General features: G+C 41.3%; 2 protein-coding genes and 1 pseudogene across 4 annotated transcripts in view; 1 reads left to right on the top strand and 2 right to left on the bottom strand.

The window, feature by feature from the left end:
* The window catches only part of ADAM10 (ADAM metallopeptidase domain 10), a 120,284-nt gene extending 14,747 nt beyond the window's left edge, over window positions 1–105,537 (top strand). For both annotated transcript variants that reach the window (XM_081130265.1, XM_081130266.1), the window contains 15 exons: window positions 20,556–20,706; window positions 34,504–34,622; window positions 37,325–37,483; window positions 50,440–50,540; window positions 60,946–61,095; window positions 63,707–63,799; window positions 66,535–66,718; window positions 73,115–73,278; window positions 78,515–78,698; window positions 87,696–87,846; window positions 88,644–88,827; window positions 89,517–89,625; window positions 90,105–90,325; window positions 101,569–101,695; window positions 103,289–105,537. In XM_081130265.1, coding sequence (XP_080986391.1) covers window positions 20,556–20,706; window positions 34,504–34,622; window positions 37,325–37,483; window positions 50,440–50,540; window positions 60,946–61,095; window positions 63,707–63,799; window positions 66,535–66,718; window positions 73,115–73,278; window positions 78,515–78,698; window positions 87,696–87,846; window positions 88,644–88,827; window positions 89,517–89,625; window positions 90,105–90,325; window positions 101,569–101,695; window positions 103,289–103,383 — 2,192 coding nt within the window. In that variant the 3' untranslated portion in view covers window positions 103,384–105,537. The remainder of the gene's footprint in view (window positions 1–20,555; window positions 20,707–34,503; window positions 34,623–37,324; window positions 37,484–50,439; window positions 50,541–60,945; window positions 61,096–63,706; window positions 63,800–66,534; window positions 66,719–73,114; window positions 73,279–78,514; window positions 78,699–87,695; window positions 87,847–88,643; window positions 88,828–89,516; window positions 89,626–90,104; window positions 90,326–101,568; window positions 101,696–103,288) is intronic.
* On the bottom strand, window positions 83,992–86,563 carry LOC308564526 (PWWP domain-containing protein 2A pseudogene; annotated as a pseudogene). The gene is made up of 2 exons: window positions 86,552–86,563; window positions 83,992–85,655 (listed from the first exon to the last, which is right to left on the bottom strand). The product of its transcript is annotated as a PWWP domain-containing protein 2A pseudogene (transcript).
* Window positions 105,538–128,591: 23,054 nt separating the features above from the next.
* LIPC (lipase C, hepatic type) lies at window positions 128,592–251,816 on the bottom strand. Its single transcript, XM_081144792.1, has 9 exons — window positions 251,685–251,816; window positions 155,877–156,064; window positions 153,209–153,391; window positions 152,547–152,664; window positions 149,879–150,112; window positions 147,094–147,339; window positions 136,393–136,510; window positions 134,381–134,599; window positions 128,592–129,031 (listed from the first exon to the last, which is right to left on the bottom strand). The coding sequence occupies exons 1-9, from the start codon at window positions 251,767–251,769 to the stop codon at window positions 128,920–128,922; spliced, it is 1,503 nt and encodes a 500-aa protein (XP_081000918.1). The 5' UTR covers window positions 251,770–251,816; the 3' UTR covers window positions 128,592–128,919.
* Between the last annotated feature and the right edge of the window lie 36,542 nt (window positions 251,817–288,358).

Here is a 288,358-nt window from a genome sequence, read left to right as displayed (position 1 = left end):
AAGTGCCATTATGTATGTGTTGAGTGAATAGATTACTGAACTAAGTAATTTTACTTTCTGTAAATTACACAAGAATTAGTTCTAAGTATGTCTGGAAATACTTAGCTTCTAAATCTTTTTACTTTAAAGTTGACTTTTTTTGTGTGTGTCCCTCACTGGAAGATACGCTTTTTATTGATTTTAGAGAGAGGAAGGGAGAGAGAAACATTGATGTGAGAGAGAAACATTGATTGGTTGTATGTACCCCGCAACCTGAGTATGTGCCCTGAATCAAACTTGCCACTTTTCAGTGTATGGGATGGCCCTCCAACCAACTGTGTCACACCAATCAGGGCACTTTAGTTTACTTTGAAATGGAATGAAACTACCATTTTTGTTTTGCTCATTGAGTATTTTTTTATATCCTGTTAATTTAAAAATTAGGTAGGTTGAGTGAGTTACAGTTTTCTCTATAAAAACGAAGTTACTCTTTTCAACTATGTGTTCTTATTTTTTTTAAATGTTATTTTTAAAGCACTTAGCCATTGTCATTCATTGTAAAAATTGGACTAAAAGGGGGGGAAATGTAGAGTATCTCCATGGTTTTCTGATTATGCCCAATAAAATTGTAAACTTTACAGTGTTGTTAAGATGAAACCCATTTGCATTTTGGAGTAAATTTAGAATCACAGAATGTTAGAGCTGGAAGGAACTTTTGTAGTCTTTGGTGTGTCACTTAACCTCTCTGTGCCTCATCTTGAAATTAATTATATTTGCCCTATATGGTTGTTAGGAGGGTTAAATGAGATAATAGATTCATTAATTTAGCCATAGTTTGCCAAATTCTTACCTATTATGTACTGTCCACTATTCTAAGCTCTTTATATGAATTAATTCATTTAATCCATATAACAACATTATTGGGTACAGGTATTATTATTTCTCCTTTCTTACAGATTGGAAAACTGAGGCACAGAGAGATAAGTAAATTGTCCAAGATGATTCAACTAGTAAGTGGCAAAAGTGGAATTCTAACCCATGATGTTTAGTTCCACTTATAAATAAATGAAATGCTTGCTAAATTGTTGGAACATAAGCTAAGATGTTGACCATGTACTTCTGTGGTTGTTGAAAAACTTAGTTGCAACAGAAACATGAGAGTTATAACTGTTTGGAAAGTCATACAAAATGGTTATGAAAGCTGCATGAGCAATTGTAAAGACAAATATCTGAAATGCACTCATAGCATTAATAGATTTTTAAAACATACCTAGTGAATAAATCTATAATAATTTTATTTTTAACCCACTTGCATTTTGCAAATGCTTACTTGGCCTGTTAGAAATTCTGAAACTTCTTGGGTGCGTATCATCGGGTCACATATTTTCTGATGATTAATTTATGGCTCTCTTATCAACAAGGTATAGGCTGCTTTTTTTTAACAAATACAAATGAAAATGGAAATTTCCATGAAACATTGAGTGGATTCATCAATTCTTACAGCAAACATTTATTGAGCACGCATTTTCTGTCTGACTCTGTTCTAGGTACTGAGGGTATGTCATTGAACAAAACAAAGTCTTTGTTCTCATGAAACTTATATTTTAGTGGTGGAGGGATATATGTCAATGAAAAGTAATATGAAGAAACTTACAGCAGGATATTGAATGGAAATGACTGTGACAATATGCTTGTAGATAGGGCGATCAGAGTAAGCTTCTGAAGAAATAGACTGGATATTTGAGTAAGTGTGGCAGCCAAACTGCTTTGGGAATGATGTTCTAGGTAGAGAGACAATAAAGGGAATAACGTGGGTGTAGCACACAGTAAGTGGAGAGTGGTAGAAGATAAGGTGAGACTGATATAGAATGGAGTGGGGGAATACAGTCTCTGATAAGGATCATGTTCAGCCTTGTAAGCCATGGTTAGGACTTTGGGCAGTTGGGAAACCTTTGAAAGGTTTTGAGCAGAGTAGTGACATGAAATGACTTTACTTGAACATTACTCTGGCCGCTGTGTGAAAAACAGACTATAAAAGGCAAGAGTGGAAGCAAAGAGGGCAGTTATTTGTCATGGTTTTTGACTGTCCAGAGCCTTTTGAACCTTGCTGTGTTTGACCCATTTTCAGCCTTATGAATTGCATCTCCCTAATTTTGATTCCCAGCTTTTTATTTGCAACTAGGACACCAGCATGTAAACCAGTGTTTTGAACTAGGCTCTCTAATCAGAAGCATCAATGGAGATGTGGATTCTGAACTGAGCAGACATGTTTGCTTGCTAAAATTTTGCCAATGTGCACCTTTCAGACAACTATGAAATATTTTTTTCCTGTATTTCTGATACAAAGGAGATATTGGAGGGGCAGAGCAGTGTTGGTGTTTTTCACATGAAGTTTTTGGGGTACTGGTATATACTGCTGGCTTCTGGGACACCTGGCTAATCTTGATGAAGATAAAAGTGACAATAGTTCTAGTATTGTCAAGTAATAGAATATTACTTCAAGTAAGAGAATATTGTATGAGAAGTATGAGAATTGAGTACGATCATAGTAGAGAATGCTTTAGTATTTATGGAAAAAATCTGTAGATTCTGGGTCAAATTTCCTTTGTAGGTTTTGCATGTTGATTTTGCAGGAAACAAAATCTTGTATTCTTATTTCTGTTAGGTACTACTTTGTTATATTTTTATAAGAGAACATTTATTTGGTAAATCACAGAGGTAGGAGAAGTAATTTCTAGAAGAAATGGGCTTAGGAAACAAGTTATAAAGGCAAAGAAAGGGCCCTTGGAGCTTGGGAGTGAGGAATCTAATGCTAATGAGCCTGAGGATGGGGGAGGGGAGGGGAAAGGAAGGGAAAGAGAGAAAGGTGTGGGTGGGCTCCTGGGAGGGAGAGCATACTGGATCCTCCGTCCTAAGGGTTTAAAGGAGGAGATTTTAGGGGCAGTCCCAGGGGAAGATCTTAATAGAATGTTCAGCAGATTTCCAGGTGTGTCCTTTTAGGGTTGTGGTTTCCACCGATTGATTGGTCAGCGTCAGGGCGGGGGTCATTATCCAGTGCAGCTGGTCCTGAGGTCAGCTGTGACTGGTTTTGTTGCTTTTCTGGGTCAGGAGCTGGAATGCAACTGAGGCCTAGATATTATCTCTAGGGAGGAAAGGTCAGGGGGTCTAAACTACATCACCAGTGATATGCTAGGGGAGGAAAGGCCACCCTGGGGGTGAGGTCCTACCCTACAATTGTCCTTTGCCTGCGCATCCTGGGCTTTCCATCCTGGTGACCTTCTGTACCTGGCCCATCGTCCCTGCTCTGCTGAGGTCTAACTGCCTATCACATCCCCCCCTCAAGGATCTTGGCTCTGAATTCTTCTAGAGAAAAGGGACATAGGGTCTCTTTTGTAACTATTTCCTGCTGAAAGGGAGGTACTGATTTGATATTACAGAAACAATGATATTGTTAGTACTAGGGCATATATATTTTTGGATTGATGGAACCTGGAAGAGTCTAGCAAGTAACAGCATCATGAATAGAGTAGTTGATTAGGAATTGGAGTAGACAAGTAGCTTACAACTAGGGAATCAGGAAGATCTGTAACAAGAGGAGATCAGATCCAAAGGTGAGTAGACCAGAGGCCAAGCTTTGTTCAGATGGAGTTGAGGAGATGGGTGAATAGTGAATTGCATAATGAGACTTGGTGATAGAGCTGCATTCTATCCTTATTGAGCTTTTGACAGGTTGCTAGAGTATAAGAACAAATCTCAGTTGAGTAGGTCCAGACTCTGCATGTGAGAACAGGCAATTTTGTGGTGTCTGACTGAGCTAAGTAGTGAAAGGCTTGGAGATTGGTGGGTTCCTGTAGAGTAAACTGCCAATTTCAATCACTAGCTGTGGAAATCAAGGGTATACATACATATATTTTTGGTCTATAAAAAGTACATTCTTTGGTATTTCATTGCATGTTTCTCCACATCTTAGGTAGATACCAGTTTAGGTTTTGAAAGGTCCCTGCCATGTGCTGTGTTTTGATAATTTTTTCCTTTTCAGTTTTTTTGTAGTCACATCAGAAATGTGAATGATGACTTATCTTGCTTATGATGAGGGTAACAGAATTGTAGAAAAAATCACGAAGTCATCAAAACTAAAATGATCTCCTTGGCACTGCCTCCTATTTGCTCTGTGATCTTGGGTTTTTTATATATCTCTCAAACCTCAGTTTTCTTTAAAATGAGCTCATAGTTCTTAAGTTATAGGTTTGTTGGGTGGATTAAATGAAAAAAAATGTTGAATACTGGGTCACAGAATGTGCTCAATAAAGTTATTATTACATCCAATCTATAAGCATCATTTAATACTTAAGAAGTTTATCGAGTCTGGATATTTTTTATATGTAATAAACTATCAATGTACATTTTGAAAAAGAATACATTTTTTAAAAAAAGTAGGTATATGTAGTTTGGATTTTTAATTTTTTCATTTAAAGATGTGAAGCGTTTTTAAAAAACAAAAAGAAATGTCTTTTAGCCAGGTTTTCATGTGAATTTTAAAATACTAGATTTCTAAAGTAGGAATGGGAGGAAACAACATTAACATAATATTATGTTATTCATAATATTCATAACATAATATTATGAATATATTATATGATGAAAAACTAAAGATAGTCTTATTAAAGTCAGGAACAGAGTAAAAATACCCTCACTTATAGTTATTCAGCATAGTTTGGTGGTCCTAGTTAATAAAGTAAGTTACAAAAAGATAGAATTGCCCTAGCCGGTTTGGCTCAATGGTTAGAGCATCGGCCTGTGGACTGAAGAGTTCCAGTTTGATTCTGGCCAAGAGCACATACCTTGATTGCAGGCTTGATATCTGGCCCTGGCTGGGGCACATTTGGGAGGCATCCAGTTGATGTGTCTCTCTCACATCAATGTTTCTCTCTCTCATTCTCTCTTCCCCCATCTCTCTCCCTTCCACTCTCTCTGAAAAGCAATATCCTTGGGTGAGGATTAAAAAACAAAAAAGATAGAATTATAAATGGATGAATAAACAATCTAAGAAAAGCAGAATAAAAAAAGTGCCAGCCCTCCCCCCCCAACAAAAAAAGAAGAATATTCTTAGAAATTTGCATGCAAAATCAAGGAGCTTATGAATCCCCTACAGTGACACATGGATCTTAGGTTAGAGCTGTTGCAGAGGAAAAAAAGATGGGTTATAATCAGTGAACACTAATGAAACTAAATGCTTAAGTGAATTCCTACAGATTTGATATCTATTTTGCAATACTCTGCCTATTCAACTCTGCTGCTGTAGTATGAAAGCAATGCTAGAAACTATGTAAATGAATGAGCTGTGTTGCAAAAACAGTTCTCCAGCTGAAATTGGCCTATGGGTTATAGTTTGCCTATCTCCGTTATATATTATTTGGGAACTTTTTAAAATCAGTACATTATCTGTGACATTAGTTAAGGTACTTTCTGCTTAAATAGCACAAGTGGTAACTACCCCTGTTAATATACTATTAAAAATCTTAGAATAAAGCAAGCATGTAGAAAAATAAGGAAATAGCTTTTGATAGAAGTCAAGGAATTTCTATATACAGAAAAGTTGCAGAGCTTCTCAAACTTGAATGTGCATGCATATCACTCTGGGAATCAGGTAGGTCTGGGTAGAGCCTGAGTCACTTTGGGGGATCAGTAGATCAGTAGATCCTGCATTGCTAAAATATCCAAGGATATGCCCATATAGTTCATCCCTCAAACAGAGTTTGAATAGCAAGGTTCTTTGTGTCAGGAAAATAGAAAGTGCTGTATATGGAAAAAGATTTAATTGAGTAAGGACTGAAACATCAACAAACAAATGTCTACTCTCAGTGGTAATACTGAATGAATGATTTTATTTGAACACATGGTGAGTAGTAGGCTCCCAGATTATTTTTAGCTTTTTAGTTTAAATGTAGAGTTGGACCTTCAGTACTGCTAAGAAGTTCTTGAAATGGTGTGGTTGTCACTTTCTCAACTGATATTTTTCCTTATTGGTTGGCCTTTCCAAATATATTTCTTTTTGTACCTGTAATCACTGGTTGTCATTTATTTGTTGCTTGGTTTCTCCAGATATTTTCCTTTTTGTCCCTGTGATTACTGGTTGTCATTTATTTTTATTTTCTTTATCTCTTACTACATATGTCCTATTAACAAAACTACAGTTATTTATGAATAATGAGTCATTAGAGGATGCTTAATTCTTGGAGCCAAGTAGACTGTTGATTTCATTTATTTTACTGAAAGAGGACAAGTTAGAATGTATAGAATTGTCTTTAGTTTTGATTCTGGACTTTTTTTAATTTTGAAAAATTTTATAAATTAGGGAAAGTAAAAAAAAGGCCAAATTCCCATATACCTACCAGATTGATTTTAAGTAGCTTTATTGAGGTCTAATTTTGATAAATTAAAAGTCAACAATTTTCAGAAATGTATAGTCATATAACCATCATAATCATAATATAGAACATTTACATCAACCCATAAAGTTCCCTCATACTCTTTGCAGTCAATTCAAAACATGTTCTGATTTCCCTCTTTTGTGTGTGTTTTTATTTTTTATTGATTTTTGAGAAAGGAAAGGGGAGAGAGAGTGAGAGAGAGAGAGAAAGAGAGAAACATTGATATGAGAGAGAAACATGGATCACTTGCCTCCTGCATGCACCCCCAACCAGGGACTGAACTCACAGCCTGGGTATGTGCCCTGACCAGAAATTGAACCTGCCACCTTTTGGTGTACAGGGCAGTGTTCCAACCAACGGAGCCATACCAACCAAGGACTCCGATTTCCCTTTTGATTTCTCCTTTAGTCCATGGGTTGTTTAGAAGTGTGTTAAGTTCTTAATCTTTGAGGACGTTTTCAAATACCTCTGATTTAATGGCACTATAGTCAGAAAACATACTCTGTGATATCTGTCTTTTAAAATTTATGGAGAGAGGAGGGGATCCAATATGGTGGTGGAATTGGTGGAAGTTACACTCACTCCTCCCAGGATCATGTCAGAATTACAACTAAATTTATAGAACGATGAACATGACTAACAACTATCTGAAGACTAGCTGAACTCAAGTCTTACAACTAAGGATATACAGAAGAAACCACATTGAGACTGGTAGGAAGGGTAGAGATGGGGAAGGGCTGGCCCTGTACCTGCATATGGGGTTGAGAATCTGGAGGGTTATTTCAGCTGCAGAAGTGCCCCCTGAGGAGAATAGGGTTAACCCCACCCATGGATGGGCCAACAGCCATCAATCTCAACTACAATAGCTCACATAACCCATACAAGGGATACTCCTGGTGATAGGGTGACTGCATCACTGAACCCAACAGGATACCTACCATATAAGCCCATTCTACCAAGGGTGGGAGACAGTAGATCTACTTGATACACAGAAAAAAATACAAAGAGGCAACCTAAAGAAACATACCCCAAATGAAAGGACAGGGGAAATTTCCAGAAGACAACTAAATGCAGTGGAAGTAAGCAGTTTTACTAGATACAGAGTTCAAAACAGCGGTTACAAGGATGCACTAGGACCCTAAGGGAAGGATGGGTAAACTCAGAACTCTTAACAAAGAGTAAGCATAAGAAAGGACATAGAAACCATAAAAAAATTAGTCAGAAATGAAGAATACAGTATCTGAAATGAAGACTATGCTAGAAGAAACCATCAGCAGGTTAGATGAAGCATTGGATCGGATCAGTGGTTTGGAAGACAAGGTAGCAGAACATACCCAATCAGAGTAGCAGAAAGAAAAAGTGAAAAAAATGAGGATAATATATAAGAGACTTCTGGGATAACATCAAGCATGACAATATTCAGATCATAGGATTACTAGAAGGAGAAGAAAGGGAGCAAGAGATTGAAAACCTATTTGAAGAAGAAAAATGACTGAAACCTTGCCTAATTTGGTGAAGGAAAAAAGCACAAGACCAGGAAGCTTAGGGTCTCAAATTAGACGAACTCAAAGAGGTTCACACCAAGACATCATAATTAAAATGGCAGAGGTTGAAGACAAAGATAATCTTAAAAGCAGCAAGAGAAAGGCAGTTACCTACAAGGAGCTCCCATATGACTATGAGCTGATTTCTCAATAGAAACATTTTCGACAAGAACCGATTGGTGTGAAATATTCGAAGGGATGAAGAGCAAGGACCTATCATGAAGACTACTATATCCAGCAAAACTATCATTTAAAATTGAAGGAGAAATAAAGAACTTCCCAGACAAGAAAAAACTAGAGTTCATCACCACCAAACCAGTATTTAAAACTTTAAAAAAAAATTATTTATTGATTTGAGAGAGAAAGAGAAAGAAACATTGATTTGTTTTTCCACTTGTGCATTCATTGGATGATGCTTATATGTGTTCTGACTGGGGATCGAACCTGCAGCCTTGGCATATTGGGGCAATGCTCTAACCAGCTGAGCTACCCGGCCAGGACACCACTAAACCAGTATTACAGGAAATGTTAAGGGGACTAATTTAAAAAGGAGAAAGAAAACGGGGAACATAAGTATGCAAAAAGGGGAAGCATAACTATAATAAAATGGCAATGAATATGTACCTATTAATAAGCACTTTGATTGCAAATGAATTAAATGCTCAAATCAAAGGACATAGAGTAGCTGGATGAATAAGGAAACAAAACCTGAAGATTAAAGATGGCGTCGGACTGAGTGGAAGCTACACTGACTCTCCTGGGACTAAACTGGAATTACAACTAAAATAAAGAAAACCATTCTGAAAAACAATGGAAGAAAACAAGACCTGTATATATGCTGTCTATAGGAGACCCTCTTCAGATTGAAAGGCACACAGACCAAAAGATATTTCATGCAAATGGAAATGGAATAAAAGCTGTGGTAGCAATACTTATATCAGACAAAATAGACTATACAACAAAGGTTATATATAGTAAAAGACAAAGAAGGGCATTACACAATGAAAAAGAGGTCACTCTAACAAGAGGATATAACCCTTGAAAACACTTATGTAACCAATGTAGGAGCTTGTAAATATATAAAGGAAATATTTATGCACATAAAGGGAGAGATTGGCAGTAATACAGTCATAGTAGGGGACTTTAACACCTCGATACATCAATGGATAGATCTTCCAGATGGAAAATCAACAAGGAAACAGCGGCTAAATGACATTAGAACCAGATGAATTTAATTCATACTTTCAGAGCATTTCACCCCAAAGCACCAGGACATACCTTCTTTTCAAGTGCATGTGGAACATTTTCTAGGATAGACTACATGGTAGGCCACAAAACAAGTCTCAAATTGAAGATTGAAAGCATGTCAAGCATCTTCTCTGACCACAGTGGTATGAAACTAGAAACCAATTATAAGAAAAAAAAATGAAAGGCCCACAAAGACATGGAGGCTAAATAACATGTTACTAAACGATGAACGAATGGGTTAACAGTGTGGTCAAGGAAGAAATCAAAAGATATCTTGAGACAAATGATGTGAAAATACAACACCCCAAATCACATTACCTGATACTAAACTATGCTACAAGTCTGTAGTAGTCAAAACAGCATGGTACAGGCATAAAAACAGACATATAGATCAGTGAACAGAATAGAAAGCACAGAAATAAACCCATGTCCATATGGTCAATTAATATTTGACAAAGGAGGTAAGAACATGCAATGGGATAAAGGCAGTCTGTTCAACAAATGGTGGTTTGGAAACTGGACAGATACATGCAAAAAAAAAAAAATCTTACACCATATACAAGAATAAGCTTAAAGTGAATTAAAGACTTAAATGTAGGACTCAGAACCATAGAACTCCTACAAGAAGACATAGGCCATAAAATCTCTGACATTTCTCTTAGGAATATATCTTTTACTGATGTATCTCCTCGGGCATGAGAAACAAACAAACAAATAAATAATGGGACTACATCTAACTAAAAAGTTTTTTACAGCAAAGGAAACCATCAAAACAAAAAGACAACCTACTAAATGGGAGAATATGTTTGCCAGTGATTCATTTGATGGTTGGTTAATATCCAAAACTTATAAAGAACTCATACAATTCAATACCATAAAACTCCACCCCGCAAAACAAAAACAAAACACAATCTAATTAATAATGGGGCATAGGACTGGAATAGACACTTTTCCAAGAGGACATAGAGATGGCTGATAGACATAAAAAAAGGTGCTCAGTGTCACTAATCAGAGAAATACAAATTGAAACCACAATGAGATACCACCTCACACCTGTCAGAATGGCTACCATCCATAAATCAACAAACAAGTCTTGGCAAGGATGTGGAGAAAAGGTGAACCTTCCTGTACTGTTGGTAGGAATACAGATTGGTGCAGCCAGTATTGCAAATAGTATGGAGTCTCACAAAGTTAAAACTGGAACTGCATTATGATCCAGTGATTCTACTTCTGGGTGTATATCTAAAGAAACCCAAAACACGAATTCAAAATAATATATACACCCTCTCTATGTTCATGCAGCACAATATTTACAGTAGCCAAAATGTGGAAACAACCCACGTGCCCATCAATAGACAAGTTGATAAAAAAGTGGTGGTACATATGTACAGTGGAATATTACCATAAAAAACAAATAAAAGTTTACCATATTCAACTGCATGGGTGGACCTAGAGGATATTATGCTAAGTGAAATAAGTCAGAGAAAGACAAATATTATATGAATTCACTTATATGTGGAGTCTAGAAAACAAAGTAAGTTAACTAAAAAAATTGATACAGAGAACAGACTATTGGTGTGGTGGACTCTGTGAAAAAGGTGAAGAGATTAAGAAGTACAAATTGGTAGTTACAAAATAGTCACAGGGTAGTAAAATACAGCATAGGTAATATAGTAAGTAATATAAAAACTATGTATGGTGTGAGGTGGGTACTTGAAATACTGATGGCAGGGGACCACTTTGTAGAGATTATATGATCATCTTAAGTACTATGCTGGACACCTGAAACTAGTAGAAAATAATGTTGAATATAAACTGTAATTGAAAAATAAAATTTAGGGAAAAAAATAAATCTGGGGACACATGCTTTATGGCCTAGAATTAAGCTCTCTTATCTTGGTGAATAGTCCATATATCTGTGAAAAGAATATGTATTCTGTTCTTGGGTAGAAGGTTTTGTGACTGTTAATTGGGTCAAGTTGTTTGATAGTATTCAAGTGTTCTGTACCCTTATTTTTTTGCCTATATTTTCAGTGAGGATTGTTATAATTTCTCACTATAATTATAGATTTGTTTCTTAGTTCTGTCAACTTTTTCTTCATGTACCTCAAAACTCTGTTAGGTGGAACACATTGAGGATTGTTAACGTCCCTTTGATGAATTATGAAATGTCCTTTATCACTCATAATTTTTTTTGTTTGTCTGATAATACTATAGCCATTCAGCATTCACTGGATTAGTGTTTGGATGGTATAACTTTCCCCATCATTTTTACTTTGACTCATCTTTATTTTTGTGTTTAAAGTGCCTTTTAGATAGCAATGTTTTACATTTTCCTTTTTTTTTAAAAAAAAAAATAAGATGACTTTCTGATGTTTAAGTGTTGTGTTTAGATGATTTACTTTAATGTAATTATTGATATGGTTGAGTTTAAAACTACCATCTTACTGTTTATTTTTGTTCCATTTGTTCATAGTTCTTTTTTATACCCTCATTTTCTGCATTTATTAGGATGAATTTACTTTATAAAATGATTCCATTTTATCTGTGCTATTGGCTTATACGATATACCTGTTTGTTTATATATATATGTGTATATATATGTGTGTGTGTGTGTGTGTGTATATGTATGATTTTATTTAAATAATTTTTTATTTTTCAATTACAGTTGACATACAATATTATATTTGTTATATTTTTAGGGTTTGTTCCTTGGCTGTACAATATATACCTATAACTTAATATACCACTTCGTTTATAGTATAAGTACACTTTCATTTCTCTTCTCCATTTTGCTTTTATTGTCATACATTTTAATTTTATATATATCATAAATGGCACGATACATTTTTAAAAACATAGTCACTTTAAAAAATATATATTTTAATTGACTTCAGAGAGAGGAAGGGAGAGGGAGAGAGAGAAACATCAATGATGAGAGAGAGTCATTGATTGGCTGCTTCCTGCACGCCCCCTGCTGGTGATCGTGCTTGCAACCCGGGTATGTGCCCTGACCAGGAATTGATTTGATGCTCAACTGCTGAGCCACGCCAGTCGGACAAAATGTAGTCACTTTTAAAGAGATTGAAAAATGAGAGAAGTTGTCTTTGTTATTTTCTCATACATTCACCGTTTCTGGTACTAGTCTTTATGTAAACACAGATTTTCATCTGGTTTCATTCATTGTGTGTGAAAAGCTTCCGTGAACATTTCTTGTAATACAGGTCTACTAGCAATGAATTGTTAGCTTTGACGTTTGAAAAAGGGCTCATTTCACCTCTTTTTCTCTTTCACCCTCATTTGTGAAATATATTTTTACTGGGTATAGAATCCTAGATTGAGAATTTTTTTCTTGTACTTTAAACTTTAAACATGTTGCTGCACTATCTGTCATTTATACTTTTGTCCCTCTGTATGTAATGTGTCTTTTTCTCTAGCTCCTTTTGTCCTAACTCGCCCACAACTGATTTTCAGGTTTCTTTGTTCCTCATTTTCATTAGTTTATGATTTGCCTCTGTGTGGTTTTCTTTTTTATTTATTCTGGTTAGGATTTGTTGAGTTTCTTGGATTTATAGATTTATAGTTATATCTTCCACTAACCCCCAACATGTTTATTTTTTTTTTATGCTCCTTAACACTTGGAACATATTTATGATAGCTGTTTTAACCTCTTTGTATGCTAATTCCATTGTCTTTATAATTTCTGTTTGTAATGTCTGATTTTTTCTTAGTTATGGTTGAAAATATATTTATATTTTCCTGATTTTTTTTTTTATATGCATGGTAGTTTTTCATTGAATGCATGTTGTCTGATTTTACTTCCTTTGGTATGTGTTTGATTTTGTCTCTCCTTTAAACACTGTCAGACTATTTTGGTGTACAGTTAAGCTACTGGGAATCAATTAAATTCTTTGGATGATAGCTTCTAAGCTTTGTTAGGTTAGCTTCCAAACACTCTTTATTTAATCTGTGACTAATTATACCCCATGAATAAATTGCTTTTTTTTTAGGGCTATACCCAAAGCTTTATATATTACAGCTCTTCTCTGGATACTAGAATTCCTTAATATCATCTAAGACTGATTCCAGTTTGTCCAGGATTGTTTCCAAATGTTTTTTGTTTCCTCCTCAATTGGTTTCTCTTTTTGTTTTGCTTTTATTGTTTTTTCATTGTTTTTGCTTTAGTATGTTTGGAGAATATTTATGTTCATGGTTGTGTGGCTCTTTTTTGTCCTGTTCTTTTTGCTGTGATATAGTGTGGGTAACTGCTTTTTCCCTTGTCTCTAATACCAGTTTATTTTTTTCCCTTCAAGTCATATTTTGAGGGACTGATTATTTTGATTTTACCCACTTTTCTGCAGTCATGGGGCTGTGATCATATATAACCTTTTTGAGAGTACCAGAAATCTGTTCTGTTTTGAGAATTTGAAAAAAGTGAATTGTATTACTTCTGGGGGTTAGGGGAAGCATGAGGAGTCCAGTGTGCTAAGCTTTTCCCTTTTTTTATTAGTCTGTATATTTTCTTGGCTCTTTGTTTGAGATATTGTACCATCAGGTTATGCCCAGTGTTGTATTAATACACTGGCTCTCCTGAAAACAAAAAATTTTCCTGATTTGTAACCTTTTCTGATTTCAGTGGTGTAAATACTACCCCCATTGCAGTTTTCAAACTATCAGCATAATGCCCTTGAACAGAGTTGTGAATAGAATTGGCATTTGTGAGCCTGTGCCAGCTCCATAAACACTGGTTATATCCTTTTCTTATTTGGTTTTAATTCTTGAGGATTTTTTTAAGTGGTAGAGTAGACTGCTTTTTATAGTTTTTTGTTTGTTTGTTTTCATGGTTCCCCCTTCATTTTATTAAGTATTGAGTGAGAGAAGTTATGTAATACAGTTTTAATATATTATCTTACCCTAAATGATTTTTTTTTTTACGTCATTGAGATTATATCATAAATACTGATATTTAGGCATAGTTAACACAGAAACATAGACCTTAGAAGATGATAATGAAGTAGACTTGATAACTCTATGTTCCTAGTTAGCATTTTAAACTTCTCTAGTTAAACCCCGTGAATCATGTTCTATCTCAGTTATAAAGATTCAGAAAATCATTACTCGGGTCCTTTGCCATTTCTAGTAAACATGTTTTGTATAATTTCTTTGTGTGTGGGACAGGGAAAATAGGACTTTATTTAATAACTCTCACTTTTGTGTTCCACTCATGCTAGTAATTGAGCTATTATCACATGTGCTTCAGCGGCACAGCAGTAATTATTGTTTTAAGTTACCAGAAGTGGCAAAATACTTCATCTGAACTGTGACTTAAAAAGTTGACTGTTTTGGTTCTGAAAAAAGAGTGAAGCAGTAACTCTACAAACCCAAGTTCATGCTGTAACTATTCAGTTCACTTAAAAGAAATACAATTTAGCCTTAGTCGGTTTGGCTCAGTGGTTAGAGTGTTTGCCCACAGACTGAAGGGTCTCAGGTTTGATTCTAGTCAAGGGCATGTACCTTGGTTGCAGGCTTGATCCCTGGCCCCAGTCTAGGGTGTAAGCGGGAGGCAACCAATCAATGTGTCTCTCTTACCTCGATGTTTCTCTCTCTCCTTCTGTCTCTCCCTTGTACTGTTTCTGAAAAGCAGTGGGAAAAATATCCTTGGGTGAGGATAAAAAAAGAAGAAATGCAATTTAGTAACTCAGTGGAATCCTATATTTGGTGTTCAGTGTGAAAGAAATTACCCCCAAAGTTCTCATACTACAACTTCCCCATTCTGGATTTCTTCTTGATATTTTCTCTTGTGTGGGGTATTTTTTCAAACCCAAGTATGAACTTTTTATTTTAAAGAATATAGAAAATGCATTAGTATAATATTTGATTCCATTACTTAACGTTGATTTTTAAAAGTTCCATACGGTCAGAGTTTATTATCTCTTTACCCTGGCTTCATTGTATTTTCTTTGCTAGTTGTAAAGATGGTTTTGGATTGTGGTTTTGGACTCCATTCCTGTCACCTTTCTTGAGAGCAGCAGTACATTCAAGAGTACGGTGAAGTGACTCAATAATAGTTTAAATTGGATGGTTTTTTTCATGCCAGCCTTAATGCTAAGCAGCTTACATGTATTTAAGGTAGCCATTGTTACTGCTATTTTACAGATTAAAAACCCCTGAGATTTTAAAAAGGTTAAATAATTACCCATTCATATGGTCATGGCTAGGAAGTGTCAGAATTCAAATGCAGTCTATCTTTAATCCTGAATTTATTGCCTCAGTTTGTGTTTATAGCCCTGAAAGGCAAGTGTGGGAGAAGGAGGAAAAGGATCAGGAGGAGAGGGAAGAGTTGGTGGTGATGATTATGCCAACCATACCAAGATGTATGGTATGGTCACTTTGCTAATTGCCACATATAGCTTAAATCATTTAGTTTCTGTAACAGCCTTAAGAGAGAGGTATTCTGCTTATCTTCATTTTAAGAATAGGAAACTGAAGCTGAATTCACCATTTGATCAGGGAAACAAGCTAATAAATGAAGGGACTGGGATTTAAACCTAGATAATTATTTTAGTTTAGTGAAAGATACTTATCATAAAATTTGCTGTCTTAACCATTTTTGTTTTTAATCTTCACTTGAGGATATGCTTATTGATTTTTTTTTTTTTTTTTTTTTTGAGAGAGGAAGGGAGGGAGGGAGAGAGAAATAGATTGAGAGGGAGAAAGGGAGAGAAACATTGATATGAGAGAGAAGCATCGATTGGTTGTCTCCAAACCCGAAACCTAGGTAAGTACCCTGACCTGGAATGAACCTGCAACCTTTTTGGTGCATGGGATAATGCTCCAACCAACTGAGTCACCTGGCCAGGGCTGTCTTAACCATTTCTAAGAGTACAGTTTAGTAATGTTAAGGATATTTACCTTGTTGTGCAATCAGTGTCCAGAACTTAAACCCAGATGGTTTGACCTAATAGTTGTGTCCTTAACCGTATAGTGACTGGCGACTGACTGCATAGAGAAAATTAGTGATGGAACACTTAGGCTTTATATAATACATGAGGCAAACCATTATAGTTTTGTTTTTTGTTTTTTAAATTAGGTGTTTTATTTGTTTTATAAAAGAGGACAGTTTTCTTTAGGAAGAAATATTACTTGATTTGTTCAGGAAGCACTAATTTTGACTTCTGCTCATGATGGAGGTGAAGAAAACAGGACCAGCTCTATCCCCGTGCCTGAAAAAAATAAGAAAACTAGGGAATAAACTGAGAAACAATGGTTTTTAAGACAGTGGTCACCAGGAGATGAAGGGCAGTGATCTCTGAGAGAGAAGAAACAGATGAGGCAAGCCCTGTGATTGCTCCAGCTTCCTTGGGAGAATTTCCATTTGCAGTATAGTAGAGGCCAACAAACTCTTTGAGTTGAGGTGATGGAACAGAGGATAGTAAAGGGAAACCAAAATAGTTAGAATTCGCAGACAGAATATCAGAATGAAGAGTGCTGCATGGAGAGAATCTCTGAGATCTGCTGAGGATTTGCCTGGAGTATCCAGCAGATTATTGATCAGTGTGTACATATGAGGAAATGACCCTGAAGCCAGGGAAGGAAACAGTGCCTCATGCCACATAGAAGAAGAAATAGTACCTGTTCTCATTGGCCACACTAGAAAGATTAATACTTTGTGAAGCAATGGGGTTGAGTACTCAGCTCTTGTTTCAGTAGTGGGGAATAATTTGCCTTAAACTGAGCACTCATAACTGCCAGCCCCAAAAGGATCAAACTGTTTCCAAGCAACTCTACTTCGTTTTATAACAAAGCCTGAGAATATAAGAATACAAAAAATGTCCAGAACCCAACAAGGTGAAATTCACAATGTCTGGCACCCATTTACTGAAAGATTATGAGGCATGCAGGAATGAAGCAGGAAAACAATCCCTAATGAGAAGAATAAGCAGTCAGTTAGAACCAATTCATGAACTGACATAGAATTAGCAGACACGAACATTAAAAGAGTTATAACTGTATTCCTTATGTTTAAAAAGTTATGTAGAGACATAGAAGATAGGAAACAGATATAAATCTAACTTCTAGAGATAAAAAATATTTTCAGTGGAAAGTACAATGGATGATATTAACAACAGATTAGACATTGCAGAATATTAATGAAGTAGAAGGTAAAGTAAGAAAAACCATTCAAAACGAAACAGAGCCTGGCTGGCGTGGCTCAGCAGTTGAACAAAACCTATGAGATCACAGTTCAATTCCCTGTCAGGGCACATACCCAGGTTGCAGGCTCGATCCCCAGTAGGGGGTGTGCTGGAGGCAGCCGGTCAATGACTCTCTCATCACTGATGTTTCTATTTCTCCCTCTCCCTTCCTCTCTGAAATTAATAAAAACATATTTAAGAAAAAAAAGGACAAAGACTTTCAGATATAACAAAAGCTTGAAGAGTTTTCACCAGCAGAAGAAATGTTAGAGGAAGTCATCCAGTTATAGAGTAAATGATACTGGATGGAAATATGATCTACAAAAAGGAATGAAGAGACTTGGAAATGACAGAGAAGATTTTTTTTCTTGAGATATATGTGTATCATATATCATATATATTATATATATGAAACCTTTAAAAGATAATTATCACTTTAAACCAAAACAATAACAGTGTATTGTGGGGTTTGTAAGATATATGTAAATAAAACATATGATGGTAATAGTGTAAAAACCAGAAGGAGATAAATGGAACTGTATTAATGTCAAGTTCTTGTACCTGAAATGTTATAATATCACTTGAAGGTAGTCTGGGATAAGTAAAGGTATATACTGTAAACCCTAAATCAACCACTAAAATAACCAAAGAAAGAGTTTTTCTAATAAGCCAATAAAGTGATGAAATAAAATCATAAAAAAGAAATAGTCCAAAAGAAGGAAAGGGAGCAAAGAACAGAAGAGACAAATAGAAATATATAGCAAGATGATAGACTTAAACCTAACCACATTTGTAGTCACTTTAAATGTAAATGGTCAAAGCACCCTAATTAAAAGGCAGAGATTATGGAATTCGATGAAAAAGCAATATCCAATTATTTGCTGCCTGTAACAAACTCACTTTAGATATAAAGACACAAATAGGTTACAAGTAAAAGGATGGAAAAAGATACGTACTATATTAGTTAAAGAAAAGATGGAATGACTATATTATCATCAGACAAAGTAGATTATCACAAAGTAGAATATCACAAAGAATAAAGATCATTTGATTATAAGGGAGTGAATCCAAAAGTCATAATAATCATTAATATTTATGCATGTAATAACAGCTTTGAAAGTCAGTGAAGCAAAGAACTGCAAGAGAAATAAAGTCACAATCATAGGCAAAGATTTCAGTGCCTCTCAATAATAGAATAGGTATATAGAAAATCAGTAAGTGTAAAGAAGACTTTAACAGCACCATCAATCAACCTGATCTGGTTGACATTTCTGGAACACTAATTAAGAGCAGAGATTGACATTCCTAGAACATTCATCCATTAACAGTGGAATACACATTCGTTTCGAGTGCACATGACACATTTGCAAAGATAGACCATATTAAGTATGTTGAACAGAATGAAATAGTAACAACAGAATCTGTGGGATGCTGCTAAAACAGTATTAAGAGGACAATTATAGCACTAAAAACCAGGATTAGAAACAGCACTTCATGAAACTAAAAAGCAATTAAATTCAAAGTAAGTAGAAAAAAAGGAATAATAAAGATTAAAGTGAAAATCAACAAAATAGAAAACAAAAATAGTGAAGGAAAATCAAAGTAAATAAAAGTTTGTCTTGCCCTAGCCTGTTTTGCTCAGTGGTTAGTGCAACTGCCCCGACTAAAGGGTTGCTGGTTTGATTCTAGTCATAGGTACGTGCCTCGGTTGCAGCCTCGATCTCCTGCCTCGGTCGGATCATGTGTGGGAGGCAACCAATCTATGTGTCCCTCTCACATTGATGTTTCTCTCTCCGTCTCTCCCCCTCCCTTCCACTCTTTCTAAAAAAAATCAATGGAAAAAATATTCTTGGGTGAGGATTAACAACAACAGCAGCAGCAACAACAAAAAGTTGGTCCTTTGAGAAGATTAATAAAATCTCTACTCTCCTAATTTGGAACGAACGAAAGAAGATACAGATTATCAATACCAGAAATGAGAAGTTCAGAAGATATAAAAACATTGTAAGGGGAAATTACGAACCACCTTATCTCCATAACTTCAACAACTTGAATGAAATGGACAAATTCTTACCAAAGCTCACTCAAGAAATAGATAACCTGGATAACTCTTTATGTATATTGAAACAGATATTGTAGTTAGTATTATATGTTACATATATTATATATAGTACATCTATATTGAAGTAGAAATTGTAGGTAAAAGCATTCAAAACTTTAGGCCAAGATGACTTCACTGGTGAATTCTACATAACATTTAAAGAGGATATAATACCAATTGTACATATATTTGTCCAGAAAACTGAAGAAGAGAGAATACTTTCCAACTTTTTTTTTTTTAATCCTCACCTGAGGATATGTTTATTGATTTTAGAGAGAGGAAGGGAAGAGAAAGAAGAGAAACATAGATCTGTTGCATCTTGTACCCACTCTGACCAAGGGTTGAACCTGCAACCTTTCTGGTGTATGGGACAATGCTCTGACCAACTGAGCCTCCTGGCTGGGGCCCCAACTCATTTCTTACTCTAATATCAAAACTTGACAATGACAGTAAGTACAAGAAAACTACAGACCAATGTCTCTCATGACCATAGATAAAAATTCTAAACAAAATTATAGCCAGTTGAATCCAACAATACTGTGCAAGATAATACACCATGACCAAGTAGTATTTATTGCAGTAATACAAGATTGGTTTAACATTAGAAAATCAGTCAATTTGCCATGTTAATAAACTAATAAGAAAACAATATAACATCTTAATTGATGCTGAAAGAACAGGTGGCAGAAGTCAACATTTGTTCCTGATAGTATTTATCAGCAAAGTATGAAGAAAACATCCTCAACCTGATAAAAGACATCTGAAGCAAACCTATGACTAATGTCCAGACTTGTGTATGATTGAAATTTCCATTGCAATAAGTTTTTAAAAATGTACATACATCTAAGACAAACCTTTGGCTAACATCTAAATTTTGTATATAGTTGAAATTCCCATTACAGTAAGTTTTAAAACAATATATGTGAAAATAAAGTATTAAGATTAGTGAGAAAATTGTCTCATACATATTTGTAGATATTTGAATGATCATGGAATCATGTTAGAACTAAAATGAGCCTTCAAGATGATGCTAATTCAAAGTGTTTATTTTTCATAGGTCAGTATGGAAATCCTTTAACTAAATACATTAGACATTATGAAGGATTATCTTATGATGTGGATTCATTACACCAGAAACACCAGCGTGCCAAAAGAGCAATTTCACACGAGGACCAGTTTTTACGTCTAGATTTCCATGCCCATGGAAGGTGAGTAAATTTATTGTGTTTGAGGTTCCCCTAAATTCAATCTAAGTTAAAAGAAGAAATTTATATCCTTAATGTACCTTTTGTAATGGAAATGTCCCTATTAGAAATTCAGCCTACACTGGAATTTGATATATACATTAAAAAAATGTTTTCTTATAAAATGGATTGCCCTTTTTATATTGTTAAGGAAATAGTCATTTAAATATTTTTAAATTTATGAGTTAGATCTTCTATTGTGTTATTAGAGGATATGTCTTTAAAGAAGATTTTATGTTCATAGTTTTCCACTACTTTTTATGTGTTTTATGTACCAATAGTGAAGGTAGCTGGTTGTATGCCATTGAATAAGTCATTTAATATCTCATGAACTCAGTTTCATCAGCTCTAAAATGACAACTTGTAGTAGATAGGTTGCCTACTGTACTGCTCAATTCTCAGACAGAATTGTTAAAGGATAAAGAACAGGGAGCCAAGGGGGAGAGGTAAAATCATGGTTATTTAGTGCTTGTTGTGTTTCAGGTGCATAGATACTTTATATGCATTTTCTTATTTAATCCTCTCAACTAAGTAAACTAAGGCTCAAAGAAGTTAAATTCTTTAAAATTACATAGCACAGATTTTGCCCAGACCCAACTGACTCAAATGCCTATTTTTTTTCTTTCTGTCTGTTAGGGGTACTTAGATACAAAATCTTTGAGTATTCTTTGTCAGACTCTCTTACTTGCCTGCTGTAAGTAGTAAATCTATTCCTTTTGTATTTTTTTTACTGGTGTACTTTTGATTTATTAGTCACCTCCTAACAGGTTTCCCCATTTCCACTCCATTTATCATTAAAACTATCCTTATGTACTGCTATAAGATGACTCTTCCTTAAATGCTTCCTTTTTCATGCCAGCTTATTGCTCTAAAGTCTTCAATTAACAATTATTAGCCAGATTTCTTAACTTGGCTTTCAAGATTCTCTGTAAATTAATTCTAGTCTATTATTCTAAACTTACTCCAGTTCCCAACATTGTCTGTTTCACCCAGAACAATCTTCTGATTGCTGATTAAACCATGTACAGTTTGTTTCAGGTCATTTATCTTAAATAATTTTCATCATCTTTTAATGTACAATTCAAGTTGTACTTCCCTGAAGCCTTACCTACACCTTCCTTTGAACTTTAAATTACTTATCTGTATTATTGGCATTGTATTCATTCTCTCTTCCTGTTCATGCGTGTATTTCTTGTTTATTTTTCTGTAACTGGTTTTTATTCCTCACAGGCAGAGAACCTGGCTACTATTTAATATGTCCATTATTTGCACTTACAGTACAGATGCTTAAGAAATATTTTAATGGGTGAAAATCAGATAATAAATACTATGAAACAAAGTATTTTGTACATGAAATAAATGAATTGCTTAAATTAACTTATTTTCCATATTACAAAGTAATGATCATTGTAGAAAAAAGTACTTAAGTTATAAAATCTCCTACTTTGATTTGAAGGAGCGAAAAAGATTTAATTCAGGGTCTGTTTGTTTTCGAGATAAAAATTTTAGTGGCAGCATTTCATGTAAATTTTTATGACCCTTAACTTCAGATATTTTTTAGTTACCCATTCTTTATTAGTACTATGAAATAATATGCAATCATTAAGCCCCCCCTAAGGTTTTTTTAAAATAAGTTTTTATTGATTTCAGGGAGAGGGGGAGAGAAGTAGAAACATCAATGATGAGAGAGTCATTGATTGGCTGCCTCCTGCACACCTCCCACTGGGTACCAAGCCCACGACCCGAGCATGTGCCCTGACTGGGAATCGAACTATGATCTCCTGGTTTATGGGTCGACACTCAACCACTGAGCCATGCCTGCTGGGCAAGCCCCCCCTAAGTTTTAAGCCACCGTCTCAAAATAAATTTCATACTATATTCTAAATAAGGTATGACTGCCAAAAGGAAAAGTTGAAATTCTAGCTGCTTTTGGTTTGGATACCACATTCCTATTACATCATTAGATTTTTATTAGATCTATCACATAATTCATATTGAATATGTGGTGAAACCAATTTCCTACCTCCTTTTGTATTTTTGCGTGTGTGTGTGTGTGTGTGTGTGTGAGAGAGAGAGAGCAAGTGTGTGAGTATATGCTGTTATTTAGTCATCCAAAAATACTGACAATTAAAAGTTACCTAGTTTAGGTTGTTGGTGATAGAAAAAGGAATCAAACATAGATCTGTGCATAAGTCATTGTATAGGAGGAAAATGTGATATGGTGCTTTACAGATAAAATGCTATAGATATTCAAAGATGAGGGAGAGGGAGAACTTGCTTTTGGCTGAGGCAAAGGAACTGGAACCAGGAAATCTTGAGCTCTGTAATAAGTGGTCATCTTAGTTACTTTGATCAGAAGTTTGTTTAATTAACACTACTACATTTTCTACGAATAGATCCAAATTCAGGTATTTACAGAGTATATATGCATGTAACAAAGTTGTCATAAAACTGATAAATACTGTAATTGACATACTCATTGCTGCATGAGCCTAGAGGAAGAAGTGCTCTTGGGGCATATCACTCAGGCGTCCCATTTATCAGAACTTATCCAAGTGAAGCAATTTCTGAAATTGAGGAAATTGATTGTTAATTTCTCAGCAAAGCTAAGATGTGTTTTTATCCTAGTATTTGTTATCAGGAATATGGCCCAGATAACCTGTAAAAGGCAAAGATTCCTTTGATGAATCTTATTTATTTATTTTTAAACATATCTTTATTGATTTCAGAGAGAGGAAAGGAGAGGGAGAGAGATAGAAACATCAATGATGAAAGAGTCATTGACCGGCTGCCTAGCCCGCAACCTGGGCATGTGCCCTGACCGGGAATCAAACCCCAGTCTCCTGGATCCTAGGTTGATGCTCAACCGCTGAGCCACGCCCGGCCGGGCTCCTCTGATGAATCTTGACAGGAGTTGGGTTAGTCTGGAAGTGTCTTGGGCTTATTATCATCATTGTTTTTGTTGTGCCTTGGGCTTTATTATTATTGTTGTGTCTTGGGCTTTATTATTGTTCTTGTTCTGTTTTGTTTTGTTAATCCTTGCTGAGGATATTTTTTCCATTGAATTTTAGAGAGAGTGGAAGGGAGGGGGTTGGAGAAAGAGAGGGAGAAACATCAAGGTGAGAGAGACACATCTATTGGTTGCCTCCTGCACACGCCCCAGTTGGGGCCAGGGATCGAGTCTGCAACCAAGATACGTGCCCTTGACTGGAATCGAACTGGCGACACTTCAGTCTGCGCTACAATGCTCTAACCACTGAGCAAATCAGCTAGTGCTATTTTTATTTTTCAATCCTCACCCAAGAGCATGTTCCTATTGATTTTAGAGAGAGAAAGGAAAGGAGAGAGAGAGAGAGAGAGAGAAACATTGATGTGAGAGAGAAACATTGATTGGTTGCCTCCTGCACTTGTGCTGACCTGGGATTGAACCCGAAACCTGCAACCTGGGCATGCGCCCTGACCTGGAATCAAACCTGTGACCCTTTGGTGTATGGGATATTGCTCCAACCAACTGAGTCACACCAGCCAGGGCTATTTTCATATAATGAATGGGGCAGCAGAAATCTAGGACCCTTTTAACTCTGTAGGCAGACCAGCACACTTTGAGAAGCAGAGGTAAGAGTCCAGGTAGCACAAATGGATGCCAGCTCATAAAGAAGAGCAAAAGAATACGTTTGAGTTGTGTAAAAATGCTCTGTTAAGGATGTGGAAAAACAAAACTTTGAAAAATACTGACTTGGTACTTAAATATGTCCCAAAAAAATTTGAGCAAAATTTCCTAAAGGGAAATGCTATTTATTTAGTAGCTGGTTTATGTCTAGTACAGTGTCCATTAGCATATATTACTAGGTGAAGTATATTTCACACTGCTCTTTGTCTCAACTATGATTTTTTTTTTTTTTTAATTCTTGCTTGATTCCTTTGCACACAAATGAAAAGCATATAAATATGTTTTTAAAAATCTGAAAGGACATTGGCTACTTGAATTACTTACTGAATCATAAGAAAAAACAAGAACTGAGTTATGTTCATGTTAATTTTGTATTTAAGAAGCTAAATTAAGAACAGATGATTGTTCTGACTTTAGCTTCTTAGATATAATTTTCACACAAAATATCATTTTTATTTTAAGGGTTTTTAATCATTAACTGGGTTTTCTGTGGAAGATATTGAATGAGTTTTAAGAAAAACTTAAACTGAGTTTCCTCCCTATTTTGAAAAGGGAATAGAAGAGTGTAAAAGTGTTTTTCTGACCATTTTTAATTCTTTGGGTACATTGTTTGCTCTAAAAGTTGGTCTAAAATAGGCTGCGTCTGAGAGAATATTTAATGTCAGAATTTCTAAGTTGGTGACTTAGTAAATGTCAGAAATTAGATATATGTCTAGTAGAAAAGCCCATCCATCATTTCCTTAATTGTAAGTTATATTTCATACTAAAATGTGGCATATGCAGTTGGGTCTTTTGTGAGATAAGCACTCTAGCTCGGGTGTAATTAGGATTCATTAGCCTGCCTTGTTTTTTTCTGTTGCCAAGTGATTAAGTTCCGTGTAAGTTGCTGCACTGTTTCTTAAAAGTGTAGCAAGCATGTTATATGACTAAACATTATTTAAATCTTTATCCTATTTCATTATATCTGAAAATTCTTTATATAACTGTGTTAAATAGAGATGTTTAGTTTATCAGTTTTGTAATATTTTTGTTTGGATTGTCCTATTAAGGATCAGTGAAACCTTCTTGTTAGTAGTGTGATATTTTTAAACTGATAAATATGTTTAAAAATTCTTTGGTAATCACGTCTACAGTTCTTTTTTTTTTTTAATCCTCATTGGAGGATATGTTTATTGATTTTAGAGAGAGAAGAAAGGAGTGAGAGATAGGGAGAGAGAAACATCGATGTGAATGAGAAACATTGATCGGTTGCCTCTTGTACGTGCCCCTACTGGGGATCGAACCTGCAACCTAGGTATGTGCCCTGACTGGAAATCAAACACTCAATCTTTTTCTGTACAGGACCACATTCCAACCAACTTAGCCACCTGCTCATGGCTACAGTTCCTTTTTGAAATCACTTCTGAATGATTTCACACTTGATTGCATCATAACCTCTTCTATAACTTATTAGAGCCTTTTTCTGCTGCTTTGGGTTGCCAGATAGTTTTGATACTCGTAGAGAGGGATAAAATTAAGTTGTTAATTGTGCTTGTCTGTGAAATCTTTAATTATAATTACTTTGTACTAGTTAGGTTCCAAAACAGTCTCTACTGGGAGAATGATACTGGATCAACAAGTCAAATATAAACACAAAGTCTAGCATGTAAAAAATTGTAGATATGATGGTTTGCCACACATAGTTGTGTCATGTAGCAGTAGTTGTTGTGTTTTTTGTTTTTTTTAAGGAAACCACAAATTGAGTTAAATGGAATTTTGATCTTTGGATGGAATGAGCAAACATATTGTGCATTTCCTTTTCTTTAGTTGAGCTGTGAGAGATGTTTCTATAGTTTTAACATGCCATAATTTGCTAAGTCCAATTTCATGTTATAAACTATTTCATCCCTTTTATTGTTTTATATATTTATTAAGCACCTAATCTATACCAGGCACTTTAGTAGTCGCTAAGAATAGAATAGCTGAACAAGATAGGTCCTTGTTGTTGATGGAACCTATGGACTCATGAGAAAGACGGGTATTGGATTAGGAATGAGAACTGTAGTAACTGTTAAGAAAGGAATGTTCAGAAGATTGCTTTGAGAGCACAGGGGGCATGCCATCTTGTCTGGAGGCCAGGAAAGGCCACACTTAGGAGATGGCATTTAAACTGATTCTGGAAGAATGACTGAAGGAGTTGGTTAGGCAAAGAAGGGGAGGAAATGTGTTCTGCAGGATAAACAGCATGTGCAAAGATACTGAGATGAGAAGTGGCATGCTCATGGGATTGCCCGGTGCTTAAAATGTGAGGGAGAAAGGTTTCAAATGAGGTTGTACATGTAAGCAGGAGCCAGATCTTTGAGAGTTTATGTAAGTCATGGTGGCAAGTTTTACTTAGCCATGGAAGGTTTTTAATGATAAGTAATTTTATGAGCTTTAAAAAGTTCAGAATGGCTGCAAATGAAGACTAAATGCATTGAGATTAATTAGGAGGCTCTGGTCCTCATGGGAGGTGGTATCCTGGATTAAGGTGGCACTAGAGGTGATGAAGGAGAGTGAATAGAGTTGAAAAATATTTTGAAGGTAGAATTTATTGGACCTGTTTGACATGTAGTGAGGTATAAAGAGAAAGGAGTCAAATATGACAGTTTATTGGTTTGAGCGACTGAGAGGCTACTGGAACCATTTATTAAGATAGGGAATACTGGTGCTGCTGTAAATTTGAGGAGAAAGTATAAATTCAGTTTTGGACATGTTATGTGAACTCACGAGGAGGGCCTTGGAGAGAGCCCTGCTAAATGCCACTGTTTTCAAGGTTAGGTATAGGAGAGGATGCCAAGACTTAAGAGTGGTAAGAAAGGTAGAAGAAAGGTTGGGAGCATGGTATACTAGAAGCCAAGGGGCAAGTGTTTCAAGGAGGGGGAGGGGTCAGTTGCTGCTGCTTGCTCTTGTCATGCTGAACATTAGTGATATGATTAGTCCATGTGATTTATCCTTTTTAAATTTCTTTAGTTTGTCTTGCTGGATCTAATTACACAGAGTAGTCCCGGTTTGTACACATGATAGTCATGTATAAGGGTAAAGAAATAACATTTTTTGGTTTGAATTTCTAATGATTCATGATAACAGCCCATATATTTTGGTTATGAGAGCATATTGGGCTAATATCTTTGAGGAACCATCTCTCCCAATTCTGTGGTGATTAAGTGCAAGGAGCCAGTTATCTTTTGAGTATAGCTTGGCTAATTTTTCCCTAAATGTATGAAGTTCAAGTACTTTTTATTTGTTTATGGTAAAGCTGTTCTGGCCATATACATGAGTTCTAAAATTTTTTTTTTAACTGACCTTTTTTATTTTTTAATTTATTTTAAAAAATTTTATTTTTCAGTTATAGTTTACATTCAATACTATTTTGTTTTTGTTCCAAAATCTTTTTACTTTTCAGTTTGACAGATAGTTTACTCTCACCTGTCAAACTGAGTGAGCCTTTCATAGAGTTTATCTTAAGACTTTAGAGGTCACTTTATCCAACTTAATATTGAATGATGTTTTTGAGACTTGATTGCTCAGCTTCACTTGTGTGTGTTTAGGTCCCCAAATAGGGGATTTTATTTAGCTCTGCTTTCTGTGAAGATTTAAGAATCTGCTTTACTAAAATCATTGCTATTTTATGCTGCTTTTTTCTTTTCTTGTTTTAATAAACTGTAAAGTTACAGGATTATAGTGGGTGTCTCTTACCTAAGTTCTTGTCACTTCATCATCAACAGTAACTATAGTTTATCACTGTTAAATCTAGAGTAGAAGTTCCCATATCATTATGGATTTTTTTTTCCTGGAAGTTGAGATTATCACAAGATAAATAAAAAAGCTATCAGACACTTTGCTATAGCAGAGCAACAGTACCTGTGCCTCTTCAGAAACTATTTTAAGTGATAGGGAGACTGAGGATGAGAAGGGAATATAGTATCCACTTAACCCACAGGAAAGGAGACTAGAGCTACTGGATTAGCCACAGTTGGATGGTCGGAGCCTGGGGGTAGAACTTGGAGGAGGAGGGATCCTCAGGCCTCCCTGGATGTGGAAAAGTAACAGTGGCAGGAAAATGTGGATGGGAGTGGAATAATTGGGGAGTATAGGGAAGAGGTGATAGGTTTTATCTTTAAAAAGGAGAGATTAGAATGATGAGAATTTATAGCAGAAGGGCAAGTTCCCTTACCATTCCTCACTCCCCCGCAAAGGGGACTAGGGAATACTGTAGTTTGAAGTGGTATAATCAGATGTTTTAGAGAGAGTTTGTTACATAAAGAATTACCTGCTATCTGCTCAGGCACATCTTCATTAATTCAACAAGGCTTTGGAGTCCCTTCTGTGTGCCAGATTCTACTCTCCTATCTTACCTTCTCTCTCCTCCTCCTCCCCTACACACTGTAGCTCCAGTGATTTTTCTCCAACACACAATGCATGCCTTTGCACTTGTTGTTCCTCTCTGCCTTAAACCCTTCCCCACCTCCACTCCACGACCACATGGCTCTTCCTCCTTCACTGTATTCAGGTCTCTGTTCAGATGCCATCTAGTCAGAGAAATCTTTATTAAGAGGAAGGTGAAGGAAAAGAACATCTAGAGATGCCAGGGAGACACTATTAAGTTCAGTTTTTTTTCTAGGAATCACTAACTCAGACCTGCCATAGTCCTGTTCCATTTAGATGTGATGGACCTCTGTTCATAAAGACAGTCTTGGTCTCTGGGACACACTCACATATTTTGAAACACAGTGTTTGCTCTCAGGTTTCTTCCCTTTGTTAACAAGGTACTTCATTAGTTGAGGCTTTCTTCTTAATATGACTTCACTTTGAGGTATGTACCCTTAATCCATTGTTCTGTTTTCTTCTAAGAATCAGAGCCATACTATCTAGCCAAAATAGCAATCATACAGGGAGAGGCAAATTTTTACTCTCTATTCTTACTGTTCTAACATATAGAAAGGTGCCTTTTTATATAAAGATGTAGAAGATACATGACCTTTCAGAAACTTATAGAATTATATCCTAACATAATTAATTTTGTTCTGCACCAAAGGTGGTTCTGGTACCTTGATTATTTGTTTGCTTTAGATGTAGCGTGCTTTTCTAAAGCTTAAGAAAGGAAAGCACTGTTTTCACCACATGGTACAACTGCATCTTTACATCACTGAGGCTGGACAATTGGAATCTGGTGTATTTTTTCAGATTGCTGTCATTTAACTGATTTTGCCCTCCTATAATTTCACTCCGTTCTTTATAACTTTACTACAATACCACTGAGGAAAGCCGAAAAAGAATTATAATCGAACTACTGTAATCAAGATAAGAGTCAAAATACTATTGATCCATAGAATCAATATAATGGTTAAATCCATGGGTAGAAAAATCATTTCCAGTGCAAATAGTGTTCTTTATACAGAGCATCTTATTGCCTCAAAGGAAATCTAAAGTTTAATGTCAGCGTGTACTATATTATAATAATAAAAAGAATGAAACCTGCTGAAAGAAACATCATAAAATGGAACAGAGTTTAGTCTTAGTTTTAAAAATGGCTTAAGCATTAATCAAAGAGAATTTCTTATGGTGGTGTTGCAAAGTATAATTGTCAGTGAAAGTCAAATGAGGTTAAGTTTTCATTTCTATCTCTTAATTGCATTCATTTAGATTGTAATAGGTGACTTGGTGGTGGAGACTGTTAATATAACATTAAGACTACTACAACACTCAGCATATAGTAGCTTGACTTCTTTATTACATGCTTGAGAAGCATTTGTGGTATGGTAGAAAGAATAGTGTACAGCATCCCAATGCTGGGGTTCTAGTCCTAACTCCAGTCTTGTGACCTTGAATCATACCCTTTCATAAAATTATGCATCATGACTTTTTTGCAGTGTTACTGTGAGGATAAAATGCAGTAATATATGTAAGAATTCTAAAAATCATAAACCTATATAACTTTAAGTAGAATGCTATATAATTTTATCATTCTTATCATAATACCACTATCTCAACCAAATCTCTTTGAACTTTTACCAGTAAGAAAGGTATTTCTGGCTGCATAATTTCATTTTATACTCCAGATTTTTGGAATACAGTGATATAAAAAATGTATTTGTTTATTTCGGTTGTGGTAAAAATTTGTAGCTTACTATCTTAACCCTTTTTAAGTGTACACTTCAGTAGCATAAGTACATTCAGTGTTGTGCCATTATCTCCACTACCCATTTCTAGAACTTGTTCATCATTTCAAACAGAAACTGTATACCAATTAAACAGTAGCTCCCCATTCTGCCCTTCCACCAGTCCTTGCTAACCTTTGTTCTACTTTCCATTTTTTGAATTTGCCTAGTCTAAGTACCTCATATAAGTGGAATTATACAGTATTTGTCCTTTTATGTTAGACTTTTTTTAGTGTAATGTTTTTAATGTTCATTCATGTTATAGCATGAATCAGAATTTTGTTCCTTTTTAAGGCTGAATAATCCATTGTGTGTGTTTACCACATCAAAATACAGTTTTTTATTCATCTGTTGATGGACATTTGGATTGTTTCCATGTTTTGACTATTGTGATTAGTATTGCTATAAATACTGGTGTACAAGTATCTCTTTGAGTCCCTGATTTCAGTTTCTTTGGGTATATACCTAGAATAAGAACTGCTGGATCATATGGTAATTCTGTGTTTAACTTTTTGAAGAACCACCGAACTGTTTTCGCAAAATACAATGGTTTTTATAAGTCAGTATTCACTGCAGTTTTTCTCACCTTTGGGCCAGAAGTTTAAACAATTAAAGAATCATGTTATGGTTTCAGATTGTTTTTTATTTAGGGCTTGTTGAGAAACAGGGAAGGCAGAATGTGGTTAGCTAATTTTTATTATTATTTTATAACATGTTATCCAGTAGGAATATTGAAAAGAAATTATAATTTATATCAATATTAAAATAGTACAAATATATGAACTACCAAACTGATGGCGGTGGAATCAAAATTAGGGAATTGGAATTTAGTGGCTTAGTTAATAGGATTCATAGATTATTCATTTGTGTGTTGTTTTAAACTATTTCATTGTGATTGTGACAGACTTTAATTCAATCTGGCTTTTTTCTACCATTTACCTGCCTTCCAGGCACACCCGTTTCATTCCCTCATCTGTTGATATATGTTTTAGATGCAGATTAGTTTTGATATAATTAATAAAAGCATTCATTTAGAGGGTTTGATTGAAAAAATTTTTTGTTTTATTATCTTTATTGCTATGTGACTCTCTGCATGGATCATTGAGAACTGATTTTATATATGGTTTTAATACAATTTAAGTCAATACTAAGAATAATGTTCTGTGTATATATAAAACAATTTTTTATTATGAAATCAGTATCAAGGTTGGAAGGAGGAGCCTATCTCAAGTTTCTTAAATTCTCTCTGTTATAACTTCGCTCTAAGGTTGCTATCTGCTTAGACACTTTAAGTGATGTAAAACTGTTTTGGGGGAGGGAAGGGAGTGTGGCATAGATTGTTCTTATATTGAACTTAAATGTCTTTCTGAAACTTGTGTCCCCTTCCCTACTCTTTTTTGCCATATGGAATACTAATGCTGTTGCTTATAATAATTTTAGGATATAACAGTTTTGAGGAATAATCAATCCTGAAAGATAAATATATTAAGCCCTTGGACAATTATTATTTAGTCTGCTTAATAAAGATGCTCTTTTAGAGATAGTATTTATTTAGTAAATTATAAGTACATATAATGATAAATTAATGATTTTTCAAAATACTGTGATCCTTTAAAAACACACATATATGATCAAGAATTTCCTATAGTTGGCAGAAGTAGTTTTATGAAAAGACAGAATGTACCACAAGAATTCAGGCAGGATTCCTGTTTGTTCAGGAAAGACTATTTTTAAATTTGTGGAGTTTCCGTTTAGATGATGTGTTTGACTTTGTTGATTACTTCCTGCAATAGATTGGAACCTGAAGGCTCTGACGATGCTTTTCCTAGCCTGGAGTCCTGTCACAGCACCTAGGAACCCTAGGGGTTTTTTGGTGAGAGTTTTAGTCAAGTAGAATATGAATACAGCCTCAAAATAAAAGGGTGCCAAATTGACATGAAGTTAGGGAATATATAAAATAGACAGTGTTAAAAAAGGAACACACTTTCTGAACCTAATGAGTATACTCTGTTGACCCCTATTCACTTGAAAAATTAGTTTTTTTTGCATTGTTTTGTTTAAAATCAACTTTATTGAAGTATAATTTACATAAAATAAAATATAGTCATTTCAAGTGTATAGTTTGACTAATGTATACACTTTTGTAATCACTATTCAAATCAACATGTAGAATATTTCCGTTGTAGCAATAAGTTCCTTCATACCTCTTTGCTCCTAGTCTCTCTCCCCGAGGCAACCACTGCCTGCTTTCTGTCACTATAGATAGGTTTTACCTATTCTAAGCTTATATATGTATGGAATTATACTGTTTTTCTTCTTTTGTATCTTTACAAAAGTATAGTAGTATGATCTTTTTATTGCTGGTATGAAAATTTATTGTATGAATAAGCCGTGATCTCTTTATCTCTATACTAGTTGATATTTAGGTTATTTTCAGTTTTGGGCTATTGTGAATAAAGCTGCTATGGACATTTGTGTCCAAGTGTTTGTTTGGGCATATGTTTTATGTTTTCATTTATTTTGGAGTGGAATTCTGAGTCAGGATTTCTCTATATTTAACTTTACAAAAAACTGCCAGTTTTCCAAAGTAATTGCACCATTTTGTACTTCCACCCGCAATGCGTGAGAGTTCCAGTATTCCACATCCTGTTAACATTTGGTAGTTGGCTAATTAAAAACTGGGTCAGGTTCATTGATAGAAATTGTGTTATGCAGACTTTTATAGAAATTATAAAAGACACTTGATATACTTTAAAAAAAAATTATGTCTTTATTGATTTCAGAAAGAGGAAGTGAGAGGGAGAGAGATAGAAACATCAGTGATTAGAGTCATTGATTGGCTGCCTCCTGCACGCCCCCTATTGGAGATTGAGCTCACAACCTGGGCATGTGCCCTGACTGAGAATTGAACCTCGATCTCCTGGATCGGAGGTTGATACTCAACTGCTGAGCCACACCAGCCGGGCAATACTTGATGTATTTTAAAAATTTAGTAATGATAGCTCATTTGGTACAGTTTTTTATATATCTCCTATGTGCCAGATGCTGTGTTAATGAGTTTACTATAATTATAATTAGAAAATTATAATTTCTAATCCTTAAAACAGTTCTGTAAGATAGAATGTATTATCTTCGTTTCATAGACAGGAGTCCTGACCAGTAAATTTTAAGCTTAAAGTTTGATTCCAAGTAATTCTAAACCCTAGATTCTTTATTTAATTTCACTTCAACATTTTTGTCATTCCCTCTCTTTTGTAGAGATAGAATGAGTATGATTTCAGCTAATATCGTGGTCTTTTAGGGTTCCCAAATTGATCTGAGAAAGGTCCAAAGATAATTAGAAGAGTTAGAAGCCCTTGGAAAAATTAAGGATTGACGTGTGTGTGTGTGTATATGTGCATGCGTGCGTGCGTGTGTGTGTGTGTGTGTGTGTAAATGAAAGGGCATGTATCTCTTAGATGTTAAATATCTAATGGAGGTGCCATTTTCCTGTGTATTATCTTCTTTGAGCTGTGAAAAGTAGGGGAAAATGTCAAAGCTGCAGAATTACTTGAGAGGGAAGACAGGTAGTGGTAATAGTGGTTTCTGTACTTGGGTACAGAAACTTGTTTCTTATTTCTAAGCAAAGTAGTTGCTGTTAGAATGATCTTGTTTTACCATGTAGGAATCAGCCCATTGGCATTTATTTTAAAATATATCCTAGACAATTACTGCTTAATTGTATGTAATTTAGAGTTGTGTCACAGCTACTAGGTTGAATTTTAGAACAGAATTTTTGTAAGAAAATTTTGGTAAGTATATTTCCCAAATAGACAAATTGTGTGAAACAGCCCACATTTTGCAGACTTTTTAATAACTTTAAAATTTCGATCTTTTAAATTTCATTTTTCCTTTTCCCATCCCATTTTGCAGACATTTCAACCTGCGAATGAAGAGGGACACTTCCCTTTTTAGTGATGAATTTAAAGTAGAAATATCAAATAAAGTACTTGATTATGATCCCTCTCATATTTACACTGGACATATTTATGGTAAGTTGAATCTTAAAAGAACCCTTTTCTTTAAATTTTTTTCTACACAAGGAAATATAGTTGTTGAAGCATAGGCAAATATTTCAGAAAAGATGGGATAAATTCTGAGGATATTTAAATATATCATGAAGATTATAGTTGTCTTTGAAGAATGAAATAATCCTTGGATCTATCTTTACATGTTTGTATAATGTTGAATTATGCAGTGTTTGGCTTCTGAAAGGTATGAATTTTTGACTCTCTCAGTACCTCCAAACTTAGGTTAAAAAAATATTTTAATGACTTCTCTAATTTTCTTTTTTTTAAAAAAAAAAAATACCTTTATTGATTTCAGAGAGAGGAAAGGGGAGGGAGAGAGAGATAGAAACATCAATGATGAGAGAGTCATTGATCGAGCCCGCAACCCGGGCATATGCCCTGACCGGGAATTGAACCCCGATCTCCTGGATCCTAGGTTGACGCTCAACCGCTGAACCACGTCCGGCCGGGCGACTTCTATAATTTTCTGATCATCCAAACAAGAAAATAGCAGTAGCTTTGCTGTGTTTTAGAAGAGGAAAAATCTAAAAGGAAACTGTAAAGATCATCTTAATAGCCAAAAATACTGTGACAGTCATTGATAGGAGAATCGTCCTAGGCCCTTCCTTCTTCAGAATCTATTTACTTTTGTTTATAATTCTAACTAATTTCTCTTACTATACCAGATTATAAAGATATTGGATACACATATTTAACCCAATAGAAAGTTGCATTTGACAGCTTAGTAGTTTGAGAAGAATAATTATAGAAGTCATAAAAAGGTTCAAAAGTCAGTCGTCTTTGTGTTAAAACTCTGTGCATTAATAAATACTCAAGGTGATCCTTGGTTTTTAAGACAAAGTTAACTGAAAGTTAAATTTTATTTATACATATTAGAGAGATTTCCACTCAAAATTATAACACGAAAAATTAAGTGTTTAAAGAAATGTTTTTTATTTTCTCATTATGCCAGATACATGAGGCATTTCTATGCTTAAAGTTTCTCACTTGTAGATTAAACCTAGTTAATAAAAGTTTTTTAAAAACTTTATCTTTATTGTTGAAAGGACTACAGATATCCTCTTTTTCCCCCTAATGACCCCTTCTTTCCGGAGCCCCATGCCTCCTGGCCTTCACTACCCTATTGTCTGTGTCCATGGGTTATCCATTTATGCATGTAAGTGCTTTGGTTAATCTCTCCCCACCCCTGCCTTCCCTTTGAGGTTCGTCAGTCTGTTCCGTGCTTCTATATCTTTGGATCTATTTTGTTGATCAGTTTATTTTGTTCTTAGATTCCACATATGAATGAGTGAGATCATGTGATACTTGTCTTTCTGACTGGCTTATTTCACTTAGCATAATATTCTCTAGGTTTCTCCATGCTGTCTCAAAGGAATAACAGGTTTATTTTGGTATTCTTATTCCATGTGACCAAAGGAAAGTGTTTTTACATCAGTCTAGGTTTTTAATGTTAGACTACAGTTTTCTGTTATTTTTTTATTATTTATCTTTCTGGACAAGTAACTTGTAGTTTCTGCCCTTTTTTTGCTAAGCAGTGGTCAGGAAAAGTATAAGACTGAATTTGTAGCTAAAAACCTTGTCATTTTTTTTTTTTTTTTAATACATCCTTATTGATTTCAGAGAGAGGAAAGGAGAGGGAGAGAGAGAGAGATAGAAACATCAATGATGAGAGAGCCATTGATCGGCTGCAACCCGCAACCCAGGCAATGTGCCCTGACCGGGAATCGAATGATTGCCTGGATCCTAGGTTGACGCTCAACCACTGAGCCACTCCTGGCCGGGCAAAAACCTTGTCATTTAAAATACGAATGTCTTGGGATTTTAGCTTCAGTTCATGATTACTTCAGAGTCAACTAATTAATTTTAATCTATAACTTAGAAATTGTGGATGGCCTGATTTTTGTTTTAATGATAAAATTTTAAGTAAATTTAACTTTTAAATCCCCCTCCTTCTACCTTCCATTTCTTCAAATCATTTTATGTTTAGTGCTCAACTTTCCTTTGTGACTATGTTAAGAACCCCAAATACCTTTTTTTCTGTTATGTTCTTTCTTATTAGAGAAGTATAATTGATGACACAGTATTATAAATCTTTGTCCAGTATCATAAAAGACATTGTTAGTATACATTTGTTCAGATTGCTTTTGAAATATTTGACACTACCTTATTTAAAAAATATATTTATAAAACCTAAAGGTGGTAAGAAAGCCACAAGGCTCATGCAGAATATATCAGGTTGGAAATGAACTTTTTTCATATAGTAATTAGAGCAAAATTTCAAAAGAGACTTTAATATCTTTATTTTGAAAGTGTTTATTTCATCAGTGGGTCTGTTACCTCTTTCTGAGTTAATTGAACAGTTATTTATTGATAAACTACTGCATGCATGCCAGACACTGTGCCATGTGGTGGGAATATGAATGTCAATAAAACAGATGTTCTGTTTCATTGTTGTTACTAATAATTGTGTATGTTTTAACTAAGTACTAGTTGTTGTTCACATCTTAAATTCAGGTTGATATATTTTATGTTAAAATTAATTTTCCCAGTAAATTTTTATTTAGGTTTTTAAAAATATATGTAAGAATAGCTCTTTAAAGAAAAATGAATTTAACATTCACATGCAAATTAAAATTGCAAGAATTTGTTGCTTTCATTAACAGGTGAAGAAGGAAGTTTTAGCCATGGGTCTGTTATTGATGGAAGATTTGAAGGTTTCATCCAGACTCATAGTGGCACATTTTATGTTGAGCCAGCAGAGAGATATATTAAAGACCGAACTCTGCCATTTCACTCTGTCATTTATCATGAAGATGATATTAGTAAGTATATTTAACTTTTATCAAGTAGCCTTTTGCAAAAAGGCATATAAATAGTTAAAACTATGTGGAGACAAATGGAGCTTGAGCTGTTTTCTTTCCTGTTCTATTAATCAGGTAAGAAAATAGTTTCACAACCAAAGTCTCAATTTAATGAATAATAGATATATAGTACAGTGAGGCAATTTCCTTACCAATGCATTCCAGTCCTACTTTGTTGATATGATACAACCAATTCTATTTGAACTGTAAGTTAACCACCTATTATTGAACTGGAAATCCTATATTCTGATATTAGCCAGTCATTTAATGCTATAATGCTTTTGTATGTATGGCCTTACAGAAGCATCATTATCTTATGTAAATTTCAGTGTGGATATTTGTATAGTGATTAAGAAATATTTTAGGTATTTTTGTAGTTTCTAAGTCCTTTGAGTATTTCTTTTGGGAATCTTGAAATAATGACTTCAGTTTGGTAAGGCTTTAGATTTATCATTATGGATTTTGTCTTTTACCATGGTCTTTATATGATGGTGATTTGTTGGGAGAGTTCTTTTTCTGTGTTTTAAGAGTAGAAAATGTATTTAGATTTCACCTTTTAATTTCTACCAATGTCCATAAATCTATAACCATCTAACCATGAGAATGCTTTAATGAAATACTACAGAAATTCATTCTTCTAATTATATGCCTTTTGAGTACTCATATTTTAGTTTTGACTGTAATTAGACTAGTCTCTCAATTTTTGCCTATTTTTTTTTTTTAACTTGGCAGCTTTCTCCTGGTTTCATTTTCCTTCCTGTAGCCAGAAATTTATTGTCAATATTCTCATCCCTAGGAATGTACTGGAAAGCCTTATCATTTTGACTTTTTGCTCTATCATCTATGATTGTCTAAATGCTTGTTTTTTTCTGATACTCTATTACTGTAGAAAATAGCATAATTATTCTAGATGGGATACATTTAGGATTTTAGCTGCTGCTAAATCATAGATTTATTAATGCTACTTGCCCACATTTTTTTTTAATCCTTACCCAAGGATTTTTTAAAAATTTTTATTGATTTGAAAGAGAGAGAGAGAGAAAGAAAGAAACATCCCCCTAACTGGGGATTGAACCTGCAACCTGAGTATGTGCCCTACTCTGACCAGGAATTGAACCTGTTACCTTTTGGTGCATGGGATGACGTTCTAACCAACTGAACCATATTGGGTAGGGCCAACTTGCCCACATTTTTACTCATCCTTTTTTGATTCCTTTTCCATCTTTCTCTCCTGGTATTTCAAACTCTCCTCAGTGTCTAAGCTATAGTCCTCCTTCACAAGTAGGACTGTGAATTTTTTTGCCTCCTTTCTTTCTGCTAACAGAATTATTATCTCTTTTATTTGTATGTTACTTTGTAATTTTTTTAGTAATTTAATCTTTTTGCAGATTTATCTTCCCTGTCCAGTCTATGTAAGTTCTCCAACTGCAGTTTCTGTTTCTTTTGCTTCTTTAACATTCCAAATATTACTTATGTTTGGAGCAGATTCTTCACAGATACATAATGAAATCTTGAAACATTTTCTCTCTAGCGTTTTCTCAAAATTAAATAGGCCTTTTGGGAAAGGAAGGAGAGGAAAAGATTAGTTTGAAAGATTTCAAACACATTTTTATCTTCCCATCATATCATAATTAAATTTCATTCTTTGCTTTACACTTCTCATAAGTGCCCTCCACTGTTTTTGCTGTCTTTTATGATTTCTTTTACTACATCTTCTCTCTCCTCTTCTCTCCTTGTATGTATAGTAGTTTCAGCATATTTTGCTCTTTTCCCCCACTTTTATTTCTTTCTCATCATATAATTGCATTTCCCCACTTTTCATCTTACAGTCTTTCAAATATTTTCCTTTATGCCAACCTTTCTTTTTTCCCAAAGATAATGAGTTAGCTTGGAGGATCAGTGACATTGAATGCAACTTTGTTTTCTATTCCTTTTGGCATTTAACTTTACCATTGATTTCAGCTCTTAATTTTTATTTGTCCAAGTATATATTCAAGGTCAGGAGGCCGTTTCACATTCTTTTTATTGTTATATACCAATTGTGGTATTAGAGCTTAAAAATAGTATTGATTAGAGTGGTTTCATTTCTAACTTTTTCTGGTAAATGGAAATGTAACAATTTGAGGATGAGGGTATGGGAAGGAATTGCATTAAACAGTTTTTAATTCTTACAAATTAAGACGATTACTTTTGAGAAACAATTTGAAAATTGGTGAAGTATCCATGGTTTAAGAAAATCATCCATGTGTTAACCTTTTCATTTCTAAATAGTTGCTATATTCTAGATTCTAGACCAAGGGCTGACGAACCTTTTCTGTAAAGGGCCAGACAGTAAATATTTTTGGCTTTCTGGGCCATATTAGCTCAATTGCAACTACTCGGTTTTGCCATTGTAGTATGAAAACAGCTGTAGAAAATATGTGAATGAGTGAATGTGGCAGTGTTCCAATAAAACTTTAGTTATATATACTTAAATTCAAATTTCATATAATTTTACATGACACAAAACATTATTTCTTTAATTTTTTCAACCATTTAAAAATATAAAAGCTATCCTTAACTTGCACTCCAAACAAAAGAACTCACTTGTCCAGCAGACTGTAGTTTGCCTACCCCTCTTCTTAGAGGATAGATAGATAAAAGCTACTTTTAATTGGTCCTTTAACCTTTCTGTGTAGAATATCTAAGTTCTAATAGTAATAGTAGTAATAAGCGTAGCTGTTACTATTTAATGTGTACCTGGCAGTGTATAAAATTCTTTACCTGAAATTTTTCATTTAATCTTCACAATAACCTTTTGAGGTATAGGCACACATATTGTCCCTACTTTATAGATGAGGAAACTAATTAGAAAACTTGTCACTTAATTGTGGATCTCGTGTTTTTAACCATGTGCTCTTATGCTTCACTTATGGAAGAACGCTATAAATTCACATCGCCATCACTCCACAGATTTATAGGGCTTTTCTGAAATTTGTGAGCCTCTCTAAAATCATACATGTGTATCTGTTGTTTTAAGCCAAATTCTCCCAATATGTTTAGCAGTGGGTGTTTTACTTTACAACAAATTCAGAGATAGAGGATGTCTCTTTAATGTATATTATTGTTTTCATGTAATTTGCTTAAGTGCCAATAATTTATTTTCTCAATTAAAGTAATGTATTATTGTTCAAATCATTGTATATACATGCGTGAGTGTATTTGGTGTCTCCCTGTATGTGTTATTTTCAACCAAAGCAAAGCACAGCAACCATTGGTAGAAGTTCTGATGAGAATTAGGCTGCATTCCTTTTAATACTGTTTTTGCAACTGGAGGCATAAATGTATGAAAGCACCATGGAAAAGGATATTGCTGTTCTGGAGAGTTGTAAGAAATGCTTTCTGAGGCTCGGTACCAGAGCACAGAGACAGTTTTCAGTGAAAATATTTAATAACTTCTCTAGGCGCTTTGATACCTAGTAAGATGTGATGGTGGTAACTACATGTAGTTATTAGCTTAAAATTCCCACTTATTCAGTTCTGTACTTAGGTAGTAAATGGCACTCTCTGCTAGGACATAGAAGTGTGAACAGTTATGACAAGGTAAGAAGAATACAACTTAATCCTCTGCCCCTTGGCAGTTTATTTTAAAGAAACTGGAAAAAACATTGCCCCATGAACTATACTGTTAATCTTATTAATTTAGGGCATTAATGTAATTAATTTTAGGATTAATTAAATTGTACCCTCTTGTGTACTACCTCTCTCAGAGGGCAGTGGTCTAAAGATTTTTTCCATGCTGTACTTATATAGAAATATTTCATCTCTGAATTAAAAAATATTTTAAGTAAATATATGAAGCTAAATAAGAGTGTTTGGGTTTATTCTTTTTGTTTCAAATTTATTTTCCTGTGTGTGGTATAGAAAAGCCCAGAGAGCTTGAATTAGCAGGGCACTTCTACTTTCAGCATGTGTGTTAGCTGTGACTATACTTATTGCTTCTTTCCCTTGTGCTTCAATTGTCAAGACCCATTATTTCTTAATTTGAAAAGTTAAGATTGTTAAACTTGAACCATTTCAAGGTGAAGGCTTCATTCATGTAGAAGCCACCTTATTTGTGGAAACTTGAGGATATTGTATCTAAAAACTTTACAGAATCAATTAGTTTCATATTGTATTTTTGAAGCTGTTGACTTAAATGAGTTTTGTCACAGTCACTAAGACTTCCAGTTCTTTTTGTGGCCCTATTAGTGGGAAGGAGGGACAAAGGAAAGAAGGAAGAGTTGAGAATTGGAAAGTATTAATAATGGTTAGCATTGTTCAAATCTCAAGCTACCTCTTGGTGCACGGGACAACACTCAACCAACTCATCCACACCAACCAGGGTACACTATGTACTCTTTAAAAATTCTAGCTTCGCTGGGCCGGGCGTGGCTCAGAGGTTGAGCATGGACCTAGGATCCAGGCGATCAAGGTTTGATTCCCAGTCAGGGCACATGCCCGGGTTGTGGGCTAGATCCCCAGTCGGGGGCATGCAGGAGGCAGCCGATCAATGACTCTCTCATCATTGATGTTTCTATCTCTCTCTCTCCCTTCCTCTCCTTTCCTCTCTCTGAAATCAATAAAGATATATTTAAAAAATAAATAAATAAAAATTCTGGCTTCTTAGCACAATTGTTTCGATATTCATTTATGTCATTGTGTGTGTTAATAGTTTATTCCTTTTTATTGATGAGTAATATTCCATTGTATGGATACTATAATCTGTTTTTGTATTCTCCTGTTCATGGACATTTGGATTGTTTCCAGTTTTGGATTATTACAAACAAAATTACTATAAAGTGTTTTTGTTTTTTTAATGTCTTTAATGATTTCAGAGAGAGGAAGGGAGAGGGGGAGAGAGAGAGATAGAAACATCAGTGATGAGAGAGTTATTGATCTGCACCCTCCTGCACACCCCCTGCAGGGGATTGAGCCCGAAACCCAAGCATGTGCCCTGACCGGGAATCGAACCTCAATCTCCTGGTTCATAGGTTGATGCTCAACTGCTGAGCTACGCTGGCCGGGCTATAAAGTTTTTGATATTAACTCATCAACTATTGATTGATTAAAGAAGATAGAGTTTGAAAAGAGGCAAGGGGGTGAAAAAAATACTAAGGACTTTTAATGTCTTGATCTAATACCTAAGCTCTAGAGAAGGGACATTTTGGAAATTTAAGACAAGTCTTGTGGAAGCAAGAGAGCAGAAGGAATGTTTCTTACACTAGTTGTCTGTTGATTCTGTCCCCTAAACCCATACTCATGTTTTAAAATACAATTCAGGTATAACCTCCTAGAACCCTTTTGGCCCTTCAGTTCTGAGTGTTATCTTTTGACTGCTGTTTATGTATTGGTATGTCCTCCCAATGTTTTGAATCCAGCAGTTTACAGGTTATTGGTCATATGATTGACCTTTGGGAAGAGGCATGAAAGGAAAACAGCTGTTGACTGGATGAGTAAATTAAATTCAACCAATATTTAATACACTGTGGATGATTATAGGGAGACTGAATACTTAGCTGGGTGAATGCTCTTTGAGGGTGATGCTCTGTGTCATTTATTCTTGTATCGGTAATGTTTGATAAATAATAATTTTTCCTTTCATTGTTTGTTTTGTAAGTAAATTAAGGCAATTAAAAATACCATTGACATATAATTAGGAAATTTATGTGCATACAGGCCCCCATTTTATACTCAATCTATAAAGTAGTTAGGGATTTAGAGCACACTTTCCTGTAGAAACAATTTAAAATGGGAGACAGGCCCTAGTTATTGCAGGTAGAATAAAGGTTAAAAAAACATTATTGGAGCCAGCAGTGTACAGGTCTTTGGTTAATGGATGAACTTTGAAAGGAGTCATGGAAACCTGCTGCTGACTGAAAAATTCAACAAATGTTTATTGACTTGTGAATATACAACAAGGATTAAGACTTAATAAAAAAAAACACCTTCAGGAGAATTCTCAGTTAGTAATTGTCAAACTGTGATAAGTGCTCTAACCTAAATGTCATCAAAGGCACTGAGAGTGGTCCTCCCTCAGTGTGTACTGAGGGAGCCCTAGAGATATTTAGGAAGGCTTTCCAGGGGAGTTGGTATTTGACTTGAACTTTGAAGACAGGGGGCTGGATTTTTGACTGCTAGAGATAAGAATCTGCAGTGATAGGAGAAAGATTGCTATTACTCTGGCTGCAGTAGTATTTCATGTTATAGCTCAGAACCTGAGAAAATAAAATAAACTGGCATTGTCTTTGGCCTGGAATCACCCATTTTCTCTGTATAGGTGTATATAGATAGTTTCAAATCCAATAAGTGGAATTAATGGTCACTTTGAATCAGTGTGTTACAAATTTTCATTACAAGTTTCACTTTTACAGGTTTAATGATTGATTAATTTATTAATTAACATTATTTGAGTGCCTAATCTGTAGAAGATATTTTTAGATATTATGGATAAAGTGATAAACAGGGCAAAGGTTTCCTGTTCTCATGCAATTTAGGGTCTAGTGATTCTATTTATAATTGACTGGAATAATGGAGCAACATTTCTTCTACTAACCTGATGCCCATGATCTGCTTTCCTACAACATTAACCCTTATTAAAAACCAGGGGTAGGGAGGGACATGCCTGGTACTCCAGGCCTTTGTTCCTGGCAGATCAATGTTATGAGTGCATGTGGAAAAGGGGACCATCTTCAGTTTCTTCTCCTTCCCTGAGACAGTCATACTATGCTCCTCCTCTTCTTTCACCCTCCCCAAACAGAGACTGGGGAAGAGAGATGAGGAAGGGGTACTAGGGAGAAAGGGACACCTATCCCTTGGAATTAGAAGGGGGAAGAATATTTAGAGTCCCCCTACCCATTCTTCCATCCCTGTTAAAAAAATTCAACAGTAAAATTTAAAGCTCATAAAAGCTTTACTCAACAGTTCATGAATTGGGCAGCATGTCATCTAGCAGACAGAAAGGAGCTCCGAGGAGCTGTTTCAAAATGAGAGTCTTGTAGGCAGAAAGGAGTGGGTGGGGAACAAGGAAGTTATACTAGCAAAAGTGATTGCTTATGGCAAGTCACTTTCCTTTAGCGAATGCCAGTGGTCTGTCAAGCAGTTTACCTTACTAGTGCTGACCAGGTGGTTCCTGATTGATTGTTTAAGATTCTATTTCAGGGAGAAGCCTTCAACTTCCATTAAGTGAAGTCTTGGTTTGGTGACATGGGGCTAGCATAAGTGACTCAATTTGGGCCTTGTCTTGTTTTTAACACCTTCAAACTCATAATTTCTCCTAAAAAAAAAAAAAGCAGCAGCCTACTTTCTTCTACTGTCCTTCAGTGAATCCATGTTGATTTTTGGCAACTTGGGGAATAAATGACTTGTTCATGGGCAAGGACCCCACCCACTTACCCTCCAGATATTAACAAAGCAACTTTTTGTGTATTATCTGTGGACTCACTCTGTTTTTAATTCGATTAATAAAGTTTGGATTATTTGATTGGATTTGATGATTCATAGCATGCTATTGGAATGATTGTTCCAAGTTTTGACTGTTAGAGAGTCATCTCATAAGCAAGGCCTTAGACTTTGCCGTCAAATTATTAACCTTCCAGCCACATGGAGGGATGTCTTTCTGGGAGTAGTGGGGATGCAAGGTCTACTTTAGTATGGAGTGAGATATGGGGGTTTTATGCATGGTTCTGTTGGGTAGAAAATCTGAACTTCCCTGTTCCTGGAGTTGATGACTGAGAGTTAACTAGAGCTATTTCCTACTTAAGGTGGTATCACAATATATGTATTATTTATATTTGCACCTCCTACAACAAAACAAAAGCAAGAGGTTGGCATGCAAAGGAACTGGAAGAAAGGCAATAGATTTAAAGCTGATCTTTATTTTAAATGGGCCTACTATTTTACACCAATGACTCATTCTTTGTGAAAGAATATGCTGTTTGGCCTTTTCAGGGGAACTACAGTGCATCCTATGATTTAGCAGCTCAATGAGGGCTTATTCATTAGTTGAACAAAGGCTTTTTCTAGAAATGGGGATTATATTGTCAGTAATTTTAGAGGGAAAATGTCATTGTTCATTTTCATAGTTAATGTGGTGACCAGGGAAAATAGGATCTTTTAGAGAAGTTTTTATAGTATATAGGAAAAATTTTATACATTATCCCCCCCTTTTTTTTCTATTGGGAGAGTTTTGTGCTGACAGAATTTGATGCATATATAAATACTACTTTGTTGTTTTGGAAATATTTTTATCCTAAATATCAAGCCTGCAAAAGGAATATAGGTCTTTAATTTACGATATGTAAAGTACGATTTACAAAGAAATAAGACACTCTGATTTTTCTTTTTAAATATTCTAATTCTCTTTTTTTTAAAAAAAGTATATATTTATTTCAGAGAGAGGAAAAGAGAGAGAAACACCAACGATGAGTCATTGATTAGCTGCCTCCTGCATGCCCCCTGCTGAGGATCGAGTCCAAAACCCGGGCATGTGCCCTGACCAGGAATCGGACCTTGATCTCCTGGGTCCTAGGTCGATGCTCAACCACTGAGCCATTCCCAGCTGGGCAATACTCTAATTCTTTATTTTTCTAAGCAGGCAGTATACATAATCTGGGTATTGTAGAGCCCGCGAGCTTCTATCTTTAGTTAAAAGATGGAGTTAATGTTTAACTATGTTGATGTTTAACTTAACTATATGACTGATTTTTTGGCAAAAGTTGTATCTTAGGATGAGTGAAAACTAGTTATAAATGAGAACATTTAGAAAATGTTAACAAATACCAACACTGCTAAAGAGCTTCTGATATGCTAGAGAAAGATTATTTTGCTATTGTCTATGATAAAAAATTTGCCAAATGGTAATGGAGAGCAGATATAAAATAAGTTCTTTTCTTGACAAAAGTTTTCACCATGTATTAAGGTAATGCAGTACTGCAGAGCCCCCAAATTCAGTGACAAAATACACTAAAAGCTCATTTCTCACTATGTAAAAGTTTAATGTATTCCTTATCAGGCAGCTTTTTTTCAATAAGTGAGTAGGAATCCAGGCTACTTTATTTTGTGATATACTGTACTATAATGCTGTTCCCAGTTGTCTCCTTCCAGCCATTCAGAAGGGAAAAGAGAATATAGGACCCTGGCTGGTATATCTCTTCTCTACTGCTCACATTTCTTCAACTAGAACTAGGTTCTGTGACACCTAGCTTGGACGGGGAGGCTGGGAAATTTAGTTTAGATTTGTACTCAGGATGGTGAGGAACCTGTTTGGTCAGCGACTGCCAAACTGCGCCAAGAGTGAAATTGTTTTTTCAAATAAAATCTCTGAACTCTTACAAACCTTTTTTTTTTCCTTTCTTTTTTCTGGTTACATAGTTGATATACTATTTGGGGTTTTGGGGAAGGCTATATATTTTGTAAACAGATTATCCCCCACCCCATACACCTTTTTTTTTTTTTTTTTTTTAAATAATTGGTAGTGGTGGGGCATGTGGGATGGGGAGACCAGGTATGGTAGACATTTAGAGGAAGTCATCTGAAAACAGGCTGTAATGATTTAATCACAGGGCTTTTCTTTTGAAAGGCTAAGTTACGTAGTTTTTTTTATTGGGGAGTGGGGCCATTGATACCCATGCTCCTGTGTCTGTGCTCATGTTTGTGTGTGAGAGACAGCAGTTTGGGTATGGAGATTATTGAAACTTTATGATAAATTAGAACTGTAATTTAAAATAGCTTTTTTTTTTTTTTTTAATGTGTTAGAGGTCTAATTCAGCTCTAAGAATTTCATCATCTATTGTTAAATACATGTTTATTTCATTGAACTTAAATTAGCCTAAGATAAATGGTAAAATAGATTATTAACTATTATCTTAATAAACAATTTAAATTAAGGCACCACGAACTGATCCATAAAGGAAAATAAGAATGTAACAAATTAATTGAATCATAAGTTAGTTCCTTATCACATTATAACAGAAATTGAAATAAGCTTTTGAAAATGTATTACTTAGTATTATCCATTTTCTGTGGCCAAATACTTTGTATATCAGTACTCTTCGAGCATTTTTTACTTATCTGCTTAGTTGCTGCCAGAGTCAGCAGAGGGATTCTTCCTCATTCACCTTGTTATCTTGTAAGAAATAGATAAATTATTTTCTTATCCATGATTAAAGGGAAAACTAGCCAAAGAATCAGGCCATATTTTTAATTTCTGGATACTGGACTATCCTAATGTTGGGTAAACTAGCACAAAATAATGGATGTATAAATAATATAAAACTATGAACTTGACTTTATATGATAAAACAAGTAGGAAAATTCCAAGAGATCTAAAGTCTGTTAACTGAATAAAGAACTTAAGTGTGTAGGTACACTTGTCTATGAGTATGCCTTTATATTGTGTTCTTGACATGGAAGAACTTTTTTTAAAAAAAATATGTTTTTATTGATTTCAGAGAGAGGAAGGGAGAGGGAGAGACGGAAACATCAGTGATGAGAGAGTGTTACTGATCGGCTGCCTCCTGCATGCCCCCCACTGGGGACTGAGCCCACAACCTGGGCATGTGCCCTGACCAGGAATTGAATGATGATCTCCTGGTTCATAGGTCGACACTCAACCACTGAGCCAGGCTGGCTGGGTGACATGGAGGAACTTGTTTAGCTGGTGGTCCAGGCAAGCTAGGTTTCACTAAGAATCTGGGGAAGACTCATTGGGATATTTTCAGGTTAAAATTGTAGTAGCAGAAGAAGACATTGTGGTGATAATACCCCAGATCTACTAAATGGTGAGAATTGAAAACCTTGGCTTATTATACTGTAAAACTTTTCAGCATTTGTGGTAGATTCTTATTAAATATATGTTGAATGGTATTGTATTTTCACTTTGCTAAAGTGAGCTTTTGAAATGATAGAGTAATATATTAGCTTTTTTCTTGCTCATCATTTCATTTGTGTTATCTTTCCATTTCAAAATCATTTAAACTTCTTCCACTGATATTGCAGTTTTTTAGTTCTAATTTAATTTTGAAAATTTCAAACTTAACAAAAGTTGAAAGAATTATACAAGGAACACATATATCCTTCTCCCTGGTTTACCATTTTTTAACATTTTACACCTCCCCCAACACACTTTTTTGGGGAACCATTTGGAAGTAGGCTGCAGACATCATGAACCATCACTTCTAAATACCGCAGCACACATCTCCTACGAATATGTACGTTTTTCTAAATAACTATAATAGTGTTTCACCTCTAAAAATAAACATTAATAATATCATTTACTATACAGTCTATAATAAAATTTCTCCAGTTCTAAAAAGTCCTTTTTGCATTTTTTTTTAATCATGACTCTCAGTGTCTTAACTTCCAGGCTCTTCCACTGCCCCCCCCCCCCATTCCCTCATCTCAACCTTTTCTGAATTTTTTTAAAAATGGCATTGCCTTTTTTTCACATGTCTAGGTCATTGACTTATAGAATGTTCCACATTCTTGGTGTGTCTGATTGTTTATTCATGATTAGATTCAGTTAACATATTTTGGCAAGAATATTTCACAGGTGAAGCTGAATGTTTCTTAACTGCATCACAATAAGAGGCACATAATATCAGGTTGGCTTACTATTGGTAGTGCTTAATTTGATCACTTGGTAAATGAAGTGGTAATCACTATATTACTTGGATATGAAGGTACCTTTTTCCTTTATAATTATTAAGTAATCTGTGGGGTGATCCTTTCACAGACTCTGTATATCCTGTCACTTCACATCTTTCACTCAGTGTTTTTAGCACCCATTCATGATCTTTGGCTTTATTAACTAATATATATGGGGTTGTAAAATGGTAACTTTCATGTCTCTCATTTCTTTCACATTTATTGATTAGAATTTTACAGCTGTTGCAGTCTTGACCCATGATAAAAACTAATTTAAAGTTTAAAACAGAGCTGTTATATCAGTGTAATTAGGTTGTTCATAGCACCTACCTTCTACTTTCCAGTTTAGATTTGTACTGTAGTATTTAATTTGTATTTTCAATGAAATAGGTTATTAGTGTTTGCTTTAGGTTCTAGATTTTTCTTAAGAAAGTACCTGCAGTATTGCTAATTATAATTCTGTGGATTACATCTATAAGCTACTTAAGGATTTTTTAGTGCTTCCCTTCTCACCCATATTGATATTTTATTTGGACAGTTCTCTTAATTTTGGTAACTAGTTGAATTCTAAAATATGTTCATGAACTAAGGAGAACCTTAACAACGGAGAAGTAGGTGAACTTTCTGAGAGAGTGGAGTAAACTTTTAAATGAAATAGAACTAGTTTATTTAAGTATAAGTTAATCATTGTTGATAAAGGGAGAAAAATGGTGATAAAATAGTTACTGGTTTATAAAGCATTGGATTGAATTATATCTTGAATAAATTTCAACTGTCTGCTTTTACTATGCCATGGAGCATGTTTCTGATGCCTGTTGGTTTATTCATGGAAGGCATTCAGGCCAAAGATAACATTATATTAGCCTAATTGTAGTTCATATTGAGGTGTTTTTGTACTTTGCAGCATAGAAATTTAATGTGTTTGAAGGGAAAGTTATAAACTACAGAATAAAATAAATTGCAATATTAAGATACTCTGTATGTCCAAAGTAGGAAAGGTTGGGAAAACCGAAACTCAGAATTAACAGTGATTATTGTTCTGTTTTAGAATTCACAAATCATCTATATGATAAAGATATAGAGACCAGTGATGTTTTGTTGAGGGAGAACTTAGGAACCTACCAGGTTTGAAAATTAGAATGCCTTGCATAATTCCTTTCCTATATTATTTATGACAGTTAAATTTTCATTTATAAGATAATTTGTAATATCTGAACATGTGACAATAATGATATTTCTTCTTTGTGTTTTAGACTATCCCCATAAATATGGTCCACAGGGGGGCTGTGCAGATCATTCAGTATTTGAAAGGATGAGAAAATACCAGATGACTGGCGTAGAGGTAGTAACACAGGTAAGGATTTTAATACTAGCTTGCATTTAAGAAATGAAAATGAACTTGAGCATGTGTTCCTGCGTTAAAAAGATATGTTCTAGAATTTCTGAAAGATTTATAACACTGTGAAGAAATACAGATATTTTTTAATGCTTAAAGAGGCCAGTTAACTTGCGTATAATAAGGACCTACAAATAATGTAAAATAATGTATAAATCTGTGCAACTCAATAAACATTACACTACATGTCCAAAACATACCCAGTCTTGTTTTATTATAAAATTAAAAAATATTCAGTTTGAACTTATGTTTTCTATAAATGTAAGTATTTGTATAAAAATTAGACTGGCCAACTTCCTCTTGTTTGCCATGGATTTCCCAGTTTAACACTGAAAGTCATGTGTCTTTAAGCAAACTGAGATCATTAGTTACCCTGATGATAATCTCAGTGCTGTTGATATTTTAATTGTAAGATTTTTTGCCATTTGACTATTGTTCTTTTTTTTTAAAAATATATCTTTATTGATTTCAAAGAGAGGAAAGGAGAGGGAGAGAGAGAGACAGAAACATCAATGACAAGAGAGTCATTGATCGAGCCTGCAACCCGGGCATGTGCCCTGACCAAGAATTGAACCCCGATCGCCTGGATCCTAGGTCGACGCTCAACCGCTGAGCCATGCCCGGCTGGGCTGACTATTGTTCTTTTATTATTATTTTTACCTTCTTTTTCCTGTCATAGGTGGTAGGTTTATAGTTATTCAAAACACAAGTTTAGCCCTGGCTGGTGTGGTTCATTGGTAGGAGTGCTGTCCCATACACAAAAAGGTCACAGGCTTGATTCCCGGTCAGGGCACATACCCAGATTGGGGTTTAATCCTGCCCGAGGGTGTGCAGGAGGTAACCAATCGATGTTTCTCTCTCACCTCAATGTTTTTCTCTCTCCTTCCCTCCCTCCCTTCCTTTCTCTTAAAAAAAACAAACAAAAAAACACCACCAAAAAGAACCCATCAAAACACAAGTCTGAAATGAAAAAAAAAAATATTTTTATGGTAAAACATTTATCATGTAGTTTAGACATGCTTTCTAAAGTTTCTTAAGCTACTTGAGTTTCAAATGCAGATTTGTGTGTTTCTTGATCTGCAACATGCACACACAATTCTATTTCAGGTGGGTTTTTCAAGTATAAGTGAGATTTTATTCCTGCATTCATTGAACAACTATGTATTTGATTTTCTGTCATATCGTCAGAGTCTGCTGGTTCTAGGAATATTAAGACAAAGGCTTATCCTAAAGAAGTTTTTAGTTTAATTGGAGACACAGAGAAACAGTTGAGGGTAAGGGATAGAAGAGGATTAAGCATAGGAGGAATTGTTAACCAACCTGAGAAGTAATTGAGAACAATAATCATAAACTAAAAGAAAAGCAAGAGTTAGGTTGGCCATGAATAGATGGAAAGACAGGAGGATCAATATACTGGCACACCTTGTTTTATTGCACTTTACAGATGTTGTTTTTTACCAAGTGAAGGCAAGACCCTCCACCAACAAAAAGATTATGACTCGCTTTATTGCTACACTCACTTTATTGATGGTGGTCTGGACCCGAACCTGTAATAACTCTGAGGTATGCCTGTATTCAAAGGCCAGAAAAGATAGTAAGACTATGAAGTAATTTTTAACTCTAGGGGAGAGGACAAGACTACATATTGCTAGGTATTATAGAGTTTAACAGCGGCTAGATATAACATTAATATACAAAAAAATACGTCACATATTTTTATATCCAGCAGCAGCCTATCAGAAATGTGACAAAAGAGAAGACATTATTAATAATAGTATCAAAAATATCATGTATTGCCCAGCTGGCATGGCTTAGTGGTTGAACGTCGACCTATGAACATTGATTCCCAGTTGGGGCACATGCCCAGGTTGTAGACTCGATCCCTAGTCGGGGACATGCAAGAGGCAGCCAATCAATGACTCTCTCATCATTGATGTTTCTGTTTCTCTCTCTCCCTTCCTCTCTCTGAAATCAGTAAAAATATTTTTAAAAAAAGAAAATCATGTATTGAAGAATAAATGTAACAAAGAATTCTAAGACCTATTTAAGGAAAATTATAAAACTATGCAAGATACGTTAAAGAAGACTTATTTTAAATAAATGGAGAGACATACCTTGTTAATGGAATATAATATATCATAAAAATACCAATTTTTTCCATATTGATTTTCAATATAACTTTGATATAAATTACAAAAGGGTTCACAGCACTTAGATGGGTCTAAAATGTTATATAGAAAAGTAAAGACTAAGAAGAAGTAGGGCCCATCTAAAGGCGAGGTGATGAGCAGGAGAGAGGGATTTGCCCCAGAAGATATTAAAACTTATTACAGTCATTGAGAGTGTGATATTAATGTAGGGATGAAAACAAATTAACCAGAGGAGTAAAATTGAGTCCTCAGCAAGAGACTCATACATATATGAAACTTGGTTATGTGGTAGAGTTGGAATCTCAAATTGGTGAGGAAAAGTAAAGATTGAATAAACAGAGCGAGAAAAAAGTTTAGTCGTTGGGAAAAAAATGAAGTTGGATCTCTATCTCTTACTATACTTAAAACAAAACAAAACTTCAGATGGATTAAAGTGTTAAATGTCTAAAATGAAAACTTTGAAACTCTTAGGAGAAATATTAAGTAGAGATTTCCCATTCTATCTGTGAGGTACTGGTATCCAACTAGCTTTCTTGCAGAAAACAACTAGAGAACTAAATAAAATATGAAGCAGTTGTTTTCAGACATTGGAAACAGGCACTACAGGATGTGATTTTTGAGAGGGAGAAATAAATATCTTTGATTTCCCTGATGTACGACTGGAGGTAAAATTTCAGGTATAGCACAAGGAAAGGGGGATCTCAAGGAGAGCAGAAAGTACACAGCAGTCTTACTGAGTTGAAGAGACAGGTCAAAGTTCAGAAAGGCAGAATATGAGAGGAGATTAGCTACCCTGAGAAAAGGACCCAGATATCTGCACAAGTATTTTCTTGAATTTTAGATTAATACTAAGCTATACATGCACAGGGTAAAATTCTATGAGGAAACTACCAGAGAAAGAAAAATTACTGTGGAAATAATGTACTATTAGAAATTATATTTTGTAGAGATCCCAAGCCATATTAGGAGTAGATTAACTTCATCTGAGTTAAAGGCTGTTCGAGACCTGCCCTAACTAAGCTGAGAAACCAATCAAAAACATCAAGGTGAGTTTCAGGTAAATTAGCCACCTGTCAGAACATAGTTCAATAATACTTGTTAAAAGAGTACACAGAATGCAGATAATAATGTAACATTCACAATATCCAGCATTCACAAAATAGTACTAGATGACAAGAAGTTGAAAAATGTGATCCATAATCAGGAGAAAAACGACCCAGATAGAAACAGAAACAGACATTATAAACATTAACACAGAAGGATTTAAAACAGCTGTTATAAATATGCTCAAAGAATAACAGAAAAACAAAATAGAAGAGAGAATAGAAATTATAATAAAGAACTAAATGTAACTTATAGAACTGAAAAGTACATTTTCTGAATTGAAATTTAATGGCTGGCTTAAGAGCAAATTAATTACTGCAGGAAACAACATGGGTAATGCACATAAAGGACAGTAAAACGATAGAAACTATCCAGATCTCAGCACAAAGGGAAAATAATTGGAGTCTGGAGGAACGGGATGCAGAAAAAATATTTGAAATATTAATGTCTCCAAAATCTTTAAAGATAAACAAGATTCATAAACCTTTAAGAAAAATTTTTAATTTATGGTCCAAGTAGTCAATGAAACCCAGGTAGGATAAATACAAAGAAAATGTCCCAGGGCATATTATAATCAAATTATTGGAAACCACTGAAAATGAAAAAACCATAAATGCAGCTAGAGAAAAGAAGATACATTTATATATAGGGGAACAATTGTGAGAATAACTCCTGACTTCTCATTACACAGTGCAAACTGAAGGTTACATAATGACATCTTTAAAGTGTTGGAAAGAAAACTACCAAACGAGTATTCTATATTCTGTGAAAATAATTTTCAAAAATGAGGGCAAATTAAAGATCTTGTTTACACAAACAAAAGCTGAGAGAACTTGTAGGAAATTTACACTACAATAATTGTTAATGAAAGTTCTTCAGGTAGAAAAAGGATAAGAGATGGAAATACAGATCTATACAAAGATGTGAAGAGCATAGTAAATATGTAGGTAAATATAAAGGATATTCTTTTAAAAAAAATTACGATTTCAGAGAGAGGAAGGGAGAGGGAGAGAGAGAGAAACACCAATGATGAAAGAGGCATTGATTGGCTACCTCCTGCACACCCCCTTCTGGGGGTTGATGCTCAACCTCTGAGCCACGCTGGCTGGGAAAGGACATTTATTCTCATTTTAAAATTTTATTTAGAAGGGGTAGTAAAAGACATTTCACGTAAATGGAAAGGGGAAAAAAAACTGGGGTAGCAATATTTATATCTGACAAAATAGATTTTAAAACAAAGGCTATATAGCAAGAGAAAAAGGAGGACACTATGTAATGATAAAGGAGACAATCTTGACAAGAGAATATAACCCTTGTAAACATTTATGCACTCAACATAGGAGCACCTAAATATGTAAAGCAAATCTTGATGGACACAAAAGGAGAGATTGATAGTAGTAAAGTCATAGTAGGGGATTTTTAACACCCCATTGACATTAATAGATAGATTTTCCAGACAGAAAATCAACAAGGAAACAATGGCCTTAAATGATACACTAGATCAGATGGATTCAATTGATATTTTTAGAGCATTTTATCCCACCCCAGCAGAATATCCACTTTTCATGTGCTCATGGAACATTTTCTAGGATAGACCTCATGTTAGGACACAAAACAAGTCTCAGTAAATTTAAGAAGATTGAAATCATATCAAGCATCTTATCTGACCATAGTGGTATAAAACTAGAAATCAATCACAAGGAAAAAACTGAAAAACATGCAAAGACATGGAGGCTAAATAACATGTTACTAAACAATGAATGAGTTAACAATGAGATCAAGGAAGAAATCAAAAGTTACCTGAAAACAAATGAAAATGAACACACAACAACCCCAAATCTGTGGGGCACAGTGAAAGCAGTCCTAAGAGGGAAATTTGTAGCATTACAAGAAACAAGTAAAATAGCAAATAAACAATCTAACTGTACACTTAAAGGAAGTTGAAAAAGAACAACAAAGCCCAAAGTGAGTAGAAGGAAGGAAATAATAAACATCAGAGCAGAAATAAACAAAATAGAGTCTAAAAAAACAATACAAAAGATCAATGAAACCAAGAACTGGTTCTTTGAAAAGATAAACAAGATTCACAAACCTTTAAGAAAAAAAAGAGAACAAAAGAGAGATGACCCAAATAAATAAAATTAGAAATGAAAGAGGAGAAGTAACAATTGACACAGAAGAAATACAAAGGATTATAAAAAAAATATTATGAACAACTATATGCCAACAAATTGGACAATCTGGAAGAAATGGATAAATACCTAGAAACATACAACATTCCAAAACTGAATCAGGAAGAATCAGAGAATCTGAATAGATTACAAGAAGTGAAACTGAAGCAGTAATCAAAACACTCCAAGCAAAAACAAGTCTTGTACTGGATGGCTTCACAGGTAAATTTTACCAAACACTTAAAGAAGAACTAACAGCAATACTTCTCAAACTATTACAAAACATTAAAGAGGAAGGAAGACTCCCAAGCTTATTTTAAGAGGCTAGCATCATCCTAATTCCAAAACCAGATAAAGAGAATTATAGGCCAATATCCCTGATGAACATACATGCTAAAGTCCTCAACTAAATATTAGCAACTTGGACCCAGCAGTACATTAAAAAGGTCATACACCATGATCAAGTGGGATTTATTCTGTGGATGCAAGGTTGATACAATATCTGCAAATCAATAAACGAGATATACCACATAAACAAAATGAAGACTAAGAACCACAGAATCATATCCATAGATGCAGAAAAGCATTTAATAAAATCCAGCACCCATTTATGATAAAAACTCTCAGCAAGGTGGGAATAGAGGAAACATACTTCAACGTAATAAAGGCTATATATGACAAACCCACAGCTGACATCATACCCAATAGGCAAAAACTACAAGTGTATCCCTTAAGATCTGGAACAAGACAGGGATGTCCAGTTTCACCACTCTTATTCTACATAGTACTGGAAATCCTAGTCACAGCCATCAGACAGGAAGAAGAAATAAAAGGCATCCAAATTGGAAAGGAAGGAGTAAAACTGTCTATATTTGCAGATAACATGGGACTATATATAGAGAACCCTAAAGCTTCCACCAAAAAACTACTAGAACTGATAAACTCAGTAAAGTGGTAGGATACAAAATAAATATCCAAAAGTCAGTTGCATTTTTGTATACCAATAATGAACTATCAAAAATGGAAACTAAGAAAGCAGTATCATTTACAATTGCATAAAAAAAGACTCAGGAATAAATTTAACCAAGGATGTAAAAGACTTATAAAATTATAAGGCATTGAAGAAAGAAGTTGAAGAAGATGCAAATAAGTGGAAACATATACCGTGTTCATGGATAGTAAGAATTAATATCATTAAAATGTCCATATAACCTAAAACAACCTATAGATTCAGCACAATTCCAATGGAGTATTTCACAGAACTAGAACAAATATTCAAGAAATTTATATGGAACTACAAAAGACCTTGAATAGCTACTGTAATCTTGAGGGGAAAAACAACAAAGTTGGAGGAATTACGCTATAGATACCAAACTATACTACAAGGCCATAGTAATCAAAACAGCATGATACTAGCATAAAAACAGACATATATATCAATGAAATGGAATGAAGAGCCCAGAAATCAACCCATGCTTTTATAGTCAATATTTGACAAAGGAGGCAAGAACATACAATGGAGTAAAGGTAGTTTAATCAATAAATGATGTTGGAAAAATTGGACAGACACGTGTAAAAAGAGTGAAAGTAGACCACCTTCTTACACCACACATGAGAATAAGCTCAAAATGGATTAAAGACTTAAATGTAAGTTGTAAAACTATAAAAATCTTAGAAAACATAGGCAGTAAAATCTTGGACATTTCTTGTAGCAATATTTTTTCTGATATATTTCCTCAGGCAAGGGAAACAATAGAAAAAGTAAAATGGGACTATATCAATCTAAAGGTTTTTGCACAGCAAAGGAAACCAACAGAATGAAAAGACAACCCATTGAATGGGAGAACGTTTGCCGTTGATACATCTGATAAGGCGTTAATTTTCAAAATGTATAAAGAACTTATAAAACTCAGCACCAAAACCAAAATCCAGTTAAAAAATAGGCAAAGGACCTGAATAGACACTTCTTCAGAGAGTACATACAGATGGCCAGTAGACATATGAAAAGATAGTCAATGTTACTAATCATCTGAAAAATGCAAATTAAAACCACAGTGAGGTATCACTTCACACCTGTCAGAATGGCTATCATCAATAAATCTACAAATAAGTGTTGGTTAGTATGTGGAAAAAAGGGAACCCTCATACACTGTTGGTGGGAATGCATATTGGTGCAACTACTGTGGTAAGCAGTATACATTGTATAATTCTGTTAAACAGTGTTACCTCAAAAAATTTTTAAAAAATTGGCTTTTTAAAAGTTTTTTGGCATATTTAAGGTCACTAGCTTATGTCCCAGCAATTCCATTTCTGGGAATTTATTTGATGAAACCCAAAACATTAATTCAAAAGAATATGTGCACTCCTATGTTCATTGCAGCGTTACTTATAATAGCCAAGATTTGGAAACAGCCCAAGTGTCCATCAGTAGATGAGTGGATTAAATAAACTGTGGTACATTTGCACAATAAATACTACTTGTCCCTAAAAAAAGGAAATCTTACCCTTTGGGACAGCATGGATGGACCTGGAGAGCATTATGCTAAGTGAAATAAGCCAGTCAAAGAAAGACAAGTACCATGATTTCATTCATATATGGAATCTATTGAACAAGCAAAATAGAGACAGACTCATAGCAGGCTGACAGCTGTTAGGGGGAGCAGGTTGGGTGGCTAGCTTGGTGGGTAGGGGTGGAGGGATTGAGCAAAAAAAAAAAGGAAAAATAAAGAAAAAACTCATGGACATGGACAACAGTGTGGTGGTTGCCAAGAGGAGGTGGGGTGGGGGGAGTTGGAGGAGTATATAGGGGGGATAAATGGTGATGGAAGGAGACTTCACTGGAGGTGGTGAACAAACATAGTACAATGTACAGATAATGTGTTGTAGAATTGTGCTCCTGAAACTTGTATAGTTTTGTTAATTAGTGTCACCCCAATAAATTAAATAAAAGGGAAAACATTAAAAATTTATTGAAATAATGAAAAATTTCAGCAAAAAACTAAAAATGAACAAAAAACCCAATGGAAATTCTAAAATTGAAAAATATAACAGAAATTAAGAATTTGATGGTTTTAGATCTAGATGGCATGCCATTAGAAAACAGAATGAACCAGTAAGAAAGAAAAGGATAGAAAATACAGAAAAGAGCATAAGAGACATAGGCGATGCATTAAAAAGGTCTAACATGATATCTTAGAAAGAGAAAAAAATGAAAGTGAAATTGGGATAACAATGGCAGAGAATTTTCTAAATACACAGGATATCAAACAACAAATTCAATAAGCCCCGTAATTAGAGCAGGACAAATAAAGTCCTGTTAACTTCAAAGAAGCAACAATAAAAATGACAGCTCATTTCTCATTGGGAACAGTTGAAATCAGAAGACAGTGGAATGTTTTGAAACAGAGTAAGTGCCAACCTAGAATGATGGTACTCAGTGAAAATAGGTAACAGTAAAGTGAAGACAATACCTAAGAGAATAGTCAAACATGGAGTTGTCAAGGGAGAATAAAAGTGTTAATTTGGAATTATGGTTTAAAATTTAATTCTAATTTTTATAGTGACATTTTTTTAAATTTATTTTTTTCATATATCTTTCTTGATTTCAGAGAGAGGAAGGGAGAGGGAGAGAGAGAGAGAGAGAAACATCAATGATGAGAGAGTCATTGATCGGCTGCCTCCTGCACACCCCCAGCTGGGGATCAAGCCCGCAACCCAGGCAATTTACCCTGATGGGGAATAGAACCGCGATCTCCTGGATCCTAGGCTGATGCTCAACCGCAGCCACACCCGGCCAGGCTAATTCTATTTCTTTATTACTGTGTCATCAAAATTCATTTAAAATGGTGGTTTTACATATCAACAAATGTTTAAGTACTTGGAATCAATTGTAGTGGTAATTCTTTAAAAACATACTTACTGAGCATTCAGTTTGCCTGCCATGTCTGTGTTAGGTGAGAGCAATATAGTGATAAGCAAACACAGAGATAGTGTCTTTTTTCTAAAACTTACAAAGTAATAGGTGTTGGGCTGGAGACAGAAATTAATCAAATAACTACACAATAAGCTATAAGGTTACTCTATGTAAGTACATGGGTACATGGTTCTATGAGGTGGTATAATGGATGAATTGACCTCTAAGATGTTAATTAGATCAGGAGAGGTAGTATCAGCATGTCTCTGGTAGGAGACAGACTGTGTGTTGGAGGATTGGAAAAAAGTCCTGTGTAGCTGTACACAGAGAGCAGAGTAGGGTAATGCAGTAGTGGGTGGGGTCTCTGTGAAGTAATATAGAATGGGAAGAAACTGGACAGGTAAGTAGAGTCTGCAGTACTGATTTGGTGGCACATACAAGATTTAGGGCTTTATCCTTAGAGCAATAGGAAGTCATTGAAATACATTATACAGGTGGGTAATATTTTCAAGTTTGTAATTTGAAAAGATTGCAGTATAGAGAATAAAGACCAGTAGTGGATATGGATAGATTATATTGCTCTTATTGCAGTACTCTAGGTAATAAGTGATGGTAGCTTGGGCTAATGTGATGGGGCCAGAGATAATAGGCAGGTTCCTTAGGTATTTAGGAAACAGATTTGACAGGGCTAGGTGATACATTGGGTTTATAGAGGTGAGGTGGAAGTAGGTATCAAAGTATTATAAACTGTAAGACTTGCTTTATATTCAGCAAATTACATATTAAAAGGTATGTTTTGAAAGTGTTTAAAAGTGAAAGAATTGCTTGAGTAAGTAATAAGTCATCTATGCAGTAGATGTTATGAGGCTGAAAGTGATATTTAAGAAGAATTTTTAATGGCATGGGAAAATTCCTATGGTGTTACATAATAAACAGAATATGAAATTGTTTATAATGTGTACTGTATAAAATTGTATTAATGAAGCATGATAATGATTAGAAATGACTTTCTTTTTGACATATAGACACTTAAAGAAGAACATGCTGTTAATGGTCCGGAACTCTTGAGGAAAAAACGTACAACTTTAGCTGAAAAAAATACTTGTCAGCTTTATATTCAAACTGATCATCTGTTCTTTAAATATTATGGAACACGAGAAGCTGTGATTGCCCAGGTATTTATAATTTTCCTCTACTATTTTAGGAGTTCTTGTATCATAGCTATATTTTCCTCTAAAAATTAAAGTTAACACATACTTCATTTCGGAAAAATAAAGAGTATGTATTTTCAATTGTGATATGATAACCACACTGATAACTGAAAGACCAGTTAGGGTATTTCAGTGTCATTCAGAAAAAAGGAGTAAGAAAATGATTTCAGGAAGGAGATGACGCTGGAGCGTAGCTTTGAAAGAGGACCAAGTTCTATGGTCTGAACAGAGGGCTGTGCGGGAATAGAACCGCGATCTCCTGGATCCTAGGCCGACGCTCAGCAGGAAGTGTTTAAGTTCTGTTCTGTGTACCCATTGTACTTAGCACTTTCTAAGTGACATTATTATTTGCATTTGTGTCTTCTCAATCCTTATTAAAGTGTAAAGTCTTTAGATAGACCCTTCAATATGTTCTTCATATTGAAGGTATACAGTGAGAGTTTGATGGATACATTTTGACTTGAAGGATTTGAAACTGAGAGGAGGAACATGCCACTAGTATAACTGGTGAACTCATTTTGGTGGTGGTGATAAACTAGGATATTGAAAATGTGGAACTGGAACTTGGGAGAGGTTTGGGCTTTCTGCATGGAATTTATGGGTATAAAAGACATAGTTAAAATAAGGACAGAGAATGAAATCAAAAAGGAAGAAACTGGGAGATAATATCTGTATATAGTGAATAGGATGAGGGAGAGAAGCTATTGGCTAAAACATAATAGTTAGAGAGGTAAGATTAAATAATTAACCAAGGAAGAAACAAAGTTTCAAAACAAAATACATAGTAATATCATTTTACAGAGATATCAAAGACAATGATTATTTGTGTTAGATGGCAGGAATTCTCAATGTATACATATATCAAATCATCCTGATGTACACTTTAAATATCTTCCAATTTAATTTATTAATTGTACCCCAATAATGCTGGAAAAAAGTAGAATGACTACAAAAGGTAGTTGATTTCTAGTTACTAGAAGATTATTGATGAACTTTAGGCAAGCTCTCAATAAAATTGTGAGGGTGAAAACATTGCAAACAGTAAGGAATGGGTTTGCAGTGAGATTCTGAGAAATGTGAAAAACAAAAAAATATGGTGGCCTACAATAATATGGAATATTTGGGAGTAAAAGGGGGATAGGGGTTACAAGAGAAGTTTGTTGGAAGAGGAAAATGATCCAGTAGAGAAGCAGTGTAAGATATAAGAGAAAGGAAAATTGATGTGAAAAATGTCCTTGAAGATCCAGGAAGGACTTGGGTCAGGAATAAAGAAAAGTTACCCTTTAAGAAAGGTATAAGCAGATAAAGATGGGAAGTCAAGATGAACTCTCAGTAAAGTATGAAGTATAATCATCTGTGGAGAAATGTTTGAACCACCACTGTTGAGAATGGAGTAGAGGATTGCTAGGCCAAACTGAGGTTAGACAGCATGAAATTTTAATGTAATCTGTCAGCACTGTTATGACTTAATCAGTGTTTGGCTACCTGGGTTACTTTTGAAATTAATGCTTCTACTTGACTATCTTATGTTTATATAATTTCTTTGAAAATAGTATACATACAGGATTTCCCCCAAAATGTATATACACTTTGAATAATTATAAAGGCAGTGTTTATTAAAATACATTTCATTTTCAAAATGTAATAGAATCTACAGACATTATGTGTATACATTTTTTGGGATACCCTATATGTGTATATACTATAATATATACATATATATACATATATACATATACATATACATATACATACATATATATATATATATATATATATATAAAATGTTTTCACATAAATGGTAGCAAGTGCTTTTTGTAAGTGAAGATGGGAAGGTTGTATACAGAGTGGTTTAGAAGCCAGAGAGTTTAATCTGTAGTCAGGTAGGTAAACAGGATTATTTTGTATTCTGTTACCATGTTAAACTCTTTCTAGAATTTAGCAAAATCTGAACATTTTATTTACATTTTTATTACTCCTCCTGACCCTGGTAAATAAACTCTGTAAATTTATAGGGACCTTTTCTATTTTGTTCACTATTATATCCCCAGCACCTAAAACAGTACCTAGTATATAATAAGTATCAACAAAACAAAAACATAAAAATAAATTTGAAAAAAAGGGTGAACCCCCCCCCCCCCAAAACATACAGAATGTGACTAGTGCAGCAATAGAAAGATCAAAGTCAGAGAATGACTGACTGTCCTGATACTATCAGGGAAGTTCTCAGAGATGTTTGAGCTGAGCTGAGTCTGAAGAAGAATACCCTAGGCATAAGGAAAAGCAATGTGAAAAGGCATAAAGGTATCAGAATGGATTGAGAAAGCAAAGTTTTATATGGTTGAGAAGAGTGCATGTTTGGTTTGGATCAGAGAGGAGTCTGGAAAAGCACAGAATCTTCCCTTTTAGCGCCAGCTCACTAATCTGTTTCATTCTTTCATCTTGAATATGATGTAGACATTTTAAAATTTGAATGTGATGGAACATGAATAATTCCTGATTTGGGAGATGGAAATTCAGTCTTTCTCACATTTTAACATTGTGTCTAATATGTTTTCTTTTTCTGAATCTGTAGATATCCAGTCATGTTAAAGCGATTGATACAATTTATCAGACCACAGACTTTTCGGGAATCCGTAACATCAGTTTCATGGTGAAACGCATAAGGGTAAGGAGTTTTAATAGTTAAGAACGTTAAAAAAGAGAAACAATAAGGACCATGTATACACAGTTAAATTGTATTTACTGATGCAGTTTATCTTTACTCTTGGCTCTTATACACATATGTGGGCACACAGAGGGGATACCTAGTTTATGATTTAAGAATAAAATCTATAGGACTTTAATCTGGGCTGCAAAATAGGTATGGCAGTACTATTTTCTATCTATCTGATTAGCATTCCAGCTAGAAAGCCCTAATCTTTCAATAATTGCAGATACAGTACTTGACATTTTCCCCCCTGGTATTACTCCCCAGTTTTTTAAGATTTGCCTTGTGTGGTGTATTTCAGTGTGTTCCAGCAGAGGGAAAGATAGATACGTAGATAGTGGTTACATAAAATTGGAAGTTGGAAAAATACTTAATACTGTATACCGTCTTTTTGAAAATCTACAGAGCATACTAACATATCTCAGGTTTTGAGAAGGCCTTCAGGAAAGAAACCCGTATTTTTCTAAACAAATTTGACCATTAAACTTTTTTTGTATTAACATCAACTGAGACTCCAAAGAGTTGCAGACACATATTGAGATATGCTGATCCAGAGCCACTGATTATTAATTGTAATCTTATAAATTGCAAATAAGTAATTACTCTATTACTAACAAAGTTGGGCTAATTGTTTCAGAAATTTTCTACATATGAATTCTTTCAATGTGTATAGCTTTTAAGAATCTATTGTGTTTGTTTTGTTAATCCTCACCGGAGGATATTTTTTCCATTGCTTTTTAGAGAGAGTAGAAGGGAGGAGGGGGGCATTGATTGGTTGCCTCCCGCACATGCCCCAACCAGGGCCAGGGATGAACCTGCAACCCAGGTATGTGCCCTTTACCGGGACTCAAACCTGGGATCCCTGGGTGCTCTAACCACTGAGCAACACAGGCCAGGGCAAGAATCTTGATTTGTAAACTAGATAAACAACCTGAGGTTAAAAAAAATCATCTTATAAAAGTATTTGCCATAGGGTTTCTTTATATTTGTGCTCTTATTTTTCTTAAAATATGATTGACTAGAGTATAATTTTAGTACATACATGTAATATATTTAATAACATAGCTGAAGATGGTTCTTTTAGAAGTAGTATGATTAAATATTAAATTGGGTTATTTTAAGGTGAAATGTGGTTTATAGAAATACAATATAAGAACTATTTATAATTTCTTTCATGTATTTTGAGACTAATATAAACTTTAAATGAGCAAGTAAAAGTAATAACTCGTGTAAGTATTACTGTTTAGTAGGCAGAGCAATAAAATTCAAAAGAGTGAAAAGTAGAGACCACCTGAACAAATTTTAATGAAGCACTTTTTTTGAGTAAAATAATTTGCATTTTGAAGAAATGCATGTACTATATAAGTAGGTAATGTGGTAGTTGTTTGTTTTTTGGTCTTTAACTGGGATGAAAACTAGTTTAAGTCTTAACTGTTGAAGATTATTTGTGACTCATCAAATAATTATAAATTTATATTAGCAAATATTTAAATATTAATCATCTCATTTTTAATATAGGTAACTAAAATTTAGATATAATTTTTATTTGTAGCCAATATTACAGAAGTATCAGGGAATTTCATTCCTATATTTAGTGGAGAAAAAGCCATCTACAGCATGTCTCTAAGCATGGGTTATTTATAATATGTAGTGTGCTTGTTTTTGAATTTTTTTTTGGTGTAAAATAAAAATCTTTTGTGTAGATGACCATAACTGATTTTTGTTTGTTTGTTGATGGATAAATGAGATGTTCTGAAGTCTATCCTTAGGCGCTTGCCGTTCTGCTTCTAAGCCCCTTGGTTTTACTGAAGGGTGTGGATCCTAAAAAGACCAGTAGTTCTTATTTTATGTATTTTACTATTGACATTTTCAGTAGACTGAGGTTTGCCTTATAAAAAATACTTGCTTTCATACATACCCCTTTTTACTCTCTAGCAACAATATTGTATGTAATTCTATGACTTTAGGAAAGCCAGATTGTTTTAGGACTTCAAAGGACGGATAGGGCCTCTGAAATGAAGCAGGGGCTGATAAATGAAAGCTTTTGCTTAGCAGGAGTTTGTTATCAGAACCTCATTATTCTTCAGATTATGAAGGAGGAACTTGTACCAGGAGTACAGTAGCTTAAGTGTCAAAAGGAACATTCTAGAGGAATTCAGCCTGAAATAGTAAGGGAAACGAATTGGCAGTAAAAAAAAATAAATTTTTTTTTTCTTGCCATATCCAGGGGAAAAAATTGAACTTGCAAGGAGAACCAAGAAAATGAGTTCAATATTTGTTTTATGTTTTAGTAATTAGCTGAAATACAGAGTTTTATGTTTTTATACTTGTCAGGATATATAGGATATTAACACTAAAAGAGACTTGCTCAGAAGATTAAATTTGAGAAATTGAACTTACTTTATTAGAAGTTTTGAAAGCAGAACTTGTTTTTCTATTTCTTGTTCAGTGTTCAGGAATCTGGTGAATACTTGCTCAGAAATGTAACATATTCTACCTTGCCTTTTTTCTTTCTTTCTTTTTGGCTTCTGTAATCAGCTCAGGGATTTGGGGGCAGTGGGTACAACCGTAGACGCCTTAATTGAGGCCTGATTTCCCTGGGGTCCCAAACATATTGTTCAGGCAGATTCAGAAGGAGCTGAACAGAGAGTTACACAAAGGCTCTACTAACATTAATTGTTTTTGGATTTCAGATCAATACAACTGCTGATGAGAAGGACCCCACAAATCCCTTCCGTTTTCCAAATATTGGTGTGGAGAAGTTCCTGGAATTGAATTCTGAGCAGAATCATGATGACTACTGTTTGGCCTATGTCTTCACAGACCGAGATTTTGATGATGGTGTTCTTGGTCTGGCTTGGGTTGGAGCACCTTCAGGTAGTTTATCTAACTATGTCTTGATGTAATACTTGAAACAAAAATTAGTTTTCAGGGCAGACTGAATTTTACAAAGTATAGAAAAAAGTGATGCCTGTACAAGATTCATTAGCATGATTTAAATGGAAAAATAAATGAAGCAGTTATTTATTTTTTAGAGAGAGTGGAAGGGAGAGGTAAGGGGGGAGAGGAAGAGAGGAAAGAGAGAAACAGCGACGTGACAGAGACACATAGATTGGTTGCCTCCCACATGCATCCCAACTGACCAGAGGTGGGGATCAGACCTGTACCCCAGGTACATGCCCTTGACTAGGAATCAAACCCCTGACCCCTCTGGTGCGCAGGTGATGCTCTAACCACTGAGCAATGCCAGCCAGGGCAAAGCAGCTTTTTATTTTGAAATGAGTACCAATAGGGAGATATCCTGACATTTGATACATTCAGTAGCTGAAATAAATAATTTTATGGGAAAAAGTGGTAGTCATTTCTGAAACCAAAAGCAAAATATTATTTTTCCACAAAAGTTAATTTTGGAAATTATTTAAAAAAAATGTTTAAGAGAATGTTTTAGAGACAAGAGGGGAAAACTATGTTCTTGCTTCTGTTTTATAGTGAAATAGAAAAGAGTAACCCTGGTCAGGAGCAGCAGGTAGAAAGAAAAGGAATCCTGCCTTTATTATTATTTTTTCTAGTCATTATTATTTTTAAAAAAAATCTTCACCCAAGGATATGTTTATTGATTTTAGAGAGAGGAAGGGTGAGAGAGAGAGGACAAAGAAACATCCATCAGTTTCCTCTTGTACATACCCTGATCAGGGATCGAACCTGCAACCTAGGTGCCCTAACTGGGAATCAAACCTGAAACCTTTTTGGTGCATGGGACGGCGCTCCAACCAACTGAGCAACCTGGCCAGGTCTTTTCTAGTCATTATTTTAACAAAAGTGAAGATGTAGGCAGGAGGCCCCAGTACCCACAACTCCACTGGCCTCACTCTGGGGCCTCTGCCTTAGTCATGAAAGCTAGTCATTGAGAAAGCTAGGATAGGATAATCCCCTGCCCATCACGGGGGGGGGGTGAGGGTCTATGAGTTATAGTTTAATAAGTTCAGTAGCCTAGTTAAGAGAAATATGAGTTTACAGCTGCGTAGTATTCCATTGTGTAAGTACATCATAGCTTTTTTATCCACTCATCTGCCAATGACCATTTGGGCAGTTTCCAGATCTTGGCTATTGTAAATAACACTTATGAACATAGGGATGCATATATTCTTTCTGATTGGTGATTCAGGATTTTTAGGATGTATTTTCAGAAGTGAGATCACTGGGTCAAAAGACAATTCCATTTTTCATTTTTTGAGGTAACTCCATACTGTTTTCCATAGTGGCTGCACCAGTCTGCATTCCTACCAACAGTTCACTAGGTTTCCCTTTTCTCCACACCCTTGCCAGCACTTGTTTGTTGATTTGTTGAGGGTAGCCATTCAGGCAGATGTGAGGTGATATCTCATTGTGGTTTTAATTTGCGTCTCTTTGATGATTAGTGACATTGAGCATCTTTTCATATGTGTATTGGCCATCTGTATGTCCTCTTTGGAGAATATGAGAAAACTTGAGTTCAGAGATTAACCAACTCAGTATCACACAAAACCTAAAATCTGGACCTTTTGACTCCAGGTTTAGTGCATTTGGTAGTTATTTTACTAGATGTTGCATACTGTAACATTCTAGCTTTCTCTTTTAAGACATTTCTAATAAGTTGAAATGTTTCCTGCATCTTAGTAGAGGTTTTATATTGTTGGAATCCATTTCCTTCTTAAGAGAGAGCAGTTATAAAATAGTACTACTCTATAATATTTAATATCATTTTGGATAACTGTTATGGCATAATGGGAAGAGCACTGGATTGGGAGCTATAAGACTGGATACTTGTCTTTTCTGTTTCTGTAAATTCAGGTAAATTATTTTACTTCAACTTGTTTATTTTTCACCTTAATATGTTCTGTCTTTGCCCTTCCTTTGAGACTTCATGTTTATGTCTATAGATCTTAGTAATGCTTGCACTTGTTTTTTGTTGTTTTAAATAGCATTTCATAGCTGATCTGTTCAGCTTACGATCTGTTACTTTTTCTTACTTTTGTTTTCATTTTTATTTGGCCTAATTTTAATTCTTTCATTTTATTTAATTCTGTAGATATTTCACTGTTCAAATATATGGTAGTGGGAAGGATTTTGTTGTGATATTGTTATGTTATTTTTCACAGAACAATTACATTATTAGCTATTTCCCTTTCACTAAGTTAAGCCAGGGAAAATAATGAAGGGTGAAACATTCTAATATTAGGTTTCTTATCTTCCAGTCTGTTTTACACTACTTTTTATTTGTTTAATTTCATACTGTAGTTGGGTGCTGTCTTGGGTTTTGTTGATGAGGAAAATGTTATCTTCTGCCTCAACTACGTAATAAGTAGAAACAACTAACTAACTGGGCTGACTTGGAGGCTCCAATTTAAAATTATACTGGGCCTTGAAGAGAGCCCATTAAAAGGGAGTCTGGTCTCCAAAACAAAGTCAGTCTTGAATATGAACCTGGAAAGATTACTTTGAGCATTATGTAAGTACTATGTTAAGCAGGTAGCCTTTTATTTAGAGACTGAAACATTGGTTCCTTAACAAAGTAAACTCTTCATATTAAATAATTTCTTTGTTCTACTTCACTTGCTGTACTCTTCTAATACTCCTTTTGAGGGGCCATTTTTGGGGGTTATTATGGTACATTCTGCTCATATATTATCCATCTTAATGTTACCAGTTAACATAATGAATGTAGTCTCACTTTGTACAGGCCACTGAACAATGCTAGCTCTGGAATTCCTCTCCATAGTTAATCCTGAACCACTCAATATTCCTCTGACCATTTGTGAAGAAAATTTTTTGAGACATTTCATTTGGTAGAAATAGTCTCTTCTGTTTTTCTTAGTTTAGAAACTTTAATTTTACATATTAGGATTTGAAGGCATACAGAGCTCAACATGGGTTCTCAAGATAATCAACAGTCTGTTGAGTTCTTAACCTGTTTAAAAGTCTAATTAAAAGGCTAAAAGAATTACATCATTAGAATGTTACAACAGAACACTTAATATTGGCATTTTGTTCAGGTCTGGATTGTCCCTTGCAGGATGTTTAACACCTGGTCCCTACTCATTGCATGTGAGTACTGTCCCCCAGACATGAAAGACAAAGAAATGCCTTCAGATATTTCTTAATAATCTATCTGGGATTGGTACTACTGTCTGGTTCAGAATTACAACTCAGATCAATATTGTATGGTCAGCATACTACTAACTTTTAGGTACTTAGGCCTGCTCACATCAAAACTGTATTTTTTGGCCCTGGCAATATTATTCAGTGGTTAGAGTGTTGGGCTGTACACTGAAGGGTCTCGGGTTCCATTCCCAGTCAAGGGCATGTACCTGGGTTGCAGGTTTGATCCCCAGCCTGTGTTGGGGCATGTGCGGAGGCGATTAATTGATGTGTCTCCTTCACATTGATGTTTCTCTCTCTCCCCCGGCCCCTGTCCACACACTCTCAAAATCAATGGAAAAAATATCCTGGGGTGAGGATTAACACACAAAGAACAACAACTATATTTTTGGACTCAAGGTGTTATATTACTTTTGTAGTTTTTCTAAATTTTGAGGGCAGGGGGTCTATTTTAAAGTTTAGGGCTGTTATTCTATGACTTTAGCTCTCAGACTATCCTGTAGATAGAAAAATGTGATTATACTTCCTTTTTGGTATTTGAGTCATCCATCCATCAGTAATTGCTTTTGACTTGAATTTAAAACATTTTACCCTTTTTATTGTTATTAACAATTGTGTTTTTAGTGATGACATATGCAGTAAATTTTAAATTTATAATATAAAGCAATTGCTGACCTTCAGTTGTGGTTTAGTTAGAGGTATATATGATATATGATCAATAATTTAATTTCTGGCATATCACGACTAGTTACAGTATTAAAAAAAATTAAGCCATAGCTTTTAAAATTTGATATAGCATTTTCTTTCTTTCTGTATAAGTGGGTTATTCCAACGTATGCTATTTGCCTGTAACAAATATTAACCTTTCCTATAAGTAATAGACCAAAAGCAGTTGTTTAAGACATTAAGTAAGATCTGAATTATAAAGACTATATTTCAGAAAATACACTCAAGTTTATGTATGAACTTCTCTTATACTAGATAGATCTTAAAAATACAGAAAAGTATATTATCAGAGTTTTTAATATATGCTCTCTACTTTTTTTTTAACTGATAAATTTGCAGTGTGGAGTCTTCTATGCTTAATTCAAGTTTGACAGTACTACATTGGACCAATTTGCATATGACAAATCTTCGCTAAGGCAGGATATTAATTTATTATTTGTTCAAAACTATAACATGTATACTATTATTATTATATACAGAGTGCTTATTCCTGTCTTTTTTTAGTTTTTAGAAATAGTGATATAGTCCTTAGGACTCACCTCCAAAAGTAGAGGTGCCTTAAGAAAATACATTAAATATTCATAAATCATTAGCTGTTTCCTTTTTATTCAGTTTTCTGTGTAGAAAAGGTAGTAAGTTTTGAATAGCATAAAGGTTCTCAATTCATTGCTGGTTAAAATCTGTGTTTGGCTCAGTCTTTCAGTTTACTTTTCTATAAAATACATTATCATTTCTACTTCCTAAATTGTATCATAACGGTAATTCAAATTTATGTTTTGTTGCCATATACTTTCTGATTTTAAAAGGAGCAAGACAGCAATTGTACCATGCCATTCTTGCAGATCTATTTTTAGTTGATTTTTATTATATGCTTTATCAGGGATTATAAATATTAGGTTTTTAAAAATGATTTAATGACTTGGTGATAACTTTGCGTACATGTAGAAAGCTAATTTAAAATAGTTTGATCAGTTATCAGAATATGCTAATTCATTTGATTGTATTTTAACAAAATCAAATAAAGAAACCTTTTAAATGTGAATATAAATTAAAGAACTTCTCACTAAAAGTCGTCAATAGAGTTATTAAGAGAACTGTGGTTTTCTCAGTACAATGTAAATAGAGACATACATTCACCAGCCAGCTTCTTTATGTTGTTCTTTTTCTAATTTCTTATGTTAACTGCCTTTAGATGTGAAAGCAGTTTCATTTTGGTATTAAGCTCTGAAGTTAAGGAACTATTAATGAGCTATAAAGTGATTTAATATGTATATGTAAAAATATGGGTTTCCTTTTAAAATTTGGAAATATTCTCAAGACACATTGGAAAATCATAATTCAGTTTTTTGAATTTATTTTGACAAAAATTTCAAACATGCCAAAAAGTTGCAAGAGTAGTACAGTGAATATCTGATAGGTAGTATTTTGCCATATTTGCTCTCCCTTTCTTCCTTCACACTCTCTCCTTCCTTCCCTCCTCCCTTTGTTTTTTAACCCATTTGACATAATTCTTTTTTTCAGCTTTATTGAGGTATAATTGACAAATACAATTGTAAGATATTTGAAGTGTACATTGTAATGATTTGCTATTCATATACATTGTGAAACTTTATTCATCTTATAACTGAAAGTTTGTACCTTTTACCAATCTTTCCCTGTTACTCCCACCCAGCTGCACCCCTATCCCCTGGCAACCCTTAATTCTTTCCTTTCCCTCTTTTTTTAAAATAGATCTTTATTGATTTTAGAGAGAGGAAGGGAGAGGCAGAGAGAGAAACATCAATGATGAGAGAATCATTGGTTGGCTGCCTCCTGCACGCCCCCTCTGGGTATCGAGTCCACAACCCAGGCCTGTGCTCTGACTGGGAATCGAACTGCTATTTCCTTGCTCGTAGGTCAATGCTCAACTGCTAAGCTACGTTGGCTGGGCTAAATCTTTTCTATTTAAAAAATATATTGTATGTTGCCTCTCAGGATAGCAAGTCACATACATACATCTGTGCGTCACTACTATTATTTGTAGAGGTCACTTTCTCAGAATCTATTTGAGAATATTTTATTCAACTTTCATTTACTTAAAGTTTTCCTTTTAAAAGATGAAAGGCATAAGCTTTGACTCAGTGTAAATACTCATATATTCAAATTTAACAGAAACTTAAATATTTGTTTTACTAAATTAATGGGAGCAAAATTTGGGGACATCTTGATTATGAAGAAGAATATTTTATAAGGGCTTTGAACTCAATCCTGAGAGTTTCTTCATTAGAACTTTTACTTGAAATGACTTCCTAATTTTGGACCAGTTGTATTTTGGACTCAAAATATAAAATGTCTTAATGTAGCACATTTTAGAAAGTAATTTTTTTGGTAAAATAGGTACTAATTTAGCCATCTTTTGCTCTGAATTAGGAAGCTCTGGAGGAATATGTGAAAAAAGTAAGCTCTATTCAGATGGTAAGAAGAAGTCCTTAAACACTGGAATTATTACTGTTCAGAACTATGGGTCTCATGTACCCCCCAAAGTATCTCACATTACTTTTGCTCATGAAGTTGGACATAACTTTGGATCTCCAGTAAGTATTGCCTAATGACTAGATTTTAATTAAAATAATAAAAGTTATTAACCTATCTTTTATGTCAGTGATTTTTGTTTGTTTGTTTACAATGAAAACAAGTATGTATGAATGTTTAGTTTTTATATGTCAGAACACAGTTATGTACTTGCCATACTGAAAGGGAGGAAAATAGAATATTTGTGATTAAAATAAGAAAAATCAACCTACCAATGCCAGAATTCTATGAAGGCAAGGGATTTTGTCTGTTTCATTCACTTCTATGTCTCCTGGCCCTAGAACAGTGTCTGGTACATGATTTATTAAAATATTCATTGAAGGAGAATCACTTTTTATTATTTAAAGTACATTTTGAATGTTAGCAAATTGTGAAGTAGTTGTTTTCCTTGGTTTCTTTTAAAGCATTATTGGGACTTACTAGATTTATCTTTTTCTGTTGTGGAATGAGGTTGATATTTTAAAATCTTTTAGTATGAAAATTTTTTAACATACATAAAAGTAGAGAAAAATAGTAAAACAAAACTATCATATGTTCATCATCCAGGACAGGGATTAGCAAACTTTTTCTGTATAGGGCCAGCTAGTAAATATTCTAGGCTTTAGGATAACATTTCTGCTGTATATTTTTCTTTGTTGTTTTTACAATCCTTTATTCATGGAAGAAATATTTTTAGCTTAGGATATATAAAACAGGTTGTGGCTTGCATTCAGATTCAGTGGTTATCAGAATTTTGCTACATTTCCTTTTTTTATTTCTTCCTTTTTATTTGTAAGATATTTGAAGCAAATTCGTTCATTCTTACATATTTTACTATACATTTCTAAAAAAAAAATAGACATTTTCTTCCATAGCCACAGTGTGATTATGATACCTGACAAAATTAACAATTCTTTGGTATCATTTAATACTCAGTCCATTATATTGATTTTCAAATAACCTAAAGATTAATGTACACAAAAATGCAAAATATTGAAAGATGTTCATTGTGATTTTGATAGGGCTTTTTAAAATAACAAGTTGGGAAAATTTCATTTGAAAACTATATGTAAATTTATTTTACTTGTACCTTATCACTTGTAAAAATGAAAATTTTATGAGTCTAGAAAAATATACAATGTAGTTTAAAATCCTGAAATCTGCTTCTGTAATTTTCCTTAGCTTGTAAAATATAAGTGTCATCTCACTAAGTTGCAAGTCTTTCCTCTTCTAAGTTCCAATCAGAAATCAACAGATTATTAATACTCTTTGAGAAAATAGTTAAAATGTATTTACTGTCTCTCTCTTGACTGCTTACCAAGGGAATTGTAGCACCCTTCTAACTACTCTTCTATCCTTTAGTCTAGGTCCTATCAAAGCTGAATGTTCATATAAACTACTGAGGATCTTAAAATACAGATTTCTGTTCAGTGAATCTTTGGTGGGGCACGAATTTCCACATTTCTAAGAAACTCGCTTTGCTGCTGATGTGGACCACACTTGGAGTAGGAAATCTAGTCTATTCTCTTTTCACTTCATTTTTAATCCATCCCCTACCCAGTTGCTGGAGAGGTGTTTTTAGTATATGAATGTTACGTTACTTATTATTTAATGGATAAATTGGTTGACATATTTTGTCTGTCTTGCCATATTTTCCTGTCATACTGATGCAGGCATTCCAGGGGTCCTGGAATCTGAAGATCTGTGACCCACTGTGGGATTCTTGGCTTCCATCGGGAAAGAGCTGAGACAAGTCAGCATAGAGTTTAAAGTAAAAGAGAGTTTATTAGTGAAACAGTGAGACAGAGAGTCGCTACTCCACGGATATAGCAGCCCCTCCCTCATGGGATTTACTCCTTTTACTGAGGCTCATTTAATTGAGGGGTAGGGCATTCAATAAGGGAAAAGAATGTTCAAGGTTTTTCCAGGAAAGGGGTGAAGACTTCTTGGAACAGCACTGATGGCCATTTTGTGTCCTTATATTGGCTTTCTTTTCTATGTGTGTGTGGGGGAGTAGTTTAATATGCTAATATATTACAATGAGCAAATAATGAGGCTAGGGGTTACTGCAAGGTGAAATTAATCGCAGTGTTGGATGAGCTGGCCTTCTGTTGGTTCTAAGCCATAAATCGATTGGGGGTTGGTCTTACTATCTTCGTGATAATCCTTATCAGTTACATCCCTTTTGCCATATACCCTATCTCAATTCCAAGCTAGGTTTAATGGTTCTATCATGCTTAAACACACCCCATTCCTTTGTACATGTTGTTCATGCTACCATTCATATACATAGTAGATAGTAAATATTTATTAAGTAATTTAATAGTAAGATCAGCCAGAACCATAAACTCCTGAGCCTGTCTTCCTTGAGATCTTTATCTGAAAATCTGTCTTTATCTCTCCTGCTATAAATCTGTATACTATGTCAATGTTACTTTCTCTCTGAGTGGTTCACACTATTCTTTATATTTATTTATCTTTTCCCAAATATTACTGCACACCTATTGTTAACCATTTTATAAGCTTTGTTGTGGGAAGTTGTAATCATAAATGAGACAAATTCTGTCTCTCAATGTGAAAATTCTAATATGTGCCCACTCTTACCAGATTAATCTTTGTCTAGATATGGTTCTGATCATTCTGATCATGCCACTTCTGTTTACAGCTTACTTCTAGTACCTGCTGATATAATTTCCTTATCTTAGCATTTAGGGTTTTCCATAATTTGGGTCCAAGTATATTTTCAGTGTTATCTCCTGTCTCTTGTCAAATTAGGTAATTTACAGTTCTTTAAAACTTTCCTTCTGCCATGAAGCCAATTCCTTCCCTTCTCTGCCTGTTGGAATCTTAATCCATGCTGTTATATAATGTAAATTAATATGGCCCTTTTGTCAGGCAGTTTGGCAGTGTGTATCAAGACCCTTAAAGTGTTTGACCTTTTTACTGAGTAAATCTACCTCTGGGAATCCAACTAAAAGAAATGCAGACTCTGTCAAAGATTTGTGTACATTTCAACAATAAAAATAAAAAGATATGCATGGCCATTTTATTTATAATAGCAAACAATTTTAAACAGCCTAAATGCCCCACATTAGGTAAGTATCATGGAATGCTCTGCCATCATTTAAAAATAAAGTTTTTGAATGCTTGCCCTGTACTGTTAAACTGAAAGAAACCATTTCTATAACTGTACATAAAATATAACCCAAATTTTGTATTAAAATACGATATTACTAGTCAGGTAGGAAATGGACCAAAATGTTAAAAGTAGTCATTGTGGTTGGTGGATTATGATTGAATTTTTTTTTAATCTGTTTTTTATTTTCTAAAATTTTTAAAGGAATATATGTTGTTTCTCTAGTCAGGAAAAAGCTTTTCTTTTTTCTCATCAAACTAAGATTATAGTTTTCTTTGTGAAACATTCCCTTTATTTGAACTCTCACAGCACTTTTTGGGGGTACAGTCAAGATGGGCTTTATATTCTGTTTTATGTTTTGCTTATTTGTGTGCCTGTTTATTCCCTGTTCTGAAGATAACAGAGAGCTGGTATACTTATTTATAATTCGTTCTTCCTTTTATGGTTATTAATAGTAATCCATTACAATCTCCTAGGGGCTAATAAAATAGTAATTGATTAGCGATATCTGTAATGGAAATAGGGCAGGGAGTCAGACTAGGCAAGGGTATCAAAATTTGCTAGCCATTGCCCTAGCCGGTATGGCCCAGTGGTTAGAGCGTCAGCCTGTGGGCTAAAGGGTCCCAGGTTTGATTCCAGCCAACGGTGCTTATGGGAGGCAATCAGTCGATGTGTCTCTCTCACATTGATGTTTCTCTGTCCCTCTCTCCCTTCTACTCTCTGAAAAGCAATGGGGAAAAAATATCCTCTTGTGAGGATTAAAATGAAAAAATTTGCTAGCCCTTTAAAATAAAATGTAATTCCTTTGAGGGCTAGGGACAGTGCTTAACTCATCTTTATATTTTCATATTTCAGGTTTTTTTTGTATTACGTCGAATTGGAATTTTTTCTTTCTCTTTCTGAAATTCTAATGCTGAGAATAATTCTAGTGCCATACATGATCAGAAACCAAATTGAATTCTAGAATGAAAACATAAAGCAAGATAATATTGGTGAATAGTAAAGAGTTGTTAAATACTGAACCTAGGTACAGGAGAAAGGCAAGAGGAAACAGGAAGAATAAAGGTGAAAGTAGTTGCTTTAATAGTTGCTTCAGATTAGGGAGTAGAAAATGCAAGTGACTTAGATAGATTCTAGGAAGAAACAGAATGCCTGTGGTCAGTCCTTTTCTCTCTGGAGAGTAGGGTTGTGGGGCATTCAAAACAATTTAATTAAAGAAAACTATTACTCAGGACCCATTGTTTTTCACCCTTACTGACAAGTTCTGAATTGTTGTTAGTGGAACATTGTGAGGTTCCTTTGTTTTGTTTTTAAATGTATATCCCCCAAGGGCTGGGGAGACCGGCTGTGATCTGGTAGTGCTCTCTTTCCTGATTTTAGTGCTGGTCATGTAAGTATATTTACTTTGAGAAAATTCACGGAGCTGTGGTTTGGTACTTTTCTGTATGTATCTGATACTTCAGTAATAGTTTAGTTACCAACACCATAAATTATCTCTGTGCATAGACATGTATGTCGCCTGTTTTATTCCACAAAGCAGTGTTTTGGTTTTACCTCTTGGCCTTTCTTAATTTTCATTTAAAAATAGATCATTGTGTTTCTATCCCTACTCGGCATTTACTTTCTTTCTTATGTAATATTAAGTCCTCAACTCCCTTAGATGCCTGTCCTGTATGTACTTAGCCTCATGCCATTCTCTCTTGTTTCCTGTCTTTCCCTACCTCTGTCTTTTCTGAACTGGCCAGAACATGTAATTTAACATGTATTTTAATGAATATTTAGTATATTTTAAATAGTTTATATTCCTGTTACTAGTTTTAAAAAGTAGGTGAACTTATTTTTAATAGACTTTTATGATAATTTGTCCTGCATTCTACTCCCTATGAAACAAAGCTCTAAGTTGTGGTTAGAACTTCACTGATTTTTTCCTTCCCTTCTAAGACAGCAGCCTTAAAAGAGCAGATTGTTTTCCATCTCACAGTCTAAAACAATTGTAAGATCTTTTCTAAAGGAGAATCTAAAAGCTTCCATTGTTCTTCTGATGAGAATATTACTTTTAATCAGATGACCTGAAAACCTTATTTTACTTCCCTGTTTATGTAACTCTATATTCTGTTTGACAGCATGATTCTGGAACAGAGTGCACTCCAGGAGAATCTAAGAATTTGGGACAAAAAGAAAATGGCAATTATATCATGTATGCAAGAGCAACATCTGGGGACAAACTTAACAACAATAAATTCTCACTCTGTAGCATCAGAAATATAAGCCAAGTTCTTGAGAAGAAGAGAAACAACTGTTTTGTTGGTATGTATTTTTTCCAAACATTTTATGAATATTTTCATACTTGAAAGAATTATATAATGAACACCTGTGTACCCACCACCTATATTTTATGATTATTAACGCTTTGCTGTATTTGCTTTATCACATTTATTAATCTGCCTATCCCTCAGTCCATATTTTTTGTTGCAGTTTAAAGTGGATTGTATCAGTATACTTTAACCCTAAACAGTTCAGCACACATATTGTTAGAGTTCAATACTGTTCGTGATTTTTTTATTTCTTTCATAAGTGAAATGCACAAATCCTAAGTCCACAATCTGATGAGCTTTGACAAATGCATTTACCTGTATAACCGATCAAGACACAGAACATTTCTATCACTCCAGAAAGTTCTCTCATTTCCCTCCCCAGTCAGTCTCTGCTCCCAACATATGCACACAGAAGTAACCACTATTCTGATTTATTTTGCTTGTTTTACTTCATATAAATGAAATCATACAGTTTGTACCCTTTTGCTTTCACTCAGCATAATATTTTGAGATTTATCATTAGTATTTTGTTTCATTTTATCGCTGAGTAGTATTGCATATCTACTCTCCTATTGATTAACACCTTGGCTTTTCAGGTTTGGGCTAATATGAATTAAGCTGCTATGAAATTCTTTTTATTTTTCTTACTGTAGTAAAATATATAACATAAATTTTTTATGTTATAAAAAATTTAAACTATGTATTAGTATTTAAACTAATTTTAAGTGTACAATTCAGTGGCGTTAAGTACATTCACAGGGTTGTACAACCATCACCACTATCCATTTCCAGACTTTTTCATAGCTCCAAATAGAAATCCTGTAACTGTTAAACAATAACTCCCATTCCCCTCTCTCCTCAGCCCATGGTAACCTCTCATCTACTTTCTGCCTCTATGAATTTGCCTATTGTAGGTACCTCCTATAAGTGGGATCAGACAGTATTTGTACTGGTGTGGTTCTGACTTATTTCACTGAGCATGATATTTTCAGTATTCATCCAATTTGTAGCATATATCAGATTGGCATACTTTTTTATGGCTGTATAATATTTCATTGTTCGGATATGATATGTTTATCCATCCATTCATCTGTTATGCCTCTCTTGTGGCATTTAATATTCTAAATAATCTACCTTGTATTATGTTTTTGGGGGGGTTCTTGTCCTGTTTCACAGAATTATAAGTTACTTGGGGGAAAATTGAAGCTGCTCACCTTGCACATAAGGAACACTCAAAGATGGATTTAAACATATGACAGCAAAGGAGAAAGAATTGAGGAAGATTTCCATATAAACATGGCCTTTTGTTTTTTTAGCTGGATTTTTTTTTTTTTTTATATATATTGATTTCAGAGAAAGGGAAGGAGAGGGAGAGAGAGAGATAGAAACAGCAGTGATGAGAGAGTCATTGATCAGCTTCCTTCTGCACACCCCCGACTGGAGATCGAGTCCGCAACCGGGGCATGTGCCCTGACCGGGAATCGAACCCCGGGGTTCTAGGTTGGCGCTCAACCACTGAGCCACGCCCGGCCGAGTTGGATTTTTTAAAATCTTCACCCAAGGATACTTTTTCCATTGCTTTTTCAGAGAGAGTGGAAGAGACAGAGAGAGAAACATTGATGTGAGAGAGACACATCGATTGGTTACCTACTGCAGGTGCCCCAAACAGGGCAACTGAGGTCCGTGCCCTTGGCCAAAGTTGAACTGGGACTCTTCAGTCCACCACTCTAACCACTGAACCAAATCCGCTAGGGCTTTTTAGCTGGATTTTAAAAAAAATTTGAGGTATAATTGACATAACATTGAGGCCTTCTGTTTTTAACTGTAGTTTTATTGTTTATATTCACATGCATGTTATAAGAAATAACAGATTCCACGTGCCCTTCATCCAATGGTTACATCTTGTACAACTATGTAATAGAATATCACAGCCAGGATATTGACATTGATGCAATCGACAGATCTTATTCAGATTTCCCCAGTTTTTCTTGTTCTCATTTCTGTGTGTGTGTTTGGTTCCATACAGTTTTATAACATGCATAGGTAGGTATATGTATCCGTCACCACAGTCAAGATACAGAACAGCTCTGTCACCACAAGGAACCCTCAGTGTTCCTTTTATAACCACACTTACCTTCCTCCTGCTGTCCCCTCACTTTCCCCAGTAAACTATTTCCCATTTCTAAAATTTTGTCACTTCAGAAATGTTATATAATTGGAATCATACAACATACGTAGCCTTGTAGGATTGGTTTTTTTCACGCAGCATATAATTCTCTGGAGATTCATCCAAGTTGTTGCCTGTATCAATAGTTTGTTCCTTTTTATTGCTGAGTAGTATTGTGTGGTATGTTTGTAGCATAGTTTGTTTAACCATCTCTTTGTTAAAGGACATCTGGGCTATTTTCAGTTTTTGGCGATTATGAATAAAGCAGCTAGAAACATTCATATACAGGTATATTATGATAACAAGTTTTTATTTCTCTGGGATAAGTGCCCTCAAATCCAATTGGTGGGCCATATAGTAGTTACTTGTTTTTATTTATGTGAAACTGCCAAACTTTATTCTAGAGTGGTTGTACTATTTTATTCTTTTTTAAAAAAATTATCATTTATTGATTTTTGAGAGAGAGAGGAAGGAGGAGGGGAGAGAGAGAGAGAGATCACTTTGTTATTCCACTTATTTATGTATTCATTGGTTGATTCTTGTATGTCTTCTATGTGCCTTTCCTGACTGGGGATCGAACCCACAATCTTGGGGTATCAGGACGATGCTCAAACCAACTGAGCTAGTGAGCTACCTGCCTAGGAAAATGGTTGTACTCTTTACATTCCCACCAGCAGTGTATAAGTGATCTAATTCCTCTTCATCCTTGCCAGCTTTTGGTATTTTATTTTATCCATTCTAATAGGTATATAGTGATATCTCATTGTGGTTTTAATTTGTATTTTCCTGAAAACTAATGAATGATGTTGAACATCTTTTCATGTGCATATTTGGTGAGATGTCCATATTTCTTGGCCATTTCTAATTGTATTTTTTTCTGTTGAGTTTTGAGAGTTCTTTATACGGTCTAGATAGTAGTTATTTGTCAGATACTGATCTGCAAGTATTTTCTCCCAGTCTGTAGCTTGTCTTTTAATTTTTATTTATTTTTTATCTTTTATTTATTATTATTTTTTAAAATATCAAGACTTTATTGGATAAATGTTACACAACATTCTTTTAACATTTATGTCTCAGCATACTTCAGATGATAAGCAATTTTTGTCATTCAAGTCTACAAGATGAAATAGGCTTCTGAAGATATGAAATACAGACAAAGGTAGCATGAAGCAAAGCTTAAACATTAAGCAACTAAAGCAATGAAAGTGAAACAGCAACATGGTATGTCTAGATTTTAAATACCACCAAGTTTCATTTTTTAAAAAATGAAAATCTGGTTTATAACAGAACACCTTTAAGAATTTGTCATGAGGAAAAAATAGATACTTAAAACCTGATTTCAATTCTTTTGCCGTTATATTACTCCTTGGTCATTTCCATCACTCTTGCATAAGTAATGCTAAAGCTTAATTAAAATTCTTGATTATATAGCCCATGTGGCTTGGGAGTTGTCTGATTCTTGAAGGGAACCTGAAAGGTACTGCTGGTGTTAATACAGCTGAAGGACAGGATGGACAGAGTTGGGTGCCACTGAGACAGGTAATCTTTAGACTCCCTGCTGGCACCGTTCCTGAGCTGACTTTTTCAGATTTCATCACATGTAATGACTTCATGATAAATACTTTTCCAAAAAGATAATTTTAGAATGCAGGCAAACCTTTTACTTTCAGTGTAATTAGGATTTGCATTAAACTCACAGAAACAAGATTGCCTACCTTTTCTTCTTGAGTTATAAAACAAATCCTTAGTCAGGTATATGAAATGTTCTAAAACTTGCACCCAGAACCTTTTGTTAATCCTGAGTACGGAGTTAAGTAATCCCAAACCTACACAGTAAGATTATGAAATAAAGTGAACACTTAAGCCAAATGCTCAGTTATCTGTTATGCAGCTTCAAAAGAACTGTTTTTTTGGCATTTTCCTCCCCTTTTTTGTATTACATAATCAATAAGGATTATCTTTCTAGTTTAAAAAATAAGTCAGTATTGCCACTAAAAAACTTCAGTTTTTTTATTAAAAGTACGGCACTGTCAAATATAAAATGCCTTAAAAATGTAGTACTAACAGGTCAATCTGGTTTTCTCATTGTCTTCTCCACTTATTAAAAAAGAAAAATCAAGCTTTCTTTTTATAATACGTATTTTGCAAAGATAAAAACATTATGAGCATTAACAGTTCATGCTCTATTCATGAAAAGCTTGACACCACCTTTATGGGCCTGTTCCTGCTGCTTGTTCCCCAGGGGCAAGTCCCACCTGTAAGAATTTCTTGCACTTAGACGGAAGCAGGGGCTCTCTGTGGAGAGAGGGCCACATCAGAATTCAGATTTGTCACCTTTTCGGATCTAGATACAATCAGTACAGATAGGAAGAGTAAAAAGCCTTTCCAGTTCAGTAGATTTAAGGACTAGCTCTCAGAGTATACATTTTCACTCCGAGATCAATACTAGCCTCTCTATGCTGACTCAGAATTTAAAAGTTAAGAATGTAGTTATGAAAATGTGCACAAAATGTTAAATACTGGTGGCAAATAAATATATCTTAATATGTCCTAAGAAGCAAACATATATTCAAGGTAATACATCCCCTGCTTTATCAAAGAAAGTAAAGGTCCAAATTTCAGGGTGGGGGTACCTTGCCATCCTTTTAGCACAATGTTAAATCTTTCCTGTCGTTTCCACTGGCACCCTGAAGGGAACATTGGTCTCAGCATATGTGACCACTGCAGTTTCATAGGCGAGTCATTTTAGAAATACCTTTGCTCATACTGAACTGAGTAACATAAATCTTGGAGAAAGCACAAAGTTTTAGTACGAAAGATAATGCAACATTTCTGCCATCATCCCATGCCTTTCAGGCCTGTCCAAACTGTACTGATAAGAGCTTCACAATCAAAGGAAGTTACTGTCAGTGATTCTTCGTGTGCGTATTTCACATCACTTTTCTCGTCTCATGCATTATTTATTGCAGTAGTTTTTATTTTAGAAAATATTCCCCTAATACCTTTTCTTCGGTTTAATATAGCACAATTTGCAGGTGCCCCTTTAGAGACTGTTGATTGTAACTGCTGCCTGAACATTTACTTCTTAGTGCAGCTTTAAAAATCTGAGTCTCCAATTTCATTCAGTCCTGGTGCTCTGGTGTTCTCTGTCATGGTGGCACAGGTCCACGAAACCAGCAGCCTGCGAATGTCTTCCCAGTCTGAATCCACAGTGGTCTGTCAGCCACTGTAAGGGAGCAGCAGGATTCGTCACTGTCTGATGTAATAGCTGCCATTTGTTGAGACCTGCTGAGCGGGTAGAGGTGCAGCGAGACTGGGGCTTGGGTGCCAACTTGCCACTCCACATTTTCTCAAGTTCTGTCTTCAGAGAAGAGTCATTTTCTTCATTCCTGTACCTTTGGGGTTTTAAACGAACCCGGGGTGGAAGGGAACCTGAGCTAGGATTCTGATACCGACGTGTGAAATGGACTTTTGAATATGCATTTTTGGACGCAGAGGTTTCACTTTGCTTCTTTTGTGCCTTTTCTTTGGCAATTTTCAACACTTCCCGAGCTTTTGCATGATCCATGTTCTTACTCTGGAGCACTTTTTTAGTACTTAACTGAGCTTTTGATGTATTTGCCTGAGCAGAAACTTTGGCTACTCTACCTCTGCTGTGAGCAATATTTGAAACCTTAACCACAGCATTTCTTCTCTGGCTTTCATTTTGGGTTTTCCCATCCACTTTATGGTCAGTTTTGAGTTTTTTGTTCACAGTAGTTACGCTTTTATTTTTCCATTTTCTATCTTCATATTTGGAAGAGTCACTTGCACTACTACCTTTTCTAATTTACTTTTTTTTTTTAGCAACGACACTGTTTTTACATTTGTCACACAGAACTTTAATAGCATTCATTACTGAAGTAGGTTCTTCCCTGTACATTTTTCGTTTTAATTTTCCGAGGAGGTGGCTGAGGTATGGTTGGTTATGTGTGTCCCTGATAAACAAAGCGGGAGGGTCAGGTGCTCCTTCATGGGGGAGTGGTGGCGGCGTGGAAGTCCACAGGCTCTCAGCCACGCTCCGCTCGGGCGGCGGGACAGAAGGGTCGTCGGGAGCAGCACCGTTCACCTCGCACTTGACTTCTGGCCCTTCTTGGAATGTATTCCTTTGCAGCTGCATGGCTTCAGGTTTATCCTTGTATTCCCTTTTGGGAAATACTGTCACAGGGATCCCACGGGGCCCAAACCTTTTGGACAGATCCGTAAGGACCCCGGAGCAGAGCTTCTCCCCAAGGCGGAACGACACGGGAGCGCGTACTCGGTGATGGGGCCCCGCGTGACCCGCGCCTCCGAGCGGGGATGAGTTGCGGCACCGCCGAGGCCCGCCCGCCGGGGTTGCGGGCTGAGGCAGGGGGCTCCTGGGGCTCCTGAGGAGCCGCAGGCTGCTCGGGCGGTGCAGGGGAAGGTGGAAGGTCAGGCCCTCCTGAGGCGCGGCTGCGCCGGCTGCACTGCCCGGGCGGCAGCTTCTCCTCAGCCTCCGCCTCCGGCCTCGCCGCCTCCCGGCTGCGGGCGAGCTCCCGCGGCGGCCTGAGGAGAGGACTGCTGCCCGGCGGCCTCGCCGCCCCGCACGGATGCTGCAGTGGCCGTGACCGGGAGGGTGTCAAGACCGGCCTCGCCGCGGGGGATGCGCTGCAGCTCCAGCTCCAGCTCCCGCTCGGCCTCCCGGCGCCCCTCCCTAGGGGCGGTGCCGTCGCTGCGCCGTTTCCTTCCTGGCGTCTCCCTCCTCCAACTCCTGTAGCTTGTCTTTTAATATTTTTTCGCAGTCTTTCCCAGAGCAAAAATTAAATTTTGATAGAGTCCAAATTATCAATATTTACTTTTGTTGACTGGCTTTTTCTTTTAAAGACATCTTTTTCTTTTAAAGGGGTAGATTAAAATTACATTGATGTTACCATTTTTTTTTGTTATCAATATAGTTTTTCTAAAGCTTCTTAATGTGGAAGTGCTGCATAAATTCTTTATTTGTCAGCTGGGTTTTCACAATAAACTTTCTGGTTGAAGCTGAGTTTTAAAAATAAGCATATTGCTTTATAGATACTACAGGAAGGAAATTTGTTTCTTATAATGAAATATGTATCTATTATAATTTTTGCATTTAAACAGCACCTTTTCTGTGTTTAAGCTGTTAGCAAGTAGCTGATTGAAATAATATCTCTGTGAGATATAAATTAATGTGTAGTAAATAGTGCGTCAAAGGTTTTCTGACTTTATCATTTTCCCTTTCTCCTTAATTACATGTCACATGGATTATAAAGTGATTATTACTAGACTTTAGAGAAATCATTGTTATTTACTTAGTATGTATGTGCATGTGCATGCATCTAATTTTATAAAACAAGAGATGGTAATAAAAGGAAAGAGGGATAGAGCTTTAATTATTGCTAAGATTCCCTTTAATATTTGATGTGGTTAAAGATAAGAATGAACTTTCTGTTTTCTACATTGATTTAGTGTAGAAAGTAAAGAGCACTAGATTTTAGATCTTGGAGACCTGGATTTTAGTCTTTTGCCCATACGGGGGTATATGGTTTTCTGCAAGTCACTAACTCTGGAAGTTAGTTTTCTTTTCTGTAAAATGATGTCATTTGATTCTTATCATTTCCCTGCAGATGCTGAAGTTCTGTGATTTATAATCTTACAAAGAGTAGCATTCTTGTTCTAATTTTAAACCTCACTGACAAAATCTAATAACTAAAGAGAGCCTTAAATTTTCTCTAAAATTATTCACTATGCCTAGGCCAGGTAGTCTAACCTTAGTGAACCAAGATATTTGACCCAATACAGGTAGGCTCTGTGGGAATACAAAAGATGTAAATAATACATGGTTCTTCCCTTATGCAGCTTGGTCTAGCTGAAGAGCATAACTAAATTTAAAAATAATTACTTATGGACTAAGATACAGTCAACCAAATGGAATGTGGGAAATTCCACAGGACAAAATGAGCAATTTCTATAACAAATAAAGCATGTAAAAATAAAAAGAGCGAATCTGTTATATGTTAAAAGAACTTAAGACACATCAACCAATAGCAACCATGGGGAGAGGGTTTGGGGGAACCTTTTGTAGAACTTGGTTTAGGTAAACCAATTTTAAAGAGTCAGTTGAGTAAAACTGAACATGGATTGGCAATTAGATGCTATTAAGCATATGGTTAATTTTGTCAGATGTGATAATGGTATTATGGTTAGATTTTAAAAAGAAGACACTTACCTCTTAGATTCATCCGAGTGTTTACAAGAACAAATGAATATGTTAGATGGAGTTGTTTATAATGTATTATTGATAGTTAAAGCTGAGTGATTAGTACATAGGAGTTCATTGTACTTATTCTATTATTACTACTATGTAGGTTTGAAATTTTCTAACAAAAAAGGTTTAATTTGTTTCTGGTTGATAAATCGCTAACTTAATTTGTATTTGTGTAGTATAAATAGCGCTGTCATTGTTCAGTAAAGCTCAGTGTGGTATGGCCTAAATTAGAATGTTACCACTTCTAGAAGGGACTTTAGAGGAGACCATCAGGTCAAATCCCCTCACTATACATATGAGGAAACTGAGGCCCCCCAAAAGGGAAGCAAATTGCCCAGGCCACATTGCTAGTTAGTGACTGAGCCAGTGTTAGAATTAGGTCTCCTAATTTCCAAACTTCTAGATTGTTCTACCTTTCTTACACATCAAGGCTTTCCTTTCTCCTTTAATATGAGCCTCCAAAGAGTTTGTGAATTTTAAATCAAATTAATGTGTGTGTACAATGCTTAGTTTGTCTTGTTTATTTTCTCCAGAATCTGGCCAACCTATTTGCGGAAATGGAATGGTGGAGCAAGGTGAAGAATGTGATTGTGGCTATAGTGACCAGTGTAAAGATGATTGCTGCTATGATGCAAACCAGCCCGAGGGGAAAAAATGCAAGCTAAAACCTGGAAAACAGTGCAGGTGCCTTGCTAATTCAGTCATGTTTATGTTCCTATAAAGCCATCTGAATGCAGTTATGACAAATTTAAAACAGATTAAGAGATGCATATGGTTTCGAAACTTTGTTGTTGTTTTGTTTTACTTGTTTTTTTCACAATATATATTTTTTCTACTCCATAGCATTGGTTAGTGCACTGTTGTTGGCAGATTGAACTACTAGTAATTGTAATTTGTGTGGTGGGTGTTAAAAAAGACATGCCAAGGATGCTCAATAAAATACATTTTATTTAATTCTTTAAAAATAGGACTATTGTCCATATTTTCAGAATCTTAATTTTAAATATTTAAGTAATATAGATTCCATACACTTTTATGACTTAGTATCATATAATTACTTCACTTGTGATATTACTTTGATAGTAATTGACATAAGCAATAGAATATTGTTTGTGCAATACTGGTCTGTTTAGCCTAGTTTGATTCTAGCATATAAATGGGAGGAAATTGATAAATTGACTAATGTATGATGTAACTATGAAAAACACTGATAACTTGCCTAATACTAAATCCATTTTATATTATAACCTTTCACTAACAACAAATAGGATAAGAATACCGTGCTTATAAAAATAAGACAGTCACTTTTCTACACTTACTAGAATGTTGAAATTTAGTAGCCTATTAATCCAATACTTGAAGTTGTATATCAGTAACATACCACTTAAAACATGAGATTTATCATTTAAAAATTAGGACTGTATCTATATACATAAGAATTATCCTAGTGATTTTCTTAAATCATTTAATGTTTCTTCTAGTCCAAGCCAAGGTCCGTGTTGTACAGCACAGTGTACATTTAAGTCAAAAACTGAAAAGTGTCGGGATGATTCAGACTGTGCTAAAGAAGGAATATGTAATGGAATTACCGCTCTCTGCCCAGCATCTGACCCTAAACCAAACTTTACAGACTGTAATAGGCATACACAAGTATGCATTAATGGGGTAAGCATTTGATTTATATATTTTTAATTTAGTTTTATAAAATCTGCTTTTTCAGAATAGTTGTTGACACTTAAAGCTGTATAGTTAAAGTAATTAATCTCTGTCCCTGTTTCAATAATATTCCTATCTATTTCCTCCCAAAGCCATAATGCATTATATAGCTGGTGGCATTCTGTTAGTTACTGACTTGCCTTTCATCTTCCCACTGTGTGTGTTTGATATTCTCTAGAGAAAAATAGTTAAACAACTAGTCATGCGACTTTGTACTGCTTTTGAGTTTTACAAATTAATATCTTTAAGTAGCCTAAATAAAAGAACGTGAAGCCTTTAAAGCTTTCCTGATTAAATGATCACTTTCTTCTACATGAGGAAAAGTTCATTTTTCTCTTCTTATGAAGGAGCCTTAATAACATAAAATTGATGCTCATCTACTCTTTGTTTTTGCTTTGTAAAGATTTTTTAAAAGTTGCTATTTCTTTAAGAGATGTACTATCTTATTTGCACTTACTCTTTTTCAAATGTGTTTACATTATCCATTTCTGATATTAATCTTTGCTTTCTTCCCCAGTTTGTATTTCTACTTAATTATTTTAGCATTGGAGGCTTATATCTGTCTGTCTGTTACTCTGAACAGTAAATAGGCTTGACTGTATAGGGATTAAATAATTGATCTTCTCTTTTTCTTTCAGCAATGTGCAGGTTCTATCTGTGAGAAATATGGCTTGGAGGAGTGTACCTGTGCCGGTTCTGATAGCAAAGATGATAAGGAATTATGCCATGTCTGCTGTATGAAGAAGAGTAAGACTTTTTAAAATATAAGAAGAGTATAAAATTTGTTTCGAACACCTTATTTCCTCTTATATTTTAAGTGTTAAACTTTGATATGCACTTTGCACAGATAATTTCCAGCTAAAATGATCCTCTTGAGAAAAATTTTAAATGTAGCTTAGCATTGTGTTTCTAGTATTAGGTCTCTACAGTGTTTTCAAAATGATAAACTAGACAAAAAACTTGTCAGTTTTATAGAAATAATTAATATAAACACTGTTAAAAGATTTTAAAGCCATTGTAGACACTAAGTCAAGAGTTGCTGGTTGTTTACTTATATTGTTACATTTAAGGTGAATTACCAGTGGTGTTGTCTAGCCTAACTAATGAAAGTGTATGCAACATGTCATGATAGTGATGTTAGGCAGTTTCTTCCTTTATTCCCTTTCTCCCCAACTAGCCCATTAGGAAATCTGATCTTCAACTTATATTTGGCACTTCTTTTCCAGTGGACCTATCAACTTGTGCCAGTACAGGGTCTGTGCAGTGGAGCAAGCATTTCATGGGTCGAACCATCACCCTGCAACCTGGATCTCCTTGCAATGATTTTAGAGGCTACTGTGATGTTTTCATGCGGTGCAGATTAGTAGATGCTGATGGTCCTTTAGCTAGGCTTAAAAAGGCAATTTTCAGTCCAGAGCTGTATGAAAACATTGCTGAGTGGATTGTGGTAAGTATAGTTTTTACTTATAAAGAAACCTTACCTTAAAATACTTTGATCATAATTTTACTTGGCCAGAGGTCACCAATGTTACAAGAAAATCACTTTTCTGTTTATACTGGAATTACTTTATCTCAAGAATGATTTTTAAAGTTCAAATATCCCTGGGTATTATTTTCTTCTAAAGTGGTCAGAATCTCCGCATGTTTATCGTTTATAGATTGGTTGGAAGGTGATGGGAGTCGTTCTGTTTTAACTCCGCACCCTAGTTCGTTTCCCGGATGGGTTACTTCCTCCTTTGGTCCATATGATTAGGACATTTTCATGGGAGTTTTTCCTCGAGTTGTTTTGGAAAGCCCTGCTTGGTTTTTATACTTCTCCCTTGTCTCAATATGACAGATAGCCAGCTGCGGGTTCTACTTTGCTGAACAGGAGAGATGAAAGAGAAATTGGTGATTTTCTGAAGGTTTTTTCTGATGTTTCAGTATAATTTCTGGGTCTTCATCTTGTCCGTGATAGGAATGTTGAACAGGGTAAGATCAGATACAGAGCCTTTTGCAGATTTGTTAATGATTATGGATGTTCATTCCAACATAAATCCACTGAACTGTATTATTTTTAAGCCCACATTTCTCCAAGTTGTACAGATGTTAAATTACCTGAAATTTTCTAAGAAGATTGCTGAGAATGACTATCTTAAGTCACTTAAATTTTCGTGTTTCTAAGTGATTACATTAAAATATAAGTAGAAAGCATGCAGGTGATGTATTTTAGAATGTGCTATACCTGAACTGAATGAGTTTGCTTTGGAAATTGACTTAGAACTCAGCTCTTCCCCTAACCCCCTCCCCCAATTTTTTTCATCTTTTATTGTGTGTGTTCAGGACTGAGGATGCCTCAAAAGCACACCAAAAAGTTGTTTGTGTGGATTGTCACTCTTTTTGGTACTCTTAGAATAATAATCTTCTACAGTAATAATTTTGGAATTATCTCTAGCATTAAATGGTGTTTATTACACATAGGAAGAACAATACTTTGCATGTTAGAATATGTGGTTTTTAGATATGTAATGACTATGTGGTGGGAGGATCATTGAAGTTGGAATTAGGAGACCTAGGTCTTAAACCAAATAATTGGGCAATTGATTTAACTTAGGTATCTTTAAAACTTGATTTATTACTCCTTTTTGTACTCCTGTGCATGGTGCATAGTAGGTGTTCAGAAAATATCTGTTAAAACAAGGGTGCCTTGTGACACTGGTGAAGTGGAATAAGTACAAGCTTGGGAATTACAGAAGGATTCAGATCATCCTCTGGCCTTTGTCAGTTCTATAACTTCAATTAACTTATCTTTCTTGGCCCTATACTTCACTATTTTCAACTCAGATACAGTTCTTTTTTCAGATTACCTCTATTAAGAATAAGTTGTGGGGGGAAAAAAAAAGAATAAGTTGAGATCTGGTATACTTGTCTACTATAGAGGACAATATGTTCTGAAAAGAAATCTGATAATGGTGATCTCAGAATTATGTTCCACTGACTATATGCTGTGCCAGGTATTTTAGGTTTTCTAGATAGGTTATCATGTCATCTAAAAATAGTATTTTTTCACTTTTCTTCATTTTCTTTAATCTTGACTCAATTTTATTTAGAATTTTAGAAGCTCATTTGTTCCTATTAAAATATTTGATAGAAATGATCTTTTTATTTAAAGTATTTTTAAAACCTGTTTTCATATTTTAGATTTGAGGATTTAGTGAAATGCTGCTTACAATGAATTAGCAATATGAATCTTTTCTTGTACTCTGAAACTCATTAATCAGGCACTTTTAGGTTTCTGTAAGTTTGCTTGAATGTAGAAATGCTTTTATTTTATATCATTGTTGATATTCACATGCCACTCTTTGGATAGCATGGTCCGTAATGCCTGAAGGGTACCACTAGGCTGTTGCTGCATTTGTGGGCATTAACCACGTCAAACAGTAAGATAACAAACATCCAGTTCCCTATAAGTTATTTGTCTCATTTGTGTTACCTGCAGAGTTCACTAGTATATAGAGTTTATTTTGCTACATTAATAGCTCATGCTTTGGTCTTTCATCATGTCAGGAAAATGTCCTTTTAGTTAGTCATATAGGTCATTAGGACGCTCTGGTGTAAGAAGCTATGAAAGGAATGAGGGATTAGTTTCACTTTCTTTTCTTTTCAGTGGTTCCTGGTAGCTTTTTGCCTCCTTTCTGTTGTATACTGTTGCATCTTTTCTCCTTGTGTAGGGTAGCATAGGAAGAACCTAAGCAGTTTAATGCTTCAGGGTATGTTACTGACTGCTACTGGTACCATGGAAATGATGTGATAAAGATTTTTACTTTCTTTTTTGGAATAAAGTTGTTTCTGACATTGTTTTGAATGTATTTCTCAAAAATATGTTTACTGTATTTGTTAAGTGCCTACTGTGTATCTATCTGGCCAGTAGATAATGCTAAAATTGGGTTTATCAAGGACTTACCAAGTTCTTGAAAGGTTTGAGAACATATACCAGTAAATCTATTGAAACCCTGTATCATTATCTCCTTTTCTTTGAATGGGGGTTTGAGGGCATTGATCATTCTTTTTCAGTTTCTTTCAGAGTTATTGATGTGTTCAGATTTTCTATATCTTTTGTATTAGGTTTGACATTGTAGAAACCATCTTTGACCTTGATTTTTTTTTCTTTCAAATTTATCATTGTATTTTCCCCTCCCTTTTAAAATAATTGCCTGTTATTTTGTGGTTTTTTGAATTTTTAATTTGTTTTACAGGAGTTTCACTTTTAAAATTTTTGTTTTGACAATAACCAACTGTATTTCTCATTTTTCAGTTAATTTTTGCTCTCATATTTTGCTGTACTTATATGAACTTAAGTATTAAGTATCTGGTATTCTTTATGAAAGATTTAGAGCAGTGTTTCTCAGGTGTTTCATACAATAATAGATCCATGGGTTTATGGTCAAATAAATCTGGAAAACATTGCCTACTACAGTCCCCTCTCACAAATTTGTGAGAATATTGTGAGAAATTCTGCAATAAAAAAAACTTTTAAACCTTATTTTCAAACTTACCTGACCCCAGAAATCTTTGTTCATGTAAGGCTTATTAAACCTTAAATATCCTTAGACTAAGTCACTTGGGGGAACATTAAGAGCAGCTGTTCTCATCCTTGTTATATGTGTGAATCACCTTAGGGCTTAGACCCATTAATTCAGAATCTCTTGGGGTGGGGCTTAAGTATTTCTGAGGAGGAGCAGGATTGAGAACTAACCCCTTCAGCTAGAACAGGGATTGGCAAACTATGGCTCATGAGCCAGATTCAACCCATTGCCTGTTTTTTTGTATGGCTCACAAGCTAAGAATGGTTTCACATTTTAAAATAGTTATAAAAAATCAAAAGATATTATCAGAATAATATGCTTTTGAAAAATATATGAAATTCAGATTTCATTGTCTATAAATAATGATGTATTGGAACATGGTCACAGCCATTTGGTTACATATTGTCTATGACTGCTTTTGCACTTTGAGTAGTTGCAAAAGAGACTGTATGGCCCCACAAAGCCTAAAATATTTATCTGACCTTTTATAGGAAATGTTTGCCAGCCCCTGACCTAGAGCAGTGGATCCAAAGTATAGTCTCCTAACCATCAGCAGCATCACCTGGGAATTTGATAGACATGCAAATTAACAGGCGCACCCTAGATCCACTGAGCCAGTAGGTGATGGTGCATGCTGAAGTTTGGAAACCATTTTTTTTCAGTCTTTGCTATGTAATAACTCCTTTTAAAAAGACTTGTAACAGAAAATTTCTACTTTGTCATTCTAATATGCTGAAAGTGGAAGATAGCTATGGTCCTTCATTGCCTAGTGGAACAGGCCACATAGCTGTCACTTATGAAACTTGAACAACAGAGTTGCAATATTGTCACAGGATTTAGCATATGGTAAGGATTCAGTATACATTTGCTAGGTGAATGAAGCAGATTTTTTTTTTTTTTTAAATATATCTATTGATTTCAGAGAGAGAGGAAAGGAGAGAGAGAGAGAGAGAGAAATAGAAACATCAGTGATGAGAGAGTCGTTGATTGGCCGCCTCCTGCATACCCCCAACTGGGGATCGAGCCTGCAACCCGGGCATGTGACCTGACCAGGAATCGAACCCTGATCGCCTGGATCCTAGGTTGATGCTCAACCGCTGAGCCACGCCCGGTCGGGTGCAGATTTCTTAAATGTCATTATTTATATAGCAGAGAATAAAAATTGTTCATATTCACTTTGAGACTATAATGTTTTTAGGTTTCTCTCAGTGGTATTTTATCATGCCAGCCCAGGCAGAGTTTAAGTAATAACTAAAAGATTAGGACCCAGCTGCTTTCTTCTTGGCAGATTGGTGTTGAGGGGTGGCACATGGGGTGTTGAAGAATAGAACGTTTAATCCAACTTCAGACTAGAGTATCCTCCGAAGGGTAGAAAAGAAGCTCTCTGCCCCTGCAGGATGGCATAATCAGTATCACCACAAGGAATTGTGGGCCCCACATGGTTTTGTAACCCATAGAAAGTCTCGAGTGTGTTTGCTGAGAGGGAGAGTTACACATTGGAACATCCACTGAAAGGATTATATAGTTGACTTTTTCTGGGGATCTTTAGAAACAGTAAAGATTATTTTATGTCTGAAGAGACTTGAGTGCATGTGTTGCCCCTTTTGCCTCACAGTTTTTTGGGGTGGTACCTGTTTAATCATTTTCTTATCCTATAGGTCCTTTTTGTTTATATAGATTATTAAATAAAAACTATTATAATTGGTACATAACAAATTAGACTGGTAAATAAACTTTTGAATGTCTTCTCTTTGTCTCTTAAGTTTCACTTAACACTCTTGTATCTATGAAAGATAATAGCTTGGTGTATAATTACACATTAAACGCTTGTGGAATAAATGATAGCTTTCTTTTCTTTCCGACTCTGATAAGTGGGCAAATTGTGATCTTTTCTTTTGAGATAGAACACATATTTTACATTTATTAACCTGGTTGGTATTCTTTCCCCTAATTTTATAGTACTATATGCAAAAGAGGATATGATTTAGTATTTAATACACTCTCTGATAATTCGTTTTTAAAGGGAGTATTAAAAAATTCCTTCTACCAAAGGTGGCTATACTTACTAACACTCTCAAATACACCATTGTTTTTAGTTTTTCTTGCTCTCTTTTATTCACGATGTTCCAGTTCTCAGACACTAAACTCTGAAAAGCTATTGTTGTCATTAAAACACCTAAATCTTTGGGCTTTTGAGATACATAGTTACCTAAAAAATTTGGAGAAAGACCAAAAACACTGCTAGAAGGAACTGCAAGTTCTCAAGGACCTGGGTGCCACATTCTAGTAAATATCTGTTGACCTGAACTTAGACTAGGTCCTTTTGACTTTTGTTTTCTACCAAGTTAAAACCATTATTAAAGCCAGGCCTTGTCTCTCCAGTCTCTTTGTGTTACTGCCATATTTCTTGCCATCTTTTTAATTTTTATTTATTAATTTCTAAAAAATGTATCTTTATTGATTTCAGAGAGCGGAAAGGAGAGGGAGACAGAGATAGAAACATCAATGATGAGAGAGTCATTGATCAAGCCCACAACCCAGGCATGTGCCCTGACTGGGAATCGAACCCCGATCGCCTGGATCCTAGGTCAATGCTCAACCACTGAGCCATGCCCGACTGGGCTCTTGCCATCTTTTTAAAAAAACCGCATATATGTACTGAAAAACTAGCATCAGAGTTATCAAAACCACAATTTTTGTGAACATTCTAGAAATAATAACTGAGCTGTTAGAAGTGTTTCAAAAAAGTCAGTATTTGGACTAATGACTCATCTGCAGTAACTAATTCAACACATACTTTTTTGTGGGTTAGGTACTGAGTTTATAGTACATAAATTCAAGGAGCTCACAGTCCAGTTTGGGGTAGAGAAGACAAGCATGCACATTGAAAAATATTTCAAGTTCTGCATGGTGTTTTCACAGAAAACAGGAGAAACTATTTGGGGAAGGTCTCTTTAAGGAGGTGATGCCAAAGCTAACTTCTTAAGGACTAGTAGAAGTAGAAGGTACAGATTGATGTTTTATGAAGAAGGAGCCCCTGAAAAAGTCACAGAATTATGAATTTTTTTAAATAAAAAATTTCTTTTTTCTTTTTGAAAAGTGTGATTATCTTTTTTTTTTTTTTAATTCGCAAAGTAATATATTGAAAAGACTGCCTTCTTTTTACCCTGCAGCCCACTTTTCTCAAGATGAGTTTTTTTGTGTATTCTTCAGAAACTATATCGTTAGAATATATATTTGAAAAAACAAATGGAATTATATATATACTTTGCTGCACCTTATGTGCTCAAGTTTTGTTTTCTTTCTCTTACTTAATAGTCTATCTTGGAGATCTTTGGTAGGAAGATTTTGAAGAAGGGTTTTACATAGAAGGGTGACATAGTCAATTCTGCTTTTCAGGTAGTTGTAATACTGATTACCAGGTGGAAGATGGTTTTGAGCAGGGAAGACTTGGAAGGATGGAAATGTGTTAGAGAATATAATGAACATTAGGAATAGGAGTGCATCTTCCATAAAGATGTAGTATGAAGTAGTAGAAAGCCCGAAGTAGTAGGAAGACCCTTGACACTTTATGCCTATGGATTTTGGATCACATTAGAGGTGATACTGCCTCCCCAGAGGCTATTTGGAAATGTCCAGTAGTTGTCACATTAACTGAGGGGTTCTACTAGTATTTGATGGATGAGTGCCAGAGATGCTAAACTGCTTGCATTGCTCAGAACGGTCCCATACCACAATGCCAGTATATCTGCACTGAGTACGAAGCACTGATCTGCATCCTAATCACTGGTGTGCTTCTTTAAAATGTAGTTGGTTGGTCCCTCCACTAACCAGAACAGCTGAATTGGAACTTGTAGGGTTGTGACCCCAGAATCTCTTATTTTAATAAGCATATGAGATAATTCTTAGATCTACTCAGAGATGGGAGCCATTTCTTTACCATGTGAGTGGTTATTATTTGAGCAGCTCTTCCCAGTCATACAACTCCTCTTTCTACAGCCAATCAGATAGTCTTGGCTTTCCCCAAAACTCTCAGGCAAGTAGTAGGGTAGAAAGATGGAACTAAGGAGCTAGTGTTCAGTGTTATCCATTCAGCTAATGTACTGTATGTGAGTATAGATCAGAGGTTGATAGACTATGGTCCATGGGTCAAATCTGGTCTGCTCCCTGTTTCTGTAAATATAGTCATTCCTCAGTATCCATGGGGGCTTGGTTCCAGGACCCCCCACAGATACCAGAATTTGCAGATGCTCATGTTTCTTATTTAAAATGGCCTAGAACAGTGCATACAGTTGACCTTCTGTATCCGTGGATTGAAAATAGTACTGTTCTCGATCTGTGGTTGATTGAATCCATAGATGGGGAACCCGAGAAGAAGGAGGGATGACTGTAACGTCTTAAAGGAATGTAGCCCTACTCATTTGTTCACCTGTTAGCTATAGCTGCTTTTGTACCACAGTGGCAGAAATGAGTAGTTGTGACAGAGACTGTATGGCTTACAAAGCCTAAAATATTTATCATTTGGCCCTTTGTAGAAAAAGTTTGTTGACCTCTGGTAGAGACCAGTAGCTGTCAGTTTTGGTTGCATAATGGAATCATCTGGGCAGTTTTAACAAAATTACTGATGTTAGGATCTTACCCCTACCCCATTTAGGTCTGGGATTTGGACTGGGTGTCTGAGTTTTAAAAACTTTCCAGGGGATTATAATGTGCAGCCAAGGTTGAGGCACTGGTATAGAGAAGGAAGAACTCACATACAGCAGTACAGACTGGTGATTTTGGTTCTTTATGTATTTTACTAGGTCAGAGTGTCAGAAATCCAGACAGTGGAGAGTGAAGGAAGCCCTGCTTCATTAAATGCCATAGTGGGTTTATTATTTGAGGATGAATAAAACAAAACGAAAACAACAGAAGACTCTAGGAAATTTACATAACAGGGAAAGGGAATATTATTGTAGTATTTAGTGAGAACAGTTCTCTGAACATTGTTTTCTATAGAAACCCAAAGAAAATTTTAGAAAACTACCTGGCAATTTCAGTAGGACACAAGAAATGGCTCAGAAAAGTAGATTGTAAACTATGGTTTCCAAGCAAGATTCAGCTTTGTAAACAAGTCTTGAATGGTGTATATATTGTTTTAGAAAATTTGAATGAGTTGCCAGCATTTAAAAATAGATTTCACATAAAAATTCAGATTTGTAGCTTCTCTTAAAAAAACCCAAATCTTTCAGCAGTAAGGCTGAATTATATTAGGCCTTACTCTCTTTTCTTGAACAATTCATTTCTAAAGCCATTAGGTGAGGCCAAGCAAGGTAGGCCGTTCATGCCAGTTGGGGGAGCTATACTGGCACAGAGCAGGGTGTTGGAGCCTGACCAGATGAGGCAGGATGGAAGGGGAGGAAGACTAGTATGGGTCTAGTTAGAGCCCGAGCAGGATGAGAAAGGTGCCCTGTTGATGGTCAGCTGGCTTGGGATATCAGTACAAATGCTGTGGGAGGGTGTCTGCATAGGAGGGGTAGTTCTAAAAGGAACTAGGGCTTCATGGAGAAATGGCTGGTTCCAGGGCTGGGGCAGGGAAAGAACAAGATGAACCTAGAACTTTTACTTTGTGTCAGAAAATAAAGTGCTCAAAGAATCGTGGGACATGCCCAAAAGACACAATAATGATAGTAATGGATTATAATCCATTGAGTAAAATAGGAAACCATGAGGGAATAAATAAATGAATAAATTAAAAGTTTGATGAAGAACAGGATATTTACATAGTCCCAAATTATGTTCCTACAAAATAACTCATTGACTATAAAAGAGAAGAGTATCTTTATGATAAAGTTTGGCAGATAACACCCTAATCAAGTGACCAAATTAACTTGACCAATAATGATATTAAAATCATGTGTCACCTGATAGGATTCAGTGAGAAGAACACAGCATTACTTTTGTGATATCCTTCCCAAAGATATATGACCTGAATCTAACCATAAGGAAACATCTGAGAAATCCAAATTGAAGGACATTTTGATACAAAATAACTGGTCTATACTCTTCCAAAGTGTCATGGTTATATAAACCAAGGAAAGACTGGAATGTTTCCAGATTATAGGAGACTAAAGAAATATGGCAGCTAAATGCAGTGTATAATTCTGAATTGGATGATATTGGGACAAATGGCAAAACTTGAGTGGGGTCTGAGGATTAAATGGTTGGTAGTAGTCAGTGCTAATTTCCTGATTGATGATTGTGATACGGTTATGTAGGAAAACACCCTAATGTAGAAGCTATATGCTAAAATGTTCAGGTGTAACAGGGCGTCAGGCTAGCAATGTACTCTCAGATGGTTCCAGTTTTTTAAAAGTTCTTTGTGTTATACTTGTAACTTTTCAATAAGTTTGAGATTCCTTCAAAATTAAAGCAAAAATATGTGTAGCCTTGCTGGGTGTGGCTCAGAGGTTGAGCATCAACCTAGGATCCAAGAGATTGAGGTTTGATTCCTGGTCAGGGCACATACCTGGGTTTTGGGCTTGATCCCCAGTTGGGGGCGTGCAGGAGGCAGCTGATCAATGACTCTCATCATTGATGTTTCTCTCTCTCCCTCTCCCTTCCTCTCTCTGAAATCAATAAAGATATATATATATATATATATATATATATTTTTTAAAAATGTATATATAGGAAAGGCTTTATGCACATATGGAAAAGTCGCCTGGGGTATTTTGCCACAACATGCATTTTTTTTGGTTTTGTTTCTATTACATTAATTACATTGTTACTGCTGGATAAAGAAAATAGTATGGCTCTAGCTGGTTTGGTTCACAATGGGTATAGCACTGGCCTAGGGACTGAAGGATCCTGGGTTTGATTCTGGTTAAGGGCACATACCTCAGTTACAGGATCCCTGGCAAGGGCGAGTGCAGGAGGCAACCAATTGATGTGTCTCTCTCACATTGATGTTTCTCTCTCTCTCTCTCTCTCTCTCTCTCTCTCTCTCTCTCTCTCTTTCTCTCTCTTCTCTATCTGAAAAGCAGTGGAAAAAATATCCTTGGGTGACGATTGAAAAAACAACAGTATAGAATAGAAGTAGTGGGCTGTTTGTTATAAGACCCTAGGTCATAAAAAAATCTTAAGTGAAATTTTATACGTAATAATTAGCTATAACTATATATGTATTATAACAGTCTGTGTTAAGCCAATGTGAAAGTTCATAGTTTTAAAGTTGTGACTATTTTGTACATGCTATGTCAAAAATAGAATATTTTGAATTGCAAAATAGACATAATTTATTAAGAATGGGATCAGTATTTTTTCTATAAATTATACCAAATTTTGAAGGTTTTTTTGTTTAGTTAATTGATTTAATATGATTTAAGTTAGAAGTAAAATTTTTAGTCTCTTTTTAGACTGGGTAAAGTTTGCCTGCTTCTAGAATATGTATATCCTACATTTTTCATGTTAAAAAGACCATTATACATAACAGATACTGTGATATATATATATATATATATATATAACATAATGAAAATTAAGATATATAAAAACAATTTTACAACAGTAGACTGAGTCTCAGGTTGCAAATGAAGTAGAGTAACAGGAAAAGGGGGCCTCAGAAAAGATAGAATTTTAGTCCTAACTTTGATGACTAGAAAAAAATAGAGTATAAAACTCTGTCCTATAGTAGAATTTAAAGTAATATACCTAAATTCAATGGAGAGTATAAAAGCAAACAAATGTAGTCTATATGAATAATAGGCCAAAAAGGGGAAATATTTAAACCAGAAAATATTTAATAACATGGAAAAATATAATATAAACTGTATGCAAGATGACCCCAGTTTTGTGTTTATCCATGTATGTGACATAGTTATATAGAAAAGAGACTAACAGGAAAATAAGGTTGAGTAGTTTCCTGTACGAAGTGAAGCTATGGGTGATTTTTGTTTTCTCTTTTATACTTTTTTTATACTTAAAAAATTAATATGGTTTAACTTTTATGATATCTATACAACTCTTAACCAACAAATGTTTTTAAAAATTAAAATGTAATGTATTCTGTTCTGTATTTTATATAATATAAAATATTCTAAAATATTTTGTAGTTTTTTCAATAGAAATAACTGTTTATTTCTAGGATAATTGGTGGGCAGTATTGCTTATGGGAATTGCCCTGATCATGTTAATGGCTGGATTTATTAAGATATGCAGTGTTCATACTCCGAGTAGTAATCCAAAGTTACCTCCTCCTAAACCTCTTCCAGGTAAGACAATTTGAATAAGGTATATCTTTTTATAACATAGAACCTTTGAGCAAGTAGAATTGAATTACAAATGAGTCTCTAGTAACTGATTTTGTAGTACTCTCTCCTTGACAATGGGATTACTGGATAAATTATTTAGTTGATTTCTAAGTGTTTTTTTAAATCAATCCAATCTAGCTAATTATTACCAATTTAATGTTAATCTAGCCTGAGTGTCTAAAAAACATTTAGACCTGGAAAGCTTTGTTTTTGCTTGGTACTTATTTTCATTCTCTTTTCAGATTCTAAAATCTTCCATTTTTGTTTTAAATGATTTGTTCTTCTAATAGCTGTGCTTCTGTTACTGTTTTAATGTTCATGCTCATCGAATGTTTTCTGGCACATAAACTCGTTTTCTCTAGGGATGATGCTTATGGGGAAGCACAGTCTGTGGGAGAGTCTTGGGGGTGGAGGCTTTTAGTCACTAATGACCACTCCTCATCTCTGACAGTGACTCCTCGGGTTTGGCCTTCGCCCTTCACTTCTCAGGATTTAGGCGAGCTCCGGGGCTTTACCTGGAGCAAGCGCTCTGGGTTCCTTAGTCCCCTTATTTCTCCCTCACCTTCCCCAAGGTATTTGTGGCTTCTGTGCTGCCCTTGGGACTCCTGGGCCAGCACCCTGTTCACTGGTTTGGGGTGAACATTGTTCCAAGGCACTGGCAGAGGAGAGCCAGCGCTAAAAGACAGCAGCTACCTTTTCTCCAACAGTCGCCTCCCGCAGACTTCACATGAAGCCTCTTGTCTTACACCAAATTCACCACCCTACAGAAAGCACGTTAAAACTAGGGGTTTCTTAAAGTTTTCTCCCATTGTCCCTCAGTTCTTTTCCTGCACTGACCCATCTTGGGGCAAGAGAGCTCAGTATTCATGCTGGGATAATATATTGGTTGGACCTCATTGCCTCACTACAGTTTTTAGATGTGTTACCAGTTATGGTCTCATTCATTAAAATCAATTCTTGTACTTGATTTCACTTTAAGCAAATTCCACCTTTAAAACTTAAAAAACAACAGCACCCTAGCTGCTATTTATTGAACCCTCACAAAAAGTGTTAGATCATTTTTACATGAATTAGCATGTCATTCTCACAAATAGACTGCATGAGTTCCTTATTATCCCTGTTTTACAGACAAGGCACTTGAGTTGCAAAGACGTTAAGTTATTTGCTCAAAGACACTCAGTAATTTCTTTGTCATAGATCTTGTCCTCAGAATCCATATTAGTAAGTTGTAGCTGTTGAGCACTGGAGAGTGGCTAGTCTTGTTGAGATGTGTTTGAACGCTTAGTGTACAAAAAAGAATGAAATATTTCATCAATTTATTGTCACATCTTGAAATAATATTTTGCCTATATTGGGTTAAGTGAAATAAAAATTACTCAATTTATTTATTTTTTATTCTTATTACAGCTACTGAAAATTTAAAATTACATATATGGCTTATATTATATTTCAGTTGGGTAGTACCAGTCTAGATCCTTTCTTACTGATATGGCAGCTTTGTTTTTAAAGAGTGTAAAGCTCACAGTAAATCTATCTTTTGTTTGTAACTCACAGGCACTTTAAAGAGGAGGAGACCTCCACAGCCCATTCAACAACCCCAGCGTCAGAGGCCCCGGGAGAGTTATCAAATGGGACACATGAGACGTTAACTGCAGCTTTTGCCTTGGTTCTTCCTAGTGCCTACAATGGGAAAACTTCACTCCAAAGAGACACCTATTAAATCATCCCCAAACTAAACCCTCACAAATAACAGTTGAAGAAAAAATGGCAAGAGATCATGTCCTCAGACCAGGTGGAATTACTTAAATTTTAAAGCCTGAAAATTCCAATTTGGGGGTGGGGGGTGGAAAAGGAACCCAATTTTCTTATGGACAGATATTTTTAACCTAATGGCACAAAATGTTAGAATATTATTATGTGCCCTGTGTTCCCTGTTCTTCGTTGCTGCATTTTCTTCACTTGCAGGCAAACTTGGCTCTCTATAAACTTTTATCACAAATTGAAATATATATATATATTTTTTTCAACTGCCAGTCAAGGCTAGGAGGCTCGACCACCTCAACATTGGAGACATCACTTGCCAATGTACATACCTTGTTATATGCAGACATGTATTTCTTACGTACACTGTACTTCTGTGTGCAATTGTAAACAGAAATTGCAATATGGATGTTTCTTTGTATTATAAAATTTTTCCGCTCTTAATGAAAAATTACTGTTTAATTGACATACTCAGGATAACAGAGAATGGTGGTATTCAGTGGTCCAGGATTCTATAACGCTTTACACAGGCAGTTTTGAAATGAGAATCAATTTCCCTTTCCCTTATGATGGAGTTGGTTCTGATATTCATTTTGTCTTTATCAAATGGCTGCTAAGAGCACATGAGTGACTACGCTGAAGAACACAGTTAAGTGTTGTGCAAACTGGACATATGCAGCATACTACTTCAGAGTTAGTTCTTTATGTAAGTGTCTGATTTCTGCTTATTTTAAACTTTCTAATTCAATTCCATTTTTGAATTGATAGGTGACATTTTATTCATGCTTCAGTAGAAATTATGTCAATGAAATGATTCTTTTTATTTGTAACCTCTTGCATTTCCATATATCTAAAGTATGCTAATTATGTTTTTGGTTTTTGTCTGACACGGAAAAGAAAAGCTGTGTCTTTTATCAAAATATATGAACAATTTTTTCAGCATATCATCACTGATCATTGGTAACCACTAAAGAAGAGTGATTTGCTCAACTAGTAGTTAAAATTGTAGATAGGCCGCCTGACATTTTTTCCCCTAAAATATTTTAACAACAATGGAGGTGAAACAGCACAATGTCCCATTCCAGATTTATTTTTTAAATAGATGTAAATAATTGGCTTTTTAAAGAAAGAAAGCAAAAGCATTTAATGTATTAACAGGCTTGTTGCTATGCAGGAATGGAAGGGGGCATTACAAGAATATTTTAAGCTTGTGACATATTTATTGCTTCTGTTTTCCAACTACATCACTTAAATTAGACATAAATAGCTATGATTTTCCTGGCTTCATGTAGGAGGCAAATTTAGGGAAAGTTGAAAAAATTTGTGTTTTGGCTTCTTTTTTTCCTTTTTTTCTTAAGAGTATAAGGTTTACACAATCATTCTCATAATGTGACGCAAGCCAGCAAGGCCAAAAATGCTAGAGAAAATAATGGGATCTCTTCCTTGTAAACTTGTACAGTACGTGGTGACTTTTTTCAAAATACAGCTTTTTGTACATGATTTAGAGACAAATTTTGTACATGAAACCCCAGATAGACTATAAATAATTCTAAACAAACAAGTAGGTAGCTATGTATGTAATTGCTTTTAAATCATTTAAATGCCTTTGTTTTTGGACTGTGCAAAGGTTGGAAGTGGATTTGCATTTCTAAAATGGTGACTTATTCTGCAAGAGTTCTTAGTAACTTCTTGAGTGTGGTAGACTTTGGAACATGTACATTTTTTGCTTGTAATGTTATCCTGTGGTAAGGTTTTGGCAGGTCTACACTGCCCTGTTTTCTTTTGAGTCTAAGTTAAATGTTTTCTGAAAAGAGATATGTGCACTGAACTCTCCATGGCAGATCAAGATGTGGTAAAACAAAAGGATCAAGACAAATGAGATCTAATACTACTGTCAGTTTAATGTCCACTGTGTTTTATACAGTATCTTTTTGTTCACTTTGGAAATTTTTACTAAAAATTGCAAAAAATAAAGTATTGTGCAAAGATGTAAGGTTTTTTGAAACTTGAAATGCATTAATAAATAGACTTGATGAAATCAACTTGAAGGTTCCATTCTTTTGAACTCTTGAGAACTACCACAAGAAACTTCCCACTAGGCAAATTTTTCTTACTAAATGAAAGAGATTGTTAAGTAGAAAGAGGATTGTCTCTTTCCATACAAGTACAGATAACTTTAATTCCTGGTTAGGAGTCCATGTAAAAAAATTAGGATTAGATACCTCTACACATTGAACATTTAAAAAATACTTAACCTCAACTGCTTTATTTCCAATTTAGCATTACATTATTTTCAATCACTATTCAATGTGTTTAAAAGTGTTCGTCTTGGTGGAAGAGCTGACATTTTGGAAACTGCACTTATTGACAGTAAGTCCTCACTTGGTCCATAGGTTCTGCTACTTAAAGCGAAACGATGTACATATAACGAAACCAGGTTTACCATAGGCTAATGGACACAAACAAGAGTTAAATTCCTACAACATCTCATCAGAGTTATAGTAAAATGCTGAATGAAACAATGTTATTCAAGGACCTACTATATAAGTATTTTGCAAAATTTGGAATGCAAAGCACCTCATTTATTTAAAAAGTCTAGTTTAATAAGTGTCCTTTAAACTCTTGAGCCTCATTTTTCTGCTTTTTCAAATTCATAGCAAATAAAGAGAGACTGGACATTTCAACCTTGTCTAGAAAAAGAAGGATAAGCCCAGAATGGTGCCCTGCATAAAATAATCTGCCCCCAATTCTTTTTCTTTTCTTTTTAAGTTGAGGCCAGCTGTATGTAAGTAGTCGTTAAATGAATAAACATGTCATACTTTTTAATTATTTAGAAACATTAAAATGTATGTTTAATTTTGTTCAACTGTCAATATTGATTAATTCAGATGATTGCAAATTTATTGTTTTTACTTAAAATTGAATGTTTAGATTTTGTTTAGAATCTTTTCCCTCCGTTTTCTATATTCAAGCAACAACGTACAAAATCAGCAGTAAAATCCGTTAATAGAGTTTCTGGACTTAGTAATCCTCCTAGTATCAGGCAGTACCATACAGTTTGGTGAAGGACTTCTTTAAGGGAAAGACTATCTGACCAGTTTCTTTCCTAGGTGTCTTCAGCACGTCCTGCTTAGGTACTCTTTTTTTGTCATGTTCACAGATTAGTGAAAACTGAAGATTTCTCCAAGTTGAGCAAATGACTCCTCTTAAGTCCTTACATCTGTTCCTGTGGTCTGTACATTTTAAGACCTAATGATTATTATTTTTCTAAAGATGGAATTAGTGTCCTTAGCAGCTGTGCAATTGTGGGTGCTTGTGCTCGAGAAGGCTTTTAATTTCTTGTTAATTATTTCTTTTTAAAACAATTGTATTTATTGGGGTAACATTGGTTTGCAAAACCATACAGGTTTCAAGTGTACAACTCAATAAAACATCATCTGCTCACTGCATCGTGAGCTCATCGCCCCAAGCAAAGTCTCATTCTCTCCCCATTTCCCTGGTTTTTCTGCCCCTGCACCCATTCCCCACCCTCCTCTCCCTCTCGCTGTCACCACACTGTTGTCTGTGTCTATGTGTTATGTATATATGTTTTTTTGGTTAATCCCTTTAATTGAAAGTCTAAGAGAGTCATTGTAGTAAATGTGTTATAAAACTGGACAGGCCATCTTTAAGTGGTATAAGAGGAAGTGTTCATTATGCAGATTTACAGGGTCAAGGTCTCCCAAAATGAGAGAGCAAGTTGGGAATAGTTTTAAGCAGCTACCAGAGACAGTTCATCTGTAGAGAAGTCACTAAAATTGTAGTTTTCTGAAAAGCATGTTTGACTTCTAAGGAGCTAAATGATGATCAGTTTACCCCACAGAACTCAGCTTCATTTTCAGCATTTCTGGTTTTATGTTCTTGATTAAAAACAACTTCCCTTTGAATCTCTTTTTCCATTTGTTACCAGTTTTGCCGTTATTGTTTCTGTACCCAACCCTTGGTATTATTAGAATGCAAGAGAGCCCTTGTGTTCTGTACTGCTATATTGCGTGTCTCAGGTACATACATGCATGCACTATTTCCAGTAGAAATGTATATTATAATTGATAAGCTCTTCAGAGTATTCTATAAAACGCAATGAGATGATAGGTACAAATGGAGGGTTGAGCAAAATGTTTATTAGCCTGTGTTCTTTCCTAAAATCTCCGCTAAAATCACAGTGATTGGGGAAAGAAAAGAGCATAATCCAACACGGACAAGGAATATTGGAGGAAAGATAAGAACAAATACTGGAACTGGAAAGCAGGTAGAAGGGTAGTACTGACATGGCAGCCAGACAGGGATGCCTAATTCTGAACCAGCAGTGGCAGCCTGGGAACAGCCATTGCACTGTTAAGATTTTGGAATATAGCCTTCAAGACATTTTCCTACGCATGTGGCTAAAGGCATAATATGCACACTTTTGTAACCCACCTTTCTAACTAAACAATACATTGCTATTGTATCTACATCATTTTAATGACTAAATATACTTCGTTCTGTGGATGTGTTGTACATTTTAAAAACCAATTTGCTGTTGTTTGGACATTTAGGTTTTCAGATTGGTAGTTATGTTAAACAATCCTACAAGGGAAATCCTAAACCTAATAATTCCTAAAAGTGGAATAGTTGGGTTAAAGGTTTTTTAAAAGGTCATTGATAAAAAAAATTTGACATTGTCTTCCAGGTGGATGTGCCAAGTTATACTCCTTCGATTACTATGTATTTCCACCATTAGCCTATTATCAAATAGATAAGGTTTTTTTGTAATCTGAGAGCTTCATGCTTAAAAACTTGGGTATGCAACCACACGAATTTATTACAAGCTAAAGTAGAAGACTCCTGCTTAGTTGACTTGATTACCTTTGGACATCCTTGGATAAAAGGTTAATGGCAGATCTAGGGAGAGAAATGCCCAGGAAGAGCCTAGAAAACACTGTCATACGGAGAGCAAGGAAGCTATTAGAGGTCTGTCAAAAAGATTCAGGAGCCTTGAAGAAGTTCTCACTGGCCAAAGCTGAGATAATTTTAGCATCAGTAAGGATAATATCTGCAAGAGATTAAAGCTCAAATTTTACTCCATGACTTAGTGGTAGCCTACAAAATCGTAGTTACCTTTGGAGTATGCTCTTAAATATTTTAGCTAAGTTAAAGAATGATAGATGATCACCATTTTACCCTCTAATGATTGATGGATCTAGAGTCTAGACAGTGGTCACCAGTGACTTCTAATAACCTCACAAAGAGATAGCAGTCAAACATTTTGTGCCTCCTAATGGAAATACACATGCCACTTATGAAGCAGTCCTGCCAGAGGTCAAATCTGATCTTGACCAAGCCTCTGGGTCTAACCACCTCTTTACCAGAAATACAGGAAACAAAGAAATACGTTAAATGATACAACAGGGATTCAGTCGGAAAAATCCAGACTGGAAAACTATAGGACATGTCACCCTGTTTCTTCAACAATGGAATTGCAAAGTTAAAGATACATTAAAAGAGACTTAAGAGGTAAATCTACCAATACAATTTATGGACCTATTTGGATTCTGATTTGAAGAAACAATAAAAAAAGACCATGGGGAAATAGGAAAACGAACTGGATGATTGATGATTTTAAGAGTTTTTATGGTTATTTTTAGGTGTGATGATGGTATTGTGTTTACATTTTTTATTTTTTAAGTTTTATTTTTTAAATATATTTTTATTGACTTCAGAGAGAGGAAGGGAGAGAGAGGGAGAGAGAGAGAAACATCAATGATGAGTCATTGATTGGCTGCCTCCTGCATGCCTCCTGCTGGGGATCGAACCTGAAACCCGTGTATGTGCCCTGACCAGGATCATAGACTGATGCTCAACTGCTGAGCCACACCCAGCTGAGCGTGTTTACATTTTTTAAAGTAGCCCTTTTAGAGATGCAAATTAAAAGGCTTAAAATGATATGGTATTTAGGGTTTGCTTAGAAATAATTACGGAGTTGAATAGTATGTGGGTATATAGTTGAAACGAGATTGACATGAGTTGATAATTGTTAAAAGCTGGATGATGGATACTTGAGGATTCATCATACTATTTTCTCTCCCTGTGTTTATATTAGAAAATTTCTGTAAAGTTTTTTTAAAATGTGAATCAAATTCATATAGAAATTTATTCATTACTGTTTTTATTTTAGCAATAATTCATGATAATGGCCTGTATTCATAATGATTTTTTAGTGGAATTAAACTTGAACCAGCCAAGCTAACATAATTGATTATATTCTGCTCCAGTTATAATGAATGATTAATTGATTTTAACTGCTAGGGTGAATGCTTGAAGCTGTCATTCAGCAGCCTTAGAAAGCAGGCCATTAGATCCCTCCTTGCTCACTGGTTTTGCTAGGTATTTAAAGAAAATGTTTAGTTTCTGTTAAAACATGCCAGGGAATGTAATCAGATTACCCATAATTAACTTGTGTGCCCCATATTAGAATAAATGTTAAATAGCTCAGTACAGTAAACTGGATTCTACTCATGTTCAAATGATAATGATCCCCAGAGGTGGAAATGTATCCTTAAAAAGATATCTTGTTTGGTGTGAGTGTAAAGAAATTAGAATAGTTTGATACAGTGTAGGCTGCCTTATATAAAAAGTGCTTCCATTGCATCAGTTTTAGAAAACATTTTGGAAAAGTGAAGGCTATTTGGTAATACTGAACAAATTAAGCCATTATTTTTCCATTCTGTGTGTGTGTGTGTGTGTGTGTGTGTGTGTGTGTGTGTACACACACACGTTTTTCTCCTGACTTTTGGGCATGGGACTTAGCCTTTATACTTCTAAACACAAAAGGCCAGTTTTTATAAATTAAGGTGTCAATATGTTGTGACTAATTTATCATTATTTAGTTTGTGATTGTAATTTTCACTTTTTATAGGCCCCCACGAGTGGCACCTCTGATGAAGTGAGTTGTCCTGTTAACCCTACCCCCATGCTTGGATTTCTTCGGCTCCTATGGTGTATGTGCTGATGCGCCTGCACTAGTTACCTCAGTTATTCATTGGACAGATAATTTCTTAAGCACTTGGTTGTGCCAGCACTTCTGCTAGGTGATAGGAATACCGTAGGGAACTGAGCAGTGTCCCTGCCCTTGTGAAGCTTACAGTCTGGTAGGGGAGACACATATTAGTCAAAGAATCGTGAAGACGTGCAGTTCCAACCATGATACGTGCTGTGATGGGGGGGCCTTTGGTGATCATGCAGATGGTGCAGGGATGGGGCTGAAGGAGGAGGTGGGACCTGGTCAGGCAGGCCCAGGAATGCTTCCCCCTGGAAGTGATGCTTGAGTCCAAATCCGAAGGATAAAAAGAGGTTAAGTAGGATTTTGAATAATGTTTAATGGTTACATTTGCTCCTGATTTTATTATATGTAAACCTAACCATTCAGATTCCTTTGTATTTTTTTAAAAATGATTTTTCAGTTTTGCTTAGCATTGTGTTCATTTATTGAGGAGCCCGCTTCTACTTTGGCAGATGTTACAGCCATCTGAGAATCAGGCCATGGAACCTCCCACCACGCTGAGCGAAGGGGCCCTCTGATCTGCTCCCTGGCGTCCTGCACATCTTTCCGTAGTAACACGGACCGCATTGCGATGTAATCCTGCCTGGCCTAAGCCAGGCTCTTGAGAGAGTCATCTGTTCTCAGTGCCTTCTTCAATTTTCATTCACTTACCCATTTAGCTGCATTCCGTCCTCGGTCCCCGGGGAATGCAGTTCATGCCCTCAGGGTGCTCAGAGTTTGGTGGAAAGAAAGAACCCGACAGTTACAATGCAGAGGGATTTGTGCTGCAAAAGATACAAATACAGGGTACCTGGAAGCTCAGAGGAGATGCCTATGTGAGCCAAGACTTCCCAGAGGAGATAGGCTTGAGCTGAGGTGTAGAGTTTCTGTAAAAGTTTGCTCTAGCAAACTTGCTCTAACAAAAGTCTTGCTGCAGCCCAAACTTGCTGTCACAAGCTTTTAGAAGCGATGCAATTGCAGGGCGCTTCCTGCCCGGCTTCCACCCGCCCAGTGGGTGTGCTTTGCCCGCAGCCTGGACGCCCTCCCCTCCTGCTCTACAGGACTGTGCTTGATTATGTTTCCTTGAACTTGGTTATAGTACGTGTTCAATAAACATTTGTGTTTTAATAAAGGGTGTGTGCTTTGTAAATAGGCAATGAAGCTAAGTTCACAAGATAAGCTCAAAAGTTAGTCTGATTATAACACGTTACCAACCCCCACACTTCTAACTTTTACCATCTCTGATTCTAAACCCCCTGCCAGAACAACCTCGTTCCCTCACCCCCCGGGAGAAGTTTTCCTTGAAAATCTAATGTGAACTTGTATTTATAGAATATAAAATGTGCCCACCACGTTTTGCAGAAATGGCAAAAGCAGAGCTTAGCTTTGGAGTGTGTAAGCGACAAATTATAACTCTTGGGAGAAGTGGATTCAGAAGGCTCGAATTAGAATTTAAATATGGAGGCCTTCGTTCCGTGTGTGTGTGGACAAACATTTCCTTCAGCTAAATTATCTATGGTATTTAACTATTTCATAGTAGAAAATGGAACTTAAACATTTTGTAGATGGTATTTTCCTGCAGGAAACGTCCTGATGTACATTATAAAGTTTTTCCACAAAACTCTAGTCCAATAGGTTTTTAAACAAACAATTCAGAAAAAAATAAAGTTGGGAGTAGGTATGGATCCTAACGTCAAATAGAAATGCTGAGTTAAAAATCAAACAGGTTTTTGCTTTTATTTTCTTTATTAATTTTTTTTAAAAATGAGGTACTTCTTAGTATAGTAACACTGATTGTGATCTGTAAGAGGGTCTTACGGTGCTCTCAAACTAGGTAACTCTTCTGTTATTTCTTCCGATAGAGAGTCTGGGGTCTGCAGAAACATTTTGGGAATTGCTGCTTAGACGGTGGGTACTTCTGCAGGGTCCCAGCCAGGAACAGGTTCTCCTCACCTATGGAATTCTCACTGGCCTGGGAGTGTCATGTCTCTTACGACATTTGGTCCCGACAGACCGGGGGTGGCAGAGACTCGGAGGACAGGCCATGAAGCTCCTCCCTCACTCTCACAAGCAGCACTGATTCTGTGCTCAACACAGCTGCTTGGGACAGTGGTCACTTTGTTGATCCTGTACCCCATACTTAAAAATCTTGAGGACACACTTCTAATACAGAAATGTTTATAAATTATGCAAATGAATTACTGCACTATTACTATATATATTTTTAAATATGCAAAAATTTTAAGGGATAATGTAAAAAGTAATGGAAGTTACCTTTCCCCCACACTCCAGTGGTCCTTTTGCACACACCTGGGTGTGCACACAACCCTTTTGTAACTCTGGCTGTAAGAGACAGAATTTACATACCCAAATTAACTGTCACCTCCCCTGCACTCCTGGGCTAAGTGTGCTTTCCAGTGAACACTATAGCTGTTGAAGAATGCAGGCCACCTCTACGTATTTATTTCTAAAGGAATTCTAGGGTACAGTAAGTGGGAAAGCAAGTAGTAATAAATACGTACGATCTGACTTCTTGTGTGTGAAATTATTTTAAGTTTGTAAAAATAGTTATAGGAAATGTCTAGATTGAGACATTGACAACTTATTTCTGAGCATTGGAATTAAGAGTCTTGGGGGAGGAAGAGTATTTTTATTTTTTACTTTTTATCTTTCCATACTGCTTGAATTTTTTATGAACTCAGGTTCTTTTTATAATAACTTTTAAAATCACTAAATTCATTGTGATGTCAAACGTGTTACACTGCATTGTCAATGTTGATTACTGACGTGCTGATGGGAACTTTGGCTTCATTATACTCTTTCTACTTTTATGTATATTTGAATATTTCCATAATAAAAAATTAAAAATAAAATAAGTGCATTGCTAGAAGAGTCTATGGAAACACACCATGTAGTTAACAGTGATTATCTTGGGGGTGGGAGGAGAGTCGGGGAGTAGGACTTTGGGTTCCTTTCCTCTGATATGTTCTATGAGCATGTATTACTTTTATAAAGGGATGGGAGAACACACACACACACTGCAGAACCCCCATGGCAAGGAGTTTCACATGTAGACGGGGGTATGAAATACTTGTCTGACTTCCCAGGTTCTTGTTAATTTCTAAGGGAATATATAAAATGAATGTGTGAGCCAGGAGTCTTTCATGTGTAGGGCTCAGCTGTTCCATTGTAAGATTTGAGGATTTTTTGTAAGAGGATTCTTGAGCTTGTTATATAACAAAACAAAAGTGAACTCCAAGCCAAAGCCAGATGCCTCCGCGCAGCCCCAGCAGCTTCAGGGGAGCACAGCTAGTGGTCCACCACCAAGGACTTGCACTTAGTTACCAGGCTCCAAAATAGGAAAGACAGTGTCTTAAAGTAGAGACGTAATTATAGTTCTCACATGGGGCCCAAGACAATACGTAAAGGACATTTTCTGCTGTCCATTGTCATATTGGGCTGCATCCATAGACATGCAGAATCTATGCTGAGGGAAACGATGGTCCGTTACCTGTGGGACCTTGTGAAAGTTAGCTAAGCTCTAGGCACTTCATCTGTGAAACAAAGATAATCGTATCCGCCACCTCCGGGGACTGTGATAAAGATTAAACGAGAATGTTCGTAAGGAACCTTGCATGTGGCGAGCACTCAGATGCCAGCATTCTTGTTCTCACACGGAAGACTGCTTGCTGAACTGAGAACATTTGGCTGGGAGCAGGTGTTCCCTGGTCTGGAAGTGTCTTCTCAAACAGCCACGTCGTTAGGGGTGATTGGTGTCTGGTTATCCCATTTCCCTTGGCGAGTTTAGGAATGGGCGTGCAACCTTATCTGGCCAATAACATGTGAAGGGGGGCCTACTTTCCTTTTCCTGGATGTTGTCATGTCTCAGCGTGCTGCCTAGAATCACAGCAGCCGGCTTGCTCTCGGCCCGACGATGAAGCCAACATCGAGGATGGCACAGAAGAGGAAAAGCCTGTCATCTTAGAGCCCACCCTACCTCGGGACTTCTTGTTTGTGAGATTAAAAACAATTTTTTAAAAATTTAAACCAGTTTGAGTTAGCTTCCAAAAGCGTCACAATGAACAGACCCTGCTCCAGAGAAGATGTGAGGTAGGTGGTGGCATTTATTCAGTCATATCTACTGAGCTCTTTGAAATGCAAAAATAAACAAGAAGTCAATAAGTTCTGAGGCATGAGGAACAGGGGCTTCTGCAGAGATAGCAGCTTGAATACATCCTGCCTCTTTTCTACTTGCAATTTAACCCATCTGTCTTTCCTGTGAAAAGCAGTTGCTGGGACCTGCAGGAGGCAGACAAGGCCTGGTGTGTGGGTGAGGCTTTGGGAATCCTGATAGAGTTGGGGCAGGAGCCTTCCTGCCCGAGGACCCTAACATGAAGCCCTAAGGAAGGGCTTCGATGAAAGTCTTTGTGAGTGTACCTGGTCTCCCTGGTTCCTGAGCAGATGACCACATGGGTTGAGCTGTCACCGCACTTGAGTTGGGTCGGCGAGGGAAGGGCTTCCTCCTAGAGCCTCTCCAGAGGGCTGGCAACTCGCCTGCTGCTCAGCGTGGGCCAGGGGAGGCTGTGACTGTTCCTTCTACTGCTCTGCGGATGCTGCCACTTAAATACGTCAGTGGCTGAAACAGAGCCCCAGCGACAAACAAAAGAAAAGGTTCCTAATGTGGCCCAGCAGCCGGGGAGAATTACAAGCAGAACCCTCAGTAAGGAAATAACTGTTGGCATAGATAACTTGAAACAAAAAAAGCCCCCCAAAACAAAAGCATGCCTGCACGCGCACACACACAAACAAGAAAAAAATAACTTGAGATTTAAATACAGCACATACACACAAACTTTTTTCTGAGATCAAAAAAAGAGGATTTTGATGTAAGAAGGAGAAAGTAGTCACTGTTGGTGTGAATTCGTGTCCTGGAAGATGAGAGAATGATGGACCTCAAAGCACAGAGCAAAAATAGAGACATAAACCAGAAGGTGGGTAGAAACTGAGAAGGGGCTGAGGGATGTAACGGAAGGGGCAACTAACTGATAATATAAGAGAAGTTTCTGAGCTGAAGAGAGACTTGCAGTTCACAATGTTCCAGGAAGAATTGATTAAAAAAACCTCCTAGGTATACTGTATCTCTGAGCTATAAGAATAGAGGAAAATCTTACAAGTTTCCACAGAGCAGAACCAATTACTCCGAAAGCAGAAAGAATCTTCCTAACACTGGGCTGCTTATCTACACCACCAGCCGCTACAATATGAAAAACTGCTGACCACTGAGAGCAAGGGGCTGCATGGAAACTGATCTAGGTAGAAGTCCTGCATCTTCCATTCATTCAGTCTTGCAAAATAGCCCAGTGAGCAAATATACTCCAAGTCTCCAGGAGAGTAAGGAAGGACCAGGAGAATATGAAATTTTAGGAGAATGGGATTATCACCCAAATCAGGGTGGATTGCCTGCACTTGGATACTCAAGGTCCAGAGAATCCTGTCCATCTGCCTGTTGAGTGTGTCTGGGTCCTCCACTCTGTAAAAGTCTGTTCTTTTCCTGAGTTGATCATCATGTTCCTTGACAACTCTCATAAAATCTGGAACTAAAAATAATAAGCAAATCTCAGGAAATCTGGGCATTGGGGGTGGATTGAAAAGAGGGAAGTGTTCCAAAGGTCTCATCTGGGGAGTGACTGTGGAATTAGTGGGGAAGTGAAAGTATTCTAAAGTTTGGAGTGGAAGCAGTGGAAGAATAGAGTATTTCGGTATATGTCTGACTTTCATATAATGGTAAAGAAAATTTTATCTGGTTATGAGCATCAGGGAATGGAAATAGCTGAAAATAGAATGGGAATCTACAAGAGAAGTCATCTTAACAAGATGGACAGGAGAAAATAATGGCAAGTTGATCAACCTGCAAAAAGAAATACAAGTAGCCCTTGCTGGGTGACTCAGTTGGATGGAACGTTGTCCCATGCACCAAAAGGTTGCCGGTTCAATTCTTGGTCAGGACACATACCTAGGTTGCAGGCTGGATCCCCAGTTGGGGCACATATGGGAGGCAACTGATCAATGTTTCTCTCTCTCTCCCTTCCTCTCTCTCTAAAAAAATAAATAAATAAAAATAAAAAACATATCCTCAGGTGAGGATTAAAAACATAAATACAAGTAAAAGGAGGAAATAAGTAAAATAAGCCATTAAATAAAATAAGATAGGAGTTCAATCACTACACTAAATGTAAATGGACTGGATTTTCCCATTATAAGTCAGAGCCACTTAGATTGAGCTAAAAATATAAACCACTATACACAATCTAGAGAGAAAATGTCCTTAAAAACTTCATAGAAAGTATAAAGAAAAGTTGATAATAAAGAGATTTACAAAGATACCAATTAAGTATAAAGAAAAGAATAGCAAAATTAATAGCAGACAAAGAGGAATTGAAGTTAAAGGCACTAGAAGAACAACACTATGAAACAATATAAAACACATATGCAGAATTAATGTTGGTAAACCTATGTGTACCAAACAATGTAAATTCAAAGGCAATTTGATGAAAATATTGTAGATTTCAAAACATTTTTTCAGAATCAGATCTAATATACAAAAAAAATGACAAAAAATAAATGAATAATATAATCAACATAATTTAATAGATATATAGATCATTGTAAGTCCTTCAAATAAAAAACATAGAAAATTTTCATATACCCAAAAGAACATTATAAAAGTTGATTGTGTGCTTGATCACAAAGAAAGCTTTACTAAATTTAGAAATAAGAGATTTTTGTAGCCACATTCAATAAAATTAGAAATAAGTAATTTAAAATTGTCCACAATAGTCTATTTATAAATTAAGGAATACTTTGTGGATAGCCTTTGGGACAAAATGGAATTTAGAGCTAAAACTGCAAACTGTCTAGAAAGCAGTGAAAAGGAGAATACAGTGCTTTATATCAAATCCTGTACTTAGAGGAATATTTATAAACTTACATACCATTATCATTAAAGAAGTATAAAAATAAAAGGACTTGTTGTGTTTCTATGAAAGAAATTCTATGGAAAACAAAATAAAACAGAAGAAAGTATGAATAAAGAATTAATATAAACAGAGTTCGTACTATAAGAGGCAAGTGAGGTTTTAAAGTACAAAATTCAAGAAGACAAAGTTGTTCAAGTGCCAACCCTGGCACCCCAGGCACCTCCCTTTCAGCATAAGTGAGGGGCTGGCACTGTACAGTCCTGCCTCCTTGGACGTCATGACCGAGGTGCCTTGCTTGCCTCATTAGTCCTGGCCCAGACTATAAAAGTAAAAGCTTCCTTTTTAGGGAGAATAAAAACATTGTTCTCTAGTGTTTCTTTCTTCCTCCTCTTTAAAATTATTTAAACTCGTAATAATCCAGATGTAATTTATACTTGCTATTGTGACCTTTTAATTTTACTACTTTTATTCCAGCCTAGAAGAGAGAGTAGAGCTAGAAGAGTTCTTAAATAAGTAACTTATCGTAGTCCATTAAATGTTTCTTTTTAGAAAATTTTTTTGTAAGTGCATTAGACTACTTACCTTATTTTATATCCCTAAGTTAGTGGGCCTATTTTATGGGCCTACTCATGTCATTGTATGTACTTATTTAAAAATACAAATAGTAATAGGTTCACTGTATATCTTACTCCATTTAGAACTTCCCGTATAAGGTAGGAAACAAACACTTGTGCTGTTCACAGATCATCAACCACGCAATAAATGAACCCTCCAACCTCCCAGGGATGGAAAGAACTTACAATTACTCCAATATACTTTCTAAAAGGGTAGCATTTAAATGTACTCTTAAAGAGAGTGTCTCTAAGAATGGGAGAAACATTACCATTCTCCAACATAGTTTCTCTTGGCAGTTAACTAAACTATTTAACTTTATAGTCTATTGGTTTTCCTTTTTTTCTTTTGTGCATTATATCTAACTTAATGTTTGACAGAGCACTACATAGTATTCCTGTGGCTTAATCTTATTTTCCACGAAAAATGTGTGTATTTGCTTCAGTTACCTCAGGAAGAATTATTAGAATTTCAGAGTTTACTTTGTGATTTTCCCTGTGATTTAATGTTATGCCTTCATTTATTCATTGCTGAGATCATATGTAACTTTATACCTCTCTTGCTTGAGATATTTCACAAAAATAATTTAAATAAATGTTATATTCATCAAACAAGTAAAAGCTGAAAACCTAAGAATATGATATGCAAAAGCACAAGGACCAGATGGTCTCACAGCTGAGTTTTTCTCTATTTAAAAAAAATAGAAAGACCATCACAATATTATCTAAACTATCCAAGGCCGTTGATGAAAGCTGCAGAATATCAAAGCACGAAAATGATAGCGCAAAAAAAAAAAAAAAAGGCGTGGATCAGTTTCACTTATGAAAATAAAGGCAAATTCCAAATAAAGTTTTAGCAAGTAAAGTCCAGCAATGTTATGAAAAAGTACATTGTAACCAAGGAGTATTTATTTCAAGAATGCAAGTGTGAGTCAGGATCAGAAAATCTATCAACGTAATCGACTTAGTTTATTTTACGAATAAATGAAAGAGGAAAAAACATATATTATTAAGGCATTTCCTAAAATGTCAGCAGCCATTTCTTTTTTAAAAAATATATCTTTATTGATTTCAGAGAGAGGAAAAGAGAGGGGGAGAGAGAGAGAGAAACATCAGTGATGAGAGTCATTGATCCGCTGCCTCCTGCACGGCCCCACCTGGGGATCGAGCCCGCAACCCGGGCCTGTGCCCTGACCGGGAATCGAACCTGGATCGCCTGGATCCTAGGTCGATGCTCAACCGCTGAGCCACACCCAGCTGGACAAGCAGCCATTTCTAATAAAAATAGAAGAAAAGAATAGAATAAAACCACTTACATCCAATAAAGTGTACACGCAAAAACTAAAGAAAAAGTATTATAAAGGCAAAACATTAAAACTTTTAATATCAAGAATAAAACAGTGGTGTCCACCAACAACATGCTTAGCTAATAGTGTCTTAGATCTTCTGGCAAACCCAGTAAGGAGAAAAAAATAAAATAATCAGTGTAGATTGTTTTTTTTTTGGTGATAAAGTGATTGTGCACCATGAGATTCTAGTAGAAACCAAACCAAACCAAACCAAGTAGAGTTAATAAGGTAAGTTGATAAGTGGACAAATATAGAATAAATAAACAAAACCCCAAAGCTGTTCTATATACTAGTAATAAGCCCCATTAAATAGAGGGGATCAATGGGGGAAGGGGGGACACTTATAATTCTTTCAACAATAAAGATAATTTTAAAAAAGGAAATGGAACCAATGATTCCATTCTCAATAATGACAAAAAATTAAAATACTTAGGAAGAAATACAAATTAAAAAGAAAAACTATAAAATCTTATTGAAGGATATGAAATAAAATCTGAACAAATGAAAAAGATACAATGTTCCTGGATGAGAAGACCTCATATAATACAATGGTCAATTCTTTTTGTACTAATTTCTATATTTCATGTGATTCCCAATTCAAATATTAACAGAGACTTTAGGGGAACTGGATTAAATTACCTTAAAGTACACAGGAAAGAGTAGGTATCTGAGAATATACAATGCATAAAGCCTCTGTAAGCAAATAAAAACTTTGAAATTAAGTTTGATTAGAATAGAAATAAACATGGAGATCAGTGTAACAAAATAGAGAATTAAGAAATAGTTCCAAGTGTATACTTTAAATTTATGATAAAAATGGGATCTTAATTCAGCAAGGGAAATTTAATTTACTTAATAAATAATGTTAGTTTCACTTTTATCTACATAGAAGAAAAAAAGTTGGCATTCTAACTCATGCCATATACAAAAATATATTTCAGATTGAGTACAGCCTTTAAGGGGGAAGAACAAAAACAAATCTCAGAAGAACTGCAATTCAATTATGAGAGATCCTATAACTAAGTCAGGAAATCCATATGTTATAAAAAGAAATGCTAGACCTTGTTGCCATTGTATAGCAAAGAAATACTATAATTAAAATCAATAGAGGAGCCCTGGCCTGTGTGATTTGGTTGGATGTTGTCCCATGTACTGAAGAGTTGCCAGTTCGATTCCCAGTCAGGGCCCATGTCCGGGTTTCAGGCTCCATCCCCACTAGGGGGGTATAGGAGTCAACTCATTGATGTTTCACTCTCACATTGATGTTTCTCTCTCTCTCTTCCTCTCCTCTCTTTTCCTCTCTCTCTAAAAATCAGTAAAAAATCTTTTAAAAAAATCAAATCAAATCAATAGAGGAATAGATTTGGAAAAATATTTGCAAAGAAGCTGAAAGATAAAGGCTTCATATATTTCATAAAATACATAGTTCTTACAACTGACAAGAAAAAGACAAGCATTCTAACAGAAAATGGGATTTGGACAATTAATTCACAGTAAAGTAAGTCCAATAAACATACGGAAAGATCCTCAATTCTCAAAGTAGCTAGGGAAATGTAGAGTAACAATGAAGTCATCACTTACACTCAACAGGCTGACAGAAATGAAAATGAGCAATAAATATTTCTTCCTTGAAGGAGATGAGGAGAGAACAGGTACTCCACTGCTGGGGGAACTGCAAACAGTTGCAGTGTTTTAGGAAAGCAATATGGCCACATTTATTAAATTAAAAAAAATAAATATTTGACCTAGAAATTCCACTGCTAGAAATATTTCCTATTATTGGACATATATAAGATATATGTATAAAGATGTTACACTCAGCATTTTCCAGAGGGGCAAAAAGCTGGAAGCAAAGTGAAGGAACATCATGATGAGACTAAATTAATAATTAAGACACCTCTTCAATGTAGAATATTATGCAGTCATCGAAAATAATGAGCTAAAGCAGTTGACCTAGAAAGATTTCAGGAGGTACTTTTTTGTTTGTTTGTTTGTTTGTTTGTTTTACTTTTTAAATTTATCTTTATTGTTGATAAAGAATTACAGGTATCCCATTTTCCCCCCCAATTGATCCCCTCCACTTCCCTCCCACCCCCTTCCCAAGCCTTCACCCTGTTATTAACTGTGTCCATGGGTTATGTATATAACTTCTTTGGTTAATCTCTTCCCACCCTCCACCCCACTTCCCTCTTTCCTCTGAAATATGATCGTCTGTTGCATGCATCAATGTCTCTGGATCTATTTAGTTCATCAGATTCTTTTGTTCATTAGCTTCTTCTTAAAGAAGACCCTTCAACTTTTCCTGTAGTGCTGGTCTGGTGGTGATGAACTCCTTTAGCCTTTTCTTATCTGTGAAGCTCTTTATTTGACCTTCAATTCTAAATAATAGCTTTGCTGGGTAGAGCAATCTGGGTTGTAGTTCCATGTTTTTCATCACTTTGAATATTTCTTGCCACTCCCTTCTGGCCTGCAAGGTTTCAGTTGAGAAATCAGCTGACAGTCGTATGGGGGCTCCCTTGTATGTAATTAACAGCTTTTGTCTTGCTGCTTTTAAGATTCTCTCTTTGTCTTTAACCTTTGGCATTTTAATGATGATGTGTCTTGCTGTGGGCCTCTTTGGGTTCCTCTTGTTTGGGACCCTCTGTGCTTCCTGGACTTGTAAGTCGATTTCTTTCCCCAGGTAGGGGAAGTTTTCTGTTATTATTTTTTCAAATAGGTTTTCAATTCCTTGGTCTCTTTCTTCCCCTTGTGGCACCCCAATAATATGAATGTTGGGCCTCTTGAAGTTGTCCCAGAGGCTCCTTATACTATTTTCATATTTCTGGATTTTTTTTTCTTTTTGCTTTTCTGGTTGGGTGTTTTTTGTTTCCTCATGTTCCAAATTGCTGATTTGATTCTCAGTGTCCTCTACTTTTCTGTTGATTCCCTGTAAATTATTCTTCATTTCAGTTCCTGTAGCCTTCATTTCAAATTGGTACTTTATTATGTTATCGATTTTCTCAGTTATTTCCCTAACAGTCTGCTTAAATGTCCTTATAAACAAAATTCTGAACTCTCTATCTGTTAGCTTGCTTGGGTCTATTTCATTTAGTTCCTCTTCTAGAGATTTCTTCTGTTCTTTCCTTTGTGACATGTTTCTTTGCCTCCACATTTTGGCTGCTTCCAGATGTTTCTATGTATTAGGTAGAGCTGCTATTTTTCCTAGAATTTGTAGAGTGGCTTTGTGTAGTAGGTGTCCTGTAGGGTCCAGTGGCTCAGCCTTCCCAGTCACCTGAGCTGGGCCTTCTAGGTGCTCCCCTGTGGGCTGTGTGCACTGTCCTGTTGTAGTTGAGCCTTGGTTGCTGTTGGTGTCACTGGGAGGAACTGACCCCCAGGTCAATCAGATGTGAGGACCAGCTGCAACTACAGCCAAAGAGCTGCTGTGCTGGAGACACCCTTATGGATCAGAATTTACTTCAGTGGAGCTTTGGTGTTCACCAAGTGCGCCCCTTGAGTGTCACTCGTGGATGTGGTAGGGTTGTAATCCAGCATGGTCGAGTCTGAACACCAGGTGCACTGTCTCTGGGGCCTCCCGGGAGGTGCAAAGTCAGCCTGTGCCAGTGCCTTGCCCAGGGCCACCCAGCATGAGCTACTCAGCAAACCTTAGTTGGCTGCTACTTGTGCTGGGCTTGGAGGTGTCCAGGAGAGGCCAAGCTATGAGCCAGTGCCGGCTGCCGCTAGTGCCAGGCCTGGGGCCACTTATCAAGCTGTATGGGGCCTGCTGCTGCTTATTCGAGAGATTTTAGGAAAGTCCTAAGCATGGGGCTCAAGATGCCACTTGCTCAGAAAAGCCCCTGGAAATGGCCTGGATGAGCTGCAGGTGGGGAGGGGCGGGGCCTCCGGGAATCACGGGGCGGGGCCAAAGGTGCGAGTCAGGTGCTGGCGATTCAAACATGGCGCCTACCTGCCGGCTGTGTGCGGGGAGAACTCGCCAAAGGAGCCATGTCCTCTGCAGCCCGTCTGCCTGGGAGGAAGCCGCCCTCCAGCTCTCGCCCGGATCTCAGGCAGGTTAGTTCCCCCCCGAGTGTCCCAGGTCCTTTCAGGCTGCTGCCCGGCGCTGGGCTCAGAGGGAGCGTCCGAGTGAGTCCGTGCCGGGCCCTTTAGAGGAGCTGCTGGGGCTCCCGCAGCCTCCGCGACCCTCAGGGACAGTCCCCGCTGGCTTCACAGCCCGGAGTTGTGGGGACGTCTCTTCCCGGCCCTGGAGCCCTGGGCTGGGGGCCTGCTGTGGGGCTGGGACCCCTCCCTCCTCCGGGAAACCCCCACCGCCGAGATTCCCTCCTGGGTTTCAACCTCGGCACCGGGTGTGGCCCCGCGGCTGCGTCTCCGGGATTCAGCCCCGATCCGCCTGAGTCTCCCCCCCGCTCCTGGTCTCGATGTTCCTTCAGGTCCCTGGTTGTAGGGCTTCTGTTCGGCCAGATCTCAGGAGGCTCTGAGTGATGGTTGTTCTGTATTTTAGTTGTAATTTTGCTGTGGTTGTGGGAGGCGGCGGGTGCAGCTGTTACCTACGCGCCATCTTGTTTCTTAGGAGGTACTTTTGAGTAAGGAAATCAATTTGCTGAAAAGAATGTGTAATAGAGTTACATTTGTGTAAAACAGTGACAGCTACCCTGTGTACCCTGTGTAGCTATAATAATTTTACCAGAAGAATGAAAAGATGTTAAGAGTATGTATAGCAGGGGGAGCTGATATAAGCTTGTGTCGGGTGGGATAATCCTTGTTAAGTGAACCCTGATGCAGTAACAGCTAAGCTGGGACTGGAAGCACGTAAAGAAGCTGGGAGCCCAGCTGGTGTGGCTCAGCGGTTGAGCATCGACCTATGATCCAGGAGATCTCAGGTGGATTCGGTCAGGGTTCAATTCTGTGTTGTGGGCTTGATCCCCAGTAGGGAACGTGCAGGATCAGTGACTCTCTCATCATTGATATTTCTGTCTCTCTCTCTCCCTCTCCCTTCCTCTCTCTGAAATCAATAAAGATATATTTAAAAAAAAAAGAAAAAGAAGCTGGAAGAAGAGGAGGGAGTGTAAGCAACAGAAAGAGCGAAGGCCCAGGGGAGAGCTTTGCATGTTTGAAGAAATTAAAAGATGGCGCATGTGTCAGGACTCATGGTTCTGAAATGTAGCCAAATGTAGTCTGTTAGAATCAGCTGGAAATTTGTTAAGTCTCAATCCCCAGGCCTTGCCTCAGACCAAGTAAATCAAACTCTCTAGGGATGGGGCTGACCTGGGCGGATTTAAAAGCTTCCAAGGCGGTTACAATGTGCAGGCTGGTTGGGACCCGTGGACAATGAATGCTGAGTGAACTAGGGAGCAGCAGTGGCAGACTTTACTGGAGGCCTGGGGCTGGGGTAACTGTTTTGGAATTTTTCCAAAGAGTACTGGGAATTCCTTTGAAGGGCTTAAAGCAGGAAAATGATATGATCTGATTTTTTTTCTTCAAGATCACTCTGGCTGCTGTGATGAGAATGGGTTGAAAGAGAAGAGCAGACACAGCAGGAGGAGTTGGAAAATCGTTGCAAAGATCCAGGTCAGAGACAGTGGTGGGGTGGGATGGTGGCAGCAGAGGTAGAGAGACGTAGACGCATTTAAGAAATACAGGTGGAATTCACAGGATTTGGTGACTGTTCCATTGTGAGGGGCCAGAGGAGAGGAAACATTATGGATGACCCCCAGTGTCTGGCATCAGCAACTGAGGGGTGGCAAGGACACTCACTGGGCTACAGAACAGGAAGCATGGGGAGGAACAGGTGTGGGGGAGCAGGGAGGACACAGGGGTTCAGTTTTGAACACTCTGAGCTTGCGAGGTGGCAAAGGGGAGAATGCTCACGTGGGGATGGTTGGCCTGCGTGGGCAGGATTAAGGCTGTAGCAGTGGGTGAGACTGGCAAAGAGAGAGACCGAGTGGGCAGAGGAGAGCCGACCTTGAAAGGCTGAGGAGAGGGCAGGGGGCGCAGAGCAGCCAGAGGGGGCGGAAACCAGCAGGGCGCGGATAACGGGGGGCCGGGTGAGACGCACAGAGCATCTCAGGTCACAGAGAGGTGCTGAGGCGAGAAAGATCCCGGGGGCTGGTCTGAGCTGGGAAATGACTGCTGAAAATAGCTGGGCCTGGATAGGTAAGTAAGATCCAGTTAGGCAGCAGGGAAAAAACCTGGAGGAGAGAGGAAGAGGAAGGGGTGTAAGAAAAGGCAGCGACGGGAAGGGAAGGCATGAGGTGTTCGGGGGCCAGTCATCACGTGCAGATCGCCGGGATCCAGAAGTAGGGAGTGTAAGGTTAGGTTAGGGGGTGGATGGCACAGTGGGGATTGACTTCTTTAGTCTCTCTCTTGCTTGTCTCTTAAAAAGTTTTCTTTTTAATTTATTTTTAAATTATAGTTGACATACAATATTATATTAGTTTCAGCTGTACAACACAGTGAGTAGACATGTAGATAACTTAAAAAGTGATCACCCCGATAGTCTAGTACCCACCTGGCACCATGCACAGTTATTACAATGTTACTGACTATCTTCCCTATTCTCTATTTTACATCCCTGAGACTATAACTGCCGTTTTGTACTTAATCCATTCACCTTTTTTCACCCAGCCCCACACCCGTGCCCATCTGGCAACCCCCTGCTTGTTTCTTTATTTCGCATCGCCGGACTTCCCTCTACCCCCGACTTTGCTCTGTGAGCGAGCAGGCGTCGCCCTGGGCAGCTGGGCTCCTTGCCTTGCCACCCTGGATGTGCCTAAGTGCAATCAAAGCTTCTGCAATATTTGCGGCAGCATCATCAAGGTGAACGCTGAGGGCAGCCAGCTTTGCTGTGGAGGAGAGAGCGTTCATCTCAGTGCTGAATGGAGGGCCTGTTTCCTCCTCTCCGGCTTCAGGCACCTCAAAGAGCCCAGCTGCGGTGTAATTGGCGCTCCGTTTCTTTCCCGATGCTGTCTTACAAGTAAAAGCACAAAGAGGCTCTTGCCTGAAAGGCTGGATGCCAGTGTTCTCTTCCCTGAGTGGGCTCATAAGTGCAGATTCATTGGCGAGAGGTGCGTGTAATCAGCGTAGGAGCCAGCGTTTTGCATGCGCAAGGCAAAGATGTGGCTGCATCATTCAGTTTCTCTATTTGACTCCCCTGCTAAGATGCACTTCAGAAAATGGGATGTCGAGGAGCACATTTTCCCAAGTGAAAATGATCCACGCCAACAGGAGTTTCAAGTGTTCCAGTTAACCATTTGTCATGCTCCTTGCTTATTGAGTTCTCTGCCCAAAATGTTATGAAATGCTGTGTCACTTCAAGCTTTCCTACAAAGCACGGGTAATTTCTAATTCTATTTTGTATGAAATTATATTAATATCGAAATGCATCACACTATAGTAGAAAAATGCTGGCTTGAATTCTGCCCTTTATTTTCTTGTATTGTGAAATGTGACATTTATGCCAAAAATGAGTGCATAAAATATATATGTAGTTTAAAAAGTGGTTATAAAAATGAACACCTGTGCAATCACCACCTAGAGTGAGAAGTACAACCTTGCTGGCACCTGGAACTCCAGTGTGCACTTCCTCCTTCCTATAGTCACCACAGCGTCACTGTTGTGCTAGTGATTTTATTGCTTTTACTTAGAATTTTACCATCTATTTATTTATCCCTAATTATATAGTTCAGTTTTGTTTGTATCATACCATATATATGTTTTGTGTCTTTGTGCAAATGCACAATCCCATGAGGGCTTCTTTAAATTTTGTACCCTGAATGCCTCCTTGCCTCACTCTAGAGTCAGTCGTGTTCTTGTGTGTATAGCTTTGGCTCATCTTTTTCACTGCTGTTTAATATTCCATCAGTAAGCATATACCACAGTTCATTTATGCATTGTATGAATGGATATTTGGCTGTTTCTGGTTGTGATGATTTCATGGATAATACCAAACCCTATATACTATGTTTTTTCCTATATGTACAAAGCTTTTCACTTAAAGGAAGCACTTTATTACTTCTCTTTGGTGTATCCAAATTTTCAGCATCACTACTCTTGCGCTTTGGGGCCATCATTAAGTAAAATAAGGGTTACTTGAGCACAGGTACTGTGATACCTGGCCAGTTGATCTGATGTCTGAGTCAGCTCCTAAGTGACTAATGGGTGGAGAGTGTGTACAGCATGGAGATGCTGGGAAAAGTGACAATTCACATTCCAAATGGGATGGAGTGGGAAAACTTGAGATTTAATCATGCTACTCAGAACAGCTCAAGATTTAAAACTTGTGAATTGTTTATTTCTGGAATTTTTCCATTTAATATTTTTGGACCATAGTTGACCAAGGATAACTGAAACTGGAAAAGTGAAACTGAGGATAAGGGGATGGGACACTACTGTATTTCAAATGCCTTCTGGATAGTTGATAAAACATGCCAATCCAATGCAAACACGATTTTATTGTAAATTTAGTATTTTAAACATAATGGGAAATATTGTTCATTTTAATATCTATCTTTTCTAGATACACACACACACTTTACCTAAAAGTATGGTTGGATACTTTTGCAGACAGGAGTAGCATTCCAGGACACAATGCAACATAGACCCAGCTGTTTTTCCTCCCTCTTACCCCATATCTTCTAGTTTTGAGGGACTTTACAAAGGAAATAAAAGTGAATTATGCAAGATAATCTTAAACTGATTTAGAGGCAGACATCTCTTCAGGATTCCTGTTTTCACCAGCCCTGGTTTACCCCGCTCTGGGGAAGAGCATGTGACTTAAGAGCTGAGCCTATGCAAATGTCAGGTCAGGTAAATGTGCATCACGTGCTTCTTCAACCTGAATTACTTGAAACATGTATCCAAGTGATTCCATGTCTCGTATTTCCTCCACACGCTCTGTGAAGGAATTTGCTGATCAGACATCATTATTTCATTTATTGGAGAGTTTGAGATTTGATACCTAACTCTGAGATATTCCAAGTTTTCCATTACCCTTTGTTGCAAGCATCAGTAAAAGGGGAAAATTGGGACAACTAGTGATCAACTTCACTTTATTGAAGCACTAGTTATGTGATAAAGAAGCACCTTTCCAGCATGGTTCAAAAACTGATCAGAATAAACTAGCAAAGAATTAAGGGAAATTTGACTTAATTGGAAAAGACATTTTCAATTAGAACAACAGATCTAAAATGGCTCTTACATTGGTACTAATTTGCATCTATTACCACTTAATCAGATAAAACTGGGAAATATTTGGTTACACTAATATTTGAATAAAGTTACAAAATATAGTTATTAAAAGCTTAGTTTATAATAGTGAAATGTGCTCCTCCTTTAAACTTTATGCAAGATTCTTTTATTTAACTGGTTTCCAAATAAGGTAACCATTCCAGATAAGAATTAAGATAATTTCTTCTTTATACTGGGTCTTCATTAAAACTCATCTGTCCCTCCGCTTCATTTTTTTATAGCTTCCGTCACACCTCACGAAGGTTTTCTCCTGGGTTGGGTGAAGCTGTAGGTCCTCCGTGTTTTCTGAGCAGAATGACATCCTGAACAGGAAACATAAAGCAAATGCAGCATTGAGTTTTAGATGGAGCTTACTGAAGTGTTTCATCCTTCATCAAATACTCAATTGATAGAACACATGCTATGTTTGAAAAAAAATTAGATTGTTATGTTTGCAAATATTTCCATAACTTCAGAGAAAAGCAAAACCCAAGTCAGTGAGAGCAATCTGTGTCAGGCTTCCTGGAGCTCTGCTCTAGATTGATTTCAGTTCTGTAAAAACTGGAAGTCCCAGGGGCAGTCCTCCTCTGTTTCCCTTAAAAGCGCTCATCAGAGATTTGAGGGTAACTAGTGTTCCTCTCACTATATTGCCCTGGCTCCAGGGCAAACGAACATTTGCAGTTCCTTCCACTGCTCAGCCCAGACAGGTTTACTCCAGCCTTCCTTTGTTGGACACACTCCAATTTGTCATTGCCCGTCTTAAAGGTCCCTGGGCAGGAGGCCACTGTCACCAGCCTCTGCCTGGCTCAGTCATGTAAGCCCTGCCCCTTCCTCTCATTGGTGCAGACACTGTCCAGCCGAAGAGGACATGGCAGTTGCTTTGGGTCTCTCTTGGAGACAACAGAGATAACAGCTAGACTGCTTTGACCAGTAGCTTGGCCTGAAGTGCTATTTTGTTTCACTGGCTTCAACTGCATCTATTAGAAAAAAATTAGCAGTAGTCAAAGAGAATTCTAGTTTATGGCTTCCTTTTCTTTGAATTGCATCTGAGGTCAAGTCTTGACTCAATCAGACTTTTTAAATTAAAGTAGTATATAAGCCAGACAAATATTGCATGGTATCGCTTATATGTGAAATCTAAAAAAAAAAGTAGAACTCATAGAAAAAGCATAGAAAAGTGGTTCCCAGGGACTGGGGAAAGTGGAATAGGGAGAGGATGGTAAGAGGATATGAACTTCCAGCTACAGAATGAAGGAGGTCTGCTGATCTAATGTAAAACATGGTGACTATAGTTGGTAACACTGTATGATATAAAGGAAACAAAAAATGATAAATATGTAAGGTGAGGAATGTGCTAATTAACTGGATGGGAGGATCCTTTTGCAATGTGTTTGTACAAGGTGGGCAAAAGTAGGTTTACAGTTATAATACAAAGAAGTAATATAATAATTAGATATAATACAAAGAGGTAATATAATAATTAATAAATAATAATACAGGAATAAACTCTGTTTTGTGTACTCACAACTGCAAACCTACTCTATATCAAATCACAATGATGCTCACTTTAAATATCTTATTTGTTAAATACACTTCAATAAAGCTGAAATGAAAGTGTTATAAGTAAGTTATAAATGCATTCTTGAAAAATTCAAATAATAAAAAATAAAGTCACGTGTTCAAGGTCCTCTTCTCCATCACCCTTCACCAGTGTCGCTTCCCTTCCTGCTTCATGGTTTGGCTTTTGTCTTTCCAGTGCGTTTACACATATATCGATGTTCATATGCAAACATGAAGGTTTTCTGTAGGTATTTTTCTGAAAACTTGCCTTGCCACCAATTAATGTGCTTAGAGACCAGTCATATTAGTCCATGTAAGTCTATTTCATTCTTTCTCGCCTGCTGCATGGACGGCGTTCCATTGTACGCATAAAGCACAATGCATTTAGGCATTTTCCAACCGATGGATTCTGAGATTTTCCCAATGGCTTACTATTTCCAAATAGTACTGCAACAAACATTTTGTAGACATATATCCCTTGTGGGCATACTTAAAGTTCTCCAGGACAGACACCTAGGAGTAAAATTCTGTGTCGTGTCATATCCTCGGCCATAGATATTATGCATATGTAAGGTTTTGGTGATGTAAGCTCCACGAGGCCAACGCCTTTGTGTCTGCTCTTCACTGCTGTATATCTGGTGCCCACAACCAGTGCCTGGCATAAGGTAGGTGCTTGCCAGATGTTAGTTGTTGAGTGAAGCTCCCCTGCAGGAGCTCTGTAATTTCTCTCCCACTGCTAATCAGGAGAATGCCCACTGCTCTACACCTTCACCAACTCTGGGTGTTATCTGTCTTTTAATTCCTGCCAAACTGATGGTTGACCAGGGATAATTTCATTGATTTTTGTGTTTTTTTTTTAATGTCTTTATTGATTTCAGAGAGAGGAAGGGAGAGGGAGAGAGAGATAGAAACATCAATGATGAGAGAGTCGTCATTGATTGGCTGCCTCCTACACACTCCCTACAGGGGATTGAGCCCGAAACCTGGGCATGTGGAATCGAACCTCTGTCTCTTGGATCCTAGGTCGATGCTCAACCACTGAGCCATGCTGGCCAGGCTAATTTTTGTTTTGAATTATATGATTACTATGGAAATTGAACATCTCATTATGATTAGCTTATTGTTTTTTATGTCCTTCTGCAGGGCTAATATTTTCTGCCCTTTCCCTTCACCCCACAACAGACCCCTCTCATCCCCGACTTCGTGCCTGCAGGAGACAAGAATCACCAGTGAAATCACACAGCAAATGACTTACCAACTTTCCCCCCTTGCAGTTAGCAGAGAGATTAAGAGTACGAGGTTAGGAGTGTGCATCCTAGCTCTGGGATTTTGGTTTGTAGGAGGTAATTAAAAACTAGTAATTGTTATTAGTCTCATGAGATACATAATATAATTCCCTTTTATTACTAAGGAACTGAGTCTCAGAGGTGCAGTTATTCTCTGAATTATTCTACATATTTATTCTATAGAGGTGGTAAGCAGTGAAGTCAAAATTAGAGTTTAGGCCTAGCTGATGTAGAGGCCATGAACCCTGCTTACATATTGCTCCCTGACTCTCCTTTTTTAAGAAAAATATATTTTTTATTGATTTTTAGAGAGAGAGGAAGGGAGAGGGAGAGATAGAAACATCAATGAAGAGAGAGTCATTGATGGGCTGCCTCCTGCATGCCCCCTGCTGGGGATCGAGTCCACAACCGGGGCATATGCCCTGACAGGGAATCGAACCCCGATCTCCTGGATCCTAGGTCGATGCTCAACCACTGAGCCACGCTGGCGCAGGTGATGTCTGTCTTCTTAAACTTCCTAGGCCATGCAGTACTAGGCCCTCGCCAGTCAAAGTGTGGTCTATGAACCAGCAGCATCAGTAGCACAGGGGAACTTGTTAGAAAAGCAGAATCTCATGCCCCACCCAGACCTACTGAAGCAGAGCTGCATTTTAACACGATTCCTAGATGACCTGTGCAGACATTAAGGTTGGAGAAGCCCTGCGGTGGAGCATATTTTTTTTAGTAAAATTAATGCATCTTGTTTTCATTTATGCCAAGAGCCACAACTCAGATTTTTTTGGTCTCCCCCAATGATATCTGGTACTATGAAGACACACAGAAGGCACTGAGTACTTACAGATGAAAAACTCTACGTCCCACAGCCCCTCCCCTCTTTTCAGCATGTGCCTCCTCCAGCCCCGAAGAAGGGTTTGATGTGTATGCATATTAATGCCCAGAGCCACACTCTGCTAGATTACACTAAGGAAAGTCAGATTCCTGGGGCCAAGAATAATGGAGGAAGGACCGGTTGGAAACAGTGTATTGGCAACAAACAGGCAATGAATCAGACAAATCCGAGTCAGATCTGGGCTTGGACGATTATTAGGAAAGTCCCCAAGCTGTGTAAATTTTGTGAGCCTAAAGTTCCAAGTCTGCACAGCCAATACTACCTTTTTCAGAGGGTCATTGGGAAGATTACATGCGATTCCTGCTCTGGAGCTCTCGGTTCAATGCCTGCCGGGCTTTAGGAGCTTAGTAAGTGCTGTTCCCTCCCCACCCCTCTTTCCTTTTTTTTATTATTTTTTTATTTATTGACTTTTTAGAGGAAGGGGGAGAGTGCGCACATGTGAGAGAGATTGAGAGAGAGAGAAACATGGATTTGTTGTTCCGCTTATTACACATTCGTTGGTTGATTCTTGTATGTGCCCTGACCGAGAATTGAACCCACAACCTTGGCATATTGGGATGATGCTCTGACCAACTGAGCCATCCAGCCAGGGCCTCCTCTTTCCTTCTTGAGAACCACATGGGGAAGCGCCCATGGAGAAGGGAGTGCTGTCTTTCATACAACCTTTCAGGTCAAGTCACACAGAATTGTCATGGTGAACAGCCACTAAACCAGAGAACTTCCTCTCTGGCTGAGAGCACGTGGGGAGGGGCGGTGCTGAGACATGCAGCTGATGTAAAGGGCCAGAAAGTCATGCAAGAACAGCTAAGCGTGGAGGAGCAGAGACGCAGTTTAATTTTCCAAATTGATCATGTGGAGAAATCTGTTGGCAGACTCCAGCGTATGCTCTTAGTAATTGCCAGGGTTCTGTATCCCAGGAAGATAAAATCTCAGAGTGTGGCTGTAGAAGGGACTCAGGGGGCAAAACTCTGCCTTGGGCCCCCTCCTGGCAGTGAAACCTAGGGGGTGAGGGAGGCATGTAGTTCAGGGGTGAGAGGCCGGCTGTTGTCCACCCCTATTGGGGACAAGCCAAAGAGACAAATGCACTTCCTGGAAAGGGAAGAGCGAGGAGAGACACGTGTCCTGAACACAGGGGGAGAGATAGGAAAAGGTCTGGGAGGACAATTCTTCCTTCATGAGACCTGCAGAACGACAGGCAGTGTGGTTGCCATGGCAAAACATGTTGGGCATCTCTTTGCTCTGCTGAGAGGGCTGAAGTAGCAGCCGCACGACCTTTTCTTTCCTTTATTCCCTATTCCCCTATTGTCCCCGAGGACCTTGGGGCCAAGGGAGATGCTAAACCACACAGAGCAACGTTTCCTAAGGGTAGTCCATGGGACGCATCAGAATGCCTTAGGGCTCTCAGGAACAAACTCGTGTCCCCGGCCCTTCACAGGCCTCAGTGAGTCAGGAGCTCTGCAGGTGGGGCCAGAATGACGCATATTTAATAAGCTTCCCAGTGATTCTCTGGCACTCTAAGATTTGAAACACTGCTACAGAGTGAGATTGTGAGACTGTGATCTGTTAAAAGCATTCCTCCGCTTAGGCAACAAAAAAGAAACGTCAAATCTGGGTCCTTGCCACTCAAAGTGTGGTCCTTGGACCAGAAGCCCTGACATCACCTGGTAATGCTGGGGTCCGAGAAGTGCTGGGCTGGGGAGGCGGCTCTCAAGCTCGGGCAGCGGGAAGAGGCTAGGCTGGGCTCGGAGGCCCGGGGCAGGTCCCGGCCCTTCCACCTGTGGCTGAGCGAACTTGGGGTGGACACTTCGCCTTTCTGAGTGTCCGTCCTTCATTATTAGGACGTAATAACGCCCACTCCGTAAGATAAATCAAGGGTTACATTACAAAAGCACTGGCACATGTAGATGCTTGGCTGGGGGGGTCAAACGGGCACTCACCTTTTCTGGGTTTCTCCTGCTTTGACTCGGATCTCCTTCAGAACGAGGCCCGAGTAGAGGGGCCCGGTGCCCCACGGGATGATGGTCTGGACCGTGTTCCAGACATTGGCCCACACTGCGCTGTTCTCCCGCTTGAACTTGATCATGACCAGCTCGCCGATATCCGAATCCAATGTGATAAGAAAGGAATAGGTTTTATTGCTAGTAATTCCTTCGCCCCTTGATGATACAAAGGAAACCAGACACAGTCAGTTTATCTGTAACGGCAAAGTGATGCTTAGATACATTTGGGATATGTTAGGTTTGCCTGTGTGACTTGGATGGTCATTTCTGCTGTTATTTCTCAAATTGGTGTTGGACAGATTATTACTAGACATAGCAATGGATATACCAGGATAAAAACGGGTTCTCTAGGCTGGTAATATTGGGAAAACCATACTATTTTCTGTGATAGCATCTTATAAAGGCTCTGAGAGTTCCGCAATAAAGAGTCTAGCTAACTTCATTTAGCTCGGGCTTCCTAGTTTTACACAGCAAATCAGGAAAACTGTCCCTGTGAGACAGTGGGCCTTTGACAATGGCCTCTGTGCAGTTCAGCTCTCTGGAGGTTTCATTATCACAGCAGAGCCATACCACACTCTTCCCTCTGCAGCAAGGCTTTGTTTCTCCCCAAATAAATAAAAACTTCTGTTTAAACAACAAAGCATAATAGTAAGAGAAAACCATATATTAAAAGGATGCACCAATTTAGAGCAAGGTTTAAATGCATATTCACAAGTATCATCATTGTCAGTTTACTTACTAATCTCCAGGACATTAAAAGTGTCCCAACATTGAGAGCACCTAGATGCCTTTTCCACTTTTTAGAACAGGGGTGGGGGAACATCTGGCCCATGGGCCTTTTATGGTCCGTGAAATCATTTGGTCTGGCCCTGCCAAGGCAACTGCAGGTGGGACTTGAAATTCAATAAATCTAGGAGCTTTTTTCAAAGTTAATTTTTAAGTTGATAATTTTTCATAACCTTTGAATGATGTTATAAATATCCAAATGGCCTTGGCAGAAAAAAGGTTCCCTGACCTGCTTTAGAATAACCCCCCAGGGGAGATTTGGGACAGTGCATAGGTAACATTAGATTTACAGTGAGACGGACGGAGAGTTTCCTTGTGCGGCTCATCATAGCTCTTCTTGCAGAATGTTACAGGGAGCCGGTTGGGAATGCCTCTGCCCTGCTAGACTGGGAGTATCCTAAGGACAAGGTCCTCTCTACCACCAGGGCAGAGCACCAGCAAATACTTCCTGAACAACTGAAGCAGTGTGACATAAAAGATCAAAGCCTGGGGGCAATTTTCAGAAGCTGAGGACCGTCCCTGGTGTGAGAGAAGGGCTAGTGTCACTTCCCCAGAAGAGAGTTGAAATGCTGAGAAAAAGCAGCCCAATGGGCCTTTTCTGGCCAGTGACTCTGGGGAGCCTCTGAGGGAGGCTGGAGGCTACTGCTTGTGTTGTGAGCAGGTGTGTAACAGGACGGAGGACAGATGGGCAGGGCTGGCAGCGCAGGCCGACTGGGAGGGGAAACTGGTGCCAAGTTGAGTGATCCTAGATTTATTTCTGGGCTACTTTTCAGAACTCACTGGAAAGGCACTCAGGGCCTTCCTGTGGACACCTGCTCTGGCGCTCACCACTCCTCCCTGCTCAGATCTACGTCCTGTACTGCGGACAGGGACTGGGCCACCTCTGGCTTCCCTCCCCACTCAGCCCACATGGCAGTGGGCCCATCCCATACACAGGTAGCACCAAGGTAAAGTAACCGGTGGGACTGGGTGAGGCTGGGGAGGGATGACAAGGCGTCGGGCTTGGGCGGATGTCTCCTCTGATAGGCTGTTTGGGGCAGTGCTAATGGGCTGAGAAGAGCAGGTTATATCTGGCCTGACCCTTGAGAAGTACAGCGTCCATGCAGTCCCTGTGAGAAAATTAAGCCTGTCATGGCCATAGACGGGCTGCTCCTCATACTCACAGTGTGATGGGGATTTTATGCATTTCGTTTTCTGTTCCCAGGAGTGACATGGTGAAAGTTGGTTCTACTGGCTTCTCGATTTGGTTGAGGAACTGCATCTTGAACTGATAATGATAAACTGGGGGGGGAGGGGGAGAGAATTAACATTTTTAAGTTAAATATCTCATATTTTTAAATTTTAAAAATGCAGAGGGAAAAGTCTGGATGGATAGATACCTGGACTCTCTCTACCCCTCTGGTGATGGAATGATGAATGCCTTTTATTTTCTTCTTTTTCCTTCTCTGTATTTCCTAAATGTCTACAGGGGACTCATATCGTGCTTGTAAAATAATAATAATAAATATTATCCAACAAGAGAAAGTAGAAGAGGAGTATAGTATATCTGGCATTGTCACCAAGTTCTGGATGCAATTCTGTTGGTCTACCCTGTGTATTTGGTAGGGGTCCCCTTTCATAGATCAAAGGATATGTGCCTTCTAGGCACTAGACAAAGGCAAGAGAACACACTGCCATGTCTTACTTTTGCCACTGTTTGATGGGGTCAGCGTTGGGGTGAAGCAGAGCTCCATTTGAGACATTTGCCCTGATGACCACAGGACTATATTCTGGGGCAGTTCCTGGGAACTAGCTCTGTGGGGTTCAATGAGCACATTTTCCAATGGAAACAAGATAACTTGAGTTCTAGTACTTGGGCCTGAAAGTTTTATCAAATGTCCAGAATGTCCTTTTACTGGGTTGTTTGGAAGAGAAAATTTATTTTATTCCTCTTTACCTAAATACAGCCTATATTTCATTACTGAAAAACAAATTGCTTACTAGGAGACAGGTACTGTTAAATACTTCACATTGCATCATCTCATTACCTTGTCATAACAACTCTAAGAGGTAGGTAGTGTAACTATCATCTTCATTTTACAAATCAGAAAACTGGGGCTCAGAGAGGTGAAGTGATACGCTCAAGGTCACACAGCAGCATCTGTGCTTTTAGCCTGGACCTTTTGCCATGGTTCCTAGGATGGCCTTGGCTTATCCTGCGTTGTCATACCAACCAGCTGTGTGTGGGGCTGTTTCCCCTACTCATTCCATTTGGCTGATGGTTGCTTGGACTTCTTTTTCTTGCTGTGTCCATATTTTCTAAGTACCTGTAGTGTTTTAGCTCCAAGACTGTGAACAGGTTTAATATGGCATGTCAATTTGATTGAAAGGACTGCCTAGAGTCCTGAAATGGGGTCTGAGACCATGTCCAGGCTCTTTGGAAGACTAGTGTCTGTCTTGGGCAGAGGATAGGGTATGCTTGCTGCATACTCACCTTTCCTGTTCTAGATGATGACTAATCCACTAGTCCTGATACAGTGCCTTGCACATAGTAGGTGCTTACTAAACATTTGTGGGATGAATGACCTGATGATTTTCTTGGAAGTATCAGGATATGTATTAACATTTAGCAAGATGGAAAATCACCTCTGAGAATCCAAGGCCTGAGTTTCAAGCTTTGTTATATGAGAATTCCTATTGGGAAGCAGAGATCCTAGAACTAGCCATGTGGTCATCCATTTCATGTACCCGGCATGTGGAAATTCATCATCCTCATGAATCATTCTACTATCTTCTACATGGTGCATTTCCACTGGAGGTTGGTAGCTGCACACAAACCTAGCAGCTGTGGCTAATGGAGTGTTGCCAACACCCCAGCTGCAGGGTGTGACTTTATTGCTGGGTTTCTGGGTTATTTATACAAACCTACCCTTTGCCACAAACCAATCCTCTTATTTGGGTTTTTCGGTGGATTTACTCCTGTGACCTGTACGTAGTAGGTGCTTAAATCCTCCAGCCCAGAATAAAGTAGTCTGATACTCTCAGGACTATGAGACTGTGGGTGAGAAATAAGATAAGGGGTGTGGGTCAAGTCCCAGGAAGGGTCCCTAAACCTTTGGCTGGTAGTAGTGTCTGGCCTAAAATTCCAGAAGCCTCTGGAGAGGTCTCACACTATTTAACGTCTGTCTGGGGCACTCTCTTTTAAGATAATAGTGTCATATAAGTGGAACTAAGTCCAAAAGATAAAGCCATAGGCGTGGGCGGGGGAGGTGGGCATGAGTGTGGACAGGATGAAGTAGGAGGACTGAACTCGGGGTAACCTCCTAATGAGAGGCAGGGCATCTTCCATGCACCCAAAGCACACTACTAACAACCAACTTTAACCCAGTTTAATATGCTCAGCCCAGTGCTAAAAGTTGTCAGAGATAAACAAGTAAGAGTGTAACTGGCATATGCGTGATAATAATGTTGGCTAATACTCATTTTAACTGTGCCAAATGTTTGCATCTATTATTTCATTTAATCCTTACATCATGATCTTTTAGAGGAGGTGTAACTGAAGCACAGAGAGGTTATGTGACTTTTCCAGGACCACACAGCAGTAAGTAGCATAGCTGGGATGTAACCCCAGGCCACCTGGCTCTAGAAATTAAATGATTAAAATGTTTAAACCTGAGACCATTAGCTTTATATACCCTAAGGAAAAAGTTAAACTGTGGAAAAAAGATTTAAGTTCAAAAATGTCATAACAGAATTATCTAATTAAAAATAAATCAGAAACACCCTAAATACTCACTAATAGAGGAATGACTATGGATTATTGACAATTATGATAACTACTATTTAGCTCTTTACTATGTCCCAAACACTGAGCTAATGGTTTCACAGAAATAAATACTTCATTTCTCTTTGCAACAGCTTTGTAAGATGCCTATTTCCTTCTCCCTCCAGCGTCACTGTACAAATGAAGAAGCCGAAGGTAAGTAATTTGTCTGCTGTAGTGCGGTGAAGACCTGGGAAGCTGCAATTAGACATTAGTCTGCTGGTTCCTAGCTCATATTCCCAGCCATGTGATTTACTCTTATGAGTTCATTAAAAGATACTTTTGGAATGATTTCAATGCTTATAAAAGAAGTGGGGGAAAAACCCAAACAACAACCAGGCTATGAAATTGTATCTGTAATAAGAGGCTGACTCTAAAACGGAAGGCGTAGGAGAGGCAGTCACAGAAATGTTAAGAGTGCTTATCTCTGCCTGGCAAGCGTGGGTCAGCAGTTGAGCCTCAACCTATGATCCAGGAGATAGCAGTTCGATTCCTGGTCAGGGCACATGCCCAGGTTGTGGGCTCGATCCCCAGTGGGGGTGTGTGCAAGAGGCAGTGGATCAATGACTCTCATTATTGATGTTTCTATCTCTCTCTCTCCCTCTCCCTTCCTCTCTCTGAAATCAATAACACACACACACACACACACACACACACACACACACACATATATTTTTTTTTTAAAAGAGTGCTTATCTCTGGAGAGGGTAGAGAGGTAATTTTTCTTCTTGTCTTTATGCTTTTCTACATGTTCCATATTTTCGACCATAATCATGTATTCTATTAGAATCTCACTGGAAAAAGAAAAGCTTTAACACATATTAAGAAAGAAAACAAGAGAACCAGAGCTGTGGTTCTGGCCTGGAGGAGCTTGTGGCTGGGAAGGCCTCTGTGACTCTTGTCCCCCTCTGGCTCATGGGCACCCGCCCTGTCTTATCTCCTGGAGGGCAGCCTTGGTCATAGCAATGCCTGTATCTCCACAGCTCACAGCACACATCAGGCGTCTAAGGACTGCTTAGGGGCTCTTTGTGTGAAAACAAGGCAATAAAGACCCTACATGTGAACAGCACTAATGGGAAAATAGCTCCCATTTTTTGAGGCCCCACTATGTATCAGGCCACATACTAAGTGTTTTACATACGTTATTTTTGTCCTCATAACAAGACTAAATAAGGACAACATGCGGGTTAGACAGTGTTTTCTACACCTACCTTCGCTCTCTCCATCTGCTCTCTGCCCAGCTCTGAACCCCAGGATGTGACCCCACAGCCTACACTGCCCCGGGCTGCCTTGCAGGATGGTTTCTGGTTGAGATTGACCTCTGGGGAGGCACCAGCAGGAGATTAGAGGGGTGTCAGGGTGTTTATTCTGTGCTCTTTCCTGCTCTGGAGCCTGACAACACAGTAACTGCTCCCATTCTCCTGGGCTATTCCCTCCCCTCACTCTTTCTGGCCTGTTGTCAGATTCGGGGAGCACTGACACCCTATGTGGGTTTCTTTAATACTGCCTGCCGAGTGTTAGGAGTCCTGCCTGCTCTCTTTTGCTGACCCAGGCCAGTGAAGTCCTGGTTTCTGCTGAAATCTAGACAGATAGGGTGTCAATGATCCTGGTGAGTTACAGATAAGCAGGCAGAGACTTGGAGACAGTACAAGGTCACCCAGTTAGAAGTGGAGCCAAATTTGAACCCAGGTATCTGTCTGATTCCAAAAGACCCTCCCCACTGTCTCCTGGGGCTCTGGTTCTGTAAGCTGAGCCTGCCCTTTGAACACAAATGGCAGACACTCAGCTCCTGCAGAAAAGCTGTGGTCAAAACCTGCTCCATGAGGCCACCTAGACCAACTGGCTGCTGGCTGCCACCATGGGCATCCATCCTGGGATGTCACTGCTGCGGATTCCTTCCGCCTGTCCCTGGAATGTTCGCCCTGAGCGGGAATGAATGTTTCCTGTCTCTGTGCTGGAGAAGAGTGTTTGTCTTCCTTTGTTCTTAAATTGCCAGTAGGAAGGGATTGATTTCCATGTCTCAGGTGCCATGGTTCCCCAATTCTGGGGAAGATGCTTGTGTAAAACCTAGGTCTGCTTAGATCAGGGTTGGGGAACATTCGGCCCACAGGCTTTATAGGACCCAAAAAATCATTTGGCCTGGACCTGCCAAGGCAACTGCAGGCAGGACTTGAAATTCAATAAAGCTAGGAGCTTTTTTCATAGCTAATTAAAAAAAAAAATGTAGGTTTTTTTTTGTTTTGTTTGTTTTTTAATATACCTTTATTGATTTCAGAGAGAGGAAGGGAGAGGGAGAAAGAGAGTTGAAACATCAATGATGAGAGAGTCATTGATCGGCTGGCTCCTGCACGCCCCTGACTGGGGATCGAACCCACAACCCGGGCCTGTGCCCTGACCAGGAATCGAACTGCGATCTCCTGGATCCTAGGTCGATGCTCAACCGCTGAGCCACGCCCGGCCAGGCTCATAGTTAATTTTTAAGTTGATAATTTTGTATGGCCCGTGAATGATGTTATAAATATCCAAATGGCCCTTGGAAGAAAAAAGGTTCCCTGCCCCTGGTGGATGATTGCAAAGGTCCCTTTAGCTCTCACATGCTATGTGCAAGGGCCCCTTGTATCCGTGGGAAACGGCTGCCGAATGCACAGCATGCTGACAGACAGGGAAGCCCATGGTGCCTGCCTAAGGAAAGTCACATTTTGGAGAAGTTTTGAAATTAACATTTTTAAAAATGAAAGGATCTTTCATACTGAGAACTTATTTATTATTTATTCTTATTCTGAATTCTTCTATGTGTTTTCCTTGGGGGAAAAAAAAAGACAATTTGCCCACCATCCCACCCCCTTTCCAGGACAATGATGCTGTTACAAAGATTAAGAAAAGAAATGTGAGGAATTTTGCTCACTTTACTTCATGACATGTTTAATAAGGATTTCAGAAATGATTTATGGAAAATGCTTTTGATCCTGTGAGTGCAGAGGCCAGCACAACACAGTCCTCAGTGCAGGCAGAGAAATTATTTCAGGTCTCAAAGATGAACAGCATGAAATTGTCCATTAACCCTGAAAGAGATACGGCAAACTCCACCCTACAGCAGAGTCCTCCTGGGCTTTGACACCCTGAGAATCCTGGGTTCTAATCTCGTGTGAATCCCCACTGGTGCCACTTAAAATAAAACAGCCTAAAGTTATTTTCACAAGGCAGCTACTGTGAGCATCAGGTTGTGAAATCTATGGAAGAGAGAACATTTTTATTCTTTTTATTTTTTGGTCTCATGGAAAAAATGATTCTGAATCATTAGATAGATATTAGCTCTGGGAGATATTATGACTCTCTTTGCACACATCAAAGAGGCCTTTTTTTCCCTGTGTATCGATTTTCTCTGGTGGAGATGGTAGATGAGATCTCCTGTGTTTTCCTGCAGCACTGAGGGCTTGCTCCTAGATCTGAAATGCCTCTAACCCAAGAGGCAGGTGAAGATCGTGGGATCGAGAGGCCCATGGCCGGTATTGTGTGGAAGGCCACCACTGGAGGCAGCTCACACTGGGGGGCTGGCTGAATGACCTCAGAGCAGGCTCAGAGGAGGAAGAAAGGGGTGGTGTTAGCATATGTATGTGTGCCTGTGTGCTTAGGCTGGTGACTACATTTGGGCTTAATAGTAACTCCTCACTTAAGTGATGCCCCATGTCATAGATTGGATGCTGTCCCTTCTTGGGTAGTTGCCCCTTCTGCTAGGGGTGGGGGTAGGGGAGTGTGTGTGTGTGTGTGTGTGTGTGTGTGTGTAGGGGAGGGTAAGGAGTGTGTGTGTGTGAGGGTTGAGGAGTGTTGTGCTGATCGGTGTCCTGCTGTTCTCTGCTTGTGCCTTGGTGCTTCCTGAGGGACAGGAGCCTGGGTTGGAGTTCAAGTCTGCCATCTTCCACTGTGTGGTGAGCACTCCTAGCCTCTCTGAAGCTCAGTCTCCTTCTTTTAAAAATGGGCATTGTGTTTCCTCACAGGGTAGTTACGGGGAGGTGATGAGACAGCATATGTACAAGTGCCTGACTTGTAGATGGTATTAACCTCGTGACAGCCATCCCCTTCCTACATGCTGGATGGACCAGGCAGGGCTCTGAGCCCCACCCGTAAGTGCCAGGTCTAGTGGTTCACCCCATTCACATACAATTACTTTGTGGCCCACGTGGGTTTTGTGTGGTTGGCAGCAAAGCCCACTCTGGATACTCCTTGTCTTAATCCCAAGGCTGCACTCTCTCTCCTATGTGTACTGCTTCTTCTGGAACTCTCCCTGGAAATCAGTGAAAACCTTTCAAAGAAGTAGCTTGAAAAGCCAAAGACACACAGACTCTCCAAGTCACAGCTGGCTGGTCATCTCACCAACCAGAAGAAAGGAGTGCTCTTACCAGCAAGTTCCCACCGCTGGATGAGGCTTGAGTGGGGAGCGGGGGGAGAGAGAGAGGGAGTGAGAGAGGGAGAGAGGGGGAGAGAGGGGGGAGAAGGGGGGAGAGAGGAGGGAGAGAGACAGATGATGGGAAGGCCATGTGGGGTGAAAGGGGCATGGGCAATAGGAGCAAGGGCAGCGAAATCAGAGACCTGGGGTCAAACACTGCCATGTGCTATTCATAAATGGTATGACTTTGGGAAGATTTAACTTTTTTGAATCTCAATTTATTTATTGGAATATTAATCCCACTCCCCACCCACCTGTCTCTTGTCTGTCACCTATCTCTTGGTCTGTCTCTTGGGGTTGTTGTAAAGATTAAATAAAAAATGAGATAACTTGCGTGGCACACCCAGTGTGGTGCCCTACAGTGGCCCCATAAGTGCCACTCCCTCCCCTCAACATGCTATCTCATCTAACTAGTTAGATAAGGCTCTTGCTGAGCAGGATCTACTCAATATGGATTTGTTTCCCTCCCCCTCTCTTAAAAAACTAGCTCCAAACTGATAAAGGTTCCTTGTGAGAGAATGAGAACTGAAGTGGGCGATAAATTGCCTCCTTTCACTCAGCGACTGTTTCCCAGTTCCCTGCCACACCGTCCTCTCCCAGTGTTTACCCGAGTTCTGGTGGATGGTTGTAGAAAATAGATCCTTTGATGGTTTTGTCGAAATATCTTGGGAGCCAGAGGAATGAGCCAAGCTGGTCATCCTTTGTGAAACTACAAACGGGAGGCGACTTTTATCTTGCCCGGCCAGACCCTGCACTAAAATATCTAGTACAATTAAATGTCCTTGAAAAATATGGGTTGCGAGTTCTCTGTAACCAAGGTTGGGCAAGTCTGTTCTTTGACGAATTGATACATGTTCATCAAATGCTGGGGGTGGCCACTGAAAAAGGCTTTGTGGGCCCAGTCAGAGATGATTGTGGCCGGGATGCGTGGAGAAGGGTGTAGTTATGGTGGCTTAGATTACAGGCTTCCTGCCAGCACCGTCCCAAGCACTTCTCTCTCGGTGATAGAGCTCTATTTCTGTGCTCTCCGCTACAGCAACATGTATTTGAGCCCTTGAAAGGGGGCTAGTAGATGGAGGAACTACATTTTTAATTTAATTTAATTTAAATAATTTAAATAGCCAAGTATGGTTAGTGGCTACCATATTGGATGACATAGCATTATACAGATTGCAGCACCCCAGTGAGCAGCCGTTTCCAAACAGGCGAAGTGTCACCTAAGTGTAATTCCCAGCCATTCCCAACGCAACCTGGTGTGACCACAGGGCTGATCCTCCCCACCAGTGTGAGGGTCAGGATCTGGCTCCCCAGAAGGACTGAGGCAGAACTGGGGCAGATTTGGAGGGCCCTGAGGAGGGGAGGGTGCAGTGCAGGCCACAGTGTGTCATTGGGACCTCGGTCAGGGCCTGGAGGTTTGGGTTCTGACCAGTTTCAGGCAGTCTTGCCTCCCTAATCACTGGCCCTGTAGGTCTAGTTCTCATCAAGATGGGTAGTTGGTCATAAAGAGACCCAAATATTGTCTCCAAGGGACTCATGGCCTGTTTTTCTGGGACAGCACTGAGCACATAATGCTTGGCAGGGGTTGGTCTCCCCTAACCCCCCTGAGGTAGGGATGCTGCGACCCTGGTTCACGTAATGTTTGAAGAGGAACTGAATAAATGATCACATCAGTTTGGGTAGCTGCTGCGTGAGTAATGCTGCCCTAATGTGATTCTTTGGTCTCCTTAATAGGAAAGGAGCTCATACCAGCAGCATGGGGGGTCGGGCACTCGGCGGCCTTGGTAAAAAGGAAGAACTCAGCCTGGCTGTGCCTACTGCTCTTTCTCCCCCCTCTTCCTTCCCTTGACACTGTTCTCCCTCCCCCATCTCCAAGGCCCAGCAGGAGCAAGCCCCTCACTTCAAATGTACAACCCTGGGAGGCAAAACATGACCTTTTCCCCAGCTGATCTCAAGAAGAAAACAATCCCCACCCCACTCCCTGCCTCCTTCACCTTCACAGACAGACCAGAGCAGATTACTGGGGTAATAAAAACCACTCAACCAGCTGTTTGAAGGTCTGGGTCTAAATGCTGGCTCTGCCAAGAACCCACTTTGTGTTCTGGGGCAAATGGTTTCCCTCCCATCTATGCCTCAGTTTCCCTGTTTGTGAACAGGCAGGTTGAACAGCCTCTCGAAATTCTAACACTCCAGGATTAAAGTAGATCCAGTGAAATGTGAATATCTGAGAGGCTTAATCACTACAGGCGGCTTTGCCATTTAAAAGAGGAACCGGTTAATCCAAATGAGTGAGTGTCTAATAAGCAGCCTGTGGCGGGGGAGCTCCCTGAAGCAGGAGGCCTTCCAAATTCCTCGCCTGCTCCCAGATACTACTGGCTCTTCCACCCTGAAGGCACAGAGAGCAGAGGGGCCCCTTTGGCCCCTCGGGTGAGAAGGATCCTGCCCTTGCTCCTAGTACTCTCAGAAGCTTACCACCCACAATGGATTTCTGTCATTGCTGGGCTACCCTGGCCCAGGGAAGGAAAATTAGGCTGGAGAGCAAAAATTCAGATAAACAGAGGAACCCACACCTGAAAAATAAGTTGCCGGAAGCTTGAACTTGGGAGTGTAGTAGTAAAAAGGAACATTGGACTGGGAGTTGGATGAACCTGGGTGCTAGGCCTCCCTCCAGGCTGTGGGGAGGTCACTCCATCAGAGTTTTGCTCTCCTTTTAAAATGGGATATGTGGTAACCAGCCTGGCCCACTTCGCTTGGCTGATATGGGAACCACAAGGAATCGACGGCTCCATCTAATGTTTTGTATACAATGCTGTGCAAATGCAAAGTGGTGGTGACAATGCATTCACCTTCTGCAGATACAAATATTTGCATGGTTATAATCAAACAGCACCACACGGGCTCCTCCCAGCACAGGAGAGCTTGTGCTAGGAAAAGATGCTACATCGCTCACGAGCTGTTTTAAGGATTAGGCAGAAATGTTAATGGCAACAGATGTCGCCTGGTTCCCTCCAGGAAGATTTAGGCTTCAGTGGAGAATTTCTCTGCTGGCTTCAGCCCAAGACACTGCCACAGCCCTTTCTCTGACCTCCCATTCAACCCAGAGAGGGGCAGGGGCTCGGTTTCTGCCCAAGGTGAGGATCTGACTGGGAAGCAGTGGAAAGGCCTTGACAGGGCCAAGATATCCTGTAAGATCAGCTAATTCAAAGGTTAGGGGAAATGAGGAGCCACAATGTAGCCTGGAGCTGTATTTTTCATGGGGGTCAGGAGCAGATGAAAGCACTGGGCTCTAGCCTGGCGTTGGAGATGCCTCCAGGTCCCTGTAACAATGAGACCTGGGTGGTCGAAGTAACCACTGAGGGGACCGTGAAAATGGAGGAAGAGATGCCAACCAAAGGATTGTTCCAGAAAGTATTAAGGCTTTCTTTTAACACCTGGCAGTACAGTGGCCGCATTCTTGGGGGAAGAGAGGCCTTGTCAGTATTACTGTATGGAATCTGTGCAGTTGCAAAAACACTAAATTAGAACCTGGAGTCATTCCAGGAAAAGACTTCAGGGACCTTCTGAACCTTCCGGTGGGGGCTGCCTCCTGTCCTTGGACTGCTGTGGGCTGCCCGCACTCACCTTTGAAGGGGGATTGGGCTCGCGTCACCAGGAAAAGTTTCTTGCTTTTCTTGCTTTTCCACGCCTGGCGGGTGTGGTAGCCCAGCGTGTTGCAGCGGCCCTTCTTGCAGCTCAGGCACAGGCCCTGGCTGAAGCTGTCCATGCCGCTGCACAGGTAGGCCGTGTTCTGCTTGTCGGGGTACAGCAAGGAATCAATGAAGAGGTGCACCGACCGCTCGTGGGCGCATTTTATGGTCTGGGCGAAGGCTGGAACACAGGGCAAGAGGGACCTTATCAACCTTTTATCCAACATACCTTCAGCTCGAAGGATCCTCTTGTTTCTCAGTGCAGAGTGGCAGCACATTAGGGTGGAGGGGTGGCTGCTGAGGCCGACCGCTGACAACGGTGCATATGAGTGAGTGACACTTTGGGAAGAGGAGGCCCTCTTAGCCACTTAGTGTGGAGGCCTAGTCCCAGGCACCCCACGGCCACAGCGTGCTATGGTAGGTGTTTTAAAAGGGACCCCAAGTCACTAAGAAAATATCAAATTATTTAAGAAACCAGGATAGCCCGGCTGGTATTTGAGCATCGACCTAGGATCCAGGAGATCACGGTTCAATTCCCGGTCAGGGCACATGCCTGGGCTTCGGGCTCCATCCCCAGTAGGGGGCGTGCAGGAGGCAGCTGATCCATGACTCTCTCATCATTGGTGTTTCTATCTCTCTCTCTCTCTCCGTCCCTCTCTCTGAAATGAATAAAGATATATTTTTTAAAAAATTTAAAAAAAATAAAAGAAAGCAGGATAGTGTAATTCCTTTTAGAAATATTTCTTTCTCAAATGGTGGAAACGCATGAGTGCTGATGCCTTGGTGGTGAGTTAGCTGGAAGGTTGTGTGGGAGCCTCTGCTTTACTAAAGCTACAGAAACCAGGGCCGAGGCACTCTAGCAGCTCAGCAAATGGTCTGTGAGAGCTGAGGCCTCTCTGAATGTTTACCTTCTGTCCCAAAGCAGCCATTGCATCGCTGGGGTAACTGGCCTGTAAAACCAGCATGGGGATGGGCTCCTAGGAGAACACACCCCAGTGACCAGGTGTGAATGGTCCTAATCCTTCCAGCAAGCTTGGGAGGTTTAGCTACCTTTCTTTTTTTTCCCTCCAAAGCTCTCCAAATCTTAACCTAATCTTTAGTAAATGATTCTCAAAGAATGTTGAAGAACCACCATCAAACACTTCAAGTACCTAACGTGAAGGTAGAGCACAGGTAACTTTGCCCAAAGCTCCCCAGGAGTAGTCACCTCGGTTCTTGGTCACTGGTGGCTGCATTAGCTGAGCACCTGCTATGAGGCAGGTACCCAGCCGAGTGCCTCTGCTCGTCTACTCCCTGCATCTTCATACAGCTCCTGGAGGCAGCTGTTGCAAGTGAGAACATGGAGCTTCAAAGACATTCACTAGCTCACCCGGGCTCACCTGGCCTTACCTGGGTGCTGAGGATGGTAAAGCAGTTATCAAGTTACCTTCTGTTCAGCCATGGATGTGAGAACCACCCCAGAATGGGATCACTTTCCAACAGAAGGGTGAGAAAAACCATGCCAAGGATGGGCAAGCTAAATAAATATATTTGATTCCATCACTTTGAAATTTAGCACAAAAGAGCAGACATCTCTCATTGGGCAGAGATGCATTTACTAGGCTGCTAGTTACTAAACACCCTCCTAGAGGTCTGTGCTGGGCTTTGGGAGGGTGTAGGTCTGGGAGGAGGGCTGGATGGACAGGCATGCGGGAGCTGCTGGTGACTAGATGGGCGATGACTCCAGGGAGATGTAAGGAATGACAGGGGAAGTTCCCAGAAGGTTCTCTCAGGCGTGGGTGTCTGGAAGGCTGGGCGTCCTGCCAAAATGAGATAATGTCAAGTGCGAAGGTCATCCTGATAGGAGAGGGTGGTGCTGACGCAATCACAGAGAGTGTGTTCTCAGCTCAGTTTTGGATGATTGGGGTGAGACAGTGAGTGGTATGCGGGGGTGGAGTCTCCAGTTGGCTCTCAGTGAGTTGGCACGTTTTAATTAGGATAATACTTTATAATAATGAGAAATTTGGAATGTCTATGGAAAGTGTGGTATTTGCTGACAGTTTTGTTGTTTAATCCTGTGCGTGTTATCAATGTACATGTTAATGTTTCGGATTTGAGAGGGAAGTGGGATCACAACCCAGGTAAGGCCACATTCGGTTTTTGCTCTGAGCTAAACGGAGTCATGAGTACATATTTAGAGCTGAACTTCGAGCTGGAAGAATCTCAGTGCTGTGCTGGAGGATCAGCTGATTAAACCTCATAGGGGTGGGAAAATCATTTGCATTCTTGTGAGACCAAAGATCAAAGCCATAATCTATTAGATGGATCCTCATACGAGCCAGGAGAGTGGAAGCTGCCTGGGTGAGGAAGCTTCTGGAGGAGGTGGAATAATCACAGGCATCAGGACTCAACTTTCAGAAGGGCTCCTATCCCAGGGGAGACTCTACCCTGAGTGGGGTAAGAGGTGGGGATTCCTGGTGGTGCCCTCAGCTCATCCTCAGAGCTTGGGCTCCAAGGGCCCCTGTCTGATAGGAGGAGGGGCCTGCCCGCTGGGGGAATACCAGCCCTTACTCATGCCCACAAGCCCTCTCTCTGAATGGACTTGATGAGCACACACCCTGGGTCCCCATCCTTGCCAAACTCTTCCCAGAATCTAGAGTTGGTAGATTCCACCGGATCCAGAGGCCCCACGCAAGGGAGGGGAGTGAGGCCAGTGCTCTCGGAGGCGTCGTCTTCCTTACCGTTTAGGCCATGCTTGGTAATATGTTTGTAGAGCTCTAGGAAGTGGCAGCCAGGCTGGAAGGAGCCCCCATTGGGGTAGAAGTCATAGTGTGCTATGGGCTGTTTGATGCCTACACTCAGGCCCATGTGCTCCCTGGTAAAGGTGTGAATGGAGTCTACAAAATTGGCGTCATCTGGTGAAAGACGGTCGTTGGGGGAAGTTCCTTCAAACAAAGGGCCCGCGGCATCCAACCCTAACAGGAAAACAAGGGTAAAGTTTAGGTGGGCACAAGGAAGGAGAGGAGAAATGCTCTTTTTAGCTTTTCCATGTTATTACACATTCATGAGCTAGCAGGAAGAAGAAAATCCTAGGGCATAATCTTTCTCTAGAAAATCTTGCCACAACCTTTTCTCAGTAAAACCACAGTAATTCATGGTGCTGAAAATTGAACACAGGCTGCGCATTATCTATGGGGAAAAGAGGTTTGCAGGAACTATCCAGCGGTAGAAATAAGGTTATGAGGGAATGCTTGATTTATTTAAGCAAATCAGTTTCAAGTACCTCTCCAGCTACTTTCAGGAGCACCTGTTTGCATACAAAAAAACCCACTGTGCTTATTGTAAGTAGCTCTAACCTACCCATCAAAAAAGAATTTGCCAGCATGTCATCAATAATTTTTCTAAACAAGCTGGCTTTTCTCCTACCTGAATGCCATTTCATCGGAATGTCCAGAACAGCCTTGGTACATCACTGTTCCCTGGTGAAAATATTGTGATAGGACCACTCAAAGCATTGGGCCTTCAGTGATAGATACGTTTGCAAGAGACAAGTGGCAGCTCCTGCTGATAGTAGCTAGGGAGTATTTATGCACTCAAGGTTTTTTTCTCTCTCTTCCTTTACCTTCTCTGGATTGCCCATTGATGTCCCACGTCAGCCCTGGCTTTCATCCCTGATGGGGACAAAGAAATGGACAGGAGGCCTGAGAGTGCCTGTTCTCCAACCTTCACTACAGATATGTACGAAGAATGCCTTGATGTGATTTACGTTCCTTTCTCCATCAGGCTGACTACAAGACGACAACAGAGTAATCAGCTGTCCTGCTGCCTCTGACGTGTGGGCCTGGCTAATAATGCTGGACGTGGCCCACGGCCCCAGCCAGAGTGAAGGGGGTCTGGGCTCGATGCAGCCTCTGTGATTCTGACTCAGCCTTTAGGCCTGTTCCTCGGTGACAGGCCTCATTGGCCTGCTGCGGAGGGTGGGTCTGCTCACTCCCAGGCTACTGAGTGTTACATTACTGCGGTAGGGGCACAATGACTGGTGCCAGGCCTCCCCAGTCACCAGCAAGATAAAAAAAAAGGATTCTCATAATGACAAGTTTACTTGGTGTAAATGTCTGCCATTATCTCTATCTTTTTTCATATTAAAATAAATGTCTTCTTTTATGAAGTAATGATAAGAGTAGACAGTAGTTACCCCAATGTTCTTACTTGATAAAATAAGAGGTCACAGCAATGCTATTCATCTTAAATTTCCTTTGGATTGTTTTAGCCTGTGAAAGACTAGGGCTGGGTGGCTGAGTAGCAGTAAGATATTCCAGGCAGAGGGAACAGTACATGCAAAGGCCCAGAAGCACAAGAGGCCACAGCATGTTTGTAAAGTGGAGAAAAATCTCGTATTATGGGAGCAGAATTATAGGAAGGGAACTGCCCAAGGAGTTGGAGCTCTGGGGTCACAAGAAGGGCCTTGCCTGGGCCATTATAGAAATCAGTGAGCCTCGGGGACTTGGCTGGGGAACGGTCTGATCAGGTGTGTTTTTCCTAATGTAACTCTGGGGCCACCTGGGGGTGTGGTGGGTATCAGGGACACCTGGGAAGAGAGGCCTTCTTGCATGCCTTATCTCTTCCTGATTATTGAGGGCCATTTCTGAGTGGGTGTAGAGCTTGGGACTTGTACAGAGCTTCCTCCTTCAATCCAGATGGGTCCCAGAGTAAGACCCATGTGTTTCACGAATGTAGAAACTGAGGCATGAATGTGGTTGATGTTACAGCAGATTTAGAACTGCGATTCTTTAACTCCCTCATGTCAGGCTTTTAAAACTATAGGTTGAAAAATAAACTGCCTTCGCCGGTTTGGCTCAGTGGTTAGAGCGTCGGCTGGTGGACTGAAGGGTCTTGGGTTTTGTTCCCAGTCAAGGGCATGTACTTGGGTTGCAGGCTCCATCCTGACCCTGGTTGGAGCATGTGCAGGAGGCAACCAATCGATGAGTCTCTCTCACATCAATGTTTCTCTCTCTGTGTATCTCCTCCTCCTTTTCACTCTCTCTAAAAAATCAATGGGAAAAATATCTTTGGGTGAAGATTAACAAAAAAAACAAAAACAAAAACAAAACTCCTTCCTGCTACAAAGTGTACAGAGGGTCTGCTTCTTAGATCCTGTTTAGCATGACTATGAGAGGCATGCGTTTGAGGAGAGGCACTAGGAATGGAGGCTGTGACTTCCTAACTCACAGGGACCAGCGCTCCACGACAGCGCTCTGTTTCCAGTAGTGCCCCTCGACCTCCCTTGAACACCAACACAGCGCGGAGGAAGCTGGGGTGGGTTCACTATGAGACTTGGGAAAGCATGTGCTTGCTCCATGCCCCGACACCGGTTGGAGATTACAGTTGTCAGGTATCAGGCATGGTTACCTGTAATTCTCCCAATCTTGTTCTTTCCGCCGATGTAACTGCCAGCAAATCCCGAGACGTGCGCGCCCAGGCTGTACCCAATTAGATGAACTTTGCTTCGAGAAAACTGAACAGATTCCTGGAAGACAGCAGTAAGATGGTTGCAGGAAGAGAGGAGCTGCCTGGATAAAAACCTGTGTGGGTCCAGCTTGTTCAGGCTCCCACCTGTTCTTTACTCCTGATCGCAAAAGAGGTGCTTCATTCATACTCCAGATCCAAACTGGTTTCAGACCTTGCGAACTCGGTCCTCTCTCCTTTGAGGCTCAGCCACCTGGGACCCTGCCTGGTGCTGCTGCTCCCCCCCCCCCCCCCGCCTGTCCTCATCTGGATATGAATGCCCTGCAGAAGCTGTCCCGTTCATTTGTGTGGGGTTTGCTGGTTTACAGGGTGTGTTTAGATCCCTGAACGTAAAAGGAATTGTGGATGGGGTGGGGGAGAAGATGGTTCTACCCAATAGGGGTGCAAGTGAGGCAGTGGAGAGAGCCCTAGCACCTGGTCTCAGTCCTGGGCCTTCCCATTCCTGTGAGCTTCCCATTCCTGTGTCCTGTCTGGGTCGCTGTTGGAGACCAGCTTAGCTCACTTGGTCTTAGAGGGAGAGGAAGGGAGGTTGGGGCAGGTCTTACCTCCAGCCACCGGACAACAGCTGCAACCTCCTGGCCCACGAGGCGGGTGTGGCGGACGGCAATGGCATAGTGGTTTTGGGCCAGGGTGATCCAGTCCGCCAGCGCCACGTTCACTGGCTGGGCCAGCTGAGACTTCAGCGCGGCCACCATCTGCCAGATCCAGTTTTCCAGCAAGCCGTCCACCTGCAGTTGGGCCCATAAGGTAGAGAGTCACTGGGCGGGGGAGACGACGGAGGGAGCAATCACACTAATTTCCTTTTTCTGCCTAATCGCCTCTTTCTTCCCCAATGCTTGGCTAATGCTGGATCCTTCTCTCTATGAGAAAGGGCTTAACAAAGGGTTTCCCAGCCTCAGCACTATTGACAATTGGGGCCAGATGCTTTTTTGTTGGGGGTTGTCCTGTGCATTGTAGGAGGTTTAGCAGAATCCCTGGCCCAGAACCAACTTGCAAGGCACTTTTGATAGGTTCACAGGGCAAAGACATTTATGTTGTGTGCTAAGGGATAAATAGGACTCCTCTTAGAAGAACAAGGGTGGGCAGGTGAATATGGTGGCATTTGGGGTGGGGGTTGGGTACCCAGGGCATTCCAGGCAGAAGGAAGAGCAGGGCAGAGGTGCAGAGTCACAAAGGGACCGTGCAGTGTGACTGGGGAGAGGAGACAAGGAAGGCCCGGTTGAAGACTAGACCACAGAGGTGAAGAGCAAAGCTGATGGCTTAGCATGTCTTCCAGGGTAAGATCCATTCATTTAATAAATGTTTCCCCAGCCCAGGCCGGGTAGCTCAGTTGGTTGGGCTCAGTCTATGTTAGATTTCTTCTCTAGAGGCAGAAAAGCCTCCCACCTCCTTCACTTCCAACCACTATTTCTCTAGGGTGGCACCCCTTTAAATCCTGGGGGAAGCTGCTGGCAGGCTGCAGGGGCCTCCGTGCTATTCTGGGATGGCAATAGAAGCCACCCACCTCGTGGCTACACCCACATGGCATCATGTGGCTTCCTACTACCCCACGAGGCCAGGCATGGAGTCTCTTTTGTTCGTGTGAGGTTGTTGTTAGTCTGCACGCAGCAAGCTCTCAGAGAGAAAGCATGTTGAAAGAGTGGTGTAGGGAGATGGGCCCATTTTGTTCTCTAGCGTAGAATAGATGAGGGTTTCAGGAGTATTTCCAACTAGATGGCAAGGAAAGGTTTCCAATTCAAGAAATAGACCCCCAAGACCTGGAAGTTTCATATTGTGAACTTAGCCTCAAATCGTGGGTGGGCTGGTAAGCAGGATGTCTGAATTTCCTCTTGGAGTTAAGGCCTCACTTAGTTTTACTCTGGTTATTACCCACAATATTCTCTCTCCCTTTCTTCCATTGTAATAGAATTTTTAGCATCACGAAAAGGCTATACTTTTCTCTAAGAGGCTACTGAGGTCTCAGCCACCTTTCCTTCTAAGTATGGCCAATGGATGTCATTGGAAGCATTTCACAGATGCTCCTGGGAGGCTGACCTAAAAAAGACTCTTTTATACCAAAGCCATTGAATCTTACACTTTATTTTTTAATTTTATTTATTTTTAATTTTATTTATTTTTATTTTTAAAAAATTTATCTTTATTGATTTCAGAGAGAGGAAAGGAGAGGGAGAGAGAGAGAGACAGAAACATTAATGATGAGAGAGTCATTGATCGAGCCCGCAACCCGGGCATGTGCCCTCACCGGGAATCGAATCCCGGTCGCCTGGATCCGAGGTCAACGCTCAACTGCTGAGCCATGCCCAGCTGGGCAATTTATTTTTATTTTTTGAAATATATTTTTCTTTCAGAGAGAGGAAGGGAGAAGGAGAAAGAGAGAGATAGAAACATCAATGATGAGAGTCACTGATTGGCTGCCTCCTGCATGACCCCTGCTGGGGATCGAGCCCGCAACCTGGGCATATGCCCAGACCAGGAGTCAAACTGTGATCTCCTGGATCATAGGTTGATGCTCAACCACTGAGCCATGCTGGCTGGGTGAATCGCACACTTTAAATGGATGAATTGCATGGAATGTGAATTATATCTCAATAAAGTTGTTTTTAAAAAACTCTGCTCTTTGACCTTTGTATATACCTTTTACTATCTGGAATAAAGATGTGATGGCTGGTGCTCTAGCTGCCATCTTGGACTATGAGAACAAGGGCCACATCTAAGGAAATGAGCTGGGTCCTTGAGGACTTCGTTGACCAAAACCATTTATCCAGTTTTGGATTACATATCTCTGGACTGGTATGTGAAATAGAAACAAAGTTCTGTTATTTGCAGCTGAACATAACTCTGACAGATATAACATTTCACTGAGAGACTATGTCTTTGGCTCCCTACCTCCTTGTGTGAGACAATGCAGCTTCACCTGCATGGACTGCAGTCCTTATGGGCCCTCAGGTGCTGTGTGACCTCTCTGAGTCACATTTTATTATCTGAAACATAGAGATAATTATACTTTCCCCTCCCTGTTTACTCATGGAATTGAGATCATCAATGAGATAACGTGTGGGGAAGCACTTGGAAAATTAGAATGTGCTTTGCAAATATTATGCATGAAGCTATTATCACTAGCTCCTTATCTTTTTATTAAAATTGAACACACGAAGGAGAGAAAAAAAGAAAATGTAAAAGCAGAGAGAAAAAAGACGCGTCAGCATATCCTACCGACCACCCGTGGATTATCATCACCAGCGGCAGAGAGGAGTTGAAGCCGCACTGCTGTAGCGTGTCTGGGCGGTGGAGCAGAATCTGACAGCCTTTATCGTTTTCCCCTTTAAAGAGCAGGAATCTGGTCTGTGTCTCCTGCAATGTTGCATTTTTTCTAGCGGCTCGAGGTCTTCTTGCAAATGGCTCTGGAACAGAAGATTAAAGACGGTGCTTAACTTGGCACTTGTTCCACCTCTGCCAGCTCTGGGACAACCCAAAGGCTTTGAAGAACATCAGCCAACAGGGTTCCTGGGAGGTGATGGAGGGTGACCTAGGAGGACCCAACACAAAGGTGGAGAGGGCCATCCTCCATCCTGCCATTCCTGTGACTATAGGACCAGCCAGTCAGCAACTAGAGTAACTTGAGGACAGTAGAAATATGGGAGAGGCAATAGGGGCAGTGGCTCAGGGAGGACAAAGATTTCACCCCAAATCACACCGCCAATAAGTGGTAAAATCAGGATTTAAACTGACGTCTCTCTGACTCCAATTCCCTGCATCCTTATGCTAGGGAGATAGTGAATAGAGCATCTTAGTTAGATGACACTATGCATTCTCTCATGTAGCTTGACCTGTTGTCACTTGCAGACCCATTATATCACGTAGCCTGGTGTGGACCAGGTAGGATTGGGGGGGATCCCAAGGGAGTGATGAGTTTTGCTTGATGGGGGTGTAGCATTCTCAGTGAAAGCGATGCTGATCCTGGCCTTGAAGGGTGAATGAGGACTTGGTATTTGCAGCCAAAGCCACCACCTAAGTAACAGTCCCCCATTCTCCCAACCCTCCCCTCTCTATGTTCTCCTGCTACACTAGACTGCCCGTAGTTCCCCCAAACGCCACTTCACACCCCGCACCTCCGCAATTTCCCTTCCTCCTCCGTCTCTGCTGTTCCCAGTGAACTCGGGTCTTCCATTAACATGGATCTCAGACATCACCCCGTCCAGGAAACCTTCTCGTCTGCCAGAGACACTTTCTCCTGCCGCCCCCTCCCTGATCCCACTGTCCTTGTCACGTGGCCTGGTAAGTTATTCGTTGAGGTGCGTTGGCATTTCCTCCGCTGGGCTGTGAACTCACAGAGGGCAGTGCTGGTAGGTGCTCAGTAAATGCTTGGTGAGCGATGTGTTATCTGTGGGATCCAGGCCTCAGGTCAAAGGCTAACATCTGACTTGCCATCCATTTATGCTTTGGTGCTAAACATAATGAGTTTTCTTTTTTTCAGTAGCCGAATAACTACATCTTCCTTCATTTCAGGATAGCTGACTGGACTGTTAAGAGGACTATATGAAGATAAATGGGAATAGAAATAGGACCTATCTCATGAAGTTGTTACAAGGATTAAACAAGATGATACCTGTGGAGAGCTCAGAACAGTGCCTGGCATGTAATTAGCAGCTAGGCAGGGCCGTGCGGTTAAAATAAGTACAGACTGGAGCATCCAGCATCTTGCATTCTTGACCTATGAAATTCTTTCTGTGAAAATGTATCCTCGTTGCGCTCACAGGAGCAATCCTATCTTACATGTATTTACTCTGGATTTAGCTAGGAGAACAGGAATCAATGGAGGGACATGAAAGAAAATATTTTACTTTAAGTAGTTCACAAAAATTCATGGTAGAACAAAGGGATGAAGAGAAAATAAAGGCAGTAAAACAACAAAGACAGAAATGTTAATAGATTGGCACTCTAACATGCATAGTGTGTGATCCTATAAGGCTGCTGGAGATGGACCACAGATTTTGTTCTGAGCTCCCTATTGGCCAAATCAAAAAGGGAAGCAGGAGCAGTTATAGGATTCATGGTGTCTTTTTTTTTTTTTTAAATATATTTTTATTGATTTCAGAGAGAGAAAAGGAGAGGGAGAGAGAGGGATAGAAACATCAATGATGAGAGAGTCATTGATCGGCTGCCTAGCCCACAACCCGGGCATGTGCCCTGACCGGGAATCGAACCCCGATCGCCTGGATCCCAGGTCGACGCTCAACCGCTGAGCCACGCCCGGCCGGGCCATGGTGTCTTGTTGCTCACACTTTCCTGGCCCTGAAGCTCAAGATAGTTTCCTTACAGGCTATTGTAAAAAGGGGTCACTGGGTGAGGCAGTGACCATTGCCTTGAACGTCGTAGCACGTTTTATGCGGTTGACTCTGAGGGGTCTGCAGTCCTCACTGGAAGCAGTGGCCGCAGCACCCAGCCACACTGAAGCCACAGGGAATCTCTGTGAGCCCCTCACTGTAGTCTAGCAGAAATCCCATGGCTGAGGGAGGCAGGGGCCATTTCAGCTCACATTTTGGGTGGAAGGAGTGGAGCTCTAGAGCCTGCGGATCTGAGCTGCCACGACAGTCCGATTGTTCCCTTTTCCTAACACATAGAATACTGGGTCATCCTTAGCCAATCCAGGGCTGCGAGGACGCACTGCTGTCGCCCACACCCACACCGTCACTGAAATCTCGCCCCCAAGCTTTAGCCCTGCACAGAGCCGGCTCTTGACTGGGCATCTCTACCTGGGGAAACTTGGCACTGCAAATCCAGTGAGGACAAACTGGGTTGATTTCTTTCCTCCCAACCCATTCCTCTTCCTTCTTTTTACATTTCCTATTGTGGTTTATGACATTGTCATTGGTCCGTGCAATTTCTCAGGCTAGAAAGCTTAGAGCTGCCCTGGAAGTCCTTTTTGTCCCCTTGGCAACCCTCTAGGGCCATCACATATCAAGGACTCAGACTCAGGATTATCCTCTCTGCCCTGCTGCTGACCTAGTCTAGAACCTCATCTTTTATTTATTTTTTAGTTGTGATATTATAATAGAGTCTTAAATGTTTTATATTTAATTAATTTGTAGAATTAACACACGCCAATTGTATGTATACAATCTGAAAAATGCCAAAGTAAATAAAGAATCTCACTATTCAAGAAAAAACACAAATAATATTTGGAGTATTTCCTTCCAGCTTTTCCTTTTTAAAAAAAAGTATGGGGTTTTTTTGGTTGATTTCAGAGAGAAGAAGGGAGAGGGAAAGAGGGATAGAAATATCAATGATGAGATAATCATTGATCGGCTGCCTCCTGCACGCCCCCTGCTGGGGATCGAGACGGAAATCCAGGCATGTGCCCTGAAGGGAAATCAGACCTTGACCTCCTGGTTCATAGGTCGATGCCCAACCACTGAGCCACTGGCAGGCCAGGCCCAACCTTTTCTTCCCCCCCCTCAACTGACCCCTTCCATCTTGCTCCCACCCCCTCCCCAGGCCTTCACCCCATCATTGTGTCCATGGATTTTGCATATATGCATATAACTTCTTTGGTTAATCTCTTCCCACCCTCCACCCCCCTTCCCTCTTTCCTCTGAAATATGATTGTCCGTTACATGTGTCAGTGTCTCTGGATCTAATTAGGTCATCAGATTCTTTTGTTCATTAGCTTCTTGTTAAAGAAGACCCTTCAACATTTCCTCTAGTGCTGGTTTGGTGATGATGAACTCCTTTAACTTTTCCTTGTCTGAGAAGCTCTTTATCTGACCTTCAATTCTAAATGATAGCTTTGCTGGGTAGAGTAATCTTGGTTGTAGTTCCATGTTTTTCATCACTTTGAATATTTCTTGCCACTCCCTTCTGGTCTGCAAAGTTTCTGTTGAGAAATCAGCTGACAGTCGTATGGGGGCTCCCTTGTATGTAATTAACAGCTTTTCTCTTGCTGCTTTTAAGATTCTCTCTTTGTCTTTAACCTTTGGCATTTTAATGATGATGTGTCTTGCTGTGGGCCTCTTTGGGTTCCTCTTGTTTGGGACCCTCTGTGCTTCCTGGACTTGTAAGTCGATTTCTTTCCCCAGGTAGGGGAAGTTTTCTGTTATTATTTTTTCAAATAGGTTTTCAATTTCTTGCTCTCTTTCCTCTCCTTGTGGCACCCCAATAATACGCATGTTGGGCCTCTTGAAGTTGTTCTAAAGGCTCCTTATGCTATCTTCATATTTCTGGATTCTTTTTTCTTTTTGCTTTTCTGGTTGGGAGTTTTTTGTTTCCTCATGTTCCAAATTGCTGATTTGATTCTCAGTGTCCTCTACTTTTCTGTTGATTCCCTGTAAATTATTCTTCATTTCAGTTCCTGTAGCCTTCATTTCAAATTGGTACTTTATTATGCCATCGATTTTCTCAATTATTTTCGTCATACTCTTACTAATATCCCTGAGCATCCTTACATCCTTATAACCATTATTCTGAACTCTGTTAGCTTGCTTGGATCTATTTCATTCAGTTCCTTTTCTAGAGATTTCTTCTTTTCTTTCCTTTGTGACATGTTTCTTTGCCTCCACATTTTGGCTGCTTCCTGGTGTTTGTTTCTATGTATTAGGCAGAGCTGCTATGTCTCCTGGAATTTGTAGAGTGGCTTTGTGTAGTAGGTGTCCTGTAGGGTCCAGTGACTCAGCCTCCCCAGTCACCTGAACTGGGCCTTCTAGGTGCTCCCCTGTGTGGGCTGTGTGCACTGTTCTGTTGTAGTTGAGCCTTGGTTGCTGTTGGTATCACTGGGAGAAACTGACCCCCAGGCCAACCAGCTGTGAGGACCAGCTGCAACTACAGCCAGAGATACTGTGCTGGAGACACTCCTATGGAGCAGGATTTACTTCAGTGGGGCTTTGGTGTCCACCAAGTGCGCCCCTTGAGTGTGTCACTCGTGGATGTGGTAGGGTTGTAATCCAGCATGGTCGAGTCTGACCACCAGGTGCACTGTCTCTGGGGCCTCCTGGGAGGTGCAAAGTCAGCCTGTGCCAGTGCCTTGCCCAGGGCCACCCAGCATGAGCTACACAGCAAACCATAGTTGGCTGCTACTTGTGCTGGGCTTGGAGGTGTCCAGGAGAGACCAAGCTATGAGCCAATGCAGGCTGCCGCTAGTGCCAGGCCTGGGGCCACTTATTAAGCCATATGGGGCCTGCTGCTGCTTGTTCGAGAGATTTTAGGAAAGTCCTAAGCATGAGGCTGGAGAGGCCACTTGCACAGAAAAGCCCCTGGAAATGGCCTGGATGAGCTGCAGGTGGGGAGGGGCGGGGCCTCCGGGAATCACGGGGCGGGGCCTCCGGGAATCACGGGGCGGGGCCAAAGGTGCGAGTCAGGTGCTGGCGATTCAAACATGGCGCCTGCCTGCCGGCTGTGTGCGGGGAGGACTTGCCAAAGAGCCATGGCCTCTGCAGCCCTTCTGCCTGGGAGGAAGCCGCCCTCCAGCTCTCGCCCGGATCTCAGGCAGGTTAGTTCCTCCCCGAGGGTCCCAGGTCCTTTCAGGCCGCTGCCCGGCGCTGGGCTCAGAGGGAGCGTCCGAGTGAGTCCGTGCCGGGCCCTTTAGAGGAACTGCTGGGGCTCCCGCAGCCTCCGCCACCCTCAGGGACAGTCCCCGCTGGTTTCACAGCCCGGAGTTGTGGGGACGTCTCTTCCCGGCCCTGGAGCCCTGGGCGGGGGGCCTGCTGTGGGGCTGGGACCCCTCGCTCCTCCGGGAAACCCCCACCGCCGAGATTCCCTCCCGGGTTTCAACCGCGGCACAGGGGGATTCAACCCTGATTTGCCCAGGTCTCCGCCCCTCCTACCGCTCTCGGTGCTTCTTCAGTCCCTGGTTGTGGGGCTTCTGTTCAGCTGGATTTCAGGAGGCTCTGAGTGATGGTGGTTCTGTATTTTAGTTGTAATTTTGATGTGGTTGCGGGAGGCGGCGGGTGCAGCTGGTACCTACGCGCCATCTTGTTTCTCCCCCGCAACCTTTTCTTACCCAGATATTTCTTTCATGGGTATTTATTTGGAGTGTCTATAATTGAGATATTATGTGAATGGCTTTATATCCCTCTTCACCTGTTGGGGTAGTTTCTTACAGCATTAAAATTATTCAAAAACATGCTTTTGAAAAGTGGCATCATTTGCTTACTTGTTCCTTTTTTGTTTGACATTTAGGTTGTTTCAGGTTTCTTTTTTTTCTATTACAAACAATGCTCTGATGACCATTTTAATACACAAATCTTTATCTGAATCTATGAGAATTTTCTTAGTATAGATTCCCAAAAGGAGAATCATTAGCTCCTTAGGTGTGATCTTATTTATCTCCCCTTTTATATACGTATATATCTAAATTGATTTTCTGCGCCATTTAAGCTAATATTTATTGGGTGCTTATTCTGTGCCAGGCACTTTTCTAACAGCCTTATTTGTATGAACTCATTTAAGCCTCACAAGTCTGTGAGTGAGCCATGAGGAAACCTAAAGATTGTGTTATGAGTGAGGTTTGTGCAATTGTATTGGGGAGGAGCAGCTCCCTCTCCAGGCATGTCTTCTGAAAGCATCATTTTCTCCTTTCTTTAGAAGAGGTAAAGACACACCAATGATAAGAATCTGGGGTTGTGGAAGGAGACTTGACTTGGGGTGGTGAACACAATACAATATACGGATGATGTATTATAGAATTGTGCACCTGAAACTTATGTAATTTTACTAATCAATGTCACCTCAATAAATTCAATTAAAAAGAAGAATCTGGGGATGAGGTGATGGTTTTGAGAGGGAGAATATTAACTAAGGTAAGTGGTAAAATCCTTCGAGGTAGTCAGCCCCCTATCACCCAGAAAGAGAGGTGACGGGCTGGGAAGGCGTGGAGGTCCCTCCACATGACTGCAAGATCCTGAGGCAGCAAAGCTTCCTCAAATGAGTTAGAAGAAGCTGGGTGTAGCCATTATATTTCTAATATGAGATTCCTTGCAGCAATGATTTCTCTATTCCTAAGTCAGCCCTCAGGTTTGGGGGGCCTAATATTTCATACAAGAACAAATGATTTCATTTTCTTTGGCGTAAGGACATCATTAGGTGGGTGAATGAGCTGGCAGTGAATGAGCGGGCAGAGGAGAGAACCAAAGACTCTGCAGTAGAAGGCGCTAGGAGGAGTCAGGACCTGTCTTCTGCCTGTGAGGCCTGGGCTGGGTGCTTCCGCTCAGTTCAATCTTTGTCAAGTGCCCCACATGTACTGCCTGCTGCTGGGGACATGAGTGCCAAAGACAGCAGCCGCAGGCATTAATATGCCCCTCACAGAGTTGTTTGTGAAATATCTTCACATTTTCATGATATGAATTGCTAATGTGTGCGTGTGATTTCCTTTTGTTAACTGAATTACTGAAAATATTCCCAGACCTGGAACTAGGGAGAGAGGTCCTCTGGAAGAGCATCATTTCATGATTACCCTAAAAACCCTCCCAGCCCCGTCCTCTGCTCAGGGTGGAACAGACCTGAGAGAAACAGGCATAGCTCTGACCTTGGCTGCTGTGGTCAGGCCCATGATCAGTACATGGGCAACCGTGACTTCAGAGTTTCTAGGAGTACTCATTCCTTCTTCTTTCTGCCAGTGCCTCCGGAGTGCCTACTCTGCGCCAGGCCTTCTTCCACCAATGAAACTTGCCTTCAGCTAACTTGTTTCTGGAGCAAGTATCAGGTTTTCTTTCTTATTCTTTCAAAAATGTAGGTGCACAAAAGCAGAGTAACAGCAGAAGAGAAAATGCTAAAGAATATCCTTGCATTCTCATCACCTTAATGGATTGGCTTTTTATTTTCCTGTTTCTCTTCTGTATCCAGAAGCAAATGTATTTTTCATGGAACTGTGCAGATATAACTTGCTTTTTTTCATTTCACATTATATAATAAAAATCTCTCCATATTCCTACGGTGTTCATACTCATCACTTTTAAAGGCTGAGTAATATTCCACAAGGGAATGTTTTGTAATTTATGATTCCATTTCCCTCTCTGGGACAAGCAGTATGTTTCCAATTTTTCACCTTTATAAAAAGAGCTGCAACAAACTTCACATAGAGAGCTTTTCCTTTCGGAGAATTATTTCCACTAGGATAAATTACCTGGTAAGGAAGTACTTAGTTAAATGGTGAGATCGTTTTGCTGGCATGGGAGTCGAAGCAATCTTACAAGTAAGTCCCCCACAGGGCATCAGCCACAATTATTACCGACCTAGAGAACCCATAAGACACAAAGTTCTCATTAAAGGTGATGATAGGGTGATGGGAGCATGTGGAATTCATATGGCAGGTTAAAGGGCTGTTTATGTGGCTATCACTTACTTTAAAAAAAAAATCTTTTATGTCTTTATAGATTTCAGAGAGGGTAAGGGAGAAGGAGAGAGAGAGGAAGAAATATCAATGATGAGAGTCATTGATCCACTGCCTCCTGCACAACCCCTGCTGGGGATCGAGTCCGAGACCGGGCATGTGCCCTGATGGGGAATTGAACTGCTCGATCTCCTGGATCATAGGTTGATGCTTAACTGTAGAGCCGTGCTGGCTGGGCTATCACTTTTTGCTAGTAAGTCAGAATTCCTTATTTTATTTAGTCCTCTAATACCCCTATGAGTAGGTTATCCCAAAAGAAAACTGGATCTCAGAGAGAGTAAATGCCTTGACCAAGGTCACAGGAAGTAACAGAGTTGAGCCTCATGCCAAGAGCAGCTCCTTTGTTGTCCAGGACATTAAAGTCACCCATTGGGACAGACCTATAAACCTCCTTTGCCAGGCCCTCGCTGACCACAAGGTTGTTGAAATGGGTCTTTCACAATTGCACTCCCACGGTCTAGAGCGTGGCTGTGTTGAATTCCATTTATGTGTTGACTTAGAAGAGAGCTCAGAGCCTGAAGCGAAGGCAGGTAGCAGCTGACCACGTTATTGTCTGGGTCTGCTGCATCTGCTTGTCAGACAATGTGGCCTTAGACATGCAGAACGATTTCACCCGTATTTAGCTATTGGTGGATTACATGTGATTGTGTGTTGGCAGATCTCTGTGAGGTCCTACTTTCTTGTTAACTCATCCTGGTTGACCTTGAGCAAGTCATTTAACTTTTTAGCCTCAGTTTCCTCATCTGAAAAATGAGGAGTTTGGACCAGCTGGATATGAGTCTGAGACCCTTGTGGTGATACAGTGAGATGGCTTTGGCTCCTTGAGTCAGCTGGACCAGGGTTCTAGAGCTGGCTTTTCTTCCAAACCAGCTGGGCCTCAGTTTCCACCTCTGGAAAATCAAGAGGTGGGGAGAAGTTTTCAGAATCCCCCTGGTTCTGAGGTGTGTGAGTCCTAAGACTGTCTTATCTCTGACTTTCAGTAAATAAAGATGCCAGAGAGAAGTGTTTTTGAGGCCAGAGTTAATCAGGCAAAGACAAAAGTGAGAGTCAGAGCAGCGGTGACCTGGGGACTCCTGGCTCTGTTCCCAGGGGAACGCTCCCCTCCTGTGCTGCAATCCAAGCCTGATGCTTTGCAGAGATAAACACTTGCAGCCTGAAGAAAGCACTTGGTCAAAGAGCCTCAAGGTTATTCTTTAAGGCAAAGTAAATTGTGTGTGTGTGGGGGGGGGGGGAGAGGGGGGGAATGTGAGCTGAATACATGGAATATGCTCTCTAGGGCAGGGGTTTGGGGGCTCCCTGATGAGGAAATATTCCTGACCCACCAACGCCTGAGTGTCCCTGGGGTTTCCATGTGTTGTGGTCTGGGGCTGAGAGGGAAGGTCATTGGCCTCTCTTTAACTTTCCATCTTAGAGACTGAGAGCCCACCATGATCCCATTCATTCATGCATTCATTCATTCATTATTTCCACCACACATTTAGTGAGCACCTACTATGTGGCAGGATTGTGTTTAATGTGGATACAACAGTAAATAAGAAAGACTGCTTTCAAAAAGTTCATGGTCTTATGGTGGAGGCAAGTAGATAGACAATTGTTACACAGCATGGTAAGTGCTTCAGTGACTATTACTCAATAGTAGAGGCACCCACGCAGCCATAGGGTGGCTGCTGTGAAGGCAGCCAGAGTACCCCACTAGTGAGCAGTGTCACCAATTCCCCAGATAATCTTGGGGATTCCAAATCAAAGGCTGGTCCTGATGGGAGGAAAGGACTATAGAATGGGGAAGGAAGATGAGCCCATGTGTAATCAATGTCACCTCAAGACTTATAGAGCTTGAGGTCATGGCTGTAGCCTATTTTCCTGAGCCCCTTGGTACCCCTCATCTCCTTTGAGACTCCCCAGGCCCTGAGGTCTACAGCATAGCTGTTTCCACTCTCTGCATGTTCATATCCTGATGAATAAATAAGAAAGGGTTCAATGTCTGACCCAAGGCCAACAGTTGGCTAAAAAAATCAGACTAGGACCAGAATCCCATTTCTCTGTCTCATTCTCCATCCATCTAGGTTCTGAGATTGCAAAAGTCCTCTGGGCATGTGTTTTTACCCTTGTTCTATTCCCCCGAGATATCCTTTTAGAACCATGTTCTCCCTTCACTGCCTGGGTCTGGAGGCACAGCTGTCTGCCCCCTTCAGACCATGAACATGTATACTTCACTTCTCCATCCTTCTAGAACTTACCTAAGATCTTTTCCATTTCATGTCTTGACCCCAAATAGTTTCTTCCAGATACTTTTTGGTACTTATTGACCAAGGTCTTTGCCAGCCTATTTAGTACCTTTCTGTGAATTCTGTGTACCTCCTTCAGGCAGTGCACTGTGTGTCTTGGCAAGAGCATTGTGCCTTTGTGCCAAGAAGAGGAGGCCCCTGCTTGGAGTGAGGATTTCAGCCCCCTCTCTCCCACTTTTCCGGGCTCTTTTGGGGAGTAGAAGTGTATTGACCTTATGTGGTAGCTTTGCAGACTACGAGGCTGGGTCTCTGCCTCTACGGTGCTCCAGCCATACCATCCAAATCAGGCAGCTCCAGAAACCAAACCAGCTACGGGTGAATGGGGAAATAAATCTCTGACTGAGAAATACACCCAGCCAGGGTTCTGCCCTTAAGCCACTGCTAAATGAATACTTCCCTTTCAGGATCCTTTATGTTTTACCTAATCTTTTCTATCGGAGGGCAGAATTCTTACATAGCCATGTGCTTAAGCTCCCCAAGAGCAGCTGATTCAGTAGGTCTGGTGAAGCCTGAGAATCTGCATTATTCCAAGGTGGCAGATCATTCTGAGAATAACTTGCCTAGTGTTTAAGAACATAAGCATTGGATATTCCTGATGAATATAGATACAAAATTCTCAACAAATATTGGCAAACCAAATTCAACAACATATTAAAGGATCATACACTATGATAAAATGAGATTTATATCTGGGATGCAAGGATGGCTCAATATACACAAATCAATTGATACACTATATTAATAGAAAGACAGAAATCATATTTACGGTCATTTCAATAGACACAGAAAAACATTTGACAAAATTCAACATCCTTTCATAATTAAAACTCTCAATAAATTGGGTATAGAGGGAACATATTTCAACACAATAAAGGGTATGTATGACACATCCACAGCTAATATCATACTCAATGGTGTAACATTTTTCTCTATAAGATCAGAAACAAGACAAGGGTGCCTATTCTCTCCACTCCTATTTAACATAGTATTGGAAGTCATAGCAAGAGCATTAGGCAAGCAAAAGAAATAAAAAGCATCTAAGTCAGAAAGGAAGAAGTAAAACAGTCTCTGTTAGCTGATGACATAATCTTGTATATAGGAAACCCCAAAGAGTCCACCAAAAAAATTGTCAGACCTAACACATGAATTCGGTAAAGTTTCAGGATACAAAACCAATATATAAAAATCAGTTGCATTTCTATACATCAAAAAACAAACTATCTGAAGAAGAATTAAAGAAAACAACTTCATTGTTCAATGCAATCCCTATCAAAATTCCAGTGGCATTTTTCACAGAAATAGAAAAAACAATCCTAAAATTCATATAGAACCACAAAAGATCCCAAATAGCCAAAGCAAACTTGAGGAAAAACAAAACCAGAGTCATCACACTTTCTGATTTTAAACTATATTACAAAGCTATAGTAATCAAAACAGTATGATATCGGTATAAAAACAGATATATTGACCAATGGAACAGGTTTAAGAGCCCAGCAGTAAACCCATGCATATATGCTTTCATGGAGCTTAGCCCCAGGGGTCCTTGACTTTAGCTGTTGAATCAGAGGGTCAAGCTTCTTCCCATGGGTTCTCAGTCACCTGAAAGAGTAAAGGTGATTCCCAAGTAGGCAGCTTCCTCTAGGGCAGAACTGGGCCCGGCAGATGAAAAAGTGTTTGGAACCATGGGGAGCCAACGTGTGAGGAATTCTATGAAAGGAATTTGGCTTAGAGCTTGGAAGCCACTTGGTTGGCTTAGCTCTGGAAGGGTGGAGGGAGTGAGAGGAAAGTGTGTGCTTCTCAGCCAGGAAGCTCCTGCCCAGGGCCTCTCAGAGGCCTTTCAGAAACTGATGCTTCCCTAGGAGCCAGTCCATCTGGGCTGGTGCTTGTGGAGTGTTGGGAGTGAGGATATTTTGGATGTGTCAAAAGTGACGAAATGTTGAAAAGTGCCATCAGCATCTCTGGTAACTCACACTTCACACTGGCAACTAAGATGTACCAGGCTCTTTGGAAGAAATTGATCTCTGGGGGAAACTGGGAAGTCTTTAAAACAGGCAGCTCCTGCTTGCCTGCCCAGATGTGGGTGGCAATGAAGTGGGCTCTGTACGTGACAAAGAACCATGAGATCAGTGAAGATGGGGCTGGGATATTCCAATGCCTGAGGACTTGGCAGAAGAAAGTAGCATTCAGAGAGGCCAGCAGGAGGAAGCAGGAGCATATTAAATAGGAGTGGGCAAAGAGGGGCCTGAGGCTGGAGTTAGCAGGGTTCACTGCCCACAGCACCGGGGCTGCAATCCTGGCCTATTAAGTGGTACCTGCCAGATCTGAAGAGGGGCAGCAGCCAGAGCTGGTCAGAGGCTGGTGAGCCTGTGCCTTGGCCAAGAGAAAGGCTGGAACAAAGCTCCAGTGTGTCTGGACTTGAAAACACCCCAGGGAATGTGTTACTAGAATTCAACATCTGCCTTGAAGACAATGCATCTAAGAGGAAGGTGCCTCAGTATTCTGCATGGCCCTGTTCTGTATGTAGTGGTACTGGTTCTCTGCTTATGGAGGGAGATGGCTCACCCAGGCTCCTTAGAAGCTAGAGGTGGAGTGTGCTGAGGTGGTGGCCACTCTGGACTATGATCTGCCAGAATAAGAAGGGTGGAATCACCCCACAAGAGGCTGGGGTAGGGCTAGTAGGGCCAATCTTAGGTGAATCAAAGGATGGAGGAGAGTGGTAAGAAGAGATACTGATTATGGACCACTGGGGCTCTGGGGGTGATGGTGCAGGAACAGTTAGACCAACCCAGTCTGTCTCCTGCAGGATGAATGGGTGGAGGGTGCCAGAGATGGATGGAGAAATTTGTATCAGCTCTACTTGTCCCCAGGGGCTCTCTAGAGAAGACACAACTCTCTCTTATGATCATTGTCTTTCTGTCACTTCCCTGCACAACTCCTACAGCCAGGAGAGAAAGAGGGAGGAGAGAGATCACAGTCCTCTTCATTATCATCGTTGTCACAATCATCATCACTATGGAGATCATCAATGCTTGGACTTCTTATATAACCTGTTTAACTTGTTGAAGACTGAACTTGTCTTTCCACCTCCTTCCTGCATCCAGATTTACTGACTTTCTCAGTCTGCTCCCACGTCTCTCTTCTTCCAGGCACTCACTCACCCCACTGAGTCATCTTTCATTCCTCCCCCCTCTTTCTTCCCCTCCTTATCAGCAACTGCAACTCACTGTAGCAGTAACCAGCTCAACGGCTTACTTCCTGGCAAGATCTGTTCTACCCTGTCTGTCCACAGCCTCCCCATCTTGCCAAACACTGCTCCAGCCAGAGTCACTTGAAGGTCCCAAGCTCCTGCCTCCATGACTTTGCTCTTGTTGTTCCCTCTGCCAGGAGTTTTCTCTCCCCTTCTTACACTTCAGCCCTCTACCTGGAAGCAATTAGAATGTGTGCTTCATGAGGCTGCAGGAAACTTCTGACAGCTGGTCAGAACACAGGCTCTTCTGTGTGCTCCTAGGCCCCTGTGGGCACCAAGTGAGGGGCTCTTTGTTTCCTTGCTGACTTCCTGACAAGGCTGTAAGTTAAACATGGCTTATGCATCCATGTGGTCCTGGCACCTACCACAAGGCTGGCACTGGGGTGGGTAATTTGCTGAATTGAATTAACAGGATCATTTCATTTTTCTGCTCTTTCTAGGGAAAGGTTTGTCACAGTGAAATAATATTGAGAGGAAGCAAAGTGCACACAGTATCACTTCTAATTCCCACAATCCCCTTCCGGTGGTCATGAGCTATTGGACCACTAACGCAGCAATCCCTGCCTCTGTCCATCAGGAATGAGCTGGGGGAAAAGGCACTAACAGATAGGAAGAAAGTTCCAGACATTCTTTGGAATCATGGGTTGTCCTTTGTTTTGTCCTGTCTCAAAGTCCTCCAGACCCCAAACCAGTCTCTTTCCCTCCCTTCCCTTCCCCTTCTATAATGCCTTATTTATTTCAAGCCTTATAGTTCAGGTTTTAAGAATTACCTTTCTGATATATGCATAAAGAAATAAAATGGCAATAGATAAGTACCTATCAATAATAACCTTAAATATAAATGGATTAAATGTCCCAATCAAAAGACACAGGGTAGCTGAATAGATAAGAAAATAAGACTCAAGTATATGCTGTCTACAAGAGACCCACCTCAGAACAAAAGACTCACACAGGCTGGGGGGGAAAAATAAACAACTTCTGGAGGACTTTAAAGGAGAGATCAACAGCAATACAGTCATAGTAGGGGACTTTAACACCCCACTGACTTTACTGGATAGATCTTCCAGACAAAAAAATCAACAAGGAAACAGTGACTCTAAATGACACACTAGATCAGATGGATTTAATTGACATTTTCAGAACATTCCACTCCAAAGCTGCAGAATATGCATTCTCCTCAAGTGCACATGCACATTCTCAAAGATAGACCACATGTTAGGACACAAAACAAGTCTCTACAAGTTCAAGAAGATTGAAATCATATCAAGCATCTTCTTGGACATTTATACCATGGAATACTGTACAGCTGGAAAAACGAAGGATCCCTTACCTTTTGAGACAGGATGGTGGGACCTGGAGAGTATTATGCTAAGTGAAATAAGCCAGTCAGAGGAAGTGAAGTGTCACATGATCCTACTCATATATGGAATCTAATGAACAAAATAAACTGATGAACAAAATAGATCTAGAGACATAGAAGCATAGAACTGACTGACAAATCTCAGAGGGAAGGTGGAGTTTGGGGAGTGGGTGGGGAGGGATGAATCAAAGAACTTATATGCACATATGCGTAACCCATGGACACAGACAATCGTGGAGTGAAGGCCTGGGGGGAGGGGTACAGGATGGAGGGGATCAATGGGGAAAAAGGGAACATTTGTAATACTTTCAACAATAAAGATAAATTTAAAAAAAAAGAAAGAAGAAATGAAGCCAAACCATGTTTCTCAAAGTAGGATTGGTAGAATTATGGGAATACACGCACGTGTTTTTGGGTTTCACAAGTTCCCTGTAAATGTTTTTTAAGTGTTCTGTTTTTTAAAAAAGTAAATTCATTATAAGTATATTCTGTAAAAAAAAAAAAATTTAAAAATTGCCTTTCTGAAGTTGTCTTTGATCCTGATCTGTTTGTTGAGATATTAATGGGAGTCATGAGAAAAAAAGTATTGTGGTCAAGGAAATTTGAGAAATATTATATTAAGGGACATTTATCAGGCTTCCTGATGGCCAGAGATGTTAAGACTCTTGCTGCTTACTGTGTCTTTAATCTTTTGTAGGGGGGATGGAAATGCAGTGTTCTCAAACTCAATTACTTTGGAGGAGGCTTCCCCCTGCCATGTCCCAAATTCCTATTTGTGGTCAAACATTTCCGGGACTAATACATCCTGGGACACACTTGAGGAAATCCTGTCTGAGGACAGTTTTCCACTGTGCCTGTGTCCTGTAGAGTTGAGCTCACCCACATCTCTGTGTGTTGGTGTGTTGAAGGCGGGTGCGAGCTGCTCCAGCGAAGGTGCAGCTGTGTGTGGGAGTCAGGCCTGAGCACTTTGAGCGGTGCCAGCAACTTCTCAAATGTTTGTTGTAGGTGGTGATGCGGAAAGGTGTGAACCACACAACATCTTGCTGCGATTATTGCGGTATTCCCATCACCCGGAGATGACCACTCCCTGGACATTTGTTTTTGAGTGTATTTCCTTCCAGTTTTTTTCCATGACGATATAGGTCATGTAAGATTTTATTTATGGGTTTACTTAAAGTACAAAAGGTCTGCTGATTAAAATTTATGGAATGAATAGCAATGGGAGCACTTTAGAGCAATATTTTAGCTGCCTGGGAAAGGATTTTTTTAAAAAAATAGGCAAATGTAATGATTTTCAAAGTGTGCTGCTAGAATCCAAAGCCCTAGAGCCCTGCAGAGGTACTTTGGGGGCTGCTGTGAGGGTGAGGAAGGGATGCAAAAGTGGAGAGGGTAGGTTCCTGACTGCTCACACTCGTTTCAACCCAAACAACAGTGCTTTTAATGTTTTAATGTTTTCTGCTTGAGATTCTGTTTGTAGGAGGGCTTCTATGGCTGACATATGTTCAAAAGCCACAAATCTAGACCAATCACTCATTTAGCAGATTAAAACAAAACAAACACTGTGGTGCAGACAAGTTAAAAACGTATGCTAGTCAATTACATCTGGATACTGGATCTAGAACCCAGGTTTCCCGAAGCACCGTCAATGCGCTTTCTACACCCTCTTGCATTTGTTTATTTCCTTCTGATTCAGCCAGTCTCCAAGAGAAGAATAGACTATAGCAAGAAACAAATGCCGCAGTAAATCCACCGAGAAACGGTTGGGGAAAAGGTATGGCACGGCCTCATTTCATGTGTTTCCCTGCAGATCTCCAGCTTGGCCTTGAAATGTAAAGAAGCGTATGCTAAGAGCAAGAGCTGCTTCTGCCAAGAATATCTCATAAGATACAATACCCCAGCCTCCAGTGAAACGAACTGTCTAATCACAATGGCCGCGTCCTGTTAATATTCAGTCTATTGATGGAGTGTTCTGCAAACAGGGGCAGCTCCTCAGCAAGCTTCCTGCGGGAATTCTGGAGGAACTAAAGAAGAGAGAGAATCATGGAGACATGCCTGCCATGATTTTGGGGGTCAGGGTACCTACGGAAGAAGGGGCTACTGTATGTACCACAGGCAGCACTTTGTTCAGTGCAGTGGTTGGGTGGGGGTGGGGACAACAGAGGAGTTCAGAAGCAGCTCTCTCTTTCTCTTTTTTAAATCCTCACCAAGAACAAGGATGTGCTTGGGGGGGGGGGGGAAGGAGAGAAGGGGAGGGGAAGAGTGAAACCTTGATGTGAGAGAGAAGCATACTGGTTGCCCTCCACATGCTCCCTGACCAGGGATCAAATCCACAACCCAGGTCTGTGCCCTGACCAGGAATCAAACGGGCACCGTTTTCGATGCACAGGAGGACACTCAACCAACTGAGCCACTCCAGCTGGGCCAAAAACCACCTTTCTTAATCCTTCGCTTTGCCTGGCTTGTTAGAAGGGTGGTCCCTTTAATTATAACGATGCTAAGGCTCATTGTGCACTCCTGTGCCCCGTGCTCTTCACTGACTTCTCATAAAACACTCCGAGGTAGCCAGAGATATCCTCAAACCCACGCAGCCTGGTTCCAGAGTTGACATTCTTTCTTTCTTTCTTTTTTTAAAAATGTGATGAAGCTTATTTACTTGTATGAAGTATAATTCATGCACAGGAAGGTGTATTGCTCCAAGAGTTTCAAGTTACATTTGTGTACAACCAGTGTAGCCACCACCCCGAGCAAGACATTCCCGGAGGGTGCCCTTCAACCTGTCCCCTGGCAATGCCACCAGAGGCGTGACCACTGTTCTGACCTCCATCACTAGCGATGGGTCTTGCCTGTTCGAGACCCTCATGTAAGTGGACTCATACAGCACAGGTACTTTTGTGCCTGGCTCCTCTTGCTCAACAGGATGTGAGGCTCATCCGTGTGGCTGCATATTCAGAGCCTGCCTCTCAGCTGGTATGCTGTGCTGCCTCTCCTCAGGTTAAATAGTTCCATGTGGCCTTCAGGAAATCTCTCCTTGGAAAGTGGTTTGGGTTGTGCAGAGTTGGCTGAGCCTGAAGGGGTGCAGTGAGAACACAAAGGGTTAAGTTCGGGGGACAGCCAAGAAGAGAACCTTTTAGATAATTCACAGGTGCTGAACACTCTCAGTCCCTCAGCTGAGTCCTGCGGTCCCAGACTCATTGGCTCAGCTACAAGTTCCTCGTTCGCATGTGTGTTTCTCCTCTTTGCGGAACAAATGTTGTCACTGCCACCTCCTCAAATACGGGGGCAGCATTCTCAGGCATCATTTAGGGTGGTGGTTTTTCACTGAGGGGCAACTTTGCCCCCCTCTTTCACTCTCTCCCGCTGGGGGCATTGACAATATGGTAGCATTTAGAGACATTTTTCGTTGTCAAGACTGGGGGAGGGGGTGCTACTGTCATCTAATGGGCAGAGGCCGGGGATGCTGCTAAACATCCTACAGTACGCAGGACAGCCTCTCCACCCCTCCAAAGAATTATCCAGCCCCAAAGGTCCACGGTGCCCCTGCCACGAAGCCCTGGTCAGCACAGAATATGGAGGCTGTTCCTTTTTCTGATACAGGAAGAGAAGAAGGGTGAATGGCAAGAGCTCCGGACCTAAGGTTAGAAGATCCCTAGAAGTTCAAGGCCCCACTCTGTCGCCAACTAGCCATCTGACCTTGTTCAAATCATATCACCTCTGTGAGGTTTCCTTCCCTCATCTTTCGTGGGGAACTGTGCCGCCTGCTTCTCCTACTACAGGTCTGTTGTTGGGATCAAGTGGGAATGTCAATGGAATCTCTTTGAAATGCTTCCATATTATTATTTAATTGGACTGTGACAGCAGATCAAGCTTATCTGGATGCTTTTGTGTCTTGTGTCAGTGCAAGAATATTTTCAACAGAGTTTCTGTTTCCCTGTGTTCCATTTCCGGGGGCACAGCCTTGTTCTCACGTTTGTGTGGGAAAGGAGCTCATATACAAAGGGTGTTTCCTGAAACTGTGGGCAGGGCTTCAAACAGCCCTGCTATTCTCTAAGGCTGCATTTCCCCACAATGGGACCTGCGGACCAGAAGTTCTCATTTAAATTATTGTGAGACCTTCAAAGAGGTGTGCCTCAAAAAAACAAGGTGTTTTTAGTGCTGAATCGTGGGTTTGATTTCGTTGTGTGAGAGGCTGAGGGCTATAGGCCCTCTAGGGGGAGAATATGGAATGTTACGACAAGGCTCACGGACAGAATATTGTTCAGCTTATTGTGCTGTGCCATGTGGTGTAGAGAGGCGCATGGCTCTCTGTGAGCAAGGGGTAGGAGGCCTGGTGCTGTGCAAAGCTCAGGCCAAAGAAACGTTAGCTCTTTATTAGAACTGTGGAGACTTTGTGAGTAAATAAGAAAATTAGGTGGGGCAGCAAATAGTTCTATTGGGATACAGTGTTGAAGAGAGACTTGGCGTGGTAATGAGAGTGTGGGATATGGATATTTTGGCATCATACTGTAATTAATAATAACTTAAGCAGGGTTGTTTGGAATTTCAATACAGGATTGAGGTGGGTCGATTTCCTTCCAGCAAAACATCCCAAATTCTAGTATTCAAAAGTATATAGCAAAGAACTTTTGCTTCTAGTCAGGGTGGAATAAGAGTATTTAGATTTATCTTCTTACCATAAACAACCTGACAAAATACATGAAGCAACAGTTTTCAAACACTGGGCAATGAGCAGCGTAAGACTGTAAACTTGAGAGAGCGAAAGCAAATGAGGAGAGCTCTAATGCTGCCCCAGTTTGTAACCTGGAGAGTTTTCAGCAGAGAGGCCACTGCCAGTGGAGGGGGAGACAGAGTTGAGAGCTGAACTTCAAGGCAGAGGCTTCCAGTCAGGATGGCAATGCAGGTAAGTGTGGTACTTGCATCCTCCACAACCACATCAAAATTGCAACTAAACCACAGAGCAACCATCATTCAGAACCGCCTGAAATATGGCTGAATGGAAGTCTTACAACTCAAGAATTAAAAAAGAAGCCACACTGAGACTGGTAAGAGGGGCAGAGGTGCAGAATGGGCTGCTCCAACACCTATGTGTGGTGTTTTTTTAATTGGGAGGGATATCTTGGCTGTGGAGGTCTATGTGAGGAGCAGGGGTCCCAGCCCCACACCAGACCCCTTAGCCCAGGGTTTCAGTGCCAGGAAGAGAAGTTCCCATAACTTCAGGCTGTAAAAACCAGTGGGGATTGTGGCTGAGTGACATGGAGGCTGCTAGAGTCCCAGGTGTTCCTCTTAAAGGGCCAGCAGATGGACTTACTTGGATTCACTCTCTCTGAGCTCCAGCACTGGGGCAGCAGCTTAAAAAAATCCAGGGACATATAAGGAGGAACTAACTTGACTGGTATCAGGGAAAAACTGGGAGGCAGCTTTCTCCTAGACAGAAGTGCTGGCAGAGGCCATTATTCCTATGCTGAGAACTCCCTGCCACAGTACCAACAGGCAGCTGCTATATCTGAGTTTACATCAGTCTGGCTTACACTGTTCACCTGGTTCTTGTGACTCCCTGAGACCCCACCCCACCCAATTTGCAGCCCCACTTGAGCTATTTGCTGTGGTCTTTCCATACAAATGACCTGTCCTGGCTCAGGATTCAGACTTTTCTAAAATCTCTCAAACAAGCAGCAGCTGGCCTCAGCATGCCCCACACTCTCAATAAGAGGCCCCAGGACAGGTACTAGAAATAGCCTACATTGGTTCACAGCTTGGTCTCTCCTGGACACCTCCAAGCCCCACACAAGTAGCAGCCACCTGCAGATTTCTCTGTAGCTCATGCTGGGTGGCCCCAGGCAGGGCACAGGAAGTAGCTGACTTTGCACCTCCCCAGAAGCCCAAGAACCAGTGTACCCCATGGTCAGCTTCAGACCATGCCAGATTACAACCCTATCACATCCATGAGCAATACATTCAAGGGGAAGACTCGAAGAACACCAAAGCCTCACTGAAGCAAGTCTTGCTCCATAGGGGTGTCTCCTGCACAGCAGCTCTTCAGCTGTAGTTGCAGCTGGTCCTCACAGCTGATTGGCCCTGGAGGTCAATCCCTCTCAGTGAGGCCAACAGCAGTCAAGGCTCAACTACAACAGGACAGTGCACACAGCCCATACAGGGGTGCACCTAGAGTGCCCAACTCAGGTGATGGGGAGAATGAGCCACTGGGTTTGACAGGACACCTACTACACAAGGCCACTCTACTCATTCCAGGAGACATAGCAGCTCTACTTAATACATAGAAACAAACACAGGGAAACAGCCACAATATGGAGACAAAGAAACATGTTGCCAATGAAAGACAGAAGAAATCTCCAGAAAAAGAACTAAATAAAATGGAACAAGCAAACTACTTTCAAACCAATTGTTATAAGGATGCTCAAGAGACTTAATGAGAACTTCAAGGATCTTAGTGAGAACTTCAAGAAACTTAGTGAGAACATCAATGACATAAAAAAAAGACCAGTCAGAAATGAAGCATACACTAACTGAAATGAAGAATAATTTACAGGGAATCAACAGTAGAGTAAAGGATGCCAGGAATCAAGTCAGAGATTTGAAATATGAGGAAGCAAAACACACCCAATCAGTACAGCAAAAAGAAAAAAGAATCCAAAAATATGAAGATAGTGTAAGGAGTCTCTGGGATAACTTCAAGCATACCAGCATTTGCATCATAGGGGTACCAGAAGGAGAAGAGAGGGAGCAAGAAGTTGAAATCTATTTGAAAAAATGACAGAAAACATCCCTTACCTGGTGAAAGTAGACATACAAGTCTAGGAAGCACAGAGAGTCCCAAACAAGAGGAACCCAAAGAGGCCCACACCAAGACACATCATAATAAAAATGCCAAAGGTTAAAGACAAAGAGAGAATCTTAAAAGCAGTGAGAGAAAAGCAGTTAGTTACCTACAAGAGAGCCCCCATACGACTGTCAGCTGATTTCTCAACAGAAACTTTGCAGGCCAGAAGGGAGTGGCAAGAAATATTCAAAGTGATGAAAAGCAAGAACCTACAACCAAGATTACTCTACCCAGCAAAGCTATCATTTAGAATTGAAGGTCAGATAAAGAGCTTCACAGACAAGAAAAAGCTAAAGGAGTTCATCATGACCAGACCAGTATTACATGAAACGTTAAAGGGTCTTTTTTAAGACGATGAAGGAGAAAAGAAAGATAAAAACATAAAATGACAATAAATATATATCTGTCAACAAAGCTAAAAATAAAAATAAATGAACACGGAATCTAATGAACAAAATAAACTGATGAATAAAATAGAACCAGAAGCATGGGAACATGGAACAGACTGAAGAATCTAAGAGAGAAGCGGGGGGAGAGGGGGGGTCAGGAAGAGATTAAGCAAAGAACTTGCGTGCATATATGCATAACCCATGGACACAGATAATAGGGTGGTGAAGGCCTGGGGCAGGTCGGGATCTGGGTGGAAGGAGGCAGTGGAGGGGGAAAGGGGTACATCTGTAATACTCTAACAAAGAAGAACTTCAAGGCAACTTCTCTGAGCTTACAGAGAAGAGTGCTAGAGAGGAGAGAGCTCCAAGATCTGCAGAGGTTCCCCTTTGAGTTTTCAGCTGATAGAGCTTACTCAGCACAGGCATGTAAGGAATCTACACAAGTCCCTGGGAAGAATGACCAGAAAGGAGCAAGTGGAACAATTGCCTGGCACTTACAGAGGGCTGGGAAAAGTTTGTGTTCCCTCCCCTAAAGTGAAAAAAGCTTGTAAAATAGGGTGTTGGCTAGAATACTCAAAAGGTTATTGCCTCAGGAGTGGGGCACATTAGCCCTAGACTATAGGTTGTTCCAGTCCCACTGAACAAAGTTATAAAGCAAGCCGGAAAAAGATCAAACTCTTCTCAAGTAATTTAATGGCATCCCAGAATAAAGCTAAAGATTATTTAAGATAATACAAGAATATCCAACTACAGTGTGATAAAATCCACAGTCTTATATCTAAAAATTATCAAGCATACAAAGAAGCAGGAAAAGACAACCCATAATGAGAAGAAAAATCAATCAATTGAAATCAATCTAGAAATGATACAGATGATAAAATTTGTAACAGGAATATTAAAACAATTGTTAGAACTATATTCCATATGTTTAAGAAGATAGGAGAAAATGTAAACATGGTAAAAAGAATTATGGAAGATACTAAAAAATCAAAACTGATCTAGAGATTGAAAAAATGATGTCTGAGATGAATGATACATTGTGTGGAGTTAACAATAGATTAGACATGGCAGAAGAAAAGATTAGTAAACTGGAAGGTATAGCAGTAGAAACTATCCAAAATAAAAACAGAGAGGAAAAGACTGAAAATAAACCAACAGAGCATTAGAGAGCTGTGGGGCAATTTTAAGCAGCCTCATATTTGCATAATTGTGGATTCCAAAGGAGAAATAGAAGGAGGGAACAGAAAAAATGCTTGAAGAAATAATGGCAGAAAAATGCTTAAATTTGATGAAAACACAGAGGTCCAGGAAAAACTACACTAAGGTATAGCATAATCAAATTGCTTAATTCCAGTGATAAGGAGAAAATCTTTTTTTTTAAATACATCTTTATTGATTTCAGAGAGAGGAAAGGAGAGGGAGAGAGAGAGATAGAAACATCAATGATTAGAGAGTCATTAATCAGCTGCAGCCCACAACCCGGGCATGTGCCCTGACCGGGAATCGAACCCTGATCGCCTGGATCCTAGGTCGATGCTTAACCACTGAGCCATGCCCGGCCGGGCAAGGAGAAAATCTTAAAAGCAGCTGGAGTTGAAAGCTACATTACATACAAAGGAGCACAGATAAGAATTTAACAGCCCTGGCTTGTGTGGCTCAGTTAGTTGGAATGTCATCAGCACACAAAAAGATTGTGAGTTTAATTCCTGGTCAGGGGACATTCTGGAGGCAACCAGCCTATGTTTCTCTCTCACATCAATCTTCCCCCTCCCCGCTTCCTCTCTCTAACATAAAGAGAAAAAGAAAAAAAGAAAAGAGTTTAATAGACATCTCTCTGAAACCTATGCAAGCAGAGGACAGTGAAGTAACATCTTCAAAGTTCAAATAGAGGTATGTAGTCAACCCCACTGCTTGTGGGTCAAATGTAAGTTAGTAGGTGTTGGGATAAAATCTCATCTCCAAGACCTAGCTTAGTGTCAGTAGAAAAGAAAAAGCACTGACAGCAAAAGACCAGTGGTTGCTATGGCCTGGGGAAGGGAAGGATGAGTTGGCAGAGCACAGAGAAATTTAAGGGCAGTGAAACTACTCTGTATGATACTCTAATGGTGGATACATGTCACTACATTTGTCAAAACCCACAGAATGTAAACACTAAGAGTGAACCCTAATATAGACCATGGACTTTGTGTGGTAATGATGTGTCAATATAGGATCATCAATGGTAACAAATGTACCTCTCTGGTGGGGGATGTTGATAGTGGGGGAGGTTGTGTGTTTGTGGGGACAGGGCATATATGAGTACTCTCTGTACTTTTTGCTCAATTTTGCTGTAACCTGAAAGTGCTCTAAAAATAAAGTTTATTAATTTAAAAAAAGCACTGATGTGGTGGTCAGATGAAGATACAGCCCCATGCCCACACACTTACGAGAGACTATGAAAAGAGTAATGGAAATTTCACACTGATGCTAACTAGGCCAGTCCTACCAAAAGAGGGGCCAGTTCCAGAACACACGAAATATATTATTTTTTCTAGAAAATGTGTTCCCTCCACTCTATATCCCCAGCTCAGTCAATGGCACCCTCAAGCTGTGAACTTTATGCGGCCACAACTCCTCCATCTCTTTAACCCCACTTCTAGCTGGTTACTAAATCCCACTGGTTTTGTCTCCAAAATACCTCTCAGTTTGCATTTCTTCCTCCAGTTCTAACTCAGGCCCTCAAACTCCCACAAAATCGCTGTCTGATATTGGGGCTGTCATATTACTGCTCTGGGTCAGAGTTTGCCTCTTTATAAAACAAGAAGATTGGCTAATGGTCTCCCAAGGCCCTTTTCACTTTTAAATTCTGGGTTACGGTGATGTTTTAGGAAATATGCGTGCAGACATCCTTTATTTCTCACTAATGAAGCTTGATTCTGATGCAGTTATATCTAGAGAGGAGCAGGTTATAAGTTATACATGTGCCCTACACACAGTATTTGCTGAATAAATAAATGCAAGAATTTAAAAGCAAAACAAAAGCAAATGAACAACAACAAAAAACCCCCAACCCCAACCCAAATAGTTACAGTCTGCAGGACAGGATTCAGTCTGTGGTTGACTAAATAATGATTCCCCACACCAAGATGTCTACATGCCCATCCCCAGAACCTGTGAATATGATTGTTACCTTATATGGCAAAAGGGACTTTGCAGGTGTGATTAAATTAAGGATCTTGAGATAGGGAGACTATATCCTGCATTCCCTAGATGGGCCCAATGCAATCACACGGGTCCTTATAAGAGAGAGATGGATGGTAGAGTTAGGGTGAGATGGGAAGATGCTACGCTACTGGCTTTGAAGATGTAGGAAGGGGCCATGAACTAAGGAATGCAGGCAGCCTCTGGAAACTGAACAAGGCAAGGAAATGGATTCTCTCTTCAGAGTTTTCAGAAGGAACCAAGCCCTGCTAATGCCTTGAGCTTAGGACTTTGGATTTCCAGATCTGTAAGGCAGTAATTTGTGTTGTCTTAAACCATTAATTGTGTAGTAATTCGTTACAGACACGATAAGAAAGTAATACAAAGTTCTTGTTTCCCATTAACTTCTTCTATTGACTGGGAAAGACAGTTAACCTTTCTGGGTCTCTGTTTTATTTTCAACCAAATAGGCTTAAAACTCTCCTAAATGAGGGAAAGGCAAAATGAAATAGTATATGATACTAGTTGAAATAATAGAAAATACTACTTATAGTACCAACACTACCACTGCTAGTATTACTTCTAAGGTGCAAATGCCTTACAGGCATTATTTCATTGAAACCTGTAAATAGTCTTATGAATTAGATATCATTATCCACCCCTAATAGATGGGATACAAAAGCTCAGAACGGTCAGGCCAGTTCCTCAGGGTCACACCAGTAGAAAGCAAAGGAGTCCGAATTCTGTCCCAGGTCTGTCTGACTACAAACAGGGGATCTTCTTGCGCATTTTGTGGTCACGGCAATTAAAAATTTTATGTAAATGAGGTCCATTATGATGATGATTATTACTGTACCACTCTGTGATTATTTTCTCCTCATGTCTCTTTCCTTTAACAACATCTGATTGCTCCACTCATCATATTCCAGCCTGTCACCAGCTTGTCACAGAAGTGATTGAAATGCCACTAATTCAGCATTACGACTTTCCGGCTGGGCGAAGTTGGCAAAGGCTGAGATGTTTGTTTATCTCACAGCAAATGGCTCTGGGGTTTGGAAACGGAAACGCCGGTCCTACCACGCCCAAGAGAAAGGCAGTGGCATATGGTGAGGAGACAGGATGCAGGTGCCGCGGCCTGGGGTCTCTCCAGCCTTCTCATTCGCTCATGGGTGAACTAAGGGGGCTTCTTGGAGGGGCTGTGCCATTTGAGCCCTTTATCCACCCTCCCCCCCTTTTTAAAAAATAAAATGAAGCACATGCTAATTGCAGCCGGTTTCCAGTCCCCTCTCCCCGTTTTTCACTTACCTGCTTCCTCTTCCCTTTCCTTTCCTCACCTTTGATTTCCCCCCATTGTTCTGAGGTCTGTTTGTTTTTAAGGAGTGGGCCTGGCTAACAGGAATTCGGGCCAAAAGGGGTGGTTCTGCCTGAGCTGTGCTCCCAGGAGCCCAGAGGAGCGGTTTGCTTTGAAGGTTGTTGAGACTATTTGGATTAATCACATTCGTCCTGATATTTTCACTTATTTCTGATCATCAAAGAGCTCAGAAAGGTTTGAGCAGGAGCAGACTTTTCTCTAGTTTGTCCTTGGGAACAAGTGTCTGGAACAGGGTTGATCTAAAAATGTTTTCTGAGTGGAGCTTCGTTAATGGGGCAGGCTGCAAATTCACAGCAAGGGAGTGTCATCTTTCAAATCAGCCTCTTGGCAGAGAGGGATGTGGAATTTTAGAGAAACCTGAATCGCCTAAGCTCCCATTAAATGAACCCCTTGATTCCAGGCTGTGTGGAGTGGAATTCGGGGGCCATTGGCTGTGAAATATTGACTTTTTCATTAGCAGGATGCCTCAGAAAGGTTGGCTGTCCTTTGGGATGAAACAAATCAGTTTGAAGGAATTTCTCTTTGCTTTTCTGTGTTCCTCTGTGTCTTCTTTGCTATGTACTCTGTTTTTGAACCTTATTTATTTATTTTTTTGGTTGATGTTTTTGTTTTGCTTAGTTTAATGGAGGCGAAAGACTGAACCTTTTGCACTGGGGTCTGGAGCATGATTGTGGAACGAACCTCACTTTTTCCTGTCCTTGCTCACTTGCTTTCTAGCCCACATTGATTGTAAGCACCTTGAGGATTGGGAAGGGGGCATGACTTAACCTTTTATCCCTGCCCTTACGTGTAGCCCACATTTGGTAACTTACTCTAGGCCACGTGCATCTGCTAAGACTCTAACTCCATTTTAAGATGGGGTGGGATAGGTCCAAGACTCCATCGGCCTTCTTAAAAGACTCTTGGACCTAGAGAAGTCACCGTGTGGCCTTTTCCAAGCAGTCTGGCTTACTCAGCCTCCTCAGGTCATTCCCTGTCCTTCCTAATATCTCATCTGGGTCAAAGTTCCCATCCTCGTTTTCCGCACCCATCCCGGCCTCTGACTTGGGTGGCCCTTTCTGTCTTAAAAAGCAAAATAAAACAAACCAAAAAACTTAAACCAAACTCTTTCTGAGTTCCAGGACAGCTGCCTTTTGGCTCGGTGCAGATCATCAGAAACTGACTAAAGGGCATAAGTGAGGACATCTATCTGTCCTACAGATGATCTTAGCATAGTCATCGCGGCAGACTATAGGTTTTTAGTAAAAGGAGACATGGTCCCAGGCCTGGTCACCCAGTGGCCTTGAGATCTTTGCCAAATCACGTAACCTCCACAGAGCCTCAACTTCCTTATCTATAAAGTGCCAAAGTGAACAGGGTCCTTACATTCTGTAGGGTATGTTCAGTTGTCCTGCTGAGGCAGGGTCAAGTTGGAAAAGAGAAAAACAATGGGAAAAACTATTTATTAAGTGTGACTTACATGTCAAGTATTTTATTTTATTATTTATTTATTTTTAAATATGTTTTTATTGATTTTAGAGAGAGGAAGGGAAAGGGAGAGAGAGAGAGAGAGAGAAATATCTTTGTGAGAGAGAAATATCGACCAGCTGCCTCCTGCACACACCTTGACCAGGGATCAAACCCAGGAAACCTGGGTATGTGCCCTGACAGGGAATCCAACCAGTGACCTTTTGGCGCACAAGACTATGTTCAACCAACTGAGCCACACCGGCCAGGGCTATGTACCAAGCACTTTATCAGTGTCATTTCCAATTATTCATTGATTCATTTCATATATGTATATACGTATATATATATTTTTCTTTTCTTTTTAAAAAGAACTTACTCTCTGCTAGGCGAGCTGCTAGGAAAAAAACAGGAAATAAGACAGACAAAGTTAGTGCTCACGGCCTTATACCAGTGCTTTAAATTAAATGAGAAATTTGTAAAATCCTTAGCACAGTGCCTGGCATGCAGAGGGTTCAGTTTTCTATTATTTTATATACTTGTAGAGTAAAGAAGCTAATGTAATTTTTCTACAGCTGGGACAGTGAGGAGATCCAGGGAAATATGTGAGTTTTTCATTCTTCTCTATGAGAACGCTGCTGGAAAAGAGACAATCTTTCCTGTGGAAACTGTTCGCTTTGCTAGGAAAAGGCCTGCCCAAGCCACAGAGGAGACGAAGCGTGGGCTGCACCTGGGGAGGTGATGTGTGCTGATGGTCCAAAGGGTGTCTACTCCCCAAATGTCTCTCATAGCTTGGGTCGGTACTCACTCGCCCTGGGCACAGCGTTGTGCCGCTTAGCTGGTTATTTGGCTGCAGGGAAATTAAGTGTGCCAGCAAGGCCCCTGGTTAGAGAGCTGCAGATGGTTGTGAGCCTGCTGTTCGTACTGCGTGTCTGCTGTTTCTCCAAGGCAGGCCCAGGTTAGGAGACAGAGACAGAATGAGGCCCCCGTTTAATCAGAGTGGGGGCTCAGAGCCTTGCTCAGTGTCCCATGACTAGTCAGTGGGAGAACAAAGATTTGAACTCAGGCCTGTCAGATTCCAGCAGAGTACTGGAGGGGTAATCTGGTGTCTGAATGCAAGTAATCCGATACAGCAGGCCATTTTGCTGTGGGAAATTAAGTAGTTTATTCATCAATATCCTGGTGAATTTGAGGTTACTTTGCTTCTAAAATCTTGTGAGTCTTCAGACCCAGATCATCCATTGGTTTGAAGGAATTTATGGATTTCTGAAAACTGTATGATTGCTAAGGACACCAGAGAAGGACACAGGAGACTAAGGCTCAAGCTGAGAGTCAGAGAAGTGGGGTTTGCCTTATCTGAATGTGGGTATTTGGTCCCCCTGTGGTTATTTACTATTGAGTCTCTTTGTGGGTGGTGCTGCCAATAGGCATCTCCTTTACCAAAATAATAAAACTATATTAGGCTGCACATATTCATCAGGATGAGATATAATAATATTTTTGAAATTTTCCAGTTAGTTTTATTATAATGTTTGCTATGTGTCAGATTAGCTATGTGTTGGACTGGCTTGTGGTCTTGTGACATTGTCATGACTTCTACGCAAGCCAGGCCTTTCTGAGCAGTGATAAAATCCTCCTGGGACACGGGAACTCTTTCCTACCTCAGGGCCTTTGCACTAGCAGCATCCTTTGCCTGTGATGTTCTGCTGTTTCTTTGTAGGGCTGACTTCTTCCTGACTTCACCTCTCACCAAGGCCTTTCTTGACCTCTCTCTGTAAATTAGATTGTCCTGCTATTCCTATCACAACATCTTGCTGATTGTTTCATAACACTTCAAGACCTGTAATGACTTTATGTTTTGCTTATGTGTTCATTATAGTAATTCATACTAGTCATGGCATGAATCTAACATGCCATGACTAGTATGAAGCATTGTTTTGTGTTCCACTAAGATGGAAAAGAGAAAGCTACAAATTAAACTATGACATGATACCTTGATGATAGTCCTGTGTCATGCAGAAATTGGTCACAGCAGCCTCTCATTGCTCAGAGATTTCTTTCATCTATTTTAAGAGTTGACATTTTCTCCCCCTGTTATTTGCTTTGCTTCGAATGTGATGGGCAATTCTTTTGCACATGCAACAGTAAAGCACAACTTCACATGCTGTGATTATCTTTCCATAAACACTAGTTTGTTACTTTGTAAGAAAGTATTGGATGGCTGTCATTTCTCCAATGATAAATATAAAAATTAAAATAATTTTTAAAACCCTCATTCAAGGGTATGTTTTTATTGATTTTTTAGTGAGAGAGAAAAATCAATGTGAGAAACATTGATCTGTTGCCTCCCATATGAGCCCTAACTGGAGATGAAACCCACAGCCTAAGTATGTGTCCTGACCAGGAATCAAACCTGAAACCTTTTAGTGTACGGAACAACACTCCAATTGACTGAGCTGCCCGGCCAGTGTGATAAATATAAAATTTAGGCCTTACCACTATCTCCATACCTTTTTGCATGCAAATCATAGATTAGTCTTTTGGAAAACACTTTAACTGGCAATTAAGCTTGGCCCATGTATTCCCAATAATGCATATAACACTACTGAAGTGATGACAAATGAGCATTTCTGAGCAACCTCACAACATGGCCTCACCCACAGCATTTATAAGATATGTTCCAATTTAAAAGATATTTTAAGTACGAAGAAATGTGTGTCTTAGACTTAATGAAATAAATTATCTGTTTCTTCTACCAGGGAGCCAAGTCCTTGCCACCTTGTGCCCAGCACCCACACAATGTTGGCATACAGATAGTACTCAATAAATATGTATCAAATGAATGGAGGAATTAATATAATTAATATAATTAATATACTTATACATTTTTATTTACTGTGAAACTGGTTGTAATAGTATATAAATAGTTGCTGCTCTTTTTAAAAACCCCTTTGTTCTGAATTCATTTAATTGTTAGGACTAAAATTTTGACTGGTAGATACGATGATAGATGCCCATTGATAGAAACCTCATCATCATATTTTGAAGTACTTTTGTATAACTCATGTCAGTTTCCAAACAGACATGTTATCACTGGTAATAGACAGGAGTGATTATTGACGACCAAGCAGTATAAGTTGGGGAGTACAGGAGAGAGCTGTAGCCCTGTAAAAGCTGGGGCAGAGCACTCGGAAGACTCTGAGGGTCCTGGCTCGGTGAACAACTGGCAAGCTGTAGCATGGCTGCTATGCTAGAATGGCGCAAGAGAACGAGGGCCGAGCCAGTGGGGGTGGGAAATGAGTTTTGAAGGAGAATATATATATATTTTACTGGACCTCTATTAGGCTAGCATGTGCTTATCTAATCCTCATGCGAACTTTTGAATTAGGCGGCCTTGCTTCATTTTGAAAATGGGGAAACTGAGACTCAGAGAGCGTAACCTGTCTGTAGCTTTTAAAAAAAAGTATCTTTATTGTTTTGGTTTTTTAAAAATTTATCTTTATTGTTGGGTCTATAGCTTCTTGATTATACAGCTGTGGCTTTTCTAGTCACTCCACACTGACTCAGAAAACCTGGGATTTATGGAATATTGAATAGAAGTTAGTGGACATTCAGGAAGGTAGGGGCAGCACTGGAATGAGAATGGAGAAAATGGTGCATCATCGGAGAGAAGCTGAGGTGTTGACTTTGGTGGATTCTATTCTATCTCAACCACTGGCAGTGGACGGTGTGTTTCCCAGACAGCATTGAGGAGAACTGGTGACCTGGGTAGAGTAACAGAGAGAGGATTCTGATAACATGGCCCCACCATTTCCAGCATATCCTCTTTAATTTTTTTGTAGTTCATTTGGCTCGTTTTTTGTTCTTCGATCCTTTCAGCAGTTGCCAAAAGAGTTACCGCACAAAGTCTGCTTTGATATAGGACTGGATGTAAATGCACTGATGTCGTCAACGAAGGAGCATCAGCTACACTTGACTCAAAAGGGAGGCGGGTGAGAGGCAGGACAGAAGGAAGGCAGGCGCATAGAAGAATAGTGAGAAAAAGTAGCAAGAGTGAAGGGTTAAAGGACCCCATGGTCCTCTAACCAAGGTCAAGAGATGTTGTGAGGTTCTTCACACCTGGGCCTGGACAGGGTGCAAGAAGAAACAGGGAGAACCGGGTGTCAGAGAAGCTGGGACTAATGAGAACCTTGAGGGAAACAACTTCAGCCGTGAAGACTCTCCCTCAGCCCTCAGCACTGCACTTGGGGTGAATGAAAGCAGCTCTATTTCAGAGCAAAGTTGATGCACCCATATGTTCCCACATTAACTAACTTGTTAATAAAGGGGGTGGGGCTGGGCCTGTATGAAAGGCAAAGAGCTAGGAAAGGCATTTTCTGTTTTATCAAAGTCTGAGTGTGCAGGCTCTCCCCACCCCCACAATGACTGCTGAGCGCTAGTGAAACTCTCTGAGACCTGTGTTCAGGTCATTGTCATGAATGGAACTGGGCTGGACTAACCGCTTTGGATATGATGATAGGGTAGCAGTGCCTGGTAGAGCCTGGACTTAAAGTCACTGGCAAATTGCGCTTTCTGCATTCTGGAATTACAGAGGCTGAAATTTGTTTTCTCTCTTTTTATTTTAGGAGGGACCACTTCAGTGAATTCTTTTGGTTATCCAAGTAAGGCAAGCATCCACACCTTCTGGGGGGAGAGGGAGCCCTGATTCAACAAAGTAATTCAAACACAGATATATCCCATTCAATAAAGTAATTCAAACACAGATATATCCCATGATCTGCATGCAAATCAATGATCACATTCCATTTATAAGCTTAGTAATGAGCTAACTCAAGTGATGTTGGCTTAAACTGGTTCCATTTTTTTTTTTCTAAAGAGAGAAAAAGGAAAGACATGTTTTTCTCTTTTAGTTAAAAAGATACCTGAGTGCATAAGAGAAAGAAAGAAGCAGTTCCAGACAGCCCAGCCACTGTGAAAACCAATTTCATTTCTGAGCCTTTCAGGGCAGGTAAACCGGCTGGTGTTTGCCTGGTTGGCCCTGCACACCTGTAGCCTCTTCCCTCTGCAGGGGTAGGGGTGGGGGGAGCGAGCAGGGCTTGGGAGTCAGAAAACAGAGCCAGCTTTGAGCAGAACACAATTTGAGCCTGTGTCTCCAGGGAGAACACTAGTGCTTTATTGGAGGGGCCTCTCAGCAATCGGTATCATCTAGAGAAAGAAAATATTGCCGCCCACGTGGGTTTCTCAGAAGCTAGGCGTCCCGATTTAGAACTGTGGGCAGTGTTGACTGGGAATGCAGGGAGAAGGGGGACAGGTGCCTGGGCCTCCTTTGCCCGCCTTCTCCTCTACCCCTACCCTGCCGAAGGGCCCATCCCTTCAGCGTGGCCCTGGAACAGCTGGTGGAGTGTCTTCTGTGGAAGCATGCCCTTCCCGCTGTGGCAGAACTGAAGCCAACACGCCCTTCCAGAGCAGGCTGGGTGTGGCTGCTATTTCTGGGTTCCAGCTTAGCTGTGCTTTTAGAGATCTACAAAGGCAGTAAAACAATGCCCTTGTCCCCAACCAACAGTGTGACCATCTTCTTCTAGGACAATATCTCCTTTCCTGGGCTAAGGAGAGCCCAGTTAAGGGACAGGTGCTGGGGGAGGAGTCCCACACAGGTGAGACCAGAGCAGAGCAGACAGGTGCTATAGAGGGGTCCAAGTGCAGCCAACCCATGAGGATAGGTTCAAGGGAGGCAGATTGTGGTCAAGGTGACTGCCCTTTCTTCCAAGGAAGTCCCTCCAGGTTGGCTGGGTAAGGAGGAGACTCCAAGCAGCTGGCTTCCTCTATCAGAGGCCCGGGAGGGCCAGCCAAAGGAGGCAACAGCCACTTCCTGTGAGTAGGAGCTCGAGAGTTGACTGGCCGCTGCAGCCCTGAGAATGCAATCTGCAGTCCCAGGAATGGAAGTGGATAGTCAGTGATGGAGGTGATGGTTTTGGCCTTGGAATGTTGGTTTGGGTTGGAACTGGCTTTGGGGATGGATGTTTAGAACTTGAGCTTGTTCCAAAGAGAGTGACCTAAGGGTGAGAGGGCTGTAAACAATGTCATCCAAGGACCAGTTGAAGGGATATTTAGCCATAGAAGGCCTGGTGTGGGGTTGGGTGAGCACGAAGGAAACTAATCTTTGTACAATGAAGGGAGGAACATTCTAATAGCAGTCAGTTAGATCATCTGAATGGCCCATTTTTATACTCATGAAATGCTTGTGTCACCTCACAGGGATCCTGGCCCACTGGGCTGACCACCCAACAACAACTATTGAGCACTTACTAAGTGCTGAGCCCTATTCTAAATATTAAATCATTTAATCCTCACAACAGCCTTATGGAGTATATCAACCTTTTATTATTTCACCTTTTAAAGGTGAGAAAACTGAGGCTCAAGGCTGATATGACTTGCCTGAGGCCGCTTGGCGAGTGAGTGGTGGGGCTGGGACCAGATGCAGCAGAGGGTTCAGTCAGTACACACCCCGTGTGTCTGCTCCCTTGGCAGTACCTCTAGCCCAGCACCTGGGTCACCTTTACAGTGGCCTCCCTGCCCCTTCAGTCCCAGCCTATCCATGGCCTCTTGGCCTCTTCTAGTGCTGGCACACGAAGTTTCAGATGCCCCAGAAAGGTGGGGGCCTCTGATTCCCAGGATCCAGGGATTTTTACTCTTTGTCCCAGTAGATACCCCAGCTTCTTTGTGGCTCACGTTTTGAAGTCTGATATGACTGAAGATATTTGACCATTTGAGTTCTATTGTTTCTCTAGCTTGCTTGGTGACCCCAGTGCCACATAAGAACTGGGAGATAATTTCTTTGTCACCAGAAGCACAACAGGCCTTATAAACCAAAGAACAGCTTGCCCAGCTCTCTGGCGTTGAGACACGGGGGCCATCTGGCTGTCTGAGCTGGACGGTGCGTGAGGATCCGTCACTCTCGGTGAGCTGCTTTCAGGTGGAAAGAACACCAGTGTTTGAAGGTGGCAGGTTCTTTTAGTCTCATTTCTGATGATAATGGTAGATATTTCCTTTTTGGGGGGACGTATTGGAGGTTCCAGGAGGAGAAAAAAAGGAAAAGCAATCCAAATTTCTTCTTAATCAAAAACTGAGGAAATGAGTTGTTAAAAGTGGTAAGGAGAGCAGGCTGCCCAGGACCCTGGCTGAGGGTCAGAACAGTGCTGTCCTCAGACCAGGCTCTGACTTGCCTGGGCTGTCGAATGCTGTCCCTGACCACCTGAGAGCCACCCCCCCCCTTTATAACTGCGAAGTAGGGCAGGGGGAGTGTTGGCCTCTAGAAATAGAACTGGATAAAATGGGAATTTCTTTGTAGCCTTGGCTTGAAGAATTGCCTGCGTGAGACTCAGAAGCCATCTGTTTTCTGAAATGTCCAAAGGTGGCCACAAAGTATAAAGAAGAAATATTTAGAAGGGGCAGCGGTTATCACTTTTGCCCTGGAGTTTCTGACAATAGCGTATTTATTTTCCTCTGCTCTGAGAGGTTACCACCCCAATGAGGCCAGAACAAACCCACTAAAAAGGAGCCATCTATGCCAGGGCCTGGGGTTTTGGTGGATCTGGTGGAGCTCGTTCACTCCAGCAGGAGGCCACATGGCCCTCGCCCTGGCCTGGTCTGTAGGGAGGAGGAGTATGGAGTTCTGCAGTAAACAGGGTTTTCTGAGAATTCTTTTTCTTCTTTCCACTTGGAAGTTACGTCCTGTCAGCTCTTGAAACAGATCATGGGTTTGGTAGGCTGGTTTCTATATGAAATGCCCACCTGAGGAAACAGGATGAACTGCGGAGTGTTTGTGCGTGTGTGTGTGTGTGTGTGTGTGTGTGTGTGTGTTTGTGTGTGTGTGTGTGTGTGTGGTCTATCCTGGGTTTTCCTGGTGGCATGGTCCTAGTGCCTGGAGAGTCACAGGCCGGGGAAGACCTGCCTGATGTGCCACCTTGCAGCGGCTTCTACTTCTCTCTCTGCTCAGGTGACTTGCTCTCAGGTGCTCCCTCTGTGCTTGGTCCATGGAAGGTGCAGGGCCTCAGAGACAGGTGCTGACAGCAGCTCCCATGGGCAGAGCTGTATTGTCATTCCAGGAGCTGATTGAGCAGGTGGATCGGAAGCCTCACTTACTGATGCTTGTTTGGATGACAGGTAGAGTGACGATAGGCCCTGGACCAGATGTGAGGCTCTGTCCATGCAAACAAAGCCTACACCCCCTGGGGTCCTGGCAAAGATGCCTTGGGTCCCCAGGGTCCCAGTTACCCAGTGGCTGGTGCTGCCCCTAAAGTCCTATCACAAACCACCTTTCTTGACTCTTTTAAGTCTCTGACCTTGACCTTTGCCTTCTTCCTCCAGCCTCCAAATTGACAACAGCCCCCGCCCCTACCCCTGCCACCATGATGACAGATTTTGACCAGGGTTTAAGGGACACACCGAGTTCTCTTATCCCAGAAAAAAAAAAAAATCCTGATTCTACCACCTAACAGGCTGTGTGACTCTAGGTGAATTAGCTCACTTTTCTGAGCCTCAGTTCCCTCATTTTTGTCACAGGACTAGTAATATTGTCCTCATTCCTTTGTGAGGATTAGAAGAGATTATCTATCTGTAATAGTAATTAATTGTCTGTACCTTATAGAGTTGTTATAAAGATACTAGTTAATATTTATAAAGGGCCTATATAAGTGATTTATAATGTTTATATACCATCTTCAGTGATGACCAGCATATATGACAGAAGTGTCTGTTTAAAAGAAAAAAGGGCAAGTGAAGTGCTCAGCACCTCACGGGCTCATTTAATGCTTGTCCAATGTTAGTAACGGTCTTCAGGCCGAGCGTGTCTTGGGTGGTGGTAACCAGGGCTTATTGGTCTCTATGCCCTCAAAGCCCAGCATGCTGCCTGGCACATGGGACACCCCAAAAGCTGCTTACTAAAGACGTAGTGGATGAATGAATATGCTCCACTTATTTGATACCTTCTCTTTAGTATTGAAAGGGTTAGTTTTAGAAAATTTACTTCTAATTTTGCAACATTATACCCCAGTGCCCACACACGTTAGTGACTTGGAGGTAACTACTTTGATATTTGTGACACCAAAGCAAGAGTGATAAAGCAGGTGAAATGATAAGGTTTTTGCACAAGAGGGAGAAATTTACATGGAACTGAAAACAAAATTTACAAACCCAAGTGCAGGAACTGAGTAATGATGCACCACAAACATTTCTTTCTTTTAATGGGATAGTATATACTTAGCACCTACTATGTGCCAGGCACTGTTCGGGATACACAGATGAGTAAATCACAAGCCTATTTGTGCAGGTGCGTGCAGTCTGGTGGCGCAGGTGGGGCCTGTGTGTAAACAGCAGTGGAGGAGTGAAGAAACACCACCGGAGAGCTGCAGACAGTGCGGTGGGGCTTTCGAGGAGGGGAGGCCTGCTGGGTTTCTGAAGGGGAGTGGGGCATCCGAGGAACAGCAGAGAAGGAGAGACGGAGAGGATGTGGTGCATCGGCCCCTTCTTGCCACATTCCAGGAGCTATACTGTCACTAAGGTCCATGCAAGGCTCCAACCCCCCGGCCTTGACCTTCGGTTACTTAGCCAGGCCTTAGGTCCAGCCTCCAGCACCTTCAGATACTGCCTTTCTCTTGGCTCACGTATCTCAAAAATCCCATTAAATTCTAGCTTATGCGGGAGTGTGGCTGAGCTGGAATTTTACTGCTTCCTCCTAACACCAAGAGACATAACAGATGCCTGGTTTGTCTTTTCATCCCTGGGTTTCCCTATCTAAATTCAGGCTACAGAAAATTCCTGAAGGGTGGAGAGCTAGAATCTCCAAGATTGCACTGATGTGAGCTCAGAAGCACAGTGTTGGAGCCGGATGAATTGATTTAAACTAAGAAAGAAATTTTGGGTTTGCTTATTCTAAAAAATCTTGGTAGGGTAATTTTCTTGTGAGGAAAATGGCTTCTGCAGAGAGTTTTAAAATGGTATTGTTAAGAACTGGTAAATATAGTCATGGCAATTTAATGTACCTTTCCTTCTTGTGATTAGACCCAGTCAGATGTCGAGTCCCAGTTCAATCAGCGCGGATGAAAGTTCCTCTAAAAGCTAAAGCTAATTAAGTTCCCTCCTTCCTCCCTCCCCACCCCTGTCACCAACTATGACTTCTTTGTTCACTGATGCAGATGTTAAAAATAAATCTGAAATGTTTCTAAATTCTTTGTCATTTTGAGAGAAGATCTGTCATCACCAAAGAAATACTGGAGTGTAGAATTGGAAAAAAATTAAAAATTTAAGGCATAAAAAATAGTAAGAGTAACTTCTAGGTAATGATTACAATGGGACAAGATGGATGCATTTGAACATAAAGATGCTGAGCTGCCTCAAGTCTTTTCCAAAAAAAGTCCACATATCAAGGGGAGAAGAGCAATTAGGAAGTTACTGCAGTGGTCTAGGGGAGGCAGGAAAGGCCCTGATGAGGTGTGGCTATAGATGTTCAGGAGGGAAGTCTGCAGGAGACATTGTGAGGTGGAATCAAGGGGACCCAGAAGCTGATAAGTGAGGGGTAAAGGAAAGGAGAGGAGAGAAGGCCCTGAGCAGCATCTTTGATAAGGCTTCTCAATGTCCTTGTGGAAAGATAGGAAAAATATGGACTGGCTGCAAGAATGGTTAGGTTGAGGGGTAACTCATTAGACTAATGTACCCAAAATACCAATGAATGAACTGGTGGGTCCTTGAAGGAAGGGTTTCTGTGCTTTGACTTAGGGTCCAATCCTTGGCTTGATCTTAGAAATTTTATCCTTGATTTGAATAATAATATAGAGTATGAATTCATCAGAGTTCTGATGTCAAGAATCTATAAGTGATACCAGAAACAAAATCCAAAATTTCACAAAGAGAGAGAAACTGAAAAGATCAATTTGACAGGGTTACACTTGGAACCTAAACCCAACTGCTTCAGGAAAGGACAGTGTGCTGTGGCTTTCATAGCAGCACCTGTGGAAAGACCCACGGGCTTACTTGATTCTAATTATCAGCAGGAGTAAATACTATACACCCTCTCCCACCAGCCCTCATGTCACCGTGGACTGCATCGTCGGAAGCCTGTGTTTTGGAAAAGGGAAGTGATAGTCCTGTCCAAGTCTGTGCTGGTTAAGTGACAATGGGGCATCACATCTGGTTGGGGACCCTCAATCTAAGAGCACTGTGGAGCCACCAGAGCATGTTCAGAGGATAGCGAGCACAATGGTGAAGGGACTAGAAAGAGTCCCCCATTTCATCATCATCACCACCACCATCTGCTAGTACTCACATCTCACTCAACCACAACCAATGACACAGACACCATCATCCCCGTTACACATAGGAGGAAACTTGTCACGGCTTGCATGGGGGAGAACTGATTCCCCAAACCCATGTTCTTTCCACTCTTCTTCACTGCCTGAGGGACTGCCGGGGGACCTAGGGATCTCCAAGTTTTAGATCAAACTGGAGCTGGCCCCTTGCCCTGTCCCTGAGGTGCAATCACCTCATCTCTGCAACTCTCCTCTCCCTGCTCTAGCTGGATCCTACTTTTGCATCTCTGGTACCGAATCAGACCTCCTTAATCAATGACCCTGACATCTACCTCAGCTGAGAAGGGCTGCTGCCTAGAAGACCTTTAGCCGGGAACACCCTACTCACCCCAGAACACAATTAACCTGGAGCACACATTACCTATCCTCCTTGGGCCAGGGCTGTGCAGCGGTGACAATCCAGTCTGTCCAACAGGAAGACAGCTTTGGGGCAGGGGTGGATTGTGGGCTGGGTAGCCAGATCTGGGGCCTTGATGAGAAGTGGGAGCTCCCTGGAGAGACCAGAACCTCCTGGAGCTCTTGTTAAAACCCATCCGCTGGGCCCACCCCAGAGTTCTTGTTCAGTAGGTTCCAAGGACTAAGAATCTGCATTTCTATCAAGTTCCCAGGTGAGGCTGCTCCTGGTCAGAGGATCATACTTCGAGAACCACTTTGAGTCCATGCATTCTCAACAGGGGTGACATTGCCCGCAAGGGGCTGGAAACTGGTTCCTTAGAGGGAACAAAAAAATCTATTCTTTTTATTATAACGCCGATATGTATGCAGCATATAAAACAAGGGCATGGCTGAGTAATAAGAGATGGAGTTTGAGAACCACCTGGACTAGCTGATAGAGGACACCACTGGCTCTTTTTGGTTCAATGATAGAAGAATTATTAAACCCTGGCTGAGGGAAACACAACTCTTCCCTGGCCTGTTACCCACTGACTCCTAGTTAATCATAATCATAGTCAAGATCCATCCTTGTCAATCTTCCAGACCTAACTAAGCACCTATTATGTGCAGGCAAGGCATGCAGGGCTCTGTGGAGGTATATCACTGTCGGCAGGATGGGCCGGGTTCTGTGGGGCCTGTGTCATAGATACAATTTGGGGTCCTCTGTAACACACAGGTAGGGGGCTTCGAAAGGGGATGTACAGGTGAGGGGTCTTAAAATCTAAGCTCCATCAGCTCCATGGCAGGTCAGCACAGTAGAGGACTGGGTGGGTGGTGACAGCACTGCAGGTGGTGACAGAACAGAAGCAGTGGCCAGGCAGGGCTGAGCCACTGCCAGCCAGGGGTGGGGTGGGCCCAGCACCTGCGATGGAGGTGCATGTGCAGTTGGGGTGGAGTGGGGAGAGTGTCACCCTGATGAGGAGCCTGGGAAAGGCGTCCCGTGGGGGCATCATTTGGGTTTGGGGAGAGGCACCCCTGTGGAGAAGGGGAGGGCTTCTCGGACATGGGCACTGGGGAGATTTACAGAGCAAGGGAGGGAGGAACGAACAAGGACATTTCCACCAGATGGTTTCCAGGTGTTTTTTGGGTGCTCACCCAGCCTTGATGAGAACACAGAGAAGCACTGTCCTCTGTTGGTCATGGAGCCTTATTTGCCACGAAGAGCAGGAGCTGCATTTCCCAAGAAGATCTCTGGGCTCAGAGACCCTTTCTCCTGGCCCAGCAGCCACAGCCGATTTGCCCCTTCCCTGTCCATTCCTGAGAATTAGCGGCTGCTGACAGATTGGCCCACTGCGGCGGGTGGGTGGGGGGAGTGGGGCGTCACCTGCCAGCTCTGACAGGGGAGCCATTTGTCATTTGGTCGGTGGCCGATTTGGATTTACAGCCCACTGGCCAGCCCTCCTCCACGGCTCGGCTGCCTCGGAATGAGAGCTGTCTATTATGTCTTCCCCAGTGGCAGCTGGAACGACTGCAATTTTCCCAGTGGACACCTCGAAGGAACCAGTTATTTTTGAAAAGGGCAGTGCGTTTGTTCCTCACTGGCTCCGTCACATTCATCAATCAGGACTTTCTCTAATCGGGGGAAATTTCTGCAGCGGGGCCGGGCTGTCTCCTTAATGCACTTGGCTAGCACTGGTTTAATTTATGCTGAAGTGTAATGGACGTATTCAGAGTTAGTCTTCTCAGATGTGCAAAAATTGATTTCAAACAGTCAATAGTCTTCTGTTTTATGAACCGAAGTCTTGATTTATAGTGTTTGACTTTCTTTGTCCACCAGGAAAGCCTGATGTATTATTCCCCCTCTTTGCCCCCCTCTTTCCTCCCTCTCCCGCTCAGTGAGCTTTACTCCATGCCAAGCACTTTGTTGGGCACTAGAACCAAGGTTCAATAAGACAAGGCGCCCAACTGCAGATGACTGCAAGTAAACACACGGGAGCCAGAGCCTCACAGGGAATCGGCGAGTCCCATAGGGAAGGGTTCTCAGCCTCAGAACCATTGACATTTGGGACCAGGTAATTCTTTTCTGGGGAGACCGTCTGTGCACCGTAGGGTGTTGAGCAGCTTCCCTGGCCTCACTAGCTAGGTGCAAGTAGCACCCTCTTCCCAAGTTGTGACAACCAAAAATGTCCCCAGGCAATGCCAGATGTCCCAGAGGGTAAAGGGGCAAAATCAGCCCAGTTGACGCCCACCCAGGACCCTGTCTTAGACTGGCCTCCTGACAGGACACAGCTCCTGCCGCAGCTCTGCTGCAGTGAGGGCTTCTCTTGTCTTATTTATAAAATGAGAGCTGGGAAAGAACTCCTTCTAAATCCCATGAGTCTGGAAAGTTTGGATTCGTCTCTTATAAGATATTGGATCATGTGCTCTGGAGCAGTAGGGATAGAGTGTATGCTTCACCATACACATGAAGTGCCTGGGACAGAAGCCTGTCACCAATCAGCAAACACTTGCAGATGCTGACTGTGTGTGAAAGAAATGGGGCCTGTGATCAAGAAGTTTCCATTCTCCATGGAGAAAGCTGTCCCAAGGGAGCCCGCCCAGGTCCCAGACTGCCTGTGTTTGCGTCCTGGCTCTGTCTCACACAGGCTGGGTGACTTACAACACGTTTGCTTCCCTGCTCTGAGAATCTGTTTCCTCATCTGTAAACTGGAGATGGTGACAGGACCTCATGGCTGTTGTGAAGGTTGAAAGAGGTAGAACGGTGCCTGGTGCGCAGTGGGCGCTCAGTGAGGGGCAGCTCTGGTGGTTGTGAAGATGAGGCCCAATGACCAGCACAGTCAGGCTGGTTCCACATCCAGCGTGTGACACACACAGGTGGGTCCTGCCAGTGTTCAGAGGGAAGAAAACCCCACAGGGAGAGAAGCAGAACTGTGAGGATTACCTCAGAAGCTTGTGTGCGCTTTGTTTTTGGTGGGGGCTGTAGGGTTTGGAGAAGGCTCAGAAGTACTCAGTGAATAAGTGGAATAATGGTGGAGTCTTGGGTGACCAGATCCAAATTGCTCAGAGCAGTGCAGTGACCTGCTCAAGGCCACGCTATAGAAAGGGTCAGAGCCAGGATTAGCACTCTAGTTTCTTGACTCGTACCCAGGGCTAATGTTTGATCAGCACTGGGGGGGCTCTAGAAAGAAGCCTTTCCTAGTGAGAAAGTTCCCTGTGTCTTGTTCAGAGTTAAACCAGATCTTGTACTGAGAGCCCTTAGGGCAGGGCAAGCGGCAGGGGAGGGGAGGAGAGTTGGATGGCTCTCGGTTGGGATTGAGGAATCCAGTGCTATGCTGATGCTTGCTTTCATGTTTTATATTAAATAGAAAAAAATAGAGTTGCTAAGTAAATTCGTTGAGGGAGGACATTTAAATAAGGAGAATAGATCATTTCCAAGCAACAAACAGCAAGGACTTCAGACTCCCTGTTTGCATTCAGGTGAAAGGCTAATTATAAATCAGCCCTAACAGGTCATTAAAGTGGTCCTGCCCAAGCTGTGTCTTGCGGCACTTCGTTACCTGCAGCTGGGCATCGGCCATCTGAAACGCACCCCGGCGCTCACTTACACATGCGGGTCGGCCATGCACGCTCGACAGAGCAGGAGCCCCCAGAGCTGTGGGCACAGCTACTGCTGACAACAACCGAAATCATGCTGCCTCGCTGGACACTTCCCTCTGTTCACTGTGCTTTCGTAGGCGTTGTTGAGCACTGGCAACTCCTTTACCCTCATTTTAGGTAAGTGAAAACTGAGGCTGAGTGAAGGTAACTGACCTCCCCAAGGGCACATGGTTATAATCTAGATATCTACACCTGGGGACCTCATGCTCTGTACCTGGGGAGGCCAGCCTCCTGGACGGCCCCACAGGTCCTCACCTCCTAGTATTCACACCCTGTGGGGTCCCCTCCCACATGGGACCAGGGTTGGTGGTGTGACCAGTAACATACAGAAGTGAAGGTATGTCACAGCTGGGATTAGACTGTAAAAGACTGGGTCTTCTGTCTTGGATTTTTTTTCCCTCTCTCTCTCTTTCCCTGATCTCTCTCTTGGGGGGAAGACAGCTGTCCTGTCTTGAGCCGCTGTATGGAGAGACCCTCATGTCAGGGAACTGAGGCTAGTCAATAACCCTCGTAAGTGATTCTCGAGCCCCAGTTGAGTCTTGAGGCGATGATAGCCCCTGATAACTTGCAACCTCATAAAAGACCCTGTGTTAGAACCACCCAGCTAAGCTGCTACCAGATGTCTGACACTAAGTAACTCAAGATACTAAATGTTTGTTGTTTTAAGATGCTAGATTTAGAGGTAATTTGTTACAGAGCAATATATTACTAATATATCCCCTGTACTAGAAGGCAAGGTGACCTCCTCCAGAGCCCCTCCCCGTCTCTCAAAACCTCTTCTAGCCTGAGTTGTTTCAGGGAACAAAATTTCAGTGCAGGGGATTCATCCCTTCGGGTGAATTGTGACCATTTTCACAGGCCTCTTACAAGGAAGATGTCTCTGGAAGATGAAGCCATTACTTAAGGAGCATGATTTCTTTATTTTTACAGTGAGCCATTTATATGTGGACATATATTTTTTAAAATTAGAACCATAGTGCCTAATGTTTGCATATTGGGCAGGACTCAAATACGGGTCCAATATATGTAGAGTCTGTATTGCTTGTCTGTTTTCCTTAGTTCCTCACGATGCCCCAATTTTGTGACATAATTTTTTCAGAATTAAAGTTGAGCAGCTCAGAATGATATGCTGGATCCTACAACCCCAGATGCGAGGCCAAACAAGCAGATAGCAGGCAGGCTGCGGTGGAGAGTCAGGGGAGGCACTGGCCAGCAGAGAGGACCTCCTTGCCTTGCTACTCATGTGAGCTTCCTAATCACGTGAAGTGTATTTTCCAAAATAATCTCTCATGAGGTTGGGGGGTGTGTGCTTTGGGTCTGATGAGGATGTGGGACATCATGGCGGGGGGATGAGGGATGGGAAGAATCGGTAGTATGAGTTTATTTATTGAATCCATTTTCTTTATGACAGCCTGAAAGTTCTGAATCACTGGGAGAAGGGAAACCTTAAGAAATGATAGGCACCCGAGGGGGAAAATAAACTTTGATGTTGTACTGCAGCCTGCTAAGGGCCCCTCTCTCCTGCCCTCAGCTAGCTGTCTGGAGGAAAAGGCCTCATAAATAAATCCTACTGAGGCATCGGAGTGTGGATTTTGATCCCATCCAAAGGGCATTTGCACTTAAGAAGGGTAGAAAGCTTAAAAACAAAGGAACGCGAATAGAGGACTTCAGGCACCAAGTAAAGATGGGTAGAGTGACATTTACGGGGCCAAGCAAAATTCCCAGGCTCTCAGGCTTGGTCTGCAGAGCTCTGCGTCAAGCACAGCTGGCTTGCATGTCGGGGTGTCTGTGCTGACAGAGCGAGTGGCACAGGACACGGCCAGACTGTCTGGGTGGGAATCTGGGCCCTATGGACTGTGTGTGGTCTTGGGTATGTGATTTAGCCTCTGGATTGTCCTCATCTGTAAAATGGGATGCGATGGAAGTTCCTACCTCATATGCTTGTGGGAGATTTGGAGTGAGATGATGCTTAACACAGACCTGCCATATAGTAAGAATGAAGGTTAGCGATGACAGCCACATTATATGTTTTATTATAGGTATGTGATAGTAATAGTAATTTCAGTAATACTAGCTAATTATAGTAATATGAGTATATTACAGCTATATAATAACAATGCTTAAAACGGCTCTCTGGTCATGGGCAGAGAGCACAGTTTAGGTTTCACCTACATGCCTGATCCCCCCGTCCCACCCCCACCCCCACCTTCACAAACAGCAGAGCAGACAGACTGGAGGATCTTGCAAGAACTGAGCGCTAGTGGGCAGGGCCGTGTGGGTGAGGAAGGGTTGGGGAACCTCTCCCTGCTGCCAGAATCTGTGTGGTAGCTCTGAACTTGGCACTCGGGCTGGGAAGGCTGAACAATGGATGCTCTGTTACTTGCTGGGACCGTGTCAAGGTATCCAACTTGGTCAGAAATGTAGCTACAGAAAGTGGGCTCCCAGCTCCAGGTCATGTGTGAAAGTGCGGGCACAGAGGCCTCCCAGTCTCGGGTCTGTTGGCACCCAGAGGGTCACCCTGGAATCATGCGGCAGGCAGCATTCCTGGCCCCCCCAAGCTCTCCCTGGGATACAGTCCTGTGCCGCCCCAGCCCTCTGATGAGTCTGTGCTCAGTCACAGCGCGAGGGGAGAGGACAGTGCTGTGGTCCCCGGTCAGGCAATAGCAGTTTCCCGCTAAAGCCTGGATCTCTGATTCTTGTCCCTGACGTTGTGCCACCCACTGAATGATGGGGCAACGCAGGCAGGACTGTGGAGCTGTTTGCTGCCTCAGGCTCGGTTACAGAACTGTAACCAGTATTTAGCAGAGATATCACTTAGGAACCATCAGGAATTTGCTTGCTGGTGTGTGGGGTGGGGTAGAGAGGAACAGACTAAACTAACCCTGTACCTCTTACGTTCCAGGTAGTCTGCCAGGCACTTCACACTCATTTTGTCTCTTAAATCTCACAGCCAAGATAGCAGTATAATTTCTCCCACTTTACAGGCCAGGAAACTGAGGCTCAGAGACACTGAGTGACTTGCCTAAGATGACACAGCTAGTAAGAGGCAGAGTCAGGATTAGGACCTGTGACTGCCTGGATAACCCCCCATGCTCCAACCACGCTATGGCAGTGCCGCAACTAAGCCACTATTGTCCCTCCCCTGTGCTCAGAAGGAAGATACTGTCACCTCTTGAAATGCCAGCTTCTAAGCTGCCAGCTCTGAGGCTTTCTTGGGCTGTGCAGACAGGATGTCTGTCATCTTGTGGCCGTGCTGTCAGGAACAAGGGACTGGGCGGCCCTCCCTCCAAGAGGGCTCCTTTTACCGGTTCTTAAAGGGCGCTTTTGTTCTTTCACCTCTAAATTTTAGGGGATAAATTTGAGAACGACTTCGGGGCTGCAATCGAGAAATCCAATCCCGTGTGAATGCCATTCCTCCCCAGCTATTTAACCGGATCACTCTTTCCTTAGCAGGTGAGCTGCGGTCAGGCTTCCACCTGGGTGTAATTATAACCCTCTACACTTCCCAGCTCCGGCTCTCAGGGACCTGAAGTTCTTGCAAATGCCTTCCCCGCCCTAATAACCGGTTGGCAGCCGGTCATCAGCGCCGGAAGCGACCAGGCACCGCTCCTCCTGGCTGCCTTCCTCTCCCTGTTGCTTTGGCCACAAATCAGGGGCTCCACCCACCACTGGCCCTGGGTTCAGAGAGCTGGAGATTAGGATGAGAGAAAATGTTTCTTCCTTGTGCATTGTTGTGTTTTAATTTACATTCATCTGGAGAGGGGCAGATTAGAGGTGGTGAAGCTATTAGGGAAAAACAGCTTCTAAAAATACAGGTGTTGCTAGCATGACAGGCCAGATTTGGGGAAAGGGCGTCTTGCATTTTCTCCTGAGGTGAGAAGACAACAGAGTAATTATCCCATGAACGGTGCTGGTTCTCAGAGGAACAGCAGTGCCAGATATTCACGAGCCTATCCACCCACTCAGCTGCAAAGGGGCATTCGAGAGCCCTGTAAATAATATTTCCAGATTAGCCGGAGGGGATATGCTGTTTCAGAAAATAAACAGCATCAACATTCTTTCCTTCCTGGTAGAAACTCTGGTTGTCTTTGTGGAGGTGACCAGGGCATTCGGGGGCCCCAGGCCAGTGAAGTGGGCTGAGCATCCCTGGTGCTAGTGCATGTCTCCCACAGGCCTCTATCCCATGGCAGCTGTCCTGCCTGTTACCCCAGGGCTGCCACCTCCCTAACCCCACCCGTGTTAAGACCCGACCCATTAGCATGTTCCCTAAACTCTCCAAAGCTCACATTCCCATTTAAAAAATGTATTAGGTAATAATCCCTATTTTGCATATTGGTTTGGGGTAAAAAAAGAATTAAGTATTGCAGATAGCAAGGTCCCAGTGAATATAATTTTTCTTCATAATATAAGCAGATAGGTCACAGCTGGCAAAGCTATTTAATAGGGTGCTTAAGTGAATCACAAACAGTTGAATCTCAGGACACCGGGAAGATATTTTTGGGCAGGTGACACTTTCTGGTGTCCTTCAGATTCTCTGGAGATGACCATCTCTTTAGCTTATTTGTGAGGTCAGCTCTGTGATGTCATGGAGCAGAAGAAGGCCCAGAAAGACCACAGTTGTTGTTTTTAGAGTTTACAGTGTGCTTTCAAATGCACACTCAGCTTTATGGAGCAGCCGTCAATGCCACATGTGTTTTGAAAAAGACCAAACCGGACGTCAAGGTTAAGGTCCTTTCTCAAGTGGCCGAACTAGGACTCCTAAATCCTGTTTTCCTCCCCCAGTAAGATTTAAATGGGGAATTCATCCCTAGGGTGACAGAAGATATGGCGGTGTGGCTTTCAGAGAGGGAGGGTCTCCAGGTATTGTCAAGAGGACTTATCAAAGGGAAGAGGCTTTCTCATCTGGTCTGTTTGTGCTGCAAGCCCCATGCCTGGGCTTCATTCTGACACATCTCAGAGGCTGGGACAGGTCAGAGAGGCAGCCCCTGGTGATTATAGGCAGGGTCTGAAGGCAAGGGAACTTGGACTGTTTTCCTTCCAAGGAACCTAACCGAAAACAAAGACAATCTTACAGGTTGCCGAGATAGGACGGATATGAGAGAGACTGTTCCAAACACCTAGCACAGTGCCCAGTGCCTCATCGAGATTTGATAAATAGCTGTTGGATGCATGGTAGAGAGAAGGAAACTGAGGCATAGGGGTAGCTACATGTAATTCAGTGGCCAACCCAACTGTGGTCTCTGAGAACCACCCAATTCCTGAGTTGGAGGGAGACTTAGGGATCAAGCAGCCTACCTTCCCTACTGTGCCAATGAGGAAACTGAGGACCTGAGTTTCAGAACAACCTTCCTTGGTCACACGGCTACTTGGGGACAGAACTTGGCCTTCCTGATCCCTCAGCCTCCCTGCCACCCATCACCATGCTCTCGGCAACAGGATTTCATGATGCATCCATAGCAGATGTGAGAATACCCCAAGCCTCACAAATACCTCAGCTGAACTTCCTAAAAATAATTATTGTGATCAACTTAATGTGTTAGAGGTGCTGGGGGAGTGGTAGTGGGGATGGGGGGAAGAAAATCCTGTTAAATCTGCTAATTGCCCATGTATTTCAGTCTCAGCTCCTGTGAATGATCGTCTGTGCTAGGAAATGCTATAATTAGCCTGTTTGGGCCACACCACTCTGGAGCAAGAACCATCAGGTAGGAAATAATAGGACTGATAACTGAGAAGTAAAAATGCAGTCAGTTTTCAATGACAAACTGCCTGGAAGCTATTTGTTAAGGGACTGAGCTCAGGAACATGGTGGAATGCCCAGATTGACTATACAGTTTTTTCATTAAAAATTTTAAGTACCAAAAAAAGCAATACTGTTACCTAAAAGCAATAGCTACTGCTTATCGAGCACTTACTATGTCCCAGGCTCTCTCCAAAGTGTTGTGCACGCACCCTCTTCCTTTATCTTCACAGCAAGATGTGAGGTGCAGCTATTGCCCTGGAGAACCCCGCCACAGACAACCCTTGGCCTGCAGGCAGGGTGTGAATGATATGGTCCCTGCCCACTTTTCAGCTACCTGGAGCTACCTCTCTCCTTCCTCTCCACCCTCCTACCACGGCGGCTTTGTCAGTTCCCAGAGCACATCTCTCTCCTTTCCCACCACGAACCTCGACTTAAAGCCCACTTCCTTCCTGTTAGTCCAGTTAAGTCCTGTTCATCATTCACGTTTCAGTGTAAATGCCACTTTCATTCTGTGTTCTGCAGCATTCTTGGTGTACTCGTTTGCAGCTGACTTCAGTGAAGTATCTTTGAGTGAGGGGGAGAAGGTGTTTTGAGAGGCAGTGTACCCAATGGTAGGAGCATGAGCTCAGGAGCCATAGTGCCTGGTTCAGAGCCTGGTGGTGACTCTTACTCACTGTGTGACCTTGGGCAAGTTACTTACCCAGCCTGTGCCTCAGTTTCTCCATCAGTACAAAGGGATAATAGTAGCATCTGTCTCAGTGAGTTGTGAGGCTTAAGTGAGAGAATATTACTAGCACCAGGCCTGGCCCATAGTCAGTGCTACATAAGCATTTGTTACATGAGTAATATGAATTGTCCCTGAGCATTTTGCTCACACCTCAGGAGTGGCAGCTATTATGTTGCATTTCCTCAAATGCACTAGTCTCCTCTTTCCCTTGACTGTAAGTTCCTTTTGAGGGCAGGGACTATGACTCTGGCGTCTCTCTGTATGTTGGTACCCAGAAAGGTGCTCAGTGGATTATCAGCAGAGAGCTGGAGAGGAATAACACATGATGAAGACCTGAAATGCCAAGGACAGATCAGATGCTAGAGGCAGGTTTCATGCTTTACTGCTCATACCTGTTAGAGTGACAGGCAGAAGACTGGGTCACAGGGTGGGTCCTCCAGGATTCAGTGGCCCGCCTCAACTAGAGGCAACCTCACTGTGGGAATTTTGGAGTTCACCCACAATTTCCATAGGAATTTTCTCAAACACCTCATCCTCAAGAAGAAAACCCATGTAGGACATCAATTTTAAAACAGCCAATAAGACTCAAGGAGTGATCCGGAATGGCTGAGAATGTCACTTAAAAATGTCCCTTTTAAGTATGGAAGGAATTAAGATATTTGATCAGCAGATAAATCTCCTAGAGAATAAATTAGAAAATACTCAGCTTTCTTGCTTTTATAGCACTTTTTGCAGAGCTATTAAATTATCGATACTAAGTAGGGAAAAAAGAGGACTCATTAAAAAAATTGATTTAGGACAACTTGCTAAGAGATGTTTTTACTCAATGAGCATGGCATTATTGGAGGCAGCTGGCTGTGCTCTTTAACTCTCCAAATTTACTTTAAAAATAGGTGGCAAACCATTTTTCTGCTTTATCTGTGGCTTATTTTTAGGAGTGGAGCCTGAATGCTGAATGGTGATATGGCAGTGAGAAAGACACAGGAAGGCACAACAGGGCCTCCCTCTACCCCACCCATATCTCTAATGGGGTGTGTGTGTGTGTGTGTGTGTGTGTGTGTGTGTGTGTGTGTGTGTGTGTATGTATGTGTGTGTATGTATGGTGTTTCTGGGAAACCTCTGCCAGGCCCCAAATCTTTTGTCTTCAGGATCATAGGAGTCTCTCTAAATGGCAATGCCAATGTATCAATTTCTTACTTGTCAAATATCAGATCAGAGCCCCCTGGTGTTGGAAGGAATCTTAGACTAGCTCTCCCCAACTGCCACTTTGTGGTCTGCAAAACTTTTGTTACCAGTGATCACTTCTTAATCTTTAGTAACCTGGAGGAAGTGTTCTATCTGAACCTCTAGATTTGCATTTCATTTCAGTAATGATAAAAATGAATTAAAGATAATTTAAAATACTTGTTCCCTTTCTGAAGGGTTTAGTTGGTTAGCTTTGAAGCAGTGAGTAAATGCTTGTTCTATGCCCACATCATTTTGTAAGTAGGAGGATCATAGTTTAGGTTGGAAATCACACTCACCTCCTAGAGACCCACCAAGCTCCCATCCCACGGAGTGAAGAGCTTCCCTAACACATCCCATATGTGAGATTATCAGGCTGGCCAGGGTCTGAGAAATCATTCACCCAATCTGTGCAAGGCTCCAATGAGAAGGAAATCACTCAAGGGGGCCTGGTTAGTGGTACAGTCAGGCCTCAAAGATAGGTTTCCTGATTTTTAATCCTGAACCTTTTCAAAAGTCCCCAAACCTGGTGTGAAGGACTGGGATTGACCATTAGCATAACACCCACCACCAAATTTTCCACTTGCTGTGGATGTTTACCATAGGCGTTGCCTCAGAAACATGGGATGTACCTATCAGGGGGTTGGAGAGGACGTGCAGGGGTCTTGTGGTCTCCTGCTGCCTCCAGGAACCCTGTGCAATACGGATGGACTCAAACAGAGGAGGGACACGGGGCCCAGAGCTCCAGTGGCCACAGCCGCTCCACTCCTCTGTTAAGTGACTCCCTGCTTTTCTTTTAAAAAATATTTTTATTGATTTCAGAGAGAGGAAAGGAGAGGGAGAGAGAGATAGAAACATCAATGATCAGAGAGTCACTGATCGAGCCCACAACCCGGGCATGTGCCCTGACCAGGAATCGAACCCCGATCGCCTGGATCCTAGGTTGATGCTCAACTGCTTAGCCCTGCCTGGCCGGGCAACTCCCTGCTTTTCATGAACTGTTTTTACCCTGATAATCTAAGAAGTAGGTTTCTACTTGCCCATTTTACAGATGAAGCAATGAGGCCCAGGGAAGGTAGGTAACATATTGAAGACTCAGGTCTGCCTGACTCTAAAGCCTGAGGAAGCTCTTTCTACAACTCTACACGAGTAGACCAGCCTGTCCACAAGCTGACTTGACTGTGGCGGGGAGTGGGATAGAGCATTAACTGTATGCTCTGGATGAGGCTGATGGAAGCCCCCCCCCCCCCCCCCGACCCAGTTCACTTTATTATGATGATTTGTAAAGAGCCCGCCTGTGGTGGGTAGACCACCTCACAGAAGAAAGGACTCCCATCAGCTGCCTCCGTGGCAGACATCGGGAGGCTGGGGGCTGGGCTGGGAGGGACACTATTTATGTCATACCATTTTGTGTTTTCCCATTTGTACACGTGAATGCATTACCTTATTAAAATAAAATTTGAAAAAGGAAAAGAAGAGGGGATAATGCATGTACTCATTAAAGAATTTTGTCTGCCCGGCCGGGCGTGGCTCAGCAGTTAAGCGTCGACCTAGGATCCAGGCGATCAGGGTTCGATTCCCGGTCAGGGCACATGCTCGGGTTGTGGGCTGCAGCCGATCAATGACTCTCTCATCATTGATGTTTCTCTCTCCCCCTCTCCTTTTCTCTCTCTGAAATCAATAAAGATATATTTAAAAAAAAAAAAAAGGAATTTTGTACAAATGGGAATACAAAGCAGGGTGATAAGCCTCTTCCTGCTTCCGGCCCCCAGGCCCTCCTGTCCCTCCCCCCCCCCCCCCGCAGCCATTTCTATTGTTCTAGAAACACTTTCTGCACATACAAGCACACATGTGCACTTGTCCTCCTTTGACCCATATACATGGGTGACATCCTGATTTTTTGTTTAATATATCTTGATGGCTATTCCACACACAGATCTACTTCATTCATTTTAAAGGCTGCGTAGTGTTCTTCTGTATGGATGTCCCATGAATTATTTATCCAGTTTCCTGCTACTAGACATTTAAATTATTTCCAGTCTTTGCTACTATAGATAACCCAACAGTGAATATTCTTAATGTGTCTTTCCATACACATGCAGGTCAATCTGTAAGATAAATATTTAGAAATGCAATTGTCAGCTCAAAGGATATTTGTGTGTCTTTAATTTTTAAAAATTGTATGTGCAGTTTAAAGTTTGAGATATTGCCATACTGTCTACCTTCCACCACGAGGATGCTGGTTCCTCACAAATGGGAAGGGTTTTTGCAAAGTGGAGCAAACATTCTATGGAAGAGAGGTCCTTAGAGACAGTGTGTTCAACTGAGAGCTGTAAGGATTGGTACTGTGGCCTCTCCAGGGCAGGGGTGGGAACCTAGGAAGTCCACAGGCATTTATCCCTCTCCATGGGGTCAATCTGTGGATATTTATGGAGCACCCATGGTGTGCGATGCACTTTACCAGGAGGTACAGAAGCTTGTGGGCAGCTAAGAAATCCCTTATGAGAAGAGAAGCAATAATACAAGGTCATGAGCTCGAGTTCCAAGTGAGGTTTATGGACAACAAAAGAGTTGTTGGGGAAGCCAGGTCACCTTTAGCTGGCGTGGCCTTGGGAAGACTTCTAAAAGGAAGCAGAATTTGATGCTAGCCTTAAAGAATGGGTAAGATTTTGCTAGGCCAAGAGGAAGAAGGTGGGTGTTGAGGTGGGGGGATAGATTCTTAGTTTTTAAGCAACAATTAACTTGTGCTGACCACATGCCAGATACTGTGTGAGACATTCATTCATGCATTGGCTGAGGCAACATGTCCTGCACTCCTACTATGGGCCAGGCACTGTCCTAGGAGCCTGGGAACTTAATTCTAGGCACTTTCACATCTGTGTGCCTCATTTTAAAGATAAACAAACTGAGGCCCTTGAAGGTTAAATGATTTGCCCAGTGCTACCCAGCTAGTGAATGGCCAAGCTGGGGATTTAATGTTGGTTTTCTGATCCTAATTGTGCTGCTTTCCCTTGCCAGCTGCTGAAGAGCAAAGGTACAAATGGAGAAATGCAGAAGAAACACTTGGAAGACAAAATATAGGTCATTCTGCGAAAGACAAATAGGGCACCAGACCTGAGGTCTATTCTAGTTGTCCAAGCTGAGTACCCTTGTAACAAAATAATTCTGTAAAAAAAGATGACATTTCTGTGGTCTGAAATTTCACGCCTCATGCAAGCGGTACTTATTTTTCCCTACAAATTACAACCTGCATTGACATTATTAAGGAAATCACATGGACCCAGCAGAAAATGAAGAATTCAGTTGATGATTTTTACTGCTATAGAAGTCCTTCGTAGGCGGGCTGGGCAGAGGCCCAATTTCATTTGCTTGTAATATTGCAAATGCTGCTAATTGCCCATCTTTAGTGAAGGATAGAGACAAAGGAACAATCAAAGGTATTTATTAGAAATTATGTTAGGACAAATTGGCTTCACATTTCACTGGTCTTCATCTCAGTGCTGAAACCAACACTCCCTGTGTTATACTGACAGTCATGACATCACCTTTCCTACTGTTTGTACAGTTGTTTCTGACAGTGTCTGTAAAGCACAGTTGAATTGATTATTTTGGGGCTGATTTCTTTTTTCTGCAGAGGTTAAACTATCAGTGGATTGGCATTCAATTCAATGTAGTAGTTATGACAGTTGGAATAACTACAATGCATCCTAATGTGTATGTCTCATGCATAAATCACATTGTTTGCCAAGAGATAATGAGTAGAGAAGCGGCTAGGAGGCTCAAAAACAGTTCTCAGTAGACAACTGGGTCTATTAAGTAGGACAGTAGGATTTTATGGAACATCTGAGAATTGAATGGACCTTTGCATCTACTCTGGGGCCAGAGACCATCAGAATGTGGGCCACATAGTTGGTGCTTAATGAATCTTTATTGACATGATCTTTTAAATGTTTATAAAAGTTGCCTTAACTCTCTAATCTGATGACATTCATTCATTCATTCATTCATTCATTCATTCCTGAGAGCTCAGTGCTATTGGAGGTATGAAGAACCATGCATGGTCTTTGCTCACTGAATTATAATCCTGTAAAGATTACAAAACAAGTGCACAATAATTCTAGTCATGCCAGGTGGGAAGTGGTTCGGGCAGGAAAGCAATGTCCTTGGGAGAGGCAATAGGCCATGGACTTAGATCCAGACCCTGAGTTCAACTCTTGGCTCCTGCACTTACCAAGTATACGACCTTGGGCAATTTGCATACCCTCCCTAAGTCCTAGTTTTCTCATCTGTGAGATGGGGATAAATCAGTTACACCTACATGATGGGGTTGATATAGCAGTAAATGAATGAGAGTTTGTACAGAGCCTAGCACTCAGCTCAAGAAAAGCAAGCTGTAATAATAATAATAATAATTATTATTGTTTCTTCTTGGAGTTCAGTTATTACTTCTAGCTTGGAGTCAAGGCAGGTGGTAGTAGAAGTTAACAGAGATGGCTTTAAGATGGGCCAGTCTTGTGTACACTGAGCTGTCGGGAGGAAGTGGGCCTTTTGGGGGCAGGAGCTGAAAGCTAGAACCTGGGCAGGTAGGATGGGGTCTGTGAAGGGTGCATGTCCCTCTGACTGGAGTGAGGGAGGTGAGATGAAACTGAAAAGGTAGGTTGGTTAGATCATGGAGGGACTTGTGGATCCTGCAGACTGTCATATGGTTAAAATTTTCCTGAAGAATCCAGCCAGACCTCACAGGTCAAGGGGAAGTGACAGGTGAAAATCAGTTGCCTGAGGCCTGGATCCCCTGGAGACAAAGTGTTTTATCATAAAAAAAAATTTGATCACTACATAGCCAGGCAATAACATAAATTAAAGCCAGCAGAAAACCCAGGCATTTCCTAACTTCCACATCACCCATCTTTAAGACTCTGTGGGAGCTTCCGACAGGGACAGGCAGGGTGAATGGAGATACGTCTTCTACAGGCTTAAAGGGAGAAGCGTTAGCAATGATATTTGAATCCTTTAATTTTCCTCTGGGTCGAGTTTGTGCCCTTTAAGATGACATAGTCAGTATTTTCCCTCAAATTATTAGATTTCAAAAGCTCTTTAGCCCATAAAATGTTGCGAGCCCCACCTACTTCTCTTCTCTCATCCCTTTCCAGTTCTGTCCCCAGGAGCCCGGTCCATTGTAGACGAGTCACAATGGTTCTCTCACCCTTACTTCCTTCTTTCACTTCTTTATTCAGCTATAATGAGGCTCATGGAGCCTCAGGAACACCTTATCCCACCCAAAGACTTATCTTGATTGGCGCAGATTCAGCCAGAATGAGCCCGATTATTGTGAGGGTGCAGGAAAAACCCTGACATAGTGCAGTTCAGCAGAAATGGGAAGGCTACAGAGTTCAAGGCCAAAAGAATGTTCTCTGAGCTGACTGCTAACAGGCAGCCACTGTAGAACATTTTGTAGTTCCCCAAACATGGGAGCACACACCATCCATCTGATTCTGACTACAGCCCTGTGAGGACACTGAGGCTCAGAGAGGCTAAATGGCTTGACCAAGATGTCACAGAGCTAGCACCTGTGCTCCATCACAGCACCAAGGGCACCATGCCACTGCCATTTGATATGCGGCCAGAAGGATAGGGCACCGGCCAGCTGATGGACTGACCTTTGTGTCTTAGCTCTTCTGAATCACTATAACTGTTTGGACCTCAGTTTACCCTTTTTTCCCCAGAAGAAACTCAATACCTGCTGGCTTCGTCATCCAAGCTGCATAAAGGAGGGGACTGAGTTGAATTTACATTATGATGCTAGCCCAGAAGGAAGGTGTAATTACTTGGCACAGAGAAGAACTCCAGAGGAATGAGTCTGCATCACTTCCTATGAATTGTGTCCCTTAGAGGATGGTATGTAAAATGTGATCTAGACTAAATGGGACAGAAGAGGAAGCCTCCCAGTACCACGTGTTTCCCCTGGATATCTCATTAGGCTCTGCCCTGAAAGAACCCGGTTTGCTCCCTTCCCCAGTGAGCTCTGGGGAGCAGCTGGCGCTCTGCTGCGCTGGAGACGCGGAGAACCTGGATGCCGAGCAGACGGATCGGGCTGGAAACCCGCAGCCATCACTTCCGTGCTGACCACTTGGCCCAGCCGAGACTCAATACCTTCATCTGTAAAATGGGGACAAATAAGAATACTCTCTTCCCAGGGTTGTTGTGAGAAGTGAGACAATGCATAGAATGGGCTTGGCACGCTGCCTGGCCTAAGAAGTGTCCCCTAAGTGGTCTGTCACATGTATTGCTAACATTGGTTCTATGTTTACCCTGCGCCAGGCACTGTGCTAATCACTTTATATAAATTAATTCACTCAATCCTTTTAAGAATTTTTATTTTATTGATTTTTAGAGAAAGAAGAAGGGAGAGGAAAACGAGAGTGACTGGCCCTGTACAGCTTGTATAGCTGGGGATGGTCAGGGTGCTTGATCTCATCGAAAGCAGCCTGGTACATTGGAATGAGCAAGGCATTTGGGGTTAGGGAACCTGGGATGGAGTCCCACCTTTGTCCCTTACCGGCTCTGTGACTTTGGACAGGTCACTTCACCTCTGAGACTCACTGTCCTCTTTCTCAGTGTTTAAAGGATTTAGTTAAATCCATAGCTGAACCAGCCAGGACGAGAGAATAATATTAACTGAACGTTTCTTCTCCTCCCGCCTTGGCTGTGCCCCCTGGAGCTCGGTCTGTGGGTTGTCATTTTGCCTGCTTGCCTTGCAATCTCCCAAAGTCTCCCTCACCGTGCAGGAAGTGGGTGGGTAATGGGCTTCTCTGTTGTTCACTGGCCTCCCAGCAGAGTCTTACTGTTTTGCTTTCTTCACCACGGGGGCTTCTCACACCCTCTAATGACTGTTTTCTTTTCTGAAATGGCATATTTTTAGACAAAAGCATTTCCTGTAGCTCATCTCCAACTCTCTGGCAGATCCCTGATTTCTCATCAGTGTCCCCGCCTCTCTCTCTGGTCACATAAAACCCACCAGGCAGCCTGAGTCAGGAAATGCAGGAACCACGTGCTCCCAGCTGCCTTCTCTATTCTGAGCTGACACCAGCGCTCAGGGGCCAGGCAGGCGGGGAGACCCTTGGTTGGGGTTGGACCTGAGGAGCGGGGACTGCGCTGAATAGTCTTCTGGCTGCTGTCCTTTCCCTCCCCGCTATCCAGATCCCCTCTGCTAACGTTGGAGGTTGGTGGTTTCAAAGTTACCAAAAACATGCTCCTTTCTTTGTTAAACCCAGAGTGAAATGACCCCTCCCCCTCTTGTAAAAACATGGACATACTGGGTTTGAATGAAGGCTTCTCTCTTGACTGCCTCTGTGAGTGACTTAAATGCTCTGAGTTTACACGTAAAATGGGGATAATAATAGTAAACCTCACAGGGGCCACTGTAAACGTTGTAGGAAATACAGAGCCAATAAAATGCTTAGCAGCATGCCTGGTGCTCACTTGTCCTTATTATTTCTAAATTAAATAATTATAATGATTTTATTATAATTGCATTTTAAATTTATAACATTTTTAGTTTTATAATTTCTTAATTATAATTACGTATGTGCTTTACTGCCCCCTCAGACTATGAGCCCCTTGAGCGGATGGACCAGGTCTTCTCCACATATGAGTACCAAGGGCAGAGTAAGTTCCCAGTAAATGTTCGAGGGGTGAGGATTGTGGCCCAACACCTGTTGCAGCCCTGAGAGCTTCATTACATTCTGCAAGTGTGGAAAGCTTACAGCCTGTGCAGGGACACTGCGCAAGGCAAGGGGCCCCACCCCCAGCGAGCTTAGTGGGGAGATGGGGAGAGTCAGAATGAGGGGAGCCCAGGAGGTATTCAGAGGGGGGAAAGGGAATGTGGCTGGACTTCTGGAAGGAAGGTTACCAAGGAGAACAGCTGTAACTGGGTGAGAGGGAGAGGAGGGTGAAGGACCTTCAGGTACCTCCCCTTTCTAAGCCTCTCTACATAAGAAAGCTGGGATAGTCATGCATTTCTGTTTGGTTTAATTCATTCGTTCAGTTCATTCACATTTTTGGAGCATGACTCTAGGTGGTTCTTTTAGACAAATCTCCATTCACAATTCGGCCCACTCCTAGATCACTATGAGGTGTGTGTGGCACTCAGACTGTCCCTCCTCTGCCCATGACTAATGGCTCAGAGCCTTCCTCTTCATGGAGCCTCGTTCATCTCACAATCCTCTGTACAGCAGTCATCCCTGCAGAATGGGATTGGTACTTCAGCTGAAAGCCACTTACCATCTTTGTCTTAAACTCTTAGATAATCTTGAGGCCTCGGTAAATTTCAAAGGCTTATAATTTCCTCCACAAAATGCTACCATGCTTCAGTTCTCTCCACCTTTCTTTATGGAAGCCCATTTCCCACCCACTGCTTGAAAGATTAGAGTGGTGTTAGGTATTAGAAAGATGAAAGGCAGGTGGACAAAGGGATAAGTCTACTCATATTTGGAAGGTGTTTGGAAAGATCTTAAGTTTCAGCTTTGGATGACAGGGTTAAATCATTTTTTTCTGTATTTTTGTTTTTTAAAATTCCATATTAAACAAGCATTGCTTTAATAATAGAAAAATGCATTTTATAAACATACATTTTACGTAAAAAGTTTATAAAAGTAACTCAGACTTATGTGTCCTTTTGTGACTTTTGAACATTTGACCATATGACTATACTACCTACTAAAAATTAATGAACAAAGTGTTGGTCTTTGTGTTTGTACATGTGAACTACCCTCTTTTATGAACAAATTTCCCATTTATAGAGTCTTTTAAAATTCAAAGAACATATTCCACAAAGATAATGGAAAGTCATCTAACACTGGGCAGGACGTTCATCCAGGGATGATCAATTAAAATACCAAAACAAAGCCCAAAACAGTTTTAAAAAGATAGAGTCTAGGTTGAGAAGAATTTATTCTAGAGCAAATGAAAATTTAAACTGAAGCCCTCACTTGTAAGGCACATTTGGTATTTTCCTACCTAATTTGGTATTTATAATTTTGTATCTTTTTTCTTAAAGTGAGCCTCCCCTCCCCATCCCAAACTATATGGGGCTTCAGGGCCCTTAACACCTGGCTCTGCCCACCTCTAGCGGGAAGTTCACCCCCTTGGTCCACACAGTGTTCAATGGCCACCAGCACTCTGTTCTCCAGGGGGTGTGCTGGGGAGGGAGCACCTGCCTTTTTCTCTATTCTTTCTTGCTTCCTCCTCAGGATCCTTATTTGTTAGTAACCAAAGGCCCCTGGCCATATCTTTACCAGAGGGTAGGATTGCATCTATGGGCTGAGTCCTACAAAGGCTGGGTCTGCCTCAGCTCTGGGCTGTGAACACAATAGCTGGAGTGAGGCAGCTCCAAGCTTCTCAGCCTCCTTACTTGAGCCAGGTGGGCAAGTTGGGGTGGCCCTTTTGGGAAGCTGCTGATTTCAACTGTGAGGGGATGGAGCAGAAGACCTCACCATGGCCTCAGTCCAAGTCAGATGCTCCTGTTCATCGTGGGGGTGAGGAAGGCTGACACTGGTCACTTTTTTGGTGACCAGTACTCTGTGTGGTTGGGACCCTGGTGGGTCAGAGAGTAAGCTTAGTATCCTTAACACTCTAACAAGCTCATAAAACTATTTTCCCTTATCCCTTCTGAGTTACTAAAAGAAAAATAAGAGAAAATACTAAAAGAAAATAGTGAGTCAATGTTCAATATTTATCATACCTAGTCATTACCTTTTAGATCAAGCAGGACAACCCCAGGGTGTGGACAGAGGCAGCAAAGCTGACCTATATTCAGCAAATACTCTGTACGAATGCCAGCCGGTGTGCAAATAAGTGGGTGGTAGAGGATTGGACTAGTCAGAGAATCACAGGAAGAAAAGAAACCAATTTATGGGAAGTGGATTATAAAGCACACAAACTTTTATAAGGCAAAAATATTCCCAGCCTAGTAGAGCTCCATGGTGTCTATTGAGGGCAGCTCTGTAGTTCTGTGGTTTTCAACCCAGGATATCTTTATAACTGAATGCTAACTGGTTTGGGGTGGGCCTTTGTGTTGTTTTAAAATTTCCTTAGATGATTCTAATGTATATCAAGGGGTAAGAACCACTCCACAATTCAACAGTATCAGTAGGTATTAATCTCAGATCCCAGGTGAAGATAATGTCACAGGGCTGGAAGGGTTAACTCATGTTGGGGATCACACCTGGGTTTGTGGACTGCCCATCTCAGGAGTGAGATCAAGAGAGAAATGATTACTCCATGGAGCAGTGATTCTCAAACTGGAGCACACATTGGAGTACCCTGGAGGGCTGGCTAAGACCTAGATTGCTAGGGGGTCTCTGCCTCATTAGGTCTGGGACCCCAAACTACGCTCTGACAAGCATTGTTGGAAAAATGGAAAGAGTGTGAATCTAGGAGGGAGAGGACCTGGATTCAGGTCCTGGCTTTGCCGTGGCTCGTGCATGTGCTGTGTGGCACTGGGTGAGCCATGTGACCTCTCTGAGCCTAGTGTCTTCACTGGTAATCTGGGATAAAATTTGCTGCTCTGTCTATCCCCAAAGGTTGAGTGGGATAATCTGTAATACCTCTTACTGGGTACTTACTAGGTACCAAGCATTTTTCATGTATTACTTCAATTAATTTTCTACAAGGTAGGTCCTATTATTCTTATTTCACAGGCGTAGGGACTGAAGTTTAGGGAGCTTTAGTACTTGGTCAAGAGCATTGTGTCAGAGGTGGTTCCGGCTAACCCCAGAGCCCAGGATCTCCACTGCTGAGCTGGCAGCCCCAGCCCTCGGTGGGAACCCTGTGAACACTGAGACTGGCCGAACAACCTTCAGCTGTGGTTTTTCTAAGTGGTGAGCAGGATCTGATGTATCAAATCCCTTTACAGCAGTGAGCAAACCCCAATTAATTCAAGCCTGGGCAGATAGGGAGGGTTCTAAGAGAAAACACAACAAAACACATCAATCACTCAGTTACTCTGAGAACAGGCCACTCTTGATAAGATGGACACATTAATTAGGAGGAAAAAGGAGCGGAGCAAACAGCCAGCAGGAGACCAGAGGGCTCTTTAGCAGCCTGAAGAAAGTTCCTCCCAGAAAGCCTGGCAGCAGATCACAAACGCTGCCACTGATTCATTAAGTCAAAGCAGCCATCTCGGGGAAAGGACAGCTTTGAAGCAAGAAAAAAAAAGTGCTCACAAGAGGGAACCAGGAAAAGCTACCCAGTGGGACCTGATATGTGAAAATCAGAAACTGTGAGCTCAGGAGTGACTCAGGGGAGCTTACAGAGATAGGAGCCCATAATCAACGGTTCCATACCCCAAACCAGGAAGGCCCTGAAAGATGACTACCTTTTGGTCACTGGAAACAAGATCCCATGTTCAGGTGTGGGTGGGACAGATGATCCCTGAAGGCCATTACAGCTCTTAGTTCCAGTGACCCTCTGTAAGTTGGATCCTCCTACTTCAGTGGTCTACCAGATTTCTTTTCCAGGTAAGCAAGTGTTTGGGTAGGAATACAATGAATGACAAAAAATTAACTATCAGAAAGAATTTGATGAGATTTCATGTCAAAGTTTATTAGGAAGAAAAAGTTGTTACAGCTATTATACATGGGTAGGAATGTTGTCTAACAAATTACTTTGCTAAAAAAAATGGGATTGTTGTCAAGAGTCAGGTAAGGCAGAGGATGTTTGAAAAGTGCTTTGAAAACTGGAATAAAGGCATGAACAAAAATTGGAATAATTTTGTAAATGAAGAGATGTGAAAAGTGACTTAGTAATTGCAATAACTAGCACATAAGTTTTATACAATATGAAAAGAGAGGCAGGAAGCCATATGAATTCTAAGAAGTAAAATACTCAGCTGATGGTGATGATGGAATAGAGCCATGTGAATGAGCAGAAAAATAGAAGATGACCTTCAGTGTGGACAAGGTCATGATGTGTTTAGCAACAAGTAACCCAAACAACACATAAAGTGGTTGGCTCTAACCTAATGGGTATAAACCAGAGAAGAATTTTGGTCTTTGTAGCCTGTTTCTCACCTGTGATGCTAGTTTGGTCAAGTATGTTCCTTTCATCATGATCTATTAAAATTTCTCTAGATCCTTAGCACTTAAAGGAGCCATGGAGATAATGTAGCCTATTGAGCACTTTAATTTTATAGGTGAGAAAACTAAGGCCCAGAGAGCTAAGAGGCTTGTCCAAGGTCCTACAGAGAATGCACTGTACATAAGAGAGGAAACTTGAGCCTACCTTTCTTGAAACCAAGGTACCTGATAAAGTCCGCCTTAAAGAGTATGTGGGATTTCTAGAACCTTTTTAAGTTGATGAGGTAGAAGATTGACCAAATGCCCCTTCAGAATGACCCATTGCGTTGCTATAAAAGACGAATCATTGAGACGGATAGATAGATGCCTCAAGACTAGTAAGATTTACAAGTAATCTTTTTCAAGTGATTCCTAATAAACCACACAGACAGAACTTCAGAGTGAAGTCACAAGTGAGTTTAGAACAGGCGTAATGATGACAGCCCAAACATCTGTTGGTTTTGGAGTAAGTCTCCCTATTTTAGAACTGGCATTTAATCGTCGGGAGATGGGGCTCGATAGAAGATTCTCAGCCATCCACCAGAAGGCCTCACTCCTCTGCCCATGTTGATTAGAAGGGACAGACATCAGGGGCTATGAGTCTCTCCCTAGTTTCATGTGTACCTAGTTTGACCACACACTGCAGAGTAGAGAAGGTGACGGGACAGAGAGCTTTGGCACCCTTCAGATGTGCTGTTGGTGATGACAGCACTCCCTGACCCTAGCTTCCCAGTCCCTGGTCCGTGGGACGTGTCTGAGCCTTCCTGCTCTAGCCGCTTCCCTAGGCGCATGGACGCCCCACCCAAGCTCTCGGCCCTCTTCCCGCAGCTTGCTGTAGCCTCTGACCTTCAGCCACTAGGGGTCTGATGGGCGAGCCTGCCCAGCTCACGCCTCACCCCCACTCTAAGTTGGACATTTGGTCTTTGTCTCTTCCATCCAGCCCAGCCCTGGGTGTCAGTAATATCCTATAATCTTTATTTAATTGATCACTTGAATCTCCCATTTGAAATCTTTCCCCTTGTTCATGTGGAATTTCATGGAATTCTCTCTAAATGTGTGGGGGTTTTTTTTGGTCTTACATCTTCATTAGGGCTATCTGAGAGCACAGACTGTGTCAGAGGCCAGGGGTAAAAGCTGTCAGCATTTTAAGTACAAACTGTAAATAAACATAATCAATAAGTAAACACCTCCTGCTCCAAAGGACAAAGGGCTGAGGTTAGGGAGGCAGTAGAGAGGGGGCATTGGCCTCTTCTGATTGCAGGAATGGGAGTGACACAGGGGCGAATGTAGGGCATAGGTGACAGTCCTCTTCTTCCTCTGGTCCCTGGTGGGATAAGATATAAAAACTCCACATGTCCTCAGAAGTGACTGGGCTGCAGTAATAGGACTTTTCTTTACTCTGGTGCAAACCACTAATAGTAATATTCTTTTATTTCGACTTTAAAGGTAAAGTAGGAGAAAGGCCTCACCTATTTTGATGTCTGGTAAATCCACTGAAAGTTCTAGAAAAACAAGAAGCCTGGGAGGGACTGACCCCAAAAAGTTTGAACGTGAGTTAGAGAAATTGCATTCTACTCAAATTTGAGAAGACTCAAGGACTGGCTTTGGCTGTGGTCAATAGCAATAATGTTTATGTGTCTTTAAACCTTGCTCTAAATAAAAGGCTTTATTTGCACTAGTCATGTGTCTGTCAGTAGGTGCTCTTCTAGTGAAGCCCAGCTGGGATCTAGGTGTGTGGGAAGCAGGCTGGTATCTGGCTTGGCTCACCATATGGATGGCGAGGTAGGCTCTTTGGAGGTGGTTCGGTCACTCAGGGGGCTCCACAGGAGTCCATAGTATTTACATTACCGGCATGACCAGCCTAGGAAAACTAAGTCACAACCAAGGCCAAGGCACTTAAAGACGGAAAGGGACATGTATATGGGGGAAGAAAACTCAAGTAGGTGGCAAGTGTGTGTTCCTTTCCTCATGATCTGTTTTATTACAAAATAGTGCTTTTGGCAATTCTTTCTGCCTAAATGAAAGCTTTGGATTTCAAATGGGGTTATATGCCTTTCATCTGTGTTTTCTCTACTGCTCTATTTTCTGATCCATTACTTTCATCTTTGAAACCTGTCATTGTGACTCTTGTATCAATATAACTATCACTCAAAGAGCTTTTTACTCTTTGGGTCAGAAGTGTTTAATATCAGGCAATTTAAATGATTTTATTTGTATTGACTTCATATTTGAGACTCATGCAAGATGTACTATGAAATCAAATGTTCAAAGACAACTAGTACCTTTATTTGATTTTTCCCCCAGGTGAGCATGACACTGAGGGCTCCCAAGGGAGTGACAGAGAACTGGAAGAGCTGGTAAAAACCCAATGCTGGGTCCCTGAGGGAGAGGGCAGGAGGGGGCTGGAGAGAGGGCACAGGACAACATGAACACAGGCCCAATCTCAAGGTAGAGCAGATACCTGATGGATTTTTCTCTCTCTTTCCCGGTGAGAGGAGGAGAGTGACAGACCCAGGGAGAAAAGGTTAAGGACTTTGGGAAGGAGGTCAGTCCCCTGGGACAATGTGTGTGTGTGTGTGTGTGTGTGTGTGTGTGTGTAATTGTAATAAACTAAGAAGTCGGGGGTGTGGGGAGGGTGAGGGGGTGGTGTTTCTGGGCTAGTCCAGATGCTTTCACTGGGTTAGAAACTACCGATTTTCCATACTTTTCTCTCCCCTCTCTCACACAGCACAGACTGGCACTGGGCCTCACTAGACATATTAAAAGATTAGATCATTGCTACAGCCCCCATGTGACATTCAGATTTGTTTGTTTTGGTTGTGAGAGGTGCCCAGCCCCAGACACTTGGCACTTCCCTTCTCTCCTTCCCTTGGTCCCCCAGTCCCCTGTCTGAGATGACCCAATGAGAGCACCTGCTCAGGGCCCAGGGGAACCACAGCCTGGGAATCTATCCTCTGCTCTGTCTTCGTGGTTAATGCCCCTGGCAGGCAGCAGGAGGAACCAGCTCTTTGGAGCTATCCTGACAGTCTGTTGTAGGGGGTGAGGATCTGGCTTACGTCCCTCTCTCCAAACTGTCTGCTCAGGTGTAATGAGAACGCAGAGCTTTCTGTGACCCCTGAGTCACATTGACACACTTCTTGGTATGTCAGAGTCCACTACCTATGTGGTTAAGCTCTTTCCACTCAGGAGGCAGGACAGGTACTAGAGATGAGTGTTCAGAGGGGCCGAGCCCCTTTCCCGAGGTCACGGAGCCCATTGAAACTGGGTCCCAGACTGCAGGCCCCGCCAGTATTCTTTGCTCTGAGTGAGTGGCCATTGGGACCCTGGAGTAAGTGACACATGATTCCCTCCCACCCTGGTGGCTCACAGAAGCAAGAACAAAGCGGCCAGGTAGGGAGGCCCTGTGCCAGTGTGTCTCATCTATCCCTGGGAGCTGGCCTCCAGCTTCCATTCTGTATAACAGCTGGAGGCCCCCAGTGCTGCTCCAGCGGGGTCCCTGCTGGGAGGAAGAGTTGGTTCTCCTACAAGGACTTCGAAAATAAGGACAAGGCTGCAGCATTCTGGGTCCACCTAGGAATATAGGAGTGATTCAAGAAATTGTGCAAGTGCTGATAAGTACCAAGAATAACCCCACTGACCTTTCTCAGCAGGAGCCTGGGCCTTGGAGGGGTCTGCAGGCCTGCTCCCTCTGTCTGGGCCTGCAGAGGCCGGAGCTCAGCCAGAGGGCTCCCATCAGGCCTGCCTGGGAGGGAGGCTACTCTGGAGCAGCCTCTGAGCCAGGGCTGCGCCCCTCCCACACGGGAGGAGAAAGCCACGAGCTGCTGATGCCGTGCAGGTGAGAAAGCCGAATTGGCAGATACCCTGCCCCAGGGAGCCTCGCTTCTACGGTGCTGGCCGCTGTTCAGCTCGCCCATCCCTGCCCTGCCCGAGTTCATTCCTCTCGTGCTTAGAATTAATTTGTCTTAGTGGGAACAACACAGGGTTTCTTTGGCTTTGATCTGGGGTCCAGTCAGGGAAGAAGTGCGTGTGTGTATGTGTATGAGTGTGTGTGTCTAAACCAATGGGATGGATTACAGACAGGGCAGAAAGTGGAACACTGGTACCAACTATTGAAGGACACAGAAAGCCTTTATGATAAACACTGCACATGATCATGTTTAGCGGGATGGGGCTGGAGCCAGAAGGACCCCTCTTGCCTGGACCCAGATTCTTTTATTCATTCAATCCATCAATCATGATAATTTGCTCATCAACATTTATGGAGCACCTACTGTATGCCATGTACTGTGCTCAGGCTGGACTAAGGCCCAGCCTCTTTCTGCCTACAAAGTGCTCACAGTCCTATAGGGGAGGTGGAAATATGAACAAACAGACAAAAATATATAATAAATACAGTGTGATACACCCAAGAAATAGGTAAAGAGATGATGGAAGCAAAGAGAAGAGTGGGCTTAACTCTGGGAGCAGAGGGACGACATTTGGCTGCAGCCTGGATGAGGTGTGGATGTCAGGTAGTAGGAAAGGGAACAGGTGAGCATGACACATCCCAGGACTCCCAGGAGCAGACCTGGGCTGTGGGGAAAACAGTGTGGGTGTGGAGGGGCGCACTGAGCGGGGCATGAAAGTTTGAAGGAGGAGCTGGAATCTGGAGTTGGAAGGGGATTAGGACTAGGGAGAGGTGAAGGCATCCAAAGAAGATCCATGTGAATGAAAGGCACTGAGGCTGCCCAAGTTCAAATCCTGACTCTGCCGTCTACCAGCTCTGGGACCAGGGGCAATTTCCTCTGCTTCTCTAAGCTCCAGTTTCCTCAGCACTGGGGTTGATGACTGTTTGGAGGCAGCCGTTATGCAGATTGGTAGTTGAGCTCTAGGTGGGATAATAGTGAACGTTAGCTGTTATTGCTGTTATTATTCCAGTCCATCTCCGAATGCTCTGAGTTTTTACTTTGAAGTGTTCCTGCATCTTGCTTTGACCTCTCCGTTGCCACAGAGACCCCCTCACCCTCTGCAGCTGAGCCCTACCCTCTCCACCTCACATCTGGAGTTCTGCACATCTGCGAAGCTGGCCTTGCTGGCTGGCGCTCTTCCCTGCAACCTGTCTGTGGATGGGCCCCAAACAGAGCCCCCTCAGCATCATGTTCCAGTAACTTCTTTGCTCAAAAGCCTTGATGCTCCTTGTTTCTGAGAAGCACCAATCTGGCCTATTGTCCCCTTAGAGATGAGAAAACTGAGGGCCAAAGGGGCTAAATGACCAGGCCACAGTCCAAAGCCATGTGGCACAGGGTCTTGGGTCTCCTGAACCCTGCTTCTGACCTCGTCCCCTCTAACAGCCTGCCCTGTTTTCACCAGCTCCCCATTCTGGTGCCCTATTATTTCTTCGCTCCAGAGCTTCTCCAAACCCTTTCTGGGTGACACCGGGGCAGGGTGGAAGTGTACCTCCATGGCTGCTCAGCCAGTCACTTCGAGTCTGCCGCCCAGCCCTGCCCCCTTACTAGCTGAGTGACCTTGAACAAGAAGGTAACTGTCCTGAGTTTCCCAATCCCTGAGATGCTCTAAGAGCTCCTGCAGGGTGGGCGGGAGGGTGGCACATGGGATTATAACTTAAGTGGAGGGCTTGATAGGGCATCTGGCACAGTGCAGGGCTCAGGAATATTGAAGCCTTTTCTCTCTGGTCATGTGGTCCCAAGAGCCCACCATGACTGTTGTCACACTGCCTCCCATTTGGCCCTTCCTCCCTTTTCCATTTAGTCCCACCCAGGCACCCTGGCAGCTCAGCATTCCCCTTCCCCATGAGCTGTTCTCTACCTCTCGAATTCCCCAAAGGCCCTGGTTCACTCTCTCACATACAGAATTGGAACTCCAGGGAAGGGCCAAAACCTTATTTCAGAACAATATTTTGAATGTCCTTACGGACAGAAGCAGCCAGACTGTTTGTGGGCCAAGGCTCCAGGAACTGAGGGGTTCGGGGTTTTCTGGAGTAGGCTTGAGTGGTGCTCATTAGGAGCTGAAAGGACTTCCAGAGCAGCCCCCACAGTGCCGTCCTCAGACACCCACCAGCAGGCTTGGAAGCAGAGAGGCCAGACCCATGAGGCCTTGCATGGAGGCAAGAGCTGTTCTCCCTTCTAAGGAAAAAGGGAGAGGTCCGACCTTGTCAGGTGTGGGCCAGCTACACCCACATCTGATTATTGTTCTGATTTCAGAGGAACCTAGAGGCGCTGCCCAGGGCTCCCAGGGCCTCCCAGCACCCTCTTGCCAAAGAGAAAGGCACGTACTTGCGCAGGGCCTCTGAGGCTGTAAGTCAGCTCTGTCTCTCCCCAAAGGGTAAATGGAGCTGGAATCTGTTCCAGTTCAGGCGTCCTTGGGAAGGGGATGTGGATCCTCCGGTTCCTTCCTGTGACAGCTGCAGGCCGTGCACAGAACCCAGGGCTGGTGTTCTGCCTTACTGAGGGCCAAGCCCAACTTGGGGAAGTGTTTATGTGTTTTCTTTTAAATATAAAAATCCACTTGTGTGACTCAAGGGAATGCGAAACATCTGCTTGCTGAAGGACTCCCATCCTGTGTGTTTTTCCCGTTTTTAGGCGTGCGTAGGACTTCCTCCAGAAACTGCTGCTTTCCTGACAACCTGGACCACATCTGGGACTCACATCGTTCTAGCTCTGATTTGATTTGTGCATGCGTGTATTTATTGTTAACTCTCTAAAAGGGGCCCCCAAAGGAAAAAACAACAATGAAGCAGTTCTCCCAAAGCTTTGAAAAGATGGTTTCACTCAAACTTAGCAAAGGACTAAAATACAACCCAACCTGTAAATATTTGCCCCTCAGTGAGCACTATCTAAAGCAGGGTCTCTAAGAAGACACTTTCTGCGTCACTTCTGACTCCCTGGGAAAGGTCAGAGGTGGGACACTAGATTTTGACTAGACTTCTGAGTGGTCTTCCTATGCTGAGAGAGGCCAGCTCCAGCTCATGTCCACCAGGCCATGTGCAATGGCTAAATGCTGTTTTTGTTCCAGCAGAGCTAGAAAACACACCTCTCATCTAGAAAATATGAAGTGAGTCCCCCACCCCTCCCCCCTATTGCTTCCACAGCCAAAGGGAGATTTATAGTCTTCTCTACATTCTGTGACTTTTTTTTTTTAAATTTTTTAAAATACTCATTAGAAAAATGATAAAGCCATGGATGGAAAGACCTCAGTAGTATCACTGATGGCAGGCTTCGGGATTGACCTGAGGCACAACTTAAAACATCTCCTAAGGCCAGAGACATGGTTGCCTAGGGGCTCTTTTCAGAAGGTACCATAACCCCCTTTATCCCCATTCTGTTGGGACACTGGGGTCAAAGACAAGGGACAGGAGTGGTACTAAGACAGAAACAGGTGGTCCTTGGTATATAATTCCTGGGGCATAAGGATGACACAGATTCTACTGGGAAGAGCTTGGACACAGGGCATTGTTTGGTTTCTGAGCTTTTCTCCTGTGGAAAGGAACCACAGGGTGTTATTTGGTGCTGAAGGCACCCAAGGCAGAGGGTTTAGAGGTGAGAAAGCTCAAGTGAGACTTATTCTTTGGAAGGTATCATCCTAGAGGTTCTGACGTGGAGGAAAGAGCCAGGGATGAAGACGGTCTCTCTGCTATGAATGATAAGACAACATGCCCACCAGTACCAAGAGCAGCCCCAGCTGTCCTTGCTGTTTGCATGAGGTGGGGGGACATGGTGGGGAGGCCGCTGTCGGTGTAACCGTAGCCTGTGCCGACCCTGCTCATGGATGTCCATTTCCAGACTTCAAAGCTCAGTTGATGAGCATCATATTTAGTAAGCTCTTCCTGGTGACCCCATTTAAAATTCGATTTTTCTTTGAAGATGCACGGCACTAGATATATGGGCACACATTTTTTTTTTTTTTTTTTCTCCAGCCTTCCCCATCTCTGTAGGAGTAAAGAACTGAAATAGGTCCTTATTTAGTTTTTTAAAGCTCTCCAGCTACTGAGGACAGCGAGGACTTTTGCCATTTAAGTTTTGTTATTATCCAGATCGTGAAAATGTATTTCTTAATCTTGTAGCCACAGATGCTCCTGATCAGAAAAAGCTTAAACTGATATGTCCCCTGTAGGCTAGGAGCATGTAATTTAAGACTAACAACATGGCATAGACCCAGAGAGACGTGTAGAGAATACCCAAAGAGCCAGCATCAGTGGCCGCCTGAAGACATGGGCTGGGGCCCCGGAGGGAGAGGAAAGGAGCTGTGTGGCTCACAGAGGCTGCTAGCTATTTATTTAGGTGCAAGAAAAAAAATCCTCGTCTTATATATAGTTTGGTCAAATTTATACAGAGAAAATGACCAAGCCAGTGTTTTGAGCCCCTTTGATGACCAAATGGGATTACCGAGCTGGTTGGGCAACTAAAGATAATAACAATGAAGCTGACTGATCACGAAATGACGTGGCCTTCGTTTACAAAGACTTGAAGGAGAAGTCGGCTTTGAGGGTCTCATCCCTTGGTGGGGAGGAAGCAGCCCAGTGCCCTGAGGATGCTATTCCAGGTGTGTGGTGTACAGAGGGGGGAAAGCATCCCTGCTGCAGCTCGCCCTGGAGAAGCAAGTGTCATATAGTAAGCTGGGTGACTGGTGGGTGACTGTAGGCATTTCTGCTTTCTGCGGGTAAGCTTGAGGAAGCATTAGAGCCTTCCATGCTCTGATTACCCGGGGCTGCTCAGCCAACATCACTCGGCAATGCACCTCTGGGCTCATTTGACAGGACCTGGATGCTGAGAACTGATGTGCCAGGCCCTGGGTATCATCTCTGCTGGAGATGAGTATCCACCTTGCTCTGTGACCTTGGGTATGCCATTGGCCTCCTTAGTGTCTGTTTCCTTATTAGTAAAGGAAATGAGTTGGACTAGATGTTCTCTGTGATCCTGTCCAGTTTTTAAATTCTATGAATCAGGTGCACTTTTAAAAAAGTATACTTCTGCTCTGGCTGGGTAGCTCAGTTGGTTAGAGCGTCGTCCCGATGTGCCAAGGTTGCAGGTTCGATCTCCCATCAGGGCACATACAAGAAGCAATCAATGATTGCATAAATAATTGGAACAACAAATTGATGTCTCTCTCTCTCTCTCAAAAATCAATTTTAAAAAAGTATACTTCTTCAGTTGGGAAAGTAGCAGTGGTGAAGCCCTGAAAAGACAGAGGATCTCCTGCTTTGCTCAGTTTGTTCTGCCTTTGTGAGTGTGGAGACCAAAGCTTTGCACACTCGTACATAGGGGAGAAGAGAGAGAAGACACCTATCTGAGGCTAAGGGTGGGGGCAGATCTCTTATGTGGACAGTCCCCCATGGGACTGAGGGGGCGGGCATCAGTGGTGGTTACCCATGTGCTCCTGCAATACTCTCAGGACAGGGGGATCACCCCTGGTCCCCACTGCACCCCTCCTCAGTACTTCCCTCCAGGGCTTCTGAGCTGCATCAGGCTGGATGTGCCCTGTCCCTGGCTATGGTTTCTGGCTTAGCCCAGTGCTCCAGGGCTGCCTGCTTTATGCCCTTCATACAAGAAAACCTTATTTTTTCATGATTATCAAAGTAATATATAGCACTTCAGAAAAATAGGAAGGTATAGGAAAGTAGTAAAAAGCATGGAATAAAATCAGCTATAATATTATGACCCAGAGCTATTTACATTTAAGTGCATTTTCTTCTAATGTATTTTTTTATCCTTAACATGAATGCACACATTTTTTTACCTGCTTTTTTTTTCTTTTTCTCAACTTCATGGCATGTTTCCATGTAATTAAATGTATGTGACCCCACCTCATCTCCTGCCGCTTCCCAGTGCTGACTCTCTTCTCTTGGTGGCCCTGACCAAGTCAGGACATTCCAACCCCCACTCACTTGCCCATGCTAATTACCGGCCTGAAGTGCAGCCACTCTCCATTCATTTTGTAGTTCTGTGATTCCTTAGGGCCCTATGTCCTCCATGAAGCCTCCCAGGACACCTCGAAGGGCTCTCCTGATTGTCCCTCCATCCCTGATGCCATGCTCTGGACTGTGCCTCTGGTCCTGAACGTGTAGTGCTCTGGACAATTAGGTCTCTCTTTATGTAGATGCTCCTCCTATACATACACATATATATGGTTATTATATATTTTATTAATGTCAAAAGTGTGTATTACACAATAAAAAATAATAAAATATCCAATACTCTTTACTGTAAACTCTATATGGCCAATTGATCCTCACAGAATGCTGCCAGGGATTTTTGCTGAACTTTCATATTGTTAACCAACCCGTGGTCTCAAATGAGGAACATGTATAGTTCTGACATGAATGTTGGTTGATATTTTCATTTGCATTAAAGAGTAAGACAAATATGACAATGGAGATGTGTATCAGAACTTCAAACATTTAACAATGACTTGAGCTAATTCTTTGCCATATCAGATAATAGTTTTTGAATGCTGGAAGAAGAATTCCTCAATTTTTTGTGTGCTACTTACAATTGGAACAACTATAGATGCAATACAGTTTTGAGTGTAATCTTTATTATTAACACTTTCTCCATGGCTTTCTTAAGTCTAGACCAGGGCCTGGCAATTTATGGCCCACCACCTGTTTTTGTAAATAAAGTTTTATTGGAACACAGCAGTGTTGATTTGTTTATCTATTGTCTGTAGCTGGTTTTGAGCTGCAACCGCAGACTTGAGTAATTGCAACTGAGACTGTATGACCTACAAAGGGAAAAAAAAATTACTATCTGGCTCCTTATAGAAAAGTTTTGCTGATCTTTTCTCTACATAGTCAACAAAACAATAAATCAAATCTTGATTAACTTTATTCATTCATTTATATATTATGTAAAATAAATTTCCATGTGTAAGTATAATCATCATGGTTGCTCTTAAGCTACCAGGATGATGTTACTAATGGGAGCTGGGAAGAGATGACTTTAGTTCATAATTATGTAATATTTCCACCATAAATGAGAATCATCTAAAAAATGGATATAACAGTAAAGTGTAGTAAAATAATTAGGAACAGAGGAGTTTTGATTATTTACTACTGTGTTTTTAACATCATTTATTTGTTTTATTATTATTTTTTAAACCCTCACCTGAGGATATTTTTTCCATTGATTTCTAGAGAGAGTGGAAGGGAGGGAGGGGAGTGGAGAGAGAGAGAGAAAGAGAAACATCAATGTGAGAGAGACACATCAATTGGTTGCCTCCTGCACACACCCCAACTGGGGACAGGGAACCTGCAACAGAGGTACGTGCCTTTGACTGGGAATTGAACCTGCGACCCTTCAATCTGAGGGCTGATGCTCCAACCACTGAGCCAAACTGGCCAGGGCTTAACATCATTTATTTTAATTGTAAGGTTTTTATAATTTGATTTTTAAATAATGGCTGTACTTAATAGTCGGCCTGCAAAATTCTCAAAAATTTAACAGTTGGCTCTGTCAAGGGTGAGGGCTTTGATCTTTGGTGGGAAAATATGATCCTAGCACTTCTGGGTGGCTCCCACTGAACTCCAGCCCTGGGGGAAATTCTGCCCAGGGCGAGGGCATGTGAACATCTCATGCTAGTCATAAGTCTCAAACTTAAAGAAAGAAGCCTCTTGTGTATGCCGGGGTGCCAACCCCATCTGTTGATTAGAAAATTGCCATGCACTCTGGCCACTATCAAGAATATAACCATGTACCTCCACCCACCATGTGAGGAAATGAGTCATCTGGGCAGAGCCATCTAGACGGCCCAGATGGTGCCCTGACCTTGTATGACCTGGGCTGGGTAATCTATGGGGCTAGAGCGCAGGGTCTGTGAGCCAGGCAGTCCTGTCAGCTCATGCCCAGCTTTCTACTTTGAAAGTACTAACTTATATCATCCTCCTACCCCCATCCCCACCCCCACCCCCACCCCCACCCAAGGGGCTAGCTGACTGAAGCCAGCTCAAGGTTCTCTGGGGTCATGTGGCTTTGGCCTGGGAAGACAATAGGCAGGACCCATGATCTGAACCAGTTGGTGTTTTCTCTAAGGAAATCCCATGCCCTAAACCCTCCACTGTCACCTGCTCGGTAGCCTTGGATATATGGTGTTTTTCTGGATAGTTGCTCTAAGTTTTCCTAGAGCTGCTGTAAGACAAGTGTTGCTGAGGCATCTGCATGAGGCAGCAGGGAGAGAACAGCTGCCCAGGAGCTGCAGGGCTGGGTTCCCATCCCGCCATAACCACTAGGCCGTGTGACCTTGGACTTGTCACTTAACCCCTCTGAGCCTGTTTCCTTGTACGTTAAATGCCTCCCAGGATCATTGTGAGGTCAACTGAGATAATCTATGTGAAAACATGTTGCAGAAAGAGGACAAGTGAGAGAGACTGGCCTAGAACCTGTGCTGGAAACACCCCTAGTCTCTAAAGAGAGCTTTCAGCATATGGGACCAGACTCCTCCAACTGCTGGGCTCCTGAGGAAGCAGGCCCAGTCACAATCACCACCCTCCCCCGGGCCATGGGGAGCAAGTGGGAGAAGGGAGGTGTGAGTAAGTGGGAAAAGAATTTACTCTGCCCCTCCCAGGGGACTCTCATCTTGAGGTCAAGTTGGGGGCATCTATCAGAATCACTATGGAGACTGCAAGGTGAGGGTGCCTGCAGGAGGCAGCAGTTGTCTTGTTCCAGGCCGCTTGCTGAGATGTTGAGACTCTTGGCCCCATCTGGTGGTGAAGATACAGTGATAGAGTTTTGGGGAGGGTGTGATCTGTGTCCATAGGAGGTTGCATGAATGTGAAGACAGGAGGCTCAGTCAAGGGGGAGAAGGACTGGGGAGAAGTATGTCTGAGTGGTGGGACCCTCCCTCACCTCAGTTCCCTTTGGTCCTCAGAGGTTGAGAAAAGGCCCCAGTGGTTTCTGAGGCTCTGTGAAGGAAGACAGAGTGGGAGGGACATGGACCACTGGAGAAGCCATAGGGGGCTACAGTTGTCCTTGGTGATAGACTGGGGTCACACTGAGAGGCTCTCAGAAAGCCACACACACAAAGGACCAGCATGCAGCCAAGGCCACCAAGCAGCAGATGTGAGACCAGAGAGCCAACAAGCAGTTAGGGTATCTGTGTGCCCCACCTGTACCCCACTACCACTTCTCCCAGAGAGGGTAGGCTCTGAGTGGGGAGGGGGAGCACTCCCAGAACCAGGCCTGCTCTCCTACCCACCCCGCAGTGCCCCAGTGGGAAGACGAGCGGAAGGGTAGGACTCCCCCTCCGCACTGCAAGTCCCACCTCCTTCCTGAATCTCCCTATGAAGGAGAAAAGGGAGACTCTCAACCAGATGTCAGACTGCAGCGTTAGAGTTAAATAAGATAAAAAGACTTTTAATAATAGAACTGACCCAAAGTTAAGAAATCTGCCCAAGATGTCATTGAGGGATGGAAAAGGGTGACTTGATAGTCCATGGTTGAAGGCAGGGACGGGAAAAACACAAAACCGCTTCACATTTCTATCCCTCTACATTCAGACTGGTCAATAAACCTATAACGTGAGTCTTAGTTTTTATGGTATATAGTCCATTTGAACTTGGAAAATTGAATCAAATACATGTATAGAGCATTGGTTCTCGAACTTTAGCACCCATCAGAAGCACCCAGAGGGCCTGTTCAAGCAGACAGTCGAATCTACCCTCAGCTTCTGATTCAGTAGGTCTGGGGTGCGATAGAGAAAATCTGCATTTCTAGCAAGGTCCCAGGTGATGTTAATGCTGCTGGCTGGGGGGACGACAATTTGAGAACCACGGTGGTATAGATTAGAGCATCACTGGAGTGTGCCTTTAACATGGTCTTGAAAACAGGCTCCTGAACTTCCTAGGAAGCCAATAAAAATGCTGATTGATTTATTTATTTCACCATCTACTTTCCTGTAGAGAACAATGCTGGAACATTTGCACTGGAACTTTTGTGTGTTAAAGAACTAGTTAGTGGAAACTCCATTGTTCTACACAGGGTGGAGCCTATAAGGGCATCAGATTTCCCCTGTGCTCCTGAGCTCAGTCGGCCCAGGGGTATGAGTTGCTACAGAACACCCGTGAGAGGGATGTACAGCCAAGGGCTTGTGAGCAGGGCCAGGGAAGCAGTCTGTTTACCCCTGTGCAGCCGGCAGCCATCCTTGCCTCCCCTCTCATCCTCCTGCCTCACAGCTCTGTGGTCTGGCTGGCATCTCCTCCTCAGAGGAAGCGTCCTTCCCATGTGGATCCTGCTCAGTCAGGTTTGGGTAAAGCCGATCCTCCTCAAGGGGAGACATGGTTCCCAGACCAGGCCAGTCGGAGATCCCATCCTCTGGGCCACTGTGGTCTATTTAAGGGTGAGCACCTGGCCAAGCAGAGTCCTTCCCCGAATGTTTGCACCAGGTATGCGATAAGTTATCATAATCTCTCTGGAATCTTGAGCACTAAGGACCAAGGACATCTGGGACTTCTAAGTACCATCACGAAGGGAGGGAAAGAGAGGAAGAGGGAAGGGGGGTGTGAAAAAGGAGGGGGAGAGAGAATTGAGAGAATGGTGACTTTATTAGAGGCACAGATCCAGCTGTACCCGAAGCTTGTATTTTGACATCCCTGTTATGTGAGTAAATAAATTCCCCTTTTGGTTTAAGTTAATTTGAGTTGGATTTCCGTCCTTGAGACAAATTCTCAGCTGATACCATCATCATTGGGTATTCTCATTGACCTTTTCCCCATCTCTAAATGTGTTGATTTTCCTCTAATCCCACTGTGCTCCCAGCCTGTGAGAATCAGGGCCTTTGCTCGGGGGACACCCACCTCCAAGAAATGAATCCTGAGTGATGACTCCCTGAGTCCACAGGACTTTGATGGGAGAGCTCGGGGCAGTTCAGCTTCAGCACACAATGACTCTTTGTAGCACATTTCCTGGGGCAATTGCAGCCTTATGACTTATAATGAAAGGTCCCTGATGCAAAGAAAAAGCTATCACCTGCCTCCAATGACCTTCTGGTGCTCATCACGGGACTGTGCCCTTTCATTGCCCTGGGCCCAATTTCACCTGCAGATCCTGACTACCACAGGGAAAATCTCTTAAAGACGATTGTGTGTGAGCCAGCACCAGAGACTCTATTATAAACACCAGAATCTCCTTACAACTGTTATCCAATAAAGCTATCAAAACATCCCATCAGCCAGACCATGACCTTCTTGGTAATCTAGGTATAACACACCACCGATGGACGGCCTGGGTGGCCAGACCCATTAGCACTTCAATGCATTTCTGAAATAGATCCAACTTTACAGTTTATTAAAGGAAATTGACCTCTAACTAAAATATTTTATTTAAAAAGATTTCAATCATACATTGCCTAGCAAAAATTAATAAAAATTCCCCTATAGAGGTGGCTACCCCCCCCAAGTACCAACCATTGCCAGCAGCCACATTTCTCCATCAGTATTAGCATCACCTGGGACCTGGTTAGAAATGCAAATTCCTGGGCTCTACCCTAGGTCTACTGAGTCAGGAAGTCTGGAGTGGGGCCCAGAAGTCTGGTTTCAACAAATTCTCCTGGTGAGTCTGATGCAGAATGAAGTTTGAGAACCACTGTCCAAACCACTGGCCTAAGTGACTCTGCTCCTGCCTCAGTTTCCACACCCTGCCCAGCAACACAAAAGGCCAGGCATGTTCAAGAGGAGCCCACCTGTAGCTTCTCAAGCAAGCTTCTTGCTGGTCTCCACTCTGGCTCCAGATTATGGCTTCAGCCGATAAGATGGGACGATTTTGCTACCAAGGTGCTAAGTTTCTCCATCTTGTCACACTGCCACCTGGACTGAGGACAGACTGGCTCCTCTTGTCCCAGAATTTCAAAGACACCAGTGTCTGAGGGGTGGGGACCGTGTGGGGCTGACAGAACCAGACAAAATGGAGTGAAGTGGAATAAGAAAGTCTCTAAGGGAAGAAAGAAATGTACTTAAAAACCCTTTCCTCCCAGTCACCCACATAGCGTATAAAGGCACATTTATCTTTCAAAGTAAATAGCAATCAGGGCTGATGAGCCAGGAGACCTGCAAAGAATGGCCAACATGTGCTGATATCGACAGTGACCCATAAATCTTAATTTCTCCGGGAGAAAATGTTGGGCGGCGTTTTAATTCCAAGCCATCGAAGGAGGAGGAGTGAGACCGGCCTCTGCTGTGGCCCCAAGTGGAGCATCCTTGGGATACAGCCCGGAGCTAAGGGACGCGGCATTGAGCACTGACTGAGGGCCTCCCGCACCCGTCATGACCCTCCATTACCCAGCCGGGGCCAGTGCTGAAGCCGGGGCGTGGGCCTGGCCGAGCCGCCATCTAGGAAGGCCACAGGGCCCGGCCCGACGCCACCCCACCTGCCCCAGCCCGGCCCGACGCCACCCCACCTCCCCCAGCCCGGCCCGCCGCGCCCACCTCGCCCCTCGAGGGGGCTCTTGCTTCTCTCAGCGTTTTTCTCATCAACTGAGCACGGCCAGGCCTGATCCTGATCTTTGTCTTCCAGGGAGACAAGAGGCCTTTCTCCGACTTGTCAGCTCGGTGTGTCTGAGAGTGAGGGTAACTGGCTCCTACTCCCTGTTCTGACATTTAAAAAGGCATTTCAGTGACCGTTTATTTACTCTTGGCTGGACACTTCAAAGTGTTCTTACATACCTTATTTCATTGACTCCTTACTAACTGCGTGGCTTTGGACTAGTCACGGCCTCTGGAAGCCTCAGTTTCCTCATGTTTAAAATGGGGACAGTAGTAGCGCTCACCTCCTAGGGCTGCTGGGGGTGAAGTGGAATATTCCAGGGAAGCCCTGGCACTTGGCAAAGCTGCCCAGCAGCCCTGCCCGCCCCACACATACATAGCTCTGACATAAGTGTTGGTTGGCACGCTCATTTACACAAGCTTAGTGAGGCGCTCACCACCACATTCCTGGGGCCTTAGCCGGGGGCATCCTGCTCAGCACCTCCGGCCTCCTTTGGGTCTCCCGAGGGCGGGATGCACCTTATTGCCTTTGCAGCCCAGCCCGGAGCACGGTAAACGTGTGAAGGACGGATGGAAAGGAGGAAGGCTGCAGCGTGAGCTCCAGGAACTCCTGTCCTGAGCTAAGCAGCTGGGGCTGGAGGACCCCGAGAGGGAATATAACCAAGAGGTTTCACCCTGGCTTGAGGGGAAAGCTGGGAGAGAGCTTAGAATCTTTTGTCAGAGAGGAAAGGACTTAAAGAGCTCTCAATTCTGAGTCCAGGTGAGGGCGTGACTTATCCCAAGGCACACAGTCATTTGATGACAAAATTCAGGCTTATTTCATGGCTACAGTTCGCTAGTATGGGCATGTTTGAGCCACCACGTTAGGAAAATATATCATCTGAAGCAGGCAGAAGGCCCCAGGGAAGGCTGCCTCGAGCAACCCGCTGGGTCCTAGTTCCTCCCTCTGGGGGGTTAGAACCGCCTGCTGTTACCACCCACCACCTTCCCCCAGCACTACTGTCTGGTCCAGGGCTCTCCCTTCCCCTCCACCATCAAGTCTGAGGACCTGATGAGAAGTGCATCAGTACCAGGTGTCAGAAAGGTGCGTGGGGGCAAATACAGGCTTTGGAGTCAAATAGACCTCAATTCAGAGCTCACTACAACCTTTTACTAGTTTAGACAAGACAATTAGGTTGCGAATGCTCCAGTTTCCTCACGGTAAAATGAGATTAACAGTATACACTTTATAGGTTACGGGTTGTTGTAAAAATTAAGCAGACTTAAGCAAAGTGCTAGACATAGTAATTAGGCATATCAAGTTGGATTTGAGGCAAAGGACTATGTCTCATTTGTCTGGAAATTTCTGCCCATTTTCCAGTTGCTCCAGTGCTAGCATGCTGCCTTATGCCTGGTAGTAGGTACTCATTACTAGTTCATTGCATACATGAGGAGTTATTTTGGGTTTTTTAGAACTTTGCTTCTCAAAGTGTGGTTCGGGGACCAGCTGCCTTGGCATGACCTGGACGTTTGTTAGAAATGCAAGATCTTGGAGCCTGTCCCAGATGTTCTGAAACAGAACATTTATTTTACCAAGCTCCCTAGGTGATGTGTATGCGCATTAAAGTTTGAGAAGCTCTGCTTTAGAAAGCATCGAAGCCAGGAAAGCTGGAAACTCCTGTTAAGGTAGTGAGCATTGTGGGGAATTTATAGGCAAGAAAATAACACAAGCATGATATACATCTTCTCTTCCCACTCTCGCTGGTCTGGCAGTAGTTTCCTGGTTCCATGGAAACCCAAGGGACTCAGACTCACTTCTGCAAGATCCATAATGGGGACCAAGCCAGCTTCTATGTGCAGCTATGCGTGTGCGTGTTTTCCAGAGTAGAGTATGGCCTGGAGAGCATTGCTCCCTTGTGAATCCATACCTGTATCACAGATGTCAAGAGAAGCCTTTAATCAGGAGCCCCAGTGACTTCAGAGTCCCCATGCTTTCAAATAGGGAAGTTGGGTAGGACCTGAGCTGGTTCTCTTGTACCTCTGGGATGCTTCCCATGATCTCCAGCAGAGGTGTGGAATTTGCTAGATGAAATGACTTAAAACTCACTTACTTAAAAACCCCCACAAAAACATGTCACTTAGCCCTTTGGTGAAGAGGCATATTCTCAATGGTAATTTGCCACCTGCCTACTCCATGCCAGGCCTGTGTGGGTCCTGGGGATACAGTGGTGACCAAGACTTGCCCCTGCCCTTGAGGTCCTCATAATCTAGTGGAGAGAGAGTGTGCTGGCAGGTAATTAAAGAGCAATGAGCCAAGAGGTATGGACAAGAGGTCCCCAAGGGGCATGGAACAGTGGGCTCATATACGTATGAGAGAAAGAGAGACAGGAGTGAGATGCACATACAGCCATGTGTCCCATATCGACAATTTAGTCAATGACGGGCTGCTTAATGACAGTGGTCCCATAAGATCCTAGTGGAGCTGAAGAATTCCTATTGCCCAGTGACGCTGTAGCTGTCATAAGGTCATAGTGCAATGCATTACTCACGTGTTTGTGGTGATGCTGATGTAAACAAACCCACTGCGCTGCCAGTTGTATAAAAGTGCAGCACATACAATTATTTACAGTTAATAATGCTTGATAATTATAACAAGTGACTATGTTACCAATTCATGTATTTACTATACTTTTTCACAATTTTAGAGTGTACATTTTCTACTTATAAAAAAAAATGTTTGCTGTAAACAGTGTGCCATGATGGCCTGGCACCTCGTGTTTACTGTGTCTCTTGATTGCATCTTCTCTTGTGCTTGACTTACTTTCCTACTGTTTTGCTATGTAGGTTGTGGCCTCGGAGCAATAGGCTGTACCATATAGCCCAGGTGTGTAGTAGGCTATGCCATCCAAGTCTGTGTAAGTGCGCTTCACGATGTTCCCGCAATGACGAAATTGCCTAATGACACATTTCTCAGAATGTACCCTCTTCGCTAAGCAGTGAATGATTGTATTCGTACAGTCATATATAACCGAGAGAGACAGAGACAGACAGAGAAATCAAATGGTTCTGCAACACACGTGCATATCGACATGCATATTGGGAGAGATAAAGTAAATACCCTAACATGTTAACAATATTGAATCTATCTCGAGGGAATATGAAATTCATTGTACCACCCTTTCAACTTTTTCTGTACTTGGACACTTTTGTAATAAAAAACATTGGGAGTACCACATGAATCAGGTGAGTATTAAAATGGTGGAAAGACTTAGTGAATAGTAAGTGCTTACAAATGTTTGTTTCATGGCCGGCAATGCATAGTTGCGAAGCGCTTCCTCACACATGATCCCCATTCGCCCTCAGAACAGCCCTGAGGGGTCTCTACTAGCCACCCCGTTCCCCAGTGGAGGCTTGGAGACCTCGGCGATTTGCCCAAGGCCACCTGCTGGTAAGTGATGCAGCTGGGGCTGAGACCCAGGATCTCAGACTCCAAATCCAGTTCTCTTGTGACCCAGAGCCTCCCTCGGGCGTCCGTGGTGTAACCCCTGCCTGTGCAGATGTGCAGGGGAGCCCCTGCATTTCTCTGTTCAGTCAGACTCGTCCTTCGGCATGAGCCATCTTCCCCTCCTGCTTTGGGGCTCTGCATGGGGAGAGGGGAGGGTAGGCAGGCCCCCAGGAGAAGATGGCAGCTGACTTCTGGTGCTTTCTCCGTGGCTGAGGCTAGGGAGAGTGCAGGCGATGGCCTGGTTAAGGACAGCCTGCGTGGGAAGATCGCCTCTCAAGGCCAGAGAGCGCTTTGCGTGGGCTCCAGAGAGCACCTGCCTGGGAAGAGCATCATTCCTTCAGGCGCCCAGCCAGAGGGCGTTTTATCACTCACCCCGAACAGGAGCCAGATAAATGGCTCCTTCTTGGTCTCCTGCCCATTATTGCTTGTGCTGCCAGAAAGTCTTAATCACACTATTGAAAAGGCTGAGCCCCTCCACCACCAGTTGCCAGCTGGCTCCTGCGCCCCCACAGCAAAAGCCCCTGTTTGGGCCTGGTTCAGAGTATGTAGACTTACTACTCACTTTCCAATCTCATGTGTATTTATAAGCCTCTTTTTCTAATTCTGAAGCCCCTGGGGAGTTGCTAAAGTTCAAAGAGAACAAGGTGTCTGTGGTGTCTGCAGGATCCCCAGTGCCTGGCCCAGCACCCGGGTCAGGACAGGGTCTTCAAAGTTTTTGCTGGATGTTATGACCAGAATTTGTATCCACCCCTTCCTGTGTTGAAGTCCTAACCCTCAGAATGTGACTATCTTTGAAGATAGGGTTTTTAAAGAGGTAATTGTAGTTACATGAGGTCTTTGGGGTGGCCCTAATCCCACACAACAGGTGTCCTTATAAGAAGAGGTTAGGACACAGGCACAGAGGGAAGATAATGTGAAGACAGAGGAGAAGACAGCCATCTATAAGCCAGGGAGAGAAGCTTCAGAAGAAATCAGCCCACCAATACCATGATCTCAGACTTCTAACCTCCAGAATTGTGAGAAGATACATGTCTTTTGTTTGAGCCACTCAGTGGTCCTTTGTTATGGGAACTCCAGCAAACTAATACACTGGATGGATGTTGAATGTGTTGGAGTCTGAACGTAAGACCCGGCACAGAGTTGGTGTGCGGCTAAATCTGTGAGTAAATCCATCCTCTGAGTGTGGACTTCCCCGTTTTCATTGGTCACCTGGATGTGTCCCTTGTGAGTGGGTAGGCTGACCCCACCCGCCCTCATCAGTGTCTTCTCCAGCTCTTCCTGCTTCGGCATCACCCATCCTGATCATGCATCTCAGGACGGGAATCCCTCCAGGTGGCACGAAGGTGGTGGACAGGGCATGAGCGACAATGCACCAAGAAGACCTAGGCATGGAGTAATTGCAAGACCTGTGTCAGCCACCAAGCCACAGAGAAGCGGCAGTGGGTCCACCTCAGTGTGTGCAAGCAATCCTGTGCCCAGAGGATTCTTAGGTGAAGAAAAACATGTTAGCCTTTTCCAAGTACCCTTGGTGCTTGTCTCACAGGGTTGTTTGCATGGATTAAGTGAAATAAATGGGCAAAGCATTTGACATATTTTAAAATTCTTAAAAGTAATAGTTGCTATTAATCTTAGTTCTACTCTATTAAAACAATGTAAGAGTTTCTTTCTCAAAAGCATCAAATGTATGTTTCCACTGTTAGAACTTGATAAAAAGCTGACGTGTCTGGCCCGTATAAAACAGCACTGGGAAAGAAATGGCCTAATGGTCACTTACTGCTCGCATTAGTCTTACTGACTCTCAAACAGAATTGGGACTTTGTTCTTCTGGTGTCTGGGAATCTAGAAATCGCTCAAGGGAATCGAGTCACTCGAGGGTTAAGGCAGGAGGCAACGTCTGCTGTTTAAAGTGGACAGAACTTCCCTTTCATATCTTTCTCCCCTGTTAACATTTAAATAGCTGACATCACATGAGGCAGCCACTGACGGTCTCAGGGCACTGGGGTGACCTTTTGGTGAGCCCTGCTGACACCCAGGATGTCAGGGCTAAAAGGGACCCACGCACACTGCTCGTGGGAGATCAGAGGCACATAGATGGGGGCAGCCACCCAAGGCTGTGCAGCCAGGGCTGATCTGTAGAGAGGCCTCAAAGACGTACCTGAGTTTCTTGGTGGGTCAGAAAATGAAAGCACAACAACCAAAACCGGCCCTGCTGGCAGCCAGACTATGATGTACCCAACGGAACACAGACGATGCCCGCGGCATAGAAACAACGTACCACAGGACTCTCCACATCGTGTTCGCAGCAAGGCAGAGAGGAGGCCCCTCAGAAACCGAAAACGTCACTGAACAGTCCCCTCGTTGGACCAACAGGAGTGACAGCTGCGCCTGTGCCAATGCTGGCGCCAGCCCTAGTCATGAAGACCTAGTCATGGAGTAATTGCAAGACATGTGTCAGCCAGGTCTTCCTGCCTGCCGGGTCATTATGGATTAAACCAAGCAAGAATGAGTTGACAACAATTAATTAATTAAATATAAATTATGAACAGGCCGGATGATTGAGTCGCTCACACCCTCCCCTTGACAGACTCCAATCCAGAACTGCCCCTGCTTCCCCAACCTTCCCTAGTCTCGGCAGCACAGCCCAAATCTTCTAAGAAGCCCCGCAACCCTTGGTGCTGGAATGTCCCGGGTTTCTCCACAGTGTGTTCTCCTTGCCCAGTGAGCAGAACACACCTAACTTCCCTTTGACTTCCAGCGTGTTCCTGGTGGTCTTTGGTTGGTGAACTTCTTATCTGTAAAATGGTCATAATAATATCTGCCTCCTATCCTTTGACAGCAGGGGTGGGGAACATCTGGCCCGCGGGCCATAGATGGCCCTGGAAATCATTTGGTTTGGCCCTGCCAAGGCAACCACAGGCAGGACTAGAAATTCAATAAATCTAGGAGCTTTTTTTCATAGCTAATTTTTAAGTTGATAATTTTGAATGGCCCGTGAATGATGTTATAAATATCCAAGTGGCCCTTGGCAGAAAAAAGGTTCCCCACCCTTGCTTTACAGGGATGTTGTAAGAAGCAAGTGGTATCATGCTGTGGGAAGGAGATTTTAGAGATGAAACAGCTATAGGTCTATAAGCTAGTACTGCGTGGAATTTCCAAATAGTTCTATTTTCAGACTTAGAATAAGGCACTTCGTAAATGGAAGGTTCCTGTTCAAGCGCCATCTATTATGTGTTCCTGCCTCAGTTTCCTTGGCTCCTGCGATTTTGTGTTAGGAGTAGCAATTTACAGGAAAACTTCAAAGAGACTTGCTGATGGCTGGGGCCTGTCTGGCAGGTATGGCCAGGTGAGGTTGCAGAACGGGTGACTTCTGGGCCCCACCTCCGCCTTTTCCTGTTAATAATGCTGTTTTCTATCAGGGAGTGGCTGGGGAGAGGCAGCCAGCATTTGTGTCCCTCTTTTTCTCAAACACCAGCCTCTATGGAAGCCCCGCTGCTCCAGGGTGAGGTTCCAAACTCCTTAGCATGGCCTTTGAGGCCCTCACCTCCAGCCACTTCTTTTTTCATGCCCCGCCCTGGGCCACAGCAAATGTCTCAGGGATTCCCAATTTCATGATCTGTGTTTCAAGCCTCCAAGACTGGTTCAAGCTTTTCCTTCTGCTCAAACTTCTTTTCCTTCAAGACTCAACTCCAATATCACTTCCTCTATGAAGGCAGCTAACCTCTCCCGCCTCAGGGCCTTGTGATGTTTTGTACCTGATTGCGCACTTATCACATTTGTTGAAATTATGCCACTCCCAATTTCTAATCTACACACACACACACACACACCACACACCACAGCTGTAGGGGTCCAGAGACCCCATCGTTTGGGTTGCTCCTTGATGAATGGAAGCGTGCTTTTTCATTTTTGTATCCTCAGAGATACATGTTTGCACTGACCATGGGGCCTGGTACACAGTAGGTGGTTAATAAATGCTGTAATTTGCTGCTGCTGATCTTGCGGTTTCAGTATAAAGCATGATGTTGTTTTCACTATTTTGGTTTCTCTTGGGATGAGGAAGCGGGAACATGTGTCACTGGAAAGTTTTTTGCAATCGTAGAAAGGCCCGTCCTAGTCAACTGAGACTCACTGGCTCTGCTCAGCTTTTGGTCATGCCCGGCTCATATGAAAAGAATTTTCTTGATCCTATTTTCAGGCCTGCCAAGGGGTGGTTCAGTGTGGATGGTTAATTAGCTACTGCAACTAGTAGTTTTCCACCAATTACAGCTTGGGAATATTTTTCATTTCAAGAACCACTTTCTTTTCAGCATGATGATATTTTATTTTAGAGGAATACATTGTCGCAAATATCTTGGGGTTTTATATAATTTGGGATTTGGCTACCCCTGAGGGACATCGATACGCAGGATATTGAGATGTTTTTAATTCTCCCCCTCCTCCACCAGGAAACTTAGGCATGAAGCCAGTGTGGCCCTGGAGGCTTGCATTGCTTCTGTGGGAAGAGCCCTAAGCCTGGAAGTCAGGACACCTGAGTTTGAGTCCAGTTCAAGTTTTGCTATTAACTATCTATTTTGTGTGTTTTTTTAGTGGTTCTCAAGGTGTAGTCCTCAGACTTCCAGCAGGACTTGGGAACCCACTAAAACTGTAAATTCCCAATCCACCCCAGGCCCACTGAATTAAAAACTGCTGACTGGACCCAGAAATCTTATTTTAATAACATTTATTTAATAAATTTAATAGAATGTATTTATTTTATAAAGAAATAAGATTTAATAAGGCCTTATTTGAATAAGCTTCTCACACTAAAGTTCGAGACCCTCTGATCTAGTCAAATCCCTTGGTCATATCATTTTGACATAAATTTATTTTTAATTATTCAAATCATTAAAGCAAATATTCTATAAACATACTGTAACATTACATAAAATTTAGTCAGGGCACATGCCCAGGTTGCGGGCTCGATCCCCAGTCAGGGGCGTGCAGGAGGCAGCCGATCAATGACTCTCTCATCATTGATGTTTCTATTTCTCTCTCCTCTCCCTTCCTCTCTCTGAAATCAATGAAGATATATTTAAAAACACACACAAACAAAAACAAAATATTACATAAAATTTGGAGGAGATAAAAATTCAGATATAAACTCAACTAAAATATCAACATTTTGGTACATTTTCTTCTAGTATTTTATTCCCCTCAAACATGTATTTTCAGAGTTGTAATCACAGGATCCCCACAAAAGCATACTGCTTGTGATCCACTTAGCACTGGAACATAAGTACTATTCAGTGTTTTTATATCTTCTTTTATATTTTCATAAGAACTACTTTTAATGGCCCTGCAACATTTCACCAGGCCCCTGGATGTGGGCTTGTGTATGTGGAGGTGAAGATGCTGTGGACAGACAAGGAGACGCATTTGATCGCCTTCTGTTTACTTCTCCCCCCACTATCCCCCTAAGCCCACTGTGGGAAAGTGAAACTATGAGTGTTTCTGGAAATAGTCATGAACAGAGAGGAATGGGAGGTTAGCCAACAGTCCCAAGTTTCCCAGAGTCTTCCAGAACCCTGGATTCTTCCAAACCTGAAATCCTCTCCTAAAACCTGGAAGTGGCTGGGACGTCATCGCGCTACTTTGTGGCTATATCTAGAATTACACCTTCTCTCTAGAAGCAGGGCTGGCACCCCGCACCCTTCAGGGCCAGAACAACTGGAGCGTGAGCCCCAGGCACCCGCCGCCCACCTGACCGTCGCAACCCCACTCCCTGCAGGGCGAGCTGGGCTCTGACCCACTGCTCTGGTTCTCACATAGGGACTGAAGTCTGGCCATGACCCCCAGCCTGCTTGCCAGGGGCCAGAGCCCCTGCCTGCCCCTGACCCGCCCCTTTCTTTATTGGGCTGAACCCCAGTCTCGGGCTGAGAGTGCCTCACTCTGAAACCGATACCCTCCTTGGATCAGCACACAGCCACCTTCCTGGCAATGCGACTTGCTGTGCCCCCTGCCCTGTCTGGACCCCACGGATGTCAGGCACACCCTAGGCTGAGGTTGGCGTGGCCACATCCCCTTGGGGAATGTAACTAAGACTGCTCAGTCCTGTCCTGTGAACTAGGCCTCAAACCCGCAAGTGTCTGGCCCAGCTCCTCCCCTCCTTGCTGACTCGCTTGTGAGTTCCCAGCATGCCTTGCAGCCCTGTGGTAGCTGGTGTGAAAAACGGGGCAGGGAGAAGGCGGCAGTGGGGATCTTGGTACTGCACAGTGACTTTTGGCCAGATCACTTGATGACTCATGTGTTTGGGTCAGTTTACCGGCCCAATCCCTTCAACAATCAGGCCCTCTCAGTTACTCTGAAAAATGGACTATTCACCTGGCCCAGAATTAGAGAATATGGGTTTCAGTCCTGGGCACCTTGTGAAGGGCAAGCAGATGGAAGACTGGCCACTGTCCACTTACTTCCAGCTCATCCTCTGGGTATGGCACCCTCAGGAGGCTTCCAGACCTGCTCAGCAGGGGGGCCAGGACGTCCAGCAGAGGACAGATAAAGTTTTTATGGAATGCTGGATGCTGGCCTTCTGCTGACCCCAGCTTCGTGTACTCTCCCAGGGGAATGAGCTCCTCCTCTGGGTGCCACCTCCGGTATTACTCATGAACGACTCCTGCAAATGTGCAGGCCTGTCAGGAATTTGTGGCCCCGCTGGGAAGGAATTCCATGCCTGGCTGTGCCTATGAGGATGGGTGGAGGTGGCAGGTCTTAAGGGACAGTGCAAGGTCTCCTTCCAAGTGGTCTTCTAGGGACAAAAAATCTAGGGCCAACTTAATTGCAGATAATCAGGGTCTCTTTATTTTTTAATTAAAAATTTTTCTTTACATTTAAAAGCTTTAAAAAAAATACTCCATGGCCTTAAAACCCTTTATATCTTTAAATGTACTTTGAATTTCTAGCAATATATAGGAATATAGGTTTTTTTAAATGGTGATTCAATATGTAAGTTATTTAGTCTTGTTTTTTCCCCCCTCACCTTATCACATATCAAATTTCTTCATACCTATTTCTAAAGCTACAGGCTCCGGTGTTATTTAACTTTTTCAAGGTCCCAGATCCCCCTGATAATTTGCCAAAAGTTTTGATGTCTCTCCCTCACTCAAACTGCACATTCACACTGCCTTGGGTGCCATCCCAGGAGGCATTGAGACTCTCTCATACCCATCCCTGTGCTGGGTAAGATCCCCAGCATTAAACTGTAAGTGTCTCAGGGCCAGCATTAAGCCCTTTACTTCTGAATCCCACCATTATTGGCCCCCAAATTTCTTGGAACTTTCAGTGGTCAGTGTTTGAAATGGTGCTTAAAGGCAGACTTAGTAAACAGCTGGCCCCTCCATCCTTGACTGTTCATTGTTGAGCACTCAAATTGTTTCTAGTGTAGCTGAAGTTGTGAGCCAGTGTTTCTGTCAATATCTTCCTATCCCCCCTTTTTTCCTTCCTCCCAAAAGACCTATTTTTGGAAGGTGTTTGGGCTTGAAAAACATGTACTTTATTGGCTCTGTACCTTTGCTCAGGAAAGACTTGTTCTCGTTTGTTCAGATTCTATCCTACAAGACCCTGCTCAAATGCTGCCTCCTCCCAGAAGCCTTCACTTGGAAGTAAACTCTTCTGTACCGTACCTGCTCCTTGTCTGAGTTCGGTTGCTGTAACGAAGTACCATAGACTGGGTGGTTTGGAACCAACAGAAATTTATTTCTCAGAGTTCTGGAGGTTGGAAGTCTGAGGTCAGGGTGCCAGCATGGTCAGGTTCTGGTGAGAGCCCTCTTCCAGGTGTCTTCACATGGTGAAGACAGCAAGGCCTCTGGGGTCCCTTTTATAAGGGTGCTAGTGCCATTCATGAGGGCTCCACCCTCATGATCAAATTACCTGCCTAAGGATCCACCTCCTAATACCATCACATTAGGGGTTAGGATTTCAATATATAAATTTTGGGGGGACACAAACACTTAGTACACTGTACTCCTCTCTAGTGATACTCATCACATTCCATATTCTAGTTGAGAACATTTTATATTCACATTGTATCTCCTTTATTAGACTCGGCGGTATACTTCATGTATTTGAAACCCAGAATGAATCATTTTAATACCCCTCCGCTCTGTAAGACAAAACTATTTTCAGTAATACTCATGTAAAAATCAGCAATAATCACTATTTTCTTGATTTGTTCTTTAGTTTTAGAGCAATGAACAATTTGAAAAGGAAGAATACATTTCAACTTTAAAGATACTCAAGTGCCTTAAAAGCACTTCCTGTAAGAACCAAAATTTTTACTTACCAAACAAAATATTATACCTCACAGTTCACTGTAAAATCTGTTTTACTGTTTTAAATTTTAAACACAAAGACTCTAAGCGTCACATAGGATAACAGAATTGATGCTCGAGGTTCTGTTCCTTTGCCTTTACAGTCACGGTGGTATCATTTTTTACTTTGTTTTAAGGCAGGAACATGCAGTAAGGACCACAGAATTGGAGACATGAGATGACCTAAGTGAGCAGGGAGGACTCCGAGTCATTACACACTTCCTCTTGCAATGAGCACATGTCACCGAATCTGCAAGTGTCAGGGGTCAACGGCTTAACTGGGAGTTCTCTAAATTAATGGTGATGGAGAACATAATGTTTATTAAAGGATAATAAAATGTGATCATTTGAAGTTTACATATAGATTAATAAAACTCAACAGTAACCAGAGCAGTTGCCTATGATGTTGACCAAAAATAGCTCTTTTGGAGGGGAGCACCTTCATTTTTATGGCTGACATGAGTTAGAATTGTGATTATGAAAGGAAGACCAACTTTTAGCAAGTTCTATTGTTGTACGTACATTCTCTATGGATGGTGGTCCTCTTTGGAGGACCTGGCTTTCGGGGCAGATGGTCCCCACTCCCACCTCCCGATTTGACACTGAGCCCCTGGGGGCGGGGATGGCTGTGCAGCCGGGGAAAGTCCAGTCTCTACCCTGCGAGCCCTTCGGTGCTGAGTGCGGGTGGGGCCCGCAGGCGGCTCCGAGGACGGCCTCACTCTTCCTACACGTGAGGCCCATTTCCTTCATGCGCGTCCGACAAAGCAACATTTCATAGCACATTGGACACAGAAACAGATGAACAGACCCACCTGTCTTCCATTAAGCCAGACATTAAAGAAATTTCTTAGTAAAAAAGTGTTGCCCTCTGACTCACTATTTGTTGTTGCTGTTTGGAAAATACAAGTTATTTCTCATAATATCATGTTATACATGTGAACGTGATGATTCTGTTGTTATTTTTAAAAGCATTCAAATTTTAAAAATTTCTCAGTTTTAATCTCTCTTATGGTGAATATTGATAGCTGTAGTCCATATACAAAAGCTCTTTGGAGTTCTAAGTAGTTTTTTTTTTTAAAATATGTTTTTATTGATTTCAGAGAGAGGAAGGGAGAGGGAGAGAGAGATAGAAACATCGATGATGGGAGAGTCATTAATCGGCTGTCTTCTGCACCTGGAAGATACTGGAGATGGAGCCCGCAACCTGGGTGCCCTGACGGGAATCGAACTGTAACCTGGTTCACAGGTCAGCACTCAAACTCTGAGCCACACCAGGCCTATGTAGTTTTAAGGGATGTAATGGAGTCCTGAGACCAGAAAGTGACTGAATAAATGGGCTTCAGCTGCTTCTAGGATTTGGAAGCTGTAGCTGGAATTGGAGGGAGGGGGCAGAACCTGCAGGCAGTGGGAGTGAGTACCTGGAAGGTGGTGCTGTGGGGATGTAGGAGAAGCTTCCATTTGAAGCAGTGTTGGCAATACCATTGGTTTGGGCCTGGGCCTCAGGAAAGGAGGTCTGGGGATGAGGGTCATGGCGGCTCTGCGTCCTGGGGGTTTCAGGAGGCTCCCTATATCCTGTTCTCCTTAGTGCTGACCATCAGAAACAACTGCCCAAATCTGCCTCCTGGGAGAGGAATTGAGCAGAATGGTTTTCTAGGAACTGCTGGCTGTCAAATCACCGGTGTGAGCACAACACAGAGAGAGATCTATATCCCCAGTCAGACAGATTAACCTCTAGGTGCCTCTCCCTGCTCTGTGCCGACGGCCATGAACCGAGCTGCTTAACTGCTGGCTCCCATATGGTGGGAGTGGGGTAGAATGTTTGGGCAGCTCTGGCACATACTGGGTACATGGTCCATTAGTGGGTCCATTAGTAATGTTGTTAATAATGATAAAAATAAGTAGGCTGGGAGGGGTGGGCTTATAGAGTCCTTGAGGGGCTCTTTCTGGCCCATGACTAGTGACAGCTGGAGCTTGGTGTAGACCAGGATTTCCCGACCTCGGCACTATTGACATTTTACCTGGATAATTTATTGTTGTGGGGCTTGTGCATTGTAGGATGTTTAGTAGCATCCCTGACCTCTACCACTACATGACAGTAGCACTCTCTCCCCAGTTGTGACAACCAAAAATGTCTCTAGACATTGCCCAACATCCCCGGCGGTGGTTTGCCCCTGGTTGAGACCACGCTTATAGGTCCTCGTTGACAAGGGATGCTTGCTCCCTGGCGGTACCCAAGAAGATACGCACCAGCCTCATGCACACAGATCTGGCTCACTCCTTGCAGAAATAATTCTGCCAAGAGATTCTGTTCTCAAAGGAACAAGAGGCCTCCTGGCTCTGGTCCTTCTTCCTGAGGAACCTGCCTGATAACTGTGGCCACTCCCCTCGGCTTTTGGACAAACCAGGCCCCAGGAAACAGCAACTGCCCAGCATGGGGTTTGCTGAGGGAAACCTGGACAGTACCCCTCAGCCTGGGGGAGACAGGCCTGCCCTTCGACCTCCATCTCAGGTACCTACGGCTTCCAGTCCCCAAATTTCCTCTGAAAACCAGTCTGGGCCCATTAACAGCAGAATAGACAAATAGAGGGTGGTTTTTCACACACTGGAATGCGACAGAGACCAGAGGAAGGATTCACCAGTACACACATCTGCAGAGACAAATGTCACCAACATAATGTTGAAAGAAGCCAGAAGTACAAGAGCACACACTGTACGCTCCCATTAGCAAAAAGTTCCAAAAATGGCAAAATAATCTACGTTAAGACCCCAGGGGTGCACAGGAGAGGCATCTGGGTTGCAGGTTCAGATTGCAAAAACGCATTAAGCACTTTATGACATAGGCACTTTCCTATATATATATATATATATATATATATATATATAGCATATATATATGTTATACTTCAATAACAAATAAACAAACAAAACAACATTATAAACCAAAGTTCAGAACCGCCCCTTCAGCAAAGTCTCTGCAAACCCAGAGAACAGAAATCATAAGCAATTTTGCCTGTATGGCTCTAAATTATTATTATCGCTTTAGGACATGGCTTTGTAAATGAGATGTCTATGCAAAATAATTAGCATAGTGGTTGGCACGCAAAATACTCAGTGGGTGGTAATAACTAATATTAATAAGCTGTTAACTGACCTAGGATACAAGCTAATAATTGAATGCAAAGAACAGCCCTATTTCTTAAAGGAGAAAAAAAGGTTCTGGAATTTTCAGGGACATCCTGAAAATTCCTGATTCTCAATGTTTTTGGAGCTCCCTCCAAACATGGTCTTTGAGGAAAGAAAAATCTAAGCCTCCACCTTAGAATGACTAGCTCCTGACCGGTGACCAGCACAAAAACAAAGTCGCAGATGCCAGTGTTATTTGGCCGCATTGTTCGGTTCATCTATCATTTATTGATCCTATGCACTGTTTAGTCAGGAACCTGGAACCCACCTACCTGGTCAAGCATTTGGATCTCTTTGGCCATCAGTCTAGTTTGTGGATTCCACAGACTCAGAGTAAACCTTTGGCGGAAACAATGACGTCTAGAAAATGTGCGATGATATCTGTGCGTTAGGCCTGACCGCAAGCAGGACTCTGCACGTTCCTTTCTCTTCTGAGAGACCCAGCAATCAGACAACCTCAACACGACAGACATTTCACTGCAAGCTGTGCTTCCCGACTGCAAATCAGGTGCCAAATTACCTCTCAGGAAGATCGGAAAATCTTTCAGATTATTTTCCACTGCAGAAATCTTAGGTGACTCTTTCTGAGCCAGATAAGCAAGAGACGTCAGTGCCAGCTGCAAGTGTTTTTAGAAGACCTCTACTCCCGGAGTGGTTTCCTAAAATTACAGTTGTTACAAACTGCTGCATGTCCCTGTGACCTGCGATGACACTAACAGAACCACCGGGTATGCCATGAAGCAAGCTCTGTCCCACACAGTCAAGAACACTTGGACTGTTTGTGACATACATTCAAAAAAAAAATACAAAAAAATACATCCATGCCCATCTCCAGAGAAAAGACAGGCTCTTACCTAGTCCAAGCCTTTGTCCATGGGCACTTGACTGGATAAAGATGCTCAAAAGCAAGAGAACGGAGACACACAGGGGGCTTCCCATTTCTCCTGTCTCACACGGGGTCCAGGTCTTCTTGCTAATTTCTGAAGCTAAAGAGACCAGATTGCCTATTGATACTTTGTTAGGAAAGGCTGCCCATTAATAATTAACCTTTAAACACATTATCTAGAGTTCAGACATCCCTTGCTACCCCCAACCCCAAATCTAAGTATATCTAATACAAAAAATGGTTAAGTTACAAAAGTGGTTTTTATCCTGATACATGTTGAGAATAAAACACCTTGCCATGTACTCTTACCTTCTTAGACCGAGGTCACAGTTCCAAATTAGCCAATTTAATTTAAAGTTAATGTGTTGTGTTTGGAAGCCCTGTCAAAGGTCAGGGTAGGTGGCTCCTACACGGTTGCCCAAGTTCCCCTTACAGGGCTGCATAGGGCTGCAGGCTCTTGGCAGTGGTATTTTAAATTGCAGGTTAAGCCCAAAGCAAAAGCAAAGGGCTCTGCTATGTGGAGAGCTTCCAGAGGGTCTGTTTTCTGTTGAGTTGAGCAAACTTGCTGTTGCCTGTGGCCAGAGTGGTGGGGCAATGTTTCTAAAACTGAAAGGGATGGAAAACCTCTAATCTCAGTGTAAGAAGGAGCAAAGATACAGAACTGGATGCCTGTGCTGGGACCCCATGGAGAGATGACCCCAGAAGAAACACAATCTTTACTCCTCTGTGTTAATTAATGCTCCAACTGTGTAGAGGACTGAGAGGTAAGGCCACTAGGCAAAACCAGGCAGGGGAAATGCTACAGTGTATGACTCTTATCATAGTTCTTGGGTCTCTAGTTTTATTTCAACTTTATTCATTTATTCAACTTTTTTTTTTTTTTTTTTGCATTCCTTCTGTTTGCCAGGCACTGTTCTAGGCACTTGGGATATACAGGCAAATGAAACGGACCAAGATGCCAGTCCTCATGAAGCTTATGTACCCTTGGGGATGGAAGAGACAAATAATAGACAATAGACATAATCAATAAGAGGTTTATGTAGATTGGTAGACTGCAAGGAGAACTATGGAAAAAGAAAAAGTATAGCAGAGCTAAGGTGGTGGGAGAAGTTAGTGATTTTAAATAAAATGGTCAGGGTGAGCCTTGTTTGGAAGTTGAACTTTGAGCAAAGCTTTCAGTGAGCTGCCTCTGTGAAGAGGAGAGCTCAGGCAGCCAGAACAGCCAGCGTATCCAGTGCAAAGGCCCTGAGGTAGAAACATGCCTGGTATGTTCCAGGAACAGCAAGGAGATCAATGATTAGGGAAATGTCATTATAAGGACTTTGGCTTTTACGCTATGAAACATGGGGAACCATTTTGAGTAGAAGCTGGACATGATTTGTATTATATTTTAAAAAGATCATTCTGGCTTACAAGGCTAGAAACAGATTATTAGCAGGCAAGGGTGCAAGTGGGGAGATCCATTAGGAGGCTATTGCATCAATCCAGCAAGAGGTGATGGTGGCTGGTTCAGCACTGTAACAGTGGCATTGGAGAGTGGTGCTGGGTGCTGGGCATATGTTGAAGGTAAATGCAGTAGGATTTCCTGACTCCTGGGATGTGGAATGTGAAAGAAAGAGAAAAGTTGAGGATGACTTCAAGGATTTTGGCTTGAGCAATGGGACAATGGGGTTGATATCAGCTGAAATGAGAAAGGCCATGAGTGGAGCAGGTTTTGGAGGAAGATTAGGAATTCAGTTGTGACCTGGTGGAGTTATGTCTGTTAGACATCCAAATGGAAATGTTGGGTAGGCAGTTAGAAAACCTGGTGATCACTGCCCACCCGAAACTGACAGACAGGACATTCTGAAGCCACCAGCAGGTTTGGACAGATTGACCCAAGGCCAGAGCCTAACACTGTGCTTCCTGTGGCTACACTTCTGTCTAGAGGGCTGCAGCGTGGGGACTACCCACTAGGTGCAGATTTCAGAGCAGAGCGTTCTGCCCTGGCTCCCTGGCTGGCTCTGCCCTACCCTGCAAAGTTAAACAGGATCTGAAGGTTCCATTTTACTTCTTATTTCCCAGAAAGCTGAAACTTAAAACCAGCTGACTCTGTGTGTTGACTTCCTCTCCCGAGGGTCCACCTCATCTTATGTCCTCTGGGTCCTGCTCTGCAGATTAATTTACTAACACACAGTGCATCCAAGTGCCTTCGGGATCCTGGATCTACTATCTACCAGCTGGGCAAAATGCTATTTAACCTCAATGAAATCCATCTCCTCACCTGTAAAATGGGATAACATGAGCCGGGGACAATATTTTGAGATATTAACTTAATATTATTTTTCTCCCATCTCCCCCCTGCCTCCCACTTAAGAAGAGCAAAGTAGAGAGAAGTCTACAAATCTTTTGTCTTCCCCATACTTAGAACCTAGGGGCAAGTGAATTTACCCAAAAAAGGCAAGCAAATGGCAAAAACATGTCTTAAAGATACGTGAAGAAATAAGGAGCACCCCACCTTCCCATCACTAGAAAGCCTCTTGGGCTTTGCAAGTGGGTGGGAGAGGGGGAGATTTGTCTATGAGAGCAGAAGGGATAGCCCCGTGCTCCCTAGAACTCTGCTAGAAGGTGGTAAACACCCAGAGGGAAATGATTATGTGTGTGTTGGCAGGTAGACAAAAGATGCCTCTGGGCCTGGTGTGGAGTGGGAGCAGCAATGAGACTCCAGTGCCACCAGGTCATGCAGATGGGCAGGACGAGCCCCTCAGTGGCTACCTGTGTGGACTGATGACAGAAACCCAGGTGCTTACTCCCAACCCCAGGCCTGGGTATTATGGTCTGATCCAGAACTACGGCATAACTGGGGTGAGGGGGTGGGGAGAAAGAATCCAGGAGGGCCTGAAAAATAAGAGTTTGGACTCGTATTTAACCCATTTGAAAATGGGTTAAAGAAAATAAAGACATATCTTGCCTAGCAGAATTTGTGAACTGAGATTCACACCTCTCTAAACACAGGCATATCCTGAGAATTAGAGATTTGTATATGAAGTGCCCAGCCAAGTGCTTGCTTCAGAGTAGAGGTTCAATAAATTAGTGACTTATTTTGGAGAAGGTATGCTCAGGGATCAAGAGTTCAGGCTTTGAAATCAGACAGATCTAAGTTCAAATCCCTGGCCTATCATTTACTAACTGGGTGACTAGGGCAAGACACTCAAGTTCTGAACTTGACTTTTCTCCACATGTATAATGGGACTAATAACACCTACCTGATTGGGTTAAAGGAGGTAACTTGAAGAGTAAAGTCCTTAGCAGTCTGGCGAGAAGAAAATAATAAATGGTAGCTATAACTGTTACTTTTGTTGTTTTTAATTCACCTTGGGTATCAAAAGGGCGTCCAGGAGGTAGGTAAACAGCAGGACCACAGTGATCAAATTTTAGCAGAAAACGAAAAGTTTAGGAAAACAGAAGGGCTTGGACCAGTCATTCCGAAATCTGATTGCACGCTGGAATCAGAGTCAGGAAAAGGAGGAATTATGGGCCTATCCCAAGAACAACTGAGTTAAAACTTCTAGGTTGGGGCCTGGAGAGCCCTCATGGTAAACAGGTTCTCCAGGCTGTTCTTAGTCACCTGAAGTTTGAGAATCACTGCCTCGGAGTGGTGCTTGAGAGATCTGTTGGGACACAAGAAGAAAATGACAGACCTTCAGATTTTTCTCACATCATCTGCTATAGGCTGAATGCTCCAAAATTTGTTTGTTGACTCTTAACCCCCAAGGTGATGGTATTTGGAGGGGGGACTTAGGGAGGTGATAAGGTCATGAGGGCAGAGCCCTCATGAATGGTATTAGTACCCTTATAAAAGGAACCCCAGAGAGATCCCTTGCCCTTTCCTCCATGTGAGGTTACAATGAGAACATGACCATTTATGAGGTCCCCATCAGACATCAAAACTGCTGGATGCCTTGATCTTGGACATCCCAGCCTCTGGAACAGTGAGAAATAAATTTTTGTTGTTTATAAGCCACACAGTCTGCGGTATTCTGCTATAGCAGCCCAAACAGACTAAGACACCACCTTGGAAAATTCTGTTTGTGTATTTATGTTTATAATATATTCACACTATACAATTTGTATATAGTACTATGTAATATATTAGTGCTATATAGTTTATAAGCAAATAAATATCCATCTAGTTTTGGTGGGGCACTCAAAAATTTAAAAAAAAATATATATCTTTATTGATTTCAGAGAGAGGAAAGGAGAGGGAGAGAGAGAGATAGAAACATCAATGATGAGAGAGTCATTGATCGAGCCCACAATCCGGGCATGTGCCCTGACAGGGAATCAAACTTTGATCACCTGGATCCTAGGTCAATGCTTAACCGATGAGCCACGCCCGGCCGGGCCACTCAAAAAATGTTTTAAACTGATAAAGGCACTCCATTAAAAGGGCATGAAGACTCTGCCATAGAGAAATAGAATGGCCCCCAGGTCTTCATGACCTGAATGCAAAGTCGTTGACTCCATCAATACTTTGGAACAGTCAATACATCCGTTAGTGAGATGTTCAGTAATTCCACGCCAAAGAAAGCCCAGTGGTTTGTGGAGGACCCTTCCTTTCTCCTGAGCTGAAAAGGGGGCAGGCCTGAGTCCCAGGGAGGCTGGAACTTGCAGTGGAGTTATCAGCACTGCCCATGGTAATACAGCCCCTCACCTGCACTCCTCACTGGTTTTATAGTTAGAGTCTTAAAATTGTCCAGTTTTTGTTCTCTTTTAATTTGAAGAGCTTCTTAAAGAAATAGAGATTCTAAGAGATTGGCATTTGATGACCTGAATGTAACCTTTTCCTTCAATGTAATGGTGATAGGAAAGTTAATCAAGGGAAAAAAATAAATATTTTACAGAGGTAAGGAGAGCAAGTCCCAGGCAGGGAGAAGCCAGGGGATCAAGGTGAAGTTCACTGATGAGAGAGACAGGGTTTTATATTCAGAACCAGATTTGTTTGTGTTCGTCTTCAGAAACTGGGGATGCCTGAGAAGGGCGGCCTCGGGTGGTGTTCTAAGAAAAGAGTAATCAAAACAACAGCTTTTGGGTTGTTTCCAGATCTTAGCTATATTGTAAATTGCGCCGCTATGAACACAGGGGTGCATAAGTTCCTTCTGATTGCTGTTTCCGGATTCTTAGGATATGTTCCCAGAAGTGGGATCACTGGGTCAAATGGCAGTTCCATTTTTAATTTTTTGAGGCAACTCCATACTGTTTTCCATAGACTGATGAATTCCAGAGGGAAGGGGGTGGTGCGGGAAGAGATTAACCAAAGAACTTATATGCATATATACACGTAACCCCTGGACACAGACAATAGTGTGGCGAAGGCCTGGGGAGGGGGGAGGGTGGGTTAGAAGGGGCGGGGAGGGGTTAGAAGGGGACATCTGTAATACTCTCAACAATGAAGACAAATGAGAAACACCCCCCCCAAAAAAACCCCAACAATAATACCTTGTGGATTGGTAGTATTATTTCCCTAACTTCATAGCTGAGATTTCAGAGATTAAAAACTGAGACAAAAACCGTATCTTACTAGTAAAAGGTTGCGAGAGGGGAGATCAGGGCCATCTGGGCAGGTTTTCTTAACCACAAACCCTTAATCTGCTTTCCTGAGACTATAAGGGGCTTTCTCTTGTGCACTGCAACCTTCTCCCACTTGCAAGATAAAATTTAAAAAGTTTTCAGGATCGCTGTCATTAGAAAATGATGACTCTTAATCCTGCTCAGGGCAAGGCTGCCACTAGGACAATGACCAGGTTTTTATTGCATTACCAATCGATCCGTGTGGACATTCTTGCACTGTGTGCGGATTTGACAAAACAAGTCAGGACAATTCCTCAGTTTGAGTTGACTTTAAACATGTCCCCGTTTGGAAAGGGGTTGGACTGGAGTTCAACCTTTTCCTTATCTATTTTTTTTTTTAAAGAACAGTACACAAATGAAAGGTGAAAACAAGATAGCAGATGACGTTTTAGACTGAAAGAATGAAGTGATTCAAGCATTTCAAGGAGGTATTTATTCACCCAAGATCATCACCGAGTAACCTTTGCAGGCTGTCCTTTCTATCAGCTCTGCCTCGGATTCATTGTGTGAACCTGGGTGAATTATGGAACCTCCCCCTGTCTTAGTTTTCTCTGCTGTAAAAAGGAATTGTGCGGATAAAACATTATCACAAAGAAAGTGCTTACAACCAACTCTTGGCGCAATCAGAGCTCACTCGATTTTTGTAACAAGAGAATTAGGAATTGCTTCTTCCGTTTCACAGGTGAGAAAATTGAGGTTTGGAGAGTCCTTGTCTAAGGTCACATGTTTAATCAATGTAGACTGGATGTAAGGACTTGAAGGTCCCTGTAAGCTATATTGCTCTCTCATTCGTCAAGTCTAAAGAGAAGAGCTGAGTACCTATGGAGCAAAGAGTTGAGATGTCTTTCTACACTTATTTTCATGTTTTCTGCTCTGTGCTGAATTTACATTTCCCATCGAATTTCAGCTGCTGGTTTGTGCAACAATTAAAAACACCAAACCAGCCACCAAAACCAAAAACCCCACAGAAACCAGAGCAATCTTTTTTTGTGACTAGACGCTCTGGGACCAATCATGCATTTTATGATTTTAGTAGTCCCAGTAGAATGGAAGACTTTTTTCCCTCTGCATTATGTTTGGAAGCAAAGGAAAGTAAAGATTTAAGCTGGTTTTCAACAGCCAGATAGACACTGAACACTGCTGGATCCTAAAAGTTTTCCAAAAGTTTTCTCCTCTATAAGAAAGAGGGTGGGCATAGACTAGATTCTGTGCCTGCACCATCCACCTGCTCGGGCTATTGGTTAGGCTTTTTGATTGCTGATCATTTTAGGATCCTCCGAGAGATCAATCAAGCTGCAAACTGAATTGACTACAGCAAACCAAAGGCACAGTTTGGGCAGGTGAGCCATCAGCATGCTGGCTCTCTTGCTGGGTCCCAGTGCTTCTGACTATGGGATACCCAAGGGCCCAGTCTTTATCCTGGGTATCAGGCAGGGCTGGGGCATTGCTGAGATGGAAATGGCCCAAGCCTCTCTGGAGCAGCTGGTATTGATACCATGTCACATAACTCATTTCACAAAAGCTTTCTGGGCTTAGCAAATGAAGTCCTTGGCTGCAAGAAATCAGGAACAGTTCCCAGTGATCAGTTTCGGGTGCTGCTGCTGACTCATCATTTTCCCACTGATAGAATATCTTGCTGACATGGTTACCCATCGATTCGTAGGCAGGCCCAGAAGTCAGGTTAACAGTTCAGGGCCATACTCCCAAAGATGCCAAACTCTCTATGCGATCACACTGAAACCTCAGGAGCAATCCTGTTGAGGTAGGATGGGAAAAAGTTAGGAAAAGCTCTCAAGTGAAACGGAGAAGGAGGAACAGATGTCACAGCCCATAAGCTGCTAAGTTCTCTTACCAGAGCCCCACCTCTGAGCATGATCAAAGGGAAACAGTTTACGGCAGGAAATTCCTGTGGTGGTTGCAGAAGTCAAGAACAAGAACTGGCTAAAACCAAATCAATTCAAGATAGAGGAAAAATTGACTGGAAATCTGTTAAGCTTGCCGAGGAGGAACACACGAGGCCAGATGAGAAGGTAAAGGCAGTTTTATTAGGGCATCTGAATATAGGTGGTTAAAGCATCTGAATACAGATGGGCTGAGCTCCAGGTGGCATCAGTCCCGAGTGGTTGGGAGGAAGTCTCTTTATAGGATGTAGGGAGGAAACTTTTTTGGCACAACACCTGTGGTTTTTCTGAGAGGGAGTAGAAAGCTATTGAATATAAGGGACAGATCGTTGCTTGAGATACCTTCTCCTGCAGGGAGTGAAAGTTGTCAAGCATAACAAACAGAATGTGGCTAGCGAAATGGGTTTACCTAAAGTTAACATTCTCATGTGGGGAGGGGGTAGCCCTCAGGAACATTAAGCTTAACAAAATCCAACCCCAAAGCTCACTATACCATCATTATAGTGAATATTGACACCACAAGTAGAAAGGGGGCAGAGTGGAATGAATGCCATGACACTTCCAGAATGGACCATATTAGAAACAAGACCCCGTCTCAACCAGAAGGCAAACACAGAATTTGGTGTCACAAAGTTCAGCAAACCACCGTGGGAAACAAAAATCCCAAGAACTTCCTGATCAGTGCGCAACTCACTTGCAAGTTCACCTGCATCCACTTGGACATGTACTTTTGATTCTTTCACAGCGGAACCCTGTGAGACTTGTAACCAGGGGAGCAGCAGGTGGCAGCAGCCAGTCAGTCCCAGGTTTACCCCCTGATCATGTCTCCAGGAACCCGAGTCCTGGCCTCTTTCTTTCTCTAACTAAGTAAAACTTGCTTTCGTATGCACTCTGACTTGCTCTTGAATTCTTTCCTGCATAGCCAATAGCATTGAGGTTCCGTACCATACCTGGGCAGGGTCAGTGACACTGTGAATCAGTATGATTATTCCCCATGTACAGAGAAGAAAACTGATGCTTAGGGAGGTTACCTGAGTTGCCCAAATCCACACTCTAGTAAGTGGTGAAATGGGATTTGAATGATGTTTGTCTAGCTCCAAAGCCCACACAACAAAAAGTAGTTGTGCCAAGAGAGATAGGAATTGGCTTCATATGTCTAAAGTTAAAAAAATGCAATTGTGTTGTGCTCTTGCACTACAGATAAGGACATGGGTTATATGTTTATTATTATTTTTTTATTATTTTCAAAACAAATGTTCTGAAGCCCTTTCTCAGCTATTTAATGGAGATAGTGCAAAATAGCCTATGAGACATAGCAGAAGATAGACATCATGGAGATGTTATGGCAGGATAGAATTACATCATTATTATACAGATAAATTTTCCCCAGTAAAAAAGACCAGCCAAGATGAGGGGACTGGAGCCTTTGCCCATGAAACTTTGTCATGAGCCAGAGTGTTTGACAGGAAATTGTAAGGGTGAGACTATGTTACGAAAGACCTAATCTACACACCATCATCAGTCATCCAGTTACCCTTGAAACCATTTGGATTAGAACATTTCCAGGGTCCTCCAGAAAGCAACAATGAGATGTTTTGATATGCTATGATAATTCTATTAAGATATAATTATTTTTAAAAAGGTAAAATCATAACTTTCATTCAGATATAAAAATAAATGTGGTATTTTATTAACTCATAAATAAAGAAGCTGGTAAGGGTGTCATTACTAGTTCCAAGCAGAAGCCAAACACCTCCACAAATTTATATGGATAAAGGAATACTGAAATGAATGCACAAATGAAAACAAAAATACCTTCTTCCACAATGAGGGAGGGAAGTCAACTCAACCTCAGCAGGGCAGGTCAGAATTTGCATTTTGCCTTGCTATTAGTTACCTACCAGGCACAGAGTTATAAAATGCCTCAAGGGCAATGAACGCTAGAATCAGATAACCTGGGAGGCTGTGCTGCATGTCCGCAAGGCTAGTTTTTCACTGAAGCACAAAATTTCCCTTCTAATTCCTATCATTAAGAAATGATAAAGGAAAGCACTAGCTACAGAATTCTAAAGATAACAGGGTAAGATCCCTCCTTGAGGAAAGGCTGTCTCTTTTTGTATCTTTGGCTCTGGAGTGGAGGCTTTGCAATTAACAGAACAGGATTTTCAGGCTGGCTTGTCTTCTTTCCCCCCTATTAGAGGGCAATTTATTTAAAAATCTTTGTGCCTCGGTCTCCTCACTCTAAAACAGGGGTATGTACCTCATAGGATTTGGGGAAAGAATAAATGTGAAAATCATGAATTGTGCTTAGCACATCACATGCCAGCTATTATTTTTATTGATTACAGTTTTTTATTGTGCTTTTTGTTTCTCTTACCCTTACATGTTACTTCCCCTTCTCTTTCTCTGCCCATTTCACCGACTGTGATAAAGAACAGGATATTTATGGTAATGGGGCTCAGGGCCGGCTGCCCCAACATGTGCTACTGTGGAGCTGAAGACAAGGCCCAATAGACTCACCAAGAGTCTTTTACCTCCCCCTTCACTGCCTAGAAGAATTTAGATAGGGGGCCTGTACCAGGAAGAGAGCTATCACCAGAGATGAATTTTTACATCAAAAGGTCTTATCTGGCCCTGGCCCAGCGGCTCAGTTGGTTGGAGCACCGTCCTGGGCACCAAAGTGTTGCAGGTCCGATCCCTGGTCAGGGCGCGTACGGGAGGCAACCGATTGATGTTTTGTTTTCTCTCTCTTCCTTCCTCTCTCTCTAAAATGAATAAAAACATATCCTCCAGTGAGGATTAAAAAAAAAATCACTTATCTGCATGCTGGCAAACATTTGTTTACTAAATGTTTGCTCTTTCCATCTTCCTGCGACTTGTCCTTCCCTTTGAAGCCCCAGGCCCCTACCCCCTCTTACTCAAGATGGCACATAAGTCCCCATTGACTGACTGTCTGGGAGCCTCTTTGTGGGGCTCCTATCCAAACAAAATTAAATTTATTTTTCTCCTGCTAATCTGTCTTATGAATTTAATTATTAGGCCAGCTTAAGAACCTAGAAAAGAAGGAAAAAGCTTTCCTCCCCTATAGTGTTTTTGGAAAAAAAAACAAAGAAAGGAGAAAAGTGTAGATAGAGTCTATGTTTCCTTTCTTGACTTTGAAATTAACTGTATAGATTGTTATATGTTCCCTTCTATTTAAAAAATAAAGCACCCCCCCCCCCAAATACTTGCTTTCTTGTTTTTTTGAGAAACTCTCACTATCTGTCTTGGAGCAGCTAGTCCTGAATTTAAAATGTGGTTCCTTTTCTCAGGTTAATGGCCTGAGAAAACCAGCTCTAGGGTGGGAAAGGCCCTCCAGGGGGTTCTTTACAGGGAATGGCCAGGACAGGTGACCCCTAGCATCAGGACTGGGAACTTGGTGGTGAGTCTCTCCCCGGTCTGACACTCCTCAGACCCCAGGGGCCACATCCAAGGGCTAGAGAGTCTGGATTTGCCGGGTGGGCAGCGTGTACTGAGCACCAGGGAAAATGGTCCCCACAACCCTGCCCAGGGTAGTTGGTGCAAACCTGCCTTCAGGAAGTTTGCTTTTTTCCCTTTGGATCTGGTGGAGCGGGAATCTCTTCAACCCCAAAGAGGAATTCCTGCCTGGGTCAGGGCCAGGGCGCCTGCATGGATTTCCCCATCAGCCCCAATTTCTGTTCTCAGGTCTTGAGAAACTGTCTGATTATTCAGGTGAACCCCACAGCCGCCCTCCCCCTTTCCTGAGCAGACTGCTTGGGTCCTGCAGGGGAGGAGCAATGCTAGAACCAGCTTTATTTACTTCTAGGCAAAGTTCAGGGAGAGGGGGCGAAAATGTTGCCATGTCTAGGCTTCCTTTAAATTTATGGCCCCTGGAGTGATACCCCGGAGAGAGCCATTTTTTACTCCACAGCTCCTCTCCAATCACCTGATCTGACTGTCAGGCTCCTGGGGACTCTTGGGAGAGTGACTCATCCGTCTGCTGCCTTAGGAAACAGCAGTGATTAGATCTCAGAGGTCAGGCGGTGTGTAATTGGGATCTTAGAGCTGGGACAGGAACACAATCAGATTTACAGAGGGCTCCCTGCCTCCGGAGACTCTTTCCGCTATCATATCATCTCCAGAGCAAAACTGCTTGTCTTAGCTCTTGATAAAAAAATAACTTCCCTTGTTCATTTTTCACAGTTAATGTATAAACAAGGAAGGAAGCAGCAGGCTGTTGACGTATGTAGTGAAACCCAGTCTTGGCCAAACTTGGTGCCACAGAGAGAGACCTGGATTTGAGGACAGAAGGCAGGGGTTCGAGGTCAGCTCTGCCTTGGGCAAATCTTAACCTCTAAACAGTGGAGATAAGGAAACATGTGATTCCGACCTCAGAAGGTCATGAGAATGAAGGATAGTCAATGTGCAAACATCTTTGAGCAGTAAAAGGACCCACGGGAAGGAGAGACCCCAGACTGGGACGGGAAATGGATGAATGTGTTTACGGAACAGAGAGATTGTGGGAGATGAGGGGGCCCTAAAGGAGAGACCCCAGACTGGGACGGGAAATGGATGAATGTGTTTACGGAACAGAGAGATTGTGGGAGACGAGGGGGCCCTAGCAATTCTGCCCTCTGACCTCAGAGCAGGACTGGCCTTATCGCCACAGGGTCCTGGGGCTGCCAGCGGGAGGAAAGGGCTGGCTCCCAGCAGGGCAGAGCTCTCCTAGAAGGCATGGAGGGAGCACTGGGTGCCCAGGTTAGGTGGTTGACAGGCCTCAGTGTGGAGGCCAAATATGAGTGGACTGCCTCCCCCAAATAATTCCCTTAGACTTTGGTGGTGGCAGGGGCAAGGGGGTGGGCAAGGGCAGCTGAGATCTGGTGGCCTGCAGGTGAGCTCAGGGCTACTGCAATTAGGGAATTCCGGGGACCTCACAGCTACTCCCTAGCAGGAAAGGCCTGGGATGCTTGGTTAACCTAAGGGATTAACTTTACCATGGGGCCCACTTTAGGTGTCTCTCTGACTCTCCACTGGCCCCTCTTGTCTTCATTGTTCCTTTGACTGAATTCAGAGCCCTTGAACTGCCCTCAAGATCCACCTCACCCCCATCCTCACCCCTGACGCCGGGCAATCTCTGCTCTGGCCTGCTGGCTCCGGGGACTCCTGAGGGGAGTGGTCGGGGTATATAGGGGGGACCTTCCAAACAGTGACTGTAGGTGGAAAGAGAAGGTGTCAAAGGGCTGAGGAGAATTTACAGGCTGAGGAGATGAGGACCGTTCTGCTTTTGCCAAATGATTTCTTAAGAATAAATCCTTAATGGCAACATTCTGCCTGACGGGTGGGGCAATATGGTTGTAGATGAATGTATGAGTCAATTTCTGGGCAGCCTCACCCGCATTGGATATTAGCATTCAACAGTTTCTTTTCTTGGTTCTTTTAGAATATGTAAATTGTCATCTTCAAACTGCTTTCATATTTACATGTCTTTGATGTTTAGAGAGAATTAACATTTCCCACTCTGTCTACTGATTGTATTTCCCTTATGGGAATGGTTCTGTTTTTTACCTATTTATCTTTAGGAATCTTGACAGTTCTTTTATAAATTTGAATTAGCCATTTATGCTAGATCTTAATTCTTTGTAAAGTTTGATAGAAATATTTTCCCCTTAAAAAAAATTTTGTAGTGCTAATTTTTAGAGTGCAATCACTTAATTGTTTAGCTTTAGAAAGCTAAAGTTCCCTCAGAGAGGTGATAAACATTTCCCCCCCCCCAATTTTTTGCTAGTTCTTCCATAATTAGATTTCATATTTAAATCTTTAATCAACCAAAGCTTATTTTGGTGAATGTTTTATTTTTAATAACTTTTTCTGTTATAAAACCAATAACTTTATTATCAAACTAAGAAAATGAAGAGCAGGAAATCCCCACATTATTAACCAATGCTACCTCAACAAGTTTAATTAAAAATAAAAAATACATAATGAAGAATATCCATAATTTCACCATTCAGACATAACCACTTTGACATTTTGATGTGGATACCTCCAAATTATGTTTCCTGTCTGTACAATTATTTTGAAAAATACAACCGCAAACATACTATACAAACTCTTTAATAACCTGTCTTAACATATTAATGACGTATTTCAGTGGCATTAAATATCCTCTAAAAACATCATTCAATATAGCTATAGAGTATTATGTTTATAGATTTACCATAATTGAATTAATTCCCTAATTTTAAATTAACTTTAATGGATCTAAGATATCACTATTATGAACAATGCTGCTATGAACATACCTAAGCATAAATTTGGTCCACATTTCAGATCAGTTCCTTTGCTTAAATTTCTTAAAGTAGAATTGCTGAAGCAAAGGTTATAAATAAATATATATACACACACACACACATATATTTCTATATTTGCCTTTTCACATATACTACCAAATTAAGTGAATTTATGTCATTTTATGCTCCCATCAACAGTAATGGATGTGCTCTCTCATCTCACTCCACCCTTTCTCCATGTTTACATTAGCTATTTTCAATTTCATCTTCAAATGACAAGCCAAAATGGTATATGTATATTTTATTTATTTTTTACTAGTGTGTTAAAGTTGAATCTATCACCACACCCACTTTATTTAATATTTTATTTTTAAAATAAGTTACCTATTAATCATGTTTTATGCCTTATATACTAGTTTATATGTTTTTGTATTTTTAAATCTATTTTAAAATGTGAGGCACTCATTTAAAAATTCTTTAAATGATTTCAAACACAGTATAATAAATATTTATGAATACCACCCTGCTACTCAGATCCATCAAATCCTAAAATGTTGCCATATATGCTTCCTATTATTGTTAAGAAATAGACTACCTGTATACCTGTATACCTGTGTAACTTTTTCCAACATAATCTTAATTTTTTCCCTCTTCAGAGGCATCCCTATCCTGAGTTTGGTGCTTATCATTTCATCGATGTATATGTTTGCATCATATGTATGTAGCTGTAAAACATATAGCATTATTTTGTATATTTACAGATTTAAAAAAAATATATGTCTTTATTGATTTCAGAGAGAGGGAGGGAGAGGGAGAGAGATAGACACAACAATGAGAGTCATTGATTGGCTGCCTCCTGCACGCTCCCTACTGAGGATTGAGCCCAGAACCCAGGCATGTGCCCTGACCGGGAATTGAACCGCCATCTCCTGGATCATAGGTCCATGCTCAACCACTGAGCCATGCTGGCTGGGCTATTTACAAATTTTTATATTCCACTTATTTGTCTGCAGCTTATTTTTTTCACTTAGCCTTATATTTTTAAGATTTATCTCTATTGATGAAACTACTATAAATGATCCTTTTGTGTGCATATATCACAATTTGTTCATCTTATTGGTGATTATTTGTGTGGTTTTATTTTTTTGTTTGTTTTTTGCTATTACAAACAATGTTGCAATGGACTTGCATTGTCCACAAGCGAGAACTTCTAGACTTTACTCTTAGAAGTGAAATTGCTGGGTTGCAACAAGTGTCTTTTCAGTGTTACTAGATGTGGACAATTTATTCTCTAAAATGGTTACACCAGTGAACACATCACCATCAAAATGTGAATGTTTTTCTAATCCTTCCACCTTGACACCAATACTTGATAGTGTCAGATTATTTCATTTTCACCTGTTTAATGAATGCAAAATGGTATCACATTGTCTTAATTTTCATCTCTCTAATTATCAGTGAGGCTGAACATTTTTTTAATGGTGCCATTGATCATTCAAATTTCCTCTGCTACGAATTGTTCGTTTCTTATCTTTTGCCCATCTTTCTATTATTTCATTAGTGTTTTTCTTACTGATTTTAATTCTCTTTGGTTATATGTGTTGCAAATATTCTCTCCCAGTCTCTTTGCATTTTGTCTTTTCACATTGCCTGTGGTGTTTTTATTGAACAGAGTTTTAAATTTTCATGTAGTCAAATTCATCAGTCTTTTCTGTCAAGAACAATCCTGTAGAGAAAGCAGAATTTTACCTTTATCCTCGTAGGGCTTTTTTGGCTGGGCCTGAGTATTAAACTGACATAAGACAGATTAACAGGAGAAAAGATTGATGTTTTACATGACACAGGAGCCCTCTTAAGGAAATGAAGACCCAAAGAAATGGCAAAACTTATATGCTTTTATACTGGGTTGAACAAAGAGAGGAAATTGTGGAAGAGTAACGAAATTCTGTTTGTACAGAATTCTCTCTGCTTTTATTCTTCATTGGAGAATGTTTCTTTTCCTCTGGTACTGGTGATACCATTATAATAACCTGGTTATTAATAACAAGAGAGGAGCAAGGGGGAGACTGGATAATATACGCATGCATTTATGCGGCTTTGTGAGGAAGCTGCAGTTAACATTCTCCAGGTCTGTTCCCCACAGATTGCCGGGGAAGGGACAGGACAGTGGCACAGTGAGGTCTGGCTGATGTGGGAAGGTGCTTATCTTTCAGTCACACCAGGTAGCGAGTCAGTGGCCAGAAGAGGCCTGGTCACTGCAAGGGCGAGATTCTCAGCTCCAAAACAAAGAAAGTTTCCTCTCTTGCGCCCTTGGCCCTCTCGCTGTGTTGGGACTCCTGTTGCAGGGGGTACGCTCCCCTGCTTTCATCCATGTGGCTCATGGCCATGTGGGACCCACACAACAGACTAACGGGCAGTGGTTAGCCTGAGGCTACATTGGACTCAGTGGCACCATAGCATGGAAACTCTGGACACTGGCTTTGCTTTTGGCTCTGCTGGAGTCTCACCTGCACCTTTTCCAAGACTTTAAGGGGCATGGGACTTTGGAAACCCAGAAATAAAGTTCCATGCAAATAAAAATCGTTCGTTCTCCCGTGCAAGTCTTAGAAAATTATTTTTCTCAAGCTATCACAGGAACCCCACTACCACTAGTGATGGAGAAATTCCACCCACTCAATTCTCCTGCAACACTGGGAAGGCATCTTTCATAGGGGAATTAATTTTTATCTCTTGATTTTGGAAGAAAAGGGAAGATTAGAATACCTTTCTTGAATCTCCTTTTTTCAAGTGCTTTTTAGCTCAGAGTAATCCTTGTGCCAAAGTGACGTATTTTGGGATAGTCTGTCACCCTTAAATCCTTTGTGTCAATTTTTCTTTTAAGTCTCACCATGCCCTCTCAAATTAGCAATTCTTTTATAAAAGGCATTCTGTGATTGGTCATAATCTTTCAGCTTTCCTAGAATTTATCTTTATTGGTCATCACACACTCTTGTTACAGCCGCATTCTGTTAAGCTCAATTAAAATGATTTTTCTGCCTGTTTATCGGGCCTGACATAGATGAAATAATTAATAAGTTAGCAAATAGATGGGATGCACAAGACATTCTTGCTCCATGCCCTTAGTAGACATTGCCAGTTGACTGCATTAATTTCTTTGTTCATATACCCATACATTCATTTATTCACTTACCCAACAACTATTTTTGGAAAATCGACTGAGCCAGGTTGTAGTTTTCAAGCCAGTTTTTTAAAATTTAATCCTTACTTGAGGGTATATTTTTACTGATTTTTTTAGAGAGAGAGAAAGAAAGGGGGGGGGAGAGAGACATCGATGTGAGAGAGAAACATCAATCATATCAATCAGTTGCCTCCCATACATGTCCCAACCGGGCATCGAGCCAGCAACCTAGGCTTATGTCCTGACTTGGAATTGAACCTGTAACTTTTTGGTGTAAGCGGTGATGCTCCAACCAACAGAGCCACCCGGCCAGGGCTCAGACCAGTTTTATTGGAATTGGCACTTGTGCACATTTGTTGTCCTGAGACATGCGTGTGGTATTTTTCATAGGTTTGTGGATGAGTATGATACTTTTCTCCCAGGATGAATTGGGCATCAGGTCTTGTTTTTCCATTACTTGGAACTGATTATATAATATGAAAAAATTTGTTTCTTGAATATGTAGAAATATTGTTCAGTAAATTTGTTTACATCGTATTTGTTTTGGTAGATGAGGTATTTCTTTAATAACGTTCACAATTTCCTTTTCCATCATTATGTTCATGTTTTCTACATCTTGTTTTGTCAGCTTCCTACTTTATATTTGGTGTTGTCCATTTGGCTAAATATTTTAAATGATCATAAATTATACATTGCAATCATTTATACTTTAAAATCCTTTATATCAATTGTTAAATCACCAGTCTTGTTTTTAATTTTGTTGATTTATACCTTTTCTTTTATTTATTATATTTCCAAAGGGTTTAATCTATCTTACAATCTTCTCAGAGACTGAGCATTTAAATTTGTTTATGCCCACTGATTTCCTCTTTTCTTTATTTATTTCTGCCCTTCATCTTTATTATCTTCCCTTATGCTAATTCTCTTTTTTAAAATAAGGTTTAAAAATCAAGTGCTTAGTTCACGTATTTCATATTTCTAAAGCGCATCTACATCTTTACCTTTGGGCCTTGATTTGTTCACACATCCCTCACTTTTGATAGGTGGTGCTTTAAATTTTATAATATTCCAAAGCCATTATCATGTTCTTAATTTCCTAATTAACCCTGTTGCTTAGGAGAATTTTTGCTGTTGTCAGAAGTTGTCACCCATTTATTTGTTTGTTGTTGTTAATGTTTATTTTTATATAATTTTAAACTTACAAATATGTTAAAATATTAGTATGAAGAACTCTTGCACACCCTTTACCCAGATTTACCGTTTGTTTATATTTTGTGTATTTACAGTTTATACTTTATCATTCATTCTCTCTTTATATATAATTTTTTTCTGAACCATTGAGAATAAGTTGCAGATGTACATACCTACTTACCTACCTAAATACTTTAGTGTATATTTCCTGAGACAGACAACTTTCACTATAAAAATCAGGAAGTTTAACAGTTATGAAAATAGGGAGATTTTATATTGATATAATATGATTATCTAATTACACAGTCCATATTCAAATTGTCAGTTATTCTAATATGTTTTATATATATATAATATACTATGTATTTATATAAATAACTTCATATAATCTATATTTAACTCTGTAATTAATTTAAATTTATATTTATTTTTAACATATTGTATATACACTGCTTATTTCATATATATGTGTGTGTGTGTGTGTGTGTGTGTATATATATAGACAGAGAGAGAGAGAGAATTTTAGAATTTACACTGGTCGGTTGCCTCCCATATGCCCCCCGACCGACGGGGATGGAACTGGCAACCTAGGTATGTGCCCTGACCTGGAATCAAACTGCAGCCTTTTGGTGTATGAGAGGCCACTCCAACCAACTGAGCCACCTGGCCAGGGTAGGTTTAATGTTTTAATCGATAAGAGAATTTGTCTTTTGAAAAATGAATGGCCTAAAAATATGGATCCCACGGGATGCAGATAGCGTAGTGATGTGAGATGACCTCTCAGTCACCGACTGCAGACTTTCTGCAAGTTACGTCGTTTCACTGTGAGGAAGCTACTCGTTTCCTCACCTGTAAAATTCTGTTAATAAGAGGACCGCCCTCGCAGAGTTGCTGTGAAGATTAATGAGATCAAGAACACTGAAGAACAGAGCATATTAAACTATTATTTGTAAAACGTAGTTGTCATTATTTACTATTATAGACATCATGCCTGGAAATATCATTCAAAGCAAGTCTCTTGGCAATAGTACATAAAGCAAGTTCCTTAAAACAAAGATATGCTTGGGATGGGAGTAATCAGCTCCATACTTTTCTCTAACCACGTCTCAGATTTCCCTCTGATGTAATGGGAATAACTTACAATAAAGTTGCCGAGAAGCAGTGGTCCAACACCGCTCAGGTTTTGGTTCAACTTGTCCGTCTCTACTCCGGGCTGCACTGTGGACTTTGACAGCTTGACTTAAATTCAGTCATGCCAGGAATCACTGCCTTGCTTTCCATTTAATGAATGAAGTGTTTAGATTCTGCAAATAAGTTGCTTGCGCTCATGATGGGTATTGAAGCTGCAGGCTTAGTCGGCTCTTCTCAGCAGGCTTGGAAAAACCTGAAACTAAGAAAAACAAATGGAGCAATGATGAATTTTTCTACTTCCTGGCTCGGGTAGCTTGCTCATCCAATGAAAGCCATCTGGTGGGCGGCCAGACTTGAGGACTGACTCTCAGCCTGCGGTTCTCCCTCAAGCAGCCCTCCAGCCCCGGCACAGCTGGAACCTCTGCTCAGTTAAAGCTGCTGGGGAGAGAAACAGAATTCTCACTCACTGCTGCTCCCGAGGACCAAAGACTGGCAGAGACGGAAGCCAAAAAAGCCTGAGGTTTAAACTAGAGCCCATATTTAGCTTTCAAAAATGGTCTTAGAATTTTAGAATCCAGATAACCTTAAATCAGACACTGCTATATTACCAATCTGAAGAGTAAATCACCTATAATATTACAATCTGATGAACTCCAGAATGACATGACTTATTTTCAGTTGCTAGTTTCAGATCTCTGATGCCTTCTATTTGGTCACTCAGAGGGAGATTGGGGCCCCTGCCTGATGCAATAGAGTGGTTTCCTTAAACTTCTTTGATAATCATCATCATTTTATCTCTTGTTAAACATACACTTCTAAGTCCCTCCCTGGAGAATCACATGCAGTGGGTCTGGGATGGGACCTCAGGCTTGAATCCTTAACACTATAAAAGCTTGGGAAATATTGGAGCAGAATAAGGGAATAGTCTGTTTTTAGAATCAGCTCCAGGCTTAAATCCTGGACCTTTCACTTACTACGTTTGCAGTCTTGCACAAATTACTTAACTGAACCTGAAAAAAAGTGGAGATAAAAACCTCTACCTTGAAGTATTGTTGAGGGGATTAAAAGCACTGAAGCCCTTTATGGCATCCACTTCTCTGGGTGCTGCTAAATCATTTCTACCTGGATTAATTTGAAGATTATCCAGGAACTTATTTAGCACACAGTTAAAAATTCTTAAACTCATCCTTTCCATTTATTCAGCTTCTACTGTGTGCAAGAAACTGAGATTCCAAGCACCTCCTCAGTGGCATGGCAAGTCCACGTGGCCCATCCCAGGCTTCTGAAGGGACTGCTCAGATGTCTTGCATGATGGACTTCACATAGCTGTCCCCTAATTATTCAGGGGGCTTCCCGAGGATAGCAGTGCCATATTCTTATTCCTCCCTTGTGCCAGAAATTCCCGTTTTCTTGAATCCAATCATATATATTTTTTTCTCTGTAGTTGAGGCAATTTTCTCCCAGTTTATTGAGATATTACTGACATATATGCAAGTTTACATTGTACAATATGATGTATATATGTGTATATCTTGCAAAATGATTACCACAGTAAGGTTGCTAACATCTTCATTCCTTCACATAAGTGTTTTTTGTGTGTGTATGGTGATAATATTTAAGATCTACTCTCTTAAAAATCAAGTACATAATACCATATTGCTAATTGTAGTTACCATGCTGTATATTAGACCCATAAATCTTATGGATGGGAGTTTGTACCATTTGACCAATATCTAAAACTATGGAATGCTTCATGAATTTGTGTGTCATCCTGTGCAGCCAAAGTAAGCACCATATATATGCGTGTGTGTGTGTGTATGTATATTTATGTGTGTGTGTATATATATATATATATTTCTTCAACAGAAAATATACATTCACATTATTCCATTTGATTTTCACACAAAAATGTCCTAGGTGATTTGCATTATGCAGTTTCCCTTCCTGGACAGAAAAGTGTTTGTACTTTTTTCCTTCCATCCTAATAGCCAGAATGCAATGGATTTCTGAGGAATCTATTTATACTTTCTTTCTTTTATCCTTGCTTCAAAAGGACTTAAGGCAACTCTTTAAAGACACAAATGATGCAAGACAGATTAAAAAGAACATTTAGGTAGGGAAGTTAGGATGGGAAAAAGAAGGTGAACTCATCAGTGAGGCAACACATTAAATACATGTTGCACTCTCCTTTTCACTCCCAGTCCTGAGCTGGATGCTCGGCCCTGAACTCTCAAGGCGTCACTGCAAACCCTCTGCAGACAAAAGAGAAGGTGATGATCCTCAAGCCGATTATTAGGGTGATTATCTCGTTGAGTTCCGAACATTGCTTTAACTCTCCCAAGTTAAAACAATGTTCAAAACTGGGCCCAAGACTTTAGGTCCTCATCAACATCAGAGGCATTAAGAATCTACAGAGGGGACACGAATTACTACAGAAAACTATGTGCTCTCCAACTTTCCTGCCCAGCACAAAATGGATCTAGGAATGAGGAAGCCTCTTGCCTCTGGGGAGATGGTAGGCGGGTGGAAGAGCTGGGCCAAGTGTCAGCCGGTCCCCTGGCCCAGAAGCCGTAAACATGATAACAGCAGTGGTGGCCGCTCTACTCCAACCAGCAGTAACACCCTTAAGAAGCACCAACAAAGAGGTAAACCTGTCATACTCTGGGCTGGGCTCTTGGTGAGGGAAGTTTATGTAATTTTTATGCATTATCACTGGGTGAAAAGAAACAGCCTCTTTCACATTAACCTTGCAAACCCAGATCTACAAAGTAAAGGCAAGTGTCCAGGCACACAGCCTGGCTGAGGCCAGGTGTGTGTCTCTTGTATAGGAAAGCTGTAGCCCTCCTCAGCTTTGCCTTTTATTTATTCTTTTTACTTTCTAGGAACAGTGCTGCATAGGACTTTCAACAAGAAAAGCCCGGAGGAGGACAGTTGCTTTTGAAGCCACCGCTCTTGTCTGCCTCATTCATTTCAAACAGATGCATGAAGGCCTCTGAGAGATGAAGGCCTGTGTGCAAACAATGCCCGCTGCATTCTCGCCATCAGCTGCCACGTGGCGGCTTTTGATTCTACATGGAAGCTGCTTGTTTCAGAAACTGATTGATGGTTCTCCTGAATGAAGGAGGCGACACGAACAGACGAGCCCAGCTCCTGGTAAGGCAAGGCACTTCAAGAGAATGGGCTTGAAAGCACTTAAAATAAGAGGTAAACACCAGCCTCAATGAAAAGAAAACATTTCTGAAAGGCATCGAGCTGTTCCTGGAGGATAATTTGTAGTTCCTAAGGATCTCCACGTGTTTGTGCAAACACACATGAGCTCCTTGGAGACACCTGACTTGGGATTTTGGACTTTTTGGTGGGCTTGAGTTTAAAGAATGGGCACTGCCCGGCTGGGTGTGGCTCAATGGTTGAGCATCGACCTAGGATCCAGGAGATCGGGGTTCAATTCCCGGTCAGGGCACGTGCCCGGGTTGCGGGCTCGATCCCCAGTCAGGGGGTGTGAGGGAGGCAGCCGATCAATGTCTCTCTCATCATTGATGTTTCTATCTCTCTCTCCCCCTCTCCTCCCTTCCTCTCTCTGAAATCAATAAAAATATGTTTTAAAAAAATAAAAAAAATAAAGAATGGGCACCAAATTGATATCATAAAGCAGGGGAATCTAACTGAAATAAAAAACACTGGTGGGCCGAGTCGGGTTTAAGGAAGTGGAACAGGAAACAGTGCATTGGAAGAGCTGGTAATGAGGCATCTCTGTGCGGGGGAGGGCATGTGATTTCTTTCCAGAAAGACATGGGAAGCCCTTCAGACGCTTATTATAAACACCTGCCCTGCGGAAGCTCTGGGAGACGGGCCTCCCCTTCGCCTAAACCTTTGTCCTTCCCTTGTGCCTAATGTAAACAAACCAGTTAAAAAATGGCATGAGAAATCCAGCCATATTTAATACTTAAAAAAAAAATTAAGTCTAGTCGGCATGCGATGTTACATTAGTTTCAATATGGTGAAATATGATGATTTGACATATGCCTTACAATGTGATCACCACACTAAGTCTAGTAATCACTTGTCAACGTGCAGACTTACCACAATACTATTGACTATATTCCCCTCCCCCTTTATCAATTAAGTGTCTTTTCTGATTAAGTCACTCTTGGTTGGGTTTTCTGTTGCTTGAAGCTGGAAGTCTCCTTACTGACACTTTGCCCTTCCTAAGGAAAAAGCGTAGTAGTTGGAGCAGAGACATCGGAGATTGAGTGAGTGTAGAGGCTGAGGACCAGGCTTTTTGCACAGGCGAGAAGGGTTCAACAATGTCCAGGGGGCACGAAGGACAAGCACTCCCTGAGATTCCTTCTCAGCACGGAAAAGTATGTGTGGTCATGAGCCTGTGCTCTGTACTAAGTACTAGTCATATGACCTTGGACCGTTCATCTAACCTTGGTGAGCCTCAGTTCATTCATCTTCAAAGTGGGGAAAACAACACCTTATGTCACTTGGTTTTATGAGGATCAGATTTGGTTGTGTATGTGAGCTTGCCTTGGGCATTTTAAAGGTCGGCTCTGGTGTCATGTCAGAGCCTAGCTCGGTGCTTGGCACATAGTAGTTGTGCTCAGTAAGTATTTGTTGGTTTGATGTGCTGGGCCTGTTGTCCACATGAAGGTTGTTGGCTCTGCACCCTGAGCTCGGGGTGGGGGGGAGGGGGCTGCCGTCTGACTAATTGCTCCATGTAGCACCTACTCCAGACATAACTTAAAGGGTTTTATTAAATGCTTTTTTCTTGGCAGTGATGTATTGGGTACTGCAGCCTGGATAGAGAATTCAGCTTTTGTTTTCCGTGTATTTTCCACTAAATCTGCTGTGAAGAGGTGTCTTTTTTGATCAGGGACATTGTCAATTATTCCTCCCATCCGACTTTCTCTATGATTTAGGGCGTGAAGGCATCTGGTAGCTTTAACCTATCACTGTTGTGTGAGATTTTTTTGGCTCAAATCAACAGGGCTGTATCCAAGGCAGGCTGGCCCCCCGTGAACTCCCAGGCTGCTGAATCAGGCATCGCCAGGTGACAGGTGGTGCCTTTAAGTCATTGTAGAACAAAAGGAGACAGTCACAACTGGTTCTTTAAAAGCTTCCCAATGCCAGACAAATCAGGAAACCATTTGCTTCCTTCAGGCTTGCCCCCTGTAACATCACCCACCTTCCCACCTGCACATCATAGGTATAGTTTATGCACCCATTCCTGGATCTCACTGCCTCTGCGTGTCTCCCTGCTGGACTCCTGGGACTGCTGCTTGCTGCTGATTACCTGACACTAAGCTTTCCCTAGTTTTGGTCTTGCTGTGCTCCATGCCATATTGTATGTGAAACACGCACGCAGAAACACCGCCAGGGCAGACAGCTTGGCATATAAAAAAGACTTGTTTCAGGCTGCTCTCTAAAAGGAATTGTATTGGAGTAAGACAGGGAAGATGGTCAGGTGCTCAGGAGCTAGAAGTCATCAGGCCAGTGAGACTGGAGACTGTGCAGTCTGGATGAATTAATGAGTAAGAAGAAGTTGAACATAATATTTAAGGAGTAAGATGTAGCTGGTATAACACTGGTGAACGTGGGATGGGGAAGTGTGGGGTCAATGACAAGAGAGAGCACCCAAGATGCAGAGAGGTAAAGAACATCTGGATACTAAGGAGGCAAAACTATGAGCTGGAAGCCATGGGCTTGAGTTTAAAGAATGGGCCCCAGAGTGAGAAGATGGGAATTTGAGACCTGCTCTACCTTACTCCTGTGATCCAGGAACCCCTGGTCTCCTCATCTTCAAGGGAGATTCTGGAATCTCCTCATGGGATCTAAAATGAACTTGACAATTGTACAGACAGTACTATAAAAATGTCATGTACATTGAATTCCCCTTGTCATGTTTGGTTTATTTCTGCATGTTTGATATAATGCCTGGGCGAGGAGTTTTCTAGGCTCTATATTGTTGCCTGTAAGGCTGCCACCTCTCCTCCCCTGGGGCAATGACGAGAGTTATAGGCATGGCCTCGAGCAGCACATTCCTTAGACAGAGGTGGGAAAGGTGACGACTCTTGGAGCGAGTCACAAGAGCACCCCCACCCCAACTGATGGCTCAGAAGTTTAGTTGGAAAAAGTACTCAGCTTCTGAGAAGCTGGATTAAAGACATAGATAGTCTCACAGGTCAGTTTAGAAGGAAAAATGAGCCAGTGAGGAAAACTGGTTTTGAAAAGAGGTCAGCATCTCAGATGCTCCTAGAGCTGGAAGGAAACCCAGAGGGTGCCTACTGGATGGCCACCTAGGTCCTGAACCCTGCTGGTAAGGGGGCTCCCTATCTCAGGATGCAGCGTCCCTGCTGAACACCTCTGGTCCCTCGCCTCATCCATCCTACTGTGAGAGCTCATCCTCCATGGTAACTTCACCCCATGTCTATCCTCAGACCCCACAGATCACACTGATGCCCGTTTCCACATGACAATGTCAAATGTTTGCCTCCCATGTTTTAAACATTTCTGGATCTCTTCATTTGCTTCTGCTTAGATACTCTCTTTTAGACATATTCAAGTTTCCTAATTTAATTTTTTTTAAAAACCCTCACCCAAGAATATGTTTACTGATTTTAGAGCAAGAGAGAGAGAGAAACATCGATGTGAGAAAGAAACATCGTTTGCCTCCTGTATGAGCACCGACCCGGGATTGAACCTACAACCTTTTTGGTGGTGGACAGGAGGACGCTCCACCCAACTGAGCACCCAACTGGGCTCTAATTTAATTTTTAATGAAACTTTTTATTTTGAGATAATTGTAGATTCACACACAGTTGTGAGGAATAACACAGAGAGATCCCATGTGCTATCCACCCAGTTTCCCCCAGTGCCCTGCAGCTAGTAAATGTTTGCTCAATAAGTGTATTGATTCTACAAACATAAGATTGACTGTTTGATTTGGGCAGCACCTGTGCTGGGAAGTGTGGGGTGATTAAGGGGTACAGGAAGGGATATGGACCATGATAAAAAATGACCCCTGCCCCCATGTCACCTACAGTGCCCGACTCTGAGCATGGCCTGATTCATCTGCTCTTCTCTCTGGGCCTTACTCTCTGTGGTGCCCAGACCCCTTGGGACCAATTGGAGCTTTTCTGTCACAAGCTTGTTCCAGAGGTGAGTCAGAGGGCAGGAACCCACCCCCTACACCTCCAACCCAGACACACAGGCCATTTCCTAAAGGAAAGCCATTTTTGTAACTGTCAGATTTGGACTAGAACTGTCAAAGTATTCAAATCCAACTCTAGTCACAGTCCTAGTTTTCCTGCATTGGTGTAAAAATATCATTACTTTTTCATCAAAATGGAAAATAACAGCAAAGAAAACCTGAGAGCTAGGTGAGGTTGGACAGGATTCAGAAACTTCCCAGAAAAGAAAGCACAGTGTTTTAATTCTTTGGACAGCAGCACAGGTGGGCTCAGGCCCTGCCCCCCCCCCCCACCCGCAGCACAGAGCTCAGCTGAGTTTTTCCCATGGCCACTGCGCTCATGGTTGCCCCTCACGAGCCCAGATGGCTGCCTTTATGACAGCTCTGCGATGCCTCATTACCCATATTATGTACTAGTATGTGCGTCCCATGTTAGGTTCACGGCATCAACTGTGTTAGGGTAATGGATTGGCTAGTGACTCTTTTTCTGAGCAGTTACTCAGGCTTGCCATCTGGCAAATCTAATAACCAGATGGTGAACCTAAATAACCTCACTTCGGTGGAGGTAGAAGGGACCCCAGTTGGCTCTGTTCTTGCCATCTGCAGCCTCCTTCTTTTGGAGCGAGATGTCCCGGGAATCAGTCATGCTATTTCTTAATTGAGTAGCTATTTGTTATCAGAAACACTCCCCCTTCACTTACGCAGAACTCGGCTCTCCAGCACTTGGCCAATTTAGATAGCGCCCAGGCAAGCCAGAAAAGGGCCGTGGGCCGCGAGGTGCAGGGAGCCTGAGCACTGAAGCCCTGGGCCTCCCTCACCAGGAAGCTTCCTGGGCCTTGGCTCTGAAATACTGACTCCGATTTACACCCAGTGATCACCACGGAGTTCATCGGATCTCCAAGGGCTCAGTATATTGGAAGCTGCAAATTAGGAGGGAGGGGAGGGGTATAACAGACAGACACTGACAGATAGGGAAGAATGCCTGAAGACATTGAAACTGCTAAAAGCAGATCCGGGAACTAAAAGGACAGCAAACTGGGGTTGTTCAGCGAGGGGCAGAGTGTGCTACAGCTCTTGAATATTGTTACCCAGGGACACCACAGTACAATAATGGAGTCTGGAATAATAAACTCGTGTGGTTGGCATTGTTAATTATGATCGGTAGGCACCATTTTAGGGGCAGGGACCCTGCTCATACATTATGGAGACGTCCTTGCTAAAAGGTTCAAATAAAAAGGCTAGACACATTGGAAATCAAATTCGTGGCTTATCGAGTAAAATCATGTATTCATGAGCAAAGCGAATAAAAATATTATGTAAGGATTTTTAAAAGATGTATATCTTCATTATCATAAAATATGATAGGTTCATTAAAGAAAATTTAGAAAAATATATAAGTAAAAAAATAAAACATAGCTATGATCCCCACCACCAAGATACAATCAGGTAATATTTTGATTGCTCTCTTATTCTCTCTTCACATATGTTTGTGTATTTATATCTATTCATCTATCTGTCGTCTGGCTGCCTCCCTATCGATGACTAGTTGGAGCTAATAATAAGAAATTAAATCATGCTACTTTGTAACTTGCATTTACCACACTTAATACACGGTAGGAAGCTTTCATGTTACTAAGCAAACCCCTGTAGCATAATTTTAATGGCTGCATTGTATTCCAAGATGATAGCCATCCAAGGGGTTATGGTAATTTATGATTATTTATAATGGCATATATTGCACAACAATATCTGGAAAATAAAATACTGTGATCATTATTAGCGATTAGGGCATGGAGAGGTCCTCGCTAGTCACCACTAGATGATTTCTCTGCTGTAGCAGCAGAACTGATAGCTTCAAAGCCAGGCCCTTCATCTTCATGAGCCGCTCTGGCTGCTGGCCGCTCATCGGGTACTTTGAACCCTGTCTCTGAGGATGATCCAGGGCTTGTTAGTATAATGACTCAGAGACATCACTGAAGGTTTGTGTTCTTTCCATTTTTTCTCTCTCTTCAGAGGGTCCCCAAATTTTGGCAGGTATTCCAGGTACCGTATGAAGACCTGATAATATCCAGAGGCAGTAAAGGGGATGGTCTCTTCTTTGTGTCTCTTAAATTTTTTTTTAAATTGTGGTAAAACACACCACATAAAATTTGCCATCTTAACCATTTTTAAGCATATAGTTCAATAGTGTTAAGTATATTCACACTGTTGTGCAACAGATCTCCAGAACGATTTTCATCCTGCAAAAATAAAACCCCGTATGCATTAAATAACAACTCCAATTACCCCATCATCCCAGCCTCTGGCAACCATCCTTTACTTTCTGTCTCTATACATTTCATTACTCTATGTACTTCATTTAAGTGGAATTATACAGTATTTGCCTTTTTGTGACTGGCTTATTTCACTTACCATAATGTCCTCCAGGTTTATCCATGTTGCAGCATATGTCAGAATTTCCTTCCTTTTTAAGGCTGAGTAGTATTCCTTTGTATGGATGTACCACATTTTGTTTACCCATTCATCCACTGATGGACATTTGAACTGCTTCCACCTTTTGTCTGCTGTGAATAAAGCTGATATATATATGCTATACAAATATAACTTTGAGATTTGGCTTTTAATTCTTTTGGCTCTATATCCAGAAGTGGAATTACTGGATCATAGGTAATTCTGCTTTTAATTTCTTCAGGAACTACCAAACTGTTTTCCATAGTGACAGTCCTATCAGTAGTGCACAGGGTTCCAATTTCTCCACATGCTTGCCAACACTCATTTTCTTTGATAGTCACTATTCTAATGAGTGTGAGGTGGTCCTTGCATTTCTTTTTAAGACTGAGGAAACATTTACCCTCATTTCTCCTGTCTCACTGGTTAGAATTATGTTCACATGCCTATCTCTAAACCAATCACTGGTAAGAAAATGGAACTACAATTGATTTAATTAGACCAAGCAGCACATGCACTGCATGACTGCACTGAGTGGGGTAGAGTGCAGCTTCTGTTAAGGAGGAATCGGGGGTTGAGTGATTGTCACCCTCTGACTTCCCTTGAAGTCACGTTTACCTTCTTAGCTCAAAGTATGCAACACAGCTCAACGAAGAAGAACCATATATGCCGTTGATGTCGAGAGGAGCGCCCGTGTGTGCATCAATGTAGATATTGCCTCAGCTTAATAAAAATAGTGCTTCAAAATAAGATTAATTAACATAACTAAATTACCTCCTTACATGATGAAGTAAAAGAGAGAAAAGGCAAAGATCACCCACTCACAAAGAAACCATTAGCAAACTCATCACCCTTCCTCCTGGGGTCATCTCTCCCCACCCCACTCTTGTTTTCTGGACTTCAAACAGGATTAAAATGAAGCTATATTAAACACCACTGTTTGTACCTCAGGTAGGAGCTGTGCCTTTTAATTCTTAAACTTTAATGTGTGAACAAATCCCCTAGAGATGTTAAAATTCCGACTTTCTAGGTCGGGAGTGGGGCCTGAGAGTTTGCATTTCTAATCAGCTCCCACGTGGTGCTGGTGCAGCTGGACTGAGCCCACCCTGAAGAGTGGGGGTTCAGAGCAGGCAGGGCAGCAGAATCCCCTGGAGGGCTCGTTAGCACCCGGATTGCCGGCCCTGACAGGGTGTCTGATTTGCTAGGTCTGGGCTGGGCCAAGCTAACCAGTTTCTCCTAAGTGATGCTGGTGTTGCTGGTCCAGGAAGCACAGACTCCGAGAACCACTGGCTTAGAGAAGTCACTGGAGCCAGGTGACTGCTCTGTACCTGGAGGCCCACTTTGTCCCTGTGTCACCTTAGAAAGGTGCTTAACTTCTGTACCTCAGTTTGCTTATCTGTACCTCAGGAACGATAATCCCACCAACCTTAGATGGCTTTTTTTGGAGACAATGCCTATGCACTCTATAATGTTAACAATCAGTATTTGCCTTTCCTTTCAACCAGGTAGGATGGAAATATGTACATCGGCTGCTATGCAGAGAATCTTTCCAGGGACAAGGTAGTCTTCTCCCCAGGCATATTCAGAGAGGCTCTCTTTTTTTACTTGCTGTGACCTTTAATGCAAACATTTCCCCAGATCTACTTTTTTTCACCATAGTGTTGATTCCTCATTAAGCCCGGGGATACTGGACATGGCCAGCCTTTAACCTGGACACCCGGGAAATCCTTATAAATAAAGAATGCAGCAAAACCTAATGAGAGCACCCCGTCTCAGGCTGCAGCAAGGAGACTGATACTGTGTCCCTCAGCTTCCCCGCGAGGCCTGCTCTCTGAAAGCTCAAATTCGTCCTGGCGAGAACGGGTTGGAAGGAGCAGCGCCCAGCCTCCAGGCAGCACGGAGACCGAGGAATGCTTTAATCACAGCAAAGCCGAGCAAAGGCAGGAAGCAAGCAGATCCCAGCAGCCAGGCTTTTGACCCGCCTGTGCTTCCAGCTGCGGAGGGGCTCAGGGGCTGGCGGGCACTGCGGGCGGAGCAGCCAGCAAGGCCCAGGCAGGCAAGCGGTCGGTCAGGTGTGGTCAGGTGTGTGGGTTCTACCAGCTGAGGCCCTAGGCGACTAGATGCCAGTGAGTGACAAGGTGGGGCCCCGGGCAGGTCCAGGTCACATGGGGGACTTGTGTGGCATGCCGGGAGGTTCCCATAGATAAACTGAGGGAGGGTGTCTGTATTGATTGGGACATTTTTGATTGCGAATAACAGAAACCAACTTGCTTTAGTGTAAGCTGAAAGGGGACTTCATTTAAGGCCCCCGGCTGTTTCACAGAACCCAGGGACGAGCTGCAGCATCCTTGGGGGGAGGGGGGGCAGGAAGCAGAAGGCACCCAGCCTCATTTTCTCCTCACGGACGTCCCACCCCTGATAGGAGCTTTCTCTGCTTTTCCAGTTCACATGGGTGGTGAGAAGTGTCTGTCCCACAATACCTAAGCGAACATGTTTTGAATTTAGCATCTCAAGAGAGACTGACTTTTTCTTAGTCTCGTTTCTGGGGAAGAGGCTCTGGCTGGCCATCTTGAGTCAGGTGCTTAGTGCTGGCTCAGTCGAATGTTTCCATGGTGGGCGCAGAGACATATTGTTCAAAACAGCTGCTGGGGCCCTTGGATGTGGGTCAAGGATGAGCAGTGAAAGGCTTTTTAAAATTTTTTATTTTTACATTGGTTGATAAAATTATATAGGTTTCAGGTGTACAATTATATAAGAAAGACTTCTTTATGAACCAGACAGACACTCCAAATAGACTCAGTGGAAGGACAGCACAAACACCAAGGTCCCTTCCCCCTTGAGGTGCTCTGATTGGACCCTCCTGTTCAGCATCTGTCTCTCCCAGCCAGCATGGAGGCGAAGTAAGAGCAGAATCTGTGGATGTAGGTTCGGGCTGAGACGATGGGGCCATGCTTCTGGGCACAGGTGTGTGACCACTTTGGAAGCAGTATTGAGCTATGGTGACACAGTCCATTAAGAGAAGAGAGATCCTCCTGACTACTATCACCTTGGAAGCCGAGAAAAAATAAATGGCAGCAAACTACCAAGCAGACAGTTCTCCCAAGCACATGAAGAGTTGCTTCCCCAAAGGTTATGGTTTTTCAACATCAGACAAACCGCAAATTAATGGCAATTAAAATATCAGGAAACTTCACCCACCCATGATCTCACCCTGGTTTCTTTGTTCTCTCTTTCCTTCCAGCTTCTGTTCAAAAGCATGCAGAATCTTACATAGCTTTAGAGAGCATAAACAACATTTTGCATTCCGGTATTATGTAATGAGTAGTTTCTATGCTGCCTTGTCAACTTCTTAACGATCTCTGTCAGTATGCCATCCTTCAAATTAAGTTTATTATACTTTACTCAGCTCATAATTAAGGTCTGATTTAAAATGTGAGGCTGTGGAGCTAGAACGAGTCTTAGGAAATCATTGAGGCCAAAGAAAATGAGCTTGGAGCAGAGAGTGAGTTCCCCAAGGTCACATTGCTGGCGAGCTCCAGACCCGAGACTAGGTCTCATTCATTTGTCCAAATGTTATGTTTGTAATTACCCACTTGATGTTAGGTAGCAGTGCACGTGTTTCATCTCACTTCAAATCTCTTTTCGCCACATTGCATGACCTAATTAACATTTGTTAGATAGGAGCCATTTCTATTTTTCTTAACAGAGGAAGGGAGGCCTTTTCAACTTACTGTCAGGAAAATAGAGGCTGTGGAGCTGAAATGAGTAATAGCAATTTAAAATCAGACTGGTTTCGTGACTGGTAGATAAGTCAGCATGCAAAGACATTTATGTTTCCCAGGTTTGGCTCGCTGTCTCAATGCCCTTTGCAAACTCCACAGGGATTTTAAGCTTTAAGTCTGGTTATAAGCTTATGCAAGCTGTTAGTCACCTTTTTAGATAAAAAGCACCACAGGATTATGCTTGAAAATGTTCTGTGCTTCACTACGGATTCCTCTGGAATAATTCAGCTGTGGTATGATTTTTGAGGGAGACGTGATTGAACAGATACATTTCAAAACACATTTGCATTTGAAAACAGGTTTATCAGCTAAAAGGACTGTTCGTGAAAGGTACACATGCAGGGCAAATTTGGAACAAGCAGAACAATTTAGACATGATAGCTATGAGTCGCCCCAAAGCTTAAAATACTGAGGCCTCTTGATCATGCAGATCCTTAGACATGGATTGAATTATGAGTATCTGATGTTTTACTTTGGAGAACATATTGGAAAAGGAATCCTTGTCTCTGCTGTATCTCCACAAATCATTCCAAACATCCTAGGCACGCATCAACACAACTGTAAGCACACATTGGACCAGACGCAAACCAGCGGAGGAGACTGAGTCTGGGGTAGAGAGGAGAGTGGTCTCTGGAGTCAGATTTCTTGTGTAGGCATCTTGGGTCTACCAATTACTGGCTATATGAACTTGCCTGGGCCTCAGTTTGCTCATCTGTAAAATGGGGAGAATATTCTTTGACTCATAGAATTTTTGTATTGAATCGATTGTGTTCAATCACGTTCATCAGCACCTCTCAAGCTTGAACATCCACACAGATGCCCTGAGATCACATTAAGGTACAGTAGGGACAGATACTGGATGACCTCACAAGGATGTGCAATCTAAACAAGCCGAACTCGTGACACAGAGAGTAGATGGTAGGGGTGGAGGAGATGGGAAGACGTTGGGCAAACCATACAAACTTCCAGTTATAAGAGGAGTAAGTTTGGAGACATAATGTGCAGCATGGTGAGTACAGTTAACAATATTATATCATATACTTGAAAGTTGCTAAGAGAGTGAATCTTAAATGTCCTCATCCTATCAACAACAAAACAGTAACTAAGTGAGGTGACATGTGGTAACTAGCCTTATTGGGGTAAACATATATGTATATGGTAAACAACATATACATCGAGTCATCACATTGTACACAAGCTTACACACCACTGCCTGTCAATTCTGTCTCAATAAAGCTGGGGGTGGGGGCGAAGCAAGCCGCCCCGGGTCAAGGGTGCGACCTGCGTTCCGGGTCCTGAGCAGCCCGGGCGCTGCTTGCACTGCTGCTGAGGGTGCGAAGGGCCCGCTCCGTGAGCCGCAGTCAGCCGGCGAGTTGTTACTCTCAGGTGGGTCGCTCCTTCTCTTTCTCCTATCACACTACCAGTCCCTTTACTGTACGCTTTCTTCCCTTCCGTTCATTAGAAGCCTTTCAGGCCCCTGTTCCAGCCGCCCGTCAGGTTCCTGTGGTTGACTGCGCTGTGCTTACTGCGGGCGTGCGTGTGAGGTTGGTGGGGAGATGCTCCAGCGGTCACACTCAGATTCGGAAAAAGCAGTTCCGTCCGACCATGCCTTACGCCGCAACTTACCCTCGCCAAGTAAAGGGAACTCGGCCTTTCCTGAGTTAAAAGGGCCTTTGGAGCGATTTGAAGTTCAGCCTGGCTGTCGGAGCTTTCAGAGGGGGCGGCCTCCCTCCCCGAGTCCCCAGAGCCTTTGAGCAAGGGAAGCTTCCCAGCCACAGCCTCGCAGCCTCGCAGCCTCGCAGCCTCGCAGCCTCGCAGCCTCGCAGCCTCGCAGCCTCGCAGCCTCGCAGCCTCGCAGCCTCGCAGCCTCGCAGCCTCGCAGCCTGCAGGGCGAGGCTCCTGTCTGAGCACCGCGCTTCTCCATCTGTTTCCTCTGACCTCCAGCGGGGCCCTTTGTGGCCCTGGCCTCTGTCCTTGTGCATCAGCAGTGGACACATCCATGGTGCGGTAACTCGGGGTTGGCTATCTTGGCACCTTCAGGGCTTGGTGGTTCCCCCTTATTGACTTGACTCCATCTCCGACCTCACTGGCCTTCTAGGCGCCCTGAATATCAGGCCCATCCTCCCTCTGGTCACTTGACCTCTCCCTTGCCAGGTGCAGGTGGGGACTCCGGACACCTCCCACACCATGTGTGAGCGGAGATGTTCAAGGGAACCGAGTCTGACCCCCTCTCTTCCTGAACACCCCACACGGTCGTTTCTACCCGCTGTGGCCGCCCTGTGCTGGCGCAGGTGCAACACGAGGTGGTCTCTGGGATGGCAAACAGGAGCTGAGGTGGATCCTGCTCTGGGGTCAGCTTCTCCTTCTGCGCCCCCACAGCTTCTCTCTGTCCCACTCCCTGCCCTGAGCAAGGCTCACAGGTGGTGTGGGGTGGGGCTCAGGCAGCTGCTTCTTCCCAGGCTCGTTCTTCTCCGATTCTCCACTTCCTCCCGGGAGGGCTCTGCCTTCTCTCCTGTCTGTTGGGAATTGCTCCACCTCATGTCTTTCTTCTGTCCCACTCCATGGGCTCTTTGTTGTAGGTGCCTCCGTCCTACTACCCCTCGCTCAGGCGACACGCCGCATTCCTAACCACCACGAGGGAGAGGAAATGTGGGAAGAGAAAGGCTGTGCTTATTGAGAAGGGAAATTAGATTTAAACTATTGAAAAAATATCACCTGTATTGTATATTATAGCTATTGCTTCTTTCCTTTGTCCTCAGCAGACATTACCAATCTATCATATTACACAGCCTTGGAAACATTTTTAACACAGTGTCACAGGCGGCCAGGAACAACCAATAAGAACTGGCCTTGGAGATAGGAACTCTTTTCTGCCACTAGTCTAATATCAAGCTTGAGGAAGGTTAAAGAAACTAGGCAAGCTCTAATCCTCACATCGAAATAGGCAATGCAAGTTTTAAATTTGGGAACCATATCATTGAAAAGCAATTTAAAGTTTGAAATCATTATTACTAAGTTCCCAGAAAAGGATCATTCAGCCTCTGCTTGCATAGCTCTAACGACAGGGGGCTCACTACCCACTGATAGTGAATTGCATTTTTAGACTATTCTAAGTAGTGGAAAGACTTTCAGTACATTGTACTGAAACCTGCTTCTTGCAACTGGCTCCTACACACAACGTATTTAATTACCATCCACACTGTTGGCCCCGCAGCTATTTGAAGGCAAACCCACGGCCCCCATTAGTGTCTTTCTCTAGGTTCAATCTGCCCAGTCCTTTCATGGGTACAGCCTCCAACCCCCTCATCAGCTTGGTGACTGTCCTCTGGATCCTTCCCCATTTGAGGAGCCATTAAAAGCTAGGGAGTTACCTTTTATGGAGACTACTCCCCACTCCTTTTTTGAAAATTGGACACAAAAGTTGCATGTTAAGGTGCTGATGGTTGGGATGTGCAAGGGTCCCTGCCCACCGCAGCCTGATGCTGTGTTCTCAGAAACTCCAGCTTGTCCTGGTGAGCATCCCCTTTCTCCCCTCCCAGCACCCCTGTCCGCCCCCCCCCGCCCACCAACCTCTAGGGGAATAGTATCTCAGTTGGCTACTCAGTTGGCTACTCACAGCAGTAGCTTGTGAGTACATACATGCTTTGCTGCTTGCTGCATCAAACTACAGGCCTAATAAGGAGGCTGCAGGAGCAAATGTTTTCAGTTCACATGATGCCATTGAAATCATTTGGTTTTGAGAGATCTGTGAGAGTATCCTGTTGGAAGGAGTTGCGAAGGCCCTGAAGGGGGCTTGCTAATGCCTTCTAGATTTTCCCACCACCAGGTGATTTGAGGTGTTATGGTGAAAATCCAGCAGAACCTTGTAGCTGGGGGTAAGCAACCATCATTACATGGAATGGTGATAATAACAACCAAC

The sequence above is a fragment of the Miniopterus schreibersii genome (genome assembly GCF_964146895.1).
Source record: "Miniopterus schreibersii genome assembly, chromosome: 1".
NCBI classification, from domain to species: Eukaryota; Metazoa; Chordata; class Mammalia; order Chiroptera; family Miniopteridae; genus Miniopterus; species Miniopterus schreibersii.
The sequence above is the reverse complement of the archived record's forward strand: the minus strand, read 5'-3'. Positions and strand labels throughout refer to the sequence as shown.

What these genes read in the sequence shown, in the direction of transcription:
- LIPC (XM_081144792.1), bottom strand. Translation starts at nt 251,769, where the DNA reads ATGGGAAGCCCCCTGTGTGTCTCCGTTCTCTTGCTTTTGAGCATCTTT. An exon ending in CAAGATTGGGAGAATTACAG is followed by an intron (nt 150,113 to 152,546) that starts GTAACCATGCCT and finishes TTTTCCTGTTAG; the next exon opens with GGTTGGATGCCGCGGGCCCT. An exon ending in TACCAAGCATGGCCTAAACG is followed by an intron (nt 147,340 to 149,878) that starts GTAAGGAAGACG and finishes CCTGTGTTCCAG; the next exon opens with CCTTCGCCCAGACCATAAAA.